The 257,867-nt window shown below is 48.9% G+C and overlaps 7 protein-coding genes and 1 long non-coding RNA gene across 12 annotated transcripts; 3 read left to right on the top strand and 5 right to left on the bottom strand.

Annotated features, from left to right (window-relative positions):
* Window positions 1–32,780: 32,780 nt before the first annotated feature.
* On the bottom strand, window positions 32,781–70,739 carry ARHGAP21 (Rho GTPase activating protein 21). The gene is given in 25 exon segments (XM_078860071.1): window positions 32,781–35,658; window positions 35,660–37,009; window positions 38,135–38,169; window positions 41,701–41,806; window positions 42,392–42,433; window positions 43,360–43,485; window positions 43,871–43,960; window positions 45,124–45,197; window positions 45,830–45,908; window positions 46,590–46,745; window positions 48,306–48,454; window positions 49,050–49,189; window positions 50,814–50,875; window positions 51,652–51,954; window positions 52,718–52,867; window positions 54,501–54,558; window positions 56,491–56,605; window positions 56,954–57,082; window positions 57,877–59,704; window positions 60,297–60,351; window positions 61,363–61,441; window positions 62,818–62,910; window positions 63,850–63,895; window positions 64,629–64,802; window positions 70,229–70,739. Coding segments are annotated over 25 exon segments (5,907 nt in total). The 5' UTR covers window positions 70,295–70,739; the 3' UTR covers window positions 32,781–35,256.
* A 5,850-nt stretch (window positions 70,740–76,589) lies between these two features.
* Window positions 76,590–88,096, bottom strand: LOC144934380 (vimentin-like). Of its 2 annotated transcripts, XM_078860069.1 has the most exons (9): window positions 87,484–88,096; window positions 86,297–86,357; window positions 85,581–85,676; window positions 83,791–83,955; window positions 82,852–82,977; window positions 82,141–82,361; window positions 81,458–81,501; window positions 80,231–80,304; window positions 76,590–78,611 (listed from the first exon to the last, which is right to left on the bottom strand). In XM_078860069.1, the coding sequence occupies exons 1-9, from the start codon at window positions 87,999–88,001 to the stop codon at window positions 78,576–78,578; spliced, it is 1,341 nt and encodes a 446-aa protein (XP_078716195.1). In that variant the 5' UTR covers window positions 88,002–88,096; the 3' UTR covers window positions 76,590–78,575. The 2 variants fall into 2 exon arrangements, with proteins under 2 accessions (XP_078716195.1, XP_078716196.1); XM_078860070.1 differs by lacking the exon at window positions 81,458–81,501.
* Window positions 88,097–100,832: 12,736 nt separating this feature from the next.
* On the bottom strand, window positions 100,833–107,880 carry PTER (phosphotriesterase related). Of its 2 annotated transcripts, none has more exons than XM_078860067.1 (5): window positions 107,586–107,880; window positions 106,087–106,272; window positions 104,797–105,062; window positions 102,992–103,132; window positions 100,833–101,875 (listed from the first exon to the last, which is right to left on the bottom strand). In XM_078860067.1, exons 1-5 carry the CDS (start codon window positions 107,829–107,831, stop codon window positions 101,659–101,661), a joined length of 1,056 nt encoding a protein of 351 aa, XP_078716193.1. In that variant the 5' UTR covers window positions 107,832–107,880; the 3' UTR covers window positions 100,833–101,658. The 2 variants fall into 2 exon arrangements, with proteins under 2 accessions (XP_078716193.1, XP_078716194.1); XM_078860068.1 differs by lacking the exon at window positions 107,586–107,880 and adding an exon at window positions 107,291–107,485 and having other exon boundaries at window positions 106,087–106,281.
* A 10,473-nt stretch (window positions 107,881–118,353) lies between these two features.
* On the top strand, window positions 118,354–125,841 carry LOC144934378 (uncharacterized). Its single transcript, XR_013637155.1, has 5 exons — window positions 118,354–118,431; window positions 120,567–120,634; window positions 123,949–123,971; window positions 125,062–125,142; window positions 125,823–125,841. It is a non-coding gene; the product is annotated as an uncharacterized LOC144934378 (long non-coding RNA).
* A 9,647-nt stretch (window positions 125,842–135,488) lies between these two features.
* LOC144934357 (uncharacterized) lies at window positions 135,489–140,654 on the top strand. The gene is made up of 6 exons (XM_078860042.1): window positions 135,489–135,629; window positions 135,775–135,964; window positions 138,254–138,405; window positions 138,551–138,646; window positions 139,305–139,481; window positions 140,151–140,654. Exons 1-6 carry the CDS (start codon window positions 135,489–135,491, stop codon window positions 140,484–140,486), a joined length of 1,092 nt encoding a protein of 363 aa, XP_078716168.1. The 3' UTR covers window positions 140,487–140,654.
* Window positions 140,655–141,767: 1,113 nt separating this feature from the next.
* On the bottom strand, window positions 141,768–154,262 carry NSUN6 (NOP2/Sun RNA methyltransferase 6). 3 transcript variants are annotated; one of them, XM_078860063.1, is made up of 12 exons: window positions 154,185–154,262; window positions 153,430–153,531; window positions 152,431–152,586; window positions 151,221–151,306; window positions 149,989–150,098; window positions 148,144–148,300; window positions 145,961–146,042; window positions 145,355–145,474; window positions 143,735–143,876; window positions 143,042–143,190; window positions 142,544–142,669; window positions 141,768–142,389 (listed from the first exon to the last, which is right to left on the bottom strand). In XM_078860063.1, the coding sequence occupies exons 1-12, from the start codon at window positions 154,203–154,205 to the stop codon at window positions 142,165–142,167; spliced, it is 1,476 nt and encodes a 491-aa protein (XP_078716189.1). In that variant the 5' UTR covers window positions 154,206–154,262; the 3' UTR covers window positions 141,768–142,164. The 3 variants fall into 3 exon arrangements, with proteins under 3 accessions (XP_078716189.1, XP_078716191.1, XP_078716192.1); XM_078860065.1 differs by having other exon boundaries at window positions 153,821–154,210; XM_078860066.1 differs by having other exon boundaries at window positions 154,061–154,210.
* A 13,949-nt stretch (window positions 154,263–168,211) lies between these two features.
* Window positions 168,212–247,338, bottom strand: LOC144934376 (amine oxidase [flavin-containing] B-like). The gene is made up of 13 exons (XM_078860062.1): window positions 247,136–247,338; window positions 225,790–225,857; window positions 223,389–223,483; window positions 214,188–214,325; window positions 213,271–213,467; window positions 211,358–211,499; window positions 201,174–201,326; window positions 196,177–196,336; window positions 195,427–195,571; window positions 194,585–194,642; window positions 170,021–170,118; window positions 169,739–169,850; window positions 168,212–168,575 (listed from the first exon to the last, which is right to left on the bottom strand). Exons 1-13 carry the CDS (start codon window positions 247,213–247,215, stop codon window positions 168,390–168,392), a joined length of 1,632 nt encoding a protein of 543 aa, XP_078716188.1. The 5' UTR covers window positions 247,216–247,338; the 3' UTR covers window positions 168,212–168,389.
* Window positions 246,982–250,953, top strand: STN1 (STN1 subunit of CST complex). The gene is made up of 2 exons (XM_078860061.1): window positions 246,982–247,191; window positions 248,540–250,953. The coding sequence occupies exon 2, from the start codon at window positions 248,540–248,542 to the stop codon at window positions 249,674–249,676; it is 1,137 nt and encodes a 378-aa protein (XP_078716187.1). The 5' UTR covers window positions 246,982–247,191; the 3' UTR covers window positions 249,677–250,953.
* Window positions 250,954–257,867: the final 6,914 nt, after the last annotated feature.

Raw genomic sequence — 257,867 nt, 5'->3', positions numbered from 1 at the left:
GCTGCTCCCAGCATCCCATCAGATGACGGACACCCCTTCGACTTTGCAGCCTGACTCCGCAAGGCCCCAAGCGAGTCATCGAGCAATTGTTCACGAACCCACACGGAACGCGGCAAATTCAAAACCCCGTCAGCCGGTTCCGGACACGTGGAAGCCGCGGGCTTCTCCACAGCGGACATGACAGGCCGCGGGGGCAGTGGAACCCGCGTGCACCTATTCGTGCCAGAGGCATACGCGCAGGTGGACCCCTGCGGCAGTCGGGAGAGCGCGTCCGCATTAACGTGACGCGAGCCCTTACGGTATTGAACATCAAACGAGAACTCCTGCAAATTTTCCAGCCATCGTGCCAGCTGGCCAGATGGCTGGTCAACTTTCAGGGAGTATTGCAAAGCCACATGGTCCGTGCGCACAATGAATTTCCAGCCATACAAATACGGCCGGTATTGGCGGACAAAATGCACAATAGCTAACAATTCCCGTCGGGTGACGCAATAGCGGGTCTCCGCCGGAGAGAGAACGCGGCTCCCGTAAGCCACAACGTGCTCGACGCCACCTTTACACTGCGATAGGACGGCGCCAATACCCGTGTCACTAGCGTCGGTATCCAAAATGAAAGGCAAAGCGAAATCAGGGTAATCCAGCGTCGGCGCTGATGCCAAGTGATCGCGTAGGCCGCGAAACGCCGCCTCCTCCGCCGGCCCCCATTTGAACCTCTGGTTCTTCGCCATAAGGAGGTGCAGCAGTCTAGCGATTGTAGCAAAATTAGGAACGAATCTGCGGTAATAGGAAGCGAACCCAACAAATCGACGTATGTCTCCCACCGTGACCGGAGTCGGCCAGTCCCGAACGCACACCGTTATGTCCGGGTCCATGGCCACACCATCAGGGCTGACAATGTGACCCAAATAGCGCACGGAGTGTTGCAAAAGGTGACACTTCTTGGGCTTAAATTTCAAATTGGTGGAACGCACCCTCACAAAAACAGCATTCAATCTCTGAAGATGCTCATCAAACGTGCGGCTGGAAACAATGACGTCGTCCAAATATATTAGGCACGTGTCCCACTGCAGGCCGGTAAACACGAGTTCCATCAACCTCTGGAACGTAGCAGGGGCGGCGTTCAAACCCATGGGGAGACAATTAAACTGAAACAGGCCCTGCGGCATACGGAAAGCCATCTTTTCCCTCAACGATTCGTCCAGGGGAAGCTGCCAGAACCCCGAAGAGAGGTCGAGAGTCGAACAAAAATTTTGCCTCCGGGCAAGGCATCGAGGGAATCATCCATACGCGGCAGGGGGTAAGCGTCTGCAACTGACACTTTGTTTAACCTCCGAAAATCAACACAAAATCGCAGGCTACCATCCTTCTTCTTCACCAGGACCACCGGAGCACCCCATGGGCTGTTGGACAGAGAAATCATCTTTCCTAAAGACGTTGGAATATTTGGACAGCAGTGCGCAAAGTGCGGACGGCTGGTACGTAGTCAGGGACGCGTTTTCCTGACACAACCCGGCGATCCATCGATCGTCCTGCAACGTAGAAGCCGAAACCCCCGCTACGAGACCCTGGCAATCCGCATCATCATGGGCAGTGAAAGCGGTCGTGGCATGGGCCAAGACCGTACCGGCCGGCACCACAACATTGTCCGCGCCTCCGTTTAACACTTGCAAAAACGGAGGCTGACCCGGCCGAACAATCGTCCGGGCTGCGACCAGCGCCAGGCCGCCCGTAACAGCGTTGGACGGCGACAACAACACACCCGCCGCCCCCTCAACCCCAGGCACGGGTTTCCGATAGCGCAGCGGAATGAGCATCTGCGAGCCCATCGGAATGTCGACCGAAAAGTCGGACAGCACCTGCACCGGGAGGTCCGGGATGAACCGGCCCCACGGCGACGGCAAAACTAAAATCTTATGGCCCCCCGGTAACTCAATGCAACCCTGATTGACCCTTATCTGAATCGGCATCTTTGCCAGGAAATCGGTCCCCAATAAGCAAGGCACAGCGAGGGACCTGGAGATCAACACCGTCCCCGAAGCCGACACATCCCCAACGGAAATGCGTGCTTCCACCTGACCCACGATGCCCATACTCCCCCCTTTAGCGGCAACACACGCATCGAAAACCGGACGTACCCGCAATGGCGAAATGGATAGGAGATGGAAAATAACGTCCGAGATGATAGTGGCGGACGCGCCTGAATCAACTAAAATGCGCACGTCAATCCCCTGTATAGAGCCTGGCACGGTCGAAGACCCAGTGGTGGCCGCAACGACTCTGCGAGCCAGTTTCCGCCACTGCGTCATCGTCCGACGCGGATCACTTAGAGTCCCCCCATTAGAACAGGCACCCAGAACGCACTCCGACAATGATGAATGAGATGACAGGTCTTGCTGGGTGTCTGATGCGTACCGACTTGCCTGACACGGGTCACCGTCCGGCGTCGATGGCGCGTCCTTGGTAGGGAACTCCGGGCGAAGAGGTGGACGAGGGCGACTCCGGCAGTCACGCGCGAATTGTCCAAGACGTCCGCAGCGATAACACGCCATGTCGGCCCGTCGCCTGGCTCCCCCGGCGTCCCAGTGATCCGCCGATGAGGGCCCCAAGCTCAACACCGCTCTCCCCCGTGGAATACACTGGGCCGCCGCCGCAGTGAGATCGCCAGGCCCCGCATTGTCCGGGACGAAGACGGCCTTCGACGGTGTCCAACCAACGGCATTCCCCTCCATGGTCGGACCGCCCATCCAGGTGGCCATCTGCGCCCAACGGCGCAAGTTAAACTGCGCGTCAAGGCACTTGGCAGCCAACCGGGAGGTCAGCTGCTCGTGGCCGCACATGGGCAGTGGAATGCCCAAGTCCTTGGACAGTTCAAACATCTTCCCCAGTATCAAGGGCTCCAACAAGTCGGGCTCAGTCTCGGGATACGCGGCCATGGCCAGCGCAATCACAGCACCACGGAAGGCCACAGGTGATTCCTCCGGTGCCCGATGTCTTTGGACAAATCTATGGTGTGCGTCGTCCGGAGGCTCGTATGCTTCCGCCATCACGTTGAAAGCCCCTTTCAGCGTCGCCTTCTTCGCAGCCGTGATGGAGCGGAAAATGTTTAAGGACTTGTCATTGAGGAGCGTTGGCAGAACCTCCAAGGCCTTTGCATCCGTTCACTTGGCGGAGCGGACAGCCGATTCAAAGCGCCAAGCGAATGCGCTCCAATCCCCTCCGACGGTAAATTCTTTAATAGTCGTCAGATGGTGGCTGCGAGTCCCCCAGCTGCTGTCACCCGAAGTGGGCGCCCCACGTGGCGGTGACAAGATGGCGGCTTCCCGTGAGTCAGTCGTGGCCGCGCCCAAGATGGTGGTGTCCAGCTGCGTGTCGGGGAAGACGGGAAAACTCGCAGAGGCTGCAATGGCGGATGTCTCGGCCCCACCGGAACTTTCCCCCCAGAGAGGCTCAACGTGTGGTTGTCATGGCATCGTCGCTGGCGCGACCAGGGTGACGAAGTACAACAAAACGGCCCGTAACGAATCAATTTGCTCCGCTACGAGCCGCCAGCCGTCCTCGGTGCCCGAAGACGCAGACGGCCCGGCTCCCGCGACGACATCTTGTATACCTGTCGTGTCGCTCGCCGCCTTCCCGCCCGCGCCCTCCGTGTTCGGGACCGCCACCGCTGGAGGAAGGTCCTCGTCGTCCTCTGAAGAAGGCGTAGGTTGATTTTTCTTCTTGAGATGTTTAGACATCTCGAAGCACTTCTGACCCCAATGTAATAAAGGACTTCGTCACACACTGCTGGTCTCCGTTGCTCTTTATTTAGCTTCTTGCTCGCACCCCGCTGGTCCTGACAGCGGACCAGCGTCTCCTTGCGTGCACCCCGCACGCGCTCCCTCGTCAGTCCTTCCGCTCCCCCACTCCGCACACCGCTGGCCGACGGTGTGCCGAAGCTCCTCCAGCCACGTGGCTGATGGCGCAGATACCCTCTGGCCACCCAAAGTGGTCCAGCTTCTTCACTTTAACAACTGACCCGGAGCCCTTCCGGGCTCCCACCTATATCCCCTTTACCACGTGATCATGTCTCCTCCCCTTCCGGACCGTCAGATCCGGCCTTCCCATAGCGCCCTGCTGGCTTCCCCCCCATTCACCTCACTTCCGATTGGACCCGAGGTGAACGGCGGGCCCTCCCATATGCCCCCATACTGGGCTCCGCCCCCCAATACCCTGGTCTGTATGATTGGGCCAGAGCCCAGCAGCGAACCCCGTTTACGCTCGCATTACACTTACATCACACTTGCATAACTTCAATTTATTGTATTATCTCGATTGATAATACAACCCTAGACAACGAATCAAAGCCTAATTAAGTACATGCATTAGCATAATTAAATACACTTGCATAACTTAATACAATTACACCTTCCCAAATAGCATAAAATAATCTGCATAATTACATAAATTAGCCAAATTTCTGAAAATGACACATTTTTCTATTTTCATTTAATTTTTATAATTTTTTTAAAATTTCTAAACCCAACATATACAACACCTCCCCTCACCTACGCTGCAGAAACTTCTTGCGCGTATCAGAAGGTGGCTCGTACACCTCCGCCATTTCAGCATAAGCACCCTGAAGTGCAGTCTTCTTTGCAGTGGGTATGGCCCTGAAGACAGCAAGAGCGTCGTCGGCCAAAACTGTCGGCAGAGCTTTCAGTGCCTCCTCCTCGGTCCAATTCACCGACCGGAAGGCCGCTTAAAAACGCCAGATGAAGGTGCTCCAATCGCCCCCTGCCGAAACGAATTCTCTAACAGGAGGTAATCGGCGAGTTCGTATGGTTCTTCTTTCCCCGTTTCCACCAGTGGGCGTCGCTTCCAGCAAATCACGCCCACGCCTCTCCTGCGCCATGCGTAATGGTGGCCTATGGCCACGTGCTCTCCGCGCCACGTGTAATGGCGGCCGTCACGCTTGTGGACGTTCCCGCCAGAATGTCGAACCCCGGCGCCTGGTTGCTCTTCTCCGGTGAGGTCTGTGTAGTCCGCCGCTCCATTGCAGTCGCCGTTTTGAGCACCACCAATTGCGAGACCGTCGCCCGCAAGAGCTCAAGTTGCGCTGACACCATGCGCCAGCCCTCTTCAGGCGGCTGCTGCTGCAGAGAGGCTGCTCCCGGTCCCACTGTCTCTGGCGCACCCAACTCTCCCACCGTGGCTTCAATAATCGGGACCGCAGTTCCCAGGGCTGTTAGGAGATCTTGCGTCTCGTTTTCATCGTCTTCGGAAGATGCCACAAGTGGGTTCCGTTTCTTCTGGTACTTAGACATACTTCTTCCTTCGCTGACTAGTAAGAACATTTTCTTTTCCACCACTTCTGACTCCAAATGTAATGTGCGACTTCCGAGACACGACGTGTAGAGGGCTTCTTATTATTTATTATCATAATATTTCCTCTCACTGGGCACAACACTGGGTAATATATATATATGTCTTTACTTTAGCTACGCATAGCCGACCCTTCTACATACACGCAGCTGACTGACTACTGTGACAATGACGGCAATGGGAGCCGTGCAGAGGATCTTCCATGCGGCCGGACGACGGAGAAAGATGACGGCGAGCAGCGATGCAGCCAGGACCCAGGACCCTGCAACAACCCTGAACCTTCGGTTCCATCCCCCTTATATACCTCGCGGCGTGGCCTGGCCCTGCCTCTGGCCACGCCTCCTTCCAGAACCTTCGAGCAGGTTCCCAGAGCTTCCCGACTAATCCCACCTTTTACCTTTAACCCAGATATGCCCCACTTCTGATTTGTTGTTACTTAACCTTGCCCATACCCGTGGTTACCCTTCCAGGTCGGCAGATGGCACCCTGTCATTACACATGTTAAAGAAGCGCTGCAATTGAACGGTTACAATGATGCAAACATCATAAGGGCACTGAATGCCAAAACCAAATCAAATAGCACAAGCGTTGAAACTGATCAAGCACATTGCAGGAGTAACTGATAAATCAGCCAGGTTTTTTGACGAAACAAAACATTTGAGTGAAATTTGGTACGGTACATGTGTAGTGGTGATACGCGCTGGGTGTATATGTCGTGTGCCAGCGCGTATGTACGGGTGTGTGTGTGGTGACGCGCGCTGACGGGGAGGAGCAGGCGTCAGTGCGCGAGTGGGGGTAGTGCTGCTGATTGGCTGTGTGCCGGTGACGCGCCCAGAGGGAGTGATCGGGTAGCAGCGCGGTGTGATTGGTCGGGGAGTGGAAACACGCGCTGAGCGGAACCGGATCGTAGGGATAGCGCGTGGGGATTGGGTAACTGAGGAGCGGTGCCGACGTTGAGGTCCGCATCCGCTCCGTCTCCCGGGAAGAAGAGGTATATAAGGTGATGCACAGAGGAGCAGGGGGCAGAAGTGGAACCATCTAAGAATGAAGACGAAGGTGCAGAGATAGAGCCCGGAGAGGAGAGTAATGGAGAATAGAGGAGAGTAAAGTATAAGTGTGTAGCCAGCGAGAGAGAACGGTCTACACGAGCTGAGTAATGTATAGTGTGTAGCCAGAGAGAGAGAACGGTCTACACGAGCTGAGTAATGTATAGTGTGTAGCCAGAGAGAGAGAACGGTCTACACGAGCCGAGTATGCATACGGTGTAGCCAGAGAGAGAGGAAGGTCTACACGAGCCGAGTATGCATACGGTGTAGCCAGAGAGAGAGATGCAAAGTCTACACGAGGCGAGTGGAGAGTGTAGCAGAGGCGCAGAGTCTACACGAGGCGAGAGAGGAGTGTAGCCGAGGCGCGGAGTCTACACGAGGCACAGAGAGCCAGCAGCACAGAATCCAGAGAGTCAAGAGAAGCGTAGGGTGAAGAAGAAGAGGTCACGAGTTGTACCGTTGTATGGTGACCGCATTGTGAAGAAGAAAGGCCACGCGTTGTATTGTTACAAGTCAAGATTTAATAAAAGAAGTGTGTTCCCGTCAAGGAGTTTCCTGCCGTCATTTTCCAATACTTCATCTGGCGTCAGAAGTGAAACGGGCTTCCAAGTATGGAGACAAGGAAGACCCGTAGGACCCACGGGATTGACCGCGAGGAAGACCTGGACGACTCGGGGCCGCTGGTGGCGGGGGGTGAGGAAGAGGACTTGCCCACGCTGCAGGGTCCGTCGACGGCGCCGGCCGAGCGACCGGGGACCGACGCCGGGCTTCGTGAGGCGCACTCCCGACTGGCGGAGCTGCTGCTCGCCGCCGCGTCCATCTTGGCGGAGATCAGCTCGTCGGGAGGAGCGGGGACGGTGGGGGACATTTTACAAGGTCGCCCCGCAGATTCCCGCCAAAACGAATGGGGGATTCCCGCCATTGCGCCTGGGCCTACTTTTGGCGGGAACGGCGAGCGCCACGTGGTGGTGGGTTCCCAAGCGCGCGCATCGACGTCATCAGCGCGCGAGGGGGTCCGCCATCTTACGTCTGCTGCTGGAGCCGCCATCTTAGACACCGACGGACAGGCGGAGAGGAACCACGAGGCGGATGACTTCATTTTTCAGCAGCGCCTGCCCACGTTGTCAGCCTTCAAGGCGGAAGGCGGAGACTGGGGCCAATTTCAGCGAAGGTTTTTGGCGCATCAAGAGATGTCAGCGTGGTCCGATGCTACGGCGCTGCGGGCATTGCCCGCCATGCTGGACGACGATGCGCTCGCGGCCTTCAGGGCTGCACGGAAGTCGGACCGCTCCACGCTGAAGGATGCGCTGGGTTTGTTGGCCAGGGTCTACGGACCTCCCTCTACGTGCCGCCATCAGTTCTACGCAAGACGGAAAGCGGCCACGGAGACCGCGCTGGCCTATCGCACGGCGTTGCTGGCTCTTGCTGATGCTGCGTTCCCTCGGATGGACGAGGAGGGCCAAGACGCGATGGTTTTGGAGCAGCTGCTCAAGTTGGCGCAGGACCTGGGGGTCCCTATCAACACAGCTGACGAGATTGATATTTCTTCTTTGAGAGTCGCCACGAGTATTCAAGCACACGAGGCCCTAAAACGGAAGCAAGGCGTTGGTTGCAACGCTGCTGTCGTCGCAGCCCCGGGTGTGGTGGTCGCCGAACCCCAAGTCGTCAGCCCACGAGAGGAGGCATTCGCCACGGGACGACCAGGGGACTGGAGGCCGGGGGCCCGGTCGCCTCTGCGATCGGGCCGAAAGTCGGAGCAACCAAGATCTACTCCGACCCTCGTCACGTGCTATAACTGCGGCCTCCGGGGCCACGTGGCGTCCGGGTGCCGCGCTCCGCGGCAGCGCGCCATGAGAGCTCGGCTGGACGACGACCGAGAGCCCAAGTCATCTCTACAATCCCCGGCAAGTCGCGGCACCTCACACGCTCGGCCTGTTTATTCGGCACACATGGGACGCCGCGTTGCGGCGGGGGAGGGCCGGTTAAGGTTCGGGGATTCGGTTCGGCGAGGGGGGTTCGGCCGGGACCAGGGAGACATTGAATGGGCGGAATTGGGGCATAGAATTGTGGCTGCTTCGGCGGGTTCGTCCGTTGTTACGGGATCTATTGATGGGGTTGAGATTAGGGTGTTAGTGGACACGGGGGCATCGGCAACTATTATATCGGACCTCATTTATAATATTCTTCCAGTCCAATGTCGTCCGCTGCTTCCAGTGGATGTGCCATTTTACGCCGCTAATGGGGGATCGTTGGGCATTATCGGTCAGGTTAGGGCGTCCATTTGCATTGGAGATATCAAATTGTCGGGACCCGTTTTCGTTTCGTCTTCTTTGGCAGTTCCGTGTCTTTTGGGCACTGATTTTTTGGCTAAAATGCCTATTAAAATTCTTATCGATCAACGATGCATTGAACTGCCATCGGGTCGCCGGATTTCATTTTTGACGGGCCCTACTGACATTCGGACGGCGTGCACTACGATACAAGCGGTGGCGACGCAGACAGTGCAAGTGCCCCCGGGTTCACAGATGTTGATTCCCCTCCGGTTGCGGAAACCATGGGTGAGGGAGGCTTCGGGACAGAGTATGCTTTTGGGTCCTTCTAACAAGGCTGTCGGGGGTCTTGATTTATCGGTGGCTCACACTTTGGTGCGGGCTGACAGGGATCCGTTTGTGATGGTTTTGAACGCGGGGTCGCGACCAGCTGTCATTCCGCAGGGCACCGTGCTGGCTCACGCGGCGCAGGTCCCTGGGGATGATGGGTTGGTTGCGCAGGTGGGCTCGAGCCCCGCGCGGAACGTTGAGCCAAGGGAAGACCTTGAGTGGGTCCATTCGCTATGTGCCGCCTCGGACGATTTGTCGGCGGCGCAGTTGGGTGCGCTGCGCGAGTTGCTCATTGAATTCTCTGATGTATTCAGTAAACATAAGTATGACATTGGGTGCACGGATTTGTTGCACCATCACATTGAAACGGGCGATGCGGCGCCGGTCAGGCTAAATCCCTTCCGACTGAGTCCCGTGGAGAAGGAACATGTTCAGTCGGCTGTTAACGATATGCTAGAAGCCGATATTATTTCGCCCTCCTCTAGCCCGTGGGGAGCGCCTATTGTGCTGGTTAAGAAGCAGGACGGGTCCCTGCGATTCTGCGTTGATTTCCGTCGCCTGAATAAGATCTCTGTGGCTGACGCGTATCCGCTCCCCAGGATGGATGAGTCCCTCGATGCATTGTCTGGTGCGCGATATTTTTCGACTCTTGATTTGTTATCGGGGTTTTGGCAGTTGCCGCTCGACGAAGAGTCGAAACCTAAGACAGCATTTCGGACTCCAGGGGGGCTGTTACAGTTTAACCGGTTACCCATGGGACTTCACTCCTCTCCAGCGACGTTTCAGCGACTTATGGAGCTGGTTTTGTCGGGCTTGCAGTGGGATACATGCTTGATTTATATGGATGATGTCATTGTTTTCAGTAAAACGTTTGAAGAACACCTCCGGCGATTGAGAGGGGTGTTCTTGCGAATGCGATCGGCTAAGTTGAAATTTAAACCGGCCAAATGTCACCTCCTTCGTAGGTCCGTTAGATACTTGGGTCACATTGTCGATTCTTCGGGGATCTCCACCGATCCCGCGAAGACGGATTGTGTCGGTTCGTGGCCGACACCTACGTCCGTTTCCGACGTGCGTAGTTTCATCGGGTTTGCTTCTTATTATCGGCGGTTCGTTGAGCACTTCGCCACTATTGCAAAACCCTTGCACGCTCTAACGGCGAAGGGAGTGAAGTTCAAATGGGGACCGGAGGAGGAGGCCGCGTTTCGCTCCCTCCGGGACGCCTTGGTGGGTGCCCCACCCTTGTGTTATCCCGATTTTGCCAGTCCCTTTTTGCTGGACACGGATGCTAGCAACACGGGCATTGGGGGGGTGCTATCCCAAGTCGTTGGGGGTGTCGAAAGAGTTGTCGCCTACGGTAGTAGGGTGTTGTCTCCGGCGGAGCAGCGCTACTGTGTCACCCGTCGCGAGCTGCTTGCCATTGTTTTTTTTGTGCAGCAGTTTAGGCCATATCTCTATGGTCGTCACTTTACAGTCCGAACGGACCACGCGGCGCTACAGTATTCATTGAGGGTCGCCCAGCCCTCGGGCCAGTTGTCGCGTTGGTTGGAAGTCCTCCAGGACTATCAGTTTACGACTACGTACCGTAAGGGGTTGCGACACACTAATGCCGATTGCTTGTCGCGGTTGTTGCCTTGTGATGAATGCGCGTGTTTGTCGGGATCGGCGCGCTGTAAACCGACGCTTGCGGGGGTGATGGGGGCACTGGCTGCGACAGCGGGCGCACCGATCGGGGATGATTCCACTGCCTCTCAGGGTCGGGACTCGCTGCTCTCGCTGTCGCTCAGCGAATGGGGCCGCCTCCAGATGGCGGACAGCTCGCTGCTAGCATTGCGCCGCAAGGTTGGGGGTCCCGAGGGGGACCAGGAGCGTACTGGCTCCTATGTACTTGAGCAGGGCGTGTTATTGAGATGGGACAGTTTGTCCCGGCGGAACGCACTCGTGGTGCCTTCCGCTGTGAGGGGGAGGGTTGTCTTGGCGGCACACGAACGCCTCTTGCACTTGGGAGTTAACAAGACGCTTGCCCTGCTTCAGCGTGACTATTACTGGCCGGGAATGGGAAGTGATGTGGTACATATTCTGAAGGGGTGCGTTGAGTGCGCCAGGCGTAAACCACCGGCCGTGGCAGCTAATCCACCGCTGCAATCTATTCAGGTCTCGCGTACCAACGAGCTCGTTGCACTCGATATTTTGGGGCCCTTCCCAGTCACGCCGAGAGGGAATAAATATTTGTTAGTGGGGGTCGAATACTTTACCCGATGGCCTATGGCGTGGCCTCTCGCTAACCAGTCGGCAGCGGCTGTGACGGATGCCTTCGTCCAGGGCTATGTCCTGGACAAGGGGGCTCCCGAACGCCTGCTGACCGACCAAGGTAAAAATTTTTCGAGTAAATTGTTGCAAGAGGTGTGCGATCTGTTGGGTACCAAGAAGGTGCGTACCTCCCCGTACCACCCGCAGACTGACGGGATGGTGGAGAGACTCCACAAAACTTTGACTTCCATGCTGTGCCAGCAGGTGTGCGAGGCACATGTAGATTGGGACCTGCAGGTCCCGGGAGTCCTTGCCGCGTATAGAATGGCCCCCCATGCAGCTACGGGGTTTTCCCCATTCTATTTGATGTACGGTCGGGAAGCTGACCCGCCAATGGAAACGCAACTTGGCCTGTCCGCTCCACGAACTAATTCTAATTTGGCAGAACATATTAAGTTTAATATTCACAAGCTGACAGAGGCGAGGGAGGCCGCACGGCTTAATTCGCGGGCTCGCCAAATTGCTAATGAACGGTTGCGGGCACGGAAGGTGTCCATGCACGAATGGAAACCAGGTGACAGGGCCTGGCTGCATTGCCCTCAGGCACCCTTGGCTACGTCGCCTAAATTGTTGAGACCGTGGAGGGGACCCGTGGAGGTCGTGCGCGTTGCACGGCCCCAGTGCGTTCAGATAAAGTGGGGAAAGCGCCGTTGGTACGTTCACCCCTCCCGACTGAAACCGTTCTCGCCTCCATATGGCCTCCCCTTGTGTCGTGATGGCCGGGCGTGTGACGTGACCGGCGACCCAGAGGGGGAAATGTCTCTGCCTGATCCACACGTATTTTCGCCTGATCTGCTCCCAGGTGTCTCGGAACTGACAGCTGCCGATCACCGGCGGCCGGGTCTCCGCGGCGGGGCCGGCCCTTTCAGGCCCGTTCCGCGCCGTCTGGAGCAGCCGGAACCGCCGGACGGTCGTCAGTGTCCCGCCCCATACGATGGACCAGCCAGACGGACTCGCGCCAGGTCGTGCTACTTTGCATGACCTGCCTCGTGAGGAGTCGGGGCAGTTGGAGCGCCTCGTCACTGCGTGTAGCCGCAGGGACGTGGGGCGCGTTCGTTTTCGAATTTGCTCGTATCGTGTTATTGTTGACTTTTCGTGTTCATTGTCAATCTGTACATAGTTATTCTTGTTGTTGTTGTTGTTGTGTTATGTTACGGGGCACACTCGGGGGGTTACGGGGTTTTTTTTTGTTGGTTGTCGTTTTATCGTCGCGGTTGGTTGTTGTTAGCAGCCGGGCCGGCTGCGAGCTATGTGGGAGGGGGTGATGTAGTGGTGATACGCGCTGGGTGTATATGTCGTGTGCCAGCGCGTATGTACGGGTGTGTGTGTGGTGACGCGCGCTGACGGGGAGGAGCAGGCGTCAGTGCGCGAGTGGGGGTAGTGCTGCTGATTGGCTGTGTGCCGGTGACGCGCCCAGAGGGAGTGATCGGGTAGCAGCGCGGTGTGATTGGTCGGGGAGTGGAAACACGCGCTGAGCGGAACCGGATCGTAGGGATAGCGCGTGGGGATTGGGTAACTGAGGAGCGGTGCCGACGTTGAGGTCCGCATCCGCTCCGTCTCCCGGGAAGAAGAGGTATATAAGGTGATGCACAGAGGAGCAGGGGGCAGAAGTGGAACCATCTAAGAATGAAGACGAAGGTGCAGAGATAGAGCCCGGAGAGGAGAGTAATGGAGAATAGAGGAGAGTAAAGTATAAGTGTGTAGCCAGCGAGAGAGAACGGTCTACACGAGCTGAGTAATGTATAGTGTGTAGCCAGAGAGAGAGAACGGTCTACACGAGCTGAGTAATGTATAGTGTGTAGCCAGAGAGAGAGAACGGTCTACACGAGCCGAGTATGCATACGGTGTAGCCAGAGAGAGAGGAAGGTCTACACGAGCCGAGTATGCATACGGTGTAGCCAGAGAGAGAGATGCAAAGTCTACACGAGGCGAGTGGACAGTGTAGCAGAGGCGCAGAGTCTACACGAGGCGAGAGAGGAGTGTAGCCGAGGCGCGGAGTCTACACGAGGCACAGAGAGCCAGCAGCACAGAATCCAGAGAGTCAAGAGAAGCGTAGGGTGAAGAAGAAGAGGTCACGAGTTGTACCGTTGTATGGTGACCGCATTGTGAAGAAGAAAGGCCACGCGTTGTATTGTTACAAGTCAAGATTTAATAAAAAGAAGTGTGTTCCCGTCAAGGAGTTTCCTGCCGTCATTTTCCAATACTTCACATGTAATACAAAACCTAATATCTGGTACTAAATATGTATTACCGAAGCTATGAACAGAAGGTGTGTACCAGATTAATTGCTCCTGTGGCTAATACTGTACTATCTTGGTCAGACAGGACGAATGATTAGCATGAGTCTAAAAGAACACCAAAGGGATATTAAATACTCTCAAATACAATTGTCGGCATTGGCAGAACACGCGTGTCAACTCAATTCATTTTGATAATGTGGAAGTTATGTGCAAGATTAGTTACTACTGTACTCTTGTTCTTTCGGTAAAGTCACATAGGTATAAAATAAAATAAATCACGACGTTTCGGGCGCAACACAAGCGTCCACCATCAGGTGGGAAAACATAGTCTGATGCTGAGGCAGACTGTTTTTAAAGGTTTAAAAAGGTTTGAAATGGGTGTAGCTCAAGGGTAATAAAGAAGTGGCCGGCGCTAGTGATGTGAATGTGAGAAATTAGCATGTAACTGTAAGATAGGAGAGCGGCCTCCTCGAGGAGGGCAGGGAAGTGGCTATGTTAATGTGAGGGATTAGCATGATGTTAATGTGAGAAATTAGCATGTAAAAGTAAGCTAGGAGAGCGGCCTCCTAGACGAGGGCACGGAAGTGGCTATGTTAATATGAGAGATTAGCATGATGTTAATGTGAGAAATCAGAGGGCACGGAGGTGACTATGTTAATGTGTTAATGTGAGGGATTAGCATGATGTTAATGTGAGAAATCAGAGGGCACGGAGGTGGTTATGTTAACGTGAGGGATTAGCATGATGTTAATGTGAGAAATCAGAGGGCACGGAAGTGGCTATGTTAATGTGAGGGATTAGCATGATGTTAATGTGAGAAATCAGAGGGCACGGAGGTGGCTATGTTAACGTGAGGGATTAGCATGATGTTAATGTGATAAATTAGAGGGCACGCAAGTGGATATGTTAAAGTGAGGAATTAGCATGATGTTAATGTGAGAAATCAGAGGGCACGCAAGTGGCTATGTTAAAGTGAGGGATTAGCATGATGTTAATGTGAGAAATCAGAGGGCACGGAGGTGGCTATGTTAACGTGAGGGATTAGCATGATGTTAATGTGAGAAATTAGAGGGCACGCAAGTGGCTATGTTAAAGTGAGGGATTAGCATGATGTTAATGTGAGAAATTAGAGGGCATGCAAGTGGCTATGTTAATGTGAGAAATTAGCTTGTAACTGTAGAAAAGAAGTAGAAGAAGAGCGGCCTCCTCGACGAGGGAGTGCAACCCAACGGGTGTAATCCAAAGAGCCTGTGAGCATGACTGCAATCCAAAGGCATGAGAGTGCAATGCAACGGACATGTGAGCATGAGAGATCTAAGAGAGATAGGCATAGAGAGAGAAACACAGAGAGTCGAAATAACAGCTGACATAGGCAGGTTGGATGGAAACATCACAGTCAGTTAAGAATTTACCTGGTTACTACTGGCCAAGACTAATTAGAGAATCTATCGAAATTGAACATGTATTTTAATTTTTGTGATAGCTACAGGCTTAGTGCTGTTTGGAAGCGAATTATTAAGTAATACACTGTTTAACTACATGCCTATACAGACCACCATATGCGAGCAGACGATAACAGGTATTGCGATTTGTTGCACCCAAAACGGCAGGATGTACATGCATCTTGTGCATGCAAATGTGCATGCATAATGTATGCTCATTACGCTATGAATAACCCCACCGGTAATGGATGTCATTATCATTTATATGCATACATTAACCACTGATCCTTCGCACCTGATTGGCTCATATGCCTGATGATGCTAGTTGTAATTACTGGCGAAACGTCGTACTCGAATAGCAAATGTTGTGGGTTTATTCTCCAACACACAGGTGTGCTGTATTCGTAACGAATTGGCACATTTTGCTTTCATGACAAACCTTACTAATTGGCTGTATCAGGTGGTGGCGTGTTTAACGACACATATTTACGCGATCTAACCCAAAAACCTCTACTGTATTATGGATGATGAAAGGGTCAAGCGAAAAGTCATCAACGCTTGCAGCTTGGCTTTGGCATCGTCCTCGCCTCTCCCTGGTGCTGAGGGCAAATAGGTGAGGTTCAGGACTGTGGCTTACTGGAGCTGCTAATGGCTGCATTGGGTGGGCAGTCTATAGAACTCCCCAGATTAACACAGTGGGGAGCACAGGTGGTGCATCTATCAATCATCTCAGTCAAGCCATTACTACACCTGGTCTTCTTGGTTCTTTCGGTAAAGTCACGTAGAAGGGAAATAATAAAATAAAATAAAAAAAACTTAATAAAATACATTACTACACCTGGTCTGTCCGGTAACCTGTAAGCCTTCCACACTTCACGTGGCCTCAAGTTGATCCTAGCCTGGCACAAGCGTCGTGTTATGGGGGTGTGCGGAAGTGTGCGTGTCTTTGTGTGTCTTTGTGTGAATTGTTTGACAATTTTGCAATTCTGCGCGGTATGCCTCGCGTGCGCGTGTCTGTGGATAGCGGTAGAGTGGAGGTTAGCACACTGCGCTACATACCCGGCCACTTGAGTTCGATTCCCAACTCACTGCCAACACCGGTCACGATTATTTTAACCGTTACTGAGCCTCCTCTAGATCGACTCAGCCTCAAATAATTACCTGGTACAGTGTCTAACCATCGCCACTGGGGAGACAAAGGCGGTCGGGTGTGGTGCTGGTTACCCACCCTCTCGTGTACCGTTTCGGCCTTCAAATGTGCTAGCTAACCGCATTTGCCCCAGAGGCCTGTTAAGGCTATACGGGGGATGTTATATTTGTTGTCTTTGTGCTTGTGTGTGCGTGTATTTGTCTGTGCGCGTGTCTGTTTGTGAGCGCGTATGGCACAGTAGGGAGCGCAGGTGATGCATCTTCCAGTCATATCAGTTAACTCACGCATGGTCGACTGTCTCGTGACGAGCCTTCGACACTTCACGTGGCCACAAGGTGCACGTAGCCTGGCACAAGTGCCGTTGTGACGTCGCCACCACATAGTGGCGAACGTCGGTTGTTGTTGTGCACGCGCGTCTCATGTACGCGTGTGCGCCACTCGTGTGTGGGGTGCGCGTGTGCGCGCGCGACTCGTGTGTGGGTGCGCGCGCGCGTCTCGCGTGTGGGTGCGCGCGCGCGTCTCGCGTGTGGGTGCGCGCGCGCGCGTCCCATATAAACCCGGCCGCCGACCCTCCCTCACCCTGAGCCCCGCTCCCCGCGTGGCGCAGCGCGGCGCAATGGATGCGGAGCGCGGCGCCTTGGCCGGGATGGTGATGTTGGGCTGCTTCTCCCCGCCGTTCCTGGTCGCCGACGACTTCTGCAACGACAACCTTTTTCCGGAGCTGCCGAGACGCGACTCCTTGCTGCTTGGCGGCGTGGCAGGGCCCGCTAGCAGCAGCAGGAGGAGGAGGAGACGTCCCAGGCGCGGCGCGGGCGCGGTGTCGGGGGACTCGGAGCGACATCGACAGGCAGCGAACCAGCGCGAGCGGCGGCGCATGGAGTCCATCAACGCGGCGTTCGAGGGGTTGCGCGCTCACATCCCCACGCTACCCTACGAGCGGCGGCTGTCCAAGGTGGACACCTTGCGCCTCGCCATCGGCTACATCGCCTTCCTGGGCGAGATGGTGCGCGGCGCGGAGCGGCCCACGCGCGCCGAGGAGACGCGGGGCGCCGCGCACCACGGGCACGGCAGGAAAGTCGTCATCAGCCACCGAGCTGCACGTGCGTGAGGGTGACGCTGTGTCAGGGTGTGTGACAGGGTGTGTGGCACGGTGTGTGTCAGGGTGTGCGTGAGGGTGATAATGGGGAGCGGTAGTGTAGTGGTTAGCGTGCTGCGCTACAAACCCAGCCACCCGAGTTCGATTCCCGCTCACGGCGAACGCCATTGACGATCATCTGAACCGGTCCTGGCCTCCCCTAGGTCGACTCAAACTTAAACGAGTACCTGGTGCGATGTGTAAATATCGCCACTAGGGAGACAAAAGCGGCCGGGCGTGGTGTTGCCCACCCACCCCCTCGTGTGCCGTCAAGGCCGTAATAGGTTTGCAAACAGACTTTGCTTTAACATTTTTATGAATGTTATACGGGGATCTTTGAGTGACACTTCATGAGAGTAACGCTGCGTGAGAGTGTGGGGACGCTGAACCATCATGCCCCCAAGCAGCTTCTGTTCTGCCGGATAGGGGGGGCTCAATGGGCGCGGCACAGGCAAGAGAAGAGATGGACTTGTGTGGTACAGGAAAGGGTGTCCTATGACCGGTACAAGCGGTGTCAAGATCGGTCTCTGTGGAGGAGGCTCGTGAAGGACGCTGCTGGGGAGTTGGAGGCAGTCGCAGTCCGGCAACAACGGAGGGCGGAGGAGCGACGCTCACAATAACGAGCGGAGCGCCGGACGGCATCGTGGGGAGCACGGTTATTCCATCGGCCAGTCATCTCAGTCAGTCAGCCCATGGCACCTGGGTCTATTCCGTGACCTCCTGGCAGCGGGCCTTCGTAATTTCACGTTTCCTCAAAGTGCAACTGGCCTGGCACAAGCGCCGTGGTGACGTGACCGCCACTTCGTGGTTGCTGTTGAGTGTGGGCAGCGGTAGCCCAGCGGTTTGTGCGCTACGCCACCCAAGTTCGATTCCCGCTCACGATAAACATCGGTGACAAATATCTGAACCGGTCCTGTGCTTCACATAGGCCGACTCAGCCTCAAATGAGTAGCTGGTGCGGTGTGTAAACATTGGCAAGAGGAAGACAAAGGCGGCTGGCCACACACCCCATCGTGGGGCTGTGCCAGTCTTCATAGGTGCTCAGTAATACAACTTGCCTCAAATGTCTGTTAAATATATTAAGAGAATATTAGTCTTCGTGTGAACGTGAGACTATGTGATGGGGAGTGAGTGAGTGTGAGGCAGATAGACAACAGGTAATCATTCAGAGCTACAGCCAGTGTGGTGGTGACCCCATGCCGACAGTCATAATGTTGAGGTGGCCTGCACACGATCGCCACCATCCCTCAGCAGATGGAACCGTCAGTCACTCCCGGATGCTCGCAGGGGCAACCCCCTGGCGGCTCTGAAAGGGACCTGATATAGGAGACACCCCGATGTTTACAAGCTCACTGCGCATAGAAAGCCATCGAGACGGGGTTGGATGAGAGCGCAGCGCACTCGCCGTTCCCGTGCCGGGGTCGCTGACGAAACGTCTCTTGTTCTGCCTGCACGCAGGGGCTCCCTCTGCGGGGGGGGAGCTGGCGACCAGTCACGACAAAGGTCTCCCGGCTGTGGCTGGCAGGGCGGTGGGGGCCTGCCCCGGGAGCCCCCCACTCAGCGGACATTCTCTCTCGTGGTCGGACGAGCGCCAGCGGCGAGGGCAGCAGGTGGTGCGGACCGGCCGAGTGTGGACCCCCGAGGATCCGCACGGGGGGCCCGCGACCCCGGGCTCCCCGCGCCTCGGGTGAGGAAGGGGTCCGAGGCCGGTCCCGGTCTCACGCCTCGGGGACAGGGCCCGTATCCCAGGCACAGACTTTACACAGGAACGCGTCTCTTCATTTCGCCTGGTTAATCCTTCGAGATGGATCTCCGCAATTGCAAGGGGTCCCAGGTTGTTCACTGACACACAGCAAACACGCAATGCCACTTACAAATGTTAGGGAGCACGGTTGGCTACGTACGGTGCGAAAGATAGTTAACCTATGAAGGCCGGTACGGCACACGAGGGGAGCCTCTGTCTCCCCAGTGGCGATGTTTATACACCGCACCAGGTATTAATTTGAGACTGAGTAGACCTCGGGACTGCCTCGGTCTGCGCGCTGCGCTACGAACTCGGCGACCCGGATTCGATTCCCGCTCACAGCCAAGACCAGTGACGATTATCTAAATCAGTCTTGGGCCTCCCCTAGATCGACTCAGGTTCAAATGAGTACCTGGTGCGGTGTGTAAACATCGTCACTAGGGATACGAAGGCGGCCCACACACTCAGCCATATCTACTCACACACATCAATTACGCAATGACACACACAGTGTCCGTGTTTACATGGCAACATGAAGATTATAATGAAGATGATTACGACGATGATGAAACTAGCGTCATAAAAGCTCGTGACAATATACAATTAAAGCTCTTATATTTTCAGCCTGCTTAATTTTAGAAGGGTCATTGCCCGAAACGTCACCTTACATGTATTTAATTTTAAGGTCACAGTGTTATTGATGAATGTGCAGCGTTTATGCGACTGGTATTTAACTGAGTATTTAAGGAATATAATTTATAGTGATGTAATTAAATAAATGAATGCTGTTTGAGTGCACCTAGTGCAATATCTGCTGTACTTCCGCGACGGAATTCAATGCTTTCTGAATAAAGCCAATGGGGTTTCTGTGAGTTGTCGGTGCCTGCCGTGATTTCCGCACCGCACCAGCCCCAGTGGCCAAGGTAGCGCCGCATGTCGCTCGGATTTACACGCGACAAGTGACTCGCGCTGCATCTAAACTCAATACATTTGAAAGGACACCCGCAGTGGTAGCTGTTCCTGTGTGGCATCAAGGTGACTTCCAGCACCTGGGGCCTGCAAGCGTCCGTGAGTCGGCCAGTAGGCGCCGAAGTTCGCTGCTGTACCTGTTCTCCCAATTGAGTGATTTGCGGCGTAATTTGACAAATTTGGACCGTGACGCAGACACTCCTTTCGATTGACGTCATTGGATCTGTATCGTCCACTATAAATTGTTCTCGTTAATAGTATTAACTAGCGCGGCTTGTCGGAATGACCCGCGAACCTCTACGACAAACGGTGAGTCATGTTCATCGCCCCAAGAAGACATCCTATACTTCCTAGCGCACGCCAGGCTGCGACATCCACAACAGCCACGAGTCCGCGGTGTCACCGCTCGCCGTGCGGCGCAGCGGCGGCGACGGAACGCGGCGCGCATTAAGCGAGGGCATCACCCCTCCCCCTCCAACGCCCCAGCCGCGTTATGATTACGATACAATAATCATTATTGTTGTAATTCGTGTGCACCGCGGCTCACGCAGCAGCAGCATCGCCCCACACTGAGCAGCGCGAACGCAGCAGCAGTAGCCACGATGAATGCAGACGATCTCACTGCTCGCGCCCCATCCACACGACTCCGCGTTCATCACGTTTTAAAGAATGCGTCCTAACCCCTAGAGCGCCACGCCAGCAAGCCCACCATGTTGCTGCCGCTCATCCCAGTGTGACGACTCTACGAACAAGGGAGCCAAAACTCTGTGTGTGTATTGTGCTCACTCCCACGCGGATGTTGTAAGAACAAGGGATCTGGCTGCACGTGCTTCCAGTGTTGCGGAGGTGCGAGGGGACGAGCAGCACCGGGCTCGCACACGGCGATGCGCGAGGCTGGGCTCCTCACGAGCTGCCAGCCGGGCGCGACCTCGAGTTTCCTCGCGACGCGCGGAGCTTGCGGGAGGCACCGTGCCACGTTCGAGAATAAATGTCAGCATTGAACGAAACTTGAACCACAATTCGTAGAATTACCGGGGTGGGAGTTTACCGAAATACGATGGAAATCTTCACTGTGCAGTGAATGTTGTAACAGAAGGCAGCTCGTCACGATCATTGCGCCCTGACGTGATCCTCACGGCGCCAATGCCACCATGAGTCATTCGGAAACCAAGCAGCGCGCCTTGCTGCGACGCGGGGCCATATGGAGACCGCCGCCCCCATGGGAGGAGTCTTCCTGGCCAGGTCCCAGGGCCTGAATCCTCTCTGAGAGCGGGGCTCCCGCATGGAAGCAGAGGCGAGACCCCTTTCCCACGACGCGGGGACTCTCGCCAACAGGTGCCCCCATTCCAAGCCGACCTCCACCCCCCACATCCATCCACCCGCCCAGCCCCGCGCGCTACTCCAACCCCCAGCTCTCAGGACTCTCACAATAATCCCAGAATCCCAGCACCCACCTTGGCCACCTGGCGAAATTCGTCTTTGTCGACCACCACAGTCGACCCACTGGCCAAATGCCACGGCTTTCAATGGGACCGCCTTTTCGGCCACAAAACCTCGGGCTGCCGAGAGGCTCCGTAGCACCGAACACCACACCACCGCCCAGACCATCAATCCCTGCCGGAAACCACAACCCTTCAGGGCCACCACACACGCCATGCTACCACATGACTCTTCACGCCACACCACGCATTACTACCACACCGCCCCAGGCCACCACTCGCGCAGCCATAGCACTCGATCCATCCCTCTACGCACATTGTCAAAGCAAGAAAGAAACCGCACCACACAAGAATCCGCCAAACTATATCCAGTGCCGCAGTGCACCCATGCTTCCACCCCGTCCAGATGACCACGCCACATACATGAGCACACCGCTCACACCTTTACATCGCCCATGCTACACGCGATCTTAACCACCTCGCCACGAGCATTACCACACACCTCCCAAGGCGTCACACAATACATGTATCCACCACATCACCCGGCCTACCACACCAGACAGACCACCACTAAATCCAGGCCACCATATCACCTGGATGATCCCACTACCAAAGCCACCACACCACGCAGACCACCACTAAATCCAGGCCACCACATCACCACAGCTACAGAAACCACGAGGGCTACCACACTACCACCCGGATCAGCACTTATTCTAGGCCACCGCACCAGGCAGGCCACCGCATTCACTTGGGCCACGACACCACCCAGACCACCACTTAATTCAGACAACCACCAAACATCACTCATAATGATTCAACACACCCAAACTCAGAATCCCATACGAGCGACCACACCACCCGGGCGACCACACCACCCGGGCTGGTAGCACCTGGAGCCGCAGCCTCGCTCGGCGCGTCACGTGGGCCGGGTGCAGCTGCCTAAACAAGCAGAGCGCGGGGGAGAGAGAGAGAGCGAGAGGCTCTTACAAAGTCCAAGACGTGTTGGCATGGTTTGTCCGTCTTTAATGTACCATTAACTATTGTCTTTGCACAATATGTCAATAATAAAGCAAGGCATGTGTTTTAATAAAAACACGGGGGTTTTTTCGATCTACACTCACGATGGGCGCTCCGGTGAGGCACGACCCTCACCCCGCGCGCCGCGTTTTGTTGTCGCTCTCTGCGCCCGCGCGCGCTCACAATCGCACTCAGAGACCTTCTGCCTCGCTAGGGGCCAATTGCATTTTATGTTCGTCAATTTTTCACGTGGAGAAAAGTCTCCTCTGTGTTCGAGCAATCCGCATTGATTTTCCTACCATCACCTGGCGCGCCACCCAGCTCCCCATCTATCACGGACGCGCCGTCAAGCGTTTCACAGAGTCACTCCGCTACCATAAGGCACTCACCATACTGTCCATTGTCCCCCCTTGTTAATAACTCATTACCAGGATTTAACAAATCAACCATTACATGTGTTTTGTGTCCCCATATTTTGATCCGCTACGATTAAGCAGATGTTGCGATTGAGAGCAGGAGAGCCCGCGCACTCACTCGCGCTAAAAGGGAGCGTGGGGGCTTTGGCGAGCGCTAACAATGAGCATCAGCGGATCTGTAGAAAACATTTGGAAGGAGGAACAGACCACAACATGCTGGCCCCGGCCACTGCGGGCTTTGAATAATTAGGGCAGAAAGAAACGTGCTGTTTTTGTGTCCCCGTGAATGCACGGAGCACAGGTGCGGACGACGCCGTTCAATGATGGGGAGTTTTTTTCACAGTAAGATTGCCAAGCTCAAGTGCACTATAGAGCGAGAGGTAGTAGACACGGTTAAATGTTGCCCTTTGCTAGAAACGCTTTCACTTTATCGTAGAACAAAGGCGGCGGGGGGAGAGCGAGAGGCTGAGGCGGCGGCCGAGAGGAGCGCGGCCGAGAGGAGCGCGGCGCGCGCCGCCCGGCCTCGCTCCGCGCTCCCCCCCGCGCGTAAAAGGCGTAAAAGGCGCGGCCTCGTTCCGTGCCGGGGGTCCCCGGGGCCCCCGAGGAGCCGGCTCCGGCCTCGGGACCCCGGCGAGCACCGCAAAACGGGACCCCCGCGGAGTTGGGAAACTTTTGAGAAACTTTTGCCAAACTTTCTCAAACTTTGCCCGGAGCGGCAAGTGCAGGCTGCGCGCATGCGTAACGCGGCGAGCGGGAGCGGCACGGCTCAATGGAGGCGGACAAAGGCGCCGTGCGCCGCGCCGCCCACTCGCGCAGCGCGATGCGGGAGGCGCGCGAGGAGCGGGCAGCCTGAGCCTTCCCTCCTGCCTGCCCACCTTCCACCCACCTCCTCTCCTCGCCCACCTCCTCACCCACCTCCTCTCCTCGCCTACCTCCTCAGCCACCTCCTCTCCTCAGCCACCTCCTCTCCTTACCCACCTTCCACCCTCCTCCTCGCCCACCTACTCTGCTTGCACACCTTCCACCCTCCTTCTCACCCACCTCCTCTCCTCACCCACTTTACACCCTCCTCACCCGCCTCCTCTACTCGCCCATCTTCCCTCGCACCCTTATTCTCGCGAACTCAAGGCTTCGTGTGGAATGGCAACCCGTGGCTCCGCACGGCCCCTTTTGGCGTCCCTCGGTCTCCGCGTCCCCACGTTCCCCCACCCCCTCTCGTCAGTCCTGCTCCCCACACTCCCTCCTGCTGCCTCCTCATCCTGTATCACCCTCACCCTGCCTCGCTCTCACTCACGCTGCCTCACCCTCACCCCGTCCCACTCTCACCCTGTCTCACTTTATCCCTGTGTCACGCTCACCCCGTCTGGCTCTCACGCTCACGCTGCCTCACTGTCACCCTGCCTTACTCTACGGAGACACAAAGACACCAAACGGAGACACCAAAACACCAAATAATGACACGATAATGGGAAGCGAGAGGAGGAGGTTGCATAGAGGAATAGGATTACCGATGAGAGGTCATGGAAAGAGGGCGGTGGAGTAAAGAGAGGAGGGGAGATGAGGAGGTGTCCACTGCGCCCGTGGCTTCAAGACGAGCGCAGTGCGAAGACAAGCGCGCTCCTCTCGGGGAAGACCACGGAACAGACGCTGGATCCACATCCCTCCGCGCGTGTCTCTCCCACGACAGACACTCTACAAAGGCGTTGTGCAACGCGTTTTATTTGTAACACTTGGTCTGGTGGTGACGTGGCCCATCGGTAGCGCGTTCGTCGCTTGTTGTAGAGGCTAACGGTTGGAATCCAGCGGTCGCCCTTATTAATGCTGTGGGAGGATTAAAGGTAAAATACGACGCGTCTCCTCCTGCTTCACAGTGAATGCTAAAGATCACGTGACGTCATTCGCAAGAGTAGATAATTACGTGATCGAACCCAAATAATCTAATCCGAATGAAAACAGTGTTGAATTGAACTAGGACCCATATCTATCAGAAAGGGTTCTTGCATATAAACATCTGACAGTTCACCAGCATTGCTTTAAGCAAGCGTGGCACTGCTGATGAGACACTAGATGTCGAAACGGGTCCAGTGCTTTCTTGTTTTAAACAAATGAAGCTGAAATTATGCACTCCCAGAGGGCAGCGTGGCTGATGGGATGTGTTAAAAAATACTTTTGTATCTTTTTTGGGCGGAGGGACAGACAGAGGGAGGAGTCATTGTCCACTGCATTGATTCTCGTGCTCGCATTGTTCGCGCGCACGACGCGAGTGATTGTTTCGTCTCGCAAGGGAGAGCGGGGGCTGTGTGGCCGCGAGGAGGTTGAGAATCCCTCTGCCTGGGGCGCGGGATGGGGGGGCACACAAGAGCCGCTGCCCTTTGGCACAAAGCGCTGCTTCTGCCCCCTTTGCCGGGGGGGGGGGGGGGGTGTGGAGGTAACCGAGTGAGCGCCGCGCGCCTCTTCACGGCTCAGACGCGGCTCGGACCGGCGGCGCTCCCGCACGCCGCTCCGCTAATCTCTCCCGCGTTCAATGAGCGCGCCTCTCTTTATTCGGGGCAACTTGTTGCCCTTTACAAAGGTAAAACTAACGTTGTCCTTTTCAAACATTTGTTCGGCCAGAGATGAATGGCGAGTCGAGCCGGTGGCCCCGAGGACGCGCGCATCTCCGTCATCATCGTCCCATTGTGGTCGCCGCGTGCGCTCGGCCAGCGGCTGTAATGAGCGCGGGGCCCCGTTGGGTGGGGGGGGTCAGAACTTACCACCGGGAGGGGGTCAGGGGCGCAGGCTGCGGCATGGAAACCGTGCAGGAATAAATTCGAAAGCGAACAGGGAACGTCAGCGCCACGTTGCAGCGACCAAACACGAGCACGCAAAGTGAAACAAACGCCTGATTGGCAAAGGGTTGCTAAGCCGGTAACCGTTTCCATGATCGATTTTCCAGTGGTGATTTAGCAATGAAAAAGATGTGTGGCGTACGCGAACCTACAAACGGCACGGCCGCCAAAAAGCTACCGCCGTAGTTTATTGCCCTCGTTTCTCAGTGAAGAAGTAAAGACGTAGCCCCTATAATGCCCCACTCACGACACTGCTGGCGAAACAGCCTCCATTCGAGGGAGCTCTGTAAGGTATTTGGTCTACTCTTCCATCTCTTGGGAAGAGGTGAACGTACCCACACTTTACCCAACCACACGCTACCTGCCGATCAGTCATTTATACTGTTTGGGTGGACAGCGAAATATAAGATGGCACCATTTTTTCAACTGCCGCCGGGAGATGGAGTGGATTGATAGTCTCGTGTGCGAACCATTACACCACGCACGGCAGCTCATTTTCTTAGTTAACAGCTAACGTGACGAGTCTATACGTGTGGAAAACTAAAAACCGGTTTTTACCGATAATTTTTTCATGCGGTTACCGGTAATGCAAAAAAATCAACCCGATTGAAGAGCCCGACACGTCCTGGAGTCCGACCCTCCTGGCCTTCCTGATGGGTCCCGAGTGTCCCGCGAGACGCATTCATCCTCCTGGCAGGGGGCGCCAACACCGGGAGATGCCCGGCAAAACCCAAAAGGCGAATTGTGCTCAACCTGGGGATGGAGAATGTCCACGCAGACCGGCAGCGTCGCGGCCCGCAAGTCCGTGACCATCGACAGCAATTAATGGGCGTTGATAACAAACAAAAAAACCTCTCCAGTGGTGTGCGACTGTGGTCATCCAGATCAGACCATGCAACATAGAACGACGCAATGCTCGATCCACGAAACGAAGGAGCAGTGGCGTCGTAACGACATTATCGGCTCAGGGGGTTCGGCAATCGGTCAGGTGAGGCCCCAATATTTGATTTGCATTAAATTTAAATAAAACGTGGAACGTAAATGAAAGCATTTTCGTTAAAAAAATACATTTAAACCGCGTTTTAAATACGTTTGTGTTCTTTTACACTGTTGAAAATATGTCTTGTAGTGGTTGTCAATGGGGACCCCAACACGTCGCTTTGGCCACCAGGAGGGGCCAAGGCCGACCCCACGCTAGCTGCGCGACTGCGAAGGGGACATCGCAGCGATACACTCCGCTGCTCCGCACGCGGTTATTTGGCTTCACCACCGAAATGTGGAATTGTAGATGTTGCTCTGCACCTGCAACAGCCGTACGAAAGAAGAAAAATGGGCGTTGCCACGTGGCTCTCAAGATGGTTTCCCATTCAAAGTGGTACTCATTTTGCCGATCCCGGAAAGATGATGTTAGGCTGAGTCAAACCCCAACCAGAATTGAACTCGCAACCGTCGATTGCGAGCCCCTCGCTCCCCTGCTGAGCCACCTGGCCCAATGCTCCCTCGCTCCCTACCTCACTCACTCGCCAAAACATGTTTTAGGAACTCGGGCTGTTGAGGCGCCTCTGAAGAATGACGACTACGACTACATTGTTGCTGTTATAGACGAGGCTGAATATAGCAACGCGCACATACCTAAATAAACGCATTTCATGAACTCGTTTATATTAAACTGCACCCGAGCTGCCAGCTTCTGGCAGGGTCTCCCGTCTCCATACAAGTCACTGCGTGACCCTCACACACAGTGACCCCCACACACAGTGACCATCACACACGGTGACCCTCACACACAGTGATCCTCACACACAGTGACACCCACACAGTGACCCTCACACAGTGACCCTCATACACAGTGACCTCCACACACCGTGACTCCCACACACAGTGACCCTGATAAAATGACCCTCACACACATAGACCCCCCACACAGTGACCCTCACACACCGTGACCCTCACACACCGTGTTCCCCCACACACCGTGACCCCCACACACAGTGACCCTCACACACAGTGACCCCACACACAGTGACCCCCACACACAGTGACACCCACACACAGTGACCCTCACACACAGTGACCCCACACACAGTGACCCCCACACACAGTGACACCCACACACAGTGACACCCACACACAGTGACCCTCACACACCGTGACCCCCACACACAGTGACCCCCACACACAGTGACCCCCACACACAGTGACCCTCACACACAGCGACACCCACACACAGTGACCCCCACACACCGTGACCCCCACACACCGTGACACCCACACACCGTGACCCTCACACACCGTGACTCCCACACACAGTGACCCCCACACACAGTGACCCCCACACACAGTGACCCTCACACACAGCGACACCCACACACAGTGACCCCCACACACCGTGACCCCCACACACCGTGACACCCACACACCGTGACCCTCACACACCGTGACTCCCACATACAGTGACCCCCACACACAGTGACCCTCACACACAGCGACACCCACACAGTGACCCCCACACACCGTGACCCTCACACACCGTGACTCCCACACACAGTGACCCCCACACACAGTGACCCCCACACACAGTGACCCTCACACACAGTGACCCCCACACACCGTGACCCTCACACACCGTAACCCTCACACACCGTGACCCTCACACACAGTGACCCCCACACACCGTGACCCCCACACACAGTGACCACACACACAGTGACCCTCACACACCGTGACCCTCACACACCGTGACCCTCACACACAGTGACCCCCACACACCGTGACCCCCACACACAGTGACCACACACACAGTGACCCTCACACACCGTGACCCTCACACACAGTGACCCCCACACACCGTGACCCCCACACACAGTGACCCCACACACAGTGACCCTCACACATCGTGACCCCACACACAGTGACCCTCACACACCGTGACCCCCACACAGTGACACCCACACACCGTGACCCTCACACACAGTGACCCCCACACAGTGACCCCCACACCGTGACCCTCACACACCGTGACCCTCACACACCGTGACCCCCAGTGACCCCCACACACAGTGACCCTCATACAGTGACCCCACACACAGTGACACCCACACACAGTGACCCTCACACACCGTGACCCCCACACACAGTGACCCCCACACACAGTGACCCCCCCACACAGTGACCCCCACACACGGTGACCCCCACAAACTGTGACCCCGCACAAAAATATCCCCCGTATAGCCTTGTTAGACTGTCGGGACGAGTGCTGTTAGCGAGCATCTATGAAGGGCGGCACGGCACACGAGTGGGTGGGTGGCCAACACCACGCCTGGCCGCCTTTGTTTCCCCAGTGACGATGTTTATACATCGCCCCAGGTACTGATTTGAGGCTGAGTCGACCTACGGGAGGCCCTCGGCTGGCTTGATAATCGTCGCTGGCGTTGGCCGTGAGCGGGAATCGAACTCGGGCCGACGGGTTCGTAGCGCAGCGTAGCGCGAACCACTGCGCCGCCACTCCCCACAACGCGGAGTCGAACTGGAGCCGGACGCTGGCGCGGAAGGCAACTCGCGGCGTCCGCTCATATTTTGTCCCCCTTTGTCGAGTGTTTTGATCGAGGGAGGGAGGAGGACATTGTCCTCCCGCCTCAAAGGCCCCACGCACGGCGCAGATAAAGTTGCCATCTGTTGGTGGCTCTTGCCGCGGTTGACATCAGCGCAGCTGAAGCAGCAAAGTCAATGGCAGCGCGACGAGGCGGCGGTGGCGGCGGCCCCACGTCCCGCGGGCCCGAGCCTGCGACCCCGCGCACAGACAAAGGGGCGAGTGGCCCGGTGGCCCGGTGGTGGCGACTCGGGCCCAACAGGCCGGCTGCCCCCCCCACCACCCCTCCCCCAACCCTCGCCTGGCCCCCCCATCCCCCCCGATGGGAGCGTCACCCCCAGGCCACCGCCAAACACTCCCAGCCGCGGGCGGCCCGAGCCCCCCTACCCGCGGCGCCAGCAGTCAGCGCGCACCCCCAACCCCGACCCCTTCGGCGGGGACACAGGGACCCACGCGGAGCGCATTCGCGCCGGGGCAGCTCTCTTCTTCTTCTCCTCTCGCTCCTTCTCTCTCTCTCTCTCTTCTTCTTCTCCTCTCGCTCCTTCTCTCTCTCTCTGTCTTCTCGGTGCGCGGTCGCAGCCGCGTGTCATACGCGGCGCGGAGCTCGCGAATAATGGATGCGAGTCGGAGCCCAGACCGCACTCCGCTGCGTGCTTGCAGTGTCGACGCGCATCATCCTCGCGCGAGTGAGGAAGATGGATCGCGGCTCTCTCCCCTCTCCCTCCGCAACATTAATAAAGCGCCGGGGCCGAGCGAGAGAGGGCGCGCGTTGTTTTGTCCCCAAGTGTCATCGTACTGCCGGCCATTGTGCGCCGCGCCTGTGTGGAGAATTTCTGAGGAATTCATATGCATATGCGTGCGCATGATGACAGCCCCCTCCCGCTCCCTGTCTGCCCAGGGCCTCTCTCGCCTGCTCTGCAGATGGTTTTGAGCAACCGCGACTACAAAACCTGTCACTCGCCAAAGCGAGGGTGGGGGGCCGCGGGTCTCCGAGCAGAGAGGGGGGGGGGCAGGGGGGTTGTCCGGCCGAATGGGACCTGCCTTTGTCTGGATGTTTAAAGTTGTGGTGGCTTTCATCTCCAGCGCCAGAGTCAAGGGACAGAGTGGATGGATCGCCCCCGGAGACGCCGCGACTCGGGGCTTTACCTCTGCCATTCAAACTGCGTTCTCGCCGAGCGCGGATATGAAAGATAGATTCTACAACGCGAAACAATGACCAGCGTCGCTGTGTAAGAACTTCGTCAACACAATAAACAGGCAGAAGATTCGCCCACACATCTCCTTCGCACGCTGAAGGGAAACACTCGCAGAGTGGCTGATGGGAGGAGTGAAACGATTTTATTTTACGTGGAGGGCCGGATATGTGGTGGCGCAGTCTCTTATTTATCCTGTATATATGTATGAAGAGTTATAACAAGTTCGAACAAGATTGCCAGACTGACTGATCTGGTAGTTGTGCGCAAGCGCAAATGATTTGTCCCTGGCTGCCACCGTCTGGGCTCCGTGTCCGTGGGTTTGTGCATCAGCCCCAAAAGCGGACAAGCAACAATGCGGAGCCGATGCTGCTCCAGTGACCGCACACAGCAGGGTTGTGGAGACCAGCGGGTTCATTCTGTTGCTCACATGGACAAAGGGAACGTTGTTTCGGACGGATGTCCTAAATCAACAAGCGAATATATGCACACGGATACGGAGCGTTTTGCATGGAACTCGGAACCACATCCTATACATCGGGCCCTTGCCGATAAACAACTGGCAGTTCACAAGCATTGGTTCAAGGCGAGACCAACTCTGCTGATGAGATACTAAATGTCAAAACCGGTCCGGTTTGCGCGTGTGGAACCAATGCTGCTGAGATGCACTCCCAGAAGGCCGTGTGGCTGATGCGGTGTGTAAAAAGTTGTATTTCTGTGGAGAGGTCGGCGATTTGTGTGCTTATTTATTTGACTGACAGTGGTCCAGATCAGACTCGACAAGTTCTGCTCTCGTCTGCTGCTGCAGTGGCCGGGAATTGCACGGATCAGCGCAGCTCGCGTGATGGCCGAGGAGCACTTGCAGCGTCCTCCCCGTATCCACTCGACCCACAACACAACCTCCTCCTCCTGCCACGTTGACTGTTCCATCTCATCCTCCACCGTGTAACAACCACCGTGAGCCCACTGCAGGCAACGACACTTCTCTCTGCTTCGTCCCTCTCCCATCGTCTTTTCTCAAGCTCTTAAAATCACATTGCTCAATGCAAGGTTATTTTAAGAGCTACGCTTCTGAACGTTTGTAGGACGTCCTGAGACGAAGACAATTAGGTGAATTACATCAAATTCAGTCATGTTCGTGAGTTTATTTGAAAGGGCCGGACAAGTTGAAAGCTACATTTTTATTCCACGTTTACATAAACATACCACACAAGTGTATGGAATTTTACACGACAGGGCCCAGCAGTTGCACGGTCGTCGTTGTCAAGGGATGCAGTTCGAGGTAGCAGGCCACCCTGGTTAATACTTGGGTATTAATTTGGGTATTAACTTGAGTATTAACCATAAGAACGTGCCGTCTGCCGCGCAGTGGATGCGAGTGAAGCAAATGAATCGATTGCGAAACACAGCAATCACCGCCCCCTGCTGCGGAAACTCAATAGGACTCAAGTCAGAAGAGCCTCCTCAGCGAGGCTTTCCCGGGTAAACAAGCGGAATAAAGCAAATAATAATAAAAACATTCTATATCCTTCATTCCCAGTCCCCTACTTCGTGTACAGGAATCTGCTCTAAAACTTAGCAACTTTAACGGCTCCCAATCCTGTAAGTAAATAAATGTCACCGTCTGTATAAAACGCGGCGCTCGTCACACGGTGCGACGTTAGAACCTTAGCAAGCTGAACGATACAGCTGTCTCTGGAGGGGGTGTTGCACGGATGATTTTCTGGAGTGAAACGACTGGAAAACCGCACCTATCACAGAAGCGCTGCTCTTGTAAATCACGTCTTGAATGATTTACTTTTGTTAACAGCTCAACTATTGGTGGAAACGAGAAGGAAGCAGGAGTTTTGGGTCGTTAAACGATAACTGGTGAAGTCAGGCACCAACGAGCTGGAAAGGTATTTGATATACTCTTCCAGGCTTACCAGATGTGTTTTGAAAGATGTGGGCATAACCACACTTTACCCCGCCACATGTGACCTGCCGATCGACAGTTAATTTTAAAAGTAAAAGTGTTACGTTTACTGCTCTGTACGTTTGCTTGTGTGGCGTACCGGTGACCGAGTTTCCCACGAGGCGGCTGGTAACACAAGAAACTCCCTTCAAGTGTCCTGGTGTAACCCTACCCACCTCGATCAGCCCTGGCACATTTTCAAAAATAGCAAGCATCTCTGCAAGAAGCGTGGATGCGTAATAAAGGAAAGCACGCGCATTACAACAAAGTGTTACTTTGCAAAACAACACAAAGTTAAAATTAAAGTGCAAATAAAAATAAGGCAAGAGGGTGAGGAGTAGGGGCACGTGGAATGGCAGTCAATTTATTTCCAGTGTAGATAGCGTCTCCGTTTGAAAGTCGATCGTTGTGATACAGCATTACGTAGCATATATTAATTTTACATGCAGCTTGTTATTATAGTGTCAGGTTACAGCTCTTTTCCTTCTGACAATCATGAACTATATACATGCTTACATTTACAAACCCTATTGCAATTATATGACGGCGAAGTGTAACAATGTACAAAGTTAGTAGTTTTTGTTCGGTTTAAATACGGAATTTACTTTACATCTGCAGTTCTAGCGTTGCCATCTCATGGCCAAACTTAACACTGTTCAACAAATAAATACGCAACTATACATTAAAGCAAACAGGGCCAGCAGCCGAGGCCGTGGCGTGGGCTCGCTCCATCAACTTCAGCATCGGAAATGGCACTTTTAAAATCTTAATGCAAGGTGCTGGGGATTGCCACCCTCGCCGTGAAACCACGGCACAGGCGGGGGACCACTCCCCGACGGCACAGAAGGGCTCCCCACGGCACAGAGAAGGGACCCCCACGGCACAGAAGGGCCAGCCCCCCTCCCCAAAAGCCCCGCAAGCCCAGCGCCACTCAGCCACGCCTCGACCTCACGAATTTTGCATAGTAACCTCGTACAAAAATATATCCGGCCATTCTAGCAACAGCTGCTAAATAGTAACCTTTTAACCGCTGCGCAAAATGTCGTGGTGTTATTTACACGGCAGCCGGTGCTTGTAATTGGCGCTATACATGGCATGGTACGTGTCTACATTTCCCCGCGACTTAACATCAAAATATAAGACAATAGAGCAGTGAAACTAGAGACAACGCCAGCAGCAGACTACTTTCCCTTATTGTGAGTCAAGATCACTTTGGCAATTTTGTACATATCCACACTCGCTGGCACTCATTTGGTTGGGCTTGCTCCAATTAAATTGCCAACTGGGGCCACCAATCCCATCAGGAGGGCATTTGTTAAAATGTTAAGTTGATGCCCGGAGCTTAAAACACCTGTAGCCCATTTCTCCCGTGCCCCACACGTTCAACAAAACCTTGCGCATCTCAAGCTTCCTCTTGCCTGGGAATTGTGTATGTGGACACACGGGTTAAAACTTTTTGATTTGCTCGGCATGTAATATAAAAATCCCTTACCCACACGCTAAGTGAAGTTAAAAGCTAGCTATAAATATGAATGCACATAATGCTTTGATCCCTAATAATATATACTATTGGCAGAGCAGCACTGGTGGCCACATGCACGGTGCCAGCCAAAAGCCTGGCCCATACTCAGGGTCACACAAGCCATGCCATCCACGCCCCTGGCCCTGAAGCGATGTGTGCTCAAGCTTAGGGTTGTTAAACGCCAACTGGTTCAGAATCAGTTACCGGTTCCTGACAAGTAGAACCGGTAACCGATTCTTGTGGAATTTGGCAGGCGTGAACGGCGGCCTACGCCGCTGCGTGGTGTATTGCTGCTCGTTTCTCAGTTAAAAGATGAAGGCGGGGCTCTGGAATTGCTGGCTTACCCCCCCCCCCCCCGCTGGTGGAAGAGCCCCCAATGTAGGGGGCTCTAGGGGTTATTTGGTCGACTCTTACACGCTGTCCAGACGTGTTTGAAGAGGTGGTAGGATACCCACACTTTACCCCACCACACTACCTGCCCAATGACTAACTGCGGTGTAACTCATTTATACCACTGGGTGGACAGTGGCGGTGGCGGGGGATTTGAGAAACGTTGCACCATTGCTTCAATAGATGTGCCGGGAGATAGAATCGTACTGGCAACGACTGGATTGCAAGTCCACTGTGGTAGCTCTCATCGTTTCCTCAGTTTAGAAGCTAAATCTGTTATGTTTATTGCCAGACATTATGTTTATAGGGGAGGCAAACCGGTAATGTTTTGACTGTATAACAACCCGACCACAGCTTCATGTGCCCATTCAGATGAGACAGAAGTCTACTTGATTAAGACTACTTGTGTCTGTCATCCAGCTGTGTGGACAGAGAACATGCGCGCGCACACAGAGCGTGGCCCAGGCGTGAGCGAGCTTGAGCGAGGCCTCCAAACACGAACACGCGCCACCATGCTCGCGGCAATTGGTCCACACGTCACTTGTAACTATGTGTTCAACTGCTAAAACAATTAAAACTTCGGTATGCTGTTAGGTTTGTTTTAAAAGTACAATGTAAAAATAAAACGCAGTTTTTTTCGTTAGAGTAAGAAAATAAGGTCTGAAGTGTTTTCACGCCACTTAGAAAAATGTTAGCCAACCAATTTGCTCAGTCGAATGTAGCGTACGAAATGCACCGCGCATAATTAGTGTAGGAAACCACCAAGCTAAAACATCACAGCGTCCACTATATACTTGTGCTGTAGTTTCTAAAAATACCACAATGATAGAAAAAACGAATAATGTAAATTAAAAAAGTTGTTTTTAATGAATGATTGATGCAAATGTGCCCCAGGTAGGTAAATGCTTTCACAAGTACTGGTAGAAGCGCGAGGTTAACACCTGCTGCTGCTGCTGCGTGAGTTTATGAGGGCGGGGGTCCCCGGGCCGGGGTTCGGCCTTGTACACGTTAGCATTGTCATCGCCATGTGAGCCAGGAGGCCCTGGGGCAAAGGGGGCCTCTTCAGAAAGGACGCCAGCACGCCTGAGAGGCAGGGCCGAACTTGTGGCTGCCTCTTCGGGCCTCTCTACCAAGAAGCCCACCGCCCCGCCGTCCAGATCGGTGCTGCTGCCCCGCAGCCGCTCCCTCTCAATCCAGCCTGAGATGCAGAAATCCTGCGAGCGACATTTTGGCTTCAGGCGGTCGATGGCAGAGAGATTCTTCTCTTTCCTGGGCTGCAGCAGCGGCGGCGGCGATTTTGGGCGCCCCCCCCGCGTGGCTCTCCCCACCCTCCCGCCAGCCCTCCAGGTCCCTGTGGCCTCCGAGCGTGTGTCGCCGCTTTATGTCGGCCTTCTTCGATTCCGCCGGTTTTTTTCTGGTCCCAAACATGTCGTCGGCCGAGATTTTCAGGCGGCTCTTAAGACGGTCCGTGATCTGCGGCCTCCAGTGCAGGGCCGGCTCGCTGTGGCCCGCCACCGGCAGAGTCTCGCTGCTCGCGGATCGTACTGACGTCAAACTGGAGCTCGACTGCTCCGCAGCGGACTTGGCATCGCAATCTTGTTCCGAAATCTTAAAGGGATTCTGCGCAACGTCTTGCTTCTTCGCGGGACCTGCGCGTTTGCGGCCGCTGTGCTTCCGTGCCAGGGTGTCGCACTCGATCAGGCGGTAGGAGTTGAATGTTTTCTGCCGGGACGAGCCGCTGCCGATCCCTCTGTCAGTGCCGGCCATGCTCTCGCGCGAGCTCACAGGGGAGCCGTCCAGACGGGATCCGCGGCCGCTCCCACTCACGAGGCGTTCGTCGTCTGAGTCGTGCGTGCCGCCGACCTCACTCACCAGCTCGCTCTGCTCGTCGTCCGCCTCCTCGTCGCGGGACTCGCTCAAGCTGCGCGTGTCCTCCGTCGCAGCAGCCGCCTCCCAGCATGGGAAGTTGCTCGAGGAAGTTGTGGAATAGTCGGACGTCACCGAGTTTGCATCGGTTATCGCCGTATTCTCGTACAGCTTCAAATCGGAGAACCTGGGCACCGCTGCAGCTGTTTTTGGGTACCGGTGTCGAGGATAGGAGAGCGGTCCACCGTCGCCTCCACCAGGCCGCTCGTCGGCCAAGCAGGGGCCGACAACAAAGTCCTTATGGGCCTTCGGCTGCCTTGGCTGGCTGGAGAGAAAGGCCTGGCTTGACATGCCATGATTTGGGCCAGCGTGGGAAGAAAAGCTGCCACCCAACGTGGGGCTGGAAGTCGATTTGCACGTCAGGCCAGACGCTCTGCTCAGGGGCTCCCTGTGTCCGAGCGCAAGTGCGGCATCGCTCAACCCGGCGGCCCGCGGAAGCTCTGCGCACCGGTTGGCATGGGGATTGTAAACTGCAGTGGTCGCGACGGTGGCAGCGTCGGAGCCGGAGTCTTTCTTGAGTTGCCTCTCGCTGGTCTCGGGCTCGTGTGTGGGCTTCACGGCACGGGCGGAGGGCAGCTGGGCGTTGTTGTTTCTGGAGAAGCCAGACTCGAGCTCCTCGTCTGAACTGCCAGGAGCGGCCTTCCCTCTCAGCTTACGCCGTTTGCGATGTGCGGCAGCCAGGATGGAGGGGATCAGCTCTCTGCTGTAAAGGTCACGGCTAGACCCCAGGGAAACCTGCACACACACATAATTGCATAATTTTTTATACTGGCAAAATGGTCCTATAGATACAACAGCTCGACCCGAGTTATAAGTGCTGATACTTGCATTGTCTTTGTACTGCTCGCCTGTGGTCTAACACTGGTGAAACAAGGCCAATCCATTTCAAAGACGATGCTTAAATTATAGAAACATGTTTCTTTGCATGTTTTGCTACAAGCATGCGTAGTTAATGCAGAATTGACGCCTTGCAAAAGGTCTCTATTTGGTGTTTGAAAATCTTAACGCCTCCTGTTTCATTGCCAAAAAGGGTAAAACCATTCTTATTTTTCATCATTTTTGACACCGCTCGACACGAGCTATTCGTACTCCAACACTTTTATCCATAGGCTGTGTCGGGTGGAGGAGGGGTTTGCGACACATATTTTTACACGACCTAACCCAAAATAAAGCAATGATGAATCGCATACACACACGTTCGCAGTTCAATAGGAAAAAACAAACGTCACATCGTTCAGACAGCCAGTGTAACCGGTCTCATCTATCATAGGTATCAAAGGACCAAAACCATAAACATCTTAGATGCTCCACAGCACCGCACCTCCGATTAGCACGGTTGGCTACGTATGGTGTAAATGAAGTTCTAAAAATTGCATTGTAATTAGGAAAGAAACCTCACGGTTCTCACTCAAGTCTCTGTTAATGCTCAACACCTGGAATCCATCGCTGGGTTACTCTTCCATCTGAACCACAGTCTGATGCCCAGCTATCGATTCTGTGAGATAACGTCACTTGTACTTGCATCCGACACAACACTGTCTGTTTACACACTGCTGCAACAATCAATCCCATTGTGATGCTTCGGAAACTTCAATTCACAAATAATGCTTATTAAAAGTGATTTGGCCCAGTAAATATTTCTTATGGGAAATGTATATTGTTTAATATTGTCTATGTTTGTGCACTGTTTTTAATTTATTTTGAAATGGTTGCGTTTGCTCTGATTTCTATTTGGTTGTTTTTGATCCGATTACTATTTGCTTCATTGTTATACTTAGTTTTTATGTTACTGCTTGTCAATCTGGTGAACTACACACATATAAAGCGATGTGTTTAGCTGTAAACTTGCAGGTATCCTACCTTTGACTTGGCAGAGTCGCTTGTGGCAGAAGTGTCTGCAACAACAAACAGAATTCAGAATTAAGCATCCTACGGGCTCCAACACTGTCAGGTCTATAACTCAGGCAGTGTTTTGTGAATGAGATGACCGTGCACACAGAATGCACACGCAGTAGATGATTATAAGAACTGTAGACAATGACAACAAATGAAGTAAATCACACATCCCATATGTAACACAAGCTGAAAAGTTAAAGGCCTCTATAGCTGCATACAATTATTACAGCTGCTGCCATACAAAGCCCAAATTCTGCTGAAGCTGGAGTCCTGCTGCTATCACACCTGGAGTGGAGCACCCAGTTCCTGCCTCGCTGCACTTGGACAGAGTTTAGAATAAAGCAGCAGTCAGGGTGATTGATGACGCAGCACTCGCTGATCTTTCCAGTGACTCGCTCATTAGCGTCCGGTCACTTCCTTGTCATTCTTCTATCGCTACTACCATGGTTACTATTTCTGTGAACTTCACTCATTGATTCCTCTATCCATGTGAGGACTCAGTCTAGCAGACTGTTCTGTCGTATCTGCACTGTTCAACCTCCCCACTGCAGGTCACAAACACTCACCCACGCAGTCATCCACTCCCCTACTAACCCACTCAACCACCACACTGCAGGTCACAACACTTATCTTCCTGCTGTTTCCCTTGCATTGCTCCACTTTGGAATTCCCTCTCACCGTCTCTCTTCCCAAACTTTTAATATAACTTTGCTCAATTCAACAAACAAGTTAACTCTGTATATATCTATCACAACTTTGAAGGTGCTGTTTGGAAATTTGGGCCTATGGGCTCTATGCTCATCAACTGTATTTAAAGCAAGCCAGCGAGGCTTTGATGCAGTAACTCATCTACGCGAGAAAATTACAAAGCTATCAGAGCACCTGTTACCAATCCAATTAAATTTCTGAACACGAACGGGCATTCATAAATTTACAAAAAAAATAGGGCAAAAAATAATTCCAGGAAGCCAAGATACTTAGCAAAGCTACAGCCAAATTAGCGATAAAAACATCCAGTTTATTCTAGATGTTACTGATGTCTAACTTAACACGTAGTAGTTTTCACAGCCAATGTTAAGATTCATTCTTGATTTTTGCATTTGGTAAGGTGAGGATATGGCCACATACCTGTCAAAAGACCCTCCACTATCCAATAGCCAAACAAATGAAATTGTCACATGTACAAGCATTTCATGATCCAATTATTGTTTCATAATGATACTAACTGGCACATTAAACGCTTGTACTCATGATAATTTGGCCAGATCATTATTACGTTGCCAAGTCTAATAAAATTATGACTCATTACTTATTTCCGTTTCAGAAACACAAAATTCAGGAACACGTCTGCGTGAGACAGAACCTTGAGGTTTAGTTGATGCTGGAAATCTGAGAGCATGGGCGCAGTGCGGTGAAGTGACATGACAGTGACACGTCACAAGCGAATGAACCCCACTGGCAAGAGGCAGGGTAACAGTGGATAGAGCATGGCATATAAAGAAAAAAATCCATTCAACAATCACAGGATAGGACAGTTAAGATTTGAGCAAGCCATTATCCAATTATCATTGCCCAATACAAGACAATAATTTGATGGGGTTATGGGTGAATATTTTTCAAGGCAGAGATATAATTTGAACATTTATTTTTAAAGCTTAACACTATATTTTTGAAACCAAATAAATAAACAGACAAAAGTAAACCTCCACAAATCTGTCCCTCCGGACAATTTTTTTAATAAAAAATCTCTTTACACACCCCATTGGTCAAATGGCTTTCTGGGAGTGCATACTTTGAGAAGCAATGGTTAAATAGAAGGTCCAAACACTGGACCTGTTTTGAAATGCTTGTCTCATCAGCAGTTAGGCTTTTCTTGATCCAATGCCACAAATCTTATAGCGAAGGACACTCTCTTAGATATGGGTCCAACCTTTGCACACAATATATACACAAATATATGGTACATGTAAAACGTACTTCTTTCTTTTTTTAGGTGGAGGGACAAATATATGGAGGATGTATTGTCTGCTTCTTCATTTTCGTACTTATCTGCTCCACAACAACGTTCATTATTCTTTAGTATCATAGTTTTAGATATGTTAGTCCACGACGTGCTGACTTAAGAGCGTCTCTTCCTCCAGACAGAACACGACACAACACGGAACATGTATCGTACCCGCTCACAAATCCTCAGTGTCTGCTTTGAGAATTACAAAACATATTCAAATTGAGCGTGTAAAAAAACAAGAATGCTGGCCGAACCTCAACTCGGTATTAAACACTCAAACACATGGCAAGAGTCCCCCACATCTCCACCAGCAGGAGCTGCAGCAGCTAATGCCGACACAGTTTCTGACATGTCAAACAGGTGCACGCGGGGCAGCACGTCTCCTTTTTGCCGCAGTTCCATCCGTCCATTAGGCCTAAAAGGGCATTGCCTAAGGAGGGTCCGGGGATTGGGAGGGGGGGCCCCGTGCCAGGGGGAGGGGGAGCCCCCACCGACGCCTCAATGGCAAAGTGAGGCCCCCCTTCGGAGCGGCAGCCAAGGGCACAGCCCTCTGCGGTCACAGTGCGCGCAAGGTAAAGCGTCACGACTCTTCACGCCGTGCGCGAGGTACAGCCATCACTTCTTCTCCAGTTAGGTCAGTTTCATACAAAGATGAGTTACAATTCCAGGATAAGCTTATTCACCGGAGCACACTACATTTAAATGTATGCTTTTGCAGCCAAAGAGGATTTCTAACTTACTTTTCATATGCCATGCAATGGATCCGGCTATTGTTTTTGTTTTACATGCCACACTCTGACTGGCTAGTTTGATGCCCCGAGCATCGTTGATGCAGTTTCAAGTGAAATGACCGATCTAATATGCCAAATTTGTTCTCGAGAAATGTTCTTCAACTTACCGGCGAGCTGGAATATTAATCATTGGTGTATTAAACGCTTGTACACGAGACAATTTGATTGTCAGTTGGTGCAGGGTTACACAACAAATAATTGGCCAGATCATTAAGTGGCCTAACCCAAAAATCTATTATAAACGAAGTATGTTTGCACTTGGTCAGCAGACAAGGGAGTTAAGCCCTGTAGACCTCTCCCCGCATGACATTTACAGTTGGAATATTGCGATGTGCGATACCCTGAGAGCTGAACCCTGTGGTATGCTACTGCTGCACCTTGTGTTACAAGCTGCACCCTCAGACCAACCACATATTATATGCAGCACAAAAAGGGACAGCAGTCTCCTAGGTGACAACACCGCACACGATGGAATACCATTAGCACGCAACACACCTTCACGCTGGGGAAGGCGAAGGCAAGTTGTGTGTGGCTAATTCTTTCGTAGAGTCGAATGCAAGGTTAATCATATGAGCAGAGTTAAGTAGGTCGGAAGTGACGGTTAGTAACCGGTAAAACCTGAAATACATCAACACGGAGCCCTGTAAACACACGCGTCACGTCAGGTGGCATGGTGGCGGTTTTGGCAAGCATCGGACCGTCACTGACCGGTCCAACTGCAAACAGCTTACCGGACACATCGCCTGGGCTGGAGGCAGTGCGGCCGATGTTGGTGAGAAGGTGGTTGATATTGGGCATGGGTTGGGCCTCCACAGCAGTAGAGTCCTGCAAGGGGGTCTGCAGGAGGCACACAGGTGCTGTACACTCACCGCGCCATGCCGCTGTATGCTGCCACCGCACCCTCGTCAGCGTTCAGAACCGCAGCCATTCGAGAGCCAACATGCGGTCTCCACGCAGCGTGTGGGTACGTCTAACCCCCTGTTTCTAGCGCTCATCATCTCCAATTCGAGTTAGTTCTTGTCGCTAGTTGCAGAGCTACGCAATTCGATCTGGTAGGCCAGCCTGGTCAACACTATGGTGTGTATTCAAATACTACGCGCCCATCTGCTTTCATTCACAGCTGACATTCTAAATCCAGTCACATAATTCGTAGAAAAATAGGCCATTATGTGTCGGCGTCATGGCCCAAATTACAAAAATTACACAACATTTTACTAAATTAGGATCGCTCCGACTTTGAAACCCTATCAGGACCCTCCTGAAAAGGTCTTGAGACTGGGGGAGGCTTTGCAGGGTAAACAAGAGTAAAATAAAACCTTTCAGGGCTGTGTATGTGCGTTTGGGTATTTTATGTTCAGTAAGTCTACGTGAACTTGATGTGTATCCCTCCCTCCCACCAGCAGCACAACAGTAATTACTCACAGTTGCGTCGTTTTCACTGTCATCCGTAAAGAACCAGTCGTACTGAAAGAGAAAACATACGTGACAGTGAGGACCACAGAAAGCAAACCAATCACTACAATGAGCAAAATTACATTTCCAGGTATTATTCTGTGATAGCACGGCAATCGATAAGAGTTATTCTGGAAATATAACGGTAAAGCAATCCAGAGTACGCAGCTGTATCGATGACCCCGATTCCTGTACGATGACAAGCAGATACTCGATTTGTTTTGGACATTCTGGAGCCATTAAATTATGCTGGGAAGAAACTATGTTACACAACACAATCATTAGCGACATCATGGAGAATATAAGTAACAAAAAATAAGCGGACAGCGTGCCACCTTTACATGTTGGGTATTTTATGCATAAAACATACGTTTTTACACATCCCATCAGCCACATGGCCATCTCGGAGTACATCATATCATCAGCATTGGTTCAAAATAAGCAATAAGTTCAAAATCATTTGTTCAAGCAAGCTCTGACTGCTGAGACAATGATTGATGTAATTGGTCCAGCATTTACTTATATTGAACCAATGCTTCTGATAACATGCACTCCCAGCAAGCTGTGTGATTGAAAGCATGTGTTAAAGAAATGTCATTTTTGATGTGGAGACATAAGTATGTTAATGTGTGCTGTCTGATATTTCATTGTTGTTCAGTAGGTACCACTGTGTCAGCCTTGTAAGGGTACACTGTCATATAAAGAAAGCAACGCATTTGATCATTTACAGGTACACTGATTGATGGTTTTAATTGGGCAAATACACAAATGAATTTGTTTGGCCATGTCAGGGGTGGTGGAGGGTTCCATGATCATTACGTGGCACAACTCAAATTCGGAATCATATTGGCTCTGAAAACCTACGTATCTTAAGACATAAAATTAACACCAGAGCAGGGTACAGGCAGAAATTACATTCAGAAATATGTTAAACATACGTGTTGTATCAGTGTCTCCACAATCTTGTACTGGTCTGGCATGTGAGTAACCATGTCGGTCATGTTGTCCTCAGAAGTACGGACCAACGTGGGTCCGAACACAATGGCCAGGTTCCTGGGCTCCATCTGAAAAGGTACCATCCCACTACTCAGCATGCACACACAAACACACACCATAGCCCACACACTCCCACATCACACACCCTACATAGACTAATGGGATGAAGACGTCACCATGGCCACAGTTGGAAGAGCTCACTGATGGGACTGTGTCCAGATCTTTTAAGGGTCAGTGAGCTCCACCTCAATGCTAAGGACTAATCACACATGCAAAACCTGACCCATACATTTTCACAAACACACCCCATGGGGCATCCACACACACATACAATCCACCGTGAACAATGCATAGCAAACCAGTCGAAGCATTCATATCACACAGCTAATCACCGTCTTGTCCTGCTATACACTACACACAGCGCCCCACCCTCAGAGAGCAGCCTGGCTCTACCTTGTTCTTGGGTGAGTTCTCTGCTATGGTCTTCAGATGCATTGAAAGGAACTTCAATGTGTGGAAGTGATGCTCTGGGAGCTCATGGATCTATAGAAATACAACAAATGTTATTATTATTCACTGTAAACGCATATCTTGCATATTTTTCTACATAAATGAAAAGCATATCCTCCAGTACAAGAGTGCATATCGGGTAAACGTGAATATATATATAACACACCGAAGTGTAGTGTAACTCTCTTAACTGCAGCAGTTAGGGAAAAGTGTCAGTAAGCAGGTCTTTTTATTAAAAACTTTTAACACAGTTGCTGAACACAGGCCCACATGGTCACCTCACACATGTCCTTGGTTATTCTTCCGTCTAACTCACACTGCAATGCCGAGCTGTCGGATCTGTATGATAGCTTCACTTGCAGTTGTATTTTGTCGCATGTTTTTCTCTGTTTAGATTCGAATGTAATAATCACCCTACATCCAAACACATGGCAATCGTCACCCCCTACTGCAAAAACATGGTAGGGCCCTTTTGAAAAAGAGTTCCGATACTCTGTGAGCCATTCTTGGGTAAACAAGTGTAATAATATTCTTTGGGTCTTACGGTAAAGTTACGCTAATAGGTACAAATTAATAAATAAAAACTACGACGTTTCGATCACAACACAAGTGATCGTCATTAGGAGAAAAACAGAGGTGTAAAGCTGCTAAAAGCAGACTGTTATAGTCAAGTGGAAACCCTCCCTATAGAGGCGGTTCTCAATATTGACTTAAAGCTTTTGTGACTGCAGGAATTCATATTCTTTGGGTCTTTCGGTAAAGTCACGTAAATAGGCTTTCCACTTAACTATAACAGTCTGCTTTAAGCAGCTTTCCCCCACTGTTTTCCTCCTGATGACGATCGTTTGTGTTGTGATCGAAACATCGTAGTTTTTTGTTATTTTTTATAATTTTTAACCTATCTACGCGACTTTACCGAAAGACCCAAAGAATATGAATTCCTGCAGTCACGAAAGCTTTAAGTCAAGTTTGAAGTGCAATAATAATCACCATCAGTCGCAGATGCAGGCTGTTTAGAATCCACACTAACCCAGATGCCCAATTTTGTTTGACCTCTGAATTACTCCTGCATAATACATATTTCTATTTGTCCTATTGTAAGACAGTTTTAATGACAAATACGGTGAATATTCCATGTGAATTTCATTTATGCTAGTGTCCAATACTTGCAGTACACCTTAGAGTAAATTGCTTACCAGTTTTTTAAGTGCTTTCAATCTTTCCACACCATTCTCCATCCGATTAGCATCAATAAATTCATAGTATTTTTCTGGAAAGGTAAACAGTTTATTTGAATTGCAGGATTCCGCAGTGCACAGCAGGAGTCACTTCCCTGAACGTAAAAAAAACGCACGATAAAATATAAACATCCTGCTGCTTCACAAAAAATATAATCATAAGCCTCATTGTGAAAATAAGAACATAAATAAGCAGAAAATGTCCTCCTCCACATATCTGTGCATACATTATTTTTTACAAATCTCATCAGCCACACAGCCTTCTTTATGGGAGTGCACAATTTCAGAAACATTCGTTCAACGCAAGCAAACTCTGGACCAGTTTCAACATTCAGTGTTCTCGTGATCAGTCAGGTTTACTTCAACCATTGTTGGATGTTTATAGGGAAGGACCCTCTCTGTTAGACATGGGTCGCAATTCAACACAAAACTATACAATACATAACACAAGACAATCATGAGTGTAATTGTGGAGAATACTGGATATGTGTGAAAAAGAGCTTCATAGATCATCGGATTCTGAATACAAGCAATGAAAGAAATAATGACATTATACACCTCCATCCTAGAACTGTCCCGTGTAGCTATTGGCAAGCACTTGGTCCATCATGTACTCTACACACCAGGGAAGTCGCACAGGGACAGACGCTGGTTGCCGAGTTACCGTCAGTGAAGAGTGGCTCTGGAAGCTTTCTGAAGAACGACTTCAGTAGACTGCTAATGACATTCAGGTCACGCCATTTCTGAAAATTTAAATGACGAGCAGAGAAGAGTTGTTGGAAAACACATCCTAAAAATGTCGTCACATTTACTTTTACCTGTGGTTACTGTGGGTGCTGTTGTCGCCCCATTATCCAAATAGAACAGTGACCAATTCTCCAAGGCCAGTGCGCTAACCATTGAGTGTAAATGTTGTGGCTTGGCTCTCCAACACACCGGTGTGCTGTACTTGTGACGAATTGGCATGTCCTGTTTATGTGACAACACTTACTAGTTGGCTGTTGTTGGATGGTGGCGGGTTTTAACGACACATTTATATATTTACGCGATCTAACCCAAAAAAAACCTCTATCATTATGCCCTTGTCTGCTTCCTTCTTTTCTTGGTTCTTTCGATAAAGTCACGTAGATAGAAAACAAAAGTCTAAATTTAAAGCAAAAAACACACGACGTTTCGATCGCAACACAAGCGGTCTTCTTTAGGTGTAGAGAAAAGAAACCTCCACGATCAGCGGCACCTGAAGAAAACCGCTTGTGCTGCGATCGAAACGTCGTGGGTTTTTTTGCTTTTAATTTACATTTTTGTTTTCTATCTACGTGACTTTACCGAAAGAACCACGAATATAATAAGAATGGGTTTTACCCTCTGGTAAACAAAGCGACATGGCAACATCTCGATGTGAATGCAGGCGACCCCTCACGTACATCATCGTTGGTGTCAATCTCCGTTACACCGCGGTTGAGCTCCTCCTGCAGGCTGCACACGGCAGCGTTGTTGCCGGGGACACGATAGATCCCCGTAGACTCCAGCCCACGCTCCTCTACCAGCCCACAGCACACCTCCACGATCAGCGGCAAAAACTGCATCCACACCAACACGCACACAGCAGCCACCAACGCATGTTCCCATATACGTTATTATTCAAAATAAATCTTAAGCTTCATTGTGAAGCTTAACGCACAAAATATATAAAAAGACAATGTGCCCTTTTTCATATATCCTTCTCTCCATTAAACTTGTTATTTATACTCTCCATGATATTCTTGGGTCTTTCGGTAAAGTCATGAAAGACCCAAGAATATGAATTCCTGCAGTCACGAAAGCTTTAAGTCAAGATTTACTCTCCATGATGCTCATGATTATTTTAAGTTATGGATTACACAGCTTTCACAAAACTACGACCCATATTGTAAACAAAGAGGGTCTTGTCTGCAAGATCAGCGGTTCACCAGCATTAATTCAAGCAAGCCTGACTGCCGATGAGAAAATGAATGTCGAAACCAGTCCAGGCTTGCTTGGAGAAATGCCGAACTGCCAGTTGTTTATAGGCAAGGACCCTATCTGTTAGATATAAGTCCTAGTTTGACAAAGCCAATTTAGTACATGACTAAAACAATCACGTTTATATTCATATTGGGGAGATGTAAAGAGGGAATTTTGAACGTCGCTAGAATGTTTCTAATTATCACACACTACAATACAAGTGACAGTCATTCAAAGTCAGACAATTTGTGAAACTAGATATGCAAATTGGTCGAGATATATGACAGGAGCAAGCCGGGTGGATCAGCGGGAGCATGAGCGGCTTGCAATCGAAAGGTTGCAAGTTTAAATCCTGGTTGGGGGTTGACTCGTTATCGATCTAGGGTCGATAAAATGACTACCACTTTGTGGGGAAGTCAACAGTAGTTTTCTATGTATGAGACTTGCCCCCACCATAGGAATGAGGAATTTCCACCACTGGCTCAGGGCTGTAAACAGGAGATGAGAACCGCCTCAGTGCTCATTTGAGCAGCAACACACTTGGCCTTGAGCGTAGCCAAAGTGACAGTTGCTGTTTTTGCTTTATTAGAGGCACTACACTGTTCCAAATCCGCACACCGACAAAGTTGAGAGAACCTCTTCCAAAAACAGAGAATGGTTAAAATCAGGGTGACGATTACCACATTGGACAAAAGTACAATTCATAATTGAGTTTTAGGCTGAACCACGTAATGATCCGGCCATATTTGTGCTGAACCTTTCCACCACCCAACACGGGCAATCAAATGTAATAGTTAAGTGGTGCACAATTATAAAAGCACCAATTGCAATCGCTTCGGCACCTTCAGGAAAATCTAGAAGTCAGAATAACTGTGTCAGCTGACCGGGTTTCCTAAAGAGATGGCATGACCTCACAGGAACAACTAATCAGATTCAATCAATCAATCCAAGAGTTGTAATGCGGCATATTCAGCAAAAAGCAGAGACGGACATTAACCATCACAAATTAGTTATTCTATATTTGTTTCTAATTTATTTTGGCCAATTATTAACATTGTGTTTTTTTTATTATAATTGCTCGTGAATATACTATAATCGGGCGCAGCATGGTGTTGGATGGCAAGTTAGCCCATTCACATGGCAAACATTTCACGTGCCTTGTTGTGGAGGCCTGGAGGGCAGTCCTCAAGTCGCACTCCGAACATGGCCATTGCGTCTGTGTTTGATCTTCCACTAAACGGATTTTTCATGATGCTCTGGATGCCTTTACGCCACAGTGCCTTGTCCTTAGGGGGGCTCAGGTCCTCTGCGAAACGGCATTCACCACAAGAGGACACGCAAATGTGAGGCATTGAGGACATCATTGCAAACAAGGTCTTCCATCTCAAGGGATTTTCCAGGTGAAATATTTTAAAAAATAGATGCGCTGCAGGCCTCGAGTGTAAATACACAAACACAGCAGCACTTGTGCAATTACAATTTGTTTTTAAAGCTATTAAAACACGAGCATATCTAAGCTCTGCAAAATGAAAGGCGTTAAGATATTTCTTGAATGGAGCAAGGTGATTATAGGAGCTTGATAAAAAAGAGACAATGTGGAAGAAATTCCCAAGTGGAACAGTGCGTGTAAAAGGAGAAAGAGAACTGCTGTGACCAGCAGTGTGTTGGTTGAATGATTGAGAGGGTAGGTTGGTGGGTGAGTGGGTGTGTGAATGGTTGAGTAAGCGAGCGAGTGGGTGAGTTGTTAGGGCCTGCAGTGTGGTGGTTGAACAAGGTATAGAGGAGATGAAGCAGTCTGTCTGGTCAATATAGGAGGAATGAAAGAGTCAAGTTCACAGGAACAGTAACCAAAGTAGCACCAGTTGTAGAGTGAATACAGAATGAAGGTAGGGCACACTCACCCTTGGAGCCAGCCTTGCGATCCGAGTCCTGTTTTGGAGATCGTGGGACCCTTTGCTCAGACTTGGGCCCCAGCAGCGTTGACTTTCCCAGTGTTTGTCGGAGCATGCGAGGAGATGGCTCCACCTTGTTACTTAGTGCACTGTACAAAATACAAACACACACCATCATCATCACCAGCAATAATCAATCCACTGCTGGAAGAATGCCTTCCAAAGTCATCGCCATCTCTCACAATCCTGCGATGCAACAATCCATCCAGTACCTAAAAATGGAACCGAACTTATCTCTCCATGTCTTTGGTGGACATCCTCTCAGATGCATTCCACTCCTTGGCTGCCACTCTTGACCATCATTCCTTCTCGTAGTGTATTCTACCCAAGCCCACTTTCTTAACAGTTTGGAAGCTCTCATTAACCTTCCGACAGATTTATTGTTCGAAGAAATGTCAAAGTTGGGCTCAGGATAAATGAGTGAAACAAATATCAAGAACACACATGCACAAGGAAAAACACACACGCATCTACGAAAATGCTCGACGACATAATATGCACAATTCAGTCACCGTCAGAAATAAGGAATAAACCACAAGGTAAAATGTATGCAAATGGCCAACGAGCATATCCAGAAAGATTAATTTAAATGTAACAGCACATAACGTACAAAAAATAAAATATACAAAAATCTGTAAAATAATGGAGTTTGCCAGACATTCTGGTATAGGACCAGAGCTTGGGCAATTGTTGGCAGCACCGGTTCTAGCTGACTTCCAACTTGCCTGTGGTTTTCCGTACCTCTGTGGGAAATGTATGCATTACGAATCCTGCTACTGCGTTTTGAGATGCGATTTGCATGAACGGTGGTCTCGACAAGCATTTTTTATTATACAGTGGAACCTATGGTCACGAATGCTTCTGACCACGACCAAATCAGGTTCCGACCACAAAATTCACAAAATTTTTTAATCTGGTCACGAACACAAACTCAGGTGGCGATCAAACACGGCCACGGCCGATTTCCCCTTCCGCGCCATTTTTTTTGTAAGTGCCAAATTTCCTGTTGTTTGTTTACAAACAACATAAAGCGTAACAGTTATGTATATAACTTTTGTTATATAAAATTCCTAGTAAGATATTAATTTCGTGAGTGTAGACATACCCCTCCCCCCTCACTCAAGCGGTAATTTAGAGAGCGAAAGCACTGAGTACGTAAATCGCTAACATAAGAACCCGTTAATCTCTTCTCGCATCATTCATACGATGATGCAGTGAAGTAAAAGTTCACATGATATTACGGTGAATGCTTCCAAAAACAATACTGTACCCAAATATTACTGTAAACTTACTTTCAATAGAAACATGAATTGCTCATACGAATATTCTCTCTCTCTCAGAATCGACCGACTGATGTAGCAGACGAAACAATCATCTTGTTGAACGATTCTAAACCTTGACGCGGCAATGTTAGTTTTCTTTGTTGTTCAAGGTCTTCTCAGTGTTATTAAATGTTTTTACATTTAGTTTATTATTACACTATGAATTATATGGCATAATTAACTATTTTTGTGCTTAAAAATCTTTAAGAAACAATATTTATATACAGTTCGTAAGAGTCTGGAACAGATTAATCGTATTTACATACAATCCAATGGGGAAATTAGGTTCGAGTCACGACCAAATCGGGTTGCGACCAAAGTTATGGAACGAATTATGGTCGTGACCAGAGGTTCTACTGAATCTCAAAGCATCAATTCCAGGACAACTTACTTGACATTGCTGTATTCTTTTATCTTCCTGCTTATCAGATCCCGGCTCAGAGCCCCAGAGTCCTAAAAACAAAATAGTTATTTATAACAATCGAGAGTAAGGTGTGGACGAACAGGAAGACGTGTAAAATAACCCCTGGTCGGAGACCCGCTCCGAAGTGCAGCACTCCACCACATTCACATCCTACGTCTGGCTACGAGGCTCGGTGATTTTTTTCACCTGGAAGAAAAAAAAATCACTTAAACTTCAATCATTGATTCCTCCGCACATGTCGACGACTCGAATATTTCATGTCATTGACAGTGTTCAACCACCACACTTGCAGGTGGGCAGCACAATTCCTTTCCTGCTTCTTCAATCACCGCTCCACTTTGAAATTCCCTACAAATGTCTTTTGGATAAGCTCTTATAATCACCTGGCTGGCTCAATTCAACACACGTGTTAATGCTTATCCATTTCAACTTTTAAAGTGCTGTTTATTGCTAGAAACTTTACATTTTAGGCTATTGCTAGAAACTTTACATTTTAGGCCGTTGGACTTGAGCTCAGCAACTGTGTACAAATGTTGTTTACAGCCCTGAGCCAGTGACAAGGTGAGTCTGTCCGCAGGACAACCACTGTTGACTTCCCTATGAAGTGGTGCTAATTTAATCGATTCAGGAGGGTTTATGGGCCAAGTCAATCCCTGCCCCCGAACCAGGATTTCAACTCGCATGCTCTACAATGGAGCCACCTGGTTGGTTGGTTTTCATCTCAGGAACCTTTGGGCCTGTGCTCCACAACTGTGCAATCAATGTTCATGACATTCAGAGCGTTTCGTTTTGCATCGCCACTCACCTCGCCATCTGGGTTGCTACCTTCCTGTATTGCGTGAATCCAGCCCAGCATTTCATCCCGGCTTTCCGCCTGGAACAGGTACTCGCTGCAGTCGGACGTGGTGAGACGGAACACGTTCTTGCGCCGCGTGTCACTGTAGGAGATGTCCACCAGGCTGTTTTTTATGCTCACGGGGTGGTCATCCTCGGGGACGCTAGGTTCGCCGGCTCCGCCGCCCTCGCGCTTGTCTTTATGCAGCAGCAGTGTGTGGCCTCGCAGGAGGCAGTACACCTGCTTCCACAATCGTGTGCTGCCGCTTAATCGCTACAGGGCGGCACATTGGGGTGAGAGGTCGGGGGCAGGACACGAGAGATATTCACAATCGATTTCTGGGTTAGGCAACGCAATGATCTGACCAAATCTCATCTACATCATGAGGAAATGTGTACATTTCATTGTGAGTATTGTTCTTCAACCTACCAGTGAGCCAAAGTGTAAATGATTGACGTGTTAAACGCCCGTATGTGTGACGATTTGTTTTGTTTGACTGTGTCGGTTGGTGGAGGGTTCCAAGGACACGACATTATCCACCTCGGATTTGCTGACAAGTCATCATAATGCCCAATGGGAAAGACTACAGGAATGTGAGAAGAACTTAACCTGTAAAGTTGGGCTCAGGATAAATGTCCACCCAGCCGCTGACCAACCAGCAGTTGGGTACAACAGATATATACGATTGGCAAGTCACATGTGGTGGGTTCAAGTGTGGGTATTTCCACCTCTTCCAACAAGTATGGTCAGCGTGGACAAGAAGACCAAAGACCCTTTAGATCTCCCTCTAGTGGAGACTCTTCTGCCAGCGGTGTTATGAGTGAGACATTGCAGGGCTACACTTTTACCTATTAACTGAGGAATGAGGGCAATGCACCACAGGGTGACTTAGGCCACCATGCCATTTGTACATTCGCGTGTACCAATCACTGCATTCGTTCCTGACTTTCAAAACCAATAATCGATTCTGCAAATGGTTACAGTTTACCGGTTATTGTCTAACAACTCAAACGGCCACCAATGCTCTGAAGGTCACCTTGGCCTTCTCCCCATGAAAGCGGAAGTGCAGCCAGCCCTGCTTGGTGACGTCACCTCCCAGGCCCAAGTGAGTGATGTCTGATGTAGAGCGTCGCCTCCGGTACGGTCCTGCTCCTGCATCCTCCGTGAACTCAGGGTCTTCCACAATCTGAATATCGCAATCACATAGGCTCCTTCAATGCTCTTGATACATGATACTCAAGTAAAGCACAAGCTGAAAATAATAGGCATTTAGCTGTCCAACAGGCAAATACTTAACCGTCAATCACCACTGAGTCGAACACAATTCTCGATTAGGGTGACATAAACATGGTCAAGTTAAACTAAAAGAAAAATCCCATGACAATATAATGCAAGACTGACAATAGCAAAGTTTCTCCAAATATTTTGAACAATATTATTCTTATCCATAGAAAAAAACATTCATCTGCTTAGCACAGCAATCTCCTCAAAGCTGTCATGGAACATTTATAATACTCATCTGGCTAAGGAGGCATCGCAAAAGCTTGCTTTCTTTTCCGTGACAAAGCATCTTCAACGCGCAACAATTATTACTTCTGCTACACAAACATTTTTTTTGCTGAAACTGGAATCCTGCTGCTGTCATACTTGGGGTGAAGCACCCAGTTCCTACCTCGCTTCACTTGGACAGAATTCAGAGTGAAGCAGCAGTCAGGGTGATTGACAATCCAGCACTATCACTGGCGATCAGTCGCCTCCGTTTGAACCTTTATATTGCTACTACCATAGTAACTATTGCTGTACTTCACCCATAAAGTTTCCTACACCCATGTTGAAGACTGTTCATCAGTGACTATTTCGTCTAATACATGTGTAGTAGGTTCCAGGAGACTTGGACGACGTAGTTGGAGGCACACTTATTTATTAACCACAATGTACATAACAGGCCGGGATGTACAACACTCGAAGGGGTATCGGCCCCTTCACCCGTCTAACAGGGAGATCACACAATCTATGTCACGGCTAGCCTACTCCTAGGTCCTCCACTACAGGGCTAGGGGAGGCAAGCTAACCCAGCTCTGGTTAATGCTGGGATTATGGCACCCCGAGTCCCCAGACCGGCTCTTACAAGAGCATCGGCTCTGGGCTCTTGGGGCCACGCCACTGGCTTGCCCTGGTCGGTCCTGAGAAGGACAGCGATCCAGGGGAGTCCCAGGGCCTATCTAGCCGGTCTTCTTGCTTCGCTGGTTAAGGCTGAACACTGAACCCCGAGCCCTCCGGCTCACCGCCTTATATAGCAACTCCCCCACTGAGGGGTGGGGCCGTGGGGGATCCCAGCGACGTGTTAGCCCCCCAGGCTAAACTGTGCGGACGTGGATGTAAGCACCTCTTGGCGTACGAGCATAACCACGCCCAGTGTGATTGTTTGCCCTCCGTAACACCTCTACACATGCTCTGTTAAATCACCGCACTGAAGGTCAGAACACGTGTCTTTCTGCTTCTTCCCTCGAAATGTTCCACTTAGGAATTCCCTCCCATCGTCTCTCGTCCCAAGCTCTTATACCATTGTCCAATTGGAGAAACTTGAAAACCTAATTTGGACCGTGGCACTGGCACACAGTGGCCTACTGTTTTCGAAAGATGTAACAGGATCTTCAACATCCACTGTGAGTGAAAATAGATGGGGTGTAATATTTTACGGTTCACACACACTGCGTTATTAACCAGGGTGGCCTGCCTGGTCTGAACACGCAGTCACTGAGCCGTGTCACCAGCCAATCAGTAAATCCCTTATAATATTAAAATTGTACAACACATACCCCTTCAGAAAAGAAGTTCTTGAGTTTCTTGATGCTTGGCACTCGCTTTGGCTGTTTCCTGTGAGACAACGCTATTATCAGTAGTGAACACGGACTTCTTTACAGCCAATGTTATCATTCAGAATGTACTTTTGTGTTAGGTCATGTAATGATCCGGCTAAAGCTCTGTCACATGACCCTCCACCATTCGACACCGCCAAAGAAATAAAACGGTCATGTGTATAAGCATTTAACATGATAATTGGTCTTTTACCCTTCTATCTGGCAACAAAACTGACACCTTTTTTACAAGGAGTCATGCTTACATAGACCACAATACCTGTTGCCAGATAGAAGGGTAAAAAACCAATTATAATATTTTTACTGGCAAATGAGGTTCCAATGGTGTAAATGCTTATCCCCGAGCTCTCATACTCTGATGGTGCATTGTCTTTGAGTTGTGCGCCTTTTGGCGTCATCTGGTCCAACTCATGTGAGACTAGGCTCTAAGGAAAGCTGTCTCGGGTGTGGACCAATCAACTTCAAGGACAGTGCACATTAACAGAGTTATGTTTTTGTTTGCATTATGACTGCAGGTATTGTGGTCTATATAAACATGACTCCTTGTAAAAAAGGTGTCCGTTTTGTTGCCAGATAGAAGGGTAAAAAACCAATTATCATATTTTTACTGGCAAATGAGGTTCCAATGGAGCATTTAACATGTCAATTATTGTTTCAGCTCAATTCTCACAACCAAATTAGGTAATAAATATGCAGAACATCGCAGTATCACAGCTAATTATTATCGATCTGAAACACTACTAATTGGTGCGTCGTTAAAACACTTGTATGTGACAATTTTATTTGTTTGGCTGTGTCCGGTGTTGGAAGGTCTTGTGACAGAAATTTGGCCAAACCACTACGTGGCCTAACACAAAAATGAACTACGAATTTCCAGGGGGAAACCATCATCATATTTACTATACTCCAGAAGATTTAATTCTGCACTTCACTGCACAATATGTTTTAAACAAATTATGCAAGCTGGCTATTCTTAATATGCAACAGTAACAGCTAACAGCAACAATCTTACGTTGCGTATTACAAAATAAATCATTAGCATCAGTGAGAGTATAAGTAACAAAATAAATAATCAGTCAATACACCTCATCTTTGTATTGTGTATTTATAGTTTTGCATAGAACTAGGACCCACGTATAACAGAAACGGCCCTTGCCTATTCACATTTGACAGTTCATCATCATTGGTTCAAGCCAGCCGGGCTGTGCTATAAGACAATGAATGTCGAAATTAGTTCAGTTTGTTTCTGTTGAATCAACGCTGCTGATATTATGCACCCCGAAGACTGTGTTGTTAGTGGGATGTGTGAAATAATACTTTAGTAAAGTGCATTGCCTGCCTATTTATGAAGCTGCTTATCAATAAGCGAATGAGTACAAAGACTAGAGGCAGATCATGTCGCAGGGATGTGCTAGGCCATTTGTGTTGTGGGTCACACGCATGCACTGTAAATACAAAGTCAAGGCATGTATCTTGCCTGCACATCAGATTACAAATGCTGTTAGGTCAAGGTAGTGTTGTTGGTCAGGTGCCTCAGTGGCAGAGAGGGAGACACGCAATCTGAAGGTTGCGAGTTATAATCCTGAGTACCACTTTTCGGGTAAGTCAATAGTGGTTTACTACCCGATGGAGACTCGTCCCTTTTCGTTGACTGGTGGTATTTCCTCAACTGGCTCTGCAGGGTCGTAAACAGGCAATGAGCACAGACATAATGCTCAGTTGAGGAGGATATAACTCCTCAACCGAGCATTTTTTTTTACAACATTAAATAATGCAGGGTTATCGGTGACTGGTAAACTGGTAACCCTTTTCAGAATCAATTAAAGTAAGGAACCGGTAATGGATTGCAATGGAATTTTTTGCAGGAAATTACTTTGACACGAATTACTATAGCGAGCACTGGTGTCATCTCGGTAGGTGCAACACTCACAGAAGAGTCTTTCCCTCCTCACGTATCTCATCCAAACCCTCATCGTACGACTTGGAGCGCTCCGTTCCCATCGCAAGCAGATAGGACGACCTGCGACTGCCCTTTACGGCGTCTTCTAAAAAGAGAACCAGAAATGCATCAATAATATCAAGAGAGATTTCAAGTTTGTTTTGTGCAACCAGGTGGTGAGAAGTCTATGGACAAGGATAATCTCATTCGCAGGAGTGACCTGGGCCACCAAAGAGACATAAGAACATAAAAACAACAATTGAGCGGAAAAAAAATCAGAGCTACAGCACTCATATCGATATCACTCCTGCAAATTATCCTATCTTGGTCTCACTCAAGTTCTCGCGGTGATAAACAAAATAAATGTGAAACTTGACTGTAATTTGCCACTTGTGACAGATCTGTGTTAAGTGAGAAGTTGCGCCAACGCCGGGCACATGTTAAAATGTCTCACCGGGATCATTAGACCACTGGTGTCGTACAACGCCAGAAGTGCCCATAGTGGGCGGGCCCCTCTGTGAGGAGACGACGGCCGAGGCAGAAATGTCTTCACTATCCTGTTCCCCAGGGCTCCCAGGCTCATCTACAGAACACAGGAAAAGAAAGCAGAGAAATTAGCAGGTGTATAACATCGTGTGAATTATAGAATATTTAAGTCTAATTAATAATCACAAGCGTCATTGTGGAGAAAATGAATAACAAAATAAACAACATAAAAAAAACTGTGTATTTCAGTAGCATCGGTTCAACACATGCAAACTCAGGACCAGTTTTGACATTCAGTCTCATCAGCAGCCGGGCTTGCTCGAGCCAATGTTGGTGAGCTGCCAGATGTTTATAGGCTGCCAGATGTTAGATATGAGTCCTAGTTTGACACAAAACTATTTAATACACAACACAAAATAATTATTCGCGTCATTGTGGAGAGTTTAAATAACATAAATAATTAGCCAATACGTCTAGTTTACGTCTGTATCACCACAAAACATTTTATATAGCCCATCAGCCACATGGCCTTCAGCGTTGCTTGTTTAAATACATCAACATGTTGTCGGTAAAAACACTCACAAACAAATGTACCAAATTATTCCCATGAAATTACGTCCTGCATCTTCATAAAAATCTACAGTCAGAATACAATTCAGGAATTCAAAATAACCGTGTCACTTGACCCAACTTCTTAAATGCACTTCCTTATCTCTATCAGAAGTGAAACGTGAGAATTGTTCAACTTACCAGCAAGCGGAAACAACAATTGGCGCATTAAACAACTTTTATAAGTGACAATTAATATTTGTGTGGCTATGTTGGGTGGTGGAGGGTTTTAGGACACACAAACATCAGTGATGAATAGAAGTTTCACTGCCTCGTACTCACCTATGAAGGGAATTGCAGCTAATGAGCTGCTTGCAGGGGTCTCGCTGACCTTGTTGACAGCCTCTTGCTCAACCTCCCTGTGGAAGCCCTTCCTGCGGTCAGTCGGCAGCCAGCCAGGGTGTAGGCCTGCTTCCTGCGCATCGACCGCAAGGATGTATGAAGGGTGGCGTAGCGGCGGTGCAGGCCGGCCTAAAGGAGGCTTTTCCCGCAGCACTACGCCAGATGTAGCGGCAAGCTCTATAACACCCGGTGATCTCTGCTGCTGCTGCTGCCTGCCAGCGGTCAAATTGCTGTGAAGTGCAGGGTACGAGCCGGTCCTATCCTTGGTCTCCTGGAGGACTGAGCAGCCCTGGCGCACACGAGTGGGCGCGCTCTGACTGTCCGATTCCGAAACGGTGCGTTCGGCCCTTACAAGCTGCGGCGGCGGGGCCACTTGTAGGCCGCTGTTGAGCAAATCTCGAGATTCCAGGGACTTTGACCTGCAGTGGTAGGCGTCTACGCTGTTTCGAGCATCGTCTGTTTTCCTCGAGTCTGGAGGCTGCGATTTTACTGATGTCGAGGAATAATCCGGCTTAAACTTCCCGGCGCGAGATTTTACGTCGTAGCGTTTGCCAAACACGGGCGGTTCGAAGCGTGCCGGTGCCATGCCCGAGCTGCCTGTGTTCTCACCACGGCACCTCTCAGAACCTCGCGGCCATGCCCTGTCCGATGAATCCCGGCATTCCTGGCTCGAGTACGTGCCCCTTTCGGTAGGAAACCTGACCGACTCTGTCGCTGTGCACACGTTGCTCTGGGAAGGTGCGTCCCCCATCGCATTCATTAAACCGCCTGAGAAATTACGTGCGGCTGAATCCTTCTGCTGCGAGAACTCATACTTGCCGGACCTGGCGATATTGTCGTTGGAGTGGGTCCGGCAATTCGGAAAGCTTGCCGGGGGGGATTCCATCGCGAGAGCGTCTTGAGACACGCTCCGCCCCCACTCCTTGGTCTGCACGTTCTCCCCAAGTCGGTCTTGAGACGCGCTGCGGCAGCGGTTGCTGCCGGCCCCCTGCTGGCCCCTGTCCTGCGACGAGCTCCTTGTGCGATAGTGCGTCGCGCTGTCGGGCGGTGGGGGCAGTGGATAGTGTGGTGCGGCGTGAGAAGTGCCGCGCAGAACGTCCAGCCGCTCCTGCAGAGTACGCGTCCCGAACGTCCGCCGGTAATCCTTGTACGTCGGGTACTGATCCCAACCTCCCTCTCTCACGTTTGCACCTGCGTGCGCCAGGTTACTGCCCGGGTCAGTGCCGCCACAGGGTAGGTAGTAGTTCCCACCGGGCGGTGCGTACGTGGCTCCCGCGGAATAGGGCTGGTTCGCGTCATGAGGTTGTGACATGTACTTCCGGACGAGGGCTTCGCCGATCCGGCTGCTCGCTTCCTGCAGCGCACTCCGAGACGTAACGCTAACCGGCATCGCCGCGGGCACCGCGGGAAGAGATGCCTTGCGCAAGACCTGCTGCGAGTCTGCTCTCTGTGGCTGGCAAGCGTGGCTCATGCTTGTGAGATCTACAACTTTTCCTGGTGGTACTATGAATGTCTTCATGCCACCCTTCTCCTGTGCGTAGAGAACTGGGCTGGACTTTGTGAGACTGTCTGAACGAGGGGGAATTGGCATGTCGAAAGAAGAGGATGCTGGTCCCATGCCGCATGTGGAGGCGACATTGGAGCCTGGTTGAGAGATGCCAGAAGTGCTTGGGAAAGGATAGCTAGACATGGGTGGAGGTTCTGGGATGTTGTGGGCCTTCCCCTTGTAAGAGTCATTTCCTTTTAAATAAGCATCTTGGGAGTAAGCCTGAAAATATAAATATTTACACCGTTAATACATCAACGTTACCTACAGAATTCACAGTGCACAATATTTTTTATCTTAATGATGTAATTGATTAAATTAGTTCCAAAAATGCTTAAGTGTTATGGTTGAATAACCACTTAAACCTACAGGCATGTGGAGGCCTTCATCCAGCATTGGATTGACAAACAGTTGCACATGTACATATTTATAATGTGCGGCTGCTGTGAGAATTTGATCAAAAGCCAAAGTGATTTCCTGCTAAAATGATGATTGAGGCCGTGTTCATCTCCTGTTTAAAGCCATGTGCCAGTGGTGGAATTTCTACATTCAAATAGCAGGGGAAGGTCTATCCATAGGACCACCACTGTTGACTTCCCTACAAAGTGGTTGTCATTTTATTGGCCCTCGAGGGATGATGGACTGAGTCAAACATAAACACAGGATTTTAATTTGCAACCTTTAATAATAATTTATATGTATAAGGTGCATTTAATTCATAGATCCCCATATGATTACGAGCTGCTCGCTCTACCGCAGAGCCACCTGGTATTTAGAACTGTCATAAGTAAATAATGATTATACATTTTCTTACCAACTGTAAAATATCCTCATCCTTGGGCATCACAGAGAGCCGCAGTAGCAGATCACTGCAACACACACAAAGTGTATACACACACAACATCATACAATATGGCACCTTCACATATCTTCTTCCACAGAAAAAAATGGACACATCCCGTCAGCCACACAGCCATGTGGGAATGCATAATTTCAGTTGCATTGGTTTAATACAAGAGCTATGGACCGATTTCTACTTTCTGTGTCTCAAGAGTAGTCAGGCTTGCTCGAATCAATGCTGGTGAACTGCAAGATATCTATAAGCAAGGAGCATTTCTCTTAGACATGGGTTATAGGTCAACAAATATAATACAAAACACCAAATAATAATTAGCATTGTTGTGGAGAACCACCATTGTTAATCATTCTCCACAATGAAGCTAAACATGATTTTACGTATTACACACAAACGTAGCTTAACGGGAAAGCAGTGTGCATGTGTTAGACACGGTTCCCCATACTATCATGTGCACTGCCAACATACTGCGACAGACCACAAAAATACATAACTCCATTTATATTACTACTACTATGGTTACTGTTCCCATGAACTTCACTCGTTGATTCCTCCACCCATGTCGAGGACTGTCTACCACATTGTTTCGTCTCACACCACTGTAGGTCACAAAAACACTCACTCACTTAACCATTCCATCACCCAATCACTCATCACAATGCAGATCATGACCATTCTCTTCCTCCTTCTTGCCTCTCACTGCTCCACTTTGGAGTTCCCTCCCATAGTCTCTTTTCCCAGAATAGTAACACATTTCTGAATTGATCAAGGTTATTATACAATTCTGGGAAATGGGACGATGGGTGGGAATTCTCAAGTTGAGCAGTGCGAGGGAAGAGGAGAAACAAGTGTTGTGATCTGCAGTGTGGTGTCAATGGGAGGGCGAGTTTTCGAGTGAGTGCCGTTTGTTGCTGGACGCTTGACATTTTGTGCCTTTGCCTTTCAGCCTGTGCTCAGCAGCAACTGTGTTTAAGAATACATGTGTACATTCTGAAACAACACGAGAGAGAAACAACAAACTCACCAGTTTTGAATGAGAGAGATGACTTGAGAGTAGCTTTTACCAATGATGCTCTCACCATTAACTTGCACAATTCTGTCTCCTAGAAAAATCACAAAGGAACGTGTTTTACACTGTTTCTTAAATAATACTGCACTTATGCACACACATGATGACGCAAAGCATGTGCATATGCAATGTGGATGTTTAACACAATGCAAAAGTCCAAACGTCAAAGTAATTTCCTGTTCAAGTGAGCTATGAGGTGGTGTTCAAATCCTATTTACAGCTCTGGTATAGTGGTGGACGGACATTCCACAATCTTATGGTAGGGTTGAGTAAATTAATAGGACTACCATTACCCAGGATGATCTCGGCTGGCCAGCCTGAAAATTTGTATATGGCCACCCCAATTGTTTGCATGTGTGCCATGTGTGTAGATGTGCAAGTGTATTTATCTGTGAATATATCACACTGATAAGAGTGTGAGGCTGATTGATGCTCAGGTGCAGTCTTGGGGTGGCTCCCGACTGGTCAATTATGTTATGTATGCTGATATGGTAATTTCTGCTCACTGAGGACAGAGGAGCGACACTCACAATGAGTGGAGCCCTGGGCGGCTAAAACGCAGCAAGTTGGCAAAGTGGGGAGAACATGTGGTGCATCTGACAGTCATTTCAGTCAGTCATCCCATTAAGATCTGGGTCTGTCCTGTGACCTCCTGCCAGGGAGCCTTCCACATTCACCTTACCTCAAAGTGCACCAATCCTGGTGGTGCAAGAACTATGGTGACATCACTGCTACTGAATGGTGGCTGTTGTGTGTATACTTGTATATGTGTTGTTATTTGTACGTGCGATTATATATGTGTATGCATGCTTGCATACGTGTAAATTCATGCTAGTCATGTATGTTTCATATTTTTAGGTTTTTTCGGTAAAGTCACATAGGTAAATAAATACAATTAAAATTAATAAAAGTAAAACAAAAATAAAATAAAAAATCACGACGTTTCGGAGGCAACACAAGCTTCCGTCTTCAGGTGGAACCGTCACAGCTATCGTGCTTCCGTCTTCAGGTGGAACCGTCACAGCACGATAGCTGTGACGGTTCCACCTGAAGACGGAAGCTTGTGTTGCCTCCGAAACGTAGTGATTTTTAATTTTTTTAATTTTACTTTTAATAATTTTAATTTTTTACCTACGTGACTTTACCGAAAAAACCTAAGAATATGAATCCTTGCAGTCACGAAAGCTTCAAATCTAGAATGTATGTTTCAACTGACACACTGGACACTTGCATACAAGATGTTCAATCCAAAGTGACTCTTCTGGTGAAAAATGTCAACGAAAAATGTTGTAACCAATAAAAACAAACTTTAAATTGTAACCGTCTGAGTGCGTGCCGCTCACTCTGCCACTGAGCCACATGGCGGAACACTGTATGTGACATTGGTATAAAGGCAATGCAAGATGGCACCTGTTTGCAGGCCAGCCTCACTCGCTGGGCTTCCCTCCTTCACCTGCTTCACAAAGATGGTGTCCATGGGCTCCTGCCGAGTCCTGCCAGCTTCTGTGCAGCACAGCAGAGCAAGCAGAGCACGATGCGAATGACCTACATCTCTCTCTCTCTTACTGAACTGGTGATACAAACTAGGGTAGTGAGATGCACCAGCGGCAGCATGTTTGCTGCTTGTTGCAGTGGTTCATGGTTCAACACCGACAGACTACCCTGGTTAATACGGTGTATTTATTGTAAGTACTTCATGCCGTCTGCTTCACAGTGGATATTGAAGGTCCCGTGACTTTATTTAAAACGAGTAGGCCATTATGTGCCGGTGTCAGTCTAAATTTTCCAAACTAAAAATATTACACCACAAAATGATAAATTAGGAAACATAGCAATCATCGTCCCTAATGGCTGGTGCCGATTCACCTTGTTGCCACACAGAGACAAACGTACTGGGGGTACTGTTAAAACGTGTGAGACAAGACGCAAGGCCCTTTAGCATTTAAGTACCATATACATACAAAATGTTATGAATTCATTATTACAAAGGGAACATTCATAATATTACTAACTTCGGCACACTGGACTTGCAATCCAGAATTAGCAAATCTGATTCCATCTCCTGGTGTGGCAGATGAATGGTGCAAGTTTATTAAATCCCGCCCACCCCCTCTGTCCACCCAGAAGTATGAATGGGTGCACTACCGCGAGAATTAGATTGGGGTAGAGTGTGACTATGCCCACCTCTTGCAGCAACGTGTCCGATCAACGTAGAGCAGCAGACAAAATGCCCTCTAGTGGTGGCCCTTTCACCATTAGTGGCTTGAGCTAACAACTGCAGGGCTGTACCTATATTTTTTTACTATCTGCTGATTAACACTTTATTATTGAGTTTCAGAGGGAAACATGCAACAAAAAATGAATGGAACGTTATACAGAGCGTGTAATCTCATATCCCTGTACTCATGCCAGAAAGGTGAGTGCGACCAGGTGACCACACACCTGCAGTGAGCTGACAGGGGTCCCCCCCCCTTTCTGCCTCCTCCTCCTGCAAAAAAAAAAGTTTAAAAATTTACTGAGCACTGGCCCAAAATATGTGGCCAGAGACAAACAGTATACAACCACAAATATCTGCTTTGACAGTATCCCACTATTTGGCCTTAAGTCTTCTCTTCCTATTGGTTGCCAGACTCTTGGAGACCACTCCAATGTCTGTCTCAGCAATCGTCTCTCCCCCATCCTGCCTAATCACATTTACAACACTCACCTGCCATGTTCTCTTCTGGACTTCTGCATTGATTATTCTGTATTGCCATGACATTGTGATATATTTTAGGATAATTATCATTGACACTCCGTGAAGGTTTTGTGGGAAAACAAGTGTTATAGCAGGATATGTGTATTCTATAGACAGCATAGAGAGGTGCATGTCGGGAATTACAATGAGACATCAGGGTGGAAGATATGGATTACAGAACATACGCAGGTTGAAGATATCCAAAGCGTTAAAAAAAATAGTCGGCTTGGGCAGGATGCTTCACTAGAAGGGACAATGAAAAATAATAACGGAGTGGCAGCCAAGGAATGAAATGGATCCATGTGGCAGCCAAGGAATGGACGTCGAGCTCGGAGAAAGAGTGATGAGATCTATTCGTGTGCAGGTGCTGGATAGATTGTTGCATCTCAGGATCATGAGAGGTGGCAGCAGCTTGGGGAGTCATTCATCCAGCACTGGATTAATCATGGCTGATGATGATAATAAGACTGTACAGGGCTTGTACCTTCTGGTAGGACGTGGACTCTGGTGGGTAGACAATGAAGTGGCGCAGAGTAAAGCCAAACCCTTGGAGCCCTTTGTGGAGTATGACCGTGCGGGGACCAGACCAGGAAAAGATGTCTTCATCCACTACCCGTTCCGTCTCTCCCACCACACTACCATTGCCAGAGAACCGCGTCTGCAGCCAATCAACAAAACAATTAACACGTCATTAAATTCACACAAATAATCAAGCACTCAAGTCAGCAGTCCCAGTTGCTCACCACAGATCCAAGCCCCAAAGTGTAAAGTGGTAGCAACAATCAGCACTATAAACACACTGTACATCAGTCACAATAGACAAACGTTAACAGGTTTCTTGAATTAAGAACGTGTATTGTAAGAGCTTAGTGAAAATATACGACAGGAGAGCATTCCACAGTGGAGCAGTGCAAGGGAAGAAGCAGAAAGAGAAGTGTCGTGACCTGCAGTGTGGAGATTGAACACAGCATGGATGAGATAGAACAGTCGGTCTGGTGGGTGATTGGATGAATGAGCGACCGAGTGTGTTGTTGTGACCTGCACTATGGTGTTCAACCACCCTCCTGCACTATGGTGTTCAACCACCCTCCTGCAGGTAGCAACAACACACTCACTTACCTACTCACCCGCCTACTCATTTGCACACCCACTCCCTCACCAGACTGACTTATGTCTTATCCATAGTGTGTTGAAGTACCATGCTGCAGGTGACGACGCTTCTCTTTCGACCTTTCCTCGCACTGCTCTACTTTGGAATTCTCTCTCAACGTCTCTATTCCCCAAGGTCTTATAATAAGTAGCTCAATTCAAGAAATGCGTTCAGTCTGAAGTATTGCAACTTTAATGGTGCTGTTTGTTGCTGGCTGCTTACCGTTTTGGGCCTGTGCTCAGCAACGGCGTACAAAGCTAAACACAACCACGCCTGATATACACTACCAACCAAACGCACTGTAGTAGTGTGCACTCGGCAAATAGCATCCATACAATCACATGGTTATTAAAACAGGACATGCGTAGGTCACTGCTTGGCTCAATGTCTGCAGTGGCAATAATAATCATGCGAATAATAAGCCTATGTGAAGGTAATGGTGCTGAGCCATCAGAAGGCACAGCAGCGCTCCGATTGACTCCGTGATGCAGGCAAAGTCATGTGGATGTTTCCAAGAGAGGCATACCAGTTGTGTATATCTGTTGGATGAATTACAATAAATGCACAAAAAATGCATCCGACCATGCGGTAGAGCAAGCAGCTCACAATCGGGAAGGTTGCAAGTACAGATCCTGGTTGGTGGTTGACTCAGTCGATTATCCCTTCTTCCAAGGCTGATGAAGCGAGTACCACTTTGCGGAGAAGTCAATGCTGGCTGTCCTATAGATAGACTCCCCCCCCTACCATAGGAATGTGCGATGTACATCATTGGTTGTGCAGGGCTGTAAACAGGAGATGAACACTGCCTCAATGTGCATTTGGGCAGGAAATCACTTGGACTGTTGTCCAAATTCTTACTGTCGCATCAGTACGTTATAAATATGTACACATGCAGCCGTTTATTAATCCACTGCTGGATAAAGACTTCCGCATGCCTTGAGTCTTAGGGGTTATTTGACTATACTTTACCACACTGACCAGTGCGGGCTGAAGTTGGGTGGGGGGGGGCACAGATGTGGGAGCACAGAAGCAAAATAAATGCAATGTATTGTTTCTGCACTGTCATTGCTGCGCATCAACGTTTATCAGCCTATACCACCTATTATGCATTTTTATCACGTATCCAAGCATTATTCAGGCTCATCCCTGTGTAACTTCTGAAATGTAGTGTAATGGTCCTGTAATATACAAAATGACACTTCAGCATGAACGCTACTTGTAACAGGGTGGTCAGAAAACAATCCATGACCACTTCCCCATCAGCCAAGCGTGAGTAGATTAAAACAATCATGTGTAAAACAAAATCAATTTCACCATCATCAACCATCTTCAATTCACTGGCGGATGAAGCCTCCTCAAGCCACCGCCACCTCTCATAACCCTGCGATGGAACAATCCACCCAGCCCCTGCACATAAACTTATTTAATCATTCCATCTCCTCGATGGATGTCTGCTCGGATGCGTTACAACCCTTGGCTGCCACTCTGTTATTATTCTCGACTGTCATTCATCGTCCCTTCTAGCCGTGATGTGGCCTGCCCACGCCCACTTCAAATGTCTTGAGAATATGGATGTTGTTCTATAGATAGACTCCCCCTACCATATGTTCCTTTGTATCTCAGTTTAATTCCAAGCATGTGTCTCTCCATGCTTCTTTGCGCACTTTTTCAGTTTTCCTAAAAAAAATTGTGAATGACCATGAACCGTATACATCATCATATCAGGTCATACAGTCATTGAAAATGTTCTTCTTTAGGCAAATTTAAATGTTGTTAATTTAACTCTTGATAAAAATATTTAAAGTTAACATTGCCGATATATGTCTAGGCCATACAAAATAATCATGAGCATCATCATTGGGAATATAAGTAGAAAAAAAATATTCAACTAGGACCCATGTTCCACAGAAAAGGGGCCTTGCTGATAAAAATCTGGCAGCCCATCAGTATTGGTTGAAGAAAATCTGACTGCTGATGAGACACCACATTCATGTTGAAATTGGTCCAGAGTTTGGTGTGTTGAACCAATCCTGCTGATATTGTGCACTCCCAAATGGGTGATGGGATGTGTAAAAAGTAATTAATTAATTCAAGTGGAGGGATACGTGTTAAGGTGTTGTCTTACGTGTGTAATAACTTATACTGGCATTAATAATGTAAGCTCATTCGAATATGCAATCGATCGTTACAACTTATCTGTGTGCAATAAGGATGTCTATAAGTGCATTGCTTAGTGCTCGGGGACTGACATTTCACAAAAATATATACCACGTAGTGGACGCTAGGGAATTCAAATGGAGGTACATGGGTGGTAGAATGCAATCAGTGAAATAACTGACAACTCTGCGGTTTGTAAAAAGCCACTCACTCCCTCGACCAAGAAACTACTGATCAGGCACGGTGACGTACAGGCACATTCCGGCAGCGTTCAGCTGGGATCGTCATCAGTTAAGAGCCCCAATTAAACAGTCCCGAGTGTTGACGCAGGAACATTGGTGTGTAATATTAAAGAAAAAGGATATTCCGACACAAATGCTTGTTTTTAGATGTGTACCTCACAACTAATTAGTAAATGACATCAGCAGTTGGCATGTGATCTCAGAATTCGGTTTAAAAGGCACATTTTACAAATGTTTGTGGGTGTTTACGTTATTTGTGTGCATTATGAAATGAGCCCTACATTGCTCGAGCGTTGCGAATGCGCCAGGCTGAATGTGGCTCATTGGAAGCTATCACTGATGCCCATGATCAAGGGGGTCCTTGTTAAGGCCGGATGTCGACCCATAAGCACGTTGTGGATGGCTTGCTAGAGCAGCTTGCACTCAAACATTCCAACGCTACTGGCAGCATTCGAGCGCAGAACGCCGGAATCTCTATCAGAATATAACCCGTGATTGTTAACCGATATCCGGTAAACCGGTTATACCGTTTTGAGAATCGATTACCGGTTCCGAAAGTCAGGAACAGGCAACAGTTTCCTGTAAACAATGAATGCACTGATTTAATAAATGCATGTGCCCCATTGTTTAAAATACCACGCCAGGAGTTCGAATCGAACCAGTACCCTCTGGATTGTAATTCCAGTCCGCCTACCACAACAGTCCCCTTCGATCACACCCCGAGACGCTGTCCCTTTCCCCCCGCAGTCACTGTCCCTACTCCTCGTTCCACGGAATCCCTCTCAATCCGGTAACTCCCCTCTACACTTCCCTCACGAGGACCCCCCGATCCCTCTTACTGGGGGACCCCTCTGCTCTCCCTAGAACTCCCGGCTCCCCGCGCTTGCCTCCATGCCCCTCCCGTCTCTCTCACCCCGGGCCCAGATCCCTCTCACCCAGGACCCACACCCCTCTCACCAGGACCCACACCCCTCTCACCAGGACCCACACCCCTCTCACCAGGACCCACACCCCTCTCACCAGGACCCACACCCCTCTCACCAGGACCCACACCCCTCTCGCCAGGACCCACACCCCTCTTACCCAGGACCCACATCCATCTCACCCAGGACCCACATCCCTCTCACCCAGGACCCACATCCATCTCACCCAGGACCCACATCCCTCTCACCCAGGACCCACATCCATCTCACCCAGGACCCACATCCCTCTCACCCAGGACCCACATCCATCTCACCCAGGACCCACATCCCTCTCACCCAGGACCCACATCCATCTCACCCAGGACCCACATCCATCTCACCCAGGACCCACATCCCTCTCACCCAGGACCCACATCCCTCTCACCAGGACCCACATCCCTCACCCAGGACCCACATCCATCTCACCCAGGACCCACATCCATCTCACCCAGGACCCACACCCCTCTCACCCAGAACCCACATCCATCTCACCCAGGACCCACACCCCTCTCACCCAGGACCCACATCCATCTCACCCAGGACCCACATCCATCTCACCCAGGACCCACATCCCTCTCACCCAGGACCCACATCCATCTCACCCAGGACCCACACCCCTCTCACCCAGGACCCACATCCATCTCACCCAGGACCCACATCCCTCTCACCCAGGACCCACATCCATCTCACCCAGGACCCACATCACTCTCGCCCAGGACCCACATCCATCTCACCCAGGACCCACACCCCTCTCACCCAGGACCCACATCCATCTCACCCAGGACCCACATCCCTCTCGCCCAGGACCCACATCCCTCTCACTCAGGACCCACACCCCTCTCACCAGGACCCACATCCATCTCACCCAGGACCCACATCCCTCTCACCCAGGACCCACATCCCTCTCACCCAGGACCCACATCCATCTCACCAGGACCCACATCCCTCTCACCCAGGACCCACATCCCTCTCACCCAGGACCCACATCCCTCTCACCCAGGACCCACATCCCTCTCACCCAGGACCCACATCCCTCTCACCCAGGACCCACATCCCTCTCACCCAGGACCCACATCCCTCTCACCAGGACCCACATCCCTCTCACCCAGGACCCACACCCCTCTCACCCAGGACCCACATCCCTCTCACCCAGGACCCACATCCCTCTCACCCAGGACCCACATCCCTCTCACCCAGGACCCACACCCCTCTCACCCAGGACCCACATCCCTCTCACCCAGGACCCACATCCATCTCACCCAGGACCCACATCCCTCTCGCCCAGGACCCACATCCATCTCACCCAGGACCCACACCCCTCTCACCCAGGACCCACATCCCTCTCACCCAGGACCCACATCCCTCTCACCCAGGACCCACATCCCTCTCACTCAGGACCCGCATCCCTCTCACCCAGGACCCACATCCCCTCGCCCATCCCTCACCCCATGTCCGCCACGGCACACAGTGCCCCCCCTGCTGCTGCCCCGAGGTCCCCCACCCCGCACCACCGCCACGCGCTCCCGAGTCCCCTCGCACTCAGAGACCGCGCGGCGCCCCCCGCGCGTCTCACCCGCGGGGGCGCCGGGCCGCTCGCCTCCCCGTCCCGCCCGTCCGCCTCCCTGGGCCGCGTCGCCATCTTTGTTGGCTGGGGCCGCCGCTGCTGCCGCTGCTGCTGCTTCGCCGAGCTCGTCGCCGCCCCCGCTCTCCTCGCCTCTCCTCTTCACTCCTCTTCCTCGCTCTCGCGCCTCCTCTCACTGCTCCTCCATTTCGCTGCCCTCTCTTCCACCTCGTCTCACCACTCCTCCTGCGCTCGTCGTGCTGCTTGCTGGTGATGGTGGGGAGGCCGCACCCTTCTCCCCCCGGGGTGAAGAGGAGGGCGAGGGACCACTCCTCCTCTTCCTCGTCTGCCTCCTGCGCCTCTTCTTGTCCTCCTCCACCTCCCGCTCCTCCTCGTTCCTCTACGCGCCGCGCCGCGCGGCCATGCTCCGCCGCGGTGCGGTGAGAGGCGGAGAGGCGGTGGCGAGAGGGAGGAGAGGAGGCGGCGGCGGCTCACGGCGCAGACGACGAGAGACGCGGCGATGGCGCGGGCCGCCCGCCAGGGGGCGCTCCACCCACCCCCCAAGTCAACCCCCCCAAATTCACCCCCCCCAAATTAACCCCCCCCCCCAATTCACCCCCCCCCCAAATTCACCCCCCCCCCAATTCACCCCCCCCCAATTCACCCCCTCCAAATCACCCCCTCCCAATCACCCCCCCCCATTTCACCTCCCCAAAATTCACCCCCCCCAAATTCACCCTCCCCCAAAATTCACCCCCCCCCCAAAGTCACCCCCCCCAATTCAGCCACTCCCCCATCCCCCTCAACCCCCCTCACCCCGCCCCGCCTCCTCCCCCCCTGTGACTCCTCCTCCCTCCTCTGGCTCCTGGAGCAGTCAGGCTGATGACAAAACCTCAACACTTTGGTAAATTACGCTGCGTGGCCTGAACATAAACACGCATAACAGGCGATGTTTCGGGCAGTGGCCCTTCATAATACATTATACATCATATTTTTTTTTTAAGTCACCGATGCGACCGACGAATTTGTTGAGTTTGTTTTATTGTTAATTGTTCTTGAGCCAACGCCGCACAATCACCAATATACGTTGGTGAAGGTTCATTCACAGACATTAACAATATCCCCCATGAGCTATGAACCTCTTTCTACTATGTCCAGCTCAAGGTGGGGTCGTCATATCGTAAACTCAATCGTACGTAAAATCGATCAAAACAACAATAGGGGCCGTCCATTAATGACGTCACGCGATTTCGGCCGATTTTTGACCCCCCCTCATCACACGGCGTCACAAAAAGTTAGACCCCCCCCCCCAAAATAAAACATGCTTCAAATCGCTTTAAACTATTGTCATTGTAGTGCTGATTTAATGTGGCGCTGCACTCTGATGTTATAGGAGAAAACATTTATTAAAAAGTCTATTTAATTAAGTAGAACGTGTTGTTAATATTTATTTAAAGTTGCGCATTTTTATGTGACGTCACATTTCTCAAACCCCCCCGCCCTCGTCACACATCGTCACAAATGTCTGACCCCCCCCCGCCACCTAGGTGCGTGACGTCATTGGACGGCTCCATAAAGAAGCACAGCGATTAACATATATTATACTCATGATAAATGACACATTCACAGTTCGCAAATCACAGTTGCAAATGTGACCGCAGTTGACATCGACTGTGAGTTGCATGTCTCGAGGTTGAGTTCACCAAGCGGGAGGGAGGCACCGGCGCGAGCCTCGAGACAGACTCTGGTTGGCGGGACACTCAACAGACAAGCTGACGGCCGTCTGAGACACCTCCTCGAGTTTGCCAGCAGTGTTCAAGTGTGATTCCTGATTCAGCACTCGCTTATTCACTCCGAATTCAACTATTTATCTTGTGATGCTGCGTTGGCAGTAGTGCACAAGCACTATTAATCCACACTATTTTTTATTTTACCAGGTTAGGCCCACTGAACAATATATCTTGTTTTTCAGAAGCGACCTGGCCACAAATGATAGCTCAACGAAGTGGCTTATCATGTGGAGATTTTATAGCAGCCAAAGCGTGTTTCTAAACGTGGAGGGGAAAACCCCGCAAGATAACTCCACCACGGGGAGAAAATGCAGACTTCAAATATATACAGGCGTTAGGGTAGAGATCGAACCCACGACCTGCATATCAGGTGAGGTAGTTAACATCTCGCCATCGTGGCGCCCCGACAATTAAATTAAAGGACAATTAAAATAAAAAATATAAAATAGGTGACGTTGTGGGAGATGACCCTGCATCATAGTACAAAAACAGAGATGGTAAAGAGGTGGAGTCATTAAGATTTGGACATTTTACACCATGGAGATTGATTAGAATGACATGTTTTAAATGTTTTCTGATGCCCAGTTTAAAATGGAATGTGAATCGTCACTTAATAGCTATTGAGTAATAGACAACCCCCTCGATAATCACAAAGTAATACTCCTAAAGAGACTCAGGATACAGGACTGGGTTCCAGTTGTCCTGAAAATATCACCCTTCAAAGCATGGCTATAAAAAGATAGTCCTTAATGGCCATGTCTTAAGGAGCAACACAAGCAATGGCAAATGTTTTGTAAAAAAATGTGCCTTCGGTGTGCGTTCCAATAAAACACAAAACGTCAGGGAGCTAGAGTACACCTGTGAGTTCACAACTCGGTCGACCAGACACGGACTGTATCGTCTCACCCACACTGTGTTCAACCACCACACTGCAGGCCCCCACAACACACTCATTCACCACACTGCAGGCCCCCACAACACACTCATCCACCCACCCACTCATTCACCCACCCACTCATCAACTCTCCCACCACACTTGCAGGCCCCCACAACACACTCATCCACCCACCCACTCATCCACTCACCCACCACACAGCAGCCCCCAACAACACACTCACCCACTCATCCACTCAACCACCACTCAACCACCACACTCCAGGCCCCAACAACGCACTCATCCACTCACCCACTCATCCACCTACCCACTCATCAACTCACCCACCACACTTGCAGGCCCCCACAACACACTCATCCACTCACCCACTCATCCACTCACCCACCACACTGCAGGCCCCCACAACTCACTCATCCACCCACCCACTCATCCACTTAACCACCACACTCCAGGCCCCCACAACACACTCATCCACTCACCCACTCATCCACTCACCCACCACACTGCAGGCCCCCACAACTCACTCATCCACTCACCCACTCATCCACTTAACCACCACACTCCAGGCCCCCACAACACACTCATCCACCCATCCACTCATCAACTCACCCACCACACTCCAGGCCCCCACAACACACTCATCCACTCACCCACTCATCCACTCATCCACTCACCCACCACTCAGCCACCACATTCCCGGATCCAACAACACACTCATCCACTCACCCACTCATCCACTCACCCACCACTCAGCCACCACACTCCCGGACCCAACAACGCACTCATCCACTCACCCACTCATCCACTCACCCACTCATCCACTCACCCGCTCATCCACTCACCCACCACACTCCAGGCCCCAACAACACACTCATCCACCCACCCACTCATCCACTCACCCACCAGACAGCAGCCCCCAACAACACACTCACCCACTCATCCACTCAACCACCACTCAACCACCACACTCCAGGCCCCAACAACGCACTCATCCACTCACCTACCCACCACTCAACAGTTATATTTCTGCTTTATTCCTCCCATCATTTATTTTTCTAAATCGCTAATAATGATTTTGCTTCATTAAAAAAACGAGTTAACTAGGTTTATTACAACTGTGATGGTGTTTGGCGGTTGGACCCTGTGCTCAGCAGCTACGTTTAAATCAAACTACCTTTCTCTAAACACGTTCCTTCGGAGTGGGCAGGTAGGAACTTGGTTGGACAGCGCATTTGTGCACGACAGACAGACAAATAATCCCTGGTGGGCAGTGTGGAACCTGTTGTTCCTACCTGTATAAGTGTAGTGTATCGTGTCGTGTATAGTGTAGTGTGTAGGTTAAACCTTGTGTTTTATAAGGGTGTAGAGGTGTTACGGGAGGGCGAACAAACACACCAGGGGTGGTTATGCCCGCACGCGGAAGGATGCTTACATCCACGTCCGCACCGTCTAGCCTGGGGGGCTAAAACGGCGCTGTGATCCCCCACGGCCCCACCCCTTGGTGGGGGAGTTGCTATATAAGGCGGTGAGCCGGTGGGCTCGGGGTTCAGTGTTTAGCTTAAACCAGCGAAGAAGGAAGACCGGCTAGATAGGCCCTGGGACTCCCCTGGATCGCCGTTCTTCTAAGGACCGACCAGGACAAGCAAGTGGCGTGGCCCCGAGAGCCCAGAACCGATGCTCTTGTAAGAGCCGGTCTGGGGACTCAGGGTGCCGTAATCCCAGCTTGGCCAGAGCTGGGTCAGCTAGCCTCCCCTAGCTCTGTAATGGAGGACCTGGGAGTAGGCTAGCCGGGATAGAGATTGTGGGGTTCCCTGTTAGACGGGTGAAGGGGCCGATACCCCTTCGAGTGTTGTATATCTTGGCCTGTATATAGTGGAACGTTCAATAAATAAGTGCGCCTCCGACTACGTCGTCCAAGTCTCCTTGAACCTACTACAAGGGCATCACGGGGTGACCAGCCCCTCCCCACCCTCCCCTCCCCATCCAGCCCCACCCTCCCCACCCAGCCCCTCCCCACCCTCCCCTGCCCACCGAGCCCCTCCCCACCCTCCCCTCTCCACCCAGCCCCACCCCTCCCACCCCCACCCTCCCCTCTCCATATGCACGACAGACAACCAATCCCTGGTGGGCAGTGTGGTACCTGTTGTTCCTACCTGTAATAATTAATTACTTAATCAATGCCTCGAGTTTCCTGGCTGATTGCTGGCTGGGCTCCTCTCGACGTGAACAGTAATTATTGTTAGAGGCTGCGGGCCGTTGCTGGATAACTGACACGGGACTATCCGTGTAACAAATAAACGTTGATTTGCATTAAAACAACGAAAGAAGTTCGGAAGACATAATAGATAGCGACACCGAAGAGGAGGGATTCACAAATAATTAAAAATTGCTCTCCGCTTTCAGAGTGTGCTCCTATTCATGTCATTCTTTCTCCAGATAATATTTTCAATTTATTTCAGAGAACTTTAATCAAACTTTGCAATAAATGTTATCTTAGTATATTATTATTTCATTAAAAGGCAGATTATTTTTAGTGCTCCGAGCACAGGAGGGAGTAGTGTTTCCGCTGCAGAGTCACGGGGTCGCCCCTTGGCCCCGAGGCGCTCGCTCGCTCTCGTTGCTCGGGTTGCTCACTTGCACGTGGAAGCCGCCAGAGGGCGCCTGGACACCTGCTCTGGGGGATCGAGCAGGCGACAGCCAAGACGGTCCACGGCACGTACACACCCAGGAAAGCTTTACCGAGTCTCAATACTCTTTTTTTAGGAGGGTCATGCTGCATTCGGATCTTGGGCAAATGCTAATAATAGGTGATGGCTTTCGTGTGAGTTTATGGGTCTGTGTGAGTCTAGGGGTCTCAACGTGAATCTGTGTGAGCCAATGTGAGTCTATGGGTCTCTGTGTGAGTATGGGTCTCTGAGTCTAGAGTCTTTGGGCTTTTATGCGAGTCTATGGGTATCTATGTGAGTCTGTGGGTAACTATGTGAGTCTGTGAGTCTCTATATGAGTCTGTGTTTCTCTGTGTGAGTATATATGTATATGTGAGTCTCGGGTCTTTATGTAAGTCTGTAGGTTTCTATGTAAGTCGTTGGGGTCTCTACATGACTGTATGTTGCTCTGTGTGAGTCTATATATCTCTCTGTGAGCCTATGGGTTTCTGTGTGAGTCTAGGGTCTCTGAGATTACTGTATATGGGTCTCGATGTGAGTCAATGGGTCTCTATGTGAGTCTGTGAGTCTCTATATGAGTCCATGGATTTCTATGTGAGTCCATGGGTCTCTATTTAAGTCCATGATTCTCTTTGCGAGTCAATGGGTCTCTGTGAGTATGTGGATATTTACGTGTTATCAATCATCTGGTTTGAACCCTTTCAATGACTGAAGCGCAACGTTCAAAATGTTTGCTCAAAAGATTTTGGAGGCCAAAACATAGAATTAGTTTAAATAGGTGAAGAGTTAAAATAATGGAGTTCACTTTATGTATCAAATGTCAGCTCTCTACCCTTTCTAGAACATTATAATAATTACTTCAGATGATAAGTTGCATCGTTGTGGAGAATGTAACAAGACGCAGAGGATTCGCCTCCTTCCCAAATCTGCATCTCTACAATGACAGCTCCACACTCGCACTGCACCAACTGGTTACAATCAACCAGCGGCTGTCATTAATGTAAATGAATATCTCGTGCATCCTGGGTTATCACTTTATTAATAGTAACGACACCTATAATATTATAAAGTATGTTATTACAAAATGGCTCTCAGAGTTTAATCACGCGTCGCGTCACCACTGCGCCCCATCTACCTCTGTTCCACTGACCCTGAGCAGCCCCATGACCACTCCTCTACACCCTACAGGCACCAGGCATTAGCCAACGTGTGAAGCAGCTGGCACCGAGCCCAGATGCCAGTATACTTTGCAATCAGAATAGCCAGCCCAGTGTACGCCCTGTATGAAGTCACACTGGCTCTGTTGGTCACACTTGGATACAAATATTAAAAGTATTTATTCTAAGTGGTCGACTTCCTCTACTCGTCTAAGCTCTTCCCGTGGAGCCAGTTGAATGCTGCCGTCATACAATTATCATGACCTATACCACCGATCATTAGCGTCCTTGTGGAGAATATAACTAAACATAACATTCGCCTCCACATACATGTCTCTCCAGTCACATGGTCTTCAAGCAAGGCTCACTGCCGATGAGACAGGCTTGCCTACACGTATACTTCTGTGTCCAACGCAGTCGGGTGACCTCTATAAACATTTGGCAGTTCGCCCATATTGATTCAAGCAAGTCTGAATGCTTATGAGACACAATCTCAAAACTCGTCCGGAGTGTTGCTTGTGTTGAATCAAATCTGCAGGAATTATGCATTACCGAAATCTTGAATAGATATGTAAAACATACCTTTAGATCTCTGGCCCTTCTCATGTGGAGGGACAGATGTATGGAGGCATATTGTTTGATTTTTTTTTTATATAAATCTAATTAAGATAACATAAGATCGTTCGGTTTCTTTACACATCATATCTCTACATATCATATCACGTGTGCATGGTGTGCATCACCATGTACACAATTCACGAGGTCACGGAAATTGCAGACAGCAGTCAAGCAAATAAGCATCGTAACAACGGTTCTGCGGAAATGGCAACACGTGATTTGTTTCCTCTCATCAACGTTATGTTCTACCACCACACTGCAAGTCACAATCCTTCTCTTCCTGCATCTTCCCTCGCACCACTCCACTTTGGAATTCCCTCCCATTGTCTGTTGTCCCACACTACTATGATAACCTTGCCCGAATCAAGACACGTGTTAACTCTTATCTATTACAATTCTGACGGGTGATGTTTGTTGCATGGCCGCTTGGTGTATTGGGCCTTTGGCGCCTTGTGCTCGGCAACTGGTCTCAAGAGTGGCTGGGTTCTGGAGCAGCCACCAGGTATGTACTGACTAGAGACCTCATATCGGATAGTGTCACCTGTCTGGCTTCATCATCATCAGCAATGATCAATCCACTGCTAGGTCAAGGCCTCCCCAAGCCACTGCCAGTCTGGCCTAACAGGTTGAACTAACATATGAGCATGCTTTAAGGAAATATTACAACACCAAAACCAAAAAGCACAACATTTGCACAACCTCCACCACCAAACATAGCCAAAGAAATCCAATTGCCACGTGTATAAGCGCTTAACACACACCAAATATTCTGTGAGCTCGCCAGTCAGTTAAAGAAGAAACCTTGCAACCACGTTCATTGAGATGCGCCGCTTTGCTTGAAATTACGCCAATCATCTATAGAAAACTGCATAAAGTCAGAATTGTTGCCTTGATTTTATTCCTGGATTTTCTTGATTATGTTGGTTGTGAGAATTCTTAAACTCACCAGTGAGCTGAAACAATTCTAATTGGTGCGTTGTTAAACGCTTGTACACGCAACAGTTTCATTTGTTTGGCCGTGTCGAATGATGGAGGATCTTAACTACACAAAAATCATTTACGAATCATAATATTGTCTGTGAAAACCTGGTACGTGTTAAATTTGCACAGGCATTACTAAAATAACGTGTGATAACTGTGGTGCATGTCAATGGTGCGGATGGAGGTTTAATAGTGGCTACGAGGTGTGGGTGTAGGGATAGGAGAATACTCGTTGGCTGGAATTTCACTTCTTTAGATGTGCTCCTTCTTGGTGGATTCGGTGATCACCTGCACAGTCGATCGTACACACGCACATTTTTGTAAAGAAAAATACATAGCAACACGAGTAATCTGCTTGGCACAGCATTCTGCTCTGTGCTGTCATGGAACAGCTGTGTTAATCATCTGGCTAAGGAGGCACCGCAGGAGCTTGGTTTTCTTTTTCGTGACAAAGCCTCTTTAACTCCAATTATTACTGCTGCTGCTAAACAAAGCAAATATTCGGCCGAATCTGGAGCTCAGCTGCTGTCACACCTGGGGTGGAGCACCCAGTTCATGCCTCGCTACAGTCGGACAGAGTTCAGAGTGAAGCAGCAGTCAGGGTGATTGACGATCCAGCACTCGCCGATTCACTCCAGTCACTCAATCACCAGCGATCAGTCACCTCCTTATCACTCTTCTATTACTACTGCCATGGTTACTGTTCCCGTGAACTTCACCAGTGTGGTATGTTCAACCACCACACTGGAGGTCTGTCCACTTCTCTCTGCTTCTTCCCCGCACTGCTGCACTAAGGAATTCCCTCCCATCATCGTCTCTTTTCCCAAAGCATTTCTAATAACCGTGCTCAATTCAAGATGCGTGTTAACTCTGTATCTATTATGCTGTGTGTTGCTAGTCACTTGACGTTTAGGGCATTTGGGCCTGTGCATCGGCAAAACGTCTATAATTCAGTCCAGGGGTGCAACTATGGCGGTGTCATGTGGCAGCGTTATGCGACGCATAGGGGCCCAGTCGGCCACAACGGGGCCCCGAATCGACAGATAAGCAAGTAAAACATGTTAAGACAAATCATTTTTTTAAAATCATGAAAAATTACCAGCGGTCTACCATGGGCCAAGCCAGATTAACGCATCTGGGATATCGTATCAATAGAGCAGCATAAAGTTGCACGATTCACCCCCTTTGACGAAATCCTAGACCGATGGGTCCAGCATGAAATCAAGACGCACAATAACTTAATTGTCAGTATTGTACCTTGACATCTTTTTATTTATTAATACTGTCATTGTGAGACTGTCTTCCTTCACACCCAATACACGGTGAAACTTAAATGATATATCGTTATAGCCTGACATATAACTATATATAGTATACGGGTTAAAAACATCCGTAGCTATTTCAGTAAAAGTGAGTCGGGAGAAAGGAGGGGGGCCCACAGTCGTAGCTTACATAGCCCCCCTAATGACATTGGTAGCTGCACACCTAAGTCCCACACCACGGCCTGCACAGGACAGCGCTTTGTTATCAGCGTCTGTGGCCAACATTACGTTATTTAAAAAAAAAACTCAAACACGTTCGGTAATAACGCTACAGGCTTCAAAGGAAACAAAACATAGACATATTTTGGGCAATGGCCCGAACATGTAAACCTCTGTGATCCTAATCAAAGAATGCAACAAATAAACATCTGACAGTTCATCAGCATTGGTTCAAATCAGCCCAACTCTAATGATGAGACACTGAATGTCAAAATCGGTCCAGAGTTTGCTTGTATTGAACCAATGTTGCTTCTATTATGCACTCTCATAAGGCCATTTGGTTGATCGGATGTATACAAATATCTTATTTTTTATGCTGAGGGACAAATATTTGTGCTTTGTCTGCTTAAGTACAGAGCTACTCACCTCCCCATCGCGCGTCTCAATCGTCTTGATGAGCACAGTCTTCTTGCTGTACACGTCATGGGATGGGCTGGACTCTGAGAAAGGAGATCGCGAGTCAGTCTCGTCAACAACACCAAAGGCAGCCGATTCCACCCTCCAGAAGCTCGCAATCGGAAGGTTGCGAGTTCAAATCCTGGATAGGGGTCGACTCAGTCCATCGTTATCCCCCCTCTGGGGTCCATACCACGAGTACCACGTGGCGAGGAAGACAACAGTCATTGCCCGATGGGTAGGCTCACTACTATCACAGGAATGTGGAATTTCCACCACTGGCCCATTAGTGCTGTAAACGGGACATGTGCAGGAGATCACTCTGGTAAGTAGCCTGGTGTGACTCTTCACCAGTGCAGAAGCCTGGCTCACCAGGCCTCCCCTATCCACATATCGTCAACGTGCCATCCTGCTCGGATGAGTACATATTGAGGTGGTGCTTATCTCCTGTTTATAGACATGATGAGCTGTTGGTGGAAATTCCACATTCCTATAAAAGGGATTATTCTTTATAGGTCAACCACTGTTGACTTTCCCACAGAGTGGAAATAATTTGATCACCCACAGAGGGAAGAAGGGCCGAGCCAACCCACAATAAATGTAAACATTTACCCCCCCCCTCCTCAACTCAACATCTCTCGTTTCACTCCAACAATAACCCTGTTCCATGGTCCGACAGGCACAACATTTTAACCGTCCCTAGAGATCAACCCCGCACAGGCACACTCAGACACAGAGCTGCTTCAGCATGGAACCATCTCCCAGACCCACCAACTCGTGCCGACAGTCCCAGCTGATTTAAATCGGTGATTAAAACTCGCTCACCACTCAACGTCTGAATTAGGAGTACATTCTACATGAACTAGCCGTGTGCGCCATTTACTTATTTCTGTAGTTAACGTGTGTGTTTGACTAGGTGAGATATACGTTGCATGAAAGCACACTGCGTAAGTTATAGATGTAGAATGTTCGTTTACGTATCATTACGTAGTTGCTATGCGCGTGTGCGTTGACACCCTGGACACCCTTCCTTACACGTGAGATGTTCCATCTCGAGGGATTTTCCACGTGCACTAGTTACCAGAAGTAGTTGAATCAAGACAACCCCTGTAAACTATTTAAAGAAAATTTATTTGATACACAAACTCTATTTTTGTTGTAGTCAGAACATAAAAACTAAAATTAAGGAGACCCCACCTCTTATGTTGAAAGATCCGAGCTGCTGAATTGGTAGAGCAATCCTATGAACAGAAGAAAATACTTATAAAATTAAAATACTTATGGAAAATATACTTTTATTCTTCATGTCAAGGGGCAGATAAGCGAGTGAGGCGCATTGCTTATTTATTTTGTTACTTATATTCTCCACGACGACCCTCATGGTTATTTTGTATTCTGTATTAAATAGTTTTGCATCAAGGATGCATATCTGATTGAGAGAGGCCATGCCTATAAACAATTGTCAGCTCACCAGCATTGGTTCAAGCAAGCCTGACCGTGCTCATGAGACAATTGAGTGTTGAAGCCGGTCGAGAGTTTGCTTGCGTTGAACCAATGTTGCTGAAATTATGCACTCCTATATAGAAGGCCGTGTGGCTGATGGTATTCGTATTTTATTGTATGTAGAGGGACAGATCTGGAAAAGAGGTGAATTATCTCCTTATCTAGTTACTAATTCTCCTTAATGACGTGAATAGTTATTTTTTGCGATACCTCCCCCGTTAGCTCCGTGTCCCTCAAGAACCTGTTGGGCCTCTCACGCGATTTCTCATTTCCATTAATGACTCGTTATGGATGAGTGCAAAAAGTCTCTCAAACGGAAAATCGGCACGGACACCACTCCCGTGCCGCATGACATAACTCAAAACGTAGCCACTCACCGGGTCTCCTCTCCTTCCAACAGCTTGCGGTAGGTGGCGATCTCGATGTCCAGAGCCATCTTGACATGCAGCAGCTCCTGGTAGTCGCGCAGGTGGCGCGCCATCTCGTCCTTGAGGTTCCCGATGTCGTCCTCTAGGCGCGTGATCGTGTCCTGGTAATTGGCCGACTCCACGCTGAAACGCTCCTCCATCTCTCGCATCTGGCGCTCCAGCGACTCATTCTGCATTGACGTGAGATCGAAATCATGAGGTCATCCTGGTCAAAGCCACTGAAGCCACCACACTTCCTCCAACGCTCTCTCTCCTCTGCCAGATTCCACATACGACATCCAATATCCGCCCTGCCAGTGTCCTACCATTTGGCCTGAGGTCTTCTCTTCCCTTTGGTCACCTGTCTCGGCAATCGGCCCTCCCCCCGTCTTGCCTGATCATATCCCACCATGTTCTCTTCCCAACTTCCAAGTTGCTTGGCTATCCTCCCTCATACTGCACACATTCCCCAACCAGCGTAGCCGTTCATGCTGAATCACATCTACAACACTCCCCTGCCACCTTCTCCTCCGGACTTCTCCCTGGGCACCTGTGCTCAAATGCCAGTTACCATTCACTCAACCAACCAGTCACCTGCTCACTCAGTCACTCACCCACACATGTTGGGGCCTTGGGCCTGTGCTCAGTGATTGTGTTAAAAAAAAAACAAGGTATGCGTACGGCGCCCTTCAGGGAGTCGATGTCGCACTGCTGCGCCTGGACTTGGCGGCGGTAGTCCATCAGCTCCTGCTTGGCGGCGCGCAGAGCCTCATTGTTGCGCACGGCTGCCTCGCTCAGATCCAAAAACTGTCGCAGAAATGGGTTCAGATTATCACGTGGTCCAACCTGAAGCTGGATGAAGAATCCTCATGTTTACGCGATTTCAAGGTGAATACACAGGGACTGATCGGCCAAAGCAGTGTGCAACACCGAAGCCAATACCATAGAGAGACTACAGCTGCGTCTTACATCGTGAGACACACTCATGGCTGAGGGTTTTGCACTGAAACGTCAGCAGTGAAATTATCCCTCCAACACTCCAACAACACAACGTAATCATTGGCGTCATTGTAGAGAATATAAGCAACAAAATACATAAGCAAATATGCCTGTATGTATCTGTTCCTCCACATACAACACACAAGTATCTTTTACACATCCCATCAGCCACACGGCCTTCGGGGAGTTAATAAGTCAACTTTAAAACAACATATTTTAGTTACATGGCTTTCCACACGAATGTTAATCAGCAACATTATTGGTCTCATCAGTAGTCAGATGTGTTAAACATTTAGAACGACTGCTTCTGATTTAACAGCCAGGTGGCTCAGAAGTAGAGTAAGTGGCTCACAATCAGAAAGTTGCGAGTTAAAATCCCAGTTGGAGGAGGGTTGACTAAACTCATCATCCATCCCTTCAGGGTCGATACAATAAAGTACCGTTTTGTGGGGAGGCAAACAGTGGTTGCCTTATCGTTAGACTCGCCCCTGCCATAGGAATGCAACATTTCCACCACTGGCTCCGCAGGGTTGCAAAAAGGAGCCGAGCACTGGCTGACTCAATGCTCATAGGAGCAGCGGGACGCCATTTGGGCTCAGTGGGTGAAGACAGCGAGGGCACCTTGGACTTGTACCACTCCTCCGCCTCCGCCACGTTCTTGGCCGCGATGCCCTCGTACTCGGCGCGGATGTCGCGCAGGGCGGCGGTGAGGTCGGGTTTGGTTCCCACGTCGTACTCCACGTGCACCGTCTGCTCCTGCACCAGCACCTGCACCTCCCGCAGCTCCTGGATGCGGGACGCAGCGTGCAAATCGGGGGTTTTGTATAAAAGAAACGGTAACAAATATATAGTTAATAACAATTTGTACTTATTAGGCACCCATCACGATATCTCAAGGGGGCATGCATGAAAATAGCAAAGGTGGTCAAGAAAGATCCGGGTGGCAAAAAAGGTCCAGAGAGGAACAAAGTCGATAAGAAGAAAGCAGTTCTTAAAATATGTGTTTTTAGCCTGATCTCCAGGGAGTTACACACCGAGGGGGACACCACAGTGAATGCCCGATCACCCCAAGAATGCTGCCAAGATCGAGGCTTATACATAAAAGGGCACCACTGGCAGATGTACTTTTAAGAACTTGAGTGGCGTGAGATTGAATCAGCTCTTGAATATAACGTGGAACTAGCCCTTGTAAGGCCTTACATATGAACAACAATGCGATCATTATTTCCCCTCTTTAACATGCACGCATCACCACCGCCTTGCAGAGACACGAAGGGAGCTGCCGCGGGGTCATGGTCAGCGCACTGGATAGTCCAGAAGTCGCTGGTTCGATTCGATCTCCTGGCATAGCAGTTGAAAAAATGGCACAAGTTTCTCAAATCTCCCTTTGTCCACCGCCTCTGTCCACCCAGTAGCATGAGCGGCGGGAGCGTAAATAGGCACAGCAGAGCAAGTCGATGGGCTGGTCGCGGGTGGTCAGCATGGAAGAGTAAAGCAAATACCACGAGAGCTCCCTCTCGTGGAGACCCTTCTGCCAGCAGTGGCGTGAGCGAGCAATTGCAGGGCTGCACCTTTATCTTTGAACTGAGAAACAAGGGCGAATGTATCACGTGGAGGCAATTTTGATGTTGAGCTGCCAAGTGTGTGTACACTCTGGTGCAATGACCACCCGCAATCTATCTTGATGTTCATGTAACTTACGTTTACTATCAGTGATTTTCTAACATTTGTGACTTGAAATGTATTAATATTGTTCCATGTTTGTGTATCATTTTGGATTTCTCCTGCAGTGCAGTTGTTTTTGCTATGATTTTGTTCGTTATTGTATAGTACTTGTATTTACGGTATTCACTGGCGGAGCCAGTTGGGGGGGGGGCACGTGCCTCCCCAATGATCCGATCGAAATCCCAAATTTCGATCGGATCATTGGGGTTTATTAGTAATAAATCGGCATTTTGCGACCCCTACTGCCACTGTGTAGCATATTATTATGTGCCAGGGACTCTATGAGATGATAGGACATAATTGGCAATAAGTAACGGCAAAGCAGTTATAAGTGACTCAGAATTGTGCGCAGTTGCGTATACAGTACACGACTTCCCTGAAGGCAAACTCCTTCAGCCAGCGCGATGCCGATCACACACGGTTCGAATTCGACCTCGATCGATGGCTGCGCGATCGCCGCACACGCGTCGAATAAAAAGCAAGGGACAAGTCCTTACTTATTAACAACTCCTATCATTTTTCATCCTGGCTCCGCCATTGACGGTATTGTTTTTGCCCTTTTATTGACCGAGGTCGGTCTCTACCGCGGTGTCTTGAGCTCACACATGGACAAACAAGACCAACGTGACAACTCAAATGAGGCGCATTGTGCTCCGAGAGTGAACCGCCAGGTGAATGCACGTCACCTCATCGTGAATTTTTTTCAGGAACGCGATCTCCTCCTGCAGAGACTCGACCTTCCGCTCCAGGTCCACGCGTGCCAGCGTGGCATCGTCCACGTCCTGCAGTACGCGGGGACGTGGACATTATCGGCGGCAAATGCACAAGGGTACGCACGAGCGAATAACGACCTTCCCTCCTGTGAGTGCATTTTCTCAGCAGCGCTGGCTCAACGACGGCAACACTCGGGACCAGTCTCACATGCAGTGTCTCATTAGCAGATTCAGGCTTGCTTGAACCAATGCTGGTGAACTTCCAGATGTCTATTGGCAAGAACTCTCTTGTGTTAGATACGGGGCCGTGACTGCGTTGAACCAATGTTGCTGAAGTTATGCGGCTGATGGGATGTGAAAAATACACTGTGCTGGAATTTATCACGTGGAGGAACAGATATGTGCAGGAGGCAGATAGTCTGCTCAGCTATTGTGTTGTAGATACTTCAGTTTTTTACACAAGACACCATATGTCTTTACTGTCCATTGCACAGCGACATATTCGTCGATATAGATCAAGTTAATACTTTTATGGATTTTGATGAATACTTCATAGCACTTTTACAGCACATGAAAATATATTATTTGGTGCACGGCGGTCCACGGAATATTGCGAACGTGGATGGTGCCGTTATTTTGCAGGTTCAGAAATTCTGGGACCACTGATGTAAGCCGTGCACGTTACTCACTTGGCGGAAGGCCTGCAGGCTCTTCTCAGCTTCTTCGCGAGCAGCGGTCTCCTCCTGAAGCCTGACAGATGATGCAATATGAGGTTGGTGATGCATTCAATAACCAACAATTATGATATTTCGAATCCCCGACATTCAACGTCAGGCAACACAGCAATGCTATCTTGCTGCAGTCTACCACCGCGTTCATACATGTAGTAGTTATATTGGATGATGTGTGTTTGTTAATCATTGGTTGAGATACATTATGCATGCGTATTAATTTGCAAGGTTAATGTATATCTTAATTGTGATTGGTAGTTACTGTGAGGTTATGACCCGATTTAACAAGTCTGCTCTGCTGACACAGTTATTCTGGATTTCTGGCTTTTCCTGAAGTTGCTTGACGGAGTACGAAGCGGAACGTCGTGCATCCAATTACTGGATTTGGTTGTGAGATTTACTCTGCAGCTTCCCGGTGAGCTCGGCGCATTGTTCAACTTTGGCGCACGTGACCCTTTCATTACTGTGGCTGTGTCAGGTGGGGGAGGCTCCTGAGACAGAAATATGGCCCCATCATTTCGCGGCCCAACCAGAAACTCAATGAAGATTCCTCGTGTTTACGCGATTTCGAGGTGAATACACGGGGACTGCTCGGCCAGAGCAGCGTACACACCGAAGTCAATGCCAGAGAGAGAGACTACAGCTGCGTCTAGCATATTGAGACACGCTCATGGCTGAGGGTTCTGTACTGAAACGTCGGCACTAAAATGATCCCCCAACACTCCAACATTGTGGAGAAAATAAGCAACAAAATAGACAAACAGACAATATGCCCGTATAGCTGTTCTTCCACATCCAACACACACGTATTTCTTACACATCCATTCAGCCACACAGCCTTCCTCGTGGCAATGCGTACATTTTAGCAGCATTGGTTCAACACAAACACACTCTGGGCCGGTTTTGACAGTCTCATCAGCAGAGTCAGGCTTGCTTGCACTGGGAAAATGCCAGATGTGTATGAGCTAGGGCCCTCTCTGTGGGTTCTACGTTGAACCAATGTTGTTGAAATAATGCACTCCCCCAAGGCGTATGGTCGAGGAGATGTGTCCATAAATCATTGTGTGTGTTATATGGACGGACGGATGGTCTGCTTGGTCATCGTGTGACTCGTAGTATTCTTCAGCAGCTCTGGTCTCGCTCACCTCTGCTGCAGTCGCTGCAGCTCGTCCAGAAGGTTGGCCCTCTCCACGTCTCCGCGGGCCTTCTCGCCCGTGAGCCGCTCCACCTGCGCTCGCAGCTCCCGCAGCTCTTGCTCGTAGAGGGGCCCGACCCGGGTTGGCTCTCGGCCCTTGAGCAGCGCCAGCTCGGCCAGCAGCGCCTTGTTCTGCTGCTCCAGGTAGCGCACCTTATCGATGTAGTTGGCAAAGCGGTCGTTGAGCTCCTGCAGCTCCACCTTCTCGTTGGTGCGCGTCGTGCGGTAGTCGGCGTTGAGCGCCTCGGCCAGCGAGAAGTCCACGCTCTGGTTGGGCATGGCCTTAACGTAGGAGCGGCCGTACAGGGAGGAGGCCACGCTGCCACTGCTGCCCAGGGCCATGGATCGCGAGGAGCGCACGACGCTGCTGCTGCTGCCTGCGTAGGAGCGCGACGACAGCGAGCGGGGGCTGTAGGCGCTGCCTGTGCCGAACGTGCGGCGGTACGACGATACGCGCTGCGAGCCCATGGCTGCGGAGGAGATGGACGAGGTGGACGAGGCGGATGAGACAAGCGAGGTGGAGCCGAGCGTCCAGAGAGCCCCCTCAGTTTGTCTGAGCTCCTATTATAGGCACCCACAGCCCCTCCCACACCACCTCTTCGATCCGTGCCGCTCCGCCTCCTCCTCCCACCACCTCCTCCACCTCTCACCACCAGCAGCAGCTCCATGCGCCTCACAAACAACATCGGCATCCGAGCTCCGCTCCTTGGGATGGACGCATTCCAATCCTTGGCTGCCACTACCTTATTATCATTGACTATCGTTCATCATCCTTCCTGGCCGAGGCGGGTTCCTGGCCAAGGCTCACTCCCTTCTCTTCATACCAACTCATCCCATCATCATCAGTGACGTCGTGGACAATATAAGCAATGCACGTGTGTCCCTCCACATACGTTTTTTTCCCACATCATTTTCCAGTGTTGAACAGGGGCTGCTGAAATTATTTACTCCCGGGCCGTGTGGCTAATGGGATGTGGAAAATATATATATTAACGTGGAAGATTGGATCTGTGAAGCAGGCATTGTCTGCTTATTTATTGTGTTTGTTACTCACGTGGAAGGCTACTTTGTTGCTGCTAAACACCTGAAGAGGCGTCTGCTACAGCAGTATCTGGACAACTTGTAACTGAGGTTGGGCCACACAATGCAAGCATTGAATTCAGGAGCCAACGCACAAATCAACGCATTGACGCCCTTCCCATCTCTTATGTAAACGCTTGGTGCCTCTGACAAGCGTGCACTTCCAACACTTAAGCAACTTATTAAACGTTGTGTATAGCATGGATTTAAGAGGAAAATCGCATCCCTGCAATCTCTTGCTCACACTACTGCTGGTGGAATGGCCTCCAGTAGACTGAGCTCCAGAGAGCCTCTCAGGGGGATATTTGGTCTGCTCGTCCATGCTCGCCAGACATCTTGGAAGAGGCGTGCGGGCATACCCACACTTGACCCCACCGCACGTGACCTGCCGATCATCGACTCTGCTGTACCCATTTACACTGCTAGGTGGACAATTGTGGGAGGTGAGAAATTGAAGAAACGTTGCACCGTTGTTTCAACTGCCGTGCTGGAAGATGGAATTAAACCTGCGACCTCTGGATTGCAAGTTCAGTGTGTTCATCGTGACACCAATGTGGCAGCTCCCGTCGTGTCTCTTCTAAGAGCTTAACGCGTTGTGTTTGCTGCCAGACATTTCTATATGGGCGGCAAACCGGTTTTTACCGGGGTTTATGTTTATGCTGATAGCAGTGACGCAAACAATCTGGATGTTAACTGCCCAACTGAAACAAATCCTGAAAGGTCCGACTCGCCGTGGCGAGATGTTAACTGCAGGAAGTCGTGGGTTTGATCCCAACCCTGATACCTACCATATATATGGAGTTTGCATGTTCTCCCCGTGGGTGTGTGGATTTTCTCCGGGTCCTCCGGTTTTTCCCTCCATATTTAGAACAAACATCACGCGTTGAGAGTATTTGGCTGCTATACATTTCCACGTGATAAGCCACTTCGTTGAGCTATCATTTGCGGCCAAGTCACTTCTGAAAAAGAGCTACGTAGCTCAGTGGGCCTTACCTGGTAAAATAAAAAAAATTGTTTAGTTTTTTTGTTTTGATAAACTCAGGCTAGGGTTTCAGTAACGTAGACAGTGGTGGTCACCACGGTGCAAAATAAAATGCCAACCTCAGATTATACAACGTGAAAATAGACACATGCGGCTCGGTGTGACAGGAATGCGCGCAAAGCTGAAAGAGCAAAACAAAATACAAGCGTGGCTTTCATCCAGCGTGGAGGCATCTGAGGAAGAGGGAGGATGGGATTGTGAATGGCTGGTGATTGTAGGCAGGTCGTGGGAACCTTCCCAGATCGTGATGAAACGTTTTCTCCATTGATAGGAAAGCCACAATGAAGCGAGGTGGAGATTTATTTTACTGTGTCCAGTAAAACAAATCTCCACCTTTCTCCTCCGTCTCACCCTGTCCCGGCATCACGCGAGTTAGCGCCGGGATGCTGGCGCTCTTCTGTAACGATGCGCCAGTAACTCGCAATAAACACCTCACCCGGTATCCCAGGCCCAATAGCGGCGCTGACGTGATGCAGTCATGCAGCAAGGCATGAAGACAATCAGGCCTTGTTTAGCGATAGAATGGAAGTGGAGGGCATCATGGGGCCAGTGTGGGGGTGAGGAACCGATTAATTTATTAGAGGTGCCTTCAAGCACCGTACAAGAAAAGCTGCCCAGAGATGTGAGCCTCACCTACAATAAATAAGTAGACAATTCACCTCCTATCCCTCCACGTAATTTTTTTTTACACATCCTATCAGCCACACGGCCTTTAATTTCAGTAACAATAGTAAGAACACAATCTTTATTTGAAGCTTTCGTGACTGCAGGAATCCAACTCTTTGGTTATTTCAGTAAAGTCACGTCAGTATAAAATAAAATAAATCTACCTACGTGACTTTACCGAAAGAACCAAAGAGTAAGAACACAGTCTGGATGAGGCGAAGCAGGCAGTGTGGTAGACCGGGTCCTCAAAATGGGTAGAGGCATCAACGAGTGAAGTCACAGGAACCGTAACCATAGTAGTAGCGATAGAAGAGTGATAAGGAGGCAAATTATGGCCAGTGAGTGAGTGAGTAGAGTGAATAAGTGAGTCCTGGTTCATAAGTTACTCCAACTGCTCGATGTTGAATTCTATCGAGTGCAGTGAAGTTGGAACTGGGTGCTCCACCCCGGAAACGGCAACGTTATAGCTACTGCCGATATTGCTGATGACATGCATACGATGTATCTGCTGCCAGAGTTCCTTCTGCAGCGGTCACAATTACACGCTTATTAAGTGAGGCTATTTGAGGGAAACGTGAGTTCGCTTCACTGACCCCAACAGCACAGTGGTAGTCATGGCAATGAGCATTCCACCAAACCCCGCTGCCCAGGCATGAGGGCAAGAGTGCCCATGCAGATGGTCAATTTAGATTAGCTCACACGGTGCGTTGGCATGGAGCACGATTGGTAACAAAATAAACGTGGTGTACAAACTGAAAATAATTGCTAAACTGGCCAGATAGCCCAGCGGTAGAGTGAGCGGCTCGCAGTTGGATGGTTGAAAGTTCAAATCGTATTGCCTATGCAATTGGAATACCACTAGCTTATGGCTGTAAACAGGAGATGGGTACCACGTCAATACTTATTTTAGCAACAAATTGCCTTTTAATTTAACAAGTAAAATAAGAAAATATCGGTCGAGAAATCCAATTGGCTGATAAGATCAGAAATTGAAAAAAAATCTAATTTGGGAAGACAAACAGAGGTCTGTTAATTTTATAACTCAAAACTACATTCTAAACACGCAATACTTTTTATATACTATTTTTATTTTACCAGGTAAGCCCCAAGTGAGCTATATATCTCTTTACCAGAAGCCAACCTGGCCACAAATAATAGCTCAACGAAGTGGCTTATCACGTGGAAATGTATTAAAACACTCAAAATGCATCTTTATAAATGTGAAGGGCAAAACTGTATGACCCAGAGAAAAATCCATGCGACCACGGGGAGAACATGTAAACTTCAAATATACAAGCCTCAGCGTCGGGATCGAACCCACCACCTTCTGTATATTAAGTGAGGTATTTAACATCTCGCAATCGTGGCAAGATGACATTCCACACATGCTTGTAGCGTCCGCAAACCAGCGGCTCCCTCTCCACACGTGGCTCTCACACGAGTCACTCCACCTCCCCTCTCTGCCCTTGTCTTTCACGTTTCAAGGTTGTTTTGTTTGAACAGATGAGAATTTGCATTTGTGTTTGGTAAAGTGTGGGTACACCCACCTCTTCCAATACGTATTGTCAATGTGGAAAAGTAGACCAAATACTTTCTTAGAGTTTTCTATAGTGGAGCCCTTCCCTGAGCAGTGGCGGCGCTGCACCTTTACCTTTTGTCACAGAAAAAAATTAGCTCAAATATGGCGGATGACACATTACACCTGCACCTGATGGGAAGTTGACCACTGATGGAACTCAGTCTGATGCAGGGAGTGATCCCAGTGTAAAGTCAAAGTGATGTCATGCTAATAAAATTTTAATTTAAGCAGTCGGTGCCCATCTCCCGTTTACAGTCTTGAGCCTTGAGTGGCAATTCCACATTACTATAGTGGGGGCATGGTCTATCCATCGGGTAACTACTGTTAACTCCCCGCCGCACAAAGTGGTGCTTATTTCATTAACCCCGGAGGGATCATGGACCGAGTCAACACCCCAACTAGGATGTGAACTCACAACCGTCCAATTGCGAGCTACTCGCTCTACCAGTGAGCCACCTGGCTGGTTACAAAATAACACCAATACTTTTATCAACTGCAATTTACAAATGAGAACAGACATCAAAGCCGATAGACTAGCCGCAAACTCATCTGGCTCATGATGTTATCGACATGAGTTTTGTACAGATGACCTGCCCTAACCATGCGCATCACCACCCCCCATATCCCATGCCATCAGCATGCATGCAGTCGCACAAAATCTCACCGGCTCTCTGCTGCCTGCCTCCAATCCATCTAGGCCACCCATGCGCCATCGCGATCGCCCCCGCAGGTCTATTCGCCAGACTAACTAGGTCAGACATAAAATATGGATTGAAATCAACCAACATTTGAGCCGTGACATTGCAAGTCGTGCCCAGCCAGTGGCTTACAAGGTCCTTTGCAACTACACTCGTGCACGCCACATTTTTAAATATCTGTTTACGTGTTAGTACATATTTGCCATGTATGTTTGTCTGGGTGAGTGCACACATGTGCAATGGGTTCACTTGAGAGACACACTAATTCAGGAGGCAACACGTTTATTCTACAACCACAATGGGGTAACTACATACCCAATAACCACCACGGGGTAACCATATAAACGGGTCAGGTCAGTCGGCACACTGCCTGACCCACGATGCCGAGCACGAAGACCGGAGACTGAGGAGAAGATGTAGGACGGCAGGTTCCATTCCAGGAGACAGCCCCGATGCGGCCCCGGGACCTCCCTTTTATGCCCCCAGCATGGCCTGGCTCCGCCCTCGGCCACGCCCCCTTCTGGAACTCACCAGAAGGTTCTGGGCCCTACACCCAGGGCCAGATTAAGATTTTGTAGGCCTCTGGGCTACAGGTGTAGTGTCATTGAATGAGTCACTGGAGCGCGTGGCGCTGGGAGATTGGTAGACAATGGAATTAGAGGTAGCAGCCCATTCTACCAGTTGGACCCGTGGGCCAAGCACGGACCCTTCCGAGGGCGGAGCCTGGCCACACTGGGGAGAATAAAAGGCGAATTCCGACTCCCAGTCGAGGCCGCCATTGGGAATGGAACTCGTCATGCTGCTGTCGTTGTGGTCTTCATCTCTTCAAGCTGTGGGTCTGGAAGCATGTTGGCTGTCCCGACCCGGTATGGAGTTATCCCCTATGGCTGTGAGAGCCGGAATAAACAAGAGGGATAATGCCTCCTACTAGTGTCTCTGAATTAATACACTACATTTGGTGTCAGAAGTGTTAACGAAAATTTTTCTTTTTTTTTTTCGAAATCCTTGTGGGGGAAATAGGCTATGTCGAAATCCGCGAAGAGGAGGGCCCACATCAGCATATCCTCGAGCAATGAGGGTTCCCGGGCAGCCCCGGCAACCGGGACCCCGGTGGGGTGTTGCGGAGAAGCAGTCCCAGTGGGGCAGTGGGTGAAGGACAACGATCTCGCGCCGCCGCCGGCTGGAGAAGCGCTGCGGGCACTCAGCGCACGCATCGTGGAGCTGCTCTCCATGGTGACAGTGCTGGTGGGGCAGCTGGGTAAGGAAGAGCCAGTGGAGGGGGCTGCGACTTAGGGGCAGCGAACGGGCGACTTCGCCGTCACTGCCAACTAAGGGCGGGAATCGAGTCCCACCGAATTTAACCTGCCACCGACAGCTCATTCGGGCAGCGGCTGCCGTTTATTAAGGAATTTTCGGCTGCAGGATATTATTGGGTGGCCTTCCGGTGGCATTTCGCCACCACTTTTGAGCTCACAGGATGGTCTGACGCAGAGGCGCTACGTGTTCTTCCCATCGCGCTAGACAATGATGCCTTGGCGTCGTTTTTTTCTATTCCCCAGGTTGACAAGGTGACGCTGCGGCAAGCATACGCACAGTTGGTAACGATTTTTGACCCGCCGTCCAGCGCGCGGCGGAAATTTGTGATGCGGAGTCGGGGGGAGACGGAGACACCCCTCGCCTTCCGCAGTGCACTATTATCACTGGCCCAGGCTGCGTACCCAGATTCTCTGGTGCTGGAGAAATTGTTGGTGCTGGCTCAAGAAATTTGGATTTTTTTGCCTGCCACGGAGGAAGACAACCTGTCCTTGATTTAGGTAGCCCAATGCATCCAGGCCCATTGTAACCTGCGACAGCGTGCCGGGGTGGTGGCCTGGGCTGGATTCCTACGAGAAGAGGGCAACCAGGAGCACCAAGAGTCTTCTCGGGTCTGCGCATCGGGGAATTGGAGCCTGCGTGGGAGAGTCAGCGCAGGACGACGACGGGACCAGCGGGGGGTGACCTTCCTTCCGCCATGGCGGGGCCCCGTTACCTTTCAGATGTGGCCTACCGGGGCACATCTCCAGGGGCTGCCGTGCTGCTTTGAGGCAGTTTTTCTCGGCTTTGCCGTCCTCCACCCTGCCGGCCTCCGCTCCTCTGAACCCAAAGGCAGGTCACGATACATCACTCACTCGGCCGACACAGCCACCTCATGCATCTCTATTGCAGTCGGTGTCGGGCAGAGGTTGCAAACGGGTTTTGATTCCTTACCCGTACCCGGCCGCACCAGGGTCGCAAACAGGTACCCTACCCGTACCCTACCCGATACCCGGCCGGGTACGTGTAGCCGGATATCGGGTAGGGTACGGGTATCGGGTTCCCGATTGCGACCTCTGAGATGAAGCCATGTTGCAGACGCGGGTGGGTTGTTTCTAGGAACTTGAATTGTGAGAAGAGACAAGACGTTGGGAAATGAGTGACAAACGGTTACTCACCAGTGACTCACGGCCTACCCGTACCTGTACCCAGCCGCACCAGGGTCGCAAACGGGTACCCGTACCCGTACCCGGCCGGGTACGGGTAGCTGGGTATCGGGTAGCGTACGGGTATTGGGTATCCGATTGCGACCTCTGGTGTCGGGTGTACACGCCAACGCCCTCATAGGGATACGGGGTGCGAAGATGGTGCTTCGGTGCGTGATTGTTGGCCACGGAGGTCCGAGCAATGGACCGCATTGGCACACCATGTTATGGCCGCGGGAGCAGGATCTTCCACAGTCAGTGGATTTGTGCAGGGTGCTGAGGTGCGGGTGCTCATAGATACGGGAGCATCCGCCACCATTGTTTTGGGGTTTGTTTACAGGAGGTTGCCATCGACGGTGGGTTGCCTTGGTCCTGTGGGTAGTCCCTGTGTTGCCGCTAATGGCGGGAGCTTAGGTATTGTGGGCCAAATTGTGGCGTCGATACGGATTGGAGATATTGAATCCACAGGCCCGGTGTTAGTTCAAGTTCATTGGCGGTGCCATGTTTATTGGGGACCGATTTTTTAAAGAGAATGCCCCTCCGGATTTGTATTGACCAGGGTTGTGTTGAGTTACCATCGGGGCTTCGGTTGAGATATTTGGAGTCCCCTACTGGGTTGTGTATGGCTAACGCTGTGGTTCGGGCCCTGGTGCGTGAAACTGTTAGGGTTCCCCCAGGTGCACAGATGCTCGTACCCTTGAGGCTGCGGAAGTGGCTCAGCTAGGAAATCACTGGGGGTGGGGTTCTTTTATCCCCTTCGAATAAAGCAGTTCATGGTCTCACTTTGATAGGGGGAAGTCCGGGACCCCATGGACCGCTGGGGACAAGGCATGGTTGCATTGTCCCCAGGTGCGCCTGGGTATGTCCCCTAAATTGCACCGGTCATGGCAGGGCAGTGTTGAAGTGGTTGAAGTCAAGTGGCTGCAGTGCGTGCGTATACAGGTCGGTCACTGGTTTGTGCACCCGTCACGGTTTAAACCCTATATTCCACCCTATGTTGACTGTTTATCTCCACCTCCTGAGTGCCGGGTGTCTGACCTGTCCGACGAGCCGGGGCGGGCGAGCCCGGAGGTTACGCCTCAGAAGGATTCCATTGTATCGCCCACAGGATCTGTGGCATACGGCAGCCCTGACATCAGCAGACCAGGATATACACCAGAGGGGGATCTAGGGGAAAGGTCACAGAAGGGGCACACCAAGAACCTGCTAGTAGGTTCCAGAAAGGGGGCGTGGCCGGGGGCGGAGTGAGGCCATGCTGACAGTATAAGGGGCCCCTGTAGGGGACCTCGGGGCTGTTGTTGGAGTGGGATCCCCGTAGTGCTGCTGAAGTCTTCATCACCCTTCTTCTCGTTGTCTTCATCATTCTTCTCGTCGTCTTCACCGTTCTTCTCGCCGTCTTCACCATCCTTCTTGTCGTCGTCGTCGTCTTCACCATCTCGGGGCGCCACCAGTCAGGCAGCCTACCAACTGTCCTGACTGAGTAGCGTCGCCGGCAATAGACGGACTCATTATTCAGAGCGTTAACCCCGATGGTGCTTGCTCATAGTTAGTCACTACAGTTGTGCTAGGGACATTACAGATTCTTCGAAATTGGAGTGGTAAGTACGATACAGTAAATATAGTAACTTTTTGGAGTAGAATATTTATTTTTGTCTATTTGTATGCTTATATATTCCAATTTCATTTAGTAAACAAATTAAAAACGCAAAAAAAGAATGTTATATAAGAATGTGCAAAAATAAGCTATTTTAAATAATTACTTAGTGATTATCTGTCGTTTTTGTAAATCCGGCCCACCCTTCACCCCCAAGCCGCTGGATAATTATCGATGATCGACTGTATGTCTATGTGAGTGTAATGTGTATCTGAGTGTACACTGGATGTGCGTATGTTAGCATACAGGTTAGCGCGTTGCGCTACGAACTCGGCGACCTGAGTTCGATTCCCGCTCACGGCCAACACCGGTGACGATGATCTGAACCGTTATTGGGTCTCCCCTAGGTCGACTCAGCCTCAAATGAGTACCTGGTGCGGTGTGTAAACACCACCACTATGGAGACAAAGGCGGCCGGGCGTGGTGCTGGCAACCCACCCTCTCGTTTGCCGCGCCGGACTTCATTGGTGCTTGCTAATAGCAGTTGCCGCAACAGTCTGTAAAGGCTATAGGGGGATTTTTGTGTATATAAGGCTGATGCTAATCAGCTGTTTATCCTCATGGTGTGCTCACATCCATCACGGTGGCTAACGGGGTTGGGCGCACTGGACAGATACGAGGAACTCGTAATCTCTCCAACCTGTAGACCAATTTCCGAACACCAAGTTAAACTTGTGCCAGAAGCCCTTGGGGGACAGGTGTTTATGCCATCTTCCAGAAAACCACTGCTGTTGGCCATGTGGAATGTCTGATCATTCGCTGGGGAAGAGGTTTGCCATTCCTCTTTTCAGGAGCTGGAACAATATCACCTGAATTTTTGTGGAATTCAGGGGGTGCGATGGTCTGATTATGGCTCCAGTTACCACAATGGGTGGATAGTCCTCTAATCAGGACGACAACCTGTCTAACAACAAAGTGTCTCTTTTGATGAATAAAATTAAGGGTGCGTGGGAGTATGGCAATGTGTGGCAAGACGCGAGTCCCAGACTATTGTGGGATCGCCTCCCCATCAACAACTGTTCCTTCCAGTATCCGGCGCATCTACATATCATGAATGCACGACGACAGGTCAAGCAAGAATGTCTGCTGGACTATAGAGTGATGGAACAGCAAAAGCAGGTTCATGTCCTTGAAACCTATACTTACCGTGTAGATGATCTGCCAACTGATCATCGGCTTGTCATTGGTCATATGTGCCTGACATTCTTCCACCTAGGACCCCATTCAAACCCAAAGTAACCTGGTCTCATCCAGCTGATGAAAGTTGCAAGCGTGAAATTAAAATCGAATGTGTAAATAACTAGAAAAACCGTCACAACATAAACATTTGCGGTGATGCCTTACCATCAGTCCCACTACATACTTATGGTGGGGATGAGTCCGTCCATAGGATAACCACAGTTGGCTGCCCCACAAATTGGTACTATTTTAATGATCCCGGATGAATGAAAAGGCTGTCAATTCACCAACAAGGATTTGAATTTGCAACCTACCGAATGCGAGCCGTTGACTCTACCACTAAGCCACCTGTCCAGACTGTTTATCCATATATGCATGAACATAAACATAACGCAAAACAATTGTAAGACAGCTGAAGTTGCTCAATGACGCTTAGCACCATTACTGAACAAAAATATACAAAAGCGTTTGGTAGCAGTAGCGAAGAAAAGTTATATATCATAATAATTAACCAAACCGTAATGACTTTATACAGCAGTTGATAGAGCATGTACAAGATCTGCTTTCTAACGTGCGTAAGTTGGGCACGGCGTGGATGAATAGGGCGATGCTTCTGTGTGCGCTTTTTGTGGCACCAAACGGCACAATCTCTTTGTAAATCAAAGCGGTTGTCTTTACAGCGCACACACTTGGCTCTCAGTCCCCCACACTACACAGACGCATGCCCCCTTTGCCCGGGCCTCCTAATGCTTGCTGCCTGATTACACGATGCTATGGAAACAGAAATGTTAATGTGCTGACTTCAGTGGCACATTCGTAAAATGGGCAACGAGATTGCTGAAACACTCACTCTCACTCACCAACTCATTCACTCGTCCACTCACTCACACTCTTTTATAGTGACTACTATGGTCACTGTTCCCTTGAACTTCACTCATTGATTCCTCTACCCATGTTGAGGACTCACCCGTCCACGCTGTGTTCAACCACCACACTGCAGGTCACAACACTTCTCTTTCTCCGCTTTCGAATTCCCTCCCATCGTCTCTTTTCCCAAGCACTTATATACTAACCTTGCTCAATTCAAGAAAGGCTTTAACTCTATATCGATTCTAGCTTTCAGTGCTGTTTTTTGCTGACCGCTTGGCATTTTGGGCCTGTGCTCAGTAACCGTATTTTAAAAAAAAATCATATAATTTCATTTCATATTTAGGTTTCCAAAAGCAATATTTGGGCTGTAGCGCTCATGCAGTAAGCGTAGGGAACACTGAATTGCGATCATGTAAGTGAATCACATGAGACCACAATGCTGTTTAAAATTGATCAGACGTAATTATACTTTGTGATGTATACATGCTTGTATTTTTTTACACGGAGGGACAGATATGTAATGGAGGCATATTGTCTGTTACTCTATGCAATGGTTTTGCCTTGTCCAAGTTCTCAGCCACACTCAAATGTGGTACCGCACCAGTGTGCACACAATCAGACTATCAAAGTGTTAATGCTGCGCGAGATTCCGAGCGACACGAACAAATTCACACCTGCTCACTCGTGGATTTGGTGGGGATGTGGCATATGGATAGGTAGCCTGTGTCCACCATGGAAAACACGTCACTGTGCTACCTTTGTTGTACATGCCAGGAACATAATGACATCATGGTCTTGTTTTGTATGGAGCTAGCACTAGGTAGCAGGGAACACTCGTGGAAAATTCCTGGCAGAGAGAGTTGGGTGTCGCCGTGTACACGCACGGCAGAGTAACGGTCTTGCAGCAAGAAGGGAAAAGTAACAATGCGGGCCTTGTGATGGTGAGTGAATGGGGGAGGTCTGTGACATCATTCACGAGTTTTTAATGTCTGGGTTTGGAGGGGGGGTCCCACTAAGTCATTTACTCATACTGTTTTAACTTTATGTAGGGAGATAGATATGGGAAGGAGGCGTATTGTCAGCTGATAAATTTCGATTTAAAGCTTTCGTGACTGCAGGGATTCATCTTCTTTGTTCTTTCGGTAAAGTCACGTAGAAGGGAAAAACAACATAATAAAATAAAATAATTCTCACGACGTTTCGGCCACAACGCAAGCAGGCGTCTTCAGGTGAAGAACAGGTCTGTCGGGAAGACAGCGTCTGAATGAAACACCCCAGGCTTGGAGCGTATATTTAAGCTGGGTTGGAGGGGGAAGAGCGCCTTGACAAAAGAATTTGCATATCAAGAGGAATTTGGCATATTTATGGGAAATGCAGATATGGGATTAGTCACTACTTGTGAAATGCGTAGGTGGGCGGGGGGTTTCAAAGTCATATTATGCCCGTGCATTATGCAGGATTAGCAGCATCAAAGGGAGGGGATAGGGGTAGCATTAATAAAGGGAAGGAATGTTAATAGCATGAAGCTGCAGTAACTAAACCCTCACGTAAAGAACTAAAGTATAAACTACATAGTATCATCAGTATACTAAATATACTCTCCAATAAGCTGAGCTACTAACAGTAAGTAATACATTACAATTCTATGTCGCAAAAAATATAATATGCTTCCAGCTAAACTTTTTTCTCTTACATCACACGGGTCTACCCCGTACTATTATTTCCCTTCTACGTGACTTTATCGAAAGAACCAAGAAGATGTCAGCTGATAGTTATGGAAATCACTTTAAAAAATATACAAGTTTGAGTGTAAAGGTGAGGGAATCTGAGGCAAGGCAGGTTTTGGAGTGGTCTCCACGAATCTGGCATACCATGGGAAGCCCTAATAGCAGATGGTGGTGGGATACTGCGAGGGCAGACCTTCAAGGTCGCGTGTCTACCCTGCAGTAGCTGTGGGATCTGGCGGAGGGAAGAAAGTGCTTGTCGTGAGGTGTGGAGGCATCAACGGCATTGTCCACGCTGAGTTCTTGATGTTACTTATCAACTAAATCGGATCTTAAGAGATTATTTTTTATTTCATAAAATATTTTATAATTATTTAGCATTTTGTTAAATCCTTCATAATCACTTTGAGTAAAATACATTAAATCGTCACAGTCATATATGTAACTCAACATTTTAAAATATAATCACAGTAAAGATTGCTACATAGACAACTAGTGCTCTTTCTAGAGAATATCGAAGGCTGACACAAGGGCACTGGGTACAGAAAATGCTTATAAAATATGGCAGACTGTAATTTCCGTCAGTTCCAAAAGAGTAAGAGATAACGTATGAAATTTCACTAACATGCACGCACAACCGCACGACAGCCCGAGTACATTTGCCCACGTTTCTTATTTGAAAGGTAATGGTGCAATCCTGTAATTGTTGGCTCACGTTACTGCTGGTGGAAGAGCCTCCACTAGAGGGAGCTTCAAGTATGCAGTACCCACACTTGATCCCACTACACGTGACCTGCTGAGTGACTGTAGCATACCCATTTATGCTGCTGGGTGGACAGAACTGGGGGGCATTGAAAAAAGTTCGCCGTTGTTTAAACTGCCACACTGGGAGAGGGGATAGACCTGTGACCTCTGGAACGCGAGTCTTAGTGTGCTGCTGACCATTACCCCACAACAGCTCCCTCCATTTCTCAATGAAAAAACATGAATAAATGTTATTCCTATTGATAAACATTTCTAAGTGTGTGGCAAACTGGCAACAAGTCTTAATATATTTTTTCATTCGGTTTCCAGGAATGCAAAAAATAAGGTTTTAGCAGCCTTTGTCTGTACCCAGGCCTCTAATCAAACGGAGTCACTGCTCAGGCCAGGCGAGCCATGTTTGCGGGTTTGTACGCAGGATGCAGTCGAGTGCGTGCTGAGACATCCCACGCCGCAGCATCTTTGGTGCGATTTTCGTGAGGATGTGCTCAAACCCATGTCCACCAAACGTGGTGAGGCGGTGTTTGGTGTGAATGTCGTGTGACACAAGTAGGCGTTTCTCCAGCCCCTCCGCCAACAGGAACTCAATCCTACAGACACGACGCACATCACAGAGTAGGGACGTCGTTATTATCTTGCGTGATGTATTACTGTATTCTATAGTTTTGGGAAGAGCTAGGACCAATAGTAACACGATTTTTGTTCCTGGGTAGTGTTATTTTCGAATTGTTTATGCCTCAAAAGTATAGAAAATGGCTATTATTCCCCACAAACTTTGCTTACTGGGAGTGCATACTTTCAGCAGCATTCTTTAACACAAGCAAACCGTTGGACTCATATCTCACACAGAAGGTCATATCCTATAAACTTCTGGCAGTTCACTAGTATTGATTAAAGAAAGCCTGACTGCTGATAAGACAATGAATGCCAAAACCAGTCCAGAGTTTGCTTGTGCTGATCCAGTGCGTCTTCATGTATGCGCTATCACAGAGGGCAGGTTGATTGGCCAATGAGATGTGTAACAAAAATACAGTAGACTCTCGATTTTCCATGCTAATAACGTGGAGGACGGCCACGGATAGTAAAAAATCGCGGATAATCCAAAAATATATATTTTCCGTAGATCTCTATGTATAAATACATAAATCACTCAAAATGAAGCACAACTGACGATTTCAATGGTTACTCTTTCTATTTAGAACAAATACTAACTTTTCTGCTCCCGCGCAGAAGACTCGGCCCAAGAAGAGGATAGCAGAGCCACGCCAATCAACATCAAACTCCGCCCACTGTTCAGTGTTGTAAATATATGCAACTACTGTACTACAGAGGCGATCATGTGCATTTAAAATTAACCGGAGCACATATTTGTTCGGTTTAAGCATGTGACTTGTAATAAACACCTCCAAGAATAACAATGTATAACTGTTTTTAGATTATTAATTTGGGCTTAAGGAGAAATCCATGAGTTATTAATTTATGTCAAAATGCAAGTATGGGATTAATACGTAAATCGGATAAACCACATGCAGATAATCGAGAGCCTACTGTACATAAATGTTTTCACGTTGAGGGAAACAAGAGGTGTATAGTCTGCTTACTTTGTTATTTATAAAGACATTAAATGCAAGCATCCAAGTGCAATATTATTTCATACAGTGGTGTTGTGTGCGTGCATATGCATTACTGGTTGTGCATTCTCTAACCAGTGTATTCGTTCATTGTCGCTGGGCATGTCGATATCGAGGTTGAGCTGGTAATCGAGAACCTCTGTGCCAAACAGGTCAAACTCCAGGTAGGTTCCGAGTGTTGCAAACTCGAGCAGAGCCTCTCGCTCCAACAAGGTCCTGTGTATTTGTGCATAAACATAATAACAATACAAGATTGATCAGAATCTTTATTTATCCAGGAGAAATACGATGATCTATGAAGCTCGTTTACACAGATGTCCAGTAGGGGCGCATCAGAACGTTACAACAACAAACAATTCAAAAAACGATAGGAGTGCAAACTATAGGAAAGGTAAGCAAATACAAAAATATGCAAAAGAGAACAAGTATATCCAGTTTTCCCTCGTCATTTGCGAAGAATACGTTCCAGAGATGCTCGTGAAAACCAAATTTTGTGGATAATGATATTGGCCTTAAATACATAAATAAGATAGTAGGTTTTTACCCTTTTAACTGGTACAAAACTGACACCTTTATTCAAGGCATCATGTTTGCAATGACCACAACACAAGTAGTCAAAAAAGCAAACAAAAAGAAGCAACTCTGATAAGGATGATAATATGCACTGTCAGTGAACGTTACACTGTCAGTGCATATTATCATCCTTATCAGAGTTGCTTCTTTTTGTTTGCTTTTTTGACTACTTGTGTTGTGGTCATTGCAAACATGATGCCTTGAATAAAGGTGTCAGTTTTGTACCAGTTAAAAGGGTAAAAACCTACTATCATATTTTGCCACTGGTAAAAGAGATCTCATAGAGTACATAAATAAGCTATTAAATACATTAAAATGATCAGAACACAAGAACATACAAATCGGTTATAATGTAAATAAAAACAAATATTAAAGTATTAAATAATAGTTTCTAAATTAACTTACCTTAAATTATGATGCTGCACAATAGTAGAACCATAATTTTATTTCATCAATTTATCTCATCGCTTAACCTCATCACTTTCTCACATCACATTCTTTCTCGTCACTTTATCTCATTACTTTCTTTCTCCCTCGATGCAGTCATGTAGAGTTCCAGATGCAATTCGTGAATCGCCGAAATCACAGATAGCAAGTGGGAATACTGAAAGTTCAATGTGCATATGATGATTCAACATCGACTCACTCCAGTCACTCACTCGTAAGAGGCCAGTCACCACCTTATCACTCATCTATCACTACAACCATGGTTACTGTCTCCATAAACTTTACTTCTTGAATTCTCCACCCGTGTTGAGGACTCGGACTACCAGGCTGACTGCTTAGTGTCATTGGACGGTTTCATCTCATCGTAATCGGAAGGTTGTGAGTTTATCCAGCCCATCGCTCCTCCAGGGCTGTTAAAACGAGTACCGTTTTGTGGGGAAGTCATCAGTGGTTGTCCTATGAATAGACTCGCCCCTGGTACAGGAATGGGGAATTAAGGTGCGGCATTGTAATTGCTTTCTCATGCCACTGCTGGCAGAAAGGGGTCTCCACTAGAACTCGTGGGTATATTTTATCTCCTCTTCCACATTGACCAGGCGTGTTGGAAGAGATGGTCGTACCCACACTTTACTCCACCACATACGACTGGCCGTTTGACTGCGGTGTACCCATTTATACCGCTAGGTGGTGGAAAGAGAGAGTGGGGAGGATTTAAAAAAACTTGCACCATTGATTCTACCGTGCCAGATGATGGAATAGACTGGATTTAATGTCGGGCGTGCTGCTAGCTATTTCACCATGGCAGCGTCCCTATATTGAACTAGGACGTGAATATCCGTGAATTATATTTGCCATCGTACCTGTCGAGATGAGACATAACGATCTTCGGAGCTTTCCCGCCGGCTTCAAGTAAGACGCGGGTGATGTCTGCCGGGGAGGAGATGTGACGCCCAGGGTGCACAATGACTGGGCACCCGACATCGGCCTGCAGGGTGCCAGCTGCTTGCAATACGCGTCGCTCCGTCTCATCCAGAGGCCACGAGCAGCCCAGCTCTCCAATAACACCACAGCGCACCACGGTGCCATCTACTCCGTCCAGCAGGTCGCCACGCATCACACCAGCCAACTGTAGCCACAGGGGATTCACAAGAGTTAGTTGGCTAGACATTCACTGTTACTTTGCATCACACAATATGGTTGAGTATAGAGTCATAATAATTGATTACTGGGTTAGGACATGTAATGATTTTTCACAATTTCTGTCAAAAGATCCTCCACTACCCCAGACAGCCAAACATAAAAAATTGTAATGTGTACAAGTATTTAACATGCCAATTGTTTCAGCTCGCTAGTGAGATGAAGAACAAACTCACATACAAATGCATCGTTTAGATACAACCTGATTGAGTATTGACTGAATTTAAGTCAAGCATGTATGACTCTGCTGATAAGGCACTAAATGTTTGAACTGGTCCAGAGTTAGCTTGTAATGAACTAATGCTGCTGAAGAAATGCACTCCCAGAAGGCCGTGTGACCAATGGGCACAGAATGGCCTACTCTTCTTTGAATTACATCATGAGATCTTTAACGTCCACTATGAGTGAAGCAGATGGTGCCTAGAATTGTACGAACACCATGGCAACATCAGGTCAGGTGGCTCAGTGGTCAAGTAAGCAGCCTGCAATCAGAAGGTTTTCGGTGAAAATACCAGTTGTGGTTTAACTTAATCAATCATCCCTCCTTTGGGTCAATTCCTTTAAACTAAAACTAAACTACGTTTTATTTTACCATGTAAGGCCCACTGAGCTATATAGCTGTTTTTCAGAAGCAACTTGGCCACAACTGATATCTCAACGAAGTGGCTTATCACTTGGAAATGTATAGCAGCCATTTAGTCTAAACGCATCTTGATTCCAAATGTGGAGGGAAAAACCGAAGAAACTGGAGAAAAATCCACGCGACCACGGGAAGAACATGCAAACTCCAAATATCCAGGCGTCAAGGTCAGGATCAAACCCACGCCCTCCTGTATACCAGGCGAGGTAGTTAAAATCTCGTCACCGTAATTAGGGTGGCCTGCCAGATTCGAACCGTGATCGTCTGAAACAAGAGGTGTACGCAATGCCACTCGCCCACGTCTGGTGCCTACCTGCTCAATAGTCATGGCTTGGGTTTCTGGGGTGTGGGTGCTGGCCACGTAGAACCCTGTCCCGGCCACAACGTGCACGCCTGTCTGGCGCGACAGGCGCTGCAGTGCCCCCATATCCCGGCACAACCCCGTGGTGCTGTTCTCCACCAGCGCGCCTCCTCCAGCCTCGCGGAACGCAAATAGGTCCTGAAACATGTGAAACACAGCGAATAGGGTTGTCAAAATCGGTTTTAATTTTACATTACCATTAAGGGTAGATCAAAACCCTACCATCCTTGGTTTAAATCACTTTTGTATCTCATATTTCCTTTCACGTGTATGTGCAATTGATCGCTCTGCTTTGCAGACTTTTGAGTGATTTTTTTTACAATCTTACCGATCTCGGGGCTGTTTTGCACCAAATACTTTGTGTATGAGATGAGTCGAACTCGCCACGTCGTATCCTGTGTGCTGCTTGTACCGTGATGCCGATGCACGTGTTTTTGTGCTGTAGTAACGAGGATGCCATGGTATAACGAGATCCCCATCGAAAATGAGCGTTTATAGCCCAAGGGGTTTTAGCTCTGCCAACATAAAACCAAAGCAAATGAATGACAACCGGTGACCATTTTCCGACTCGATAACCGGTCCCACAAGACAAGTCTGAAGATGGGAACCGAATGTTAGGTCTGACCCTACAACATGCACGCAAATCCAAGTGCATCTGGCCTGCAATCGCTCGCTCAAGCCACTGCTGGCGCAAGCGCATCCTCTTTCGGGAGCGCTAAAGGGTGTTTGATCTGCTCTTCCACGATGACCAGGCGTCTTGGAGGAAGAGATGGACGTACTCACACTTTACCCCACCACGCCACACCAGCCCATCGACTAACGCTGCTGCTGCAGAGATTTGAGAAACTTTGCGCCGTTGTTTCAACTGGAATTGATCCGGGGCCCTCTGGGCTGTCCGGTGTTGCTGACCACGACCCCCCGACTGTGACGACATTCATTTCTCAGCCAAAACGGTGCATACGTTTTTTTAAAATTGCTATTGATGTCTTACTACACGTGCGGAAAACAGGTCAACGTTTTTGTTTTATTTGGTTACCGGTAAAGCAAAACAGCACACGGCGTTAGCCCGACCAGTGACGTGATGTATTATGTATCTAAACTGTTTACCGATGTTCCGCATACACGGACATGTAATACACAAACCGCGTGTACTCATCTGCACGACGGAGTTAGGAGTGCAGCAAGTAAGTTGCGGGCCTATCACTACAGAGACGTTCCGTGTCGGCCTCCCGTGGAGTTGTGGCCCCCCTCTCTCTCTCTGAGTGCTTTGCTTTTCACCCAAATGTAAATGTTCTACGCTCTGCGGAGAACTCCACGCCCCGCTGTACATTCTGACGACAAACGAGTCATTGGCCCGTTATTGAGACTCGGTGGAGATGGTGGTGCTCGACTGTGCCGATAGTGGTGGTCGCGGTGCTGCTGGAGGCGATGTGAAGGACGCAGCCCTCTACCCGTCGCACGGCCTCCTCCTCCTCGCCGAGGCGCAGGTTCCCCCTGTGGCTGTACGGGTGCTGCTGGATCCAGTGCAGGCCGCTCAGATTGAACTCCATGGTGGCCCGGTGGCCATGGCCAGCGGGAGGCTCCACGAAGCAGCAGTCGAAGGTCATGCTCAGGTGCTCGTGGGGCAGTGTAACGCCCAGGGCCTTCACGGCCACGGGCCCCAGCACGGTCTGAACAAGCCCCGTGGGGTCGGCCATGACCTCAGACGAATCGCCGGACCTTCTTCCCTGGGCCTCGGGGCGAAGTCCACACGGGGTAAGGGGGCGGTACTCCTCTCGTGATTTATTTTTCAGGGACCACAGCGCCATCTCGTGGAGGGCAATCCCCATGCAGACATCCACGCGACGAGATAACTGCAGACAATGCTCGTCCCTCATGAACATATTTGTCCTTTCACATGCGAAATAAAAGTATTCTGTACGCGTCCCATGGGCCATAAGGCCAACTGCGAATGCATTCAAGCGACTCTGGACCTTCTTCTTGGTTCTTTCGGTAAAGTCACGTAGAATGGAAATAATAAAATAATTAAAATTAAACATAAAATAATACTAACGACATTCGCTGCTTGCAGTCAGACTTCCTGGAATCAATGCTGGCTGAATTGCCACTGTCTCAGTGAGGAATTGTTCTGTTGTGACGCAGAATTATATAAGACAGCACAAAATAATTAGCGTTGCTGTGGAGAATATGAGTAACAATACAAATAAGACGACGAAAATATTCAATTATAGAGGTTCGGGTCGAACTAGGACCCATGTCTAGCAGAGAGGTGCCCTTGCCCATAGTATCTGGCAGTTCACCAGAATGTGTGCCAGCAAGCCTGACTCCGCTCATGAGACACTGAATGTCGAAACCAGTCCAGAGTTTGTATTGAACCAATTATCGCATCTGTGTGTTCGGAGCTTTGAGTTTGATCACCTCCAATGCGACGTGGATTTTCTCCAAACACTCACGATTGGAAGAGTCTTGAAAATCAGCGAGGATTCGCAAGGTAAAATAAAAAATTTCGAAATGTATACCACACATTATGGGAATCATGCCTATTATGTGTCCAATTATTATTTTAATCCATCTGTCAATCCAATACTCATGCAAGTGCCAGTCGTGGGGACTATTTGACCATACTTCACCATGCTGGTCAGTGCGGGTTGGTGAAAACTTTTCTATGTTTTCTCCCCACTTGTAACTTGACAAATTAGTCTCTGGTAAGCAATCACCTATGCATTCTAGCGCACGTCTGCATTACGCATACACATACACACATGTTTTAGTGCATGCACACATTATATAGGAGCGCTGTGGTGGTAAGATGTTAACTACCTCGCCTGGTATGTAGGAGGACGTGTGTTCGATCCCTATCCCTGACGCCTGTATATTTGGAGTTTGCATATTCTTCCAGTGGTCGCATGGATTTTTTTCCGGGTCCTCCGGGTTTCCCCTCCACATTTAAAATGTACACGCACTTATAGTATGTGGCTGCTCTAAATCTCCACATGATAAGCCACTTCATTGAGATATCGTTTGCGGCCAGGTCGCTTCTGAAAAAGACCTACATAACTCGGTGGGTCTAATCTGGTAAATTAAAATAAGGAATCTTAATTTTGGAGCTTTCGTGACTGCTTTCGTGACTGCCGACACGTGTTCTCTCTTTGTGTATCTTTATGATGTCTGTCTGCTTATATGTCTGTCTATAGTTTTCTGGTAAGATTTGTGTTGCTATTTCTTTTATACGTAGTATGCTATTATTTAATTTATTATTCTATCTGTATACGTGACTTTACCGAAAGAACCAAATTATAAAATAAGGAATATATGTACATCATTACACTTAAAATACATATCACTTGGTGCTAGGGTTGCCACCTGTCTGGGAATTGGCATGTGTGTTTAGCTGGCAGGAATTGATTTACACCAAGATCTGGTACCGAAATATTATATTGAACTGTATCGCAGTCGGCTGCTCAGTTTTGATAGACCGGGGCTGGCTGAGAAAATGGCTGGGTTTGTCTGTGTAAAAGACCAACTTCACAAAGTGATTGGCAGTTCGGAAGTGAGTAGCACTAATGATAGGAAAATAAAGTGCTTGTGCACTAGTTGAAACAACTGTGTGCTATGTGGCTTACACATTAGTGGATTGGAATACCTTGAGATTCAAGCGTGCAGCGTTGGCTGCACTCGTGTGCAGGTGGAACAGAAGTGCTCGTGTGACTACGCTGAAATTGAACCGAGCGTCTGTCCTCTTGCACATGTATAATTGAGAAGCCTGCCTCAGATACATGGCGGGTATCAGATTTAAATTTGCATATCTGGTTTAGTACAGTTTGTATGAGGCCTCACAAAACCACAACCTTGTCAAGTAAAACAATAATTCAGAATAATTTTGTTGAGCTAGGCCACGTAATGATCTGGCCAAATGTATGGTTTAAGACCCTCCACCACCCGACATTGCCAAACAAATGAAATAATCACGTGTGCAAAAAGCAATTATAAGTCATGTTGGCTGCAAACACTTACATGCTAAGTTATACAATAAAAACATTTACATGTAGAACAGAGTGCTTTTAACATGTTTATGTAATTACAGGAATATAGCTTAATGTGTAACAACCTACTTCCATTAATAACACTGTTGCCTTCAAAGGAGAATATCTATATAATAAAACAGGTGACGTTTTGGGCAATGGCTCTTCCTCATAGCATATAGATCAGCTCCAGATACATTTATACATCAATACTATATGTTTTCCTTTTAAGGCTACGGTGTTGTTGACAAATGTGATAAATTGTTATTGTTTGTGCTTGAGCACCACTGCCAACGTAGTATCACCAAACAATGGGTGTAATCGTGAAATCAGCAACACAGTATGCTCTAAAAGTTTAAAGTGCGTTAATAATTAGTGAATGTAATTGTCTTCGTGGTGAGCTGGTGTCAGATGTCCTCAAGCAACGTGGCTTCCGAATGCTCGGTGAGGGCCGTGTAGGTTGTTCTTATATATTTCCTCAGCACAGGCTCAAAGATCAAAAACGTCCAGCGGCAAGCAGAAAACAGCACGATTAAAGTCGTAATAGATACGAGTTAACAGGTTTTTAATTGCGCAAGGTTAGATTGGGAAAACAGACGATGAGAGGGAATTTCAAAGTGGAGCAGTCCGAGGGAAGAAGGAGAAGTCTCGAGACCTGCAGTGTCGTGGTTGGATTCAGGGTGGATGAGAAGAAGCAGTCAGTGTGGTAGACCGAGTCCTCAGCATGAATCAGTGAGTGAAGTTCACGAGAACAGTCACCGTGGTAGGAGCGGTAGAAGAGTGACAAGGAGGCAATGACCACCGGTGAGTGAGTATTTGGAGTGAACTAGTGAGTTTCTGGGTCATCACTCATCCTGACTTATTTATTCTGAATTCTATCCGGTGCAGTGCGGTCGGAACTCGGCGCTCCACCCAATATAATAACAGCGGCAGGATTCCTGCTTAGGCCGAATTCGTGTTTTGTATGTGAAGCGCCTCCAATTAGCACGGTTAGTTACGTATGGTGCGACAGAAATTTAACATACATACATACGAAGCGCTCTTTGATTCGCGCTGGTGTGGATGAAACACAAATGATTGTTATTTTATCGTTATTTATCTTTTTAAGGCAATTCTGAGAGTAAGTAGAATAGACTCTGTCAGCATAATCCAGGACTGGGAGTAAATGCTGGACAAGCGCTACATGGTAGCAGCGTGAAAAAACGGTAAAAAAAATACCGGTTACCGGTTTGCTGTACCTGAAGAGGTGTCAAGCAATAACATATTCTAATTGAGAAGCAAGGGAGTTGCTACAGCGGTGCAATCCAGAACCGGCGATAGCCGGTTCGATTCCATTTCGCAAACACTCCACCGTTCATGCAGCGAGGAAAATATCGTGACAGACTGGGAATGGGTCATCTAACTCATGATGGTGGGGGTGATCGTGATTGGTGGTGATGTCAGACTTGTATTTAGGCGCTCACACTCGCACACTCCACCCAGACACGGGTTGTGTTTAGCGCACGCAAGCAAGCAAACACACATACACACACATGTGTCATTCAAGCCTGGAAGAATTATACGCGGAACCAGACGCAGAAGCAACGGACACAGAAGGGCACCAACGTGGGAGCGTTGGAATTGCAATTGAACCCTCTAGGCATTGCCGGAGTTTTGCATGTCCTCACCCAGGAATATGCCTCCCAACGTGACAGCACCACAGCCACAGGTGAGTCTGCAAGACACACGATGTGTTGCAGTACAGTATAATACATATTCTTTTCACATGAACATTTCCTGGAGATGGATTAACATCTGGTTTGCAATGATTTCCAGGGTTCCAATTGAAACATACATAGTAAACACGTAATGACACCACATATATACGCACACACATATTTAATCTATAACCTATTTATGAAGTTCGTGGTAAGGCTTTATATTTTTTTTTTTAAAAGCGTATTAAGACATTGGGAGTCAAGAAACGGTTCTCATTGGTGGAATCGAACCAGCGACTTCTAGAATGGAAAGTCAAGTCTGCTAACCATGACATCAGGGCAGGTAAAAATTTCCGTGACAAGAGATTTCTGTATGTGTGGCAAACCAGTAACCGGTATATTCCTGGGGTTTGTCTCATTCAGTTAACGGTAATGTTTTTTTTCTGTGGATGTCAAACGAATGCCTTGCGATATGTTTAACCAATGCTGCTGAAATTATGCAGTCCCAGAAGGCCGCATGACCGATCTGGTGTGTAAAAAATTATGGTATTTGTTATGTGGAGGATCACAGATTTGTGAATGGGGTGGATTTTTTGCTTATTTTATCGCTGGATTGAACTTTATTGTCAGAGAAAGTGATTTTAGTGAGCACCTATGCAGGTGGATATTGCATATGAGGGCTGGTGAAGTCATGACCTCTTCAATGGAGATGTTGACAGCACTGCGTAACCAGACTTTCATCTTTGCATTAACGTATTATCTTCCAAGCGGACCACACGTTTTCAAGGAGTGGGCATTACCCACACTTTACCCCACCACATGCAACCTGCCGATCATAGACTATGGTGAACCCATTTATCCCGCTGTGTGGGCAGAGCTGTGAGGGGGTAGGTGGAGATTTGGGAAACTCGCCCCATTGTTTACAACGGCCGTGGCGGAAGATGGAATCTAACTGCCAACCTTTGCATTGCTAGTCGAGTGCGCTGTCCATTACCCTTCTGTTAAACACCTGAACGTGTTACATTGTTTTGTCTATACGTGCGGAAAACCGGTAACTGGTTTTTACTGTTTACTTTTTCATGTGGATGCCGATCATGCAAAAGAACCTGATTTTTAACAAAACACACTGTAGCAGTAGTGGCAGTCGGCACGCAGTCTCTCCATTTCACTGGACACACACGGCCTACGTCCGGCGTTTGGCAGATGGCACAGGAAGAGTGGCATGGGTTTAAGCCGATTAGACTGCTTTTCCGGCTTTGGCAGAGCAAAAATGCTTTCTCTAAACCATCACAACCCCCATCGCTCCTCATTCCCGAGCAAGCACGTTATATTCTCACGTCCAATAAATTCGTTGTTGATTTATACATTGAATGCATTAATTTCTAAGGTGCTGATGTTGTAAAGTAGCATACCAACGTGAGAGGAACGTTCACCGTCGATGGCTATTGGCTGCAGTGACACGGTTCAGAGAGGTGGACGGAAAATATTGAACAAAAAAGGAAAATTTCCACAAAGGATCATGGCGAGAGAACCGAGCTTGGCTGGAGATAAAAATCCGGGTTTGCTTTTCCAGGATGGAAAACCGCGTCCTTTGTCGCGTCAGTGTGAGCAATTATTTTCTTAAAGTTAGAGATAGCAGTGATTGTGCTCATATATGTTCCCCTTTCATAAAGCTGCGTCACCTATTGTACTATGTTCATCGCTATTGGTTAAATAATTCCTAAGGCATGACAAAACGAGTTTGGTAGTTTTTTTTCATGGAGAGTTATGCATACCGACAGAGAGAACACTACACAGGGCCTTCTTACTGTGAGGCGAAAGTGTCACCAAACCACTGAGCCACGCACACCAATGCTAATGATTATTTTGTGTGTCAGAGGAGCGTGAATTCCCGTGCCAGGCCGTGCCGGGATGGCTCACAGTCCGGCAAGGAAGCCAGGCGACCAGGGGCTCGGGGAGAGAAGCAGGCACGCCTGCAGCTGCACGGCGCCGGGGTCAGCGCGATGCCACCTGCACGTGGCATCCCTCTCATTTGTGGCACATCATATCCATGACTGTATTCAACATATATCCGTGTCTGTTTAGATACTAGTACAAACATCACAATAACCCTATTTTTATAATACTGTAGCTTTTACTCTGTTTTTTTGTTTTGTTTTAGTAACCCTAAAAAAGTAACGAGTAAAATTTGGTACTGGTATTGTTCATTACCATGTTCAGGTTTGCAAAAGTTTTCCAACCTGCTCTAATATGCCTATGTATTATAAATATACACACCAGTGTCTGCCCCGAGCAGCTGTTGATTGCAGACAGACATTTATTTTTTATAGAAACATGTTCATTATTTAATTTGTATCTCTTCTTGGTTCTTTCGGTAAAGTCACGTAGAAGGGAAGTAATAAAATAATAAAAAAATAAAACATAATAAAACAATTCTCACGTGCTGTTTCATTCAGACGCTGTCGCCTCGACAGACCTGGTTTTCACCTGAGGACGGCTGCTTGCGTTGTGGCCGAAACGTCGTGAGAATTGTTTTATTATGTTTTATTTTTATTATTGTATTACTTCCCTTCTACGTGACTTTACCGAAAGAACCAAGAAGATGAATCCCTGCAGTCACGAAAGCTTTAAATTGAAATTTAATTTGTATCTGTCAATAACAGGGACATGAGCTCAACATTGAGGTGAATGATTGCTTTTCTTGCGTGCCTGTGTCTGCGTGTGTGATGTGCAGGCCAAGCCAGTGGCATTTGCCGTGCGTACCAACGTGGCCTTCCATTGTGCCAACCAGAAGGACGTCCCCGTGCCAGGAGCAGCCCTGTCCTTTGAGGCCCACGACTTCTTGCACATCACAGAGGCCAGTGTATTCTCCATAGCACCACCAATATCAACAATTGCCATTTGCCACTAAGTGGCGGTGACGTCACCACGACGTTTGTGCCAGGCTAGGTGCACTTTGACCCCATGTGAAGTGTTGAAGGCTCGCTGTCCAAGGGTCATGGAACAAATCCAGGTGCCATGGGTTGACTGAGATGACTGGTTCGATGCACCACCTGTGCTCCCCACTGTGCCGACTTGCTATGTTTTAGCCACCTGACGCTGCACTCATCATTGTGAGCGTCACTCCTCTGCCCTCCCCTGTTGTTGGAGGGCGACTGCCTCCAACTGCCCTGTAGCATCCTTCAGGAGGTTCCTCCATAGAGGCCGGTCTTCACATTGCTGGTAACAGTCATCGGCAATTTCAATCAGCTCCACATCATCCTAAATCACATCAGTCTATCTCTTCTCTGGCCCATGCTGCATCCGTTTAGCCCCCTCTATCCGGTCAAATAGAACTGCTTGGGCATGCGGTAGCTGAGCATGCGGGCTACATGATCCAGCAAAACGCAGCCTCGCCTGCTGGAAGAGCTCACTGATCAGAATGTGTCCAGATCTTTCATGGATTTGTGAGTTCCTCACACAACCAGCCTGGTTAAATCCAAAATGGATCGTAGGCTGGCCAGCCTGAATGTTTTAAACCGGTTCCATCGGATGGCTCCACATTTCGTAAGCATATAGATGGGAGGGCATAACTGTGGCCGAGAAGACCCAAAGATGTGTGTTTAGCGACAGACCAGGTAGCTTCCACAAAGTGTTACACAGCTGATGAAAATAATGGCACTCGACTAATTCAGTGAGACCTCTGCTGCCAAATCGGAGCTGGTCATAAGCACACTACCCAGGTATGGAAACATCTTCACTCTCTCCACAACTGTCCCATCACTCATGAGGATTCGAGGGGGTGGAGTGTTTGATGACATAAAATACATAGGCAGGTGCTTAGTTTTGGTGGGGCTGTTGGTAAGGCCCCACCTCATATAGGCACGCTTCAGGTTCAGCAGCAGAGCCTTCAATTCCATTTTAAAGTGAGCAGCAGTTACCAGACCATCAGCATACATAACATGTTCATAATCAACGTTTTTGGGTTTAGATCGCGTTATTTATAAATGTGTCGTAACCCTCCACCACCCGACACGGCCAATCAGTAAAAAAGTGTCACGTTGACAAAAGACAAATAGTTCACTGCTTTAGCCCACCGGTGTGTTGAAGCGTGAAACCACAACATTTACAATTTGAGTACGCCGTTTCGCTGGTAATTGCATCCAGCATCATCGGGCAATTCGCCAGAATGGTGAGGCTCTGCTGTGTCTCCCGTTCTTATATAGAGCAGCAGCAGAGTGACGTCATCATTAACTCATTAATTCGTCAGGTGCAAAGATTTGAGGGGGGGTTATTGTAATTATATACTAGATTAGTAATCAGGCTATTGTTACGATGCGAGTTGTAGATTAGTAATCATTTGGCATGTGTTTTATTGTGATTATGCTACATTAGTAATCAGTTAGTGTTTGTTTCCCTTATAAGGAATTGTAATGTATCTTATTTAATAATACGCTTCCAGGCCGCACTAAGCCTGTAGCTGTCTGAGCGATTACAGTTATTTCTGTTTTTCTCAATTTCAATGGATTCTCTAATTAGTCTTTGCCAATAGTAACTAGTTTTACACAATACTTCAACGTTGTCAAAATCAATTGAGTGTCCCTGTTGGCATGCATGTTCTGCCACTGCCGACAGTTGTGTTTGCGATAGTTTAATATTTCTCTGGTGTTCTTTTAGTCTTACACTAACGTTACGCCCTGTCTGTCCAATATAGCATTTGCCACATACACAATTAATCCGATATACACCTTCTGTTGATAATTTAGGTAATTCGTCTTTAGTGCACGTTACTAGTTGTTGAATTTTGTGTACTGTACCAAATCTTACTGTAATGTTTTGCTTTTTGCAAAACACGGGTTAATTTGTCAGTTACTCCCGAGATAAATGGTATTTTTATTGTTTTTATAATCTGATCGCTTTCAGCAGTGCTGCTTTGCGATCGTGATTTGGCATTTAGTGCTCTGTTAATTTGAGCATTATTGTAGCCATTCTGTCTTAGTGCTTCTTTAACATGTTTAATCTCTCTCACTAGACTTTCACCATATGACACTGTTTTAGCCCGATGTATGAGCATCTTGATAAGAGAGGATTTCTGAGCTTGGTGATAATGTGAATCTGAATTCAGATAGGCATCAGTGTGCGTGGTTTCACGCTTCAACACACCGGTGGGCTAAAGCAGTGAACTATTTGTCTTTTGTCAACGTGACACTTTTTTACTGATTGGCCGTGTCGGGTGGTGGAGGGTTACGACACATTTATAAATAACGCGATCTAAACCCAAAAACGTTGATTATGAATAATATTGGTCGCGAAAGCCTACATGTTAAACATACATAACATGGTTGACCAATAGAGAGCCATCCCTTGACTGCACCGGACATCGATCAGCCTCCCATTGTATCTGTACCAGATATAAATTCCTCTGGTAAGACCATGGAGAGTTTCTCGAACAACGTGGATTAAAAAGATGTTGAATAAATAGAGAACCAGATGACATCCCTGTCGCACCCCAAGGTGAAGAGGAAATAGCTCTGACTCTCTCCCACGTCCATTTACCTGGGCCTGCCCACCATCATAAAGATACATAATGATTGTGAGCAGAGTCAGGGACCATGAAAGAAAAAATAACCCAGAGCCCTGGCCTATTGATGATATCATAGGCCTTGACCAGGTCAATAAAGCAGTGGTGTTGCTCCCGTTGAAATTCCCTACACCTCCGCTCTTGGTGATTTCAGAGCAAGAATTCCTTCTTCGTCCTGTCTCCAATTTAGTGAGCGGTAGAATGAACGGACTCTTTAAACGGTTGTGATCTCTCTGCCAGTGGTTCCCAACTAGTGCTCCGCAGGGCCGTGGGCAGTGCTCGGTGGAAAGGCTGTAGACGCCATGATGTCGAGTCTCTTCTTTTAACTTGTAAAATGTTTTCCTGGTGTACAGTTGTCCGAAAAAACATCTGTGAAGGTTGACAGTGGCATGAGGGGCCAGAAAAACACTTCCCTTCCTGCTTCTTCCCACACACCACTCCACTGTGGAATTCCCACCATCTTTTCACCAAGCTCCGCTAATAACCTTGCTCAAGTCCATTAAAGTGATAACTTATAGCTTTTACAGATACAAAAGTGATGTTTGTTGTTGCCTGCTTGACGATTTAGGCCTTGGGCTCGACAACTGTGATTAAAAAACAAATGTGGGAACCGCTGCTGCTGTATCGGATGCCAATCCAATCCCACCAGCGTCCTTCACATCAATGACAGCGAGAGAGAGAGTTGCCACCAGACCGAGAATTGGCATCTATGTTAGCGTGGCAGGAATTCATTAGTACTGAGATCCGGTGGCATTGCATTGAACCGTATCACAGTAATATACTGCACACTGTGCACAGTGTTGATAGACCGAGGCCAACTAAGTCTCTCAACACGGTCTGGTATAGTCTGTGTAGAAACTGGCCATTCTCCGGTGATACCGGTTGTGCGGGTGTCATTGTAGAAGTACAGCAGTGAATGGTGGATTGGCCGGGCTGTGATGGAAGGAGCACCACTGGGGTTCATCCCGAGCCCTGGCCGCCTGGAGCAACACGCCCGCCGTGCACTCCTCCACCCAAGGTGCCACAAGAGCAACAAGAGCCGCCATTCGCCACTTAGCGGTGGTGATGCCATCACAGTGATCGTGCCAGGCTAGGTACACTTTGAGACGATCGCGTGAAGCGTGGAAGGCTCGATGGTAGACGGTCATGAGATACACCCAGGTGGTATGGGTTAACTGACGGAGATGACTCAGGTACAGAGACAAACACAAAGATCCCCCTTATAGCCTTAACAGAGTGTTGGGGCAAGTGCTGTTAGCGAGCACCTATGAAGAACAGCACAGCGCACGAGGGGGGTGGGTGGCCAGCACCACGCCCAGCTGCCTTTGTCTCTCTGGTGGCAATGTTTACACATCACACCAGATACTCATTTGAGGCCGAGTTGACCTAGGGGAGGCCCAGGACCGTTTCAGATATGTCACCGATATTGGCTGTGAGCGGGAATCAAACACAGGTCGCCAGGTTCGTAGTGCAGCGTGATAACCGTTGCACTACCGCACCCCAAATTGGCACACGCATGCGTTAACTCCGTATCTATTACAACTTTGATGGTGCTGTTTGTTGCTGGCCGCTTGATATTTTCGGCCTTTAGGCTTTGTGCTCAACAACTTTGTTGAAATATGTAAAATATGGCCAAATTATACTTTTAAAATGACGCAAGGCATTCGCTTGCATAGTTATGTAAGAAAATAGGTCGTCACATAACCATCCCTTGAAATTACTAATATAATGAGCCAAGAATGTCTGTGTGTAACGCGCGTGACGTCACTCCACGTCGACATGCCCCCCTCATTAATAATCATGAACAGGTGGGGTCCTCCACATGGAACCCCCCCCCCCCCGTCATTAATAATCATGAACGGGTGACGTCACTCCGCATGAAGGTGGAGTGGAAACGAAAATTTGTTTACGCAAATTAGCTTTCATTTTGACCTTTTTTTTGGAAAGTAAAGCTAATAAAGAAATCAACGCAGCAACTAATAAGGTACCAAAAAAGGCCGTGTGTGTGTCCCGCGCGCACGTCACTCCACTTGCACCCCCCTCATTATTATTGTGTGCCTGCATTTTTTGACTAACGTAGAAGGTCGAGCGGCTATGATATTTTTTTACGCAAATTCGCTTTAAATTTTACGTATCTTTATAGAAAGTGAAGGCAATAAATAATTTTTCGCCGCATCACAGTGAATTTGGTGCCTTTATTTATTTCTTCGGCACGTCCAACAAAAGGCAAGTCTACTTTACGCTTCCATATTATGCTACAATAAACATTTCTCTGCTACTTTGCAGACATTGTATCGAATTACAATTGTTTTCAACCCCAGCGAACGAACGCGGAAGATAAGTAAGTATCAGAGCAGTGAATTGCAAGTAATTGAAGGTCCGTTAAATACAGTGCGACTGTGACATTACGTCGGAATGCAATAGATGCCAAATCGTCTTCATCCCGAGACTCGACCGAGCCCCAAGTGACGTCACTCTTCCGTTCGTACTGAAACGACGACAAATTCCGATAATTCCTGCGTATGCGATGACGATCAACAAGTAGCAGGGTCAGACTTTTGAAAATTTGGGTATTTATCTCAATGAACCCGTATTTTCCCATGGCCAGTTAGTTGTACGTGGCTCTGTCTTGATCTAATATCCTCAGCAGATCAAAGTGTTCATCAAGGATAGCCAACTGCAGGGAAACCTCTTGAACAGTGATAATAGATTCACAAAATATCGTGTATCGAGAAATCTTCCAAAGTCCTTAATTCCATTTAATAAGTTAAGACATTTTTATTTATGTGCTACATTTCCGAATAAAATTAACAATCACACAATAAAAGATAATTTACATCTTTAATATTACAGCTTCCGTCCTAGGACGAGCTAACAAGCTAGTAACAAACAATTGTTTACAGGCATGATTTACACGATTATATTTTGTGTATAATATAATTAGATTACCCATTAAATAACAATCAGATATTCACATCCCAGGATAAAACAACCTTACACCTTAACATCCCATTGCCAAATCTTGTGATGAAAAAAATGGCAATTTCCTATTCACTTTTAACGAGCTTCATAACAATTCCTCCCGAATGCTGGAGATGGAAGTTGTACACCATTGCTGTGTGTCGTCCCTCTGCCTCCACACGGACCGCGCAGCAAGGCTGCAGGTGGCGCGGAGGAGAGCGGCGGCGGAGCCAAGCACACGGCGGCAGCCCCGGCCCATGGTCGGTGACAGCAGCTGTAGCCCTCTCCTCTCTCTCTGTGTGTGTGTCTGTCTAATTAATAAGATTGTGCCGGAGGCTACGGGGGGACAGGCGTCTATGACGTCTCCTGGCCAAACCCCATCTGGCGGAGCCAGGAGATTGAATCTTTACCCTCGGGGCTCCTCCAGAAACAACAAAAAGCCACTACGTGTGACCACGTGGAATGTTCAAACGCTCACTGCGGAGGAAAGGCTGCCACTCCTCTGTCGCGAGCTGGACTGGTACCGCCTGGATCTCTGTGGCATACAGGAGTTCCGGTGGACCGGCTCTGGCTCCTGCCACCATGAGGGGTGGACAGTCCTCTACTCGGGGCAGGAGACTGCCAAAAAACAGGGTGTGGCTCTTCTTCTGAACAAAGGAATGAAGGGGACGTGGGAGGGTGGCGGTGAGGTGTGGGAATCTGTAAGCCCCAGGCTACTTTGGGCTCGCCTTCCCATCAACCGGAGGCGACGAGTGGTGGTCGTGGTTACTTATGCTCCCACTGAAGACGAACATCTGTGGAGGGATGCAGGCAAGGCTGATGAGTCAGATGCCTTATATGACCTCCTGTCACAGGTGCTGGCTAAAGTGACCCCTCGGGATAGAATCATCTTGTTGGGTTACTTCAATGCCTGAGTTGGTCATGATGCTGGCACCTGGTCTGGAGTGATTGGAAGGCATGGGCCAGATCAGCTCAATAACAACGGTAGGAGGCTGCTAGATTTTTGTGCAGCCCATGGGCTTGTAATTACCAACACGCTGTTCCGGCATCGGCGCATCCACACAACATCATGGATGCATGCCGGGTCCAAGCAAGAACATCTGCTGGACTACATAGTGACAGACCAGTGGATGCGAGCACATATGCTTGACACCAGGACCTACCGTGAAGCTGATCTGCCCTCTGACCATCGACTTGTCATCTGTAAGATGCGCCTGCCATTCTTCCACTCCGGTGGTGGGTGTATACCCAGGACCCCATTCCAACCTAAGGTAGCCTGGTCTCAGCTGGCTGATGGAAGTTGCAAGTGAGAATTTCATCATCGCTTGCGGCTGGGGTTGGCATCGTCCCCCACTCCTGATGTGAAGGGTAAATGGGTGAGGTTTAGGACTGTGACTCATGCAGCTACAATGGCTGCTTTGGGTATGCGGTCCAGACCTCCCCAGAGACCCTGGCTGACAGAGGAGATGTTCAGGATGGTTGAGAAAAAGCGACAGGCCCACTCTAATCGTCTACAGCATCCCACGTCAGAGAATGAGGAGGCTTTCTGCAGCCTTCGCTCGGAGGTTGGGAAAACCGTGAGGCGCTGTAAGGATGGGTGGTGGTCGCGGGTTGCTGAGGAGATGGAGTCTGCCTCAATGGCCCGCGATCACAAATCCCTATTTAACTCCATCAAAAAAGTAACCTGCAGCACCACACCTATTACCATCATTAGGGGAAAGAACGGTGATCCAATCTCCGACCCCCAGGAACAGGTTTGCAGATTTGCTGAGCATTCCTGTGAGGTCCTGGAGGAGAGGGAATCCCTCAGCCTGGAAAACATCATGGGACAAAGTGGGAATGACCCTGTTGAGGCTGCGGTGCCTCAAATATTGGAGGAGGAAGTCACCCCCTGTGAGTGGCTGGCTGAGGTGCCATCCGTTGAGGAAGTACTAAAGACGATCCAGAGTCTGAGACCAGGAAAGGCACCGGACAGAGATGATTTCCCAAGCGAAATGCTGAGGGAGGGTGGCGTTTGTGCGCAGACTGCCCTACATGACGGGTTCCGCAGGTTCCGCAGGAATGGAAGGATGCCCTGGTGGTCCCCCTTTTTAAGAAGGGGGACCACCAGGGCATCATCGGGCACTCCACCCCACAACTCCCAATTGGTGATGGGGCAGTTGTGGAGAGAGTGGAGAGTTTCCCATACTTGGGCAGTGTGCTCATGACCGGCTCTGGTTTAACAGCAGAGGTATCACTCCGAATCAGTCGAGCGGCATTATTTTTTCATCGGTTGTGTAACGCTGTGTGGAAGCTACCTGGTCTGTCGCTCCGCACGAAGCTTATGGTCTTCTGGGCCAGTCATTCCCTCCCTTCTCTACGCTTGCGAAACGTGGACCCCCATAATGGAACATCTCCGTCGGTTAGAAACATTTAGGCTGGCCTGCCTACGATCAATCCTGGGTTTAACCAGGCTGGATTGTGTGAGGAGCTCACAAATCCTCGAAAGATCTGGACAAAGTCCCATCGGTGAGCTCCTCCGGCAGGCAAGGCTGCGTTGGCTGGGCCATGTAGCCCGCATGCCCAATCACCGCATGCCCAAACAGATTTTGTTCGCCTGGATTGAGGGGGCTAAACGGGCGCGGCACGGGCTAGAGAAGAGATGGAGTGATGTGGTACAGGAGGATGTGGAGCTGAGTGGACTTGCCAATGACTGGTACCAGCGGTGTCAAGATCGGCCTCTGTGGAGGAGGCTCGTGAAGGACGCTACTGGGCAGTTGGAGGCAGTCGCCCTCCAACAACAACAGAGGGCGGAGGAGCGACGCTCACAACAACGAGCGGAGCGCCGGGTGGCTAAAAGCACAGCAAGTTGGCACAGTAGGGGGCACAGCCAGTCATCTCAGTCAGTCGACCCGTGGCACCTGGGTCTGCCCCGTGATCTCCTGCCGGCGGGCGTTCGACACTTCACGTAGCCTCAACGTGCACATAGCCTGGCACAAGCGTCGTGGTAACGTCCCCGCCACTTAGTGGCGAATGGCGGTTGTTGTTGTGTCTGTCTGTGTGTCTTTGTGTGTGACTAGTGTCCCTCCGTCTGTTCCACGCCGCGACACAATCACCCGAATACCACCTTGGTGATTCTTTAACTCAATTGCACGACGGTTTTTTATTTGTTACAGCAATTTGTCCTAGCCAACGTTCGTCACAGGAAATGTATTTGGTTTGATACTCTTTATGTTTTAATACTTCTGTCACGCGGTTTAAAAAATATTGCTCTATTTATTTGGTTGTTTGTGCTTTGATTTTTGTTTGCTTCATGGATGCACTTCGTCTTTATGTTATGTTTTTTGTCCTTTTGGTGACCCAGATCCCTCTTGCAAATGCGAATCTGCTTGTGTCTTGTGTTCTTACGCGGTTAATTAAAACAAAATTGAATCACACCACCAGCTACCACAATACCAACTACCACCATCACTACTCCTACCAGCAACCACATTTCCTACATCCACCGTAACCACGCCGCGTATCGCTCCAGTTATTTTTCATTAATCACGGTCGGTGCACGCTCTCGTTGTGTCCCTCTCACTGCTCACGCAAGCAACCAAGCATAAACAAAAGCTGGTGAGTTCCGGGCTTGACATGCGCAAAGTAAATAATTGTTTGCTTAACATTTCTATCCTTACACGTAAAAAAAATGTATTGTACGTATCTTTTACACATCCCATCAGCGGCACGTCCTTCTATATAAGTGCATACTTGCAGCATACTTGCAGCAGCATTGGTTCAACACGAGCAAACTCTGGACCATTTGGACTCTCTGTGTCTCATCATCAGCAGAGCTTAGGGCCATCCATTTAGTCCGTACGCAAAAATCTGTCAAAACCTGACCCCTTCCCCCCTCCCTGTACGCACGCGGACTTTTTACACCCCCCCCCCACCTGCGTACGTTCGCCTGGCGCACCCCCCGCCCAATCCTATAAAACGACCGATATTTAATCCACGCAGTAACGATCAAGGATTAAAATAATATTAAACGTGTTTAAGCAAACAGATAGTCCACCGCCGGACTATCTAACTCATTTGAAGGCCAATGTAGCCAAATTATTATCGAGGCTTCACCCCCCCCCCGTTTCCTATGCGTGCATTGTCAGTAGACCCCCCCCATACTCAAGCGTACGCATTTGTGTTACCCCCCCTCCATGCGCACGTGCTGAGTGGATGCCTCCTGACTTGAACCAGAGCTGGTGAACTGCCAGATGTTTTTCGGCAAAAACGCGCTCTGTTAGATATTGATTCCTGCTCGGTGGAAACGACGAAATGCATAAAACAGTCATTTGCGTCGTGGAGAATGAAAGTTACAAAATAAATAACATTTTATGTTATTACTCATATTCTCCATAATGACGCGAATGATTATTTTGTGTTGTGTATTTTGCAGTTCTTACACTCGTTCACATTTGCCCACACACGTCATGGCACGTACACATTTTAAATATGTAACGAACACAGTTTGCGTTTACACAGTGTATATCTCACCCAGTCAAACACACACGTAAATACACAATTAAGTGATTCACGTAGAATAAACTCGCGCGGTGGCGTTTGCAGGCGTTGAGTGAGCGAGTTTTAATCACGTATTTAAATCAGCTGGGACTGGCGACACGTTTGTTTCTCTGCTGTCGATGTTTCTGCTGCGGACCCAAAACCTCAGGCGGAGGGGATTCCTCCATACGACGTGGTGCCATCGATGCGTCCCGTGGTGCTGGTCGGGCCTTCACTCAAGGGCTACGAGGTTCGGGTTGGGGCTCTGCGGTTCTGCGAGACAGGATCATTCACCCCGCACGGCAGTGATGCTGCTTGGCACAATGGGCGTCTTGTGTAGAACCACACAACCACTTGAAATACTCATGCCAATTGAATAAAATAATCTGCCATCCACTCAGAAAACCACAACCGAGACATTAGTGGCGTCTCATTCACACGTATCATGAGTGGTTATGCATCGTTAATACGATGCGTGCATGTGTAGCGCACACACAGTGCAGCATTGTCGTGCAGCTGTTCAATATATGAAACCTAATATTACAAAATATTTTAAATACCGTACAGGTCCAAAGGCCCAAAATGTAAAGCAGCCAGCAACAAACAGCACCATCAGAAAAATAATTGACAAGAGCACATTTCTTGAATTGAGCAAGAGCTTGGGGGAAAGGAGGGAAGTCAAATGTGCCAGGGCGGATGCAGAACGAGCAGCGTTGTGACCCGCAGTGCGGTGGTTAAACACAGCGTGGATGACATGTGGATGAATCAATGAGCAAAGTTCAAAGGAACAGTGGCCATGGTAGTAGCGATAGAGATTTGAAGGTGTCTGTATTGTTCATTAAATGCTTCCGAAGACAAACATTGGGACACGTTATGCATGATTTTGCTGATTTGTCCTGGATTTCCTTGCCACTTGTGTGTTGTGAACAGATCACAGATATGATGCAGAAGGCACTGTTTGATTTTCTCAAGCACAGATTCGAGGGAAGGTGAGTTGCCTTTTTTGGAAATATTTTACAACAGAGAAGCTCAACCCAGCAACAGTGGAAGTAATTGTCCTATGGATAAATTTGTCCTCACCATAGGAATGAGTAATTTTCACCACTGGCTGAGGGCCGTCAACAGTGGTGGTGAGATGTTAACTTCATCGCCTGGTATGCAGCAGATTGTGAGTTTGATCACGACCCTGATGCCTGTATATTTGCAGTTTGCTTATTCTCCCTATGGTCGCGTGGATTTTTCTCCAGGGTCCTCCTGTTTTTCATTTCACATTTAAAAACACACATTAGAGTATATGGCTGCTATAAATGTTCACGTGATAAGCCACTTCGTTGAGCTATCATTTGTGGCCAGGTCACTTCTGAAAAACAGCTGTATAGCTCAGTGGCCCTTACCTGGTATAAAAAAAAGATTTCAAGTACAGGGTGTTTAAAAAGGATGGACCCAATTTTAAAACAGGATATTTCACGATGGCAACATGTTACAATTACACAAAAAGTTACAAACGGTTTAATGAGTTGTCAAGTTTTACTAACCATTTTATAATTGCTCTATGTGCCCTCCACCTGCTGTACGGACAACATCGAGACGATAGTTGAATTCGTCCCCAACGCCTCTCAAAGTGTCTTCTTCCACTGAAGTCACCGCTGCCGTGATTCTATTTTTGAGGTCATCCAGATTAGTTGCTAATGGTGGCACAAAAACACGGTCTTTGACGTATCCCCACAAGAAAAAGTCGCAGGGTGTGATGTCTGGGGATCTTGGGGGCAAAGAGTGTAGCGCCAAATCTTGGGGTCCCGTGTGACCTATCCAACGTTGAGGCAGTGTGTCTTGCGAATGACTGAGGCTACGGGCTGTTTGTGCGCTGGGAGAGGCATCTAGCGGTAATCATTTGAAACTCTATGCCCTGCTCTTTCAAGTGGTAAGAGTTTCATTCATGGGCGGTTCGTGGTTGCACAGATATAGCGATTTCAAATCGGGTCGATCTTTTTAAACACCCTGTATTACAGGAGATGAGCTCCACCTCAATGCTCACTTGAGCAGAAACTCACTTGTGGCATGACAAGAGGAAAGTGTAATGGGTTGAGAGCACAGTGGAAATTGGTGAATCACTGGTGTGCTATAAAAAAATAAGGCACAAAAATTAGTTTAAAAAAGCACACAGCCTGTGTATTAGGCAAAAATCCACCAGCATTTCCTGAATAAGTGCATTGTGGTCCTAGCGTGCATGCGGTTTTCACTCTGGCAGCTGCCTAATAATTTTGAATGGAATTTTTTTATGAAATTACCCAAGTAACGTTAACATTACATATGATTTGAGATCATATGAAAGGTATACGTTTGTGTGCTCGCATCATGGCCCAAATTCGAAGTGTGAAAATTGCTATAAATTATAAACATAAGCCATTGCCCGCTGTGTAACTAAAATGACCCAGATCTCATTTGGAAAAGATAATTATTTGCTTAAAATAGAAGAATTTGAGAACATCACTAAGCCGTATAATCCGCTATCGTGGTGTAGCTCGGTGACTCTACTCACGTGACATCCTCAGTTGTAAAACCCTTCTGTGATCGTACAACGTTCACTCGTTTCCTGTCCTGGAGGCGATGTGTTACATTAATTGAGGAAGTCACACGTATTTTGAGTGAACTACAGTTCAAGAACTATGAAGTAATCTTGATTTGTACGGACAGAAAACGATTAAGTCGCATAGTGGAGAATATAAGTAACAACATGTACCTCGACAGATTTTTTTTTACACATTCCATAGCCACACGACCTTTTGGGGGTACGCAATTTTGCCAGCATTAGTTCAATAAAAGAAAACAATGGACCAATTTCAACATTCAGTGTCTCATCAGCAGTCAGGCTTGCTTGAACCAATGCTGGCGAAATTTCAGTTGTTTATAAGCAAGGGACCTCTCTAAGATATGGGTCCTCATTGGACACAGAACCATATAACACATAAGACAAATCATATAATTTGGTATAATGTACACATATAATTACGTACTCCTTATATATGTATGTTAAACTTCTCTAGCATTGTACGTCGCCAACCTTGCAAATCGGAGGTACTTTGGCCGTTAAACGATAACCGGTAGTCAACCGGTAGCAAACCTATAATAGTATTTCACCATGATGTTCCATGCAGTTACCGATAATGCAAAAAAAGAGTTACGAACCCCTGTTTGTGCACCAGTAGCATGTGCTGTCACGATGTATACGGTGAATATAATCATCCTGTCTGGAATAAGAAAGCACTACACGTTGGTGAATAACCCTGTGGCCTTAAAAATAAATATAAAATAGGTGAAAATGTAGGCATTGGCGCTTCTTCACAACACATAAAGAAGCCAGAGAGAATATCTACCATTGCCCAAACCGTCACCTATAAAACACTTGTTCTCATTAAGAGAGTGTCTCGATTTAAAGCTTTCGTGACTGCAGGGATTCATCTTCTTGGTTCTTTCGGTAAAGTCACGTAGAAGGGAAGTAATAAAATAATATTGTTTTATTATGTTTTATTTTTATTATTTTATTACTTCCCTTCTACGTGACTTTACCGAAAGAACCAAGAAGATAAGAGAGTGTCATCGACAAATGTGGTGACTTTATTCATATTATTGGCACCACTGCAAATACAGTGTCACCAATTTGTCTGAACTGTGGTGCGCCCATTCATACTGCTTGGTGGACAGAGGTAAGTGGGGTGGATTTGAGAAACTATCGTTTCAGCTGCCATGCTGGAATCGAACAGGTGAATTCTGGATTACAAGTCCAGCGTGGTGACCAATGCAGCACCAAAGTGGCGTTGACAGATTGAGCTGTTCTCTTGTGCAGGATCTCTATCACTCGTGTCACTGCTGATATCTCGCTGGCTCGCCGCTCTCTGGTGATCAATCCCAGCAGGCATGCACCCCTGGAGCGCACCACAGCCCGTGCCACCTCTGGTAAGTCTCCTGTAGAAAAATACGCACACAGACAAAGATTCCCCGTAGAGCCTGTAACAGACTGTTGGAGCAAGTGCTATTAGTGAGCACCTATGAAGGCCGGCACGGCATACGAGGGGGTGGGTGGCCATCACCATGCCTTTGCCTCTCCAGTGGTAATGTTTACATACCGCACCAGGTACTCATTTGAGGCTGTCGACCTAGGGGAGGCCCAGGACCGGTTCAGATTATCGTGACTGGTGTTGGCCATGAGCGGGAATAGAATTTGGTTCACCAGGTTTGTAGTGCAGCGTGCTAACCACGTGTCTGTGCACCAAATCGCCGAGCACAGGCTAGGGCCTCCATCTTTTCCAAAGAACAAACCTGAACATATTTCTCATTTAGCTCAGGTCTATAAAAACTGTACGGTCTACTGTGATATAAGTTCAACACAGTACCTCAAAATATCGGTACAATTCAATTCCTGCCACCAAAATCCAGATGTAATTTGTAGGACAGGTGGCAATCCTAGCATAGGTCCAAAGGCCCAAAACATCAAGTGGCCAGCAACAAATATCACTTTCAAAGTTGTTAAAGGGAAGATTAAACAAGTTTATTGAATTCAGCAAGGTTATTATTAAGACTTGGGAAAATCGACGATGGGAGGGAATTCCAAAGTGGAGCAATACGAGGAAAGAAGCAGAAAGAGAAGCGTTGTGACCTGCAGTGTGTGTGGCTGTTGAGTGGGGAGTGCGTGGGTTGGTGGGTGAGCGTTGTTTGGAACTGCAGTGTGGTGGTTGAACACAGTAAGAGACAATACAGTATGGCAGTCCTCTAATTGGGCGGAATGAAGTTCACAGGAACAGTAACCATGGAAATAGTGATAGAAGAATGATAAGGCGGCGACTGACCCCTGATTATTGAGTGACTGGAGTGAAGCAGCAAGTGCTGGTTCATCAATCCCCTGACTGCTTCACTCTGAACTCTATCCGATGCAGTAAGGTAGGAACTGTGTGCTCCACCGCGGGTTGTAATGATAGAAAATAGGGCTGCATAGATACGAATCACACACGTGCACGTATACTCGTGTAATAAAGCTCGTTGAGGCGACTTCTGGAATCCGGTCTTTTATTCAACTTTGCATTACAGCTTTCCTTCACGCTGCTGACAGGCAGCGTGAGAGGGACAGATAGAGAGACACACTGCCACGTGGTAACCCAGAGCCCCGCTCCCGCGTGGCCCCCTTCCTCTGTTCGTTCCCGTTCTGACCACGTGTCGTACGTCTCCACCCCTATTTAATACCCGGGTCACGTGGTACGTTTCCACCAATCCTGGTTAGCCTTTATGGAATATTCCAGAGGCTCCCGGGACCACACCCCTGACTCGTCTCCCCATTGGCTGTGGCTAAAGCCAGCAGAACCAATCCTCTACAACCAGCTGTCACCTTTCCATTACGTCAGGGCCACGCCTCTAGGCTTCCCCCCATTGGCTATGAACCAGGACCGGCAGAGCCAATCGTCGTGACGAGTTGTAATCCGTCAACGACCCGGATATAACCTCACATTACATCACCCCCCCCCCCCCCCCCCGGTGTAAAAAGTCAGCCGTCTCGGCTGGGACAAGGGGTGACAGGCCGAATCCCTGTGAATAATCTTAGGGCATCTGAGACGCATTAACAAGGTAAGGGGGAGTAGGCGTCAACGCGCCGAGGAATGTAAAACATTAAACAACAGACATACATTAGGGCGCCCCTGGAGCGCAGTAACACCAGGGTGACAGACCGCAAGGCAAGCAGTATTAGCGAAATGGGAGAGACTTCGACCGCGTACGCGACGCCGGACCCTCTCCTCCTTTCGTTCGTGGTTGCCTCGCCAACTGTTCAGCAGGAGGTGGTTGCCGTGGAGAAGAAGAAGTTTCGGTTTCCGTTGTATCTGGGACAGGCCCCTTTGGAGGTGGAACGTCCGGGGTCTCGTCGTCCTTCAAAACCTGTGCGTCTGCGGGGGGTAGAACACAGCCCCGCTGGGGATCAATCGGCTCAATCGGCGAGGCAAGTGGCACATTACGGCACGCCAGACCCCGGCAGGTCAACAAGTGGAGATGAAGGGCCAGCACGTGGGTCAACATAAGGCTTGAGTCGCGACGAATGGACATACCAACGACGTTGGCCGTACTGGATGCGAACACTCTGGGGATTCCGAATGTCCACCAGCCTCACAGGCCCCCGCCAAGGCTTGTGCAGTTTAGGGGACGTGCCCACTGGCACCTGAGGGCAATGGAGCCATGCCCGATCGCCCACCGACCAGGGCATGTCAGTTCGCGATCGACGCGCATACCTCTCGTTCCTTGCCTGCGTACGGGCCGTCGCATATCTGGCTGCCTCTCGCGCCTCCGTAACCCGTTTAAGCGAGTCCCGTACATGATCAGGCAAGGAAGGGGACGGTTATTTACCCGCCGCACCCAGTTGCACATCAATCGGGGGTACATTCTCACGACCATACATCAGGAAAAATGGCGAATATCCTGTGGACGCGTGCGGAACCATGCGGTATGCCGCCAGGACGCCCGGTATGTGCAAGTCCCAATCGGTTTGTTTTTCACTCACCGTGTGACAGAGCATGGCTGAAAGGGTGCAGTTAAAGCGTTCCACCATGCCATCCGTTTGCAGATGGTAAGGGGAAGTACGGATTTTCTTTGTGCCCAGCGCAGCGCATACATCCTTGAGCAATTTGGAGGAGAAGTTACGTCCTTGATCCGTGAGCAGCCCTTCGGGTGCTCCTTTATCCATGACGTAACCATTCAAGAAAGCCTCGGTCAGGCAGAGGCCAGGCCATAGGCCAGCGAGAAAAATATTCGATATTTATAGGTATTTGTTTCCCCTAGCTGATGGAGGGAATGGGCCCAGGATGTCCAGAGCAACTAGCTCATAAATACGGGACACCTCAATTGAACGTAGTGGCGGAACATAATTTTGACGAGGCGGTTTCCTCTTTGCACAATCATGGCATGACCGAATAAAGTGAGTGACATTCGCCGTCATGCCGGGCCAAAAGAAATCCTGCTGCATCGCGGCCAACGTTTTCTGCACGCCGAGATGCATCAGTTCGTCGGCGTGCAGAGCGCGGAGCAGGTCGTGGCGAAGGGATGTCGGCACAACCAGGCGTGAACGGTCAGACAATCCATCCGTACACATCAATAGTCCTGCCTGGCCCCGGAACATCTGCTATTTCCATCTCGCCAAATGAGATCTCGGTTTCCCGATCAGTTTCTGCAGCGGAGCCAGAGAGGCATCGGCCTCCTGCTCGCGTAGCCACACCGAGTGCGGCAAATGCAGCGTATCGTCGGCGCCAACGGGTACATCCTGGCCTTCATCGTTCGACATCGCCCCCATAACCGGACAGGGTGAGGTAGGCAGCGCTGCACAGCGGTGCGTACCCGTCAGACAGGCGCAGGGAGGAGTTGGGGGCAACCTGGAGAGAGCGTCCGCGTTGCCATGGCGAGTACCCTTGCGGTACGTGATCTCTAAGGAAAATTCCTGTAATGATTCCAACCACCGAGCCAATTGACCCGATGGTTGTTCCAATTTCAACGAATATTGCAAGGCCGCGTAATCAGTGCGCACGAGGAATTTCCTTCCATACAGGTACGGCCGGTACTGGCGAACAAAATGTACGATTGCTAATAGTTCCCGTCGCGTCACGCAATATCGCATTTCGGCAGGGGACAGAACCCTGCTGCCGTATGCCACCACTTGCACGACCCCGTCTTTCCGTTGCGACAAAACGGCTCCTATGCCGATATCGCTAGCATCCGTGTCAAGGATGAACGGCTGGGAAAAGTCCGGGTAGTCGAGCGTCGGCGCGGTGGCGAGGTGATCCCGAAGGGATTGAAAAGAGCGCTCCTCTTCCGGGCCCCATTTAAATCTCAGATTTTTCCCCGTCAGAACATGCAGTGGCTTAGCCAGCGTGGCGAAGTTCTTAACAAAACGGCGATAGTAGGATGCGAACCCAATAAACCGCCGTACGTCGCCCACCGAAGTGGGCGTGGGCCACTCTCAGACACGCCGTTTTCTGAGGGTCCGTGGACACACCGTCCGAGCTGATGATGTGACCCAAGTATCGGACGGACCGTTGCAAAAGGTGGCACTTTTTCGGTTTATATTTTAGGTCAGCCGAGCGCATCCTCTGAAAGACAGTCTCCAAGCGTTGGAGATGTTCTTCAAACGTGCGGCTGAATACGATGATATCGTCCAAATATATGAGGCATGTTTCCCACTGCAGCCCCGCTAGCACCAGTTCCATCAAACGTTGGAACGTCGCCGGTGCCGCATTCAAGCCCATAGGTAAGCGGTTAAACTCAAAGAGGCCTTGTGGCGTGCGGAACGCCGTTTTTGGTTTGGACGCATCATCGAGGGGAAGCTGCCAAAACCCAGATGACAGGTTGAGGGTAGAGAAAAAATTTGCCCCTGACAAAGCGTCCAACGAGTCGTCCATCCGTGGCAAGGGGTATGCATCTGCCACGGATATCTTATTCAATCGGCGGAAATCTACACAAAACCTCGTCCCACCATCCTTTTTCTTAACCAGCACTACCGGCGCGCCCCGAGGACTGTTGGACGGCGAAATTATATCGGCCGCCAACATGTCTTCCACCGCGCCGCACACGTGTTCCCTTTCAGCAGGGTTCATGCGATGCGGGTGCATACAAATCGGTCCCGCCCCACCGGTGTCAATATGGTGCGACAATAGCGAGGTATGGTCCAGATCCAAATCGTTTTTACTGAAAACGTCAGTGTACTCCAACAATAATGAATGCAAAGCACTCCTTTGCATGGCCGACAAAGATGTATTTTCCCCACACAAATCTGCGATCCATCGATCGTATGAATGATCGTATCGAGGCCCGCCAGCGGCCCATTTAGTGGGTGGTTTACCCTCAAAGCTGGTGAAATCGGTAGTGGCGTGAGCCAATACCGATCCAGCCGGGACGACGACCCGGTTCGGGCCCCCATTTAACACTTGTATAAACGGGGCCTGACCAGGCCGAACGATAGTTTGAGCCGCTACTAGGGAAAAGGATCTTGCCACCGAATTCCACGGGGACAACAGCACACCTGTCGCACCGTCCGCAGCATCCAACCGCTTTCGGCAACGCAGCGGAACAAGCATTTGCGAGCCCGACGGCACCTCCACCGTGGCAGCAACAATCACGTTAACCGCGTTACCCGGGGGCGAACGGCCCAGCAGGGAAGGCAGGAACGACATCCTACGGCCCCCTGGCATTTCTAAGCAACCTTGGTCGACGAGTATCTTAATTGGCATGCGGCGCAAGAAATCGGTGCCCAATAGGCATGGGACGGCCAGTGAACGAGAAATCAACACTGGTCCCTCCGCGGTGATATTCCCAATAGCAATGCGCACATCAACTTGCCCCAAAATACCCATGCTACCCCCATTAGCAGCAACCCACGCGTCATTAACCGGTCGGATCCGTGACGTAGGAATGGACAGGAGATGAAAAATTACATCGGAAATGATGGTGGCAGACGCGCCAGTGTCTACCAAAATACGAACATCGACGCCATCGACGGTACGGGGTACCGACGCGGCTGCCACCACCCTACGGGCCAATTTTTTCCATTGTGTCGCAGAGTGCGGCATCGACACAGGTACACGACAATTACCGTCCGGAGTGCAAACATGTGTGCAAGTGGATGGGTGATGTGACAAGACCTGCCGGGTATCTGATGTGTGCTGACTTGCCTGAGGGTGCCGTGGATCCGCGTCCGGTGGAGGAGATGGAAGCCGGCCCAACGGGAGCTGAGAAGGCAGAGGTCGGCAGCGGCAATCCCGGGCGAAATGGCCTCGTCGGCCACACCTAAAACACGTGGCTGCCGTCGTCCGGCGGTCGCTCGTCCCGGTCTCTGCACGTGGTTGTCCGGCCCCATCACGCTGCTCGCGCGGCCGGCGTTTCGGGACCCAGCGAGGAACAGCAGCCATCACCTCGTCGTCGCTGGAGTAATTGGAGCCGTGGACGACCCGACGTGGAGACCACCCCAACGGTGGACCGTCTATTTCGGGATTCCCCGTCCATGCCGCCATCTGATCCCAGCATTTTAGGTTGAACTTGGCGTCCAAGCAGCGCGCCACCCATCGCGACGTAAGTGGTTCGTGGCCGCACACCGGCAACGAGATGTTAAGTTCCTGGGGCAGCTCAATCATTCTGGAAAGGATGAGAGGATCCAGGAGATCAGCTGACGAGTCGGGGTAGGCGGCCATGGCAAGCGCTAACAGCGCCCCTCGGTACGCCAAGGGCGATTCCTCTGGTCCTCGACGACGTGACATAAATTTCCTGATAGCCGCCGTCGGCGGTTCGTAAAACTCCGCCATTTCCGTGCAAGCGTCACGAAGCGTCTTCTTCTTGGTCGCAGGGATGGATCGAAAGACCGCCAGGGAGACAGCATCTAGCAGTGTGGGCAGCACCTCCAGTGCCTCCGCCTCCGTCCATCGTACGGATCGAAAGGCTGACTCGAACCGCCACGTGAACACACTCCAATCGCCCCCGGCGACAAATTCCTTGATTTGAGGAAGGCGATGTCCGCGGTGAATGTTCAACGCCTCGAGCGTCTCCATTCCCGCTTCCCGCGTATTTCGCGGCTCCGTCAAGATGACGTCCGGCGGCCGTGTGGCAGCAACCCCGCCCAAGATGGCGTCCGACGGCTTCATCGCAGCAGCCCCGCCCAAGATGGCGTCCGGCGGCCGCGTCATAGCAGGCCCTCCCAAGATGGCGTCCGGCGGCTTCATCGCAGCAACCCGCCCAAGATGCAGGCCTCTCCCTGCGCGGCAGGAACAATGGCTGACGTCGATTCCCGCTGAAAATCCTGGTCATCGGCACTTGGTTGAAATCCACGCGGCCGCACGAGGGCCGCTGAGGATGCGACCGCCGTCACCAGATTCAGCAAAATCGCACGGAGCGAATCAATTTGCTCCGCCAGTGGCCGCCATCCCTTGTCCGCAGTCGAGGACGTCGCTTCTCCAGCCTGTCGGCGATGAGCGGCGTCGGGGAGAGCAGCAGCCAGAGGCAGAGGACCCGCAGCTCCCAGCAGCTCGTCCTCAACTTCTTCCTCTGCCGGAGGTGCTTGGGCATCTTAAAGGATCGTCCAAACAGTCTCAAGAGATACTTCTGACACCAATGTAATAAAGCTCGTTGAGGCGACTTCTGGAATCTGGTCTTTTATTCAACTTTGCATTACAGCTTTCCTTCACGCTGCCTGTCAGCAGCGTGAGAGGGACAGATAGAGAGACACACTGCCACGTGGCAACCCAGAGCCCCGCTCCCGTGTGGCCCCCTTCCTCTGTTCGTTCCCGTTCTGACCACGTGTCGTACGTCTCCACCCCTATTTAATACCCGGGTACGTTTCCACCAATCCTGGTTAGCCTCTATGGAATATTCCAGAGGCTCCCGGGACCACGCCCCTGACTCGTCTCCCCATTGGCTGTGGCTAAAGCCAGCAGAACTAATCCTCTACAACCAGCTGTCACCTTTCCATTACGTCAGGGCCACGCCCCTAGGCTTCCCCCCATTGGCTATGAACCAGGACCGGCAGAGCCAATCGTCGTGACGAGTTGTAATCCGATAATTGGTTCTTTACCCTTCTATCTGGCAACAAAACTGACACCTTTTTACAAGGAGTCATGTTTGCATAGACCGCAATACCTGCAGTCATAATACAAACAAAAGAACATAACTCTGATAATGTGCACTGTCCTTAAAGTTGATTGATCCACACCCGAGACGCCAAAAGGCGCACTCGTGCGCCTTTTGGCGTCATCTGGTCCAACCCATATGAGACTAGGCTCTAAGGAAAGCTGTCTCGGGTGTGGATCAATCAACTTTAAGGACAGTGCACATTATCAGAGTTATGTTCTTTTGTTTGTATTATGACTGCAGGTATTGCGGTCTATGCAAACATGACTCCTTGTAAAAAGGTGTCAGTTTTGTTGCCAGATAGAAGGGTAAAGAACCAATTATCATATTTTTACTGGCAAATGAGGTTCCCATAGAGTTGTAATCCGTCAACGACCCGGATATAACCTCACATTACACTCGTACACACACAAAACAGCGACCTAAGGAATTGCAGTCAAGGAAAGAATACAATTTTGCAATCCAAAGCAATAATTACATTTCTTGGCTTATATTCTAGTTTATATTGTTTAACCAGGTGAGAACTCAAGATACCACAGTTAAATTAAAAAAGACTCGTACCGCAAAGAATTAAATATAAATCAAAGCTAAATCAACCACGTTACAGAAGAAAATGCCACACAAACGTAAACAATATTAAAATAAAAAATTGACTACCGAATTATGGCTCTAACAAATTCATATTAAAAATAAATAACAGAAACATGACAGCAGATTTAGGGTGATTATTGCACGAGTCTGTAACTAAACTAATGCCAGATTTTGTTTCTCTTTCCCACCGTATGTATGTGGTCTGCTAACCCTCAACACAGATGTGCAAGGTATGTAAAGGTGGCAGACTCTTTACATTGAAAAACATTCTTCACATTTTTTCATATGAAATCTGCAATCTAGCTGCTCAATTGTTGGTAGGCTATTTTAATACACACAGTGGACAGGAAGGACAAGATCAAAGCGCTCGCATAATACACATGCATAATGTACGTTGACTCATTAATTTCCCCTCCCCCCCCACTTTGCGCAAGAGCGCAGAAGTGTGGTCACCACATCTAGGCCTCTGTATAAGGAACGAAACAGTTAGACTTCTCCACAAATCTGGCTGTCGCCTGATGAAGCTAGTTGTAATTACTGGCAAAACGTCATAATCAGATTGTAAATGTTGTGGCTTGGCTCTCCAACACACTGGTGTGCTGTACGAATGACGAATTGGCACGTTCTGTTTACGTGGCAACCCTCACTAGTTGGCTGTGTCGGGTGGTTGCGGCTTTTAACGACACATTTATATATTTACACGATCTAACCCAAAAAACCTCTATTATGGATATTGGTCGCGAAAGCCTACGTGTTAAACTGCTTAATTGTGTGTGTATATTAAAGATACTGCTGGCAGTTCACCAATATTGGTTCAAGCAAGCCTGACAATTCTAATGAGAAACTCAATATAAAATCCGGTCCAGAATTTGCATGTATTCAACCAATGCTGTAGAAAACACGCATTCCCAGAGGGCCGTGTGGCTGATGAGATGTGTAAACATATACTTTTACATTTTTATGGGGAAGGACATAAATTGGAGAGACAGATGGTCCGCTTATTTTTTTGGTTTTAATATATATTTCCCACAACAACGCTCAAGATAATTTTAAGTAATAAATTAGTGTAGTGTAAAAACAAGGTGTGTAGTTTTGCCACGTGTCAGTGACCGTCCGCTCTCTGCTTTCATCAGCTGAAGTTCAGGGGGAGGTTGAACGAATCTTTGAGCTAGCTCGCACCCTGCAGCTCGTGGTGCTGGATGCTGACACTATCAATCATCCGGCTCAGCTCGCACACTCCAGCCTCGCACCCATGCTGGCCTACGTCAAAATATCCTCTCCCAAGGTAATGTGCTGTCTCCAATACCTCTCTCCCTATGCTGCAAAGTACCACAACAGTACCACCAGATATCGGTAGAAATAAATCCCTGCCACCCGAACGTGGTCGCCCATTGCTCGCTGGAGTCGCTTCGTTGTGTTCATGATGTCAGGTGCTGCACAGGCTCATCAAGTCACGGGGAAAGACCCAGAGCAAGTACCTCAACATGCAGATGGTTGCTGCAGAGAAACTCGCACAGTGTCCTTCGGTGTGTACGACACGTCACGTCACACACACACACAACACTGCACACATGACCAACTCAGCACAGCTGTTTTCTATCACATCTACAACACTCACCTGTCACGTTCTATTCTGGACAACTGTTCTGCTTATCCTGACTATCCACGAAATTCCCAGCATCCACTTTCTGGCACCTGTACTCAAATGGCAGCAATTTTGAACATCAATACAATTCAACAGAAAATAATTCATAAATTTGTTGATGCACAGTGACAGTTTAAACAAATTCTTTGGGTCTTTCGGTAAAGTCACGTAGATAGGTTCAAAGAAAATAACAAAAAACTACATTTCGATCGCAACACAAGCGGTCGTCATCGCAACACAAACGGTCATCATCGTCCTGATGACGACTGCTTGTGTTGCGATCGAAACGTCGTAGTTTTTTGTTATTTTATTTTAACCTATCTACGTAACTTTACCGAAAGACCCATAGATTATTAATTCCTGCAGTCACGAAAGCTTTAAGACAAAAGTTTAAACAACTTTATTTTTAACCTTCAGTAAGGATATAATTTTAAAATCAGATAAGTTAGTGGAACAAAATCTTAAAATAGAGCGATGATGAAATAGGTTTGGGGACATATTGATGTGACAAGATACTCCTTTCTCCGTTTGATGGCTAGGACCTCTTTGACTTAATTCTGGATGAGAACCAGTTGGATGAGGCTTGCGAGCACTTGGCTGATTTTCTGGAGATGTACTGGCGGGCTGCACACCCCGCTTGCGGTAGCGGCACCCCTGCTGCCGTTGTGGCTACACCAGTCTCAATGCCACCTCCATCTCACCCCGAGCTCTCTGTGGTAAGCATGTATGCAAGTTACTCTCTGCATTAACATAATTATAATCTCGTGGCTTTCCATGCATATTCAAAGTGATTTCCAGCTCAATGAGCATTGTTTTCAGCCCTGAGCCAGTGGTGGAAATTCTCCATGGAGGGGTGACGAGTTGCCGTGGGGTAATGGCTAGAGGCACACTGGACGGTTCGACGCCTACTCCCGGCGCAGTAGTTGACTGTGGTGCAGGTTTTTTAATCCCCCCTCCACAGCCCCTGTTCACCCAGCAGTACAAATTGGTACTCCGCAGTTAGCCCATTATCGACAATCCGCGTGTGGCGAGGTTAAGTGTGGGTACACCCACCTATTCCCAAGATGTCTGGCCAGCATGGACGAGTAGACCAAATACCCTCTAGAACTCACGCCAGTGGAGACCTTTCTGCCAGCAATGGCGTGAGCCGGCGATTGCAGGGCTGCACCTTTAACTGGGAAACAAGGACAAATGCACCACGTGGTGACTTCGACGCCATGCGGTTTGTACGCTCCCACGTGCCACTCAGTGAATCTATGATTCACTTTTAACTGAAATCAATTAGTGGCTCCTAACATTTAAAACTGGTAATGGACTCTGATAACAGTTACTGATTAATAACCCTACGTTTCCAGCGTCACTGAAACAAATGTTAAATGTCACAGGCTCCATATCCTCCGAACCAGCATGAACAGCAAACAAGCAGGGAGCACACATCGACACCGCCGAGCCCCCGGCGACACGCCAACCACTACCACAAGATGACGGAGCGAGGGGGTCACAGCGAGGAGACCTGCGAGCCAGTGCATGCCTCGAAAATTGTAAAGGGGCATGCGGTACATAAGAAGAGTTCACAGAACTCGTGTGAAGAACGGCCAAAGCACGGCCACGCTAAGGTGGGCAGCGGCAGAGAAGAGAGAACGGGAGACCAGGGGAGTCAACAAAGGGACGATCACCGCCGACAAAGAAAACACCAATCACACGAGCACCGTGACCATTGAAACGTACACAGCCACGCACAACAGCCAGGCCACTTACTGACTGCTTTTCACCTCTCATAGGGACCAAAGGACCGAAACCCTCAAAAGCTGAGTCACTCCACAACATTAAAGTGCACTGTAGCCAGGACAAAACATTGACACGGTTGTCGTTAGGCCTCTGTTCGTGTCGAAAAGAATTGGAATCCATCACTTAAAAAGTATCCTGGAATATTCTGTCGTCTGAGTCACAATTTGATGCTGAGCTGTCGATTCTGTGCGATAACTTCACTTGCACTTGTATTTGACAAATGTCCCTCTGTTTACACACTGGTGCAAGTTACTATAATCACATTTTAATGTTTCTGTAACTTAACTTTGCTATGGTTTTTTAAATCAAATTGTCCGAGCCGAGTTTCGTTACAGGAAATATAGTATTTAATATTTGTGTGCACTATTTTCAACTTAATCAGTAATGTAGTTGTCTTTGATCTGATTTCTAATTGCTTCATTGCAGTACTGTACTTTGTTTTTATGTTTATTGCTTGTCATTTTGGTGACCCAGGTATCTCTTGCAAATACGACTCTAATTGTATCTTGAGCTCTTACCTGGTTAATCAAAATAAAACTTGAAACCGGACAGTTATGAGCAAGAACATTTATCTCAAGCAAATGAACAAGGGGAGTCTCTCATGAACTGTCCTCGCCGCAAGTTTACAGATCTGCAGACGTTTCTGAATGGATGCAGATTTGTAAGACTGTTAAGTGTTATGCTACTTATCTAACAGTTTCCTTGCGGTTCAAGCAAGCCTCACTCTGCTGATGAGACTGGCCCAGTTTGCTTGTGTCAAATCAATGCTGCTGAATTATGCACTCCCAGAGGGAAGGTCGTGTCACCAATTGGATGTGTAAAAAGTACGTTTTGTGTGGAGGGACAGACTTGTGCTACAACTGCTGGTCCTACATGGATCATACTCCCTTTTGTGTGATGTGGGTATAACATGTCCCAACTTCCAAGATCAGTGTTTGTAGGGAAATGCATAATGAAAGTGGTGGACCAACACCAACCTGTTTAGATAGAGATACGTTTGAGTCATGTCAGCAGAAAGAGCCCAATGAGCTGCCAGGCTCTATTTCATGGGCGTCCTGCTCATGAAACATGAGAAAAAAGTTTTGCTGACTGGCTGGCTGGCAGGACATCATGTCCAATGGGACGGACAGTCAGGTCCATAGAATCTGCAGGTTGCAAGTGTACGTATGAAAATAAACATGTTCAGTATTAATCTCACACCGCTTATTATGGCATTGTATTTAAATGTTCTTTATTGAAAAAAAAATGTACAGACCAGTGTTTCTGCAAGTTAAAAAGTCAAAGTGATTTTTCATTCAAAGCGACAGTGCTCATCTCTTGTTTACAGCCCTGAGCCAGTGGTGGAAATTACACATTCCTAAAGCAAGGGTGAGTCTATCAATAGGATTGCCACTGTTGACTTTCCTAAAAAGTGGTAACCATTTTACCGACCTCAGTTGGATGATGGGCTGAATAAACCCCCAACCAGGAATTGAATTCGCAACGTTCTGATTGCGAGCCACCCGCTATATACTGCTGATTTACCGGGTCAGTCAGTATCCTGCGTTTGGCAAAATAACAGTTACATATGTTTGTGAATGTCAGGGAAGAAGACTAAAAAAGCCTCCTAAATTATATTAACGACTGTGGGGAAACAGGCAGTTTGGTAAACTTTGCCATGAAGAAGCCAATTGTGTCGGTGATGGCACGGTCAAGATTAGGGGGGGCCCGGAGAGTGGTTGAGACCCCACAGACTCCATCCTCCATTTCACTGCCAGGGTCAAAACGTTGCAGCAGGCGCAGATGCTGAGGGTCCAGACCAGCTCCTGGCAGACCCTGACCACCCAGGTGAGGCTCCTGGAAGGAACCAAATGTAAACAGAGCTCAGAAGACTCCTATACACTTCAATATGGCCATCGTACACTTCTCAGCCCCTTGACATCCAAGTTTAGCTGTTCACGCAGAATCCAGCTGTATGTCAGAAGAAGACAAAGGATTCCATGCAAACTACCTGAGCGACGAGGTGCAGCTGAGGAAAGGTCCTCAATGCCCAGGCAACCTGACGTTCATTTTCAGCAGACGCCACGGAGCATGTGGTGTAGAGAAGGACCCCTCCTGGCCGCAGTAACGCCACTGCCTGAGAGACCGACGCAATAACAGTCGACAATGTGCTGACATTTTTAAAAATACAATTTCTCTGCACAGAATGGGCCAAAATGTGAAACGGTCAACAACAAACAGTATTATCAAAATGTAATAAATAAAGGTTAACGGGTTTTTTGGGAAAATAGACAATAGGAGGAAATTCTGAAGAGGACCAGTGCGTAGTGTCATGACCTGCAGTGTCGTAATTTAGTGGGTGAGTGAATTGGTGAGTGATTAATTGAATGGGCGTGTTGATGTGTAGTGTGGTAGCTGAACAGAGTGTGGATGAGACGAAACATTCAGTCTCGAAGACCGAGTTCTCAACATGGGTGGTTTGCACATCTCGAGCAGCTGCAACAATTACCGCGGCCAGGAGTTTGCGCTGGAGGGGAGCATACGACTGCAGCTGACGCAGGGAGGCAGAGATGCCTAGGCAGGGCCGCTTCCCCAGCGCACTGCATGGAGCATCTAGCAGCACCCTGTCGAAATACTCCTCGGGGAACGGTGGGTGACCTACCCACCACAGCAAGCAAATTATGTTTTTATGTAGCGTCACTCATGCAAATCGCATCTCAAAATGCTGCTGCAGGATTTGTAACGTGCAGATTTCGCACAGAAGTGTGGGAAACCAGATGAGAGGAAGGTTACCAGGACCGGCGTCGGCAATTGCCCAAGCTCTGTGTTTTATACAAGTGGGAGGAAGCAGGAACAACCGGAGAAAACCCATGCATGCAATGGGCGGTGAAAATCCCCGTACGGATGGAAATTATCCACTTGCTATACTTGCATAGCAAACCAGACGGCAACTTAGAAGCCCACAGGGCAGGACACGTTGTCGGAAGGGACGGTGGTCAATAATAATAATAACGGATTGGCAGCCAAGGAATGGAACGCATCCGAATGGATATCCGCTGAGGAGCTAGAGCATTGGGCTCGGTTCACGTGCAGGTGCTTGGAAGGATTGTTGCATGACAAGACCATGAGGTGCTGGTGGATTTATCATGGTAAGATGTCAGTCAGATGACAGTTCATTTGCACGTTTTGCCAAGCTGTGTACCTTTGCAGGTGTGTGGTCCAGAGGCGATGGCCTGTGTGCTATCACAACAAAATGTCTGGATAGATTTAAGATTCAGCCGCGATGCATTGTTCTGAATTTTCTGTACTTTGGCAGCTGTCTTGTCCAATGCAATTATCTCTCCCTGTGTTACACACGCACACACACACACGTTTACATTATAATTTCCCTTCCTTGTTCCTTGTGCGGCATAGTGAGTCACTTACACAGTTGTGGAGCAAAGGCCCAAAATGCCAAGTGGCCAGCAACAAACAACATTATTGTGTGTCTGTCTTTGTGTCTCCCGTGTCTTGTCTCTCTCTCAAATTTCACACTTAACTTCTAATTTAGCAATCTTTGGAAGAACGTAATCAACAGGCTATGCGTTAATTGTGTGTTGACCGACTCTCTGTGTTGCATTGCATTACATTTCCAAATTTGACTAAGTTTGTTTGATTAAGTGTGTTTTCTCTCTCTCTCTGTGTCCTCGTGTTGTCGCTCTAGTATTTCCTGCAGTCACGAAAGCTCCAAATCTCTCATTGACATGCTAATTTCTCCACCCCCTCCCCTCTCTCTCTGCCACCCTCTCTCTCTATTTAAGGCCTCGACACAGAGGCGTTGTTTCTCTGTGTGCCTATGTGTGTGTCTCTCTCTGTGTGTCTCTGTGTTATCTCTCTCTGCTTATGTGTCTGTCTATGTGTCTCCGTGTCTGTGTGTTGTCTCTCTCTCAAATTTAGCAATCTTTGGAAGAACGTAATCAACCAGGTAGGGTGTTGACTGTTATATTAGCCAACTCTCTGTGTTGTATTGCATTATATTTCTAAGTTTACTAGGTTTGTTCTCTCATTCATTCGAACCTGATGATGATTGCTTGTGTTGCAATCGAAACGTCATATGCCATTTAATTTATTTTTCTTTCTACGTGACTTTACCAAAAAAACCAAAGAACATTATTTATTTATACACTTCCAATTATATTATTCAACTCCCGTACCTCCGATAAGCACAGTTGGCTACGTACGGTGCAAAAGAAGTTGTATAGTGCTTTAAGATCCTCGATGAAAGGCGCGATATAAATGTAATTGATGTAAAGAGAACTCCAAAGCTGAGCTGTGTGAGGGAAGAATCACAAAGAGAAGTGTTGTGCCCTGCAGTGTGGTGGTGGTTCAATAGTGGATGAATTTTGATTTAAAGCTTTCGTGACTGCAGGGATTCATATTCTTGGTTCTTTCGGTAAAGTCACGTAGAAGGGAAACAATAATAATATTTTTATTATTTTATTGTTTCCCTTCTACGTGACTTTACCGAACGAACCAAGAATATAGTAGTGGATGAGACAAAAGTCAGGCTGGTTGACCTAATCAAGATGAGTGAAAGAATTCATGAACTTCCCAGGAATGGTAACCATGGTAGAAGCAATAGATGAGCGATAAGGTGGCAATTGGTCACCAGTGGGCGAGCAACTTGAATGAATCAGGGAGTGCTGGATTATCAACCAGCCTGTGACTGCTTTATGTTGAATTCTATCAAGTGTATAGGGATAGAAACACAAGCTCAGTGAGGGAGGAACCAAATGAAAAGGATAATAATGATCCCCATAATAAATAGGAGACAAGACATTACCGTGTCTCCCATGAGTGTGGCGATATGCGTGGTTTTCCCTCCTGGCGCGGCACACATGTCTAGAACCCTGAGCCCAGGGCGAACGTCCAACACGTGACCAGCCAGCACGCACGGCAGATTCTAGCAGAGGGAAAACATTCACAGCACATACCGATCAGTAGGATTGTTAACTAAACCGGTCAACATTTCATAATCGAATTACCAGCTCCGCGAGTCAGGAAACCGGCAATTGATTCCAGTGTCATTATAGTAATCACTGTACCAATTGGCAAACACGGCCGTATAAACGGGCCGCGTGGTACATTTGCCTGAAGACCGCTTGTGTTGTGATCGAAACGTCGTGGGTTTTTTACTTTTATTATTTTCATTTTATTTTATTTTTATTGTGGGTTTTTTGTATTTATTATTTAAAAAGAACCAATAATATGAATTCCTGCAGTCACGAAAGTTTTAAGTAAACATTTTTATATTATGGTTGTTACTAGACATATTTGCGGTTACCAGAAAAGTAAAAAAATAATGATTTAAACGATTCTAATACTATTCCACAGAATGGCAATACCCTCATGAAGTAACGAGTGTATGTGTGTGTGTGAACATATTTACCTGTGGGAAGAAGATGCTGGGTGGGAGGTTTTCGAAGGATGGGCTAAAGTACAGCGGTTCCGTCATGCTCACCCCGATCCCACTGCACACACAGATTCACACTCATTGCTGCATCCATGGGGTGGTGACATGGCCCAGCGGTAGCGCGTTCCAAGCTTGATGCAGAGAGGTCCACGATTTGAGTGTGGAAGGCAGCCCTAGTTAACACAGCGGTGTGTACTAACCACAAATACCACGTGCTGACTGCTTAACAGTGGACATTAAAAATCCTGTGACGTCACAAGTAGGCCATTGTGTGCCGGCGCCATGGTTGAAATTTGCCAAATTTAATTAATTATTCACAAATTACTCAATTGAAATTACACAACAATCATGGCCCCCTACAGGTAGACTAATGCCTACTTACAGACCGGTGGTGCACAGGGAGAGCTGGTCTGGCCAAAATGAATGACTTATTAATAACATCAAGTTGCACCAACTAGATTGGAGATAATGGTAGGTTTTTACCCTTTTAACTGGTACAAAACTGACACCTTTATTCAAGGCATCATGTTTGCAATGACCACAACACAAGTAGTCAATAAAGCAAACAAAAAGAAGCAACTCTGATAAGGTTAATAATATGCACTGTCCTTGAAGTTGATTGGCCCACACCCGAGACAGCTTTCTTTAGAGCCTAGTCCCCATTGGTGTAGGGCCAGATGACACCAGAAGGCGTACAACTCAAAAACAGTGCAATATCAGAGTATTGAGAGTTCGGGGTAAACATTTACACTATGAGATCTCTTTTACCAGTGGCAAAATATAATGGTAGGTTTTTACCCTTTTAACTGGTACAAAACTGACACCTTTATTCAAGGCATCATGTTTGCAATGACCACAACACAAGTAGTCAATAAAGCAAACAAAAAGAAGCAACTCTGATAAGGATAATAATATGCACTGTCCTTGAAGTTGATTGGCCCACACCCGAGACGGCTTTCTTTAGAGCCTAGTCCCCATTGGTGTAGGGCCAGATGACACCAGAAGGCGTACAACTCAAAAACAGTGCAATATCAGAGTATTGAGAGTTCGGGGTAAACATTTACACTATGAGATCTCTTTTACCAGTGGCAAAATATAATGGTAGGTTTTTACCCTTTTAACTGGTACAAAACTGACACCTTTATTCAAGGCATCATGTTTGCAATGACCACAACACAAGTAGTCAATAAAGCAAACAAAAAGAAGCAACTCTGATAAGGATAATAATATGCACTGTCCTTGAAGTTGATTGGCCCACACCCGAGACGGCTTTCTTTAGAGCCTAGTCCCCATTGGTGTAGGGCCAGATGACACCAGAAGGCGTACAACTCAAAAACAGTGCAATATCAGAGTATTGAGAGTTCGGGGTAAACATTTACACTATGAGATCTCTTTTACCAGTGGCAAAATAGAGATCTCATAGTGTAAATGTTTACCCCGAACTCTCAATACTCTGATATTGCACTGTTTTTGAGTTGTACGCCTTCTGGTGTCATCTGGCCCTACACCAATGGGGACTAGGCTCTAAAGAAAGCCGTCTCGGGTGTGGGCCAATCAACTTCAAGGACAGTGCATATTATTATCCTTATCAGAGTTGCTTCTTTTTGTTTGCTTTATTGACTACTTGTGTTGTGGTCATTGCAAACATGATGCCTTGAATAAAGGTGTCAGTTTTGTACCAGTTAAAAGGGTAAAAACCTACCATTATATTTTGCCACTGGTAAAAGAGATCTCATAGTGTAAATAGATTGGAGATATCCATTAAAAAGAACGATGCAGACAGAATCAACACTAGAGGTGTACAAAGCAATTCCCAGTATAGGTTTAAACCGATGTCTCAATAGCCAGAAACAAACAGCACTATCATGGCAGTGGTTAGCCCAAAGAACCCGACTTCTCCCGTAAATTTCACAGCCACAACTACCAGACTGTCTCGTCTCATCCACTATGTTCAACAACTGCAATACAGGTCACAACACTTCCCTGCTTCTTCCCTCGCACGGCTACACTTTACAATTCCCTCCCATCGTCTCTTCTTCATAATAACGCTGTTCAACTCATAACACGTGTTAACTCTTTATCTACAGGCAATGGCAATCGTGACGTTTGTTGCTGGTCGCTTGATATTTTGGGGCGCGTACTCAGCAACCATCTCTTACCTGGTGACTCCATCTTTGAGGAATATCTGAGCCCGGCTTAACCGGGCTACGCCATTCCCCACGAACAGCACGGGTCCGCACAACGGCTTCACGGTTCCACGTCGGCACTGTCCACCGATGTCAACAAACACGGCGACGCGGTCACCTGCTCGCATGGCTATAGCAGCCAGGAATGACAAACGTATGCATACGAGACTGCGCACAATTCAATGGGACTACATGTTATTTTTGGGTTAAACCACGTAAAGGACTGGCCAAATGTGTGTCCAAAGACCCTACATCACCCAACATAGCCAAACAAATTAAATTTAAACGTTTACAAGTGTTTAATAAAATAAAAAAATGCATGACTTCTCGATTTTTTCTGACTTGCTGGGTTTTCCTGATGATGCAAGATGCAGTCTCAAGCAAAACGAATCTAATTTGCTAATTTTCTTCGTGAGAATTGTTCTATAACTGACTGGTGAGCTGAGATGATTATGGCGCATTCATTTTTTACTGTGTCGGGTGGTGGGGAGTTTCCAAACAAAAATTTGGCCAGATCAGTATGTGGCCTAACTCAAATATCAATTCAGAATCATAACATAGGCTGCAAATACCTACGCATTATGTAAACGTAATTGTTACTGGCCAACATTAAGTGTGGCTCTCAAGGGTAAATAGGTAATTGTTGTTGTAATTGTTAGGTGGTTACAGTGTCCATTGCAACTATTCTGGTGTAATTTTAACATTTTACCAAATTTACTTAAAACTGTAAACAAGACCAAGTGTTGTACCAGTAAGACACCACTAGTAAGATATAGTACACAGATCAAAACATTTTAACAAACCATTTACTTTAAACTTTTTTCTCAAAATTTAACATAAAACTATGGTTGTCAAGTGATAACCAGTAACCGTTTTCACAATGGATTACCGGTTTTGAAAGTTAGGAACTGTAAAATCGATTCCAGTGTGGACTTTTTAATGCAGTGCACTGACTGGCCCACATATGAACCATATGGCGGTACCCTGGGGTTCCATAGTACCCCGGTTATCGCATCATGTCCGTGATGCAGTAATTTTTACTCTGTTGATGGTCGGCGATGCGGCAATCGACTCATCTCGACGAGCTGTACACGATGCACCACTATGGTGCGTGCGAGCGTCCAGGGTTTCAGCGCAATCGTCTTCGCTGTTTTCGACATCGCGGAGTAGCACCGATTGCGGATTGATTGGTACCTCGGTCGCGGAGTTAAGTACACCCCTGGAAAAAATAATGTCCCAGAAATAAAATATTGAATTGCCTCGGCCATTTTGTATTATTTGGTACCCCGGGGTACCGCCATAAGGATCATATGAGCGTTCGAATTGCTCGGCGACACAGGCCTAAGGGTAAATATGATATGGGTAAATAAAATGTAAAGGTGCAACCATGAGGTACACTCACACTCGATCGGCAGGTCGCATGTGGTTTGGTCCAACCACATGCGACCTGCCCGATCGACTGTTGTTTCTGAGCCTTCCCTAGGTCAACTCAGCCTTAAATGGGTACTTGGTGCGGTGTGTAAACATCACCATGGGCAAGACAAGTGGCTGTTTGTGGTGCCAGCCACCCATTGTGTGCTGTTAGCCTTCAAATGTGCTAATAGCACTTGCCTCAAGACTATATGAGGGATCTTTGTTTTATACGTGTTTAGTGTATATGCATGTGTGTGTGTACGCAGCATTACGTGTGTTGTGTGTGTCGACTGAGAGCCTGGACAACTTTGTAAACGAGATGTTCCATCTTAAGGGGTTTTCCATGTGTAATAGTTTCATAATAATAAAACAAACACATGTGATATCATTCATATCATTCAGTACTTTTGGGAGCTGCCAAAATTCCAGGGACATAGACATGGGCCCCTCGTAGCACCGCGTTCCCACACTCCACCGCAACCACCACCTGAGGCAGTCCATGCTCTTGCTGCACTCTAAACAACCACACATGAGAGTATGAGTGACTTGCTGTATTATTCATTACAACTTTTATGGTGCTGTTTGTTCCTGGTTGCTTGACATTCTGGGCCTTTGTACCTGTGCTCAGCAACATCATTAAAAAATATACCCTAGTGAATACAAGTCATGGTACACTTTCCACAGTGACTGTACGATGTTTGCTTGTGTTTGTTTTGCGAATCCAGTTTCTGAGCACAGACCATAAGGTACAAAAATGTCCAGCGGCCAGCAAAAAAAGCAGCACTATAAAAGCTGTCCGAGATACAGAGTTTACACGTGTTTTACATTGAGCAACGTTAGTATAGGAGCTTGGGAAAAGAGATGGTGTGTGGGCAATACAAAGTGACAAGAGTTACAACATCAGCAAAATTTGTGCATTGTATCATAGTAATAATTGATAAAATAATGTATGAGACAAGTAACCATCGCCCTTCACACCATGATTCTGATTGATTCTGACATAATGCAGCTAAACATCAAGGGAGTTAACAGCTATGAAAAAACAAATAGATCCCACCGTAACGATAGAGATAGGTATTAGAGTAGAAGTCGCAGGAAGTGATTTGTACAAAGCATGTGAACAGACAGGTGAAAGACAATAGCAAAATATAAAAGTTGGGCGACAACATGGCCAAGCAGCAGTGCGTTCGCTGCTTGTTGTAGAGGTATGCGGTTTTAATGTGGCAGGCCGCTCTGGTTAATACTGCAAGTGTATTGGCCATACCATATGCACCGTCTGCTTAACAGGGAGCATTAAAGATCCTGTGTAGCCATTTGAAACATGTAGAGCAGTGTATGCCAGGATAACGGTCATAATTTGTCAAAATGAAAAAAAATGCCCACAAATCACTTCATGGGATTACACACAGCCATCATCGCCTTCTACGAGCAGACTCATGACCATTTGCAGGCCAGTGCTGAGTCACCTGTACCACACAGGGACAGCTGCCACTGGGAGTACCCTTTGAATGTTTGACAGATGCGATGGAAGAACTTTAAGTTGCTGACGCACTTAAGTAAGCACCATAATATGCAAGATGTATTGTTTATATTTAAATTATAAAATGACTGCAGTGCAATGTTTCACAATACCCCACCTTGTTTCTAAGACAGGCACAAGCAGAATGTCTGGCACTTGCGGATGATGCAGCACTGGGATTTCACCTCCACATACCTGTCCATGCTTAAATAGACAAACAACCCAGAAAACAAATATTTATTATTATATAGACACGTAAAAAGGATGTGGTCCACACTCTCACATTGACCGATGCTCCAGCACTTCCTAATTTACTCATCACTCGCCCGGCAACAGTTGGTCGCCTCCTTACCACTCTTTTATCTCTGCGACTTACGGTTCTTGCTCCCGTGAACACCACTCATTATTCATGCCTCCTCCCACGTTCAGGACTCAGTCTACCACACTGTTACATCTCATCCACTGTGTTCAACCACCGCACTGCAGGCCACAGTATGTGCCTTGCTGCTTCTTCCCTCGCTCTACTTTGGAATTCCCTCCCATGGTGTATTTTCCCAAGCTCCTATGATAACCTTGCTCAATTGAAGAAATGTGTTAAGTTTATTACAATTTTAATGGTGCTGTTTATTGCTGAACACTATACTTTTGGGGCCTTTGGGCCCTGTGTGATGGCAGCTTAGGGGGCGTTTATCCAGCAGTGGGTAGAAATAACTGATGACGTACAATTTAGCATGCAAGTCCCTTAATTTTGCATATGAAAGTATCTCTCCATACTACATGACATTATAATTATTGTCATTGTGGAGAATTTAAGAAACATAATAAATAAGCGGACAATAGCCCTCCCCCCAGACGTCTCTCCAATTAAAACAATTATAAATATTTTCTAGACACCCCATCAGCCCCACATCCTTCTGGGAGTGTATTTTTTCAGCGGCAATGATTAAAAACTAGCAAACTCTAGACCGGTTTCAACATTCAGTGTCTCATCAGCAGAGTCAGGCTTGCTTGAACCACAGCTGATGAAATGCCAGATGTGTATTGGCATGGACCTTCTCTGTTATATATAATACCGTACACAACACGAAATAATGATCAGGGTTGTTGTGGATAATATATAATACAATCAATAAGGAGACGTTACGCCTCATATCTGTCCCCCAATTAAACATTGTAAGTATTCTTTACACATGCCATCAGCCATACGGCCTTCTGGGAGTCTACATTTTTCGGCAGCATTGGTTCAACGCAAGCAAACTCTAGACCGGTTTTTGACATGCGGTGGCCCCTTGTTCTGCGGCAGTCTGGAGACTTGTTGCCGTAGTCACCTGCTGGATGTGGCTGCCGAGGAGCGAGGCTGCCTCTGCCGGCGACACGTGGAGCGAGTTGTAGCGCACGCACGTGAACGACGGAGGCAGCTGCAGGCGCCTCAGCACGGCGCGGAAACGCCGCTCGGCAACATCGGCGCCGAGCGCCTCCACAGCCTGTCAAGGGGCGAGCTTCGAGACCTCACCCGGACAGACAACCCTACCACCACGCCTGATAGTCTCAAGCGCAGTTCAGACAAAGTTGGAGCACTTCGCATTTCTGGGGTGGAGCACCCAGTCCCCGTGCCTCACGGCGCTTGACAGAATTCAATGTCAACACAACCAGGGTGACGTCTCATCCAGCACACGAATTAACTCCAGTCACTCGCTCACTCAGGCGGCGATCAGTCACCTCCTTGTCACTCTTCTATCGCTACGACCATGGCTACTGTTTCTGTGAACATCACTCGTTGATTGCTCCACACATGTTGATAACTCGGTCTACCAGACTGCTTAATTCGATCCATAGTGTTCAACTACCATATTGCAGGTTACAACACTCACTCATCCCATCACTCACGCAACCCATTCAGACGGTTTCGTCTCATCACTTCGCTGCTGCTTCTTCCCTCGCACTGATCCACTTTCGAATTCCCTCCAATCGTCTCTAATACATGTTCAAGAAACATGTTAACTCTTACAACTTTAACGCTGAAGTTTGTTGCTGGAAGCTTAACGTTTCGTGCCTTTGCTCAGCAACTTTGTAAAAACTAAAAATATCCCCGCACCGGAAATTAGACGAATCACGCCCTGATAGTTTGTGGGCAAAACACGAGCGAACTCTGTTCTCCAGGTTTCCCACAGACCTAACCCGGACATTTATCAGCGAGTCTGGGCCTCGTCTAAAATCTGTGATGGTTACTGTGATAGGAATGTTGATTTTTTTTTTTTAAACAATCAGATATCGCTACAAATAAATTGCTGCCACCCGCAATAAGTTGCCTAAGCCAGGCAAGGTACCTCTGGGTGCAGGTAGTCTGCACGCAGGTAATCCTCGACATGTCGGGGCAGGTGTTGCTGAAGGTCCGTGATGTCCTCCATCGTCGGCAAGGTGTGCAGCTCCTGTACCACACACACATACGATGCACACCAACACCGTTTTGGTGGGACACGGGGCAGACTTCTTGTACCCAGCCGGGGCCAGGCCCGCAGCCAAATAAGAAACCGCGGGCGTCCCTCGCGCTCCACGGCAACGCGGAGAGACCTGGGACACGAGCGGATCTTGTGCAACGAGGACCCATTGGGCCATCGTACAGACACGACCGCCAGCGTGGTGGCTGTGTGTGGAGAACGCAGCGAGGGTGGCCGCGTGTGGAGGGACGAGTGGCAGGAGGCCGGCGGACAGTCTCACGTGGACGATGGTGTTCAACGCGGGAGGGCTGAGCGACGACCCTGACACTGCCCGGGGATGACTGTCGCCGTGGGGCTGTCGGGAATCTACGGCTGAAGTTGGTTGTTACTGGAGGGACGTGTGACTGTGGGTAGCGGTCCGAGTTTCAATTCCCGCTCGCGGCCAACAACATCGGTGACGACTGTTTGAACCGGCCCTGGGCCTCCGCTAGTTTGACTCAGCCTCAAATGAGTACTGCACCTGGTGCGGTGTGTAAACATCGCCACTGGGGAGACAAAGGCGGCCACGCCCCCGTGTAGCCTTTTAACACGGGGATGTTTTTGTTGTATCTCTGTGACTGTAGGGAAGCAAGACCGAACGACACCTTCACAGACATCCCGGCCATGACGATCCGAGCCACGCGATTCGCGATCGCGATCCACGCGGATCGGATCGATGCGACCCCCGTGGTGGCAACGTCGTTCGCGTAAAATTTGCGCGCCCACGTTTGGAGTTTGTGAGCCACGTGCGATAACAGCTCACAAGAGACTAACGATGCCCAGTCCGCCATGCAGCGGGCGTAGAATGATGCAGTTGTTCGCGATGTAGTCCATCGCTTAGTTCGAGTCGCCGCAGTTCCCTTGAGTTTTGCTCGTTGCTGGTCACAAACCACCCCCACCCAGTGCCGGATTAAGCGAATGCGGGGCCTGTAGCATATGTTATAAAGAGCCGTAAATAAAAAAAAACACAAATATGAAAACACATTTTTTACTTGCATAGTAAAGTCATTGTATTTTTTCATTTTCTATAAGGCCAGATAATACGACAAATCGCTAACCTCAAACACCCAGTCGTTCATAAAAATTGAAGGCAGTATAGTACTATAGTAAGAGCAAGTGCAGAATCACTGAACCAGAATTGATAGCTAGAAAACATTTAGCGCAGGGCCCTTGAAAGTGCGGGGCCCATGGCATATACTACTTTTGCTCCTCGGATAATCCGGCACTGCCCCCACCCACCTTTTAAAACAACTCACCAGACTGTCACCTGAACTGCAGGTTATAGCGACACACCGATGGAAACGCCCAACAGTCGAAATTCGTCGCTAAGTGACGGTGACGTTACCAGAGCGCTTGTGCCTGGCTAGGTGAACTTTGAGGTCACATCACGTATGGAAGGCTTGCTGCTGGCAGGTCATGGTTCAGATTCAGGTGTTATGGGCTGAGATGACTCACAGATGCACCAACTCTGCACCTCACTGTTGCCACCTTGCGTTTTCACCGTTCCGTGCTCTGCCCCTTGTGAGTGTCGCTCCTCTGCCCTCCACTGTTGTTGAGGGCGATTGCCTCCAATTTCCCAGGAGCGTCCTTCACGAGCCTCCTCCATAAAGGCCGATCTTGACACCACCGGTACCAGTCATCGGCAAGTATACTCAGCTCTCGTACCACGGTATGATGTGTTCGATAGTTGATATTTGCAACCACATCGACTGCACTTGTCAAACCAACTGTTACGTGAAGCTGGCCATTGGGAATTATTGCACCTTAGAAAATCCCATAAATGCTTGTGTAGTGTATGATTCACGAGACACACACTCAGGTCTGGAGGCACCATGATTTATTAACAACTAAACAGGGCTACAGGTTAACGACACTGGGGGGTTATTCTAGACCCCAATGGGTCTCTATCCCTTAACTTCCCCGACGACCAACGCGTCCCGAACCCCCAAGCCAACCCGCTCCGTGAGTTCCCTGTCCCAGACAACCACGATCGCTCCGCCCCCGTCTCTCTCATCCTCCCGAGCGTCACCTCTCTCCGCCTCTGGCCACGCTCTCTCCCTGGTCTCTCTCGATGGAACCGGGGCTTCTCCGCCATGTCTTCGCCGGCACCAGATAGAGGTACGTATGTGTAGTGAGTCCAACTGAGTCGCAGACGTTCTTTAGAGGCAACACCTTTATTGTAACATCAACACGTAACACAAATGGGTAACTGCCCCTTCACCAGATACAGCTTAGGTTGGTGACCACACAGCTAACTACTCTATACGTAGGAGTTACAGCTACGAAGGGTCAGACCCTCACTCGGGTCCTGACCACTTATTGATGCCTCGTAGGACGTAGAGCTTCCAGCTTGTAGACGTGGAGCTTCAGCTTGTAGAATGCAGCGACTCTGGTCCCTCTCAGGGACCCGCCTTATATCCTCCTGGGTCGGGGCCGCTCTGCCCTTGGCCCCGCCCGCCTTCTCGAGCCTTCTAGCTCCCTCTCGATCCCTCTCAAGAGCTCTCCCTGGACACGTGATCGCCCCCTAGCCCCCCCCCCACCTGGGGCCCCCTCTGTGGAAACTCCGGATCACATGTCTACGGGGTCAACCAGAGTGCCATGGCCCGGGGCAACCCTAGCCCCTGGGCTGACACTCTCCGACTCCCCCTTGTGGGAGCCCGCATTACACGCTATGCTTGGTGCCCGTGCTATCCCAGCGCACACCAAGCCCCGCTAGGGCTGGTACTACACCCGCCTATGGGGTGTACGCGATGACAGTGCATCGCGCGCCACGGCCCCCTCGGGCCGGCACCATACAGTGACATCGCCGATGTCACTACATATGTACTCCTTTACAGGTTCTGGGTGTAGCCGGCTTATACGCCATAGAGACGCTATTTACATCTCAACACTTGGATCAAACTGATGGGAATGAGCAAGCTTGCTCATTTGCAACCACAACACCTTGACATTTATGAATGACACAGTGAAGGTGAACCTCCTACAACTCTCTTCCCAGCTCAATGAAGCTCTGTGGCCAAACCCCTCCACCAATAAGGCATCTCCCACGAGAAAGGATCCTGGTCTGGGTGGATTCCCACTCTAATTTCACAGTCATATGGTCCCCTCTTACTCCCCGAGTAGAAGATACCCGGACAGACAGCTTCAAAAGAGGAAGCCTGCCGCAATCAATGAAAGAGGCCAGAATATCCACCAAACACAAATCTGGCACACCTCCAAACCTCCTGCAGATCTAGAGGTCAATCTCCAGCACTCAAAATTGTAAGATTTATGAAAAAAAACCCTGAAGAATGGATTAGAAAACCCCTCCTAGAGGTGATTTGCAAGGGATATAGACAGACAGGTTGTATGAAATAAGAGATTTAGCATACAATTTAACCCGATATACGTGACGGACCTTACCAATCGCAGAACAAAAGGAAGCTTACACCACGGCCTTAAATGGAGAGAAAGCTTTTGATGGGGTAGAGTGGGAATTCATATCCACAACCATGGACATGTTCAACTTCCTCCACAGGTCATAGACGTGTGTAAACTACTTTATGATAAGCCCAGTGTTGCGGTCACAACCAATGGTGTGGTGTCAGAAAGATTCTCCCTTAAAAGAGGCACCCAGCAAAGATGTCTCCTCTCTTCCCTACGTTTTGCAATTGTGATGGAACCCCTGGTAGAAATTATTAGAACCATAAAAGCAATCGGGGGAATTGGCTTCCCAATCCGTCCCCCTTGATCACGTGGATTTGGAGCCATACAACTATGTACACAATTGCAGAATCTTACAAAGTCCTATTTATGCATCTGAGTGAAAGTTCACCGGGGAGATGCAGCGATGATATCTGCTCGTATGCTGATGCTAGGTGGATTGTTGCATCAAAGGATCATGAAATAATGCGATGGGTTGGCCTTCATCCAGCAGGGGATTGATCATAGCTGCTGCTGATGATACTGATAATGAGGTATGTGGAGTAATGCATCTCCTGCACCGCCTGACAGAGGGCACCTCAGTCCACTTGATCCACTCGTGGTTCGACGTGCACGAGGTAACCACAAGAAATTGAAGTTAAAGCAATGAAAGACTAGAATCCAAGAAACAGAGATCCAAGCCGATGAAACCCCCAAGAACTTGGAATTGCGTGAAGAGGCCTCGTGAGGTGGCGTTGTCACCCCACGCAAAATAACTGTGGTGCCACGACCGCGGAGCAACTCTGCAAACGCCACAATCCCCTGCCGGTCCCCACCCTGAGCACACGCACACACGCCGCACTTGCACCCACGTAGTGTCCTAGCGGGAGATTGCCTGGCACATTGGATTTTAATCCGAATGGCCTCTAGAGGGAGAGTCCCACGGTTTTCCGGTGCCAGGAGATTGGCCGACCCTCACAGGACAGGTTACATTGTGGTGCCCCTAAATTGGCTTAAACTTATATGGGCGCAGAAGGGAAAGGTTCCCTGGGCCAACTGCAATGAGGTACAACTCGTAGAGAACGGAGGACGGAACATTTAGCAAGAAGGACACAAAAATACAAGGAGATGGAGGGCGGCATATGAAGTAGGCAAAAGCGCAAGAGCCCTTCCGCGGAACTCGAGGAAGGACCAGGAAACAAGAGCGCGAGGGCGCAAGTAAGCGCACGATTGGCTGCGCGGTATGACGTCACCCTGGGCCTTTGAAGTTTAGAGAATAAAAAGGGGGGGGGGGGGGCCGGATAATTTCAGTTCAGTTGTCTACAACCTCCGGGCCGTCACGACCCACTCCCTCACGGAACAATGCGCCAATTACAACGGTGACGGCTGGAACCCGGGCCCAGGGGGGGGCGGTCAGCGGAATCGAACGCCCCTTGAGCGCGTGTGAGTCGCCGGTCCGCTCCACGTGCGGCATCAGTCGTCGGGGCAGGCGGAGCATCAGCCAGCAACAGGCCCATCACTGGGGCTCCAACAGGAAAAGGCGGCGCCTCCGGAGCTACTCGGGGAGTTTCTGTGGGCGCACAGACAGAGCGTTCATCTTGCGCATCATCCTGGTCCGGGCGGCCCGGCGCATCGGACGCATCAATCGCCGGCCGCTCAGGAAGTGGAGATGAATCAACAGGGCTAGGTGACACATATCTTTTCAGCCTAGACGGGTTGACAATCCAGTGCCGGCGACCGAAGCGGATGCGAACACATTGCGGGCGTCGGACCTCCACGACCTCATCACAGGTACTTGGGGACAATCAAGCCACGCTTTTTGCCCCTTTTCCTACAGAAGCCCGGAGCCCTGGTGCTTCGGCAAGCACTCTTTAGCCACTTTCCGGCTGCCAGAATTATCAACGGCAGCTTGCTATGCCTCCCGCAGTCTTTCGAGTGCGGCTTTCATTGGAGCGGGCACTGCGAATCCCTTCTTCGAGGATCCCAGGTCCATTTGTACCTGAATCGGGGGTTCTGGATCTCTACCGTACATTAAATAAAAAGGCGAGAACCCCGTTGAGGCGTGAGGGGCCAGCCTGTACGCGGCCAGGACCCCCGGAAGGGTGTGCGCGGCTGTGCTCCCACCTCAGACAACGTGGCGACGAGCTGCGCAACCGATTGAAACAGCAGCCTAAGCTGGCCTGTGAGGGTCCGCCAGACCTCTGGTGGTGGTGGGTGGCCACCTACGGTCGCCATCTCCTGCTCCTGTCGGCCGGGCTCCACGGGGCGCATCTCCGGGGCCCCGGACTCCGGGGACATTGCGGGAACCTCCTCCATGCCGTCTTCTTCGTCGGACATCACCACAGGTAGCTTCTTCCGCTTCGCCGCCAATTTTTACATGTTGTTGAAGGCTGGAGTCACTTCTGGCACCAATTGTGTAGTGCAGAATGACTCGAAGACGGAACTCTCAGTAAGGGCTTGCGCCGGTTTATTAACACAAGGGATAACGGTTTACACCAGAGATAGGTGTCCCTACACTCGGTCCTTCCCTCGGACCTTAGGCTCTATCTGTTCCAAGCCTTGGCTATCTCTTGGGCTCTCTCACTCGACCCGGGACGGGGGTTCAGCCAACACCGCCCGACCGAGGAGAGCAGCACCCCACGTAACCTTAGCCAGCTCTTACAGACTTCTCAGAGCCCTACCCCTGGCTATATCTTCGGCTCTTCTACTCGTAGAACCCGGACGGGGGATCAGCCAAAACCGTCCGGTCACGAGCAGGAGAGACCTCTTTCAGACGCTCTCCATCCCGGGCTCCCACAACAACAACCCCCTTTCGTCACGGGGTCCCCCTTAAGTATATCTCATGACATGACATCATCGCGTCTTACAGTGCTCATGACGTCACGTCGTTATACTACTCCTCTGCACAATTATTATTCATAAAATATTATTTGCCTCGTTTATCTATTACAGTCTTATTATGAATATTAGAAGCTAAATTGCATTAATATTAATATTTTTAAGGACACTAAATGAGTATTGAAGCATTGGTTCTCATCTCCTGTTAACAGCTGCAAGTGATACTCATTTTATGAATAGCCCCATGAAGTTGCAAGACCTTTTGTAGGAGGATCTTGCACTGGCATATTTGCAAAATCTTCAGTATGTGGGAATAAAGCAGGGTACCAGTGTAGGGCTTGAGTATAGCGCGCCACGCATCCCCCGCCTCTGTTGCTATACAAGCAAGCACAGTACAGTGGGATGATGTAAGGTAATGGTTGTTGTGACTTTAGGCGAAGTGGGTCGTTAAGGGTTGAAACAGGTGTCAGGGTAGCCGGGAGGACACAGGCCAGTGATTGGCTGGAAAGGTAATTGGGCATTAGCTGGCGTCGCTCCGGCGGCGAAAACAAGGCCACGTGACACGGGGGGCCAGGGGGCGAGTGATAAGCGGGGGGTAGAGATAATTAGGGAGATTAATTGGTGTGGGGATATAAGCCAGAGCGCAACAGAGAGAAGGGGGTCCTGGACAAGTCAGGCGTCGTGGATGGAGCTGCAGTAACGGTGCCCGGAGAGTCGCAGAGCAAGTGATAGTAGAGTAAAGCGTAGAGACAGTGTTAGTAGAGTAAAGCACGGAGAGACAGTGGTAGCGAGAACGCAGTGAGCAACCAGGTAGCCATGCATCGGAAGGATGCAGAGTAGGAGAAACCGTAGAGATGACAAGCGTAGCGATAGTGAGGTAGAGGGCACGGAGAGACGCGGAGCGGTGGCGCAGCAAAGAGACGCAGAGCGGAGCGAGGCCGCGCCGAGACGCGGAGCGGAGCGAGGCCGCGCCGAGACGCGGAGCGGAGCGAGGCCGCGCCGTGACGCGGAGCGGTGGCGCAGCGAAGGTGGACTCTAAGAGGAAAATAAAGAGGAGAGAAAGACAACCCTTGTACGAGTCCTACAACTGGTGTCAGAAGTGATAACGGACCTGCACCGAGATGTCCAAGAAAGTCATGAAGAAAAATAACTTACCGGCAGCCTCGTCGGCAGAGAGCAGCGATGCGGACGTGATACCTCCATCAGGAGCGGAGGCCCCCGCATCGCAGGAGGACGTGACGGAGCAAGCACCGCCGCACGACGAGGTCGACACGCACGACGATGAGGAGCTGAGCCCGCCGCACGTGTGGAGAGCTGCGATGGCGGCGTGGGAGGCCAGGATGGCGGTGCTCATGCAAGAATTTGATCGAGTTCTGCGGTCGATGCGGGAAGCACCGACGGGATTGGATCCGCAGCCGCACGACCTCGTTACATCTGCGGGGGCTGACGGCGCGGCTGGATCTCCCGAGGCGCCAGGTGTGCTGCTGGACGAGGAGGTGGAACCGGAGTCGCTGGCCTCGAGCACGCCACGTCGGCTGCACGTGGAACGCTTAGAGGTCCCGGTCGGTGACTAGACGGCGTTTACACGACGATTTCGGGCAGCGTATGAGTCGCTCGGGTGGACGGAGGCTCAAGCGCTACGGGCGCTGCCAACGGCTTTGGACGACGACGCATTGGTGACGTTCTATGGTCTCCCTCGAGGGGTTCGCTTGTCCTTGACAGAGATATTTGCGGCGATGCAGAAGATTTACGAACCTCGCTCGGTCGCCAAGCGCAAGTTTCAATTAAGGCGATGGGCGGAAGGAGAATCTCCCCTCGCGTATCGCAGTGCGCTGTTGACTCTTGGCCAAGCGGCTTACCCGGCAATGGACGAAGCGGCCCTTGATTCTTTGGCCCAGGAGAGGCTGTTGCAGATGGCGAAGGAGCTACAAGTCGTCCTCTCACTTCCCAGCGACAACGACGATGACGGGTCATCCTTGCAGCTTGCCAGGAACATCCAGGTCAACCTGGATCTTCGCGACGAGCCATCGGCGGGGCCATCTCGGCCCCTGGTGGTGGGCATTGGATCAGACGGTGGTCTACCGGAGGGAGAGCTGACGCCGCTGACGGCAGCGGCCGCACGACCACCGTTGAGCCCACACCGCCGCTCGGATGCGGGCGAACGTGGCGGTCCGTCACGCTGCTACGAGTGCGGGCGGCGAGGATACTTCGCGCGGGACTGCTGGAGATGGAAACGCGTCTTCCCACGTTCATCGGGACCCTACAATCGGGGATTCTACCCAGCGCAGGATTACCAGGCGAGTCGCGACACATGCAATACACGGCCGTATCCTACACCTCACCCATCCGCGTCGATACATAATGTTGATCCCCCTTCGTATGATGCTCAAGGTAATGCGGTATGGGGTGCGTTGGCTCATCGTGTTTTGGGGGCTGCGCCGGGTTCGTCAGATGTGATGGCGTTTGTTCAAGGGATTCAAATTCGGGTTATTGTTGACACGGGGGCATCCACGACGCTTATTTCTTTGCACACCTTCCGATTGCTCCCTGCTTCGGCCCATGTTTTGGAACCAGTGGAGGGCCCGTGTATAGCGGCAAATGGGGGTAGTTTGGGAATTATGGGTCGTATACTAGCAACGATACAGGTCGGGGAGGTGTGTGTAACAGGGTACATTTTGGTTTCGTCTGTTTTGGCTGTGCCGTGTTTATTGGGCACGGATTTTTTGCAAAAGATGCCGATTAGGATTTCGATTGAAAGGGGACAGTTGGAATTGCCGTCAGGGAAGTGCATAACATTTTTGGGTACTCCGCCTAAATTTGCTCGTGTCAACGCTGTGGTCCAGGCGGTGGTTAGCTGCACGGTGCGCGTTCCGCCTGCGACGCAGATGCTTGTCCCGTTGAAATTGAAAAAGGGGCTGTCAGTAGGTAACTTGGAGAAGGGTATATTATTGTCACCTTAAAATGTCGTGTCACGAATGCCCTCTTTGGTAGGGGCTTTTACGATGGTGCCAGCAACGGCCGAACCCTTTATTCAGATTGTAAACACGGTGCACGAGCCGGTCGTTATTCAGGAAGGGACCACGCTGGCACATGCGTCAGTCGAACGAGGTTCGGAAAGCCATGTGTGTTTGGCAGCGGGGGGGGGGGGGTAACACGCTGCCGCGACCGGAGGAGGAACCGAGCTGGTTTCGCGAATTGTATGAAGGTAACGACGATTTGACACCCGAGCAGCGGACGCGGTTAAGGGAGTTGCTTTGGGAATTTAGGGATGTGTTTAGCTCGGGGAAGTTTGACGTCGGTCGTACGACCTTGTTGCGACATCACATTGACACTAGAGATGCGGCCCCTGTTCGATTAAATCCTCACCGGGTGAGCCCGCTGGAGAAGGATTGCATCCGGAGGACGGTTGACGAGATGTTGCAACAGGATATCGTATCCCCTTCGTCCAGCCCATGGGGAGCACCGATCGTGTTGGTAAAAAAAAGGGACGGCTCTCTGCGATTTTGTGTAGATTACCGGAAATTAAATAAAGTTTCGGTGGCGGATGCTTATCCGCTTCCGTGCATTGACAACTCATTGGACGCATTGTCCGGCGCTAAATTTTTATCCACATTAGACCTCTTATCAGGCTTTTGGCAATTGCCCTTGGACGAGGCATCTAAACCGAAGACGGCTTTTCGCACGCCGCAAGGATTGTTTCACTTTAATGTATTGCCGATGGGGCTGCACTCCGCACCGGCCACTTTTCAACGACTGATGGAGCTGGTGTTGACGGGATTGCAGTGGGAGTCGTGTTTGATTTACCTGGACGATCTTAATTTGGGAGCTTTCGCCTCCCGTGCCGCGTCTATCATCTCACTTACAATGGTAGTACACTGGCGTGAACTCATTGATCTCCCCGCCCTCTCCCTCCCCCCGTCCCCTCCCCCTCCTCTCTATATTTAAGGGACCGTCACAGAAACGACCATCTCTTTGTGCCGATTTGTGTCCTCTCTCTGTGTGCCGTTGTGATGTCTGTCTGCTTGTATGTCTGTCTATAGTTTTCTAGTTAGATGTTTGTTGCTCACACAGCCGATTTGTGTCCTCTCTCTGTGTGCCGTTGTGATGTCTGTCTGCTTGTATGTCTGTCTATAGTTTTCTAGTTAGATATTTGTTGCTCACACTTAAAATTCTAACTTAGCAAATTTTGAAACACGTAGTCAACCAGGCCATGCGTTAATTGTGTGTTAACCGACTCTCTGTGTTGTATTACATCACATTTCAATATTTTACTAGGTTATTTAATTTTCGTGTGCCTGTATACTCCTCTCTATGTGTGCCGTTGTGATGTCTGTCTGTTTGTATGTCGGTCTATAGTTTTCTAGTTAGATTTTTGTTGCTATTTTCTTTTATGCCTGATGATGATTGCTTGTGTTGCAATCGAAACGTCGTAATGTGTTGTTTTATTTTGATTTATTATTTTATTTTTAGACGTGACTTAACCGAAAATAACCAAAGAATAATACCTGGACGATGTCATTGTGTTTAGTAAGGATTTCGAGGGACATTTGCAGCGGCTACGAGCTGTGTTTGGCAGAGTAAGGGGCGCCAATTTGAAGTTTAAACCCCAAAAGTGTCATCTGTTGCGAACTTCCGTTAAATATCTTGGTCATGTGGTCAGCGAGGCGGGGGTCGCAACGGATCCGGAGAAAACTAGTTGTGTTCGTGCGTGGCCAGTGCCTAAAACGGTGTCAGAAGTACGCAGCTTCGTGGGCTTTACGTCATATTATCGGCGATTTGTTAAGAATTTTGCTACGATTGCGAGGCCACTGCACACGCTCACTGCTAAGGGTAAAAAGTTTATATGGGGTGTTGAGGAGCAGCATTCATTTGAAATGCTCCGGGACGCGTTGGTGGACGCACCGCCGCTCGGGTATCCAAATTTTGCGGAAATGTTTACGTTGGACACGGATGCCAGTGACACGGGCATCGGAGCTGTGTTGTCGCAAACGATTAACGGTGTTGAAAGGGTCGTCGCGTATGGCAGCCGGGTACTGTCCCCGGCGGAACAAAGGTATTACGTAACGCGCAGGGAATTATTGGCGATTGTTCATTTTGTACAGTTGTATCGACCATATTTGTACGGGCGACAGTTTTTGGTCCGCACCGACCACGCGGCATTGCAGTACTCCTTGCGGATCGATCAACCCTCGGGCTAAATGGCCCGCTAGCTTGAGGTCCTGCAGGGATACTCATTTACGGTCCACCACAGGAAGGGTACGCGTCACGTTAACGCGGGTGCTCTGTCCCGGTTGCCTCAGGCATCGGGCTCGTGTCGGTGCTCCGAGGGATCGCCGCGTTGTGGGCCGCCACTGCAGAGCGAGCTGAGAATGGCCGCTGCAGCTAATTCAAACCGGGTTGACGAGACACCGGATACTGAGCCTGGATTGTTGGGTTTGTCACGGGGGCGTTGGGTGCGGTTGCAAATAGACGATCCGTCGCTTACCAGGATGAAGCTACGGGCCTCTCGCTCCAAATTGTCGGATAATCGGCCTTTTCTCCGACTCATTGACGACCTCCTGGTCAGATGGGATGTCGTCTTACAGAAATTTTGTATAGTGGTGCCACTGTGTTTACGAGGGAAACTCATTTCCGACACGCACGCGCGGTTGATGCACTTGGGGGAGAAGAAAACCGCTTTGACTTTAAGTAATGATTTATATTGGCCGGGGTTGCAGAATGACGTTCATTTGTACATTAAAGCTTGTCACGAGTGCGCACGGTGGAAGGCGCCAGCCCAGCCATATCGGGTACCATTGCAATCGATATGTGTTTCACGGGTTAACAAAATTGTGGCCCTTGATATTTTGGGACCGTTCCCCGTTACCCCGCGGGGTCACAAATACTTGCTCATGGGGATCGAATACTTAACTCGGTGGCCTATGGCATGGCCGTTAGTGGACCAATCAGCGGGATCAATTGTGGGGGCCTTTCTGCAGGGTTACGTTTTCGATAAAGGGGCCCCGGAGCACCTGCTTACAGACCAGGGAAAAAAAATTTCGTCCCGCCTTTTGAAGGTGTGTGACGCATTGGGTACGAGAAAAATCCGGACATCCCCATACCACCCGCAAACCGACGGGATGGTCGAGCATCTTCATCGAACATTGACATCTATGTTGTGCCAGCAGGTTAATTCGGCTCAGATGGATTGGGATTTACATGTCCCGGCGGCTTTGGCCGCTTATAGATTGGCCCCACACGCTTCTACAGGATATTCGCCCTTTTATCTGATGTATGGGCGTGAATCAGAAGCCCCGGCCTTGGTCAGGCTGGGTGTGAAATCTAAGAGCAAGTCGCCAGTGGTGGCTGTCCCCATGCGCGAGTCATTGGATCGGTTGAACGAGGCCAGGGAGGCCTCACTGCGGAATACGGAACGAAGGCAGGCAGCTAATGAGCGTCTGCACGGGGGGCAGCCTCCACGGGAACCATGGCAAGTGGGGGACAAGGCTTGGTTACATTGTCCGATGGTGCCGGTGGGCACGTCACCAAAGTTCCACCGGCCCTGGCAGGGGCCCGTTGAGATTGTGGAAGTTCGTCGGGATCAAAGTGTAAGGATTCGCTACGGTCGACGGTTGTGGCACATTCACCTGTCACGGTTGAAAAGATATGTTGTGCCATATGATGCGTCATCTCCAATCCCGGAACGGCCTGTATTGGATGTGTCCGACGAGTGTCCTGGGGGGCGATGGGAAGATGCACCTCAGCGGTTTACCCCCCGTGTGGCTGCAGGAACACCATCTTTGAAGCGACGGACACGCCGGGACGCACAAGGCCGTGGGTGGCTCTCGTCGAGAGATGGACAGGGGGATGGAGATGGACGCACGGTTCAGGCAGAACGCTGCCCTGTGGCCACGGACAGGGATGCCCTAGCCCCTGTTCCATTGAGTCAGGGAGACGGACCGGCCGTGGGAACACGTTCACGACGATTAACTTTTACTTAAATTCCTGGGACTCGGGGTTGTATATATATTGTGCATCTGTTGAACTTTTCGTGTACTGTGAGTTTCGCGTTTCGCGTTGTTTTAGCCGGGACGGCTAGTTTTTTTCACAGGGGGGGGGGTGATGTAGGGCTTGAGCATAGCGTGCCACGCATCCCCCGCCTCTGTTGCTATACAAGCAAGCACAGTACAGTGGGGTGATGTGAGGTAATGGTTGTTGTTGTGACTTTAGGCGAAGTGGGTCGTTAAGGGTTGAAACAGGTGTCAGGGTAGCCGGGAGGACACAGGCCAGTGATTGGCTGGAAAGGTAATTGGGCATTAGCTGGCGTCGCTCCGGCGGCGAAAACAAGGCCACGTGACACGGGGGGCCAGGGTGCGAGCGATAAGCGGGGGGTAGAGATAATTAGGGAGATTAATTGGTGTGGGGATATAAGCCAGAGCGCAACGGAGAGAAGGGGGTCCTGGACGAGTCAGGCGTCGTGGATGGAGCTGCAGTAACGGTGCCCGGAAAGTCGCAGAGCAAGTGATAGTAGAGTAAAGCGTAGAGACAGTGTTAGTAGAGTAAAGCACGGAGAGACAGTGGTAGCGAGAACGCAGTGAGCAACCAGGATAGCCATGCATCGGAAGGTTGCAGAGTAGGAGAAACCGTAGAGACGACAAGCGTAGCGATAGTGAGGTAGAGGGCATGGAGAGATGCGGAGCAGTGGCGCAGCAGAGAGGCGCGGATCGGAGCGAAGCCGCGCCGAGACGCGGAGCGGTGGCGTGGCGAAGGTGGACTCTAAGAGGAAAATAAAGAGGAGAGAAAGACAACCTTTGTACGAGTCCTACACCAGTAATAAACAACCGACATGATACTGCCATCAACTGGCTGCGATGTAGCCCTGTGGACTGGGAGACTCAGCAAATGATTGTGTGAACCACCAACTTCAAAAGCATTATGGTGAATGTAGCAACATCTATTGGGTGAAGGGGTCACTTGAAACCATTAGAAAATAAACCAATGGAAGACATAAATTAATTCGATATAAATCGAGGTATCGTTACACCCAAGGCAACCAAAGTGAATCATTGCTTATGCAAAGGTTCACAATTCAAATGTGACGTAATATGAGGGTGCTTAAACAAGATGACATTATAAGTAACATCCAGTATCGTTGGATGTTACAAATCACTTTTAAACCAACATTTGTTAGAACAATTCAGCTAAGTTTTAAAATAGACATCATGACAGCAAATCAACCGTCATTTTCCAGAAAGCAAGGTTTGATTTTATTTCGAACGGTGCTCTGACAACACATTTGGGAAACTGTTAGGGGGTGGAACATGTGTGCGGGATGAGGGAGGGCCAATTGCCGACATAGATATTGGAGTGGTCTCGACAAGTCTGGCAACCAAGGGGAGGACCAAAGGCCAGATGGTGGGTGAGATACCATTATGGCAGGCTGCGGGTCTACTGTACAGCAACTGCAGGAACTGGTGGAGGGTATAAAGCATTGGTGGCAGGAGCTGTAGTGGTTATCAAAGACTTGGCCATGATGACATCTTGATCTGCACAGCACAGCATTCAGGGCAGAGCAGGAGCCAGTCGTGTGGTCAGGCACCCGACTGCAGCAAGTAAGCAATGGCCCCGGCAATGAGGATGCTTGTGGCGCAGAGTGCCGTCTGCACAGATGGGAGCAGACAGCTGAGGCAGAGGGAATGGCTGGGCATGTACGAGGGCAGGGCAGGCTCGTTCTCCCAAACCGCGGCCTCAGGGATGTGACCAAGAGCATGCAATACCTGCGCAGATACAGACATGTAGAGAACATTAACGGGATTTGATAATAAATTTAACAAAAGTCCGACATTTAAAAATGTGATTTAATACTTTGGTTGTGGAAGGTGCCCGAGTGGCTTAGAGTGCTGAGCTGACACCAATGAGATAATGGGTTTGAAACCAGGCAGTAGCCTGGTTCCTCAAGTGTAGTGAGTTGATGGTGTCAGCCCAGTCTTCACTTAATTCGGTAAAATTTCATCGTTCAGCATTAAAATATCGGTTCCAGTGTCATGCGACGAACCTCACTCTCACATACAGAGAAAATGGCAAGTGCTGCCCTCTCCTATGTGTGTACCAGAGGTCACTTAAAGGTTTCTAATAGGTAGCTCTGATATGTCTGGTTCCATGGGCCGTTCTCCAACACAAAGGATTGCACTGCTTTGCGAGTGATCCGAAAGGATACTTCGTTTTGTGACAATGTCAACAGCACTGTCCAGATAACAATGGGGGAACATTACAACTGTAGTGACATCAGGGATGTCACTGTATGGTGCCGGCCCGGAAGGGCCGTAGCCGTTCGATGTTCCTACATCGTGGACAGCACTGTGTGGATGGCTGTGTGTAATACCAGCCCTAGCGGGGCTTGGTAAGCACTGGGATAATACGGGCACCACGCACAGCGTGTGGTGGGGGCTCCCACGAGGGGGAGTGGGTGAGTGTCAGCCCAGGGGCAGGGTTGCCCCGGGCCATGGCACTCTGGTTGACCCCGTAGACACGTGATCCAGAGTGTCCACACAGGGAGCCCCAGGTGGGTGATCACGTGTCTGGGGAGAGCTCTTGAGAAGGATCGAGAGGGAACGAGTATGCTCGAGAAGGCGGGCGGGGCCGAGGGCGGAGCGGCCCCGACCGTAGGGGATATCAGGCGGGTCCCTGAGAGGGACCGAGGTCAGAGACCCGAGTGAGGGTCCGACCCTTCGTAGCAGTAACCCCTCTGTGTAGCGTAGTTAGTTGGGTGGTCACCACCCGAGGCTGTATCGGGTAAAGGGGCCGTTACCCCTTTGTGTTACGGTGTTACAAATAAATGTGTTGCCTCCAAAAGGAACAACGTCTGCGACTCAGTTGGACCCACTAACACAAGACTAACACAACTGATACATAGTTTGCGTGGAGTGCAATGTGCGTTAACCTGGCGAGCTGCCCTCTCCCCAGCACGGATCGCCCCATCCATGTAGCCTGCCCACTCCCAGGCCGTCTCTGTCCCAGCGAAAAACACCCTGCCAAACGGTTCACTCAGCACCCTGGGACCATGCGTGTTTGTGAGCACAGTGCAGGGCAGGGGAACACAGAAAGTAGTGCAGATGAACTTTGAAATGACCCACCCATTCATAAACAATGTAAGTACGTGTTTAAATTGAGAGCGAGGCACCACTTTGCTGTGATTTTTTTAAAATAAGATGTCATGCCATACTTTCCATAACTGGTGAGAACCCCCGGTGGGAAACAGCTGACGTAGCAACCACCTGAGAACTCTTCCTCCATCCAGTTCTTCTCGAGGTAGCCCACAGGCTGAGCATAGACACACAAAGACAAATATACCCCATATAGCCTTAGCAGACTGTTGGGGCAAGTAATTCTAGATTTGAAACTTTCGTGACTGCAAGGATTCATACTCTTTGGTTTTTTCGGTAAAGTCACGTAGGTAAAAAATAAAATAAATGAAAACAACTAAATTAAATCACGCCGTTTCGGGTGTAACACAAGCGTCCTTCACGTGGGGACAACGTAGCAAAAGCACAACCACTTAAGCGTGTTACGTAGCGAAAGCACAACCACTTAAGCGGTTGTGCTTTCGCTACGTTGCCCCCACCTGAAGAAGGACGCTTGTGTTGCACCCGAAACGTCGCGATTTAATTTAGTTTTCATTAATTTTATTAATTTTTTTACCTACGTGACTTTACCGAAAAAAACAAAGAGTATGTTGGGGCAAGTCTTGTTAGCAAGCACCTATGAAGGGTGGCACGGTACACGAGGTGGGTTGGCAGTACTGCACCCGACCGCCTTTGTCTCCCCAGTGGTGATGTTTTTACACACCACACCAAGTACTCATTTGAGGCCGAGTAGACCTAGGAGAGGCCCAGGACTGGTTCAGATAATCGTCACTGGTGTTGGCCTTGAGCCCCGCCTCCCCCCCCACTTCTCTCTCCCCCTCTACTGCCCAGTCCTATATAACCTCGTGCCACGGCAGATCTCTCGCCTACTTCAGCAGTTTTTTCTTGCTGTGGTTGTCCCACTTGATGACGATTGCTTGTGTTTCGATCGAAATGTCGTGATCTATTATTTTTCTACCTACGTGACTTTACCGAAAGAACCAAACAGTACAGAATTAATGTCATCTGCTTCACAGCGGACGTTAAAAATCCCTTGACATCTGTTGCACTGGCATCATGATACAAATTTGCCAAATATGCAAATTCCCTCAAATTACCCGTAATCCCAATTACACGGGCAGGGGAACACAGAGAGTTGTGCACATGCAATCACACTAAACAATCGTCACCCCCTATGGGCAGACTAATGTTTGTTTTCAGGGCAGATGCTGAGTCACCTTGTGCCAACAGTGACAGCTGCCACTGGGAGTGCCCTGTCAAATGTTAGAGATGACATGCTGTTTCACTTCTGACACCAATGTAATAAAGGACTCTTTCTCATATGTCGATCTCCGTTGTCCTTTATTGGGTTCGTAGAATCTCATTACCACGGCGTCCTCGCTCAGGCCCGCGTCCCTCCCGACGATCACTCCACAGCCCCTCTGCTGCTCCGATATGCAGTCTCCCTGCTGCTCCGCCTTGCAGCCACACCGCTGCTCCACTCTCCAGCTTCACTGCTGCCCCGTATACAGCTAGCCTCCCACAGCCCGCTAGCTCTCTGCGTGTGACACCGATGGCTGACGGTGTCGACGTCTCCCACCGCGTGGCAACCGCGCCACTCTCCCCGTACTGCCCAGCGTGGCCTCCTCCCGTTTCACTCCTTCTCCACTCCCCGTTCCCCTTCCGGTTCTCTCCCTAAATCCTCTCTCCCACGTGACCCTGACTCCTCCCTCTCCCCACGTGACCCAGACTCCGCCCCCCCTCAATCCTTGCTCGCATTACACGACCCCCCCCTGATGAAAACCCCGGCTGCAATAAATATAATAAAATAATGCGAGCAACATTTTAACCATCTGGCATCACTGGACAACGGAGAATATAACAATGATAACAAGAACAACAAGAACAAGAACAATCAACGAAAGGAAAGGGATTTGGAACGCGTGCGGGTCGCCGGCCCGTCCCGAACGGGCGGCGGTCCCCCCACAGACCGAGAACGCGATGGGGTTTTAAGATCGACGGGAGTAGAACCGCCCGCCGCTGTTGGAGGCCCGTCAACGCCAAGGTCCCATTCCCCAGAGAGACCCAAGTCCGGGGTTTCTGGCAACCGTGTCTGTGGTGGGGTTGGAGGGGCAGCGGGGTGAAGTGGCCCCGTCGCCGTGGTAGGCCCACCCAGAGCAGGATTTGCCGCATCCGCCTGCGTCACGGCTGGTTCGTCCGTAGAAGGCACGACAGGCGCGCTTGCAGAGTCAACAGGCAAGGGCAGAGGTGCGTCGGGTGCAAGACACCGGCAAGGCAACATCAGGGGATGACGCATCCGTCCGCGGGGCCACATAGGGCTTCAACCTAGACGTATGGACGTACCAGCGCCGTGATCCGAACCGAACCCGCGCGGACTGCGGGTTAGGGACTTCAATAAGCTCAACCGGCCCTTGCCATGGTTTGTGAAGCTTAGAGGAGGTCCCCGGCCGCACCTGCGGGCAGTGCAGCCATGCCAAGTCCCCCACTCGCCAGGGGCATGTACCGGTCGAGCGCCGGGCGCAACGCTCGTTTCGCGCCTGAGTCTTGGCAGTAGCCAATCGGGCCCCCTCCCGTGCCTCGGCGACGCGTCGAACAGTGTCCTGAATGTACCCAGGGAGAGGTTTAACAGGACCCTCGCCCCCATACCCAGCTGTACTTCCACCGGCGGCACATTCTCGTGGCCGTACATTAGAAAAAATGGAGAATACCCTGTGGACGCATGAGGCGTCATCCGATACGCGGAGAGTACCCCAGGTATATGCAAGTCCCAATCAGCTTGTTTCTCGTCAACCGTGTGACATAGCATGGCCGACAGCGTCCGATTAAGCCGTTCCACCATGCCATCCATCTGCGGGTGGTAAGGAGACGTACGAACCTTCTTGGTTCCCAGAGCAGCGCACACTTCCGCCAACAATTTAGAAGAAAAATTTCGCCCCTGATCCGTGAGTAGCCTCTCCGGCGCCCCTTTGTCCAGAACATATCCAAACAGGAAGGCGTCCGTGATAGACGCCGCCGACTGGTCGGGTAAGGGCCAAGCCATCGGCCAACGGGAAAGATATTCCACCCCGACCAGCAAAAATTTATTACCCCTAGCGGATGGCGGGAAAGGTCCCAAAATATCCAGCGCCACGAACTCGTTGATTCGAGACACCTGTATAGACTGCACCGGCGGCACATAAGGGTTTTTAGGCGGCTTCCGCCGGGCACACTCGGGACACGCCCGAATGTGTCCGACGACATCCGTCGTCATGCCGTGCAAGAAGTAGTCTCGCTGCAATGTTAACAAAGTCTTCTGCACACCGAGATGTAATAAAGTGTCGCCGTGCAGAGTCCGAATCAATTCGTACCGTAACGACGACGGTACTACCAGACGCCAGCGGTCATGCAATCCCTCCCTCCACATGAGCAAACCATCCCGGAGAGCGGCCCCCGGCATCCCACCGGACAGCAATCCCCCCGCTCCCTTCGCAGCCCGACTCTGTAAAGCCCCCAACGAGTCGTCAAGCAATTGTTCGCGAATCCATACCAAGCGCGGCAGGTTCAGAACCCCATCGGCCGGTCCTGGGCACACCGGAGCCCCAGGCACCTCGACAGCTGACACGACAGGCCGAGGGGGTAGCTGAACCGGCGTACACCTATTCGTACCCGACGCGCAAGGGGACCCCTGTGGTAATCTGGAGAGCGCGTCCGCATTCGCGTGACGCGACCCCTTCTGATATTGAATGTCGAAGGAAAATTCCTGCAGGGTCTCCAACCATCGTGCAAGTTGGCCAGATGGTTGGTCAACTCTCAGGGCATATTGCAGAGCCGCATGGTCCGTGTGCACAATAAACGAACGGCCGTATAGATACGGCCGATATTGGCGGAGAAAATAGACAATAGCCAATAGTTTGCGGCGAGTAATGCAGTAGCGGGTTTCTGCCGGGGACAGCACACGGCTACCGTAGGCTACCACGCGTTCCACGCCGCCCTTGGACTGTGACAGAATGGCCCCGATCCCGGTGTCACTAGCGTCCGTATCCAGAATAAAATGTCGGTCAAAATCCGGATAGTCCAATGTCGGCGCCGTCGCCAACCGATTGCGTAGGCCCTCAAACGCCGCTTCCTCCGGCGGACCCCAACTGAACCTCCGAGCCTTACCCGTAAGGAGGTGCAAGGGCCTAGCGATCATAGCAAAGTTCGGAACGAACCTGCGATAATATGAGGCGAACCCAAGGAAGCGACGTACGTCCCCAACCGAGGCCGGTGTTGGCGAGTTGCGTACGCATGCCGTCTTCTCTGGGTCCGTGGCCACCCCGTCCTCACTGACTATGTGTCCCAAATAACGCACGGATCGTTGCAGTAGGTGACACTTTTTCGGTTTGAATTTTAGATTGGCGGAGCGCATCCTAGCAAAAACCGTCTCCAATCTCTGTAAATGTTCGTCAAATGTGCGGCTAAAGACGATGCTATCGTCTAAATAAATCAAACATGTCTCCCACTGCAGACCCGTTAACACCAGCTCCATCAACCGCTGAAAAGTGGCGGGGGCCGCATTCAAGCCCATCGGAAGGCAATTAAACTGAAACAATCCCTGTGGCATATGGAAAGCCGTCTTTTCCCTCGAGGACTCATCGAGGGGAAGCTGCCAGAATCCCGAGGAGAGATCCAGTGTTGAAAAAAACTTCACCCCGGACAAGACTCTCCCTGGCGGAATGCCCAAAAGATGGAAAATGACATCCGAAAAAATGGTCGCGGACGCACCGGAGTCCACCAAAATACGCACCTCGACCCCCTAAATAGAACCCGGTACCGTGGACGACCCAGTAGCGGCCGCAACTACCCTCCGTGCCAATCACCGCCATTGCGTCAGTGAGCGACACGGGTCAATCGGCGGCACCTGGTTGTTAACGACACACGGACCGCGCGGCAATGGTGATGCTTGAGGTGACAGGCCTTGCCGGGTGTCTGATGCGCACCGACTTGCCTGTCCTGGCTGGTCTTTTCGCGCGACGTCCGTGGTCGAGGCCTCCTGCTGGGGCGGCCCCGGGATGCGAGCCCAACAGTCCCTGGCGAAGTGGCCCTTACGGCCGCAGCGGAAACACTCCACGTCGTTTCGGCGCGCGGCATCTCCTCTGTCCCGACGCTCCCGCGCCGGCGGGCCGGACCTCGGCCCCGTTCCCCCCCAAGCAGGCCACTTGGCGGAGGCGGCCGTCAACTTCTGCGGACCCTTGACGTCAGGAACGTAGACCGCCTTCTTAGGATCCCACCCCGTAGCACCGCCTTCAACGATGGGGCCCCCCTTCCAAGCTGACACCTGTTTCCAGCGTCGGAGATTAAATTGAGCATCCAAGCACTTAGCCGCAGCACGGGACGTCAACTTATCATGGCTGCACACCGGCATGGGGATCCCCAGGTCTCTAGACAATTCCAGCATCTTGCCCAACACAAGGGATTCCAACAAATCCGGCTCCGTCTCGGGGTATGCTGCCATCGCCAGTTCCAGAACGGCGCCTCTGAAAGCCACTGGCGATTCTTCAGGCGCCCGTTGCCGCTGTACAAATCTACGATGGGCATCGTCCGGAGGCTTGTACGCATCCGCCATTTCCTCGAAGACACCCTGCAGCGTCCTCTTCGTGTCGGCCTTGATGGAGCGGAAGAACCTGACGGACTCGTCGTCGAGAAGTGTTGGTAGGACTTCCAGGGCCTCCGCGTCCATCCATTTGGGGGATCGTACGGCCGCTTGAAAACGGCAGGCGAATGCGCTCCAGTCGCCGCCGATGGAGAATTCATTGACCGTTGTTAAATGACGGCTGCGGGTCCTTGCTCCGCTGTCCTCCGCCGATGATGACTCACGCGGCAGCGACAAGATGGCGTCACTCCGCAACGTGTGCAAGATAGCGGCTACCCGCGGCGGAGGGCGCAAGATGGCGGCTTCCCGCCGTTCCTCCTCGGCCACGCCCAAGATGGCATCTTCGTGCCGCGTGGTCGAGAGGGCTGATGGCGACGGCAAGGCCCCGGCCCGCTGTTCCCCGTCGTCGCCGGCGTCACAAGGTCGCACAACTGCGCCAACACCGTCTTCAGTGCCTCCAGTTGGGCCGCCACCTGTCGCCATCCTTCATCAGCGTCCACTCGCGCGGATGGGCCCACCGAGGCGGCCACGTCCTGCACGCCCGGACCCCCGCTCGTCCCAGCGTCGCTTTCCTCCTCCATCGTCGGTAGCGCCACCGCTGGAGGGAGGTCGTCGTCAGAAGATGGTGCAGGGACGTTCTTCCTTCTGAGCTGTTTTGACATACCGTTTCACTTCTGACACCAATGTAATAAAGGACTCTTTCTAATATGTCGATCTCCGTTGTCCTTTATTGGGTTCGTAGAATCTCGTTACCACGGCGTCCTCGCTCAGGCCCGCGTCTCTCCCGACGATCACTCCACAGCCCCTCTGCTGCTCCGATATGCAGTCTCCCTGCTGCTCCGCCTTGCAGCCACACCGCTGCTCCGCTCTCCAGTTTCACTGCTGCCCCGTATACAGCTAGCCTCCCACAGCCCGCTAGCTTTCTGCGTCTGGCACCGATGGCTGACGGTGTCGACGTCTCCCACGCGTGGCAACCGCGCCACTCTCCCCGTACTGCCCAGCGTGGCCTCCTCCCGTTTCACTCCGTCTCCACTCCCCGTTCCCCTTCCGGTTCTCTCCCTAAATCCTCTCTCCCACGTGACCCAGACTCCGCCCCCACTCAATCCTTGCTCGCATTACAGATGTATCGTATTTTCCCACATATAACCCGCAGACGCATATACTCCGCAAAAATAGCGTTTTGTGTAAAACAAATTTCAGATAGCCCGCACCTCCATATACCCCGCATGCATTAATATCTTTAACGTCGTTACCGCAGCTTAATTCCATCATATTAATACAAAGTTTACATTTGTAATACATTCCACTATCAATTGTTAACATTAAAATCATAACGTGCACAAAGAAAACAAACTAACTGGAAACAAGTAAAACTTAAAACAGTAAATAAGTAACAAAAGTAAATATCCAATAAATAAGTAACACATAACTGGTAGATAAGTAAGTAAACGTACTGTTAGGCTTACCAGCATTCGACCTCATCATATTACAGCTACTGGACCGGTAGTTACCCCTGTACAGTTTTAGCACTGGTAGATTGCGCACTGCCCAGACAATAGCGGCACTATGGTAACGCCATTGCCTCCTGGCATCAAAGCCATTGGAAGTTTGAAACAAAGCTCATGGTCAAGACTGTATAGTGCTCAGTCAATAGCAGCGGCCTAAGGGACTCAGCAATTATGATTCCGCGTCTGGTAGACGCTTGTTAAGGCCCTTCCCATTGTGCAATCCATAGCCTTAGCTGAAACTTTCGCACCCCCCTGCAGCCACTGAAAGTATTACGGTAAACAAAGTGAGCCCACTTCAAACATTGTCGTTTCATTGTACAAACAATTCTAATAATTTAAAACGTGATAACACGTGCAATTTTAGTGTGAGTGGTTTATTCAGCAGTCCTACCATGAAAACATTAAACGATTTACGACATCTTAAATTTGGAGCTTTCGTGACTGCAGGAATTACTCTTTGGTTCTTTCGGTAAAGTCACGTATAAAGATAAAATAACACATTAAATAATAGCATACGACGTTTCGATTACAACACAAGCAATCATCATCAGGTATAAATGAAATAGCAACAAAAATCTAACCAAAAAACTATAGACAGACATATAAGCAGACAGATATCACCAAGATACATAGAGAGAGTAACACAGACACAGAGAGGGAGATCGTCTCTGTGGCGAGGCCCCAAATAGACAGAGGGGGGCGGGGGCGGAGAGAGGGAGGGGTTAGAGAAAAAACTAACATGTCAATGAGTGCGGCGACGCGTGGTCAATTACGCAAGCTTGAACATTAGGAAAGAGGGAGAAAGAACACACTAAATGAAATAACCTAGCAAAATATCGAAATGTTATGTAATACAACACGGAGAGTCGGTCAACACACAATTAACGCATAGCCTGGTCGATTACGTATTTTAAAGATTGCTAAGTTAGAATTTAAGTGTGAAAATTCCAAAGAGAGACAAAACATAAAACAAGAGGAACGGAGACACACAGACAGAGCAGAACATAAGAACGACAAAAAACGAGTGGAGACAGAAAAAATACACTAAATACACAGGCAGAGAGAGAAAACAAAACACCCAGAGAGAGAGAAAAAGATAAACTTGAAACTTCCCCGTAGAAGTGGTTCGATCTTAAATTTGGAGCTTTCGTGACTGCAGGAATTACTCTTTGGTTCTTTCGGTGAAGTCACGTATAAAGATAAAATAATTAATTAAATAACTGCATACGACGTTTCGATTGCAACACAAGCAATCATCATCAGGTATAAATGAAATAGCAACAAAAATCTAACCAGAAAACTATAGATAGACATATAAGCAGACAGATATCACCAAGATACATAGAGAGAGTAACACAGACACAGAGAGGGAGATCGTCTCTGTGGCGAGGCCCCAAATAGACAGAGGGGGGCGGGGGCGGGGGAGGAGAGAGGGAGGGGTTAGAGAATAAACGAACATGTCAATGAGTGCGGCGACGCGTGGTCAATTACGCAAGCTTGAACATTAGGAAAGAGGGAGAAAGAACACACTAAATTAAATAACCTAGCAAAATATCGACATGGTATGTAATACAACACAGAGAGTCGGTCAGCACACAATTAACGCATAGCCTGGTCGATTACATATTTCAAAGATTGCTCAGTTAGAATTTAAGTGTGAAAATTCCAAAGAGAGACAAAACATAAAACAAGAGGAACGGAGACACACAGACAGAGCAGAACATAAGAACGACAAAAAACGAGTGGAGACAGAAAAAATACACTAAATACACAGGCAGAGAGAGAAAACAAAAAACCCAGAGAGAGAGAAAAAGATAAACTTGAAATTTCCCCGTAGAAGTGGTTCGGTCTTAAATTTGGAGCTTTCGTGACTGCAGGAATTACTCTTTGGTTATTTCGGTAAAGTCACGTATAAAGATAAAATAACAAATTAAATAATAGCATACGACGTTTCGATTACAACACAAGCAATCATCATCAGGTATAAATGAAATAGCAACAAAAATCTAACCAGAAAACTATAGACAGACATATAAGCAGACAGATATCACCAAGATACATAGAGAGAGTAACACAGACACAGAGAGGGAGATCGTCTCTGTGGCGAGGCCCCAAATAGACAGAGGGGGGCGGGGGCGGAGAGAGGGAGGGGTTAGAGAAAAAACTAACATGTCAATGAGTGCGGCGACGCGTGGTCAATTACGCAAGCTTGAACATTAGGAAAGAGGGAGAAAGAACACACTAAATTAAATAACCTAGCAAAATATCGAAGTGTTATGTAATACAACACAGAGAGTCGGTCAACACACAATTAACGCATAGCCTGGTCGATTACGTATTTCAAAGATTGCTAAGTTAGAATTTAAGTGTGAAAATTCCAAAGAGAGACAAAACATAAAACAAGAGGAACGGAGACACACAGACAGAGCAGAACATAAGAACGACAAAAAACGAGTGGAGACAGAAAAAATACACTAAATACACAGGCAGAGAGAGAAAACAAAAAACCCAGAGAGAGAGAAAAAGATAAACTTGAAACATCCCCGTAGAAGTGGTTCGATCTTAAATTTGGAGCTTTCGTGACTGCAGGAATTACTCTTTGGTTCTTTCGGTAAAGTCACGTATAAAGATAAAATAACAAATTAAATAATAGCATACGACGTTTCGATTGCAACACAAGCAATCATCATCAGGTATAAATGAAATAGCAACAAAAATCTAACCAGAAAACTATAGATAGACATATAAGCAGACAGATATCACCAAGATACATAGAGAGAGTAACACAGACACAGAGAGGGAGATCGTCTCTGTGGCGAGGCCCCAAATAGACAGAGGGGGGCGGGGGCGGGGGCGGAGAGAGGGAGGGGTTAGAGAAAAAACTAACATGTCAATGAGTGCGGCGACGCGTGGTCAATTACGCAAGCTTGAACATTAGGAAAGAGGGAGAAAGAACACACTAAATTAAATAACCTAGCAAAATATCGACATGGTATGTAATACAACACAGAGAGTCGGTCAACACACAATTAACGCATAGCCTGGTCGATTACATATTTCAAAGATTGCTCAGTTAGAATTTAAGTGTGAAAATTCCAAAGAGAGACAAAACATAAAACAAGAGGAACGGAGACACACAGACAGAGCAGAACATAAGAACGACAAAAAACGAGTGGAGACAGAAAAAATACACTAAATACACAGGCAGAGAGAGAAAACAAAAAACCCAGAGAGAGAGAAAAAGATAAACTTGAAACTTCCCCGTAGAAGTGGTTCGATCTTAAATTTGGAGCTTTCGTGACTGCAGGAATTACTCTTTGGTTCTTTCGGTAAAGTCACGTATGAAGATAAAATAATAAATTAAATAATAGCATACGACGTTTCGATTGCAACACAAGCAATCATCATCAGGTATAAATGAAATAGCAACAAAAATCTAACCAGAAAACTATAGACAGACATATAAGCAGACAGATATCACCAAGATACATAGAGAGAGTAACACAGACACAGAGAGGGAGATCGTCTCTGTGACGAGGCCCCAAATAGACAGAGGGGGGCGGGGGCGGAGAGAGGGAGGGGTTAGAGAAAAAACTAACATGTCAATGAGTGCGGCGACGCGTGGTCAATTACGCAAGCTTGAACATTAGGAAAGAGGGAGAAAGAACACACTAAATTAAATAACCTAGCAAAATATCGAAGTGTTATGTAATACAACACAGAGAGTCGGTCAACACACAATTAACGCATAGCCTGGTCGATTACGTATTTCAAAGATTGCTAAGTTAGAATTTAAGTGTGAAAATTCCAAAGAGAGACAAAACATAAAACAAGAGGAACGGAGACACACAGACAGAGCAGAACATAAGAACGACAAAAAACGAGTGGAGACAGAAAAAATACACTAAATACACAGGCAGAGAGAGAAAACAAAAAACCCAGAGAGAGAGAAAAAGATAAACTTGAAACATCCCCGTAGAAGTGGTTCGATCTTAAATTTGGAGCTTTCGTGACTGCAGGAATTACTCTTTGGTTCTTTCGGTAAAGTCACGTATAAAGATAAAATAACAAATTAAATAATAGCATACGACGTTTCGATTGCAACACAAGCAATCATCATCAGGTATAAATGAAATAGCAACAAAAATCTAACCAGAAAACTATAGATAGACATATAAGCAGACAGATATCACCAAGATACATAGAGAGAGTAACACAGACACAGAGAGGGAGATCGTCTCTGTGGCGAGGCCCCAAATAGACAGAGGGGGGCGGGGGCGGGGGCGGAGAGAGGGAGGGGTTAGAGAAAAAACTAACATGTCAATGAGTGCGGCGACGCGTGGTCAATTACGCAAGCTTGAACATTAGGAAAGAGGGAGAAAGAACGCACTAAATTAAATAACCTAGCAAAATATCGACATGGTATGTAATACAACACAGAGAGTCGGTCAACACACAATTAACGCATAGCCTGGTCGATTACATATTTCAAAGATTGCTCAGTTAGAATTTAAGTGTGAAAATTCCAAAGAGAGACAAAACATAAAACAAGAGGAACGGAGACACACAGACAGAGCAGAACATAAGAACGACAAAAAACGAGTGGAGACAGAAAAAATACACTAAATACACAGGCAGAGAGAGAAAACAAAAAACCCAGAGAGAGAGAAAAAGATAAACTTGAAACTTCCCCGTAGAAGTGGTTCGATCTTAAATTTGGAGCTTTCGTGACTGCAGGAATTACTCTTTGGTTCTTTCGGTAAAGTCACGTATGAAGATAAAATAATAAATTAAATAATAGCATACGACGTTTCGATTGCAACACAAGCAATCATCATCAGGTATAAATGAAATAGCAACAAAATCTAACCAGAAAACTATAGACAGACATATAAGCAGACAGATATCACCAAGATACATAGAGAGAGTAACACAGACACAGAGAGGGAGATCGTCTCTGTGACGAGGCCCCAAATAGACAGAGGGGGCAGGGGCGGAGAGAGGGAGGGGTTAGAGAAAAAACTAACATGTCAATGAGTGCGGCGACGCGTGGTCAATTACGCAAGCTTAAACATTAGGAAAGAGGGAGAAAGAACACACTAAATTAAATAACCTAGCAAAATATCGGAATGGTATGTAATACAACACAGAGAGTCGGTCAACACACAATTAACGCATAGCCTGGTCGATTACGTTTTTCAAAGATTGCTAAGTTAGAATTTAAGTGTGAAAATTCCAAAGAGAGATGAAACATAAAACAAGAGGAACAGAGACACACAGACAGAGCAGAACATAAGAATGAGAAAAAACGAGTGGAGACAGAAAAAATACACTCAATACACAGGCAGAGAGAGAAAACAAAAAACCCAGAGAGAGAGAAAAAGATAAACTTGAAACTTCCCTGTAGAAGTGGTTCGATCTTAAATGTGGAGCTTTCGTGACTGCAGGAATTACTCTTTGGTTCTTTCGGTAAAGTCACGTATAAAGATAAAATAATTAATTAAATAACAGCATACGACGTTTCGATTGCAACACAAGCAATCATCATCAGGTATAAATGAAATAGCAACAAAAATCTAACCAGAAAACTATAGATAGACATATAAGCAGACAGATATTACCAAGATACATAGAGAGAGTAACACAGACACAGAGAGGGAGATCGTCTCTGTGGCGAGGCCCCAAATAGACAGAGGGGGGCGGGGGCGGGGGAGGAGAGAGGGAGGGGTTAAAGAAAAAACTAACATGTCAATGAGTGCGGCGACGCGTGGTCAATTACGCAAGCTTGAACATTAGGAAAGAGGGAGAAAGAACACACTAAATTAAATAACCTAGCAAAATATCGACATGGTATGTAATACAACACAGAGAGTCGGTCAGCACACAATTAACGCATAGCCTGGTCGATTACATATTTCAAAGATTGCTCAGTTAGAATTTAAGTGTGAAAATTCCAAAGAGAGACAAAACATAAAACAAGAGGAACGGAGACACACAGACAGAGCAGAACATAAGAACGACAAAAAACGAGTGGAGACAGAAAAAATACACTAAATACACAGGCAGAGAGAGAAAACAAAAAACCCAGAGAGAGAGAAAAAGATAAACTTGAAACTTCCCCGTAGAAGTGGTTCGATCTTAAATTTGGAGCTTTCGTGACTGCAGGAATTACTCTTTGGTTCTTTCGGTAAAGTCACGTATGAAGATAAAATAATAAATTAAATAATAGCATACGACGTTTCGATTGCAACACAAGCAATCATCATCAGGTATAAATGAAATAGCAACAAAATCTAACCAGAAAACTATAGACAGACATATAAGCAGACAGATATCACCAAGATACATAGAGAGAGTAACACAGACACAGAGAGGGAGATCGTCTCTGTGACGAGGCCCCAAATAGACAGAGGGGGCAGGGGCGGAGAGAGGGAGGGGTTAGAGAAAAAACTAACATGTCAATGAGTGCGGCGACGCGTGGTCAATTACGCAAGCTTAAACATTAGGAAAGAGGGAGAAAGAACACACTAAATTAAATAACCTAGCAAAATATCGGAATGGTATGTAATACAACACAGAGAGTCGGTCAACACACAATTAACGCATAGCCTGGTCGATTACGTTTTTCAAAGATTGCTAAGTTAGAATTTAAGTGTGAAAATTCCAAAGAGAGATGAAACATAAAACAAGAGGAACAGAGACACACAGACAGAGCAGAACATAAGAATGAGAAAAAACGAGTGGAGACAGAAAAAATACACTCAATACACAGGCAGAGAGAGAAAACAAAAAACCCAGAGAGAGAGAAAAAGATAAACTTGAAACTTCCCTGTAGAAGTGGTTCGATCTTAAATGTGGAGCTTTCGTGACTGCAGGAATTACTCTTTGGTTCTTTCGGTAAAGTCACGTATAAAGATAAAATAATTAATTAAATAACAGCATACGACGTTTCGATTGCAACACAAGCAATCATCATCAGGTATAAATGAAATAGCAACAAAAATCTAACCAGAAAACTATAGATAGACATATAAGCAGACAGATATTACCAAGATACATAGAGAGAGTAACACAGACACAGAGAGGGAGATCGTCTCTGTGGCGAGGCCCCAAATAGACAGAGGGGGGCGGGGGCGGGGGAGGAGAGAGGGAGGGGTTAAAGAAAAAACTAACATGTCAATGAGTGCGGCGACGCGTGGTCAATTACGCAAGCTTGAACATTAGGAAAGAGGGAGAAAGAACACACTAAATTAAATAACCTAGCAAAATATCGACATGGTATGTAATACAACACAGAGAGTCGGTCAGCACACAATTAACGCATAGCCTGGTCGATTACATATTTCAAAGATTGCTCAGTTAGAATTTAAGTGTGAAAATTCCAAAGAGAGACAAAACATAAAACAAGAGGAACGGAGACACACAGACAGAGCAGAACATAAGAACGACAAAAAACGAGTGGAGACAGAAAAAATACACTAAATACACAGGCAGAGAGAGAAAACAAAAAACCCAGAGAGAGAGAAAAAGATAAACTTGAAATTTCCCCGTAGAAGTGGTTCGGTCTTAAATTTGGAGCTTTCGTGACTGCAGGAATTACTCTTTGGTTATTTCGGTAAAGTCACGTATGAAGATAAAATAATAAATTAAATAATAGCATACGACGTTTCGATTGCAACACAAGCAATCATCATCAGGTATAAATGAAATAGCAACAAAAATCTAACCAGAAAACTATAGACAGACATATAAGCAGACAGATATCACCAAGATACATAGAGAGAGTAACACAGACACAGAGAGGGAGATCGTCTCTGTGGTGAGGCCCCAAATAGACAGAGGGGGCGGGGGCGGAGAGAGGGAGGGGTTAGAGAAAAAACTAACGTCAATGAGTGCGGCGACGCGTGGTCAATTACGCAAGCTTGAACATTAGGAAAGAGGGAGAAAGAACACACTAAATTAAATAACCTAGCAAAATATCGAAATGTTATGTAATACAACACAGAGAGTCGGTCAACACACAATTAACGCATAGCCTGGTCGATTACGTTTTTCAAAGATTGCTAAGTTAGAATTTAAGTGTGAAAATTCCAAAGAGAGATGAAACATAAAACAAGAGGAACAGAGACACACAGACAGAGCAGAACATAAGAATGAGAAAAAACGAGTGGAGACAGAAAAAATACACTCAATACACAGGCAGAGAGAGAAAACAAAAAACCCAGAGAGAGAGAAAAAGATAAACTTGAAACTTCCCTGTAGAAGTGGTTCGATCTTAAATGTGGAGCTTTCGTGACTGCAGGAATTACTCTTTGGTTCTTTCGGTAAAGTCACGTATAAAGATAAAATAATAAATTAAATAACAGCATACGACGTTTCGATTGCAACACAAGCAATCATCATCAGGTATAAATGAAATAGCAACAAAAATCTAACCAGAAAACTATAGATAGACATATAAGCAGACAGATATCACCAAGATACATTGAGAGAGTAACACAGACACAGAGAGGGAGATCGTCTCTGTGGCGAGGCCCCAAATAGACAGAGGGGGGCAGGGGCGGGGGCGGAGAGAGGGAGGGGTTAGAGAAAAAACTAACATGTCAATGAGTGCGGCGACGCGTGGTCAATTACGCAAGCTTGAACATTAGGAAAGAGGGAGAAAGAACACACTAAATTAAATAACCTAGCAAAATATCGAAATGGTATGTAATACAACACAGAGAGTCGGTCAACACACAATTAACGCATAGCCTGGTCGATTACATATTTTAAAGATTGCTCAGTTACAATTTAAGCGTGAAAATTCCAAAGAGAGACAAAACATAAAACAAGAGGAACGGAGACACACAGACAGAGCAGAACATAAGAACGACAAAAAACGAGTGGAGACAGAAAAAATACACTAAATACACAGGCAGAGAGAGAAAACAAAAAACCCAGAGAGAGAGAAAAAGATAAACTTGAAACTTCCCCGTAGAAGTGGTTCGATCTTAAATTTGGAGCTTTCGTGACTGCAGGAATTACTCTTTGGTTCTTTCGGTAAAGTCACGTATAAAGATAAAATAATAAATTAAATAATAGCATACGACGTTTCGATTGCAACACAAGCAATCATCATCAGGTATAAATGAAATAGCAACAAAAATCTAACCAGAAAACTATAGACAGACATATAAGCAGACAGATATCACCAAGATACATAGAGAGAGTAACACAGACACAGAGAGGGAGATCGTCTCTGTGGCGAGGCCCCAAATAGACAGAGGGGGGCGGGGGCGGAGAGAGGGAGGGGTTAGAGAAAAAACGAACATGTCAATGAGTGCGGTGACGCGTGGTCAATTACGCAAGCTTGAACATTAGGAAAGAGGGAGAAAGAACACACTAAATTAAATAACCTAGCAAAATATCGAAATGGTATGTAATACAACACAGAGAGTCGGTCAACACACAATTAACGCATAGCCTGGTCGATTACATATTTCAAAGATTGCTAAGTTACAATTTAAGTGTGAAAATTCCAAAGAGAGACAAAACATAAAACAAGAGGATCGGAGACACACAGACAGATCAGAACATAAGAACGACAAAAAACGAGTGGAGACAGAAAAAATACACTAAATACACAGGCAGAGAGAGAAAACAAAAAACCCAGAGAGAGAGAAAAAGATAAACTTGAAACTTCCCCGTAGAAGTGGTTCGATCTTAAATTTGGAGCTTTCGTGACTGCAGGAGTTACTCTTTGGTTCTTTCGGTAAAGTCACGTATAAAGATAAAATAATAAATTAAATAATAGCATACGACGTTTCGATTGCAACACAAGCAATCATCATCAGGTATAAATGAAATAGCAACAAAAATCTAACCACAAAATTATAGACAGACATATAAGCAGACAAATATCACCAAGATACATAGAGAGAGTAACACAGACACGGAGAGGGAGATCGTCTCTGTGGCGAGGCCCCAAATAGACAGAGGGGGGGGGGGGGCGGGGGCAGAGAGAGAGAGGGGTAGAGAAAAAACTAACATGTCAATGAGTGCGGCGACGCGTGGTCAATTACGCAAGCTTGAACATTAGGAAAGAGGGAGAAAGAACACACTAAATTAAATAACCTAGCAAAATATCGAATTGGTATGTAATACAACACAGAGAGTCGGTCAACACACAATTAACGCATAGCCTGGTCGATTACATATTTCAAAGATTGCTCAGTTACAATTTAAGTGTGAAAATTCCAAAGAGAGCTAAAACATAAAACAAGAGGAACGGAGACACACAGACAGAGCAGAACATAAGAACGACAAAAAACGAGTGGAGACAGAAAAAATACACTAAATACACAGGCAGAGAGAGAAAACAAAAAAACCCAGAGAAAGAGAAAAAGATAAACTTGAAACTTCCCCGTAGAAGTGGTTCGATCTTAAATTTGGAGCTTTCGTGACTGCAGGAATTACTCTTTGGTTCTATCGGTAAAGTCACGTATAAAGATAAAATAATAAATTAAATAATAGCATACGACGTTTCGATTGCAACACAAGCAATCACCATCAGGTATAAATGAAATAGCAACAAAAATCTAACCAGAAAACTATAGACAGACATATAAGCAGACAGATATCACCAAGATACATAGAGAGAGTAACACAGACACAGAGAGGGAGATCGTCTCTGTGGCGAGGCCCCAAATAGACAGAGGGGGGCGGGGGCGGAGAGAGGGAGGGGTTAGAGAAAAAACGAACATGTCAATGAGTGCGATGACGCGTGGTCAATTACGCAAGCTTGAACATTAGGAAAGAGAGAGAAAGAACACACTAAATAAAATAACCTAGCAAAATATCGAAATGTTATGTAATACAACACAGAGAGTCGGTCAACACACAATTAACGCATAGCCTGGTCGATTACGTATTTCAAATATTGCTAAGTTAGAATTTAACTGTGAAAATTCCAAAGAGAGACAAAACATAAAACAAGAGGAACGGAGACACACAGACAGAGCAGAACATAAGAACGACAAAAAACGAGTGGAGACAGAAAAAATACACTAAATACACAGGTAGAGAGAGAAAACAAAAAAACCCAGAGAGAGAGAAAAAGATAAACTTGAAACTTCCCCGTAGAAGTGGTTCGATCTTAAATTTGGAGCTTTCGTGACTGCAGGAATTACTCTTTGGTTCTTTCGGTGAAGTCACGTATAAAGATAAAATCATTAATTAAAAAACTGCATACGACGTTTCGATTGCAACACAAGCAATCATCATCAGGTATAAATGAAATAGCAACAAAAATCTAACCAGAAAATTATAGACAGACATATAAGCAGACAAATATCACCAAGATACATAGAGAGAGTAACACAGACACAGAGAGGGAGATCGTCTCTGTGGCGAGGCCCCAAATAGACAGAATGGGGGGGGCGGGGGCAGAGAGAGAGAGGGGTAGAGAAAAAACTAACATGTCAATGAGTGCGGTGACGCGTGGTCAATTACGCAAGCTTGAACATTAGGAAAGAGGGAGAAAGAACACACTAAATTAAATAACCTAGCAAAATATCGAAATGTTATGTAATACAACACAGAGAGTCGGTCAACACACAATTAACGCATAGCCTGGTCGATTACGTATTTCAAAGATTGCTAAGTTAGAATTTAAGTGTGAAAATTCCAAAGAGAGACAAAACATAAAACAAGATGAACGGAGACACACATACAGAGCAGAACATAAGAATGACAAAAAACGAGTGGAGACAGAAAAAATACACTAAATACACAGGCAGAGAGAGAAAACAAAAAACCCAGAGAGAGAGAAAAAGATAAACTTGAAACTTCCCTGTAGAAATGGTTCGATCTTAAATTTGGAGCTTTCGTGACTGCAGGAATTACTCTTTGGTTCTTTCGGTAAAGTCACGTATAGAGATAAAATAATTAATTTAATAACAGCATACGACGTTTCGATTGCAACACAAGCAATCATCATCAGGTATAAATGAAATAGCAACAAAAATCTAACCAGAAAACTATAGACAGACATATTAGCAGACAGATATCACCAAGATAAATAGAGAGAGTAACACAGACACAGAGAGGGAGATCGTCTCTGTGGCGAGGCCCCAAATAGACAGAGGGGGAGGCGGGGGCGGAGAGAGGGAGGGGTTAGAGAAAAAACTAACATGTCAATGAGTGCGGCGACGCGTGGTCAATTACGCAAGCTTGAACATTAGGAAAGAGGGAGAAAGAACACACTAAATTAAATAACCTTGCAAAATATCGAAATGTTATGTAATACAACACAGAGAGTCGGTCAACACACAATTAACGCATAGCCTGGTCGATTACATATTTCAAAGATTGCTAAGTTAGAATTTAAGTGTGAAAATTCCAAAGAGAGACAAAACATAAAACAAGATGAACGGAGACACACAGACATAGCAGAACATAAGAACGACAAAAAACGAGTGGAGACAGAAAAAATACACTAAATACACAGGCAGAGAGAGAAAACAAAAAACCCAGAGAGAGAGAAAAAGATAAACTTGAAACTTCCCCGTAGAAGTGGTTCGATCTTAAATTTGGAGCTTTCGTGACTGCAGGAATTACTCTTTGGTTCTTTCGGTGAAGTCACGTATAAAGATAAAATAATTAATTAAATAACTGCATACGACGTTTCGATTGCAACACAAGCAATCATCGTCAGGTATAAATGAAATAGCAACAAAATCTAACCAGAAAACTATAGACAGACATATAAGCAGACAAATATCACCAAGATACATAGAGAGAGTAACACAGACACAGAGAGGGAGATCGTCTCTGTGGCGAGGCCCCAAATAGACAGAATGGGGGGGGCGGGGGCAGAGAGAGAGAGGGGTAGAGAAAAAACTAACATGTCAATGAGTGCGGCGACGCGTGGTCAATTACGCAAGCTTGAACATTAGGAAAGAGGGAGAAAGAACACACTAAATTAAATAACCTAGCAAAATATCGAAATGTTATGTAATACAACACAGAGAGTCGGTCAACACACAATTAACGCATAGCCTGGTCGATTACGTATTTCAAAGATTGCTAAGTTAGAATTTAAGTGTGAAAATTCCAAAGAGAGACAAAACATAAAACAAGATGAACGGAGACACACATACAGAGCAGAACATAAGAATGACAAAAAACGAGTGGAGACAGAAAAAATACACTAAATACACAGGCAGAGAGAGAAAACAAAAAACCCAGAGAGAGAGAAAAAGATAAACTTGAAACTTCCCTGTAGAAATGGTTCGATCTTAAATTTGGAGCTTTCGTGACTGCAGGAATTACTCTTTGGTTCTTTCGGTAAAGTCACGTATAGAGATAAAATAATTAATTTAATAACAGCATACGACGTTTCGATTGCAACACAAGCAATCATCATCAGGTATAAATGAAATAGCAACAAAAATCTAACCAGAAAACTATAGACAGACATATTAGCAGACAGATATCACCAAGATAAATAGAGAGAGTAACACAGACACAGAGAGGGAGATCGTCTCTGTGGCGAGGCCCCAAATAGACAGAGGGGGAGGCGGGGGCGGAGAGAGGGAGGGGTTAGAGAAAAAACTAACATGTCAATGAGTGCGGCGACGCGTGGTCAATTACGCAAGCTTGAACATTAGGAAAGAGGGAGAAAGAACACACTAAATTAAATAACCTTGCAAAATATCGAAATGTTATGTAATACAACACAGAGAGTCGGTCAACACACAATTAACGCATAGCCTGGTCGATTACATATTTCAAAGATTGCTAAGTTAGAATTTAAGTGTGAAAATTCCAAAGAGAGACAAAACATAAAACAAGATGAACGGAGACACACAGACATAGCAGAACATAAGAACGACAAAAAACGAGTGGAGACAGAAAAAATACACTAAATACACAGGCAGAGAGAGAAAACAAAAAACCCAGAGAGAGAGAAAAAGATAAACTTGAAACTTCCCCGTAGAAGTGGTTCGATCTTAAATTTGGAGCTTTCGTGACTGCAGGAATTACTCTTTGGTTCTTTCGGTGAAGTCACGTATAAAGATAAAATAATTAATTAAATAACTGCATACGACGTTTCGATTGCAACACAAGCAATCATCGTCAGGTATAAATGAAATAGCAACAAAATCTAACCAGAAAACTATAGACAGACATATAAGCAGACAGATATCACCAAGATACATAGAGAGAGTAACACAGACACAGAGAGGGAGATCGTCTCTGTGGCGAGGCCCCAAATAGACAGAGGGGGGCGGGGGCGGAGAGAGGGAGGGGTTAGAGAAAAAACGAACATGTCAATGAGTGCGATGACGCGTGGTCAATTACGCAAGCTTGAACATTAGGAAAGAGAGAGAAAGAACACACTAAATAAAATAACCTAGCAAAATATCGAAATGTTATGTAATACAACACAGAGAGTCGGTCAACACACAATTAACGCATAGCCTGGTCGATTACGTATTTCAAAGATTGCTAAGTTAGAATTTAACTGTGAAAATTCCAAAGAGAGACAAAACATAAAACAAGAGGAACGGAGACACACAGACAGAGCAGAACATAAGAACGACAAAAAACGAGTGGAGACAGAAAAAATACACTAAATACACAGGTAGAGAGAGAAAACAAAAAAACCCAGAGAGAGAGAAAAAGATAAACTTGAAACTTCCCCGTAGAAGTGGTTCGATCTTAAATTTGGAGCTTTCGTGACTGCAGGAATTACTCTTTGGTTCTTTCGGTGAAGTCACGTATAAAGATAAAATCATTAATTAAAAAACTGCATACGACGTTTCGATTGCAACACAAGCAATCATCATCAGGTATAAATGAAATAGCAACAAAAATCTAACCAGAAAATTATAGACAGACATATAAGCAGACAAATATCACCAAGATACATAGAGAGAGTAACACAGACACAGAGAGGGAGATCGTCTCTGTGGCGAGGCCCCAAATAGACAGAGGGGGGGGGGGGCGGGGGCAGAGAGAGAGAGGGGTAGAGAAAAAACTAACATGTCAATGAGTGCGGCGACGCGTGGTCAATTACGCAAGCTTGAACATTAGGAAAGAGGGAGAAAGAACACACTAAATTAAATAACCTAGCAAAATATCGAAATGTTATGTAATACAACACAGAGAGTCGGTCAACACACAATTAACGCATAGCCTGGTCGATTACGTATTTCAAAGATTGCTAAGTTAGAATTTAAGTGTGAAAATTCCAAAGAGAGACAAAACATAAAACAAGATGAACGGAGACACACATACAGAGCAGAACATAAGAATGACAAAAAACGAGTGGAGACAGAAAAAATACACTAAATACACAGGCAGAGAGAGAAAACAAAAAACCCAGAGAGAGAGAAAAAGATAAACTTGAAACTTCCCTGTAGAAATGGTTCGATCTTAAATTTGGAGCTTTCGTGACTGCAGGAATTACTCTTTGGTTCTTTCGGTGAAGTCACGTATAAAGATAAAATAATTAATTAAATAACTGCATACGACGTTTCGATTGCAACACAAGCAATCATCATCAGGTATAAATGAAATAGCAACAAAATCTAACCAGAAAACTATAGACAGACATATAAGCAGACAGATATCACCAAGATACATAGAGAGAGTAACACAGACACAGAGAGGGAGATTGTCTCTGTGGCGAGGCCCCAAATAGACAGGGGGGGGGGGGCGGGGGCGGAGAGAGAGAGGGGTTAGAGAAAAAATTAACATGTCAATGAGTGCGGCGACGTGTGGTCAATTACGCAAGCTTGAACATTAGGAAAGAGGGAGAAAGAACACACTAAATTAAATAACCTAGCAAAATATCGAAATGTTACGTAATACAACACAGAGAGTCGGTCAACACACAATTAATGCATAGCCTGGTCAATTACGTATTTCAAAGATTGCTCAGTTAGAATTTAAGTGTGAAAATTCCAAAGAGAGACAAAACATAAAACAAGATGAACGGAGACACACAGACAGAGCAGAACATAAGAACGACAAAAAACGAGTGTAGACAGAAAAAATACACTAAATACACAGGCAGAGAGAGAAAACAAAAAACCCAGAGAGAGAAAAAAAGATAAACTTGAAACTTCCCCGTAGAAGTGGTTCGATCTGGGTTTTTTGTTTTCTCTCTCTGCCTGTGTATTTAGTGTATTTTTTCTGTCTCCACTCGTTTTTTGTCGTTCTTATGTTCTGCTCTGTCTGTGTGTCTCCGTTCCTCTTGTTTTATGTTTTGTCTCTCTTTGGAATTTTCACACTTAAATTCTAACTTAGCAATCTTTGAAATACGTAATCGACCAGGCTATGCGTTAATTGTGTGTTGACCGACTCTCTGTGTTGTATTACATAACATTTCGATATTTTGCTAGGTTATTTAATTTAGTATCTTCTTTCTCCCTCTTTCCTAATGTTCAAGCTTGCGTAATTGACCACGCGTCGCCGCACTCATTGACATGTTAGTTTTTTCTCTAACCCCTCCCTCTCTCCGCCCCCGCCCCCCTCTGTCTATTTGGGGCCTCGCCACAGAGGCGATCTCCCTCTCTGTGTCTGTGTTACTCTCTCTATGTATCTTGGTGATATCTGTCTGCTTATATGTCTGTCTATAGTTTTCTGGTTAGATTTTTGTTGCTATTTCATTTATACCTGATGATGATTGCTTGTGTTGCAATCGAAACGTCGTATGCTATTATTTAATTTCTTTTTTTATCTTTATACGTGACTTTACCGAAAGAACCAAAGAGTTACGACATGTCACACGTGTAAAATATTCTTGGGATAGCCCGCACCTCCATATACCCCACAGGGTCTTGTTTTGCTTGTAAAAAGTGGTATACCCCACGGGTTATACGCGGGAAAATACGGTAAGTTGATTATCGCATGTGTGGTGGTCAAGGTTGACCACAGGCGCCACAACCTAGGGGAGGGGTACGTACCGGTCTGGACTGATCCGGACCGGTCGGGCAAAAAGGCGGTTGGAACCGCTCTGAGGGGAGGGGGCTGGCGAGAGCTGGGGCCCCGAGACACCCCCGCCCCTCAGAGAGGGGATATATAAGACGGCTCCCGGAGAGCTGGAGTCAGTCCATCTCATCTCAAGCTGAAGCAAGGAGCCGCCGGAGACCCTGGACCCCAAGCCCCGAGGATGTCGCCGGGACTGAGTGGGCTGCGGGTGGGGTGTTAAGCTTCCCTAGGCTAAGGAGCCGCAGGGTAGAGAAGGAGAGTAGTCAGAATAGCCCGGAGGCTGTACCTCCCTAGGTTGTGGGGATTGGGCTATTCCCCAGTGCGTCAGAATGTCTAGCTGTTATATAAAAAGCGTGTGGCCTCTAAAGAAGTCTCCGTCTCCTTCAAGATACTACACATGTAAAGCGCTCTGAGACACTGACATAAAAGAGGATACTCTTATCAAAATAAAATCATTACTCATCCAATAACAGACAAAAAGGCCACAAAACAAATATGGCATTGCACATTATGTTAGGTTTTATAAACAGTTGACCAGGTACCTGCAAAAACTCTGGCATCCCAAACATGTTGGCATAATGCTCAATCACCGCTTTCCTCCTGGGAAGGAAAAACACAAATGTTTATTGTCACTTAAAGCATCAAGAGAGTCAAAAATAAAATCCACATACCATTTACTCTACCCCATACCTGTAACAAGGCAGCTAATGAAAGAGTACAACACGTGTATACATACTACGGGTGTAACGATTCATCACCTTCCCCCCCGATAATTGAGGACCACGAGATAATTTCAGGATTTAGTATTTTTGGCTCTTCGACAATTTTTTTGGTCCTTTATCTTTTTGTTCTATCTCGTTCCTACGACGTAATAGCGCCGGCTCACGGAGGACCCCATTTGGAGGCCCCTGGAACCTGCTCATGGGTTCGAGAAGGGAGGCGCAGTCAGGGCGGAGCCAGGCCGCGCTGGTAGGATAAAAGGAGGCAAGAGCGGGAGCTCGAGGCTGCCAGTTCTGGGAGTGGACTCGTCTCGTCCTCGCTGCCGTCTTCGCTAGATATTGCGTTGCAGGATAGTTGTTGGCTATCTCAGTCAGCGCCGTCAGAGTTACATGGCTAGTGTTGTGTACAGGCTAGGTTAAGCGACTGTGGAGAGTGTGTGGACGAGACTGTGAATGTTGATAATAAAGGTGCCTCCTACAAACCTTGTCTCCGAATCACTGACACTACACACGCACGATGCGAAGCGTGTTTGTCAGTCCTACGAATCGATACCAATCGCCGAGATGAGGCATCGCTCCACCCCTAATTCACATGCACACAAGGACACAAGGGAGCACAGGTGCATGCACACAGCGAGCCCGCCCATTGGCACTCGGCACTGTACCTCTGCTCAGGGCTGAAGAGGCACATGGCTCGCGCCTTGTCTGCCTGGATGAAGCCCATGATGGCCGCGTGTTTCCCGTCCGGTTTCGTGTCGTCGATGCAGTACGATATTGGGCCCGAGTCGGACATGCATGATCCATTGAAGCCTTAAACAAATCACATTCACACAAGTCAGCATCACTTACTGAGCAGCATTCACTCCATCAACACCATCTTTGGGAAAATGACCTACACAATATAATAAGGTCGTCTGTTTTACTGTAGACGTGAAAACATTGTGACATGCTTTGAATAAGCTTAGGCCATTGTGTCTTGGCATCACAGTCAAAATTTGCCGATTTTTTTCATTACTGGAAAACTACTTAGGTGGGAAACTCATAGCAATCATTGCTCCCAACTGCAAAAACTTAAACTTAGTAAGACCCTTCTTGTTTACCTTTTCTCTACTTTGCACTCCTATTGTTGGTTGTACTGTTTGTTGTTGTAACTTGCTGACCCGCCCATACTGGACATAAGTGAAAATGAGCTTCATAACTCATCGGATTTCTCCATGATAAAGATTATAATTCTGAAAAGGTCTTAAGACTTTCCTAGGTAACACAACTATAATAAAAATAAATAATGGTCATAACCCCTTGATTTTAACTTGAACTTGAGGCTGTGTTAATGACAATTGAGGTAACATGGTGTCAGCCCAAACCGAAATACACGGCAAAAACACAATAAACAGTGTCTACTGATGTGGCCTCACCACGCTGCTTCCAGAAGCTTGTGCTGTAGAAGGTGATGGTCTTAATGATGGATCCCATCGGCATGCGCTGCACCAGCTGGCTCCTCAGGGGCGGCAGGGCCGGCTCAAAGTGCACCTTGTTTATGAGGGCGGTTGGGATTGCGCTGATTGCAAAACGTGCCTGTGTGACATGGTCAAACCAATTGAATTGTGTTTTCAAGGCCAGCACAACAATAATATTATTGTAACACTTGTTTAGCCAGAAAAGCCCCACTAAGTGCCTAGACTTTTTTCCTAGGATGCTCCTGCAAAGCATTTTGTTTCGCAGTAGGGGGCAATGATTTTGCTGTGTTAAATCTTAATTGAGTAATTTGCAGGGAATCTTTCAGCATTGGGATGCTGAGTAAAATTATTTACAAGATTTGAGGATACAACAATGACAACAACGACGACGAGAACAACAACAACAGACAAAGTGAGTTAATAAAAGCGTGTAAAAATGGCAGGGTCTTGATGGGGGTGAGGTAGCTCAGCACTGATAAATGTGTCAATGTGACTTGCATGAATTGTTTCCCTCATCCATAGAGAAATGTGAGCATGAGGAAGACGACGTTTTTGCCACCCAATAGTGGGCGAGTTACTGCTTGTCTATCCAAAGACGCCGCCTACGTTGGTCGTAATAAGCATCATGAGGTCATAAACTTTGAGTTTTAAGACCCTCGCTAAGATGTCATGTCTGTCTGGTGGCTTTTGGTTTGGATAAAGGTAAACCTGGATCTCCTTTCATTTGGGATTGCAAGTGAAGGTGATGAACAGATGGGGCGTGGCATATTGGCTGATGTATGTCATGGCATCCCGAGTCTTCTCATGCATGTATCTTGGTGGAGCTGTGTAATATTTGACAACTTATTAGTTTCATAATAGTAAACAATGAACCTGAGTTCTTAGCGAAAGATTCAATAAAATTGTACTTTGCCCGCGGCCTCGCCTAGATTGCTCAGCCAGAGGAGGTGACACATTGCCAGGCCGGGGGCTGGGCCGCTACCCCCCCACCATCCCCCCGCCCGCGCTACAATAATACTATCTAAGCGCTATAATATTAGTATTTACCGAGCCTATAGTAGTAAGTGCACACATTGGGGTGGGGGGTAGAGAAGAAGACATGACACTTTGATGAATTTACCTCAACGTTGCATGTATTTTTTTTGCATTTGGAACGCGAATGAGAAATCCCCCCCACCCTCCACCGATGACGCGTGTGCGTTGCCTGGGGCAACCCCGAGCAGCTTGAGCGGGGCAGGGAAATAATTAAATAAAAACTCACTCAATTGTTAATTTCACTACTTTAAAGTTGACGGATGGGAAAACGAAATAGCCTATGCCCACCACGGGGCTTAGGGTGTGCTGCCTGGCAAAAATGTTTCGACTTAAACCACCCTGTTTGAGAGCCAAATCCCTCGCAAGTGCGCGTACGCAGATGGACAGACAGACGGACAGACAAAAATTTACTTTTATTTTTAAAATAGTTTAGTGGTGCGCACTGATGATATAATGTACCTGAGCTAAAATGGCAGTGTGCACCCTATTGTATGATAACCATTTTTAACACGTGGATATTTCACGAATCGGACGCATTGTTTCATTCAGAACTTGGAGTTGCAGAGTCACCGCTCCCAAATCCCTTGTATAATAGCCTGAACAGGAGAGCCTTGAGCTGCTGCTTAAAGGTGGACGGTGCTCGGATGCTGGATCTGTGCAGTGGGGGAGAGTTCCAGATGGCTGGTGCAGCTACGGAGAAATGCTATTCGATCAAGACAATGTGCGCTCTGGGCACGATGAGCAGGTTATTAGATGTACCCCATAGGATGCAGCGGTGAGCTCTAGTCAGTGGTGTAAGAAGCGTGGAGAGATATGGCAGGAGACCTTAAAAAAAATCTTGATTACACAGGATAGCAATTTTGTGATGTAGCCTTGATTTTATGGGGATCCAGTGCAAGGTTTTTAGTGAAGCCATGGAAAATGTATGGCTGCACCTTATGCCAAGGACGGCGCCTGACAGGTTGTTTTGAAACCGCTGTAGTTTGTCGAGGTATTTTTCAGAAGTACGAGCAAGGATAACGTTGCAATAATCAATGTGAGTGCCGATAAGTGCTACACGCCAGTATTTGCAGTGGGCAGATTTGTCACAAGGCCCTGCGATGGTGGTTATACCCCTTTATTATGTTGAACGCTTGGTTGTGGAGTCGGAATGTGGAGTTCAAGGTGATTGCGAGGATTTTCAGATGATTTGAAAGACCGATGGTGGAGCTAATGCTGAGTAGATTTTGAGCTGCCTGGTGCCTATGAAAAGAGCTATAGGTCTTTAGGAGTTTAATAGGAGGTTATTTATCCAATGCTGTAAGGTTGGGGTACAATTGGCAAGGTTGAGTGGAGCATGATGGGAAGTTAGAGTGAAATGTCATCAAACATCTTGATAAGTGTAGTCTCGCGAGAGTGGGCTGAGTGGCAGGTAGACTGCAGGGGGCAAAAACTGGGGGATGAAGTGATGGGATCTTTGATTCTGACAAGTTCGAGGCATTCATGAAGTTTGGAAGTGGTTGATACGTTGATAATGGGGTGGTAGTTTGCAGGGACTTCAGGGTTGGAGCTGGGTTTCTTTAGTTGAGGTGTCACTTGGCATAGTTAAAGTGACAGGGGAAAAATACCGGACTGAAAGGAGGCACGAGTAAGATGAGAAACCATTATTGCAACACACCGGTGTGCTGAAGCAGCAATACATTGGCACGTTTGTTCACGTGGCTACGTCATGAATTGACAGTGTTGGGTGCATTAGGGTTAACGACACATTTTACTTCAGCTATCTCAAGTTACAGGCCCATCTCACTTCTATCGAGGATATACACATTTATGGAGCGCATGGTGCTCACACGCATCGCGCCCACAGTTAAGCCACACTTGCCTGTCGAACAAGCCGGCTTTCGACCTGCCAGAAACTGCTGTGAGCAGGTCCTTTCCCTTACCAGCTACATCAAAGCTGGATTCCAGCGAAAAAAAAAAAACGGTACCGCCATGATAGACCTCTCATCCGCCTATGACACTGTCTGGAGACATGAGCTCCTACTCAAGGCAGTGTGCATCATCAAGTGCCATTCAACACTGAATCTGCTAAACTCGATGCTCAGCAACTGAAACTTCTAGGTACACCTTTCCAGTAACACAAACCATACAAAAAATGGCAACGACAACTTACCTCAAGAATCGGTACTCCGATCCTGTTTAACATTTTCACCAGCGACTTACCAAAGACATCATCCCGCAAATTTGTCTATGCGGAACGACATAGAAATGGCTACTCAGGAAACAAACCTGAAGTCTATTAGTGACAGACTGACAGAAGACTTGTCTGTATTAGAAGACCACTTCCGAAGGTCGAGATTACGGCTGAATCCATCCAAAACGACTGTCTCAATCCACAATCTCAATAATTGTAATATAAATGCTGTCAAAAATAATATAATATTTTGCGACATAGAATTGTAATGTATTACTTACTGTTAGTAGCTCAGCTTATTGGAGAATATATTTAGTATACTGATGATACTATGTAACTTATACTTTAGTTGTTTACGTGGTGGTTTAATTACTGCAGCTACATACTATTAACATTCCTTCCCTTTTTATGTTACCCCTATCCCCTCCCTTTGATGCTAATCCTGCATAATGCACGGGCATAATGACTTTAAACCCCCCGCCAAACCTCTACGCATTTCACAAGTAGTACTAATCGCATATCTGCATTTCCCATAAATATGCTAAATTCCTCTTGATATGCAAATTATTTCGTCAAGGCGCTCTTCGCCCCTCCATCCCAGCTTAAATAGTCGCCCCAAGCCTGGAGTGTGTTATTCAGACTCTGTCTTCTCGACAGACCTGTTCTCCACCTGAGGACGGCTGCTTGCGATGTGGCCGAAACGTAGTGAGAATTATTTTATAATGTTTTATTTTTATTATTTTATTATTTCCATTCTACGTGACTTTACCGAAAGAACCAAGAAGATGAATCCCTGCAGTCACGAAAGCTTTAAATATAAATCGACCACCATATCGCAAACAAATGAATCCTACGCCCGCTCTCCGGTGGACTGAGCAGTCGCGCTACTCCCGAAGCTATCGCATGGCTCACAGACTTAAACGTGGACTGTGATTTAAACATACTTCCCATATGCTAGAAGAAGATCCAAAAATCAAGTATGGTACATATTTGTGTTTGATTGGAGACTGATGCATTAGAGAGCAATCTCAAACCATTTAACAATTGTTGTTTTGCTGGTAGTTACAACCATAATTGCCACAATTATGGCAACTGCTGATGATGCTGAAGAAGGATCTGACCCAAACATCAATTATGAATCACATTTAGTCACGAAAACCTACGAGTTAAATTTACAATGAAGGCTTCCTTAATGGGCTACCTTGTTTGCTAATTTAAGTTACATGGCTTCATTGCTTTGTCATTATTCTGCCTTGCCATGGATTGAGGGATTTTTGTATGCGATTCTATTTAGTACGTCCTCCAAAGGGTGCTGGGTGAAATAATGCATTGCAAAATTGAGTGAGGTAGTGGCAGATTTGGCAGACCTTCATTGAATTGGCCATGGCTGCTGATAAACGATTTAAACTAAACAGTATTTGATATTTTACCAGGTCAGGCCCACTGAGCTGTATAGCTCTTTTTCAGAAGTGACCTGGCCACAAATGATAGCTCAACCAAGTTGCTTATCATGTGAAAATTTATAGCAGCTAAATACTTTAAATGCATATTTCTAAATGTGTAGGGAAAAACCGGAGGACCCAGAGCAAAATCCACATGACCACGGGGAGAACATACAACTTCCAAATATACAGCCATCAGAGTAGGGATTGACCCAACGACCTCCTGCATACCAGGCAAGGTAGTTAACATCTTGCCACCGTGACAGCTCCTCCAGTGTGGTAGTGTAAAGTGTGAAGCATCTTACTTTGTACCGGTCTCCCTGCACCGTGGTGACCTGCACGCCCTCGTCCGTCTGGACGATACTGGCCACTACGTGCTTCAGCTTCAGGATGTCCCTGCTCACGCGATCTGCCAAACGCTCGCTCACGGTCTGCGCACCCAGCACAAACTTACTCTCCTGTGCGCAGACAGTCATAACATCCGCGTGTCATTCGTCATCGCATATGTCATAGGGTGGCAGGGTAGTTCAGTCGGAATCTCATGCCAGCAAGGAGAACATGGGCTCGATTTCTCACTCTGTGGAGTTTGAATATTCAACCCCTGTTCTTCATTTCCTCTGTGTTGCCCGATTGGTATTGGCCAAACATAACAATGTAGAAACATTTTCTACAAAATACTCGTTTGGGATTACACGTAGCAGTATCACCCCCAACTGTGAAAACTTGGCAGGACCACCCTGAAAAAGAGCCTTGAGACTCGGTGATGATTTCCTGGGTAAGCTAGCGTAATATGTGGAAGAATAAATTTTCTGCAGAGAACAAGAGACAGTGATTCCATTAAAGCGCTTGCGATGAGGTTAGATGGTATATACGGCTTTGACAATAATTACGTCTTGATCTTTGATTGATTGATCTTGATAGTTGCAGGTAATATGCAGCGATTGAAAAAAATGTCTAAAGGTATAATCGTACATTTCTTTTCATTGTCAAATTCAGCTTTCCAAAAACATCCTGCTCTTGTTACCCTTTTTTCATAAATTTGATTCCAAACTGCCTTCAGGAATTTCTCTCGACTCACTTATTTAGTGATATTGTCCAGTTGTGTCCATGAAACAATAATTTTATTTCGTTGAGTGACATTGTTGTACGTGAATTTTATTTTGCTCCGATTTACCCTGAATTTGCTGCCTTCTTTATTAAACGTGTAGTGGGTCAATAATTACAGTAGAGTCGCCTTTTGAGGCAACACGTATTTTTATTAACAAATAATCCCTAACACAAAGGGGTAATGGCCCCTTACACCCGATACGCCTCTCACTGGCTATTCTAACCCTTCTTAAGTGAAGCTTGGTCTTCAATGGTCTATAAGCTGGAGCTGACCCTTACCAAGGGTACGGCTCTGCACGTGGGCTCTTCTCTTCAGTCTTCACTGGTATAGCTTAGAGCCGACCCTTGCCAGGGGTACGGCTCTGTCCATCGGGCTCTTCTCTTCAGGAGGCTCTTGATCTTCAGGTGAACGACGACTCCTTGACCGTTCAGAGGTCCGGCATTTATATACCGTTGGCCCCTTGGGCCATAGTCCCTTGACACTGGGCTCAGTCACACTACCGCCCCCTATTGGCACGTGTGGGATACTACCGGCTGACAGCATGCGGAGTGCATAATAATCAGTCCCTCCAGAAAAACGCGATTATGCGATCGCAAGATTTCACGCAAAATCAGCCAAAGTCCGCATATTTATGCGGGGGGCGCGTTTTTTCAAATACGCCGCACTTTCGCCGCATAAATTGCAGATTTCCGCGCGCAAAATATGCGGGCTTGCATTATTTCATAATCCCCGCATTTTCGTTGCAAAAAGTCACATATATCTTAGCAGAAAGTTGAAAAATGTTGCGTTTACTTCACACAAGCGCAGCCATTTCCCCTGTTGCCATGGGAACGTTATGAAGTGACGTCACTCATTACGCGACATCATTGAAAAGCTGCAAACCCCGCGATGCCAATGAAACCATGATGAAGCCCGCAAATCTTTCTCATTTGCCAACAAACATAAGCGCAAAAGACCGCGCAAAGCAGTTCCCCAGTGTGTTACATGACAGTGGGGGCAAATTATTTTGCATAGCTACCTCTGTAAAACAGGAAGCACACATTTTATTTTTTAATATTTTATTTATTCATTTTTACAGAAGTTGTAGCATATTCATTTTGTAAAGCTACAGAACTTGTTCGACTCAATGTTTTGTAAGTTTGAGCCATCTGTTTGTTAAGGTCTGAAATAAAACAAGATGAGAACTTAAATATTCCCAGCACTTTCTGTGATGTAGTATGCTTGCTTATCATAGAAAGTAATAAGAAATGACTCTTTACATTAAAGTAGTAGCCTAGTGAATAGGGTGTTGGGGGAATCACTTTTTTTTTCTCTTTTTCATCAAACCGCAGTTTTTGCAAGTTCCCGCAATTTTTGCAAGTTCCCGCAATTTTTGCAAGTTCCCGCAATTTAATCGCATAAAATTGCATAAATATCCCGCATATTCCATCGCATTTTTTAAGAAAACGTGCCGCATAATCAACGATTTTTGCCCGCAACAATCACCAAAAAACTCCGCGTTTTTCTGGAGGGACTGAATAATACCTCTGTAATAAAGGACTCTTAGGCGATGTTGGTCTCCATCTGTCATTTATTGAGTTCTTGTCTCGCACCCCGCGATGTCCCCGGTCGGACCCGCACCTCTTCCGTCGCGTGCCCTCCGTACGCCGTTCGAGTCCTCCGCTCTCTCTCTCTGCAGCCACATCGCTGCCTGTGTGCCCCGCACACTCTGCAGCCACCCCGCTGCTCCGTGTAACTCCGCACACTCTGCAGCCACTTCGCTGCTCTGTGTGCCCCGCACACTCTGCAGCCACTCTGCTGCTCCGTGTGCTCCCGCACACTCTGCAGCCACTCCGCTGCTCCACGTACACCGCTGGCCGACGGTGCCGTGACTCCGACCACGTGGCAATTCGTGCCACCCCTCCGCCAGCACCCCGCGTGGCTTCTTCTATCTTTACTCTCTCTCGACTCCCGATCCCCTTCCGGTTCTCACCCTATATCCTTCTCCTCACGTGACCCTGACTCCTCCTCCTCCTCCTCACGTGACCCTGACTCCACCCCCACTCACCCCGACGACCAGGCTCCACCTCCCCTAATACTCCGGCCCGCGTGAGTGGTGCGGAGGCAGCGCCCACCCTGTCCTTGCTCGCATTACATGACCCCCCCCCCCCTAATGAAAAACCCAGCCGTCCCCGGCTGCAACAGGACAAAATAATGCGAGCAACAATACAGCAATCAGCATCACAAGACAAACGGAGATTATAACAATAACAACAACAACAATAACAATTAACGAAAGGAAAGGGACTTGGAACGCGTGCGGGTCGCCGGCCCGTCCCGAACGGGGGGCAGCCACCGCACAGACCGCGACCGCGACAGGGTTTTAGCAGCGGCGGGATCGGAACCACCCGCCGCTGTTGGAGGCCTGTCAATTCCAAAGTCCCGTTCCCCTGAGAGACCCGTCGCCGGGGTCTCCTGCAAATGTGTCCGTGGCGGAGTTGTAGGGGCAGCGGGGTCAAGTGTCCCCGTCGCCGTGGTAGGCCCACCCAAAGCAGGAATCACTGTATCCGTCTGTGTCGCGACCGGTCCGTCTGTAGAAGGCACGACAGGCGCGCTTGCAGGTTGAACAGGCAAAGTCAGTGGCGCGTCGGATGCAACAGACACCGGCAAGGCAACATTAGGAGATGACGCATCCGTCCGCGGGGCCACGTAGGGTTTCAATCGAGACGTATGGACGTACCAGCGCCGCGATCCGAAACGAACACGTGCGGACTGCGGACTAGGAACCTCAATGAGCACAACCGGCCCCTGCCATGGTTTGTGCAACTTAGGGGAGGTCCCCACCCGCACCTGCGGGCAGTGCAGCCAGGCCATGCCCCCCCCTCGCCAGGGGGATTCCCCATCCGAGCGCCGAGTGTAACGTTCGTTCCCGGCCTGGGTCTTGGCCGTAGCCAGTCGGGCCCCCTCCCGTGCCTCTGCCACGCGACGAACAGCGTCCTGAATGTACTCCAGGAGAGGCTTAACAGGACCCCTCGCCCCCGTACCCAGCTGCACGTCCACCGGCGGCACATTCTCGCGGCCGTACATTACAAAAAATGGTGAGTATCCCGTCGACGCATGAGGCGTCATCCTGTATGCAGAGAGCACCCCAGGGATATGCAAATCCCAATCAGCCTGCTTTTCGCTAACCGTGTGACAGAGCATGGCCGACAGAGTCCGATTAAACCGTTCCACCATCCCATCCGTTTGCGGGTGGTAGGGAGACGTCCGAACCTTCTTGGTCCCCAGTGCAGTACACACCTCAGCCAATAATTTAGAAGAAAAATTTCGCCCTTGGTCTGTGGAGCAACCTTTCCGGCGCCCCTTTGTCCATTACGTATCCAAACAAGAACGCGTCCGTGATAGACGCCGCCGACTGGTCGGGTAAGGGCCAAGCCATCGCCCAGCGGGAAAGATATTCCACCCCGACCAGCAAAAATGTATTCCCCCGAGCGGACGGCGGGAAGGGCCACAAAATATCCAACGCCACCAACTCGTTAATCCGAGACACCTGTATGGACTGCACTGGCGGCACATATGGGTGTTTAGGCGGCTTCCGCCGGGCACAGTTCGGACACGCCCGAATGTGCCCGACGACATCAGTCGTCATGCCGTGCCAGAAGTAGTCCCCTACTGCAACGTCAACAAGGTTTTCTGCACCCCGAGATGCAACAACGTCTCGGAGTGCAGAGTCCGAACCAACTCGTACCGTAACGACGACGGCACCACCAGACGCCAGCGATCGTGCAACCCTTCCCTCCACATTAGCAACCCATCCCGGAGACCAGCTCCCGGTGTCCCACCGGACAGCAGTCCCCCCGTCCCCTTCGTAGCCCGACCCCGCAAGGCCCCCAGCGACTCATCGAGCAATTGCTTGCGAATCCATACTGAACGCAGCAGGTTCAAAACCCCATCAGCCGGTCCTGGGCATACGGGAGCCTCGGGCACTTCGACAGCGGACACAACAGGCCGAGGGGGTTGCGGAATCTGCGTACACCTATTCGTGCCCGAAGCGCAAGCGCAAGGGGACCCCTGCGGCAATCTGGAGAGTGCGTCCGCGTTCGCGTGACGCGACCCCTTCCAATACTGAATTTCTAACGAAAATTCCTGCAGGGTTTCCAACCATCGAGCCAATTGGCCAGACGGTTGGTCAACTCTCAGGGCATGGTCCGTGCGCACAATAAACGTACGGCCGTACAAATACGGCCGATATTGGCGAAGAAAATGTACAATAGCCAAAAGTTTGCGGCGAGTAACGCAGTAACGTGTCTCCGCTGGAGACAACACGCGGCTACCGTAAGCTACCACCCGTTCGACGCTGTCCCTAGACTGGGACAGAACAGCCCCAATCCCGGTGTCACTAGCGTCAGTATCCAGAATAAAAGGTCGAGTGAAATCTGGATAGTCCAACGTCGGTGCCAACGCCAAACGATCGCGCAGGCCTTGAAACGCTGCCTCTTCCGTCGGTCCCCAGCTGAATCTGCGGCCTTTAGCCGTAAGGTGGTGCAACGGCCTAGCGATCGTGGCAAAGTTGGGAACGAACCTGCGGTAATATGAAGCGAACCCAACGAACCGACGCATGTGCCCCACTAAGGCTGGAGTCGGCCAGTTACGGATGCACGCCGTCTTCTCCGGGTCCGTGGCGACCCCTTCCGAACTGACAATGTGGCCCAAATAGGGCACGGATCGTTGCAACAGGTGACACTTTTTTGGCTTAAATTTCAAATTTGCGGAACGCATTCTGGCAAACACCGCGTCCAACCTCCGCAGATGTTCCTCAAACGTGCGGCTGAAGACGATAACATCGTCTAAGTATATCAAGCACGTCTCCCACTGCAGAAACGTTAATACGAGCTCCATCAACCGCTGGAATGTCGCGGGGGCGGCGTTCAAGCCCATGGGAAGACAATTAAACTAAAACAATCCCTGCGGTGTCCGGAAAGCCGTCTTTTCCCTCGAGGACTCGTCCAGGGGAAGTTGCCAGAATCCCGATGAGAGATCAAGAGTAGGAAAAAAATTCGCCCCAGACAAGGCATCGAGGGAATCATCCATACGCGGCAGGGGGTATGCGTCCTCAACCGACACCTTATTTAATTTGTGAAAATCAACACAAAACCACAACTTCCCATCCTTTTTTTTCACAAGGACCACCGGTGCGCCCCACGGACTGTTGGACGGGGAAATGATGTCAGCGGCCAGCATCTTTTCGACTGCGCCGCGAATGTGATCCCGCTCCGGCGGACTCAACCGATGCGGGTTCATCCGAATCGGAGCGGCATCACCCGTATCAATGTGGTGGGAAAGCAAGGAGGTGCGACCCAAATCGAAATCGTCCGCATTAAAGACGTCGGAATACCTCCCCAACAGCGCGCGAAGCGCGGACCGCTGGTCCCCAGTCAAAGACGCATTTTCCCGGCACAACTCGGCAATCCATCGATCGTCCTGTGACGTGGAGGACGATACCCCCCGTACAAGTCCCCGGCGGCCCTGATCGTCATGGCTCGTGAAAGCAGTCGTAGCGTGAGCCAAAACCGTTCCGGCTGGTACAACAACATTATCCGTGCTTCCATTCAACACTTGTAAAAACGGAGGTTGACCCGGTCGGACAATCGTCTGTGCCCCGACCAGCGTCAAGCCACCCGTTATAGCAGCGGATGGTGATAACAAAACACCCGCCGCACCCTCGATTCCAGGCACCGGTTTGCGATACCGCAGCGGAATAAGCATCTGCGAGCCAGGCGGAATATCCACCGATACCTCGGACAGCGCCTGCACCTGACGGTCAGGAGCTGACCGGCCCCAGGGTGACGGCAGGAATGAAATTTGCCGACCCCCCTGCAATTCGATACAATTGTGATCCACCCTTATTTGAATGGGCATCTTGGCCAAGAAATCGGTCCCCAACAAACAGGGCACCGCGAGGGACCTGGAAATCAACACGGTCCCTGAAGTCGAAACACCCCCAACCGATATACTGGCATCCACCTGACCCACAATGCCCATACTACCCCCGTTCGCCGCTATGCAAGAGTCGTAAACCGGCCGCACCCGCCCCAGCGGAATGGACAAGAGATGGACTATCACGTCGGAGATAATAGTCGCGGATGCACCTGAGTCCACAAAAATGCGTACGTCGAGCCCTTGGATCGAACCCGGCACGGTCGACGACCCAGTTGCGGCCGCAACCACCCGTCGCGCCAATTTCTGCCACTGCGTCAGAGAGCGACGCGGATCACTAAGCGCCCCCCCCGTTAGTAATGGCACCCGGCCCGCATGGCGATGGTGATGTATGAGATGACAGGCCTTGCCGGGTGTCTGATGCGTACCGACTTGCCTGTCGTGGGTGGTCCTGCCGCGTCGCGTCCGTGACCGAGGCCTCCTGCTGGGGCGGTGGCCGAATGCGAGCCCAACATTCTCTGGCGAAGTGGCCCTTACGGCCACAGCGGAAACACGCCAAGTCGGCTCGCCGTGCAGCACCCCCTCTGTCTTGGCGCTCCCGCGCCGGCGGCCCGGAGCGCAACCCCGCTCCCCCTCAAGCAGGCTACTGGGTCGATGCCGCCGTCAGCTCCTCAGGACCCTTCTCGTCACGAACGTAGATGGCCTTCTTCGGGTCCCACCCTGTTGCACCGCCCTCGACGGTGGGGCTCCCCATCCAAGCCGTCACCTGTTTCCAACGGCGAAGGTTGAATTGGGCATCCAGGCACTTAGCCGCCGTTCGGGACGTTAACTTATCGTGGCCGCACACCGGCATGGGGATGCCAAAATCCCTGGATAATTCCAACATTTTACCCAGTATCAGGGGTTCCAACAAGTCGGGCTCCGTCTCCGGATACGCGGCCATAGCTAGTTCCATCACAGTGCCCCGGAATGCCACCGGCGATTCTTCAGGTGCCCGTTGCCGCTGCACAAACCTGCGATGTGCATCGTCCGGGGGCTCATACGCCTCCGCCATTTCTTCAAACACCCCCTGTAGCGTCGTCTTCTTTGCGGCCTTGATGGAACGGAAAAACCTGACGGACTCATCATCAAGAAGCGTTGGCAAGACCTCCAGGGCTTCCGCATCCGTCCATTTTGCTGATTGTACCGCCGCTTAAATACGGCAGGCGAACGCGCTCTAATCTCCGCCAATGGAGAACTCTTTAACAGTCGTTAGACGATGGCTGCGGGTCCCCATGCCGCCGTCATCCGCCGATGGTGATACTTGCGACAGCGACAAGATGGCGTCACTCTGCAACGTGTTCAAAATGGCGGCTCCCCGTCGTTCGTCCCCGACCATGCCCAAGATGGCGGCTTCCCGCGGTGAAGGCAGCAAAATGGCGGCTTCCCGCCGTTCCTCCCCGACCACGCCCATGATGGCGGCTTCGTGCCGCGTGTTGGAGAGGGCTGGAAGCGTCGGCAAGGCCCCACTCGGATGCTCCCCGCTTGGCCTCCTCGGACTCGTCGTGGGCATCACCAGGGCACATAACTGCGTTAAAACAGCCTTCAGCGACTCAAGTTGGGCCGCCACGTGTCGCCATCCCTCCTCGGCGCCCACCAACGCAGACGGTCCTGCTGAGCCGGCAACATCTTGCACTCCCAATGCGTCGCCCCCGCCTTCCATCGTTGGTAGCGCAACCGCCGGAGAAAGATCGTCGTCGTCTTCAGAAGATGGTGCAGAAGATGGTGCAGGTATATTCTTTCTTCTGAGCTGTTTTGACATGCCGTCTCACTTCTGACTCCAATGTAATAAAGGACTCTTAGGCGATGTTGGTCTCCGTCTGTCCTTTATTGGGTTCTTGTCTCGCACCCGCGATGTCCCCGGTCGGACCCGCACCTCTTCCGTCGCGTGCCCTCCACACGCCGTTCGAGTCCTCCTACTCTCTCTCTCTGCAGCCACATTGCTGCCCGTGTGCCCCGCACACTCTGCAGCCACCCCGCTGCTCCGTGTAACTCCGCACACTCTGCAGCCACTCCGCTGCTCCGTGTGCCCCGCACACTCTGCAGCCACACTGCTGCTCCGTGTGCTCCTGCACACTCTGCAGCCACTCTGCTGCTCCGTGTGCTCCCGCACACTCTGCAGCCACTCCGCTGCTCCACGTACACCGCTGGCCGACGGTGCCGTGACTCCGACCACGTGGCAATTCGTGCCACCCCTCGCCAGCACCCCGCGTGGCTTCTTCTATCTTTACTCTCTCTCGACTCCCGATCCCCTTCCGGTTCTCACCGTATATCCTCCTCCTCACGTGACCCTGACTCCGCCCCCACTCACCCCGACGACCAGGCTCCACCTCCCCTAATACTCCGGCCCGCGTGAGTGGTGCGGAGGCCTTGCTCGCATTAAACCTCTACAAATGTATTCCTAAATGTTGTATGTGTAGCCAGTCCAACTGAGTAGCAGACGTTATTCTTTAGAGGCAACATATTTATGATATCAACACATAATACACAAAGGGGTAACTGCCCCTTTACCAGATACAGCCTAGGGTGGTGACCACCCAGCTAGCTACACTATATGGAGGAGTTACAGCTACGAAGGGTCAGACCCTCACTCGGGTCTCGGCCACGTGTTGATACCTTGTAGGACGTAGAGCTTCCAGCTTGTAAGACATGGAGCTTCCAGCTTGTAGAACGAAGCGACCCCGGTCCCTCTCAGGGACCCACCTTATATCCTCCCGAGTCAGGGCTGGCTCCGCCCAGGCCCCGCCCGCCTTCTCGAGCGTTCTAGCTCCCTCTCGATTCCTCTTGAGAGCTCTCCCCGGACACATGATAACCCCCTAGCCCCCCCCCACCTGGGGCCCTCTCTGTGCACACTCCGGATCACGTGTCTACGGGGCAACTCGAGTGCCATGGCCCAGGGCAACCCTGTCCCTGGGCTGACACTCTCCCACTCCCCCTTGTGGGAGCCCGCACTACACGCTATGCACAATGCCCTTCACTATCCCAGCGCTCACCAAGCCCCGCTAGGGCTGGTACTACACCCATCTACGGGGTGTACGCGATGACGGTGCATCGCATGCCGTGCTATAGTAAAGCCGGCATCACACAGCAACCCACCCAGTGCTGTCCGCAACGTAGGAACATCGCACGCCACAACCCTCCCAGGCCGGCACCATACAGTGACATCCCTGATGTCACTACATATGTAATGGGTGCATGTGAGCCCTGCAGCCAAACGTTATTAGATTCACCATAAAGTTAATTAATCGACTCTTGAATTTAATCTCCATCGTAACAATTCATGCTGGACAGCTGTGAAAAAGACCTTCGAAACTCATGGAATTCCTCCAGTCTAAATAAATATTCTGATTCTGAAATAATTTAAAGGCCTTGGAGTTAAACACTTTTCATCTCTAAATGTGGGAGGAGGGCGGTGGCTAGGAGGACCTGGGCTCCATTTGAGACGTTGGCGACTCGCTCCACGCCACCGCCGGAGTGGATGTACCACATCACACCAAGCGCTGACAGCTCGTGTGGTTCCGCAGCAAACACGTTCCGCACCAAAATCTCCATCAAGCTCACCGTAGTGCTGGGGAGCATGACAAGCATTGAGAAAACACCACAAAGTCAGTGATTTCCTACTCAAATGAGTACGAGGTGGTCCTCATCCCCTGATTGTAGCCCTGAGCCAGAGGTGGAAATTCACATCACTATGGTGGGGCTGAGTCTCTCCATAGGACAACCACTGTTAACTTGCCCAGTTAACAAAGCTAAGAGGTTTTTAACTCGCAACCTTCTGAATCATATCTTTATTTAGACTGTAGAAATCCGATGAGCTATGAAGCTCTTTTTAACAGATGTCCACGAGGGGCAAGTCAGCAAGTTACAACAAGAAACAATCAAAACGATAGGAGTGCAAAGAAGAGAAAAGGTAAGTAAGTCACAAAAAAGGTATACAAGCACAAATTGCAATTCGCTTGTTCTAGCACTGAGGAACTACCTGGCCAATTATAATTGATAATGAAGTAACTTACTCTTTGGTTCTTTCGGTAAAGTCACGTAGGTAGAAAAATAATAGATCACGACGTTTCGATCGCAACACAAGCAATCGTCATCAGGTGGGACAACCACAGCAAGAAAAAAACTGTTTCAAATCAAGAATGAAGTAACAGTTTTACAAACTACCAAAGTGGGGTCACGAAGTGACCCCACTTTGGTAGTGGCTTAGGGGGCCACGGAGCACTGAGATGGCAACGCCAAGAATCTGGGTTTTAATCCGGGCAACTACCAATGGTTAGATTCTGGTCAAGCCAAGCAAGAAATCCTCTGATAGTGCAGTCCCATTGCCAATGACTGCACAACAAAACCACGTTAAATTCATGTTTCCACTTAATGTTGGTAAACTCCAGCTCTGAATATAAAAAATATCGGTTGCACAGTCATGTATTGAAAATGCAATGTATCCAGATGCCATGTCGAAGCAACTTTTGATATCTTTAATTTTAATACAATGACTTTATGCATAATACATTATATATAAATTTTAAGGGTCATATGCCAATTTAAGACTAATCATCTGAAAACATTGGGCCTTAAGGTGTACGATGGTGTATCCAACTTAACACGTACGCTTTCGCGACCAATATCATCCATAAGAGGTTTTTTGGTTATATCTAACCCAAAAAACCTCGATTATGGGTGTATCCAACTCTTATCCAGTCCGTCTCTCTGGCCTGTTCTTTATACTATCAGGAAGGACCATTGCCAAACACGTTGCCTGTTATATATTATTTTCCTTTTCAAAGTATTTCCTCTGGGTTCTCCTGAGAGGGACCGGGGTCGCTTTGTTCTACAAGCTGGAAGCTCCACGTCCTACAAGGCATCAACACGTGGCCGGGATCCGAGTGGGGTCCGACCCTTCGTAGCTGTAAGGGTGACACAGTGCTAAAACTTGTGGCTCACAGCAAGAAGGCCCTGGGTTCCATTCCTGATTCGTGCGCCTTTCTGTGTGGAGATTGTATGTTCTCGACCTGTTCTGCAAAGGATTTCCTCTGGGTACTCCAGTTTCTTCCCATTGCTAAAATGCCATACAATGTAAGGAATTTGCCAAATAATCCAATGATGAAAAACTACCTGCAAATAATTTGGGAAGAGACATAACACATCGCCCTGATTGCGAACATCTGGTAGAACCCTTATGAAGAAGAGTCTTGAGACTCAGTGAGGCTTTCATGGGTAATCAAGCATTGGGATATGAAAGCAGACAATTGGGTGTAGTGCCACAGTGCGAGGTGGGGATTGTGTATGTTGTATGGCCATGCCGTGTGTGGTTATGGTGCGCGTGCTGTGGGCACGTGTACCGGGTCCAGGCGAGGCTGCGCAAAAACTCTCGTGCCGTCATCCTGTCGAGGGCGTGGGCACGCGGGTGGGTCCATGGTGCCCTGAGTGGAACCTCGCGAGCCAAGCGGTCGACGGCGCGCATCACGCGGTGCAGGTCCAACAGCACCACAGGATTGTATGTCGGGGGGATGGTGCCCGTGAACCTTCGGATTTTACCCTAGTGACAAACAAGACATGGCCGCACCAATAGCACTCTGAAGAAAGCCTCACCGAGTCTCAAGACTTTTTTAGGGGGTCCTGCTCAGCATTTGCAGTCAGAGGTGATGACCGCTATGTGTTTTCCAATTAAGTAATTTATGGTGCAATTTTACAAGGTTGGAAAATATGGACCATGATGTTGGCACAGAATATCCTACTGTTCCTCGAATTATGCCACAGGATCTATAATGTCCAATGTTACACTAAGTTTATGTGTATGTTCAACTTATTTTGCACTAACTAGCTGGCAGTTTTAAATGCTGTTTCCACAAGTTACAAATTTATTTATTATTTTCCTTTTCAAAAAGGTGGGAACTCAAAGAGACCAGGATACTCTCATATTTAAAAATGACCTGCATCACTAAAATGACAACAGCAATAACATCAAATAAGGTAAATATAAATTCTAGGTAAAAACAACCATATAATAGAAGAAATCTAAAATATTGCATAAATAAAATCAATATTAAATAAAATAAGATGCATTTCCTTTCATGAAAGTTGGCTCGAGAAAAAATATTTTCAAAACTGTTCATTGGAAAAAGTAAAAATATATAGCAAAAACATTAAAATGGATTTAGGATGATTATTGCACGAATATTTAAACAGACATGGACATTTGTCAAATACTAAGTCAATGCAGAATCTGAAAACATCAGGCCAGAGATCAGATACCCACATGCAGATGTGCCAGGCTGTTGTTGGAGTCATCAACATGGTAGGTAGCAACACCAAGTTCTTCGGCCAGGCCCAGTATGCGGTCTTGGGTAGGTCCCACATAGGCGCCCCCCAGGTCTGTCACGCCAAGATTCTCATCCTGAATTGTCCAGAACAGTTAGGCAGGGAGGTCGCCATCACGCAATATACACACAATACCAGACACCATGTTCAGCATTACAGACTGGAGTGTAATGTGCTATTAGCAAGCACCAACGAAGGCCAACAGTGCACGAGGGGTTGTGGAGTCAGCGCACAGTCCATTATCCTTCCAGGGTCCACATAGCAAGTGCAACCTTGTGGAACATACATTTTGGTTTTCCAATCACTAAACTGGTCCCTGCCATGGCAATGTTGAATTTACACGGTGCTCAGCTGCCAACAAATTTTCACCACACCATAGTTATCTTAGAAGAGGGAAAATATATATATATTGTTATTCACATTTAGGCTTTTGGCTTTGACATTAGCATTCAAGGCAGATCTGAATTGTAAAATTGTTAGAAAGTGGGAGATAATGTGCTTTAGCATTGCCATATTTACAATGTAAAAGCCATGGCAAGTTTGCTTTGCTAATTGCACACACTTCATTATGGCTTCTGTGTTGAGCTTTTGGAATATCAGAACACCAGGACACAAGGTGTCTGTGTTTGTGGCCAAAAGTGTGCTTTCCTGCAACATCGTAGGTTACAGCCACTGCCTCGTCTGAGTCCTCCATCCTCATTACCTGTGTAGTGACAGAGAAAGGTCACTACTGTGTCGGCCCGTACGAAGGCTGGGGGCCCCAATGGGGTGCCTGGGGGGTCACGTGGTGGAGGGATCCGGACCCTCCCAGAGGTGGGGGAAGTGAGGCGTGTCCTGGGAAGGGAGGCATGGCCTGAAGAGAGCCAGCCACGCCGGGGCGGAGCCAGCCACGCCAAACCAGATATAAGCGTGGTGTGAACGCTGAGCGAGGCTGGTTGTACTGTACTCCAAAGTGAAGACATCATTGGTCGTCAAGTCCCGAGTCGTCGTCCTGGGCCAGGCAGGCCGTTGCCTGCCTGGTCCAGTCTGTGTCGTGTTCCAGAGTGTTAGTGAGTTGAGGAAGGTGGTCACCACCTTATGTACAGTGTTATATTACTTACCGTTTAATAAATAGTGTTGCCTCCAAGCTGCGTGTGTGTGCACCTAATTTGAACCTACTACATTTGGCGTCAGAAGTTGGAAAAATAAATATTGCTAGGTGTTATCCTAGGGAAGTAAAATGGGCACACGAAAAACAAATATACAACTCACCTGGACGCCTTCGTACAACGGGGACGGTGTGACGACCATCCTTCGGACAGCCCCGGGGATGGCAGCCCCGGTGACAGAGAGAGATGGCGCTGCACGCGGAGCGGCGGGACTGGCACCACACTGCTGCTTCGCCGCCATCGGGAATGGAGCGACGGAGCCGCGGGGAGAGGACACCATCGTCGCTGCGGGGGCTGGCAGGGGAGGCCCGGCCATGCGGGCCACGCGGTTCCCGCCATTTCGGCGGCTGGTCGGGGCGCGGTTCCCGCCAAAGCGCCGCTCCCGCCATTTCGGCGGCGGGAACGCTGCTCCTGCTGCTGAAATGCCGCTCCCGCCGACATCAACGCCTGCAGAGGGGGAGTTCCAGTCTTCAGCTCGAGCGCGAGAGGTGGATGGGTTCGCAAGAGCAGGCCGTGTTCACCATGAAAGATTCTTCGGGCCGTCCCAGTGCTCCACCTTGCCGCCCTCCACTATTCACAGTTTGCCAGGCGAGTCGTGACATGACAAGCACCCGGCCCCAAGAAAAAAAAAATAATCTTCACCCATCTTACGTGCGCCGGGTTGCGATCGCGTGTGTTTTTTTTTTTAACTCGCTGGGTTGCGGAGCGTGTTCGTCCGGTTGTGTGCGTGATAAATTGACGCGGCGACCATGGGGGTTTCTGCTTGTAACAAGTGTTGCTGTTAATTACGGCGTCGAGATCGGTATCTTCTGGGTGTAGTTAATGATTAATTCGTGTTGGTGTCCCGAGCTCCGTTGATATCCTGTAGGTTGCCGTGTTAATGACTCGTGTTACATCGTTTTGTTGCGAAATCGCCATTGTTATTGTGTATACTGTATGGAGGTTCGCTCGTGATTGTCACGTGTAACTGTAAGAAACTTTGATCGTCATTGTTGCCAAGGTACAGACCGTATGGAGCTTTGCTTGGAATTGTTAACAGTGTATGGAATGTTGGGTACTTGCTTGTGATTGTTTACTATGTACGGATTGTCTGGAGTATTGCTTGTGTGTGTTGCCATGTGGGGACTGGATGGAGCATTGCGCCAAACGATTTACTGTACGAACTTCGTATACTGCATATACTGTATTAATCAATTCGGCGATTCTTGGGGTTTGTGTATAGTTTTTTTGCTCTCAAAATTCGAATGCCCTGAGTCCCATGGTTAATGTTGAAGGGGATTTAGAAATGACAGGTTCGGTTTGTTTCAAACTCGCTGGTTGGTTCCTGTCCGTTGTTGCACAGATGATGTCTTTTGTGCGGGAATGCTCCTTGTGTTCTATATGGATCGGGGGTGCGTTTCCGTTAATTGCCGTCAAATTGCGTTGCTCTCTCCACTCGGTTGGTACAGCTGCATGCTGCAATGCGAGTCTCAGAGATGATGTGTACGGATACGGGATGTGAGGTGTATTGTTGTGACCATTAAATATTCGGGATCGTCACAAATTGTGCGTACCTGTTCGGCATTGGATCAGTTCTGTGGGGGATCATAATTCAAATTGTATGTGTTGTGATGGTGTTAAATTGCGATGGTGACATGCTGCCAGGGATTTGTAATTGTGCTGCTGGCTGTCACCTATCTTGGGGCGCAGGTCCTGACCAGAATGGCCCAGTGAGTGTTGCGTGTCTAACATGAACGTTGTGGTCCCGTCATGCAATGGCTGACGGCTTGACCTGACAGCCCGGAGATTGAAACACTCCGTGGCATGTCTAGCCTAGTGGGCTGTGCGCTCACATGGCTCGGAGAGTGTGGTCCCGTCATGCAATGGCTGACGGCTTGACCTGACAGCCCCGAGATTGAAACACTCCGTGGTATGTCTAGCCTAGTGGGCTGTGCGCTCACAGGGCTCAGAGTGTGGTCCCGTCATGCAATGGTTGATGGCTTGACCTGACAGCCCGGAGATCGAGACACTCCGTGGCTTGTCTAGCCTAGTGGGCTGTGCGCTCACAGGGCTCAGAGTGTGGTCCCGTCATGCAATGGTTGATGGCTTGACCTGACAGCCCGGAGATCGAGACACTCCGTGGCTTGTCTAGCCTAGTGGGCTGTGCGCTCACATGGCTCGGGGAGTGTGGTCCCGTCATGCTGTGTCTGACGGCTTGACCTGACAGCCCGGAGATCGAGACACTCCGTGGCTTGTCTAGCCTAGTGGGCTGTGCGCTCACATGGCTCAGAGAGTGTGGTCCCGTTATGCTGTCTGACAGCTTGACCTGACAGCCCGGAGATCGAGACACTCCGTGGCTTGTCTAGCCAAGTGGGCTGTGCGCTCACATGGCTCAGAGAGTGTGGTCCCATCATGCTGTGTCTGATGGCTTGACCTGACGGCCCGGAGAGTGAGACACTCGGAGGTGCGTTGAAACAGTGGGCTGGAGATTCGTAAGGTTCAGGTGGAGTTGTCCTGTTACGTTGGGACTGTATCCCTCAGTTGTTAGGGTGCATGTTGTGCAATGAGTGAACGATGGGTCGTCTCAGCTCGGTCGGTACAGCTATATGCTGCGATGCGAGTCTTGGGAGAGAGACTGGGTCATCTCAGCTCGGTCGGTACAGCTATATGCTGCGATGCGAGTCTTGGAGAGAGACTGGGTCGTCTCAGCTCGGTCGGTACAGCTATATGCTGCGATGCGAGTCTTGGAGAGAGACTGGGTCGTCTCAGCTCGGTCGGTACAGCTATATGCTGCGATGCGAGTCTTGGAGAGAGACTGGGTCGTCTCAGCTCGGTCGGTACAGCTATATGCTGCGATGCGAGTCTTGGAGAGAGACTGGGTCTCAGCTCGGTCGGTACAGCTATATGCTGCGATGCGAGTCTTGGAGAGAGACTGGGTTAAAATCCCACCGATATGGCCGACGTGTGCTACTGGTTGTGACGCCGCGTCGGAAAGGCGGTGGGGTGGTAACATGGAAATTCCCCCCCCCGATATGGCCGACGCGTGCTACTGGTTGTGACGCCGCGTCGGAAAGGCGGTGGGGTGGTAACATGGAAATTCCCCCCCCGATATGGCCGACGCGTGCTACTAGTTGTGACGCCACGTCGGAAAGGCGGGGGGGTGCTAATGGGTGACTGTCATTGCATGCGTGATTCTAACGGGGGGGGGGGGGGGAGGGGCTGTGCTGGAGCGTAAGTGGGTTAGCCAGTTTTCATGTATATTTGTTGTTAATTCCCCGTTTTCTATGCGGTTCCCTTTTACCCTCGTCGATTCTGTATATATTACGTGATTGTATTTCTTATCGGTCGCCGGTCATTTATTGATGTTGTTGGTTCGGAGGCACACCTTTTCGATGTTTCACAGTTGTGTTACAGCCGGGGACGGCTGTGTGTTTATACAGGGGGGGGTGATGTAGTGACAGAGAAAGGTCACTACTGTGTCGGCCCGTACGAAGGCTGGGGGCCCCAATGGGGTGCCTGGGGGGTCACGTGGTGGAGGGATCCGGACCCTCCCAGAGGTGGGGGAAGTGAGGCGTGTCCTGGGAAGGGAGGCATGGCCTGAAGAGAGCCAGCCACGCCGGGGCGGAGCCAGCCACGCCAAACCAGATATAAGCGTGGTGTGAACGCTGAGCGAGGCTGGTTGTACTGTACTCCAAAGTGAAGACATCATTGGTCGTCAAGTCCCGAGTCGTCGTCCTGGGCCAGGCAGGCCGTTGCCTGCCTGGTCCAGTCTGTGTCGTGTTCCAGAGTGTTAGTGAGTTGAGGAAGGTGGTCACCACCTTATGTACAGTGTTATATTACTTACCGTTTAATAAATAGTGTTGCCTCCAAGCTGCGTGTGTGTGCACCTAATTTGAACCTACTACACCTGCACAGGATTTAGCACAGAGATGTACGCCATGTTTTACTTCGCATAACTTTATTAGCACGTGAACAGTGCTATTTTTAAATAGTTATTTATTTTATTATCTTGGTAGCCTTTAAACCTCACCCTGAATTCTGTCTTAATCAAGTCCTGCTTTGTGAGGTTTACTGTAATATTAATCATCTTCTGGACAATGGAATTAATATCATATGCCATTATTCTAGATTTGAAGCTTTCGTGACTGCAAGGATTCATATTCTTAGGTTTTTCGGTAAAGTCACGTAGGTAAAAATTTAAAATTAATAAAAGTAAAATAAAATAAAAATCACGACGTTTCGGAGGCAACACAAGCTTCCGTCTTCAGGTGGAACCGTCACAGCCCGACAGCTGTAACAAGTAAATGAGAGATTACAGGAGATACCACTCCATATATATAATGGTTGAGGGGGGGGGGGCAGGAATGGCCCACTTTTATTATTATGGTAAGGTGCGGCTTGAGACTATGAATAGACTGCATAACAAAAGACTGAGCCTTTATTATGGAGAGGTTCGGTTTGTGACTACGCCTAGCCTACATAACAACAGTGTGAAAAAAGAAAGCTAAACCTGGTAGAAAGCTAAACCTGGTAAAACAAAACTGGCTGTCCATCAGTAACCTGCAATAGTTTTCTGTCAAATAAGATGGTCCAAATAAGTGTAGTTAAATCTTTTTTGCATGGTTAATCACATCTTTCCAATTATTAAAGGTGCGGCTTGAGACTATGAATAGACTGCATAACAAAAGACTGAGCCTTTATTATGGAGAGGTTCGGTTTGTGACTACGCCTAGCCTACATAACAAAAGTGTGAAAAAAGAAAGCTAAACCTGGTAGAAAGCTAAACATGGTAAAACAAAACTGGCTGTCTATCAGTAACCTGTAATAGATTTCTGTCAAATAAGATGGTCCAAATAAGTGTAGTTAAATCTTTTTTGCATGGTTAATCACATCTTTCCAATGATTACTCAGTTTGTAACCATCATCACGGTTGAAATTATGTCTGTGTTTGTATATTTGTATGGCTTCGTGTACAAACCTTTGATGGTAGCCAGGAGGTTTGCAGAGCACCTTGGTCTCGGAAAAGACAATTTCATGAGAGCCCACAGAGTTGTAGCAATGATCAGCAACGGCCGAAGAATCAGTTCTGCCGTGTTTCAGATCTGACTTGTGCTCGCGGACACGATCAGAAACATGACGTTTCGTTTCTCCAATGTAGCAATCACCACAACTGCAACTCAATTGTAGACTCCAGGATACTGTAAGTCAGGAACGACATCCTTCGCAGATGGAATCAGTAATCATTGGAAAGATGTGATTAACCATGCAAAAAATATTTAACTACACTCATTTGGACCATCTTATTTGACAGAAAACTATTACAGGTTACTGATAGACAGCCAGTTTTGTTTTACCATGTTAAGCTTTCTACCAGGTTTAGCTTTCTTTTTTCACACTTTTGTTATGTAGGCTAGGCGTAGTCACAAACCGAACCTCTCCATAATAAAGGCTCAGTCTTTTGTTATGCAGTCTATTCATAGTCTCAAGCCGCACCTTTAATCATTGGAAAGATGTGATTAACCATGCAAAAAAAGATTTAACTACACTTATTTGGACCATCTTATTTGACAGAAAACTATTACAGGTTACTGATAGACAGCCAGTTTTGTTTAACCATGTTTAGCTTTCTACCAGGTTTAGCTTTCTTTTTTCACACTTTTGTTATGTAGGCTAGGCGTAGTCACAAACCGAACCTCTCCATAATAAAGGCTCAGTCTTTTGTTATGCAGTCTATTCATAGTCTCAAGCCGCACCTTACCATAATAATAAAAAGTGGGCCATTCCTGCCCCCCCCCCTCAACCATTATATATACGGAGTGGTATCTCCTGTAATCTCTCATTTACTTGATACAGCTGTCGGGCTGTGACGGTTCCACCTGAAGACGGAAGCTTGTGTTGCCTCCGAAACGTCGTGATTTTTATTTTATTTTACTTTTATTAATTTTAATTTTTTACCTACGTGACTTTACCGAAAAAACCTAAGAATATACGCCATTATCCCTAGCTGTAGTGAACTATAACAAACCTAGACCTAAAAAAACACTAAGAAATAAAAACATTTTCTAAAATGGAACAGCTACTATGAGATTACATGTGTAGAGGAGTACTGCGGGGACCCAACGAGGGGCAACCGTGGGAAGGGGTCCCAAGCAAAAAGGGGAGTGCTAGAAGGGCGAGAGAGGAGGGTAAGTATACAGTGTAAGACGTCTGCTAGTGGGGGAGCCAGGTAGGAGGAGAAGAGCCAGGTAAAAGGGAGGAGCCCGGGCTAAGCGGATAAAAGGGGAACCTGGACGGAAGGGGAGGGGTCAGAGACAAAGGAGAGTCAGAGAGAGAGAGAGAGAGGAGCCAAGTAGCAGATAGAAAGGCTCCTGGGCCGGAGAGACAAAGGAGGCTACGGGTGGAAGTGTACGGGGTAGCCTGGACGAAGGTCGAGGGAGTCGGGAGAAAGGGCTAAGAAACAGGAAGTAGTGAGTACCCGCGACGGAACGAAGAGTGCGGATGTTGGCGTGAATAAACGGCAAGCACCCTGAATATTAAACCCTGGTCTCCGTCTGAGTCTACAATCCCACAGGGCATCACGAAGCACGACTCTACACATGCAGAAGGTAACAAAATACAAAAGGAGGGAAGCCTGGTGGTCAACACTCCCAGCACTAAACAGGCTGAGTGCTGCTTTGCTTCTGAGATTTCAGAATCTTAATCATTATTTAGAGTGGAGGAATGAAGCTCTCTTTCACAGATGTCCAGAAGAGGGGGTCAGAAAGTTACAACAAACAATATAAAACAATAAGAGTGGAGTGTGTTATACACTGGAGGCAATACTTTTTAGAAACAGAACCCTAACAACTCACGTTCTATAGCTAGGTGTCTTTCTGTTTGCTATGTACGTGCGCGTTAGTGTAGCGAATGGGCCAGTCAGCACACACACTGTCTGACCCACGATATCAGGCTACATTCAACCGACGAACGAGGAATGACGAGCGAAGACGAAAAGACGCAGAACTCCAGGCTGATCCCCATGTAATGTGAGGATATATCTGGCTCAATGACGTATCACAACTCGTCATGATGATTGGCTCTGCCGGTCCTGGTCTATAGCCAATGGGGGGAAGCCTAGGGGCGTGGCCCTGACGTAATGGAAAGGTGACAGCTGTAAGTAGAGGATTGGTTCTGCTGGATTTGGCCACAGCCAATGGGGAGATGAGTCAGGGGCGTGGTCCCGGGAGCTTACGAGGGAGCCTGGAATATTCCATGGAGGCTAATCAGGATTGGGGGAAACGTACCACGTGACCCGGTTATTGAATAGGGGTGGAGACGAACGACACATGGTCAGAACGGGAACGAATAGAGGAAGGGGGCCACGCGGGAGCGGGGCTCCGGGTTGCCACGTGGCGGTGCGTCTTTCTCTATCTATCCCTCTCACGCTGCCTGCCAGCAGTGTGAAGGAAAGCTGTAATACAAGTTGAATAAAAGACGGATTCCAGAAGTCGCCTCAACGACCTTTATTACACCCACAACGGTCCCCGATCCCTGTCGGGGCTCCCCCTTTATTTCTCTGGGCGTGGGCTTGCCCTGCCCTCTGCCACGGTCCCTGCTATATCAAGTAAAGAGCCCCCTGCTCCCAGTCACGTGTCCCTCCATTACCCGGTGCTCAGCAGCACATGTGAAATAGTGGCTGGCGCTAACCATAGAGTGACAACATTTCCTATCACTACAAGAGTACAAAAAAGATAAGCAAGTCACAATAAAAAAGTAAAGTATGTAAGTGCAAATTGCATAAGTACATAAATTCCTGCCAATTTGTCAACACCAAATTCAAGCTTGACAAGGCAGCAAAACATGAACAAAAACAGGCCCAGATCACACCAAGACAATGTACAGTCCCTTAATAAAATTGTACATTATAATTTAACTATTGATACTATATAGGTAAGGATCAAAGTTACAAATCGAGATTGAGCACAATCTGGGTGATTTGTTCATTGGTAAAAGTTTGTGAGGAGCGCCAATACCTCGACGGTGTAAGTGCGTCCTCCAACACGATCCCTTGCTTCCAGGAGAAGTACCGATAAGCCATGCGCCACGAGAAGCCGAGCTGCACTCAAGCCTGGTGCAGACACGCACAACAACTTCCATTCGCCACTAAGTTGAGGTAATGTCACCAGGGTGCTTGTGTCATACTAGGTGCACTTTGAGGTGCACCTAGTATGGCGGTACGGGAGGATGTGGACCTGAGTGGACTTGCTGATGACTGGTACCAGCGGTGTCAAGATCGGCCGTTATTGAGGAGGCTCGTGAAGGACGCTACTGGGCAGTTGGAGGCAGTCGCTCTCCTGCAACAATGGAGAGCAGAGAGGCGATGCTCACAACAACGAGCAGAGTGCCGGGCGACTAAAATGCAGCAAGTTGGTACAGTGGGGGGTACAGCTGGTGCCTCTACCGGTCATCTCAGTCAGCCAACCTATGGCACCTGGGTCTGTCCCGAGACCTCCTGTCAGCGAGGCTTCCGACACTTCACGTAGCCTCAAAATGCACCAGGCCTGGCACAGGCGTCATGGTGACGTCACCGTCACTGTCACTTCATGGCAAATGGCGGGTATCGGTATTGGCACTTTGAGGTGACAAAAAGTGTCGAAGGCTCGCTGACAGGAGATCATGGAACAGACTCAGGTGCCATGGGTTGACTGACTGAGATGACTGTGGCGCCCCGTAAATTAAAAAAACATATACATGCTCAAATTACATAATAAATTCCCAAGCTTGGGAAATGCATTAAAACAGAAGCAACAACAGTCCCATACCACACCAAGACAAACATACAGTCCCTCAATAAAATTGTACATTAAAAATGAACTCTCAATGCATTCTCTTTGGTTCTTTCGGTAAAGTCACGTTGGTATAACAACACAAGCGTCCGTCATCCCACTTGATGATGGACGCTTGTGTTGTTTCCCACCTGATGATGGACGCTTGTGTTGCGCCCGAAACGTCGTGATTTATTTTATTTTATACCTACGTGACTTTACCGAAAGAACCAAAGAGTATGGATTCCTGTAGTCACGAAACCTTCAAATCTCAATGCATTGGTAAGGATTACATTTACAAATCACATTTGCAAATGTGGCTGTATCCAGCACTAATCTTCTGCTTGCTGTCCCATCCCTACTGAACCTCTGTGATAAAGAGCTTCATTAGCTCATCGGATTCCTGCAGAATAAATAAACACATTCCTGCGGAGGGAGCTGGTAGGAACGTTGGGTTGCTCGGTCAATGGCCAGGGTCAACGGCGGCGTGGTGTATTCCGCAAATATGCCCGACTGTGAGGGCGGGCACAAGCCGGCGTAAGTAGGTTAAACGTTGCGTTTTATAAGGGCACCACGGGGTGACCAGCCCCTCCCCACCCAGCCACACCCCTCCCACCCCCCACCCAGCCCCACCCTCCCCACCCAGCCCCACCCTCCCCACCCCACCCTATTCTCCCCACCCAGCCCCTCTCTCCCCACCCAGCCCCTCCCTGCACGACGGACGGACACAATAATCCCCTGTGGGCTGGTGTAACCAGGAGGTTCCTACCAGTAAAATTATAATTCTGAAGTATGACTATGTAGAGGATTTTGTTAACTTCAGTTGCAGCTATTTATATGTTTGCCTTACATTAAAACACAAAGGCTTACCCTCGCAAACGTAACTTGGGGTCTGGAAACATCCCCCCATCCAGCCAGAAAAGACAAGTCATTTTATACAAATTGCTGAAGGCCTATAATGTTAAACTTTGAACCTCACACAATGGCGTGAACTTTAAACTGACGCAGTGGCGAGTGTTCCCTACTTGGCCACACGAAAAGTTGCAGTAAAGCTTGTGAGCCAGTGAACTTGTAACTGGTGTTTTTGTTACATTTAGTGTGCAGTTGAATGCGCTTGAACTCACGCAAATAATCAGAAATCACTTTTTTCAAAGGATCGATACTAATGTGTCACACATCGGTAACCCATAAAAGCCTCGAGTCAAGAATACAGTATTTTTCAGGAGGGTCCTGCCAAGTTTTCAGTTTGGGGGAGCTGTTGATACCATGACTGCTGTGTAGCTTTTAAGGCACTTATTGTAGGTCCATGGGTGGCCATAGGGTGCTGGACTATGTCACCCTGACTGTACGTCTCTTCACATAACAATGTTTTAGTCCATCAGTTCAATATTAACCAGAGGCTTTTGTTCATAGTAACTGGAGAGGCTATGATATGAATGCTGAGCACGGTACATAAGGATATAACCAAATGGTCTGGGGCACAAGAGGATATGTGTAACAGGTGTGAGTTAGCTTTGATAAAAAAAAAGATCGCTTCAGGAGAAAGTGAACATCGCGAGTGAGACACTGTGGGGAGGGGAAGTGGAGATATGCCGAGAGGTGCCCATACCACTTAGCCCGGCTCCCACCACGAGCACATCACACGAACTCGCCTCCATGGCCATGATGATTGCAGCTCTGGAACCGGGATGGGCACGAAGACACACGGGCACACACGGGCAGTCGGAAGGATACACGGGGAGGAGTCAGCATTCATGTCACAATCCCAGGTCCACCCACCCGAGGCAAAGGTCGCTGATGGTGGGATTGAGACAACCTACAAGAGATTCTAAACTTTGTTTTACCAGATAAGGCCCACTAAGCTATACAGACATTTTTTTCAAAAGCGACTTGGCCACAAATGATAGCTCAACAAAGTGGCTTATCACGTGGAAATTTATAGCAGCTGCAGCCGGTGTGAGCTTACCTGTGATTAATCACACATATAATTGTGCACTCTGCTATGTGTTGCTGTAAATGCTACGGAGAGCCAGGTGCGTTATTTTATTATAATTGAAGGCAATTATGGTCCCAGGTCCCCAAGCTTCACATGCACAGCAGGCCATGCCCAGCAGTGTGTAGACTATGCAGAGTACGGGGCACAAACCGAATTCAGATTTGGGTGGACTCCGTGCTGGTGAGATACACTATATTAGCTCCAATAAAATATCACTTAAATTAAAATTATTTGAATGTTAATCGACTGACAGGGACTCGGTAATGTTAATTGACTCTTCTGTTATTGGTGTGTAATGAAGATATTCACAATTAAGACTGATATTAAAATTGATTTTAATATATAAAATACACACCTGTTAAACCCTTATCAGTGCCTACCTTATTACAGACCAATTCACACATTATTGGTCACCCAGTGACCTTATAAATCTCAACGTTAATCCTACACTGTCCCATCATAAGGGATAAACACAAATGAGACAACTCCCGTAGAAGGGAAGTAATAAAATAATAAAAATAAAACATAATAAAGCAGCACCCTCCCTTTGATGCTGCTAATCCTGCATAATGCATGGGCATAATATGACTTTGAAAACCCCCCGCCCACCTCCCACGCATTTCACAATTAGCACTATTCGCATTCCTGCATTTCCCATAAATATGCTAAATTCCTCTTCAAATGCAAATTCTTTTGTCAAGGCTCTCTTCCTCCTCCCTCACAGCTTAAATAGACACTCCAAGCCTAAGACGTGTCATTTAGACTCTGTCTTATCGACAGACATGTTCTTCACCTGAGGACGGCTGCATGCGTTGTGGCCGAAACGTCGTGAGAATTATTTTATTATGTTTTATTTTTATTATTTTATTACTTCCCTTCTACGTGACTTTACCGAAAGAACCAAGAAGATGAATCCCTGCAGTCACGAAAGCTTTAAATCGAAATAAAACAAATGAGACACATTTTTTTGCCCATATTGAAATGGCTGTATGCCGTATGGACCTAAAAAGAAAGAATTTCCCTGTACAAGTGTAGAGGTGTTACGTGTAATGCGAGCAAGGATTGAGGGGGAGTGGAGTCTGGGTCACGTGGGGAGTGGGTGGAGTTAGGGTCACCTGGGGGGAGAGGATTTAGGGAGAGAACCGGAAGGAGAAGGGGGAGTTGAGACGGAGTGAAATACGAGGAGGCCACGCTGGGCAAGACGGAGAGTGTGGCGCGGTTGCCACGCGGTGAGAGACGTCGACACCGACGGCCATCGGTGTCAGACGAAGAGAGCTAACGGGGCAGTGAGAGGCTAGCTGTGAAAGGGGCAGCAGTGACGCTAGATAGCGGGGCAGCGGTGTGGCTGCAAGGATTGCCTGACGGGGCAGCAGTGAGACTGCATATTGGAGCAGCAGGGAGACTGCACAACGGAGCAGCCGAGGGCTGTGGAGAGGTCGTCGAGCGGGACGCGGGCCTGAGCGAGACGCCATGGTACGGAGATTCTACGAACCTAATAAAGGACAACGGAGATCGACATCTGAGAGAGAGCCCTTTATTACATTGGTGTCAGAAGTGAAGCGGAATGTCAAAACAGCTCAGGAAGAAGACCGTCCCTGCACCATCTTCGGCAACATCTTCCGATGACGACCTCCCTCCAGCGGTGGCGCGACCCACGATGGAGGAGGAAAGCGGAGCGGGGACGAGCGGGGTTCCAGCCGTGCAGGACGTGGCCGCCTCGGTGGGCCCATCTGCGCGACTGGACGCTGACGACGGATGGCGACAGGTGGCGGCGCAACTAGAGGCGCTGAAGACGGTACTGGCGCAAATGTGCGTCCTCGTCACGCCGGCGACGACTTCGGGGAGGCCCGGCGAGGAACAACGGGCCGGGGCTTTGCCGTCGCCGTCAGCCCTCCCGACCACGCGGCACGAAGACGCCATCTTGGGCGTGGAGATTCTACGAACCCAATAAAGGACAACGGAGATCGACATCTGAGAGAGAGTCCTTTATTACATACGTAACGGGGTGTAGCAAGCCATTATGTTGCGGTGTCTACATCACGGTCCGTGCGTGGGGTGTCTACATCAATGTCCACATACAGCCCCGCCCCTCGGGGGGCAGTTGGGTATAAGGTGGTGCGCAAGAGAGCTCGAGGCAGTCGTTGGAGCAGAAGAGCCAGTGAAAACTGAAGACCAGCTAGCTAGCCCTGGGACTACCCTGACTCGCTGCTCTTGTAAGAGCCGAGCAGGGCAAGCCAGTGGCGACCTCAGAGCAGCGAGGTCTGTGTCCTTGTGAGGCCCAGGCTCGTGTGGCTGAGGGTTGGACCTGAGCCGAAGCTGGGCCAGGTGAGTTAGCCTCTATAGGATGGTCTAGATTAGAGGAGTGCAGGAGCTAACGGGGAAACGTTAGCCGAGGGACACTGCCTCGGATAGACCGGGTGAAGGGGCCGTTACTCCTTCCAGTGTTAGGGTGCGCTACATACTGTATAGTACCCATTTGTTAATAAATACGTGTTGCCTCCGTCAAACGTCTCCTGCGCTACTTACGCCATTACACAAGAATACGTGTAAACCATATGGGTTTACAGGTGTAATGAGCTACTTCCACGACACGTCGTATAGAGGGTACTTCTTTATTACTCACACTGGGCACAACACAGGCCAACACTTGTTCTTCCTCACATTGAGTAGAACTCTAGGTAATAACACCTCCACTGGCTACACACGCAGCCAATCACTCGGCATGGTCCTCTCGCCTCACTCGGCCACGCCGCTGGCTGGCGGCGTGACGATGACGGAGATAGAAACCACGCAGGAGATCCTCCATGTGGCCGGACGACGCAGAGAGATGTCAGTGAATAGCGACACAGCCAGGACCCCACACACGAGCCCCGAGCTCCGGATCCGTTCCACCTTATATCCCCCCAGGCGTGGCTAGGTCCCGCCTCCGCCCACGCCCTCTCGTGGAACGAGCAGGTTCCTGGAGAATCTCGGCTAACCCCACCTGTTACCTTTGCCCCAGATACACCTCCTTCCCCGATTGGTTGTTACTTATGTGTCCGTGCCCGTGAATCCCTTCACAGTCCATCAGGTGTCACCCTGTCATTCCATCACCCCCCCCCCCCCCTCATTAATACCAACGAAATTTCAGGTGAGGAATACCCTTGAACAATGTAAAAGTACAGCAATAAAGGAGTGAACCAAGCAACGACTCCGGGTTTTCTTAAGTAAAGCGGAACAATCCGCCGGAACAATCAAGAAGCACATAACAAGGCAAGGGATGACAAAAAAATTGCGAGAGGGAACGAGATGGGGGGGAAGAGAAAAAAAAGCACAACTCAAGCAACAATCCCCCCTTCCCTTAAACAACACACAGGGACATTCATATTAACGGAATCTTAAACATTTAGACCAAGTTCGCGACGCCGGTCCGTCAACGGAGATGGTCTTCATCTTCTGCACAGGGTGTATGCACACAGCCGGAACCCCCGGAGAAGTAGGTGGCAACACTGGCTTCACAGGTGCTGCAGGCTCAGCGGCAGCAGGCAACTTCTCCCGTTCGGTGAGGCTTTTAAGTCCATCCACTGTCATGGGCTTGGACGCTGTGGACGGCACGATAAAATCCTTCTCACGTATGCCCTCTGCCCGCACTACCCCCGGCTTGTTGGACGCAACAGACACTGGCCATCTACTTTTTGGAGATAAAGAGTCAGCTCGAGGAGGAACAAATGGTTTCAACCGAGATAGATGGACAAACCAACGGTGACAGCCTGTACATGCACACACTGCGGCCGTTTGACCTCGATCACTTCCACGGGACCCTGCCAAGGCTTATGAAGCTTAGGGGACGTACCCACTGGCACCTGCGGGCAATGCAACCATGCCCTGTCACCTATGGACCATGACAGTACGTGATCCTGGTTCCCCGCAATTCGCTCATTAGCTGCCTGTGCTCTGGCGGCGTTCACTTTGGCTGCTTTCTGAGCCGCCGAAATGTGTTCCAACGTTATTCGCACGTGCACAGGCAATTTGGATTTCCCCTTTTCCTGCGACGAACCCAATTAAGCATCCATAAGAGGTACATTTTCCCTCCCATACATGAGAAAAAACGGCGAGAATCCCGTGGAAGCATGGGGGGCCATCCTATACGCAGATAATACACTTGGAACATGCAAATCCTAATCCATTTTGCGTCGCGTCAACCGCCTGACAGAGCATGGATGTCAGAGTCCTATGCAGCCGCTCCACCATTCCATCCGTCTGGGGATGGTATGGCGACGTTTTAATTTTCTTAGTGCCCAAAGCATCCTAGACCTCACGCAGCAGCTTCGACGAGAAATTCCGCCCCTGGTCAGTGAGCAACTGCTCAGGGGCCCCCTTGTCCATTACGTATCCATACAAAAACGCCTCAGCAATCGAAGCCACCGACTGGTCAGGCAGTGGCCAAGCCATAGGCCATCGTGAGAAATACTCAACCCCCACCAAGAGAAATCTATGCCTTCTTTGAGTGGCCGGGAAGGGCCCAAGGATATCGAGCGCTACCAACTCGTTAATCCGTGAAACCAAAATGGATTGCAGCGGAGGCTGGGACTTCTTCAGCGGCGGTTTCCTACCCGCACACTCCGTACACCCTTGGACCAAGTGGTACACATCACTTGACATACCCGGCCAATAATAATCATGCTGCAGCATTATCAAGGTATTCCGGACCCCGAGATGCAACAATTTATCCTCGTGCACCACTTGAAACAATTTACCTCGAAGGGCAGTGGGGACGACAACACGACAACGGTATAACATATCTTCTCTCAACATCAGCAGGTCATCCTGAAGGACCATTCGCGGCCCGTCAGCAGAAGCCTTTTGTTCCAACTCCGCACCACGCTGCAAGGCCGTCAAGGAATTATCATCCAATTGCTCTCGAACCCATTCAGAACGCGTAAGGTGCAAAACGCTATCCGCAGGTGCAAACAAATTGGCGGACTCAGCGTCCTCGAACGCCGCCATAACAGTAGCTGAACTCGCCATCGGAGGTTTACAACGGTCCGCACAAGAAGAAACATGCACAGCGAGACGATTGAGGCAACCGGGATAACGCGTCAGCATTGCAATGCCGAGCCCCTTTTCGATATATCACACGGAATGAGTATTGCTGCAAAATTTTAAGCCAATGCGAAAGTTGGCCAGAAGGTTGATCAACCTTCAAGGAGTACTGATCCGTTCAGACAATGAATTCTCTGCCATAGAGGTAAGGCCTGTATTGTTGTACTAAATAAACCATGGTCAACAGCTCCCTGCGAGTAACACAATAACGCCGTTTTGCGGGGGACAGGATGGCGCCTATGCCCGTATCACTAACGTCTGTGTCAAAAATAAATGGCAAAGAGAAATCAGGGTACTCGAGTGTGGGTGAATCGGACAACCGCTCACAAAGGGCTAAAAGTGCAGACTCTTCTTCCACTCCCCACTGGATCCTCTGGTTTTTAGCCGTCAAGGCGTGTAAGGGCTTAGCAACCGTGGCAAATTGCGGCACGAACCTGCAATAGTACGACGCAAACCCGACGAAGCTGCGCACATCTCCCACGAACCTGGGGGTCGGCCAATCGCGCACACAAGCCGTTTTCTCGGGATCCATGGCTATGCCGTTCGCGCTGACAATGTGATCCAAATAGCGCACAGAATTCTGCAGCAAATGACATTTCGCTGGTTTCAGTTTCAAATTAGCTGAGCGCATTCGGACAAGAACAGATCGCAGCCGCTGGAGATGTTCATCAAATGTGTGGCTGAACACAATGACATCATCCAAATAAATGAGACATGAGTTCCACTGCAGGCAAGTCAAAACGAGTTCCATAAGCCTTTGAAAGGTGGCCGGAGCCGAATTCAATACCATCGGAACACAATTATATTGGAACAGTCCCTGGGGTGTGCGGAACGCGGTTTTAGGCTGTGACGACTCGTCAAGGGGAAGCTGCCAAAACCCCGATGACAAGTCAAGCATAGAAAAAACGCGCACCGGACAAAGCATCCAGAGAGTCGTCCATGCGCGGGAGCGGGTATGCGTCGGCTACGGAAACCTTATTCAACTTACGGAAGTCAACACAAAACCTAAGACTTCCGTCCTTTTTCTTAACAAGCACGACGGGCGCTCGCCAAGGACTGGTAGATGGAGAAATAATATCGGCGACCACACTTCTCATCAACCACCTGTTGCACACGTTCCTTTTCTAGTGGACTCAATCGATACGAGTTCTGACGAATAGGGCCGGCCTCCACTGTGTTGATATGATGTTGCAATAAGGAGGTACGGCCAATATCAAATTCACTTTTGCTAAACACATCAGAGAATTCGCACAACAGCGATAGCAATTCCCCTTGCTGCACTGAAGACAACTGCAAATTCTCCTGACATAGCGCTTCTGCCCACATTCCATTCACAAATTCAGTCTGTTACACTTCACCAACCATACCACCGGTCGCATCAGCGTTATTCTCACAAAATGCGGTTGTTGCGTGAGCCAATACTGTAACCGCTTGGACAGAAACCATTCCCGAACCCACATTAAACACCTGTAAGAACGGCTCTTGGTCGAGGCGAAGGACCATCTGTGCGCCTACTAGCGGCAATCCACGGGTCACCGTTTTCGACAGAGTCAGAAGGACTCTGTCAAATCAACCTTTCCCAACCTCTTGCGATCGTGTAACGGTACAAGTATCTGCGAGCCCGGTGGAATCTCCACCGAGTCCCTAGCAAGGGCTTGGACTGTGACACACGCTGCCGTACTCATATGCGGAGATGCCAAAAAAAACTATTTGCGACTCGGCAGCATTTCCACACAACCCTGATCAATCAGGATCTTAACAGGCATTTTTCGTAGAAAATCGGTACCCAAAAGGCAGGGCACCCACCAGCATCCTTGAGATTAGTACAGGCCCGACCGCAGCGACTTCGCCAATTTTGATGCGGGCCTCCACTTGCCCAATGATACCCATGCTCCCACCATTCGTCGCGCCACAAGCATTTACAACAGGTCGCACTCATCGTTCAGACATCGGAAACAATAAAAAAATTACATCGGAAATAATGGTGGCCGAAGCTCCCGTGTCCACCAAGACACGAACCTCAATTACCTGAATTGAGCCAGATACCGCTGAGGAACCCAGAGCTGCCGTGATCACTCGACGAGCCAATTTCTTCCACTGCATCCACAAACTAGGCCACCCATACGTAACAAAATTCTGCTGCCCAGTGTCAATGTGTGTGTTATGCCGGGTGGAGATGACCCTAGAACCCATAGATGCCTGAGATTGCATTATGGGCCGGGTGTCTGATGTATCTTGACTCACCTGTTGGGGTAGAGATGTAGCCGTCAGTGGAGCTGTGGGCACCGGAGTTGTGGTCGCAGTCCAAGGACGGTTCTGACATCCTCATGCGAAGTGCCCCGGCTGGCCAGCGGAAGCAGGTAAGCGAGGGCCTCTGCAGCGTCCAATCTTCTTGCTCGTGCAGTCTCCAGCTCCTCTGACACTGCGCGGCATCCCCTCTTCTCCGACTCTACACCGGGAATGCATCAGTGATGTCCTCCTCCGAAGATGCCTCCCCAGCCGGCAACACGACAACGTTCCGTGGCGACCACCCCTTCGGCTCCCCGTCTTGGCTGGGGTCCCCTGTCCACGCAGCCATTTGAGCCCATCGGTGCAAGTTCTTGTGGGACTGAAGACACCTGACGGCCCATAGGGACTTCTGTTCGTCTTCGTCATACATAGGTAAAATGACTCCCATCTCTCGTGCCAGTCCCAACATCCTTTCCATGACGAGCGACTGAGCGCTTTCGGATCCACCCCGGGGTAAGCTGTGCCCACTAACGCCAACAGCGCGCTGCGGTAGGCAAGAGGCGTCTCGGCCTCCCCTCGCCTACGCTGAAGAAACTTCCTGTACGTGTCGGAAGGCAGCTCGTACACATCCGCCATCTCAGCATAAGCACCTTGAAGTGTAGCCCTCCTAGCAGCGGGAATATCCCTGAAAACAACAAGAGCGTCGCCGTCCAAAACAGTTGGCCGAGCCATCAGCGCCTCATCTTCTGTCCAATGGAGTGATCGGAAAGCCGCTTCAAATCGCCAAGTGAAGGCGCTCCAATCGCCTCCTGCCGCGACGAACTCTTTAACCTGAGGTAATCTGCGAGCACGTTTGGTTCCTCTTTCCCCGTTTCTAACAGCGAGCGCCGTGTCTTGCGTATCATACTTGTTTTATAAAATGGCGGACTTTGTCCGCGCCTCTTCCGTGCCGCCCGTAATGGCGGACTCCGGCTGTGCGTCCTCCCCGCCACGTGTAATGGCGGCCGTCATGCTTGCGGACGTTCCCGCCAGAACATCAACTCCCGGCCCCTGGTCGATCCTTCATGGTGATGTCAGTGCAGCGCGACCCGCTATTGTAGTCTCTGTCACGAGCGTCACCAACTGCATGAGAACTACCCGCAACAGGTCCAGCTGCACTGATACCATCTGCCAGCCGTCTTCGGGCTGCTGGTGCGGAGTGGCTGCTCCAAGTTCCACCATCTCTGGCGCAGCCAACTCACTCGCGCAGCTTCAATAACTGGGACCGCGGTTCCCGGGCTGGTAGGAGATCTTGGGTAACGTTTTCATCGTCGTCGGAAGACGCCACAGGTGGATTCCGTTTCTTCTGATGCTTAGACATACTTCCTTCTTTGCTGTCTAGCACTAAACTCCTCCACTGGCTACACGCACAGCCAATCACTCGGCGTGGTCCCCTCGCCTCACTTGGCCACTTCTGACTCCAATGTAATGAGCGACTTCCACGACACGTCGTATAGAGAATACTTGTTCTTTATTTCCCACACTGGGCACAACACAGGCCAACACTTGTTCTTCCTAGAGTATAACTCTACATAATAACACCTCCACTGGCTACACGCACAGCCAATCACTCGGTGTGGTCCCCTCGCCTCACTTGGCCAAGCCGCTGGCTAGCAGCGTGACGATGACGGCGATGGAAACCATGCAGGAGATCTTCCACGTGACCGGACGACGGAGAGAGATGTCGGTGAACAGCAACACAGCCAGGACCCAGGACCCCACACACAAGCCCCGAGCTCCGGGTCCGCTTCACCTTATATCCCCCCAGGCGTGGCTCGGCCCTGCCTCCGGCCACGGCTTACCCCACCTGTTACCTTTTCCACAGATACAGTTCCTTCCCCGATTTGTTGTTACTTCAATGCCCGTACCCGTGAATCCCTTCCCAGGCCAGCAGGTGTCACCCTGTCATGCCAGCAGGTGTCACCCTGTCATGCCAGCAGGTGTCACCCTGTCATTACACAGATATTAAACTATTTATAATAGGGTCTCGAAAATTAACACTGGTGTCGATCCCATCAACAGAAGGACTGAGGTAAGGTGTTGTGTGACGTGGAGGGTGATGAGGGTGTGTCTGGTCATGATTGCAGGTATATGATGTTCACTTATTTTGAGTGGTCGTGTGTTTGCTATTTTTCCGCGGGTATTTAACAATCAGATGGCGTCACCCTTGTGGCAACAATTATTTAATTATATTCACGGGTGTTAATAAATTGCTTATTTTGATCAATCCAACTCGAATCAATAAATAAAATAGAGTTGGAAGATGATTAGCATGTTATAGCTTTAAGATTTTTTTTTACAGTTGATAACATTTTCTGTTATTGTGGTATGTTGTGCTGTTCATTGGGAATGCACAAATTGGCCGATTTGCAGCTTTAATCTAACATTGAGTTAATGGGGTGAGCAGAATAGGTGTTTTGCCAGAGGCTGCATTCCTCATTCGGATATACAAAAGAAAATATGTTTTATATGTTCATTGTCAGTAAAACATGATTTCCCCAATTTACATAATAAACATTTTTAAAAGGAAAAATACTCTAAACGCGTGATTTTGACTCTAAATGTGGAGGAAAAAACAAGACCCGGAGAAAAATCCACACGACCATGGGAAGCGGAACATGCAAAATCATAATACAGGCGTCAGGGTAGGGGTCAAACCCACGACCTGCATACCAGGCGCGGGAATTAATATATCGCCACAATAAAGAGTGAGGGAAATAATTCCGCTTATTATAAAAAAATACTTAAATAAGTTGAGTCAATGTTTTTAAAAGAGCAGTGTTACAGTAGACCTGCCACTACTGGTGTCGCGTGCTGTAATTTATACATTTTAAGTCAGAATTAATCCTTTAGACTGGAGGAATCCGATCAGCTGTGAAGCTCTTTGTCACAGATATCAAGTCAGGGCAGGTCAGAAAGTTACAACAATACAAAGGAGAGTAAATATAAGCAAGTCACTAAAATAAAGTACATAGGTACAAATTGCTGCCGATTTTTCAATATGGTACTAGCCTAGGATTTACATTTGTCCGGGTTTATATCAGAATAAATAATGTTTTAAACATCCGTTGTGTTCTGTAGCGAATGACAGAGATACATGTGCAGACTACTGAACATCTGTGAAAAGAGCTTAAAAGCTCATCAGATTCTTCTAGTCTAAATATTCTTATTCTGCAGTGTCATACATTGAGAAAGAAGTTTCTAGCGTGGCCAGCATCACAGGTACGATGCGGACTGCCGCCAGTAGGAGCAGTATCGGAACTGAGAGTGTGGGCGAGATCCTGACATGACCCCAAAGAGCGCCTCGAGATCGGCACCAGCAAATCCAGAAGTTGGTCCCGGTCCACCAAGCAGATGCTATATTGGACAGACAGGGCGTAACGTTAGTGTAAGACTAAAAGAACACCAGAGAAATATTAAACTATCACAAACACAACTGTCGGCAGTGGCAGAACATGCATGTCAACAGGGACACTCAATTGATTTTGACAACGTGGAAGTGTTGTGTAAAACTAGTTACTACTGGCAAAGACTAATTAGAGAATCGATTGAAATTGAGAGAAACAGAAATAACTTTAATCGCTCAGACAGCTACAGGCTTAGTGCGGCCTGGAAGCGTATTATTAAATAAGATACATTACAATTCCTTATAAGGGAAACAAACATTAACTGATTACTAATGTAGCATAATCACAATAAAACACATTCCAAATGATTACTAATCTACAACTCGCATCGTAACAATAGCCTGATTACTAATCTAGTATATAATTACAATCACTCCCCCCTTGAATCTTTGCACCTGATGAGTTAATGAGTTAATGATGACGTCACCCTGCTGCTGCTCTATATAAGAACGGGAGACACAGCAAAGCCTCACCATTCTGGCGAATTGCCCGATGACGCTGAACGCAATTACCAGCGAAACGCGTTCCTGAACCGGTTCTCCCTGATACACTGCTGCGGCTCGTCGGTGTCCCGTGGGTTCTCCAGCCACCCCGGGGTGTGCGAGGGCCCCAGACCGGGTGGTCTGGGGTGGCCTTGCTGCCGGAGGGTGGGGGAGCCGCGGGCGCTGTGGGAGGAGTGACCCAGCTGCAGCGAGCACATGGAGATGGAGACGGAGTCGCGGCGCACGGCGCAGCCTGAGGAAGACACCCGGGGCGCTGCGAGAGACCGTAGGAGCGGGGCGGGCCCGTCTGGTGCGAGGGTGATGTCGGGTGAGGCGCAACAAGGGAAGAGAGTGGGGGGGGGTGGAGGGGTTGGGGAGCGCGGGGAGGGAGGAGCGGGGAGGAGAACGAGGGGGAGCGCCGGGAGGAGGGGGAGGGAGTACCCCCGATCGGAAGGGGGAGGAAGGGGCAGGAGAGGCGCCCGCAGCCCAGGGGCCGGGAGGGGGGCAGTGGAGAGAGAAGACGGCGGGAGTTGGCCCGGTGGGTGCGGGGAGGCCCGGCGGGGGAGCGGGGAGGTGGCGCGGTGGAGCTGGGGCGGGCCTGACCCCGTTGCAGGCCAAGAGGCACAATTGCGTGCGGGTCGAGTTTAAGGAAGATGTGGAAGAGGGGGTCACCCTGGACAGGACGACCTTCGTGAGGTCGGTTGTGCTGGGAATGCTGCAGGTGGAGGTGGAGGACTTGTACTGCCTGATTGCCCTGCCGGGGGGGAGGGCATTCGACGTGAGCTTCACCACCAACATCCTGCTGCAAAAATTCCTTGCCCGTTTCGAGGAGAAGGCGGGGGAGAAGCCGCTGGCGTCTATGAGGACGCGGTTGCTATCGGACCTGGAGACGAAGGTCGTGACCGTGTTCCTTTATAATGAAGCGTTGCATGATCAGGACGTGGAGGTGTGGCTGCGGCAGCACTGTGTGGTCCTGTCGGGCTGCAAGAGGGTGCTGGATGCGGCGGGGATATGGACGGGGGCCAGGCAGTGGAGGGTGCGTCTGAAGACGGAGGGGGGGGCACTGAAGCATGTCCCGAGTGCTCTGAACATCGGCGGAAACAGGGGCTATGTGGTGTACGCGGGACAGCCCAAGCTGTGCAGGAGGTGTGGGGGAGGGGGGCACCTGGCAGCAGCATGCGTGGCGCGCGTTTGCTACAGGTGCAGGGCGCTGGACCACACGGTGGAGGAGTGCGGGGAGCCAGCCCTTTGCAACCTGTGCGGCAGCAGAGGGCATTTGTACAGGACCTGCCCAGAATCCTACGCTAACAGGGCGCGGGCATGGCGGAGTGGCCAGGTGGAGGAGGCGACGGAGGCTGCCGGACGGGAAGCGGGCCGGGAGCGGGAAGGGAAAGGGGAGGTGGAGGAACCGCGGCCCCCCGAGGAAGGTGAGGGAGGGGGATCGGCGGAGGAGGGAGCACCACCACCACTGGAGGGGGCGGAGGAGGGAAGGGGAGACGGCATGGAGGGGGAGGGAGGGGGATCGGCGGGGGAGGGAGCACCACCACCACTGGAGGGGGCGGAGGAGGGAAGGGGAGACAGCATGGAGGACTCGGGAACGCCACTGGGGAACTGGTCGGAGGTGACAGGAGAGGAGGGCGAGGTGGGGCAGCGGGTGGAGGAAGGGGCGGATGAAGCATGGGAGGAAGTGGGGGGGAGGAAAAGGAAGCGGGACAGAGTCCTGATAGGAGCTAGTCCCCAGGAAGACACGAGCCCTTCAGGATCCGCGCCGGACTCGGGAGAGTCGGGGTGGAGGTGGGGGGAAGGGGGGGAACGTTTGATCCGGGGAAAGCCCCGTAAATCAAAGGGGAGGAAAACGGTTAAGGGGAAGGCGGGCAAAGGCAGGAGGAGGGAGCGCGCGCCGGAGTCCGACACGGGATAAATCACGCCCCGGCATGGACATATCCGCAGCATCGGTCAATGTGAGAGGGATGAAGGGGAAGGGAAGGAGGGGGGCAATCATGCAGTGGCTGCAGCTCACCAGAAGCGATGTAATCTTCCTCCAGGAATGTCACCTCCCCTACACCCTAGGGTCGGAGGCTCTGCTGGACGGATGGAAGGGACAGTACTTTTGGTCTGGCAGCAACGAGAGCAGGTGCACAGGTGTGGTCACCCTCATAGGAAGACGGGGAATGAGTGTAGAAGGGACCCAGGAAATAATACCGGGTCGGCTTCTCTGTCTAGACGCTACTTACCAGGGCGTGCAGCTTCGGCTGATAAACGTGTACGCCCCGGTACGGTGCATGGAAAGGAAGGAGGTGTGGGAGAACCTGGCGGGCCTACTGGCCACCAGGAGGCAGGTCATCGTGGGGGGCGATTTTAATTGCCCGTTAGGCCTGGCGGACCTGGTGTCGGTGAAGGGGAGGAGGAAGTTAGATTCCTCTTCCAGGGAACTGAGGGAGCTGATGGGGACCTTTGGGATGGTGGATACGTTCAGGAGGATGCACGGCACGCGGCCAGAGTTCACGTGGGCGGACAAGAGTGGGGGAGCACAGTCACGCATTGACTTTATCTTCGTTTCCGACAAGGTAAATGTGGGCAGCGCGGGGGTGGAACCTTTTCCCCTCTCGGATCACAGAATGGTGGTGGCAGAGCTTGTGATCCCGGGGGGGGTGAAGAGGGGGAAGGGCGTGTGGAAGATGAATGTGGGCTTGCTGGCGGAGCAGGAGTTGGTGGAGGATTTCAAGCGAGCGTATGCCAGCTGGAGGACGCTGCAGGTGTGCTTCCCCACGAGGGTGGAGTGGTGGGGGCATGTAAAGTGTAGGATCAGAACGTTCTTTCAGTGTTACAGTAGAAGAAAGGGGGTGGGTAGGGATTTGAGACAATGGAACGCTAGGTTAGAAAGGCTGTATGGGCTGCTAGGGCTAGGGTTCCCGGTGGGAGAAAGGATAGCGGAGATGAAGGGGAGGGTAGCCTCAGTCCTGGAAAAGAGGGCTAGGCAATTAGTGTATAGGGCGAGGGTCAGGGCAACAGAGGATAGGGAGCAGTGTACACGTTTTTTCCTTAAGGCGGGTAGGGAGGGAGACAATGAAATGAGGGAGCTGGTTAGTCCTACTAGGGGTAGACAGGTGACGACGGAAGGGATGATTAGTGTAGCGGAGGACTTTTATGGGGAGTTGTATAAAGGGAAAGGGATAGATGGGGGGCGGCGGGAGGAGCTGCTGGGAGCATTGGCGAAGAGGGTTGAGAACCCGGAGGCGCTAGGGGAGAGGATTCAATGGGAGGAAGTGGAAGGGGCGGTGAAGGGGCTGAACAAGAACAGGACCCCAGGCCCGGACGGGATCCCGGCGGACTTTTACATAAAATTCTGGGAACTCCTGAAGGAGGATGTTGTGCAAATTTGTAGGGAAACGTTGGAGGAGGGGCAGGTACCGGACGACATGCAGGAGGGCCTGGTGACACTGATTTATAAAGGGAAGGGGGAGCGTAGGGACCTGGGAAGTTGGAGGCCAATAACCCTCCTGAACGCGGACTATAAGATCGTGGCAAGGGTGGTGGCAGGGCGACTGGGGAAGGTGGTGGGTGAGGTGGTGGGGCCGGACCAGACGTGTGCGGTCCCGGGGAGGAGGATCGCGGACACTTTGGTGGTCTTGAGGGAGGCGATTGAAGGCGAGAGAGAGAGGGGGTGTCCGTTGGGGATCCTAAGTCTGGACCTGGACAAGGCCTTCGACCGCCTCTCTCATGAATTAATGCTGGCGGTGATGGAGAGGATGGGGGTGTGCGGGCCCCTGGTGGAGTGGGTGAAGCGACTCTATGGGGGGCTCAGGGCCAGGCTCCTGATAAATGGGGAATGCTCCGGGATCATCCCAGTGGGATCGGGGGTGCGGCAGGGATGCCCGATGTCCCCAGTGCTATTTGTCATGTGCATGGAGCCGCTGGCGCAGATGATAAGGAATGACCAGAGGATTGGGGGGGTGGTAATACCGGAGAGCAAGGAGCAGGAAAAGGTGACCCTGTACATGGACGACGTGGCCGTGCTATGCAGGGACGTGGCATCGGTATGGAGGGCAATGGAGGGGATGGGGAGGTTCTGCGCGGCCTCCGGATTGACGGTCAGTGTGGGGAAAAGTCAGCTCATGGTTTTTGGAGACCCGAGGCTTTTCGAGGGTCGGCCGCCGGAGCTGAGTCTACAAACAGAGGGGATAAAGATACTGGGGGTGTTTTTCTGTGGGGATAGGATGGGGGAAGGTAACTGGGAGAAGGGGGTGAGGAAGGCAAAGGGCTGCCTAGGTAAGTGGGCTGGGAGGCGGCTCACGATGGCCGGTAGAATTATGGTGGTTAAAACAGAAATATTACCACCCCTAAACTACTTGGCGCAGGTGTTCCCACCAGGTGGGAGGGAGGCTAAGGCCTTGACCACGGCGATTTTCAGGTTTATCTGGGGGGGAGGGATGGAGAGGGTGAGAAGTGCCGTGGTGTGTCTGCAGGTCCAGAATGGGGGGAGGGGTGCCCCAAATGTGGGGTATACCCTGCAATCGACCTTTGTCTGCAATGCGCTGCGGCTGTTCTTCTCTGCGGAGCCGCGGGGCAAGGCAGCGTGGTATATGAGGTACCGACTGACGTGGCGGTTGCGGGGGCTAGGGATGACTGAGGCAGGAAGGAGCACCCCTTTGGACTGGCCGGGGGGCTGGGTTAGCGACGTGGTGGGGAGCTACGTCGGGCAGCACGGCCTGAGCCGGTGGGGGGGTCGGTGGGCCCCCAGGGAGGTGCGGGCTGCGGCGGAGAAGGAGGAGGCCTGTGACGAGGTGGCCGGTGCGAGGAGGGAGACGCACGGGAAGATTTGGAGGAATGTGGCGTCGGCAGTGCTCACGAAGGAGCAGCGGGACCTGTCATGGCTGGCTGTCCGAGACAGGTTGGAGACGCGGGGTTTCTTGTACAGCCGCCAAATGGCGCATACCCCCAAGTGCCCGAGGGGCTGCAACGCGGATGAAACTGCGGCGCATGTGATGGTGGCGTGCCCTTTCGCCCAGGAAGTCTGGAGGAGGAGTAAGCCGTTGCTGGCCCGTTTCGCTCTATCAAGGGTGACGGCACGGGACGTCATGTGGGGAGAGCTGCGGGGGGTGGGGAGGGAGGACAGGGACCGGGTGTGGGCTGTAATAGGAGCGACGAAAGAGGCGCTGTGGAAAGCGCGAAAGAAGGGGCTGGAGGGGTCCCTGACGTCCCCGTTGGAGACATGCTATGCTGCGAGGAGACTGTTGGAAAGGGTGGTAGAGATGGACCAAGGGAAAATGGGGCGCGAGGCCGCAAGGGAACGATGGAAGTGGCCGCTGCCCAGGGTGGGCTAGGGCGGGGGGGGGGTGGGAGGTCCTCGCCAGCATCCGGGGGGGTGAAGGTGTGCGTGGCTGGAAGGGGAGGCTTCCCCTCCGATGCTGTGGCACGGGTGATCCCGGCCCAGAGGATGGGTCGGTGACTGAGCGGGACCTTTAGGGCGCGAGTGAGGGGGCGCCCCCTCGGGATTCGGTTTGTTTTTCGGTTTGTTGTCACCGCCGAGATACTGAATAAAATTTAAAAACCGCAATTACCAGCGAAACGTCGTACTCAAATTGTAAATGTTGTGGCTTCAACACACCGGTGGGCTAAAGCAGTGAACTCTTTGTCTTTTGTCAACGTGACACATTTTTACTGATTGGCCGTGTCGGGTGGTGGAGGGTTACGACACATTTATAAATAACGCGATCTAAACCCAAAAACGTTGATTATGAATAACATTGGTCGCGAAAGCCTACGTGTTAAAGAGACCATTTTGTTAGATTTTTAAAACTTATTCTGCTCTACTGATGGTTAGTTATTCCAAAGTTGAGATCAACTCAGATTGGTTGAGAGAGCACGCCCTTGGACCCTTGCCAAATAAGTCAGAATTATAATATTGTTCCTGGAGAAATCCGATGAGCTATAAAGATCTTTTTCACAGATGTTCAGTAGCGGCGGGTCAGAAAGTAACGACAATACAAAAACACGATAGTGCAAAATACGTATAAGGAAAGATAAGAAAAATCACAAAACATAAATAAAAACATATACTCTTTGGTTCTTTCGGTAAAGTCACGTAGAAAGAAAATAAATTAAATAATAAATATTTAAATAAATGAAATAATACTTATTTCATTTATTTTACATTTTATTTATTTTCTTTCTACGTGTCTTTACGGAAAGAACCAAAGAGTAATTCCTGCAGTCACGAAAGCTTCAAATCAAGTTTAAAAATACATACGTTCAAAAAAGTTGCACTAGTCTGACTGAAATGGGATAAAGAGCATGTGTGGTTGACGTGGCAATGGCAGTTGTAGGTTAAAGAGAGCAGATCTTGGCTGGAAGGAAACGTCATGGCTACAAGACCTGGGATCAATCAATCAATCAAACTTTATTTCTATAGCACTATTCGTGCAAAAAATGCAAGGGTGGGACAGTCGGGTTTTTTACAATCGGGTTTAATTATCTTTTTATATTAATCCCGATCATCTGAAATTGGGAAAAATCCGGTTTAATTGGTTCTAATTGCAGAACCGCACTTCGCCAGCGGCCCCCCGGACACCGCGCCTGCTTCCGCCCATTTGCGCAATTGACGCCATTTTCTTATTGAGATGCTGGTCAAGGGGAAAAAGACAGCGTTGCAATGGTGGCAGACCGACGGCTCGGAGTGGCCTGACCTGAAAAAGATCGCCATCAAGCTATTCAGCATGGCCACGTCGAGCGCGGCATCCAAGCAGAACTTCTCAACAATGGGCTTCATCCATTCCAAGCTAAGGAACTCACTGGCGCCCACGATTGTGGAGAAGCTCGTGTTCATCAAGACCAACCTGACCGCATTCTACGACTACCCCGTGCCCGACGGCCCCGAGTACGATAGCAGCACCGACGAGGAAGCAGCCTAAGCCTATCAGAGTTTCGTATTCATTAAACCAGGTTTTAATTCCCCCGAAATCGGGTTTAATTGTATTAAAGAAAAAACCCGATGCCTGCCGCTGGAAAAATCGGGTTTTTTCCACCCATGAAAAAATGAAATACATAGTGCATTATAGGCATTAACAATAAAAGTGAAATTGTATACAAAATAAAATCACGTAAAAATTTTTTTAGGAAAGACATAATAAAAATAACACATTAAGAAAATCCTAATTAAAGGCAAGTAAAAAAGAAAGTTTATTTATTTATTTTAAAAGTGCTTAATGATTCTGAAGCCCTCAGATCCCCTGGCAGGCTGTTCCACAGGTGAGGATCGTATACACTAAAAGCTGCTTCTTCGTAAATTTTGGTCCTGGCCTTTGGGACGACTAAAAGACCATCTGAGGGATCTTGTTCGTTCATATCTTAAAAGCATGGAAGACATGTATACAGGTGCCAGACCCTTCCACGACTTAAAAACCAATAGAAGATTTTAAAAATAAATTCTATGACTGACTGGCAGCAATAATTGTAAAATGGGTGTATGTTGGTGCTTTTTCTGATTTTCTTCAGAACACGTGCCACTGCATTCTGAATTAGTTGCATTTACTTATTAATTTCTGCAGAAGATCAGAAAGAAGAGCAGTACAGTAGTCAAGTCCGTGCTTGTATTGTTTGGTGTAACTTGATGACCCGCCCCTACTGGACATCTGTAAAAAAGAGCTTCATCGCTCATCGGATTCCAATCTAAATAAATAAAAACAGCCCACTTGCTGTACTGCCTTTGGCGCGCCAGGATATATGGCAACTCAACGCCCACGGAAGGGAGTGGAGCATTGCGTGAGTGATCCACCAACCCTCGCTTTCAGTGCTGAATTGCAGGTCACGTACATAGCCACACCACCTTCTGGCTGGTGGCGCAAGCCACGAAACGATGCTAATTGATCAATCGATTAAACAAATTGGTCACGAAATTGGACCTTTTCCCAGTATAAAGTATGACAAAAAATAAGAAAAGTTGTACCCTTTCTGGCAACAAAACAGGTGAGAGCAGGCCCTAAAGAGGTATATATCTGGTGTAGACCAATCAGTTTCCATTGGGTCAAACTTAACATATCTTAATGTTCGACGGCTTGTGCACCAGATCTTATTTATTCATGATGTACTTACAAAAAAATCCGCAGACTACCTGCAGCATCTCCTCTCTGTTTCAAAGAACAAATCTGACCTAAGGTCCTCGCTCATTTACCAGCTTCACATTCCCTATTGCCGTACAAATACTGGAGGAAGGGCCTTTGCTATTAATGCCCGAAGGGTCTGGAATGCTATTGCCAATAAACTGCAACGGGAATCACTACCTATGAGATCTTCACTCAAAACTGCTCTAGAGGAGTTGTACACCCCTAGCTGCCACTGCTATTCAGTGGCCTAAAATACAATACAATGTTTCGCTTCGGATGACCACTGCAAAGTATTATCTGTGTTTTGATTTAGTGTGCTGATCTTAAAGGTGCATTGAAAAATGTGATACTCGCGACTGATGCTCCTGCTGTTGTGGAGTGACTCATGCAGCCAGCTATGGCTGCAGGGTTTGGTGGTACATATTGTCGTTTATTGTGAAAATTCGGTCACAGTTCCTATGATCTCTGTTACATTGCTTTTAATGTGGTGATTTCGAAACTTTTTTTGGTTTGGCCATGTTTGTTGTTGTAGTACGGAGTTAGACTGATGGCCTTAATCTAAGTTGTCTTGTGGTTGTTGTTGTTGTTTGACTTGCATCCCACTGGCATTTTTGCACACAGCGTTGGTGTATGGTGCTTTTTTCTGGAATTTTTGCTGGTTTTTTTCCTGGATTTTCAGTTTGCACATAGTCACTTTAAGATGTTTTCTTGTTCATGTTTTTTGTTTGTTGCGGTTGCACCTGATTCAAGAGCCGAATGGCTCGCAGGGCTAAAGCTAATAAATGAACTTGAACTTGTTTGCATGTTCACCACAAGTGCCGTGTGAGGTTAATGAAGCATACCATTCCTTGCAACAGGTTTCAATGCTGGTGTTTAAACATCGTAACACTTTTTTTATTGTCAGAAAGGGTAAAACCCGATTCTTACCTTGACTTAAAGCTTTCGTGACTGCAGGAATTTATATTCTTTGGGTTTTTCGATAAAGTCACCAATCTACGTGGCTTTACCGAAAGACCCAAATAAAATTAGGTCACAGTTCATAGGTATAGATTTATTCTTTGGTTCTTTCGGTAAAGTCACGTATAAAGATAAAATAATAAATTAAAGAATAGTATGCAAAGAAAATTCGGTCACAGTTCATAGGTATAGATTTACTCTTTGGTTCTTTCGGTAAAGTCACGTATAAAGATAAAATAATTAATTAAATAATGGTATGCTATTATAGTATGCTATAATTTATTATTTTATCTTTATAGGTGACTTTACCGAAAGAACCAAAGAGTAATTCCTGCAGTCACGAAAGCTCCAAATTAAGGTATAGATTTTTTGCAAAGAAAAAAATCTTCTCGCTTCTCCGTACCACAATAACACATTGTGTCTCTACAATTCGATTCCCGCGAATCGATGAACCGCATCTGGTGCGATCTTTCAGGAATCGATGTGCATACATATATTCGACTCGCGGAATCGATGCACAGCGTATTCCTGTTACCGCATATTTCGCGTGGCAAATCACCCGCGTGTGGATGCCCCGTTAATCAGCGATAAACCAGCGACGTCGATGACGCGGGTGTCTAACGCGCCCCTCCGCTCAGAACCTTCAGGCGACGGAGCTCACCCCGGGGTCCCGCGCTGAGCCGCTTCCTCTCTGGCCTCCTTCATTCGCGCTCCGAGGTACATTCCGTCGTCGGCGGCCATGTTGCTACGTCCCTCGTAGACGATTGGTTAGGACGACGCACGTGCTCTGAGTAACGTGCTGTGATTGGTTACCCATGCCGCGTGCCGCTATCTTGTTTAAGTCAGGTAAAGGACGCGGCGCTTCTGCACGGGCCTTTAAAGGAACATAAATAGGCGACGTTTCGGGCAATGACTCTTCACAGCACACACAATTATGTGCTTCTGTTTTGTTTAATACCGGGCGGTGGCGGCAGTGGCAATGCAGGTGATCTGATATCCAGGAGTAATGTTGAGGCAGCAAGGTTTGGTGGATCACAATTCAAGTTTAATAGAGGTTTTTGGGTTAGATCGCGTAAATGTATAAATGTGTCGTTAAAACCCGCCACCACAGCCAACTAGTAAGGGTTGTCACGTAAACAGAACTTGCCAATTCGTCACTAGTACAGCACACCGAATGTGTGTTGGAGAGCCAAGCCACAACGTTTACAATCCGAGTACGACGTTACATTTATAAGCTTACGGGATCTAACCCAAACAACTCTATTTTGGATGATATTGGTCGCGAAAGCCTAAGTGTTAAAATGATAATTCAAGTTGTGAAACTCCCTCATTAATGACACCGCGCATCAGGAAGGATGTGATTCGCGGTGTCATTAATGAGCTGCTAACTGCTACTGTGCTGGTTTTTTACATTTCACCTAATCTATTTATACATGCGAGCCGTAGGACTCTTCAGGAGGGTCTTACATTGGGTTGGTATTTAAAGATGTTTTGAGCCAATTAAAGACGAGTGCTTATACAAGTACTAAAAACCCGGAGCACCCGGGATAAAAACACGCACGCGAGGAGACAACACCTTATCCCCGATTAGCCCACTTGCTCTACTGCCTTCCAGCGAGACGGGGTTATGGCACCTCAACGCCAACCGGAAGGGAGTTCACAACAGTTGTACAATCCGCCAACCCTCGCCTCTACAGTGATGGACTACACGCTACGTCCATAGTCACCAATGCCCATCTGAAAATGGCCTCGATAATTCCTTCAGATTGGGTTTGAATTTATTTGATTTGTTACACGGATGCTCCCTTTAGGCAGTTTCCTGGCTATTTTACAATGGTGATCCCGTGGTACGTGAGGACAGCAGCAACAAAATACAAAAACTTAAATATATTGCAGAGACCGAGTACAGGGTACAGATGGATATCTCCAGGGTGCTGATATGATACACGTAATGACATGCTGTGCATACAAGATGCCTCATCTATAGCTGTCTCCGCATAACATAAGTGTATTTTTATACACATCCCATCGGTCAAACCTTAATGAGAGTGTATTATCTACACAGATGGCTGCTGACCCCACACCCATGAAGTGGTGGGGGCTCGACCCGCTGCACCGCACGCACGTCAAGCTCTATGTGGCTGACATCCTTGGCATGGCGCCGGCGGCCTCTACGCCAGGAGTGTATTTCTACCGAAATCACGCCATCACCCACGTGGATGTGATGGGTACTGTCGTGGAGGTGCGAGAACGGGAGAGCTTCACGGCGTACGCGCTTGACGATGGAACGGGCGTCATCACCTGCCTGTGCTGGAAGGAGCCAGAGCGGTGCAGGAGAGGAGGAGGTGGCACCCTACCCCACTCGTGTGCATCGCAGGTCGTGATCCAGGATCTCCTTGCGTTGGTCCTGCACAGGGAAGCGGAGAGCTCACGCGCGCAACTCGGAGACTGGCTGCACGTACTCGGCAGCATCAACTGCCAGTGGGAAACCAGAGAGATACATGCCACGTACTACAGCAGAGTGGATGACCCAGGGTGCGTGCAGCTGATAGAACGCCTGCGAGAGCAAGTGCGGCTGTATACGCAATACTACGATAAGGAGTATGCATGGGCTGGGAACACCAGTCAGCTTAGAGGACAAAGTGACATTCTACTGAGCACGCTGTGTGATGGGATTTTGAAGTTCCTGGAGGATAATGGTATTCGAAGTGTTTATTTCCAAGAGCTGCAGCGTGTGGAGAGTTTGGCAGCGCTCGCTGCATTCACAGAGCGCGACACAGACCGAAGTCAGATGTTGGCACATACCTCCTCACAGCGTGAAAAGTGTGCCTCGCACCCTTCCTCAAAACAGGAAGGCTGTGTGGCCTGCACTGCACAAGTTACCACGCTCGCTCAGTTCCGTGATGCTCTTTGCCGACTCGAACAGAATGGCTTCGTTTACAAACATCCCACGAACAATGAGTTGTACTTGGTGACAGATTTGGACGTCAACTTGCGCGATAACGTGCTGCTCGTGGTGCGTGGGAAATGCACAGGGCCTGCTTCCAAGCAGAGTGCTGTGTCCCTGGGCGACATAACATACGCGGTGCGTAATCTGTGTGGAGTCACCGTGCGGGAAAGCCATGTGGAACGGGTCCTGGCAGTGCTAGAAGATAAAAGCTTAGTATTTTGCAAAGGCAAAGATACGTACATTGCATTTTGAAAACTGTTGCTGTCCAGCAGGAAATACTGTAATATTGTTATGCTTGTTTACGTAGGAAAGCTTCAGGGGGCGATGTTGCAATATGTAATTCCAGTTGATGTTTTGGACAATGCCAGATAATACATTTTAATCTATGGGAAGAAACCGGGGAACCTGGAGGGAAACCCATACAGAACAGGAACATTCCATATGGAAAAGGCTCCCATGTCAAGCATCAAGCCCAGGACCTTTTTGCTGCAAGGTATCAGTGTTTCGACTGCACCACCCAACTGCCTGATCCTGCACACTTGCGTCATTTCACCCTGCTTTGTGTATATTAGGAAGCCATTGGAGCTATGCACTATTCGAACTATATTGAAAACTCATTTCTTTTGAACTGCTTATATATTTTAATAATTGCCTTATGGTTTGTTAATTTGAATGCATCGTTGATAGTTTATGGTACCATCAAAGCTTTCGATAGTATTATTCGTTCTTGTTTTATACATACGTCTTTAAATGCATGGCTTCATAAAATAATTTGGTATGTAAGGTTGTGCTGGGTTGTATTATTTCTTATGTGTTGCTCTTTTCTGAATAAATGCATCTTCATTTCTTCAACTTTGCGCCAATCATCACAGTAGAAAGTTTTATGGAAGTCGTGCATCAACTGTAAATTGCTGAGGATATGGCAGAAGGAAGCGATAATGCCTGTGGTGCACCAACGATTCTAATGACTTCTGATTTAAGTCTGAGCCTCAAAGGGGGTTGCCTCTGAGTTGTGGGCACGAGGGCCATCAAATTGACGATATCAACTCACGTTAACTTCAGGCTCATTAAACCAACATGCTAACGAATGCACAACAATGAACAGTATATTGTTGAATGTGAACGACGATCCTCAATCGCTGCAATTCATGCAATCTCGGTAGGTTTAATTTTACCATCGGCCGTGAACAATAAACAGAAACTGCTGGATGAGCAAAGCAAGGTGAATTAATAATTGTATGTATTTTGCAGTGGTGCACAAGCAACAGAAATCAACATTCGTCAATAACACTGCCTTTGAGGAGAAAATATATCGTTAACGTTTTGGGCAATAGCCTTTTTTCATATCACAGGGAGAAAAAGTGGATAATAATACACCATGGGGTGTGATGGAGAATATATATTTTATGATCAGTTTTTAGTTGGGCATATGACTGGTAACCCAATAGATATTTAGTATCAACAAAAGGATTTAACTCCCACATTTGTGAAGTGGAAGCATCCGAAAAGAAATGCCAGATACACGTATTTGAAGCTACAATAAATTAAATAAAACATTTTAAAAAGCTTTGTCTCAGGTGTGATTCTTACCCATGTATTCAGTTACATAAAAAACGTGAAATTTAATTGAGGAACTGTGTTGTCGTTGTGTCGTCTGGGACTTTTTGTTGTTTTGCCGTCTTGCCCAAGCTTCAGTGTTGAAAAATTCGTAGGAATTTATTTATGCCATTTGTACGTGCATACTTTATATATTTTAATACATTTTAGTGACTTGCTTACATCTTCTGTACTTTGCACTCTTATCGTTTTTTTGCGAAAAAGCTTCATAGCTTATCGGATTTCTCCAGTTTAAAGATTCTGATTATAAATCATAAAGACTAGCCTTTTGCCCGTCCAAGGACGGGTGTATTGCAGTAAATCTGAAACTTGCAAGCGAACAGCAGACCGCGACGTGATATTCATTGCATCCATTCGTGTGCAATTTGTAAGGCCGTGGTGACAGACATTTCATTTAAAGGTTATAATCCCTTGTTCATCATAACGTCCTTTTTACTTCTATGTCTCAGTAGCGTTACGGAGATCGCGTGACGTGAGGGTTCTGCCTTTGTAGTGAGGGTTGTGGGTTGACGCCGAGGAGGGGGGAGGAGGCGCCTCGCCCACCCCCCCATGTGGAGTGCCGTCACCCGCTAATTCTTATTAATGGGAGGGGGCGTGTCCATTTGAAGGACGTCACCTGTTCATGATTATTAATGAGGGGGGCTGTTCGATGTGGAGTGGCGGCACCTGCTCATGATTATTAATGAAGGGGGGTTCTCATGTGATGTTATGTCACCTGCTCATGATTATTAATGAGGAGGGGGGGTCCCTGAAAGTTGTTTGTCTGCAGTAAGCGCGTGTGTGTGTGGGGGGAGCGGTAGTGTAGCGGTTAGCGCGCTGCGCTATGAACCTGGCGACCCGGGTTCGATACCCGCTCATGGCTAACACCAGTGACGATTATCTGAACCGGTCCTGGGCCTCCCCTAGGTCGACTCAGCCTTAAATGAGTACCTGGTGCGGTGTGTAAACATCACCACTAGGGAGACAAAGGCGGTCGGGCGTGGTGCTGGCCACCCACCCCCTCGTGTACCGCTCCGGCCTTCATAGGTGCTCGCTAACAGCACTTGCCCCTACAGTCTGTTCAGGCTATACGGGGGATCTTTGTTTTATCTTTGTGTCCGGCAAAACAACCCCCTACCTCCTCGCGGTGCCGGGCGGGCAACACTGTCGTGGACATTGCTGTGGGGGGTGGGCCAATGCCCATTGGCCTCTCCCCCCATGGCGTCTGTGACCACCACAGTGGCTAAACGGGGGCTCTGGATGGTTGCGAGGGGCTGGTAACCCCTCCACCTTCAATTAATTACCACGAGACTACGATATAAACATAAAAATGTAACATCAGCTTGTGCCGGAGGCCCCGGGGGGACAGGCTTCTATGACGTGTCCTGGCCAAACCCCAATTGGCGGAGCCAGGAGATTGAATCTTCACCCTCGGGGCTCCTCCAGAAACAACATAAAACCGCTACGGATGGCCACGTGGAATGTTCGAACGCTCACTGCGGAGGAGAGGCTGCCACTCCTTTGTCGGGAGCTGGACCGGTGTTGTATCTATGCCCTGTTTTCCGTTATTAATACTAAGAATAATTAAGAAAAAAAATGTTTTTTATATATATATTTTTTAAATTAAATAATGAAAACAACCCACTACACTCACAAGCACACCAGGAATCTATGAAACATGGAGGGCCATTAAAACGATAAGAATTCGGTCACAGAGAGGTCAGAGACATCCAGATGGACAAAAGATCGATGGACTCACCTCCCAAGACATCTGGAGATGCACGGATGGGGTGCAGAGCAGAGAAAAACAACTTTTGCAACTCGCATTTTCCTTAACGTTTTCCTTACCGAAAAGTAGAAACTTAACAAAAAGAATTAACCAGCAAACAATAGGGGCTTTTTATTAGTAATTCCCTTGTATTACTCGTATTCACCGCATATATATTATTTAGAATTATATGTTTTCTATCTACATGACCTTCCTAAAAACTAAAGAATGCGAATTTCAGAAAGCTTAAGTGGAAACTTAGTTACACTTAACCTCAGGACATTAAAATATAACTCAGAATAAAACACCAATCCCTGAAGAACTAAACTTGGCGAAGCCCTCAAAATAATGATGTAACGAGGATCATTACGAATATTCATTAAACATAGACGAATGATAACCACGATACTAAGACCGAAGGAACTCATAAGAAATATCAAGAATAAATGTAACACACAGGACCACATAAGGTATTGCATAAATCTCCTCGACCACCTTTGTCTTCCAGCGGGGTCTGGCCTCGGGATGACCCACGCAGGGCAAGCAGGGAGCAGAGGGAGTCAAAGGGTCGCGAGGGGGGGGGTCTGTGCTGGCATAGCTGGGACATGTTTTTTTTCTGTTTGTTTTCTCTCGCAAGAGATGCGCAGAGAGGGGAGTCACGTTTTTGAGTTTAAGCACAAGCGCACATAGCGAATGAGCTGTCTGGTTCGAGTTGCGCTCAGTCTTGCAACTCGGCTTGCGACGCGGCGTTGCGACGGGGCTCGCAAGAGAGCTGGGGCAGATCGTGCCTCGAGGAGAGATGGGACGACAAGGGGTCGTAGAGTGACCGCCTGAGTGAAAGTCTGGTTCGAGTCGCGCTCAGTCTTGCAACTCGGCTTGCGATGCGGCGTTGCGACGGGGCTCGCAAGAGAGCTGGGGCAGATCGTGCCTCGAGGAGAGATGGGACGACGAGGGGTCGTAGAGTGACCGCCTGAGTGCAGTCTGTTCAAGTCACGCTCAGTCTCGTGACTCGGCTTGCGACGCAGCGTTGCGACGGGACTCGCAAGGGAGCTGGGGCACGTCGTGCCTCGAGAAGTGATGGAACGAGGAGGGGTCATTCGAGTCGCAGAAGTCTGAGTTCAACTTGGGTCGAGGCTGGGTTTCAGCCGTGCTCCGGCTGGCGGAGCGTCGTGAGGGAGCAAACACCGATGCCGATAGCAGGTGTCGCTTCTCGCAGAACGAAGTTAAGTGCGAGTGAAGCTGGCAGCTGCACGAACAGAGGAAAGCACGGAGAAGAGAGAGTGACGAGTGACGACAAGCAATCAACCTGTAAAAGGGCGGAAATCGCCAAGCGTCAACCAAGCAAGCATCGAAAAGGACGAGCAGCAGCGGATGAGCAACAAAGGCCATCGTTCATCGCCGGAGTGCTCCAAGCCAGTGAGCGCGCAGAGCCGCGTCATCCAGAGCCACAAGCCAACACAGCCTGAAGCAAGGGCGAGTGTCCGTGTGTAGTTGGCAGCGATCAAGGAGAGAGCGACAGCAGCAGCACGACCCGGGCATCACCGAGCGTCGTGCCAACTTGTCGTCCAGCAGTGGAGAGAGAGAGAGCGCACAAGCAGACACACATCCGAGCAAGGGAGCAGCAGGGGCTCGCTGCGGCCACGCCCAAGCCAGAGGGAACCTGGCCGCTGTTTGTATATTCCCTCTCACACCACACAAGCTAACGACACAACTCCCGGCTCTAAGAAATTTAATTAATTTTACAAGGGGACAACGCACACACAACACGCACATGAATAAGATTTTCAAAAAGTTATCTTTGCGTTTCAAAAAGGGTTGCCATTTCAAGGTGGTGCGTTCAAATCAACTGATCGTGCAAAGCAGTTGCTGCCGTCGAGTTACATGAATAAGAAAGGTTTTAGTCATTCATTTTCGTTAATTGCATAATCTTGCCCATGGATTTATTGACGTATGCTTTCGCCTTTGCATACTAGAGTGTCATGTGTTTGTTTAGAATTAAAATTGCTTAACACCAACTGTTCGAGTGCTTCTTTCCAAGTCCATGCAAAACTGTCTTATTCTTAAGAACTGTATCCTGTGATGAGATATGAAACTGGAGATCTAATATAACATAACACACACTAAGATAATCAGTAAATGTTTAATCAATGATAATCGTGTTATCCTGATTGATACAACTCTGGATAACGAAGCTAAGCTTAATTATCATAACTGCTCACATTAACATAATCGCAAGCATTCACATACATTACTACGATTATCTCCGTGATTATCATAATTTATGCATATAATTACACACATTAACATAATTATGCGATTTGCGCATTTTTTGGAAATTTATTAATTTTTATTATTTTTATCAAAATTTCATAATCCAACACATACAACACCGGTACCGCCTGGATCTCTGTGGCATTCAGGAGGTCCGGTGGACCAGTTCTGGCTCCTGCCACCATGAGGGGTGGACAGTCCTCCACTCGGGGCAGGAGACTGCCAAACAACAGGGTGTGGCTCTTCTTCTGAACAAAAGAATGAAGGGGGTGTGGGAGCGTGGCGGTGTGGTGTGGGAAGCTGTAAGCCCCAGGATACTTTGGGCTCGCCTTCCCATCAACCGGAGGCGAGGAGTGGTGGTCGTGGTTACTTATGCCCCCACCGAAGACGAGCATCCGTGGAGGGATGCAGGAAAAGCTGATGAGTCCAGATGCCTTGTATGACCTGTCACAGGTGCTGGCTAAAGTGGCCACTCGGGACAGAATCATCTTGTTGGGTGACTTCAATGCCCGAGTTGGTCATGATGCTGGCACTTGGTCTGGAGTGATTGGAAGGCATGGGCCAGATCAGCTCAATAACAACGGTAGGAGGCTGCTAGATTTTTTTGCAGCCCATGGGCTTGTAATTGCCAACACGCTCTTCCGGCATCGGCGCATCCACACAACATCATGGATGCATGCCGGGTCCAAGCAAGAACATCTGCTGGACTACATAGTGACGGACCAGCGGATGCGAGCCCATATCCTTGACACCAGGACCTCTGACCATCGACTAGTCATCTGTAAGATGCGCCTGCCATTCTTCCACTCCGGTGGTGGGTGTACACCCAGGACCCCATTCAAACCAAAAATGGCCTGGTCTCAGCTGATGAAAGTTGCAAGCGAGAATTTCATCATCGCTTGCAGCTGGGGTTGGCATCGTCCCCCACTCCTCCTGATGTCGAGGGTAAATGGGCGAGGTTTAGGACTGTGACTCATGCAGCTGCAATGGCTGCTTTGGGTACGCGGTCCAGACCTCCGCAGAAATCCTGGCTGACAGAGGAGGTGTTCAGGTTAGTTGAGAAAAGCGACAGGCCCACTCTCATCGGCTACAGCATCCCACGTCAGAGAATGAGGAGGTTTACCGCAGCCTTCGCTCGGAGGTTCGGAGAGCCGTAAGGCGATCCGGAGTCTGAGACCAGGAAAGGCACCGGACAGAGATGATCTCCCAAGCGAAATGCTGAAGGAGGGTGGCGTTTGTGCACAGACTGCCCTATATGACATAACAACAGTCTGGACCACTGAACGGGTTCCGCAGGATTGGAAGGATGTCCTGGTGGTCCTCCTCTTTAAGAAGGGGGACCGCACAGACTACAACAACTACAGGGGCATCTCACTCCTCAGTGTGCCGGGAAAGGTCCTGGCAAGGATTATTCAACATCGCCTTGCTAGGCACGCTGAGGAGGGGCTTGCGGAGCCCCAATGTGGTTTCAGGAAAGGGCGGTCCTGCACAGATGCCATATTTTCTGTCTGTCTGCTAGAGCAGAGGTGTAGGGAATTCTAAAAGACCTACATCTCTGCTTTATTGACCTGGTCAAGTCCTATGATACCGTCAGTCGGCCTGAGCTCTGGGTTGTTCTTCGTGCTTTCGGAGTCCCTGATCCTCTGCTCACAATCATTAAGGACCTTCATGATGGTGAGCGGGCCCGGGTAAAACTACGTGGCCGGGAGTCAGAGCCTTTCCCTGTACACCTTGGGGTGCGACAGGGATGTCCTCTGGCTCCCACATTATTTAACATCTATTTTGACCGCGTAGTTCGTGAAGCCTTCAATAGCTGTACCGGGGGAATTTCCATTTGGTACAGATATAATGGGAGGCTGATTGACGCCTGGGTGCGATCAAGGGATGGCTCCCTATTGGTCAACCACGTTATGTATGCCGATGATTTGGTTATAGCTGCTCATTCAGAAGAGGAGTTGGAGACGCTTCTGCTGAGACTGGAGCGTGCCACTAAGAGGTGGGGCCTTACCATCAGCCCCACCAAAACTAAGCACCTGCCTGGGTATTTTGTACCATCGGACACTCCACCCCCACAACTCCCAATCGGTGATGGGGCAGTAGTGGAGAGAGTGGAGAGTTTCCCATACCTGGGCAGTGTGCTTATGACCGGCTCCAGTTTAACAGCAGAGGTCTCACTCCGAATCAGTCGAGCGGCAATATCTTTTCATCGGTTGCGTAACGCTGTGTGGAAGCTACCTGGTCTGTCGCTCCGCACGAAGCTTCAGGTCTTCTCGGCCACAGGCATTCCCTCCCTTCTCTACGCTTGCAAAACGTGGACCCCCCTAATGGAGCATCTTCGCCGGTTGGAAACATTTAGGCTGGCCTGCCTACGATCCATCCTGGGTTTAACCAGGCTGGATTGTGTGAGCTCACAAATCCTTGAAAGATCTGGGCAAAGTCCCATCGGTGAGCTCCTCCGGCAGGCAAGGCTGCGTTGGCTGGGTCATGTAGCCCGCATGCTCAGCCACCGCATGTCCAAGCTTCTTCTGTTTGGCTGGATAAATGGGTCTAAACGGGAGTGGCACGGACTAGAGAAGAGATGGCCAGATGTGGTACATAAGGATGTGGAGCTGATTGGACTTGCCGATGACTGGTACCAGCGGTGTCAAGATCGGCCTCTGTGGAGGAGGCTCGTGAAGGACGCTACTGGGCAGTTGGAGGCAGTCGCCCTCCAACAACAACGGAGGGCGGAGGAGCGACGCTCACAATAACGAGCGGAGCGCCGGGTGGCTAAATAACAGCAAGTTGGTACAGTAGGGGGCACAGGTG

This window comes from Lampetra fluviatilis, chromosome 10 (genome assembly GCF_964198595.1).
Source record: "Lampetra fluviatilis chromosome 10, kcLamFluv1.1, whole genome shotgun sequence".
NCBI lineage: Eukaryota > Metazoa > Chordata > Hyperoartia > Petromyzontiformes > Petromyzontidae > Lampetra > Lampetra fluviatilis.
The sequence above is the reverse complement of the archived record's forward strand: the minus strand, read 5'-3'. Positions and strand labels throughout refer to the sequence as shown.

Excerpts from the sequence above, each read along its gene's own strand:
- NSUN6 (XM_078860063.1), bottom strand. The coding sequence starts at position 154,205 with ATGGCCGGGATGTCTGTGAAG. Across the intron at positions 153,532-154,184 it reads TGGCCGGGATGTCTGTGAAG|GAGCTGCACACCTTGCCGAC; the intron begins GTGTCGTTCGGT and ends TGTGTGGTACAG. Across the intron at positions 142,670-143,041 it reads AGCGCAAACTCCTGGCCGCG|GCAGTGGCGTTACTGCGGCC; the intron begins GTAATTGTTGCA and ends TCGGTCTCTCAG.
- STN1 (XM_078860061.1), top strand. The coding sequence starts at position 248,540 with ATGGCTGCTGACCCCACACCCATGAAGTGGTGGGGGCTCGACCCGCTG.
- LOC144934376 (XM_078860062.1), bottom strand. The coding sequence starts at position 247,215 with ATGGCCGCCGACGACGGAATGTACCTCGGAGCGCGAATGAAGGAGGCC. Across the intron at positions 225,858-247,135 it reads GCTCAGCGCGGGACCCCGGG|AGCTGCAATCATCATGGCCA; the intron begins GTGAGCTCCGTC and ends TCCCGGTTCCAG. Across the intron at positions 223,484-225,789 it reads GGTGGGAGCCGGGCTAAGTG|GCTTGAGTGCAGCTCGGCTT; the intron begins GTATGGGCACCT and ends TGTCTGCACCAG.
- LOC144934357 (XM_078860042.1), top strand. The coding sequence starts at position 135,489 with ATGACGTCCGGCGGCCGTGTGGCAGCAACCCCGCCCAAGATGGCGTCC. Across the intron at positions 138,647-139,304 it reads AACTCGCACAGTGTCCTTCG|GACCTCTTTGACTTAATTCT; the intron begins GTGTGTACGACA and ends TTTGATGGCTAG. Across the intron at positions 139,482-140,150 it reads CTCACCCCGAGCTCTCTGTG|GCTCCATATCCTCCGAACCA; the intron begins GTAAGCATGTAT and ends TAAATGTCACAG.
- PTER (XM_078860067.1), bottom strand. The coding sequence starts at position 107,831 with ATGGCCGACCCCACGGGGCTTGTTCAGACCGTGCTGGGGCCCGTGGCC. Across the intron at positions 105,063-106,086 it reads AAGCCATGACTATTGAGCAG|TTGGCTGGTGTGATGCGTGG; the intron begins GTAGGCACCAGA and ends CTGTGGCTACAG. Across the intron at positions 101,876-102,991 it reads GACAATGAACGAATACACTG|GATTGAGTTCCTGTTGGCGG; the intron begins GTTAGAGAATGC and ends TCGTGTCTGTAG.
- LOC144934380 (XM_078860069.1), bottom strand. The coding sequence starts at position 88,001 with ATGGGCTCGCAGCGCGTATCGTCGTACCGCCGCACGTTCGGCACAGGC. Across the intron at positions 86,358-87,483 it reads CTGCAGCGACTGCAGCAGAG|GCTTCAGGAGGAGACCGCTG; the intron begins GTGAGCGAGACC and ends ATCATCTGTCAG. Across the intron at positions 83,956-85,580 it reads TGAAAAAAATTCACGATGAG|GAGCTGCGGGAGGTGCAGGT; the intron begins GTGACGTGCATT and ends TCCCGCATCCAG.